A 247,490-nucleotide genomic window follows, 5' to 3' on the forward strand; every position below is an offset into this window, starting at 1 on the left:
ACAATTTCGTCTGAAAAGATTTCATCTGAAAATGGCTGGTTTGTCCAACCTCTCAACAGTTGCTATGAAAGAATGCATTTGTGGGGGAAGCAAGGACGGGTGAAATCTCATTTGTCATTTTATTCAGCTCTATTCCAAAACAGCACAAAGCCAGGAGAGTGAGATGGAAAACTAAAATTAAACGGACACTGAAGTGAAGCAATGGAAAAGCTATGAGTGTAAATGTGCGTCTGTTTGAGAGAGATAGGGTGAGAGAGAGAATAGGTGTGTGTGTGTGTGTGTGTGTTTGTGAGCCAGAGAGAGTAAAAGAAAGTGAGATTTCATAACATAGAATGACGCTCTTCATTAGCTGCTTTAGTTTAGCTCCATTACAGAGTAATTAATCAATTTCTGTGTGATGGATGGATGATGGGGGCAGAGGGTTCATTTGCTTCTTCAAACTTCACTCACACAAACTAACATAAAGAACCACAAATGTATACATAAAAGCCCCCACACACAGATGCACTGGGTGAACAGCTCTTTGATAGTATACATAATGATTACCCCCACGTTTGTGCTCCCCATGTGACGAACATGCACACAGGATGCAGTACTGCAACTCCACAGTCCTGTGTGTGGATGCAACACATGAGGTTTAGTTGCTAGACCACCAGTGGGTCTCCTCTACCTACAGCAACACAGCATATGTGCGCATATGTGTCTGTTTCGGAGCTACTTTTAAGTTAATGCGTGTGTGTATGTGTGTGTGTGTGTGTGTGTGTATGTGTGTGTGTGTGTGTGTGTGTGTGTGTGTGTGTGTGTGTGTGTGTATGTGTGTGTGTGTGTGTGAGTGTGATTAGTACACGTAACAGAGCTTTAATCAACTGAACTCTGATTGTAACCTGACAAAATTTTGTCTGAACTTGTCTGTAGCCCATCTGTAGTTCATTAAGAAATACTGGACACTACAAAAAATGTGTTTCAATAGTATGAGTAGTTACAAAATAAGAGCTTAATGGTCACATATCTTTGATGTTTTATTTGACAGTTTTCCATTAAACTGAACCTAAAATGATATGCTTGATACTTTTAAAACCATATAATAATGTGCAGTTCTGTGCAAAAATCAGAGAACGGCCTTCATTTATTTGATTTCCAGTCAAAACAGAAATGAATCCTACCACTGTGAGAATAACTCAACATAATGGGTCTGAAAGGATGTGTAGCTGTAAAAAAGCCCTTACTGAGAAAAGAAAATAAATAAAATAGAATAAAATTTATAAATGAAACAAAGAAGCTTCTGGTGTTCTCAGAATAATGGACTGACCACCCCAGAGTCCAGACCTCAACATCACTGCATGTGTTTGGAATTACTTGGATTGTGAGAAGCAGAAAGTGTGACTGAACTTTGGAGGTATGGAAAAATATCTCTGCAAAAAAAAAAATCATGGAAAAACTGAAAGCAAGTCTCACTGTAATAATTATTTCCTGATGCTGAAAAAATGAACAACTTGCACTTAATGGCCATTTAGACAGGAAATTAAATAAACAACGAGTGGTACTTTTCACACAGCACTGTACCTGTTCAAATAGTGAGTGGAATTTTAAAGTGGTACCCAGGGGTCTGCATGTTATTATGGATTAGTGAATTTGTTTGTGCTTTGGTGCAAATTTCTGAGCCTCATCTTCATGTATTTATTCTGTGTGTGTGTGTGTGTGTGTGTGTGTGTCTAGTGTGAATCTGGGTCATTTGTTAATACTCGGCCCGGCTGATTGTAAGAAGCTAGTGTCTGAGCTGTACTGTGAGTGTTTCATTGTGCCGTTGCTAGCCCTGGGCCTTCTGTCCTCATCACTGTCTGAAGCTACAAAGCTAAAGCAGAGTAACATTCCCTCCCCACACACACCCTGCTGCTGTCTTCCCAGGCCTCTGGAAAGTGTGCCAAAATCCTTCCAAAACATGTTATCATGCAAGCAGATTACCCTGATGATTCTGCAATTGAAAACGCTGCGACTGCTTGCACCATCTGTGGACTAATTGAATTTGTTCCATCAAGAGCAGTCGGCCATCCTGCGTACACAGACGGGTACACAGACACACACGCACACAGACACACAGATAACCAGCTGTGTGGTGGCAGTGACCCCCAAGGACAAAAGGCCTAACTGACTGTTTTTCAATAACTTGTGTGGATAAGCCAAGTGCTAGCCTACTGGTTAATGGATAGCTAAACACTAATACAGTGCAGCTCAGCTAGCATCTGTTGATCTACACCACAGACGGTCTAAGGTGTGGCTGTGGGATGGTGCAGTGCTTCAATTTCCTGTTGAGGAGAATGATATTTGTTACTTTCATGCCCTCATGCACTCAGTCATTATCGTAAACAGGCCTGCAGTTTTACTGCCTAATTAGAGAGGTTACATTGGCCTATAATGGCAGCTTCCACTTAGTGGCTGTGGCAATGAGACAAACACTTTTATTTCAGAGTTAGTCTTAAACATGTGTATATTTCAGCAACTCCATGTACAACTACATGCATTATTACCATTTTTATGTGTCTCTGTGGACCAGAGGTTTGAAGATTTGAGACCAGTCCCAGACAATCCACTTTAATCCATTCAAAGGAGTGGATTAATATGTCTGACACACACACTATGTCTGACATACACTACATTACAGAAATTACACCGAGATTATTTTTCAGCCATGGGAGGCCCGGCGAGATGTGGCCAGACTGGACTGTCCCCTGCGGGGTGTTTCAGATCTGTATATGATTTTGTTTTAGAGATAGTTAAATGGTTTAAAATAGATTTGGTCCTTGAACAGGATCAGACCGGTTAAAGAGTTTATGTGCGAGCTTTATGTCTTTGTGTGTCTGTGGTATAAACAACTACATGCTTAATCATGTTTAAACTTACACATACACACACAAATATAACAGAGGGGAACCCTCAGGACTTTCTTGGCCTTGAAAGAAGGCCTAAAGATGACAGATGATTGTAATCTTTTCTTCCTTTTTACTTATCAGAATCATATTTGTAGACAGACTCTGCAAGTTTTACAGTATTCCTATTCTTTCATTGTTAAAGCTAAGCATGATAACAAATGGGTTAACCCCTTACTAGGCCCAAAGTTTTATTACACAATTCTATAACCTAAGAATAGCTCCCTGTCCCTGTAGATAGAATAATAAGCCTTAGTATGTAATAAGTCTGGGCTTTTAAGTGGTTAATAAGCAATATACAACTTTTTGACAAACATCAAAATGATTAGTTTGGTTAGTTGGCTGGATTAGCTAATGCTAACTAACAACATTCAAGCGTGAAACTAATAGATTAGATCTCTAAATGAAATCCTAGATTACTCACTGTAATACTTGAGTAGTTTTTCAGTAAACTTATTTATTCTTACTAGAGTAACTTCCTTTATAAATACTTTTTCTGTACTCAACTGAATCCTCAGTACTCGTAGGGGTTTTCAGTGCTCTTTACACCCATGATAAACACAAACACAAGACAAACAGAAAACAGGGAAATGGTTATTGTCTCTGCAGTTTTGTTTGGGGATGTTTTGGTACTTTTTCCACAGTTACATTTCAGCCAAGACTGTGCCCTTTTAATCATCAACATGTATGACATTTAGTCCTAGACTGGCTCATCCAGAAACTCAGGGGCTTACCAGATTCATCCCGAGAGAAACAACAGCTTGATGTTTCTCTGAGGATGAGCTTCATCAAAACAGCCTGACATCTACAGCCTCGTACACTGGACGTCCACTATACAAAGACTTTACTGCGAGAGAGAGAGAGAGAGAGAGAGAGAGAGAAAAGAAGAGAATGAGGAAAGGAACGAGAGAGGGAAAGAGAGAGGGAGAAAGAAAGAGTGAGAGAGAGAGTGAGGAAGAAAGAGGATGAGAGAGAGAGAGCAAGAGAGAGTGAGAGCAAGAGAGGGAGAGAGAGAATGAGAAAGAGGCCGAGAGAAAGAAAGATAATGAAAAAGAGAGAGTGAGAAAGAAAGAGTGAGAGAGAAAGAGTGAGAGCGATAGGGAGAGAAAAGGATAGAATGAGAAAGAGAGAGATAGGGAGAGAGGGAGGGAATGAGAAAGAGATAGAGAGAGAGAGAAAGAGATAGAGAGAGAGAGAAAGAGAGAGAGAGAGAGAGAGAGAGAGAGAGAGAGAGTAAGTGGTAGGCCATTCTGCAAATGCACTGTTTCCATCAGTACAAAACATTTGATCAGGTTGTGTAAAGAGGGCAGCAATCAAGAAAAGGCAGGTCTGAATGGTGTGTGTGTGTGTGTGTGTGTGTGTGTGTGTGTGTGTGTGTGTGTGTGTGTGTGTGTGTGTGTGTGATGCACAGTGAACTGCATAATGCATTTGAACTCGTTGTCCTCACAATGTTCAATGTTCCAGTGGTTTTACTGCTAATTACAGGATCTGCTGCTTGGCCACACACACACACACACAATCACACACACAATCACACACACACACACACATAGAGTGCATGCTAAGACCACCGAGTCAGAGATAGATCACATTTAACCTCTCACATTGTGAAAGCTGTAACAATGTTTAATTTCTTTTATACAACTTGTGCTAAGTTTGAATGATGAGAGAGAGAGAGAGAGAGAGAGAGAGAGAGAGAGGTACAGAGAGATAAAGAGAAAGAGAGAGAAGGAGCATTACAGAAATGCTGTTTTTCCTGATTTGTAGCTCTATTTTTACTTCTCTCTTCATGTTTTTTGACTGAAGGAGAGAAAAGAATGTGAAAGTGTTTTTTAATGTGCTTGAGGTGCATTCTAGACACTTTTACCTCACAATGAGGATCTACACTCCTCCTCCAAACACCTCAGGCTTTTAAAGAATATAGCTGAGATATCTGTAACTTCTGTAACTTCAGACTCTCTCTCTCTATCTCTCTCTTTCTCTCTCTCTCTCTCTCTCTCTCTCCCCCCCCACTCTCTCTCCTCTTTCACAATAATGAGGGTTTTTTTCAGTCGGTAATGTATGATTGGTTAAAGGAGTGGCAGTGTCAGCCAATGAGAGGCCAGTTGTCAGGCAGCCTCGGTTGTCTTTGGAGACTCCTTTTACCACACACACACATCTGTGTCAATGAGGACTGTCAGAATATAATAGCACATCTCACCAACCTGCCCCCTCCTCACACACACAGGCCTAGATTACAGCTTGCTCTCAGATCACCCACACTGACCCCTCTCTTTCTCTCTCGCTCTCTCTCTCTCTCTCTGCATGTCAGGATTAAGGTACTGAAAAAGAGAAAGAAAACACATTGTTTGTGTTTGTTGTTTGGTCTCAGGCCATGAGGTCAGAGTTAATTGCTGTTTTTTGTAGAAGCACTTATGCATATTTCCCTTTAAACTCTCCTAATCAGAATCATGTGTGTGTTGGGCTGATCGGGAAATGTGTCATTGACACATGCATCACACAGCATGGTGCTCTCCTGCACTCAAGTGATTCAATAATGAAACACATTATTATTATTGGAAAATGCTAGCTGCCCTTTAAATTGTGTGACAGTTTCATGATAGCCGACACTACAGATATGAAAGCTATCAGTATTTAATTTGTCAACTCTTACTTTTGTGCATCTATTGTCACTTTAACTCTTCCGTCTTTCCCATCTTAAAAAGGGGTTATAGCTGTGTCCCCTCAACAGAAGTTTTCCAAAGAAGTCACTGATATTCTGTTCCCCTTCACATAGATACTAACATTCACACGTGCAACTACCCGAACACATCTTAGTGGCCTTACAGATTTCTTTCACATGTGCATCTAAAATGGCTAAAGGAGATTTCTGAGCAGATGAGATATGAGAAAATCCACTTGTATAGGTGAAAGTTGAAGGACAAACATTCTGAAAAGTATTACAAAGATAGTCAACAACTGTCACCATCAGATAAACAGCATTTAAAGCTTTCATCTTTGACAAAGAGGAGAAAATCAAGCTCCACTCTTGTTTCAAATCTTAAAAAATCCACAGGTGTTTCTGTCCATCCTTCCACTGTGAGAAGACATCTCAACACTATGAGTCTGAAAGAATGTGTAGCCATTACTGGGAAAAAGAAATAGACAAAAAAGAAGAACATTTGCACTATAACACTGTACCTGGACAACGAGATGTGGAGTTTCATGGACTGGAGTCTAAGTTTGCATTTAGGATTGTTTGGATTATGAGAAGCATAAAATGCAACCAACTTCTGAGACTGAACTTTCAACTTGAGAAAAAATATCCCTGCAGATTGTTTTGTAAAAAGTATGTAACTCTTCTTAAAAGAATGGAAACTGTAATAAAGCAAAAGACTGACACACTAAATACTGAAAAATGTATTATATTAAAGTGTTGAGGCTTCTGTTCCCCAACACGGACATTTTCAGTTAAATATGTTTTTTGCACAGTACTATATACATATATACCCACACTCCTAGATAGTTATGTGGTTGGCTAAACATTCATCTAAAAACCTACTATATAAGGAAACAGTTAACATTCCAGTGTACACACACATTCCCTGATGTCACTGTTTAACCAAATGAATGCTAAAAAGAATGCATTTCAAATTAAATATTGCTGGTGGTCTGTCCAAAAATCAACTAAAACCTTGATCTGTTTTCCTTTCTTTCTCCCTGCCCCCTTCCATTCCCTCTCTGCTTTAGAACCTGATGACCTGCTGTCTCCAGCGTCCAGCTTCCCCACACTAATCAATGTGATGCCTGGGTGTATTAAATGAGCATGTGCATGTGTGTATTTTTGAATAATACTGAGAGCCCTCCATTACATTGATTAGTATTTTCCTGCTTCACTTTCACCAGGAGGAAAAAATGGCATACATTTTACATACACAGACAGAGACAAATGGACGTTCACCTGTCATTTAGTAATGTTGTTAGCTGTTCATACATATACAGTTATTGATTATGATCTGTATGACAAGAGCCATGAAACTGAGCCAAATTTAAGACACCATATGCACTCTGATATAATTAATTACGTCCTTTCTGGGCTGCTGTAGGGAATAGTGACCCTGATTTACTCTGAACCACAGGTGATCTTAGATAAAGCTGACATTGTGTTTCAACGATCTTCATAGATTACAGCCCTTTTCAGTTGAAAGCATAGTGTGCAGATATATGCAGAACTTTCAGCAGCAGGGACATAGCCACAGGTAGGCCTGAGAGAGCCTGGTCCTACCCAGATTGATCACGGGCCTACCCAGTCAAATCAGGAGAGAACATTTATTAAGCTAAATTTTTTAATCCTTAAAATAATGTGCATATAAATAAATTTGTTGCTTATTTATATGTGAAGCATCTCCTCGTTTGTGGGTGAAGTCTTAATCAAGCTGGATTAGTTTCAGAGGTCCGGTAATGTAATTTGTAGGGGATTCGACCAGTTGATTCATACAAGATAAGGTATTAGTGTAATTTCTTCAAATTACCTCACATAGCCTGGCTCAAAACATCAAAGCCCAAACATTCACTTCAGTATTAAGATTAGAGTTTAACAGATCCACTGATGATTCTAGGATTTTTTAGGTTGGGCCGTAATGGAGCCACAGTTCCTATTCAGGGTCCCAATAAATGCCTTCAAATACTAAGAGTGCCATAATTACTCACAGCATATCTATATTATATCTGTATATGTTATTCACATTATAGACATGTATTACTCAGTGGGTTTTACATTTGGCAGCAGCAATTTAATCAGGAGGCTAATAATTTCACAACTACCAAATGCAGACATGCAAACTCGTAAGCAGTTAAAAATGGGACAAGTTCAGAAACCAACTTCTTGTGCAGGGTCCAGAGGCTTGGAACATTAACCTTAGAAAATTTTAGTTATTTTAAATGAAAATGAATCTTTGTAGTGCATTCATATAGGGAAAGTTCCGATCCAACACCCCAGTGTCTAATTTTTAGATACCTCTGAAGGCATCTATTAATTGGATCACGTGTGTTATACAAGGGCTGGAGCTAAGCTCTGCAGGCTGGCAGACCTCCAGGACCCAGACTAGGTACCACTGAAAGAAGAAAATTGTAGAAAGATTCTGTTCATTGGATTCAAAGATTATGGCAATTCAAATCGTGTCAAAAACTGCGCTACTTTCCAGGTATTTTGAAATATTTGTGTAAATTAACCTTGCTTGTCATACCAATGTCATTATGTATGAGATGTATTGGCAAACATCTCCTTTTAAGATCACTCTTCAACAGTTACTATAAACAGACCATTCTGAGACCATTCTGAAAATCTGTCATTTGTGATCTATCTGCTAAAAGACCTAGACTGGTGCCGTAAGGTGCGCCATGCTTGGACCCCTATGATTGTCACTTGCAACGTAATTTGCCAATGACTGCTTAGTTCTTGTAGGGAGAACAGTCCACAGAGATCAATGTGTTCTACATCAATTTCAGACAAAAACGAAGTGGTACCTGACTTGGTTGCAAACAATGATAATTTACTCATACTAGCATTTTGCACCCACCATTCTAAAGCTGAAGAAGAGAGAGAGATATCATGTTTGTGAAAATAAAAGTAACTGCTGAAGGAACTTCTGTTGCATAGAAGTGGTTTCATTTAGCAGTTCCATTAAAGCACTGATTTCCAATAACTTTAGATAAGTTAATATTATCCAGCAACACATCTGGAATTCAGTCTACACAATTTACATGAGTAGCATATTCAGGAGGACATTATTGTGATGCTGATTCAAACAGGACTACTATTACTGAAAGATCTCTAAGTTTGATATAAGATAGATGGTAATTTGCTCTGGAAATGTTACTTTTAGCAGACTCGTGACCACTATGCACATTGCACATTTGTACTGGATTACATTCACAAATCTCAGTTATTCCTCAAATTAGAGCACCTCTACAGTTAAAACTAATCCAGCTCAAATAGGGCTTTATACTCACTCATGTTTAGCACACATAAGATCCTCCATATGGGAGGAAGCCATTAGCACTATTATGTTCCTCTCTGAAAGGGAGGAACAGGCTTGAACAACTGTTTGCTGATATAGGAATCATTCACTTAATCAGGGTAACTGTACTTCTGCCTAACTGTAGCTGATCACAGGTAAAAAGCACATGGTGTACTATGGAAGAGTGGTGCTTCACATCAGTCACAAAGCCAGTATGAGATTAGGCCACTGTATTAGAATGATTAATAATGGTATAAATATAAATTATGCTACATCACTGCAAACTGCATACTTTAATCATCACTCACTTGCCTCAAACCGTGCTGAGTTGTTATGTGATTTTTATACTGTTGTCTATAAAAATGGATAAAAAGTACAAACAAAATTCAGGCCTCAAGATGGCTGCTACTGCTGTTTTAGCTTAGAAATATGCTTGTCTTTTTTGTTTGGGGAAGTCTTCAAATACTTGTTAGCTACATTAGCCTCCTAGCTAAGTGCAAAAATTAAATTTTTTGCCAAACTGTCACTGTAAACTGCTTGCATGACTAGGATTGACACCTCAGCACTGTAAAATTCCTAGACACTCCATCAATAGCTAAGTTCAGTGGTTGCGTTGCTATACTCATTATGCATTCTAAGATAGATAGATGTCAGTTCAACTACAGAACCTGATCTCATAGCAGTTCTGCCTAGTGCCAAAACAAGTCACCAACATTGCACCTTTCTGAAACAACTGTTCTTTTGTTCCAGGTAATCTGAACCAAGAAGTTAAAAAGAAGCAGTTTAAACATCATAAGAAATGCTAACACATCATTGCTGTCTAAAAACATTGCAAAATGGGGTTCCTGAGTGGCATAACTGTCCAAGCGTTGGCCCTATCATCAGGACACCACAAGCTCGATACCTGGTGACGCTACAGCCATCCGTGGCCAGGAATCCAAGAGAGTACCGTTGGTCTTGCTCACTCTGAGTGGGTAGAATGGCCCCCGTCTGCTTTCATCACCCAGTGCGATGCTAGCCAGTGCAGGCGTCAGGTAGCTGATGTAACGGAACTGGCCATTACTGTTGGGGTGGCGCTTCACAGTTCTCGGAGGAAGCCTGTGCTAGCTTTTGCCCTCCTTGTGCTGGTGCTATCATGTGATTGGGGGGATCCTAACTAGTGAATGGAACTGGAAACAACTAAATTGAGTAGAAAACTGGGAAAACAAAATATCTCCAAAATGGCACTGGTGAAGGCAAAACATTTTACTTTTAACGTAAGTCAATGTAACTATATTTGATTCCAAGCAATTTTGAAGCATTTCAATTGGTCCCTTATCATGAAAATTTCACACATTGTAAAGGACAGCTGTCCTCAAATGATGTAGAAAAATAAAAATTTTTAAAAATGGAGATACTTGGGAGTTTCTGGACAGTGACAATATGAAAGTGCTTAGCTTCTGGGACATTTGAATCCAGAAATTTCTCGGAACAAAAATCGAGAACAATCCAGGAAAATCCTGGACGAGAGGCAACACTACATGTGACACGCTGAACTGAGTGCTGCTTGTTCTCCCCGCCTTAAAAGCTGTGCGTAGGAAAGGCAGGAGGGCACAGATGGAGCCTTAAGACTGTGAGTGGGATGAGCCAGGTTAGAGAGTTCTTCAGCCTGCTCTCAATCTTTAATGGCTCAGAGAGAGGGTTTTTACTCTGTAGACTTCATGCTTCAGTCGATCTCCCACAGGCTGCAGCATGGGCACAGGCTGGCCTTAGACTGAGCCGGGATTAAATATTTACTCTGGCTTTTCTCTGAGACAGACAGACAGTTAGAAGTCTGAGTCATGTGCACAAGGGTCATTGCACTGCCGTACAGTGACAGGGCAAAGTATTTTTATGGACTTTCTTTCTTGTCAGTGTAATTGTTGAAGGAGGGGTGGAATGCTGTCTTTGCCACACACACACGCGTGTGAACACTCTCACACACACACAGACGCACTTAGACAGCCCTGATGCTTTGCCAATAAATCGATCACTGTCTGCGACCCCTGACCCCTGGAACTCTGACGTGCCCCTCAGCAGACAGAGAAGCAGCAGATGGGTCCGCAGCCCAGGGGAGGAGCAGAGTCTCTATCTACCTCTCACTCCCTCTCTACCACCTTGCATCTCTTTTTCGGCCTCTGTTCGGTCAAGGTTAGGGCTGTATTGGAAGTGCTTGTTTATTATTACAGTAGGGTAGTCACTCTAACTCTAACTCTAGCCCTTAATTCTTTCACAAAAAGTAAACATCCACGGCAGCCTTCTTATAATTGAAAAAACTTTTAAAAATATCATTGTAATTGTGAGCCATAGCAATTTCATTATAAAAGCTTTTTAAATCTAAGAATGCCATGAATGTTTACATTTTATGCATGATTATGAACGCCATTCCATAGAGTACCTTCATGATATATCCATAATCAGCATACTGTACTTGTTATAAAATAAAGCATACTTCAAATTGTGTATTTGATTATTGTTATTTCTAAAGCCTCTATGTTAACTTATTTCCAGAACAAAAGTTTTCATTAAAAAAATTCTATGTTATGGTGCTATTTTAATTTAGGTGGACAGAATTTACATTTTTGAAGAGTTATTGTTGATAATAAAGAGACTGAATTTAAAATAGCAGAGATGTTAATTAAGTTATAACACTTAGAATATTTTCCCGTGTTCAATCTAATAAACATTTAAGATATATGCAACTTATTAATATCAGTATCAAAATAATTTTGGCAGAAGTATGTGGATACCCCTCCTAATTATGGAGTTCAGGTGTTTTAGCCACACTATTTTTTTTTTTTAATTAAGCATATAGCCATGCAATCTCCAGACGAACACTGGCAGCAGAATGAGTATGATTCTAAACGTGGCACTGTCATAGGATGCCACCTTTGCCACAAATCAGTTTATGCAATTTCTGTACTGCTAGGTCTGCCCCGGTCAACTGTAAGTGCTATTGCTGTGAAATGAAAGCATCTAGGAGCAACAACAGCTCAGCCACGAAGCAGTAGAAAACACAGTCTCACAGAGCAGGACAGCTGAGTGCTGAAGCTCTAAAAGATTGACTGTCCTCTGTTACATCATTCACTGCAGACTTCCAAACTGCCTCTGGAAACATCAGCACAAGAACTGTGAGTCAAGAACTTCATGAATTCTTTCCTTGGCTGAGCAGCTGCACACAACTTTCCACCTGAAATCTCATTAAACTTTTAGCTGAGTTAATGTTATTGAGTTAATGTAACTAGTTACTACTCACCTCTGGTGCTCTTACTTGTTTTGTGTACTCTATAAACAAAGCTTTATTAGGCTCAGTGTCTCAGTGTTGGTTTAACCTCTAGGCTGTTCACTAAATGCATGCTTTTTTAGGGTGTTCTCTGTTTTGTCACTGAGGTTACTGGGTGAGTTGATGGATAGAGTGTTTACCTGTGTGCTTTACTCAGAGAAACACACACTTTGTTAGATGATGAGTTAGTGGGGTAAGTGGTACCACACATTCACAGTGACAGCTGATTAAATTAATCATAAAATTCTGCACCTGGTTGAGTTCAAGAAACTACATTCTGTCTCAATTTATATACTATGGGGTCATGGAGGGAGGCACAATGTAGGCAAAACACCATATTGTAATCATCTCACTACATAATGCTACTGTAACTTCTCTTTGTTGGATCAAGTAAATGTCTTGATTCATCCAAACACCCACAGAAAGTAATCTGTTAAGTCTACGATTGGTCAGGATGCTCAAAGCACACAATAAAAATGTATAATTTGTTCAAATTAATGTAAAGCAGAAATCACAGTGACATATTTCCAAGTGAAACATATTATTATGGTAGGTTTCTGAGCTGACTGAGCATTTTCTCTCAGTAATAGATAAGGGGTGGAGAGAGGGAGAGGTGAAATATGATATTATTGGATAATATTACTTTCCCCACCTGCTGATGCACGGTGACAGTGACATAATCAAAACTAAGAAGACATTTTAGAGACAGCCAAAAGTCACTACACTTCAATCAATATTGCAAGAAAACAATTTTGTCTTTGAAATGGTAAGGTATGAGGTCAATTTTGATTTGAGGTTAGGTTTAAAGGGCTAATTTGCATATTGTAGTCTGTGACAAGTCGGCAAAGGTCAACACGGCAATGACAATTAATCCGAAATAATTGTGTAGCTCCAATCCAAGCTAGAAAATATCCTGCTGGGATGAAAAAACTATTTTATTCACCTCCCTTTCACAATAATTACAGGGCAGATCTAGCAGGGCAGAAATTGCCTAGCAAATGTGGAATCTTATGACAGAGCCATGTTTAAAGTCACTGAGCTCTACTGCTAGTATTTGTCTGTGGAGATTGCATAGCCATGCTTGATTTTATACACCTGTTAGCAATGGATGTGGCTGAAATGCATGAACTCAAAAAATTAGGAGGGTGTCCCCATACATCTGACCATATAGTATAGATCCAGCTATTCAATCTGTAGCAGTTTAGCTCCACCTAATAACATTAAAGTTGACAATTCTTACCATCAGACAACAAAGTGTCAGCTGTCCAGTCATTTCCTGTGGAAGTGTGTGATTTGTAGGCACTATTTAGCGACAAGCAACAAGTCAAGTTGAAATTTTCACAAATGAACTATTATGCAGTGAAGCAACAGTCTAACCGATTGCGTCAAACAAAATCCACAGCCACTGCTCTCTGAACTTTTGTTCCTACCGGCATTTCGTTCCTGTTCCCAATAGTATCGTGTAAAATATGGAAGAGAAACTAGTGAACTTGTAAACTTATGACCCGTTCATATTTTAAACAAAACAGAAATACAAATATGGTACATATTTTTACATTTTCTTGTCGGATGCTCGACAGTGTCAGCTTACGAGCAACAAAAAGAGCAGTTTCAAACTCACCCATAAGAGAAAAACTTGAGGTGACAACACCAACATGTGCGTTTTTAATAAGGTACAATACAGGAAAGCCAATCAGCACTGAGCTCATTTATTTTATATCATATTTTATATCAAAAACACAGCAACAAAAACAGCCTGTTTAATTCTAAGAGATAAAAAACGTTGGAAAATGGTTGAGTAAAAATGAATTATGAACTTTTTGGTGTTGCCAAACTGACAACTGTGGTACATGATACCACACAAAAACCACCAGTACACCTACTAGTTTGTATATCTAATGTTAATAATGGTAAAATCGTGATCAGTAGGAAAAAATACGTTTTTTGGGGGGATACTTTTGCTTTACAGCACCCTGCACATACCTCTCCACCATGAATGGATTTTAAAAATTAGCATACAGTTGGCATACAGGGTACAAATTAAAATACACCACAAGTGTAGGATACTGGCCCTTTAACACCTTAATTCCCTTAACTCAGAGTCTAAATGATCATCTCTCGCACTCTACCCCACTGAGATGGACCTGCCCTGAACATGTAAATGTGAATCCTTCACTGAAATCTGAAAATGTCCTCGGATGTATTGCATAATACTTTTGAGTCTCAAGAGGCCTTCAAGCTTCTGTGAAATCTGCAGGATGTCGATGTTGTGTACGTACACACACACACACACACACACACACACACACACTCCATGTTACCCTGTTGCCACACTCCACTCAGACTCTGAACCGTTCATTGTCACTTTTCCATCTGGGACAGGGTGCCCTAGTTTCTCTCCTGCGCCGAGCTGTGAGCAACATTAACACCCTCATTCACTTTTCACTTGTTTGTGCCACCATTACCTCATCATAACACAGACACCCTGCAGAGATCCTGCACACGGGCTGCAGCTTTAAAAGCCTTCACCAGGTCTGCATCACTAGTCTGGATCATGTGACCTACACTCTTAAAAAAACACAGACTTTTTCAAAATTTCAATGGTTAAGATGTAAATAAAGTATTTCAGAGTGGTTTGATGTGAAATGTTCTGTTCTAGAGAAAGTTACAGAGTCAGAATTGTTCACAGTGGTGGTGACTCATTTTTAAAATCCATTTATGGTGGAGAGGTATGTGCAGGGTGCTGTAAAGCAAAAGTATCCCCCCAAAAAACTTATTTTTTCCTACTGATCACAATTTTGCCATTATTAACATTAGATATACAAACTTGTAGGTGTACTGGTGGTTTTGGATAATAAGTAAATTGAATAAAATGGCTTTATTTGTAGACATCAAAGCCTGTGTTTCCTATCATAACCAGTGTAAATTGTGAAGTTTCTCTACAGTGAAGTACATCACATAAAAATGACTTTACATCTCATTGATTGAATAAGGAACAATTTTTGAAAAATCAGTTGGAATTGCCCTTTATTTAGTATAGCACCTTTATTTTCTGTAGAACTTTTTAAAACATTCTTCACTCTCATATCTCATCTACAACACTGATTTTTTTAACCCCTTAAATGGCCACAGCCCACCAGCAGGCCCAAAGTTTTATTAGGCACTTCTATAACACAACAATAGCTCAGCCAGTTTGCACTGAAGTCCCTGTAGTTTCTGAATAATAAGCCGTGGTATGTAATAAGCCGGAGATTTTAAGGGGTTAAAGAACCATACATTGAAAGGTTATGTACAGAACTGAAGACAGTACTTTTATGGCATCATCCCTAGGAATTCTTTCATGCTTTTATTTTGTAGAGAGGTGAGTTTCTTTCTTTTTCATCTGTGAAACTGGTTAAAGCACATGATCCGTAATTCAAACTCAGGATTCATACTATTTCCAAGGAATACAATGTGTGGGGAAAAACAAACAACCTATTAATACACTTTTGGCCTAGCCATGACTAGGGTGAGGGCTGGGTTACCACGGCCCAGTTCTTATGTAATACTTTATGATGCATCAACCCTGGGCCTTGGGGCTGTTTGCACCAGCTACAGTGCTGTTAAAAGGTATTTGCCCGTCTTGACTTTTTCTGTTTTTGCACATTTATCACACCTAATTGTTTCAAATCCTGAAACAAAATTTAATGTAAGACAAAGACAACCTAAGTAAGCATAAAATACATTTTCTAAATGATCATTAAGAAATTTTCATTGGAGAGTTGCAAGTTGAAAAATGACTGCTAACCAAGAAGAACAAAAATTCCCCAAAGCCTTTTGGAATATTGCTCTGGGGACCGATGAGTTTTCTGTCTCCTTTTACATCTGGCATAAAGCTAACACAGTATTCCAGGAAAACACCACAATACAAGCAGTCAAACATGGTGGTAGTGTGATATAATAATAATAATAATAATAATAATAATAATAATAATCATTTGTAGAGCACTTTTCATACAGGTGGCAGCTCTAAGTGCTTTACAGATAGGTAGTAAAGCTTAACAGGAAGACATTATGAGTATTTAATTCAAATCATATTAGGCAGACAAATCAAATTGAAATCATAAAAACCAAAAGAGAGGTAGAATTTTAATTAAATGCAAAGTTTAAAGAGACATGTTTTCAAATGTTAAAGTGTGCACTGAGCTTAACTGTCTAATAAAAGAAAGATTGGAGTTCCACAGGGTTAGAAAGAGGCCTCTCCACGTTTTCTCTATTTCACGGGAAGGTATTTACAGAAGGCCAGTATCTGCACATCTATGATCATGTGCTGAAACATAAACAGACAGATATTCTGTGATGTAAGCCGGCGTTTTAAGGTCCCTTGGAGCCTTAAAAATTAACAGCAGAACTTTAAAGTCTTTCCTAAAAGGTACAGGTGGACAGTGAAGTTGTTTCAAAACAGGTGATATGAGCTCTCTTTTTTGTTTTGTTGGGATCCGTGTTGCTGCACTTTTGCCATAATTGATGGAACCATAAATTCTGCTGTCCACCAGGTCCTGAAGGAAAATGTCCAGTCATCACTCTCTGATCCGAAGCTCACACAGAATTGATATCAATCCAAAGCACGAGAACAAATCCACCTCTGAATGGCTCAAAAGAAACAAAATTAAGGTTTTGGAGTGTCTGAGTCAAAGTCCTGACTTAAACCCTACTGAGATGCTGTGGCAGGACCTGAATTAAAGCAATTCTGCAAAGAAGAGTGGGCCAGAATTCCTCCACAGTGGTGTGAAAGGCTGATCTCCAGTTCTCAGGTGGACTACTACTGAAGTGGACGATTGAATGTATTTTGTTTCCAGAGTCAAAGAGCAAAAAATAGTTGAAACTGCTTTGTGCAGCGTTGTTCCAGAGCTTGAGAATTGCCAACCTTCTGAAAACAGTTTGTATTTCATTCTTATTATTAAGCAAATTATTTTTTCATTGATGTTTATTACAAAGTGCCATTGATGGCCCACTACAGACCACTTGCTCCCCCTCAGTATCAGCCCAAGTTGTGACCCATAGCTGACTGGTTGAGAATTCCTGTGTTAGTGCAGGAAAACATAAAACTGCTCAATGTAGGTGGATTACAGGAGTGTGGAACTCAGAAACAGCACTGCAGCATTCAGAGCTCCCATGAATGAGGGGAAAGTTGAATGGTCATCTACTGCCACCTGGAGGTCAGCTGTGAGTGAGCTACAGCAGGGATTCCCAATGCAGCCGTTGGGGACCTCTGGGTACTGGAATACAGCAAAGATGTCGACCGGTGAATCCATAAAGACTGTATTTTGAACGTCTGGGCTCCAGTAACCCTGCAGGGTGGAAACATTCCAGCAGCATAAATGATAGGTAGATCTGTGGAGAACTGCTAGGCTTTAATTCGATGCTTCCCAGATGTGCACGGTAATCAGTGCTGTTCAGTTATTTATTTGATGCCATCCAGATTCATCTGTATCCATTTCATGATTAATCTTATATTCAGCATGGTGAATATGGATATGGTATGTAGATCAAGTGTTATGTTTTTGTTTAATTTTACTCCGTGTTTATCTTTTATCTTTATTATTATTATTATTATTTTTTTGCATGATTCTACATTTTATTATAGAAAGTTTACGGGCCTTTATTTTGAAAGAGACCTCTGGTAACGGTTTTCCACACTGTAGCCCGTGTTCACGCCTCGTGCGCTGTGCGCTGTGTTTACAGTGAGTTGCTGTGTCGGAAGTGTAAAGTTAGCTGTGAAGCACTTTGGCTGTAACTAATAAAATGTGAAAAAGTCGTGCCTGACGATGTCGTAGTGTAACTTAATCTTGTTACCCGTGTCATATTCTCGCTTATTTGGCTGGTTTAGCTGTGTTCTCTGTGTAAAGGACGCAGAGATGCCTGTCTGCCTGAGCGGGTTAACTGTGTGAGTCGGCGGGTCTGAGATAAAGACATGCGCTCCCTCAGTTTTGTTCAGCGGGTGTGTCTCGACTTCACGGGCTCTCTGTTCCCACATGCTATCTGCCTCGGAGATGCTGATAATGACTCGGTGAGTTGATGTGGGTAAAAGATATTGAAGATATTCAGATTACATTCCGTGCACACTTAAAAAAGAAGAAGGTTCTTCAAGGTTTCTTTAGATGGAGAATGTGCGGTGTATGCTTCTGTGCAGAACCTTTTTGAAAACGGTTCACCGAAATGGTGTTTTGCTGTTGTTACAATGTCAAGCTTGTAACAACAGAAGAACCTCGTTTGGTGCTACACAGACCCATTTTTAAAAAGGTTCACTATAGAACCAAATACAGTACATTCTTCATCAATCTGAAGAACCATTTCATATGCCAAGAACCCTTTAACCATGAAATGGTTCTATGTAGAACTCATGATTCTAAATAGAACCATTGACCTTTACTAAGGAACACTTGAAGAACTATCTTCAGTATGTGGGCTCCACAGGCCCTAGAACAAAACAGCCAAATTGTCTTTAGAAACTGATATAATGTTAATGAAGCAATGTTATGCAAATGTTATGAATTATACGTTGTATAATTCATGAAATAATAGGGCTGTAATGTGAGTTTCTATATGTCGTCACTTTGAGAAGAAATAGTGAACTCTTCATGTAAAGGGCAGTTCCACTGATCTTTCTGAATTTCAGTATAATTTAGTTGTTGAGATGTACACAAAGTTATTCAGAGTGGATTGATGTGAAATGGTTAATAGCAGAGGATCTTACAGACTTTACAGTGGTGTTGATGGGAAACAGGGGTCACAATGTCAACAATACGTTATATTTAAACGTAACGTATATTATCAATGTTTCATTTATTTATTTTTAAAAAAAGTTATAATTGGGAACTATTTACCTCACAAGGCCCTGCATGTACCTCTGAATGCTTTTGAAAAATCTGTTTTATGCCTAAACCCTATCTCAAAACTATTGTAAAACTAAGTCTCAGGCATCAAGCAGCATATTTATAACCATTTTATGTAATAACTTTCTGTGTGGGAGCTTTTGGAGGCATTAAACTCTTCAGATCTCTGGATCCTAGCAGCACGACTTTGAATTGACTTGGTATGTTTCTATAGAATGTAAACTTTTCACATTAAACCACTCTGAATGACTTACATCTTAGCTATTTTATTATGCGGAAGTTGGGAAGAATTGGTGTAATTCTGCTGTAACATTCCAACATAGACATGAATAATCCAAATCTCTTGTATCGTTTTTTTTCCCCTTGCTACTACAATGTTGTCAGCTCAGATTTTCCTTGCTGTTGTATTATCTCACTCTGATTTTCTCCATTAGTTGAATGAACTTGTTGTTGGCGACACGAGTGGGAAGTTATACATCTATAAGAACGATGAATCCAAGCCCTGGATCACAAGAACATGCGTGGGAATGGTGTGTATTGCTCAGGATGGAATAAGAATTACCATAAAGAAACAAATGTTGGCACATTTAAATTCTGTAGGCAAAATAATGAGCTTGCCCAATACAAAACACATATGCCTCTGTTGAGAAAAAGGTTTTAGTTTTGAAAATGATTTAAAATTATGATCTCATTTCATTTCTCCCTGCCCTATAAAATCAGTAATGGCTGTTATCTCAAGCCCATTTTAAATGCAAACTATTAATGACTGAGTTTTGTTTTTTAGCTAACTTGTGTTGGAGTAGGAGACCTCTGCAATAAAGGCAAAGTAAGTTAGTGGAGGTGGTCTTCTGTTCACCAAAGTATGACATTATAAAACGTTTGCCTCATATTTAAATTTTGAGGGCTGTTTTTCTTTCTAGAACCTTGTAGTGGCAGTAGGTGCAGAAGGATGGTTCCACCTGTTTGATATTGCTGCTTCTGCGGGCAAAGCTGAGTCGTCCAGCCAGATGGATATGGACGAGCAAAAGCCTTGCTTTACCCAGCACATCCCTGCCAACACCAAAGTCATGCTCATCAGTGATATTGGTGAGTGTCACTTCACTCTGACCTGTCAGGTATTTACAAGTTAAGTTACGTCTTGCTTAAGTCTAAGTTACAGTTGAATGTGTGGGTTTATTGATCTGTGGGCTTGTCTGTGTGTTAGATGGGGATGGACGCAATGAGCTTGTCGTTGGTTACACTGACCGGGTAGTCCGAGCGTTCCGATGGGAGGAGCCACAAGATGCCGCTGACCTGAGTGGAGGTCAGCTGGTCTTACTGAAGAAATGGCTCCTGGAGGGACAGGTACTGATGCTCCAACTCCATCAGCACTCTGCTCCATGCACACTGTTCAATAAAGTTGACTCATAAAATCTTTAAATGCAGAATTGCTGCCCTTTCATTATTATAATGATCATGGTTGTGTCCATAGAAAAGGAAAAGCTGGTTTGTCAATTTCAGATGTGTTGCTGGTCCAGAAATATACTTATATGAAAAATGCTAGTAAAATTCTTCTTATATGGAAGTAGAGAATAGTTACTGTTGGACCAGTGTTGGTATTTACTCAGTACTCTGCACATCACATTAATGAAAGCTTTTTTCCTACAGGTGGACAGTTTGTCTGTGAATCCAGGTCCAGAGGGTCTGCCTGAACTCATGGTATCTCAGCCTGGCTGTGGCTATGCCATCCTGCTCTGCTCCTGGACACAAGAGGGTGCTGCAGGTCCTGGAGAGGACGGCTCAAACGCTTCAACTGGGTGAGAGCAAAGTGGTGGAGTGGACTCAGAGAACCAGTATTGAGGAGAATTTTTAGCTCTGTAATGTCTTCCGGGTTTCTCGATCGCTAGAGGGCGATTTAAAACGACACCTCATGTACGTTCATGACGTCACTAAGCGCGAAACAGCCAATGAGTGGTTCCAGCCACTCAGCACTTGCTAGCCGTATTGCTAGCGTCCTGCTGCCCAAAACCCATTTGCTGTAGAAAAAAGGAAAAATACAGGTATGTTTTCTTTGCTTTTTCAGTGGAATACATCCTTCTACTTTTTAAAATTAAAAGAAACTTCTGGACAAGTGATTAAAAACTATTTTAACTTTTCATTTTTAGCTGTTTAGCGCCATTCGCCCCCATTCATTGCGGACTCACTCACAGGTGCCCTCTTGTGTTTTGGACTCATGTTTCTAATATAACGGGGGAAATGGTAAGAGGCCAGGCTCTTCATTAACCGGCTCTGGTGGACCTCGTGTCACAGCCTTTACGGGAAAGTCTTTCCGCTCAGTGACCATTTTGGCAACGCCCCCAGGAAGTTATTTCCAGTCATACAAAACCTGGCTCATATCTCTTTGGAGGGAGAGAGACCTATAAATCTGAATCTGATATCCACATTAATGTTTCAAAAACGAATTAGAAATCACTGGTAACATAAATAGTTTGTGTGTTTGGTTCTAATAACACAAAAACACGATTTACACCAGGTACAAAATACACAGTACAGGAATATATAAACACAAACAAAACACAGAATTTAAAGTAGAATTGGATTCGTCTCCTCCAGTATTCGGACAGCCAGTAAGATGGCGTTACAAAATCAGTTTCTGAGTCGCGGAGGTGAAGAAGAGGATTGGTAGGAAAAAGCAACTTTCAGGGTTTTTGTCATAGGCTGAAATATGGAGGAGAGAGGAATCGAGGAAATATTAGTTGCGGTTTTGCGATCCTCTTTTTATAGGCCACTTGGCCGCCATCTTATCATCTTAGTGCTGCTGGGCAGTTTTTTGCAGTTATACAAGACCGGGATCCTGTGTCTTTAAATGGAGAGAGACCTATAAATCTGAAACTAATAGCCACATTAACATTTCGAAAACATATTTGGAATCACTGGTAAAATCTGATAAACATTTATAAAAACTTTGTGTCTCCACAGTGAGAGAAGGGATTTCCCGCTTGTGGCTTTACCAACAAGCCAGTTGGCTCTTTTTTCATTAAAGGGGGGACTTTCCCTGTAAACAGATGCGATGTTGAGCATTATGAGGTTTTCCATTCATTTTTCAACCTGTGAACTGTTTCCTCCCATTTCATAATGTCATTGGTCAGAGGCAATAATCTCTTGCTCTCTTTTTTTCTTATTTAAAAGCAATTTTTTGTACCGTTGGTAGACAACAGAACATTATATTTATATCATAAAGTACCTTAGGTTATTTAAATTTCAGTAAATATATATATCTACATAAATACAATACAAAAAGCTAAATAATTACAGTAAAATAGATGTTTTATACTGTTATTTGTATTTCGTGTCTTGGCATTCCATTTATGATTGTCATTTCATAAATAAAATATTTAACAAGAAAAATAGAGGGGTTAGTTAAATAGCAGCTATCACTATTGTAACATTTAAAAGATTACCCTAGGGTAAACATTATACTGTGTAATGCTGTGGCTCTAAACTAGTGAAGCTGAGAATTCCTGTCATTCAGTGATCGGAGACCAGGCTTATTGATTAGGAAGAAGTAATGAGGTCATTTAGGGGTGCACAGGTTACTGGCACCCATTATATTAATTTAATCACTGTAAAATGAAAACATTTTTTCTAATAGGACACACATCTTTTTTTTTCCTTTAAAGCAATGAGAGTTCTTGACCAAGACTTCTGATGGTACATTCACCTGTAATTGTAAGTGACTGAATAAGAGCATCTGATGAATGTAAATGTAAAGTGATTACATAAAATAATGCAGTTTTTACAGCGATATGCTAAATGCAGTAATTATCATGCTTGATTTAGCTGTTTTAGGACAATGATTATAGGTGATTTACAGAGTTTAACATATGTTGTGTTTTCTGCATTGTGCAGATTATAGTGTTATATATGAGATTTAGAAAAAATACATTAGTTATTGGTATCTGTATCAGCCACAACTGCTGGATGCAGACTTTATCAGTCATTGTGTTTGGTATAGAAATTCTATATGTATGTATTCCTAAAATCATTAGTAAGTGAAAATAATGCATAATTGTTGACTGCTGTTGGGGGGTTTTATTCAGATGCGGACGCGGCTGTGCAGGTTGGAATAGGATTTTTTAATAGGATTCTTTTTTTGAAAAGCCAGCTGATGAGTCATTGTGTGCTTCTGTTTCTCCTGTCACAGTGAAGGGCCCTCCAGAGACCTTATTCTTCACCTCACCACTGGCCGTATCCATAATAAAAACGTGTCCACCCATTTGATTGGCAGCATCAGCAGAGGTACCGCATAGAATCCCTCTTTCACTCAGATGCATACATTTTCACTGATACATGTGTCCTATATGTTTCTCCATCTTTGCAAACTTTAGTGTTCAAACAAAGGCATTTAATGCCATAATTAATAAAATTCCCATTATCTATGAGGTATTGTCACATCTCCACCATGCACATCCGGATGTCATCATGCATTGTTATACTCCTAGTTACTCATGTTACTGTTAAAAGATTTTCTGAGACATCCTATACTCTTTGGTCCTGTAGGGTCGAAGGACGATGACTCTAAAGGAGGATTATTTGCTCTCTGTACTTTAGATGGTGAGTAGCATTGCATTAGCTGAGTGATCCATCCAACCCTCTGGCAGTCACGGGCTTACATGCAGCTTTTGTGTATTTAGCTATTTTTACACACAGCCACCCAAAATAAACACTATTCTAAATGTAGAAACACTGTCCAGAAAGACCAGTACCCATGCTAAAGGAATTGCTTGACCGATCATGCTAACATTGCTGAAATCAAATGGAATCTGGTAGCCACAGATTAGCATAACATCATTTGCATTATGTTAACACATAGTTTAGTTACTGTTTGCAACATTAGCCTTCATTTGACTAACCTCTTCATGTAGTTGTAGGTATGGGCAGGCTAATAAGCTATGCAAATATCCAGATTGATGATGGTATTTCTTTGTTTATTAGAGTCTGTGGATTTTTTGGGGGAGAAAGTATTAATCAAATTCTCATTTACATTACAGCATGTAGTGAAAACTGCAAATACATGTGCCGTTTTGTGTGTCTGAATGAAACAAAGCACATTGTTCTCCTGCCTATTCTCTCTCTCTCTGTCTCTCTCTCTCTCTCTTGCTCTATCACTCTCTCTCCCTTTCTCTCCCTCCTGTGTTTTCTCTGTGAGTGTACACTGGGCTCAGGGGTGTGATGAGACTGTTACTGCCCTCTTTGTGCTGAAAGCTGCTTCCGTCTCCTGAGAGTCATAAAATCAAAGGAATCAGAAATTTTCTTTATTTCCTTCAAAGGTTATTCAGTATATGTGCTTTTATATATAGATGAATAATATATATTTTGTTCTCACATGAGACCATATTTTGTTTGCTGTTGTTACAGGTACTCTGAAGCTAATGGACAGTTCTGAGCAGTTGCTGTGGTCAGTGCAGGTGGACCATCAGCTGTTTGCCCTGCAGAAACTGGATGTTACTGTAAGTAGGCCAGTGCAATACCTTTTTAAAGACCCAGTTTGTCATAGTATTTAATGCAGAGTGGCACTAACAGTTTCAGTGACTGTCCACATGCTTCGGTCTCTGGATACTTGAACATGCATAACTGCTCTTGCATGGTTTAGTAAACTGCTGAATGGTTGGTGTGTGTGTGTGTGTGTGTGTGTGTGTGTGTGTGTGTGTATTTTAGGGTGATGGGAGAGAAGAGGTAGTTGCCTGTGCCTGGGATGGCCAAACATATATCATCGACCATAATCGTATGGTGGTCCGTTTCCAGTTTGATGAGAATGTGAATGCCTTCTGTGCCGGTATGGCTTTCCATTTACTCTAATGGTGCTCTCACACCTTCCTTGTTTAGTGTGGACTAAATTTTTGTTTTTTTTCAGTCCTTTTTGACAGGTCTGAATGCTCTAGCCATACTCGGGTGGGCACTAAAAAAATTAAAAGAACCATGGTCCACCAAATACCACCAGCCCTAGTCTGCTTTCAGGAGAACCCTGGTTCAGTTCACTGCTGGTGGGAATGTAACCAGCCATAAAATAATAAGTAATGCATTTGATTTTGGATCACACAACATTTTGTCCAATAAAACTAAAGTTCTCAGTTTAGAGTATATGATTGTATGTGTGTATTTAATAAATAAATTAAACGATTTAACTGCAAATTAAAGTAACTGCCAAATACCCGAGATCAGGCAGTCAGATTTGATCATAAGTCAATATTAATGTAATGTAAGGCATGTAGGTCATTTGCAAGTGCAAAATGGCTTTATTAGGGGCAGTCTAACACAAGAGGTGGATCCATATTTGAAAACCAGAAAGACAAGGCAAGGGTGAAAATGGGAACAATACGAAGAAAAAACAAGACTCAGTACTCAGTAGATACATCAGAGACTTTGCAAACAGACAGGAAAAAACAGAGGAGTATATTTAGGAGTCTTAAATAGTCCAAAGAATGATCTGTATTTGTGTCTAGTGGAGGAACAGGTGGAGCTGGAAAAGGGGAAAAAAGCATATGACCTCACCAAATGCACTAACGTGTAGGCCCAAGAGGGGGTAGTTTGCAACAGTTAAACATACTATAAAATGATCATTTTGAAAAAGTAGGCCAAATACAAAACAAGAATATCAGTCCAGAATGTCACATTATGCCGTCTCTGAAATGAACTCATTTTGTCTGTAGTAATAATTGGAGTTATTATGCAATGGGAATGGTATTATTTTTGCTGTGCTGAGGTATTAAAAGGGTTTAGTTTGGACTTTAGAAAACAGACTAGGTATGAAAACAGCCTGAGCGGGTGGACTTGTCAAACGTTTAGTGGGAATTAAAGCAATAGTTGATCAGCCAAAACATTGGTGCCTGGAGCTTCTTTAGTTTTGCTTTGGATCCACAAGCTTTCTATGCAAATGGACAAAAGAACAGACAAAATTTAGATGGTTACTACTGTTGTTATTAGCTATGGGATGATGTTTGTCCATTTCTGTAGGTAATAGATGGCACTGGAGATGGCACCGATCTGCGATCTGATATCAACAGAAAATGCTGGATTGGATGTAGAAGGGAAAGAATAATGGATTCAACCCAATCATGTTAAAAATGACCACGTTGTGTGCTGTGATGTTGTTAGTTGTGTATTTCTTCCTGTGGGGTAGTAGAGCATTTGAGTAGTTTGAGTATGATATCTTTAGGTTAATGTGTGATAATTAAGGCAGTTTGCATGATACTCATTGATGTGATATAAACTTTTCATTAGCTTCATTAGCTTTATTAGCTTTGTAGCTCCAGTGCAAAACTAAAGAAGCAAATTTCAGACATCAGACCTGATTAAATACTTTGAGGTAAGCGGAGAATTGTGCAGATTTTACTTTTGTTGCCAGTGTCATTGTTGAAATCCTGTGGGTCACCACTAGATGTCAATGTAGGAGCTTAAAGCTGAAGAAGAATCTCAGTCTTTTTCATAAACTGTCTTCTGTCTTTACCTCCTATTTTTCTTATCCCCCTGCCTGCCTCTCTCTTCCTCTCTCACACACATTCACTCTCATTCTTTCACTAGCTCTCTCCCTCTCTCAGTCCTGCATTCTCTCCTCCATTCTGTCCAGTACATTATTACACAAGAATGAGTGCACCTTGGAGAGAGATTATGTAATTGTTGCATTAAGGGGATCAAACAAATGGCTGTGAGCAAGCAGGAGCAGTAAACCAATAACGTAAACCAGAATTCAGGTTTAGATATAAAAGCAACACATTTACATGGCAGATTTCCACAGGCAGGATGCTGTAATGCTTATTAGTATTCATGCTGAATCCATGTAAACTCAAAGCTGGTATTTTTTACACATCCCAGTGGAACATGCTGAACACATTGCCGTTCAGGCCTGCTGTCTCTGGCTGATTGATGTAGGACTCATAGGAGAAGAGTCTGTGTTTTAAAGCACACATCAGTGACAGCATAATTCCATACCCTGCCATCTAATAAACACTGTCATCCTCGCAGGACTGCTGAGCTTCACAAATGGATAATTAGGCCTTCGCTTAGCATTAACAGAATAAAATACTGTCAGCGTGGCATATCCGTGTGCATACACTCTTCCCTAGGTAGGCCTAAAACACTGGAGCTTATAAAAGATGTAGAGGCCAATCCTCATCTCACTTAAAATTAATGTGGCAGTGTGTTCGTGGCTGTTGGCTGCTGGGTGCTTGTATTCAGAATACATCTTAACATTCTTTGAGAAAAGTCAAGCTCAGGGCCTTGATGTACTGAGTGAATGTGCACAGGAAGTGCTGGTCTATGATGAACTTTCCATGTACTTTTGTTCATTCAGAAGTGAAGATTAAAAGCTGGTTCCAGATCAGCTCTCTCTTTTTAAGCAGTATATATGAGGTTTTTAACCATTATATCAATACAGTACATGCTACATGTACAGATAGATAAAGCAGTGTGAAGTAGTATGTACACATCGTTAGTTTTAAAATGTACCATTCACTCCCAAGTCCGTACAGTCCCTGATGAAAACTAAACTGCAAAAATGGCCCATTTTGAACTCACTGTTTTTGTGATGTCATGACATACAACTCGACCCAAACTCAAATGTTTAGCCCTCCCTATTCATTTTGAAGTTATGAGGAGTGTTTCAACCTAGACTGTAGGGCTGGACCAGAGTGTTTGACTCTTCGGATATTCGTTAATTGGATAGGTATTCGGTTTTTAATTTTGAAATTTGGATATTCATGTGTTTGTTTTTTTTTCTTTTTTTGAGCTAAATGTTGGCCATCAATAAAGGCAAATAAGGGCTAGCCTGGAGATTCGAATTTCAACACGGTCATTGGGTGCATATTTTATGCAAGAGATCACAGACTTTTAACTCCCTCACTCACTCATTTACATACTCCCTCACTCACGTTTAGCAGGCTGAAAATTTTCCACAAGGGGGTGGCATTAGCAGTCAGATAGTTTTTGATGCTTCATAAGAGCAATGCTTCACAACAGTGACACTGTGTGTTCTTGTTTTGTCTTCAGACTAAACAACATTTTCTTCTACATGGATGTTGGAGGATTCTTCTTTTTTCTGGGGGAGGGGTCGGGGGGGATCACAGCACATGCTGCTTTCCATTCCTTTTTTGTTCTTGTAAACACCAATTCATCACCTGGCAAGATGATTGTTACAATTCTTATTCTGAGCCTCAGTATTCTGTTCTTCTTTAGGTCAGTATGCATGCAAGGAGGGCAGGAATAGCCCTTGCCTTGTGTATGTGAGCTTCAGCCATAAGATCTATGTGTACTGGCGGGTTGAGCTGGAGCGCATGGAGCCCACCAGTCTGCAGAGAGTGCTGGAGGAAAGACCCGAATACACAGCTCTGCTCCACAAACTAGGAGTTGGTGAGTAAACGTGAATTTACAAGCTCTTGTGTCTGTAGATGTGAATATGTCTAGGGCTGCACAATATACCCCAAATCTTTGTCACAATACAGACTATTGCGATATCACAGGTCCCTAAAAAAAAAAATCCTCTCTCACTCATTTCAGTCACAGCTATAATCATACATGTGATTGCCAAACACGTATGTGCAACATGTAACATACATTTTGCACTTTTATTAATGTTATATTTGTTCATTTTATGTCTTATATTGCAGAAAATGACTTGCCAGTTATCCCTTCAACAAAAAATTACCAAACAATAAATAAATGTAAAGGTCACGTTAGCAATTCTTTTCTAATTCTGTATCAAAAATGTCTCATGATGCAAGTACAGCAATACCTATTGGATCATTAAATTTGTGTATCATTACACCCCTAGAGACTAGTGCTGGAAGGTGGAAGGCCTGGTGCTGGTAAAGTGTTGATTGATGATGAATGTGCCGGTCAAGTGTGCGGCCTATGTTGTTCAAACAGTTGTATTACAATTGCATGAAGTGGCGTCATTAATAGAATGTAGCTAAGGAATAACATAAGGAATAACACAAGTCAACATTTTTATTTGATGTTTAACCTTTTTTAAAACAGTTAATATGTAACTGAGGAGGGGAAAATACATCCATAATGTGGAATCACATACCGACTTTATTTGGGTTCACCTTAAAGAAATATCACATTTTAAAGAGAAATGACATTTTTGCATTGTGATTTATTGTTTCATATTGCATTGTTAGTTTTTATGACACTATATGACATCAAATGACATCAAGGTTTGTGTTTTTAAGAAATCACCAGTCAAATCGGAATCGCAATATGTAGCAGTAGAATCACAGTATATTTTCTCCACATTTGGGGTCAACTTGCATGGCCAATGATGAGTAAATGAGTTACGTCATAGTGAACCATAAACCACACTGTTAACTGAGTCTGACTGTGCTGTTTCAAAAGTAAGCAGGTCAGGCTCCGGAAGCTTCATGTTCTTGGGGCAAGAATGATACACTTTTAGTAAAAGGGGTTTGCTTCGAGATTGCAGAGCAAGTGACTAAAGAACCAGTTCAGCTCGTAAGTGAACAATACTGTACAGCTGTTCTAAACATTAACATTTTAATAGCACTCAGTCTAACAGTTTTGTTTATGGCTATAAATAGAGTGTGTTTATCACCTATATCTGTCAGACACATATGTTTTGTGTGCCACATACTGTTCAATACTCCCCCCTCTCAGTTTCTGCCAGATGGTCTCTACCTGTATGGGGCAGCCTGAGAATTAAAGAGCAGTGTTGATCTGGGGGGCAGAACTACCTTGTGTTCTACACTTCACTGTTTATTCAAACATGCAGAAAATAATTTGGGACAAAATGTAATTAGCTCTGTATAAATGGCCTGATTATGATTAGGGGTTGTTTTTTTTTTTTGCACTCAGTAACTGCTGACATGTAGAGATTTCTTAATGAAAATTCAGGGTCACCTCCTGTGGCTCCTGTTAATAATTCAGTCTCCACATGATTGTCAGAGCTTGATTACCTCAGCCTGCCACGGGACGCAGCTGGCCTGAACGCCTCTGGGTGGAAAGAGAGATGGAGGAAGGGACAGGGAACATCTTGTATTTGTTCCTGTTTTGTAACCGAATGTGGACGTGCGAGTAAAGAGAAGAAAGTAGCTAATAGGTTAATGATAAGTCAGTGTTTTTTCTTAATATTTTACCTGTTTTTTGCTTTTAGTTAACCTATGTTTAACCTATAGCTAATCATGTAACTGATGAGGGGAAAAAAGTCCAACATGTAGACTCACATGTTAACTTTATTGGAGGTTCATCAATCATTCAACACACACTAACACACCACCACTATATCAGTACCACTGCAGTACTGAGAATGATCCACCACCCAAATAATACCTGCTCTGTGGTGGTCCTTTGGGGGTCCTGGCCAACTAAAGACAGGGTGAGAAACAGATGGACTACAGTCTGTAGTTATAGAAAGTGCTCCTGTATGGTAAGAGGAGCTGACAAAATGAAAATGAACAGGGATCATAGAAACAAGGAGCATATATATATATATATATATATGTGTGTGTGTGTGTGTGTGTGTGTGTGTGTGTGTGTGTGTGTGTATGTATGTATGTGTATATATATGGTCAAGTCCATAACTATTTGGACAGTGACGCAATTTTTGTAATTTTGCACAATGAATTAGAAATGAAGCAGTAAACTTTCAGCTTTAATTCAGAGGGTTTAACAAAAAAACATTTTCACAGTCTCAAAGTAGTTGGATAAACTAACATAATTATAAATACAATGATTGTTTTAATACTTGGATGCAAACCCAAGTATTAACCCATGGAACCCATGGATATATCCAAATACTGAGTTTCCTCCCTTGAGATGCTTTGCCAGGCCTTTAATGCTGCTGCCTCCAGTTGCTGCTGGTTTGTGGGTCTTTCTGCCTTCAGTTTGTCTTCAGTAAGTGAAAAGCATGCTCAACTGGGTTGAGGTCAGGTGACTGACTCTACCATTTAAGAGCATTCCATTTCTTTGCCTTGAGAAGCTCTAGTGCTCCCTTTACGGTATGTTGTGTACCGCAGTATGTCACGGTATGTCCACCTATACTCGGAAGCACCATCCTATCACTTTTGCAGCATTTGACTGAATCTGAGCAGAAAATATAGCTCTATACACTTAAGAATTCATCCTGCTACTTCTATTATCAGTCACATCATCAGTAAACACCGGTGACCCAGTTCCAGTGGCAGCCATACATGCACATGCCATCACACTGCCTCCATCATATTTGACAGATGATCTGATATGCTTTGAATCATGAGCCATTCCTTTCCTTCTCTATACTCTTCTCTTCCCATTTAAGAATTTACCAAATTGTTGATTTGGTTGCTTGTAAAGTTTCTGCTGTCTCTCTGATAGAGTTTGTTTTGGTTTTCAGTTTTTCAGACTGATATTTGTATCAAATGTGTTACCATTGCACAGAGTTGAATTTCACGTTTTTACATTTTTCAATTGAAAACACAGGCTTTCTCAATACATCTGAAAAAAGTGATGCGTTGGGCGCTATGTAGCAGCTTAATTGATATGTGATGAATGAGCTTGAACCTGTCATGGTCAAACATCCTAAAGTATACTAATGAGAGGATAACTACGTGGTGACAGGAAATGTGTGTACAGCTACAGAACATGCCTGCGCCAGTGTAGCTTACTTGTTTGAGATGTTTAGACTGTGCAGTAAGCAGTTAGCTAACGTAGATAATTGAAGTTGGTAATAAAAAAATTATGACAGTGTTAAATTTCTATTTCAAATCTATGACACAAGCTGTAAAATATGGTGTAGAGCTGTTCTAGTGGCAGGTAGCCTCCTACTGCAGTAGCTTAGCATGCCACAACTTCACCCCAGCACAGGTACATTCTGGCTCATTGAAGCCTTTTAATTCATATCCTCATTAGCACTAGAGGTAAACGTTAGCTTAGTGAGAAAGCTAAACCTCCAGCGATTATGGTTCACTGATGCTGCACTGAGGCACATTTAGAAAATAGAGACCCAAATCTGAGCGAGTAAACTTTGAGTGACTGGTGCCGGAGTGACAGAAAGACAGAATCTTTCTGGTTATTAATGTTACAGTGACAGGGCATAGCCAAGGGGTGGCCAGGGGTGGCTATGCCTCCAAAGTGTAAAGCTTGACCCCTTTGGCCACCCCAGTTATTCAAAGAGATTGTCAGCCATCAATAAAGCAATCACCAGAAAAACTGTACTACCTACCCCGTGTGACTGGTTATGCTTATGGTGAAAAGCTGTCATCAGGACAGTTACCACCTACCACCTATTGCACTGCACTCAAAATTATCAGTATAGCTGTCTGTGATAAACTGCTCTGCTAAGCAGACCTGTGAGAACTAGAGCAGCAAATGTTGGTTTTCTACGTTAGGAAAGAGTTAACTACATCGATATAGCACAGTACATTTGATTTATTGGATCACATGGATCACCTGAAGATTTCAACCAATAAAATACTGTTGAGCAGTGAAAACAATACGAGAAATCATACCAACAATAATTTCAAATCGTTTTAATTTAAAATTAAAATCGTTTCCTGTTTGTCCAGAGTAAAATTGCATTTAAAAATGTAGTTTACCAGACAATAATGCTATTTCGTTAAACTATACATAATTATGGCTACATTAATCGCTTGTGCAGTACTCTCCACTGCGCAACCTCAGAGCAAAGGCTGCTGAAATGATTAACTTCTGTGACCTAAAATATTAACATTGATGCACTGAAAAAGTGTTGCATTTAATTTATTGGTTTCAAATGTGTAAATACTTTCTTCCTAAATGAATAAACTACATTGTCGGTTTTGTCTCTCAGTTTACTTTCAGGCAATGACTTTGCAATTTTAGCTTTTTTTTAATAACATAGCAATAAGATATGCACATGTTATTTACCACTCTGTTATTTTTTTCTTTTGCCACCCCAATAAATTCACTGATTCTAACCTGGCCACCCCACTGTGAAAGATCTAGCTTTGCCCCTGTACAGTGAGAGCTTATTTTTGTTTCTGCTCTGCTTCTGCCAAACTGCTCAGACTGTAACAGAGTGTGTGAGTTGAGTGGTGCAGTAGACATTTCCACTCCTTGATCAAAGCATTTCTGTAATCACCCCACACTAGCTCTGCTCCGGGTTTTCCATTTCCCGCTCCTCGCTCATGTCGGAGAAAACCCCGCTCCGTGTCTGCTTCACATGATCCATTCTTATGATATTTATTTATGTGTCTTGAATGTATGGACAACTGGACGACACAAGACTACGTCTGTGTAATATTTGCAGAAATTTGTTGGGATCAGTGATAATTTGCAGTATGTTGGTCTGCTGAACAGCTCCGCAGGGCAGATGCTGTGTGAAAGGCCATCGTTTGCGATCTGTAACAGTCACTGCCACATCGCTCATGTCACACAGGGGTAGTCAGTGTGGACCGTCTGGCTCACAGGATGGAGCAATACCGGAGCGATTTCAGAGTGAGAGAGAGAGAGCATTGATATTTTGACTTTCTGGAAAGTTAATCCATGTTCTGAGCAAAATCACATCACTCTGCTCCCTCTCTACACCGCTCACATGCTCTGGTCTGTAACATAGAGACCGTGTACAGGTTAGTGGGGGAAAGGGGTGGAGTTTAGAAACAGGGCAGCAAGGAGGTGTCTCACATTCTTGAGTGCTGAGATATAGGGACACTCTTGTTTTAGTAGGTTTTGGGCATAACAGTAATACATAAAAATATTTAACACATTCAACACAGATTCCATTTTTTAAGTTTTATGTTATAACTTTAGTTGTATTTTAAGATAACAGTGGACTAATGGGCATTTTGTTGTCAGGTTTTACTCGTACAGCTAGTTTGCTGTAGCTGACATTTCAATTGATTGAAACTTATGTGTACGCATCAAGTGCAGCCATGTGAGAAATAAGCAGTGTAACTGCATCACTTTTTTCTAAATGGGTGAAGGAGTAGGAGCTCAATCTGCTTTGTAGGTTCCCTGTAGTATTATGAGAGAGATGAGTGAGTGAGATTGTAGATGTTTTGTTAGTTGAGGTGTTTTTCTCTCATATCTGTTAATGTGTTCTCCTTCACACCTTGCCCACCCATTTCAAATGAGAGCCAAACAGGCGCTCTCTGTGCTTCGTTTGCAGTGAGCACATTTAGCAGCACACTAAGTGTTTACACTTTCAGTGGCAGACGGTGAGAGACCTTTCACTTCTGTGTCTATCAACCCTTCCAAAAATATAATTTTGCACTGATGTGAGCAAGAATAGCGGTTTTTAATTACACCACATTTTTGCCATGATTATTTGTAAGGAATGCTTCTCTAAAGTAGACAGGACATCACTTTTTCCTAAGCTGCACACAGTTTATCACTTAGTACCGAGGTGTACACTACATGGCCGAAAATAGGTGGACATTACATCCATATGTGAACATCTCCTTACAAAACGTTAATATGGAGTCAGGTCCCACTTCTCTGCTTTACTGCCAAGTTTTCTGAGAGATGTTTTCAACTAGATTTTGGAGCATGGCTCGCTTCAGTCACAAGAGCCTTAGTGAGTTGATGTGGTTGTCTTACAGTCAATTGTTTGGTTCATCCCTAAGGTGTTGGATAAGGTTGAAGTGAGGGTTCTGTTTAGGCCAGTTATGTTCTTCCCTACAAAACACACCAACCTATCTATGGACCTTGCTTTGTGCATGAAGTTGTCATTTTAAAACAGGAAAGGGCCTTCTACAAACTGTTGCCACAAATTTTGAAGCACAGTTTTCTAAAATGTCATGGTACACTGTAACACTAAGACTGTAATGAAGGGGCCCAAATGATGAAAATTAGCCCCAGACCATTATTCCTGCTCCATCAAACTTTACAGTTGGCACTGCTCTTTTAGGCAGGTAGCATTCTCCATGCACCACCCCTAGATCTGTCTTTCAGACTATCAGATGGTGAAGTGTGATTCTTCACTCGGAGAAATGTCCACTACTTCAGAGTCCAATTATACCAGCTCCAGCCAAAGCTTAGCATTGTGCATGGTGATCTTGGGCTTGTGTGTGAATATTGGAACCCTCAAACTCAAAGATTTAAGTTCCTGACAAACAGTTTGGAACTTGGTAGTAGTGTTGAAATTGCTCCCGTTCTGTGAGTTTGTGTAGCCCACCACTTTGCGGCTGAGTTGTTTGTTCTCCTAGATGTTGCCATCTCACAACAATAGCACTTTCAGTCATTCGGGGTGGCTCTAGCAGGGCAGAAATTCAACTAGATGACTTGTTGGAAAGGTGACATCCCATTACAGTGCCAGGTTAAAAGTCACTGAGCTCTTCAGGTTGACCCATTCTACTGCCAGTGTTTGTCTATGCAGACTGCATAAGTGTATGCATGATTTTATGCTTTTATGCAGTGGATGTGGCAAAAATAGCCAAATCCTCTAGTTAGAAGAGGTTTCCATACACCTTTGACAGTGTTTATATTTCATTAATCTAGTAACTTTTCTTTGGAATGGCAAGCACATTTCAATAGAATCTGTAGGATTTCTGAAATGTTAATAACAGTTAAAGGTTGTGAAACGTTTAGTGTATTGTTCATGTGAGTTTTATCTAGACTTACTGGTACATAATGTCTGTCTGAGTTGACACAATAGCTGATCGCAGTGTATGTTCTGACAGTAGAGAGAATAGAGGCTTACTACATGTAGATAGGAATTTATTTACAGTTATATTACATTTACACCATTTAGCAGACGCTCCTATGCAGAGCAACTTACATCAGTGCTTTGTCTGCTTGGAAACTTTATTCGCAAACCACGCTCCACACTTTCATAAGACTCATACTCGCACACACGTATACACAGCTTAAAGGAAAATTGTGCTCAGTGCCTCCTACCTTTTTTACCTATCTTGATTTTCTGTCACTGATATGGTGAGAGATCCACCTGATGACACACTTTGACATTTTGGCAGAAACCAGGACTGTCTCATCTTATAATTACCGTCAAGGCAGTGATGGAAAAATATGTGTAAGATCGTTTAAATCAATAGCTAAATGTCCTTAATCTGTCCATAAATGGTTGCTACAAATAAATGATTTGTCACAAGTGCAATCGAAATTGTGTCAAAGTCAGACGCTATCAAAACACAAATACAAGTTATTTATTTTTCAGCTTTAGAAAATATGCAGAAATGTATTTAACAGAAAATTTGACAGAAGCCTCACCAACTGAATACAGTATCAAAATTTTCAGTTTTTAGTGTATCTGCTCTTTGCCTTTGTTATAGATTTCATTCTTTTCAGGAGACTTGCTTTCAGTTTTTCAAAGAAATCTGCAGAGACTTTTTTCCAAACCTTCAAAGTTCAGTTTTAGAAGATGGTTGCATTTCCTGCTTCTCATGATCCAAATAATCCCAAACACATTCAGTGATGCTGAGGTCTGGACTTTGGGGTGGTCAGCACATTGTTCTGAGAACACCAGCAGAGTGGAGCTCTCTAAGATAGAAGCTTTAAGTGCTGTTTATCTGATGGTAACAGTTTAGGTGGTCTGCCAGGTCATGCATGATTGTCAGGAGTTCTGTTTTCCCATTCAAGCTTTTAATGTTTTTTAATGACTTTTAATGATAGCAGAACTATCTCCTGAAAAATGATATTTTTGCATAGTACTGTATATACATAACATGTATATCTTGTGTGTCTCTATATCTGACAGACCCCACTGACACTGCTGCTGTTCGGAAGCTCATTGGAAATCTGCTCTACAGAGATTCAGAAAGGAAGATGGCAGAATGACCGCAACCGTCTTTAAACCTCACCCACCTGCTCTGTGTAAATAATTCACAAATAAATTTATTCAAGTCTTACTTTACTCCTTCATTCATTCATGAAGTCTTGTGAAGTGCATGTATCATTAAGACAGATTTAGACCAAACATGCATATAACTAGCATGAGCACAGTATGGGAGCCTGTTTCTGCCACTGAATATATATATATATAGCAAGTCATAATAATGAGAAGGTTTTCCACAATTATGATTTTCTATCTCATAATGACTTCCTGTAATAATAAGATTATATGTCACAATGTTAGCCTACTATATCATAATGAGAAGTCATAATTATGACAATCTCACAATTATGGCTTGCTATCCCATAATAATGAGATTATTTCATAATTAAGACTTAGTATCTCATAAAAATGAAATCTCATAATATGGAGAAAGTTTCTCATAATTTTGACTTATGTATGACTTAGTATCTCATAACAATGACTTAGCATTTTGTAATTATAAGAACTTATTCTCGTTATGGAATAGTAGGTCATAATTATGAGAAGTCGATAAAATGTCTCATTATGAGATTTCTCATTATTATAAGTCATTATTATGATATATAAGGTCATAATTATGAGATACTTTCTCAATATTAATACATTATATGGCCTTTTTTCCATGTAGCAGAAACAGACTTTCATAGAACAATGTACGGACCTCGGTAGTTCCGAAGAGTTTTATGGGATTCAGTATGGAAACAGCGAGGAAACTCTCCAAGCAGCAGTGACTGGCAGTTAACTTATTGACTGTGTAATGCAGATGACATTTCTGAAAAAATGGACATCACAAACCTTTTTTATCCTACTTATGGTCCTGATTGTAACTTCATTTTTTCTTGGTTTTTCTTCCTGTTCCTTCTTAGATAATTTAAGCTTGGAAACAAATTTTTAAAATCAAATCTAGTGGGCTTTTTTGAGGCACTGCTTTATTGCTTTTTTGTCCATTCCAGCTTCTTCACAAACCTCACAATGACAACCTCATTATTATAAAAGTGCGTATCTTACATTGCGAAAAGAGTCACGTAGCCGATGTGTAAGTGATGGAGCGGTAGGTGAACTGCTCTCTGGGGGCTGGTGTGGAGTACCATAACTGGCAATGGTGCCTAAAGGGGAGGATTCAGTATCTCTGGTTGTGCTCTGGGGTGCCAGGGCTTCATGCATTATAAAGCAGGGAGTCCTCTGCTGTGGGGACTGGAGGAGGACACATTGATTGCTGCTGGAGTTACATGAGAGCATGTAAGTTACCTGGCATCAGGAATTAAAAGTGCCTGTCACTGACTGAGGGAAACTATTATAATCACTCAGTTCAGTCAGGTATCTATGTATAGAGAGAATACTAAAGTGTCCTATACTGCTGCGGTCCCTTGAGTCTGGATGTGTGTCCGCAGGTGTGCGTGTGCCCTTGATGTGTTCCATGTGTTGTGCAGTGACTTCTGCTCCTGAGACGAGGGATTTCTCACTCTTAAAGAGCCCATGTCATGGAAAACTGAGCGTTTTTTGCAAATATATAGAAACTAACCTGCAAATACAGATTTTGAATTTGTCAGCACATTTACATATCTGCCCATTCACACTGAGGACTGCAGACAGTCTGTAGCAGAGTTACTGGATTGGAAAAAATTTAAAATTTGCTCCTGTTCCTGGCTGCTGTAAAGCAAATCTATCATAGGCTTCTAAAGGATCTGAATGGCTGAAGCTTTTTTTCATGTCCCTAAGAATTTCAGACTGAACTTTAATGAAGGCACAATACAGGACAGCCAATCAGAGCAGAGGACGTTTACGTTTATCAGTCTTAAAAGGTACAGTTCCAAAAACAGCCTGTTGAATTGTATGAGACAAAAAGAGGTTGGAAATGGTTAAAGTCAGGGACTCATGTAAGATAGATTCTGATACCATTTGTGATTAAAATCAATATGAATCCTGAGTGTTTTGCTCAGTGGTTTTGGGGGTGGTAGGAAGGAAGCAGATGAAACATGATATTACTGGTTATTATTGTTTTTTTCTGTGGTGATGTAATCAAAACTCCGAATGACGTTTTAGCGGTGTACAAAAATCAGTACACTTTGATCAAAGATTACAGGGAAACCAATTTTGTCTTTCAAATGATATTATAAGAATAATTGTTTTAATATGACCAGGCACATGGCCTAACAGGGTAAAAAGGGGTTTGATGTGAAGGGGTTTGATGGCATTTGTTTAGGATTATTGTTGATGAGGGATCTACCAGATTGGTCTTCTGACTTTGGCATGAAAAACAGATTTGTAATAAATAAGTCAAAGAAGTAAAAGTCTCAGGAGCAGTATAGTTTTTAACTATTTGGCATTTGATCCAATGTACTGGATCATTAAACCAATTACAGTTCCCCCTGTGTTTTAGTCTCAGAGTACTGATTTTCAAATTTTTTCCTGGTTTTCAAAGCTTGATTTCTGAACTTCAAGGTTTGAGTATACATGTCTAAACTCAAACAAATTATACTGTTATTCAAATTTGTAATCTGTCAGCTTTATATTTTAAAAATGTTCATATCTTAGGTTTGGCTGTTTCATTAAAAGTGACTGTTTCAGGGACTGTTTCTGTAAGGCTCAATATTTAAGGCACCTATATTCTTATTTTATATGATCTATCATGCTGTTTCATAAACCAGTGCAGTTTTGTGTGAGGCAGGTATTCAGTTAAATTGTTGTTAAAAAAGCCTTGTTGAAATTATTTTTCTCATTCTTTATTTGATTAAGCACCTTTAATTTAACATAAGAAATCTAGAAGTAATGGAGAGTAATCAGATTACATTAATCTAATATAGTAATCCTTTGCATTAGGTTACAGTTACATTTTTAACAGGTAATCAGTAATCTGTAATGGAAAAAAATGGGAATCTGTTTTGTTTGTTTTGTTTTGTTTTTTGGCCAAACCAGTCCTTTAACTTTTAAGTGTCATGGTGAACTGCATGACCTTAGTTGACATTAAAGCTCCTTTGAAGGCAGTGAGTAAAACCATTAGGAAAAACCATTTGCTGTTCTCTGCTCCTGTGAGGGAATATACGTATCATACATCAAGTCATATGAAGCTGACAGCACAGAGGCTAATGCTGTTGTTTTTATTGTGACCTTTTCAATCGCTCCAAATCAAACTGGCATTTATGCTGAAATTGGCTGGGATAAAAAAATGACGCTAAAGGGCTGGAAGTTGTTTGTCCTTATATGTTCAGGCCAGGCTGAGGACGGGAACGCTCAGCATTCCTGCCACTCTTGTCAGACTCACTTCCTGTGTGACCGTGAATGGACAGACATGCCACATGCAGGCATAGGCCACTGGTTCTCAGGGCCTGGCTGTTGTTTGCTTTTACCATGTGATGAAACAGGAAACCCTGGGCTGACTTAGAAATGTGTCTAAAAAGTAGTAATTTCTGATGCATCAAATTCCAGTAAAGAGATGGACATTTAAACAAAGTGGAAAAGAACAAACACTTTCTAGACTCTTGCTGGGCTGACTTCCATGAGTGCAGATTTCTTCAGTTTTTTAATTTTTGGTTATACCAGCTTCAGGTACAAATTTAGACAAAGAACTAGAGTTAATATCTAATAAGACATAGGCCTTCAATATGAGCAGTAAATGTCAGAACCCAGTCAAAACATGAAAAAACCCACCTCTACAATAATGATAATAACTGCTAGTGTCTCTATGGGATTCTAGTAGTAGGTTAGTGCTAAGCTAACTGCGATTTGCATAAACTTTTTATGGACGTTCTAGACACTCCATGTTTCACTTGAAGCTTGTGACAGACATATTAGCATATATTTTACCTTTTAGCAGCTTCACAGTTAGTCTTTCAGAAGAGAGGCCAGTGTAGAGCTGCTGATGCTATTTTACTTTTTACAACCCACTGTTTAGACTGCCATTCATGTTCGCAGTCAGTGACGCATCTAGAACTCCCAGAGAGCTGAAAGAGACCTTTTTCTCACAAATTTGGTCCCATCTATTGGAAATTTAAACCTGATTAGTTGATTCCTCTGTCACTTCGTAATTATGCTGAGAGTTAATCTCTTCAGCTCTTGAGGTCCTGACCAATAGGAGAGCTTGCTTAGCTATAATCTACCTAGACAGCACAGAGAATACAATTGCTGATTGGCTGATTTTCCTGCTCACTGTTTAAAGAATTTAACCCTTTTGTATCCATCCAGATCTTAACAATGAATCAGGAGTAGTGCTGTAATACTTGCAGAGTTTAAATACAAGCGTGATTGTATTGAATAAAAATCGAATTAAAGTCACAGACATGCATATTTTAGTTCCCAGAAATCATTATGTATTTTCTGAAGACCTAGAAGGTCCCCCTGTGTATTAGTTGTCCATGATCTTTGTACCATTCTACTATTGGCTCAGTGAAATGCTGGCTTAGCGCTGGAGATACACAATTCTCTAAAGAGCCCTACTGCTGAGCGAATAGAGCCCTTGTCAACAGCCTGTGTACTCTGTCGAATTTGCATCACTTTATGAAATGAAGACACCTATCAACACTCCTGTGGCACTTCTGCTCCTTTCCCACCATGTCTGACCAGCTCAGAGTGCAGCCGTGCTGTGAGCTCACTGACTACTATGAGCTGAACTTGGTGCCCTTGTTTTCCCTCATAGCAGGCAGTCTGCCCAGTCAACATGTCTAATATAGAAGAGGGCAGCATCTGACCCTGGGAAATGACCGCCCGAGGGGATCGTTCCCGGCAGCGTCTAACAGCGGTTTAGCTCACTTTGTGTGTTTGATGGAAGGTTCATTTATGGAAGAAATGGGGGTGCACACTGAGAGACAGCAGGTCAGCATGTACACCTCTGGCCACAGGTTTGCTGACACACAAACAACTGCTTAATACTTTTACAACTCTAATCAAGGTGTCCTTGGTATAATATAGAAATGGAACCAATTCAACACAGGTTAACGTAACGTCATTATATTTAAAGAGAATTTAGCTTTTTCAAGAACAAGCAAAAAACAAAATTATCTATACATAGTGAGAGATTTCACTATATGATTATGTGATTTAAGATCACTTAAAACAAGTAAAAAATTGCAGAAAATGCTAGACTGGATATCGGAGAGAAAAAAATTGAAGTACTTCAATTAAATAGTTCATTTTACCACATAATACCACGTAATAGTTTCAATAGAAAAATCCATATTGGCTGATACTCAGGGTTTCAGTATCGGTAGCGGTATCAGAAAAGGAAAAATGGTATCATGGCTTTTGGTCTTTTCCTAAATAAGAATTTGAAAGTTTTTTTTTTTCCAGACTGTTGTTAAAAGTACAAATTAAAATCTTTTGCCTGAAAGTGGTTCAAACTGCTGCAGTGTTTGAGGGCTCATGACAGCAAAGGCATACAAGTGTGTCAGTAAGTAGTACTATGGTCAGTTCTTTCTTCAGTTGTGCAGTTTTTAAGAAGAGAAGGTACGACTGAAACAGATTTATATTTAATAGCTAAGCTGTTGAAAACTGATAAAGAAACATGCTTGTTTTAATGAAAGAGCCAGTGTCCTACATTGTTTATGTTTATTGTTTAAGTTATTCTTTAGACTTACACAGGCTGTTTTTGTTTCTCTGCTTTTAAATGAAATTTTGTATTGTGCTTCATTCAAAAAGCTCTTCAGTGTGAATGGGCGGGGCTAAACTGCAGTAGGCTGAAAAGTGTGGATGGATGTAAATGTGTTGGTTTTTGGGACATCATAAAAATGAATTCAAAACAAGCTTTTAATTTCCATAGCTTAATCCATATTGACTGGGGAGTGAGCGGTTTTACACTTTGACAGTGTTTACATTAACCTACATCGAACTCTGTCATTGAAGAAAGCAAGGAAAATTTGTTTTTCCATAATATGAGCCCTTTAAAACAGTTTTTAAATAAAAATCTATGTGCCCCCAAACATTTGGCAAGCATGCTGTCCTTTTCAGTAATGGTTTTAACAAGCCCTCGTCCACTTTGCCTTGACATTTCCTCTCACGGGAATCCTCAGTGCCATTTTAGAGGCCGTTCCATTACTTAATTAGCCTAAGTGAATTTTGGTAGATAAGCCATTGGAGGGGTGGGGGACCAAGTGAACAAATGCTGAATTGGAGCTGATCTCTTTGTGATCTAATGCATCTCTCTTTTCAATCCCCACCTCCCCACCCCCAAAGAAATAGCAGGCGAAGCTGTTTGTAAGCTGTAAACTACTTAAAATGCTTGCTATTTTAAAACTATAACATTTTATTAGGGTTTTAGGTTGCAAACTTCTCCATATCTTATAAATAACTGCTGACGCAACTCTACTTTAATCAGCTAGCTAGCTAGCTGGCTATTTAACATGCTAAATGCTACACAGCTAACAATAATAAAAGAAAGGCACTACACCACGGCTTTACAAGTTTACAGACCAGCAGTGATTCACAAATGTTATGTATGTTATGTATGAGAGACAGATTGATAAAGTGGGTTCGGTTGAAACTACAGTCCTTGTACTTGGAAATTCAGTACAGAAATAATTTGCACACTGAACATACTGTGCATTATATGAGTGAAACCTTGACAGTAGCCTTGGCAGTTTTGGTATTGAGGTTGTAGTCTTGACTACAGCTTTGATATGTGATGTACTTGTGCCTTCCCGAAACACTGCTGCAGAGTGTAGAGAGAGAGAGAGAGAGGGGTAGTGCTTCTGCTCCTACACTTCTCCAGCACACAGTGACAGACTGTGCGTAAGCCAGAGGGAGTAATCCACGCTCTTCATCAGGGCCGGGGACTATGGCAACTGACAGCATGAAGCCAAGCTCTTCGGAGGCTATTCAGCCTGTTTACTCACACAGCCACAATTGTGTGTGTGCGTATGTGTGTGAGTATGTGTGTGTGGAATCTCAGCTGCACATTGAGCCCATTTCCACTAGATCTAGGCTAATTCCTTTAGTGCATCAGCATCCATTACTGAATACAATTCATTTTTTATGGAATACACATAACATTAGTTTGGGTCGAGGGTGTGGTACTGCTCATCATCTCCAGCAAACCCCTAATTATCCCTAAAACAGCATGTGTGGAATTAATTGGACATGCAAATGAGTGATTTACTAATCTCTCCCCTGGCATCACAAGTTGCGTCATTAGCAGGAACAGAGAGAGAACCCCGGGGATGCTCGCATGACTATGACAAGGCAGACACCTTCCCTTTTAAAGGAATAGTTTGGTTAAAAATCAAATTTCAGTCATTTTCAGTAAACTTACCCCAAATGTAGTCAGCCAAAGAATGCTACATCCAAGACACGCTTTCTGACAGCATTGGCAGTACAATGGGGAAGAGCTCAGTAACTTTCCAAATGGCACTGTCATAAGATACCAGCCTAACGACAAGTGAGTTCATCAAATTTCTGCCTTGGTAAAGCTGCCCCAGTCAACTGTAAGTGCTGTTATTGTAAAGTTAAAATGTCTAGAAGCAACTGCAACTCAGCAGTGAAGCAGTAGGTCACACAAGCTCACAGATTGGGATTGCAGAGTCCTGAAGTGTGTCACATGTAAAAAATCACTAATGAGTTCCAAACTGCCTCTGGAAGCAACGTCACATATGGATATTCAGGTATCCATACTTGCCTGAAATCAAGTTGACTTCTTAAAGGAATCGTTCAACAAAAAATCTAAATACCACCATTCTTGACTTACCGGAAATGCAGTCAATTGACAGAGAAATGTTCGGAGAGAATGTTGAGAAAAGTTTTGGGGATGTATTTTTTTTTCTTTGGGTGACTATTGAGTTGACTGTAGAGTTTGTATCAATGCTAGAGTCGTAGCTCCAGTTCTGAAACTATTCCTTTAAGAAACCTCAAAACTATTCCTTTAAGGAATCTCAAAGAGACTTACTTATGTGGTTTCTGACACTTTATGACTTAGTATTATCTATAAACATGAGCAAGAGTATATTAGCTTTAGCACACATAAGCAAGTTTCACTCTCATCCTTACACTGTAAAAAGTGGAACAGAAGAGGAGATGAAGTGGGTTTAGGTTTGAATTTTGTTTTTGCTAATCTAACCTATTTTCACTTCGCATTGTTTTATTCGAAGTATTTATTTAAAATTAATTACGTTTATTTAAATAAATTAGTTGAATTGCTTGCTACCACATTACGTTTTTTAGTTTGTCTTTTTTTAGAGTGTCGCTTTTAGATTGGCCTTTTTTTTCTTTAGGGAGCTTCTGTTACTTGTTAGCTATTTTGTTAGCCATTTTCTTGAAGCTCCAGCACAATACTGAAGAAGCAACCTTCACACACCAGACATGGCGGATTGACTACACTGAGATAAAATAAAAACTGTGTTTTTTTTTTTTTTCACCAAACTCTTCCTTTAAATGGGTGGCTGTCACATCCGGACATGGCACACTCCAACCCAAAATATCCTTTCCTTTTCCAGATTCTTCTCCGTTGCAAGGCCAAAGGGGTTGCCATGGTTGTCTCTCCTGTAGTTTTAATCTACAGCTGCTGGCAGCAGGCCAGTCTGCTGCTGATGGCACTTCAGTGTGGCACTGAAGAGCTTTTTCTTCATTCGTGTGTCTATAGCTTCTCCATCTCTCCTTCCCATTTTTTTCCTTTCAAGGACCGTCCATCGAAAACCCCATCATTCCTGCTGTTCCTGCTGTCTTCTGTCATGTAGGACGGGGTGTTCTGGTCAGCTGAATGACTGGATCATGTACAGCTGTTCTGTCTTAATAGGTCACTTCCCTTTGTTAATATAGGATCTTGCATCTTTTGTGCAATTTCAGTGGGGAATATCTACTGAAAACACACTCTAGGCAGCTTTTTGAGTGTGTGCATGTGTATAACCCATCTGCTGAAACCTTAGGGGCACCTTCTTTTATACTTTTTACAGTTACGTTTCAATGCAATTGAAAAAATGCCTGCAAAGGGTTTGATAACATAAAGCAGCTATTTCTGAATTATTTGGGTACATTTTGTAAAACTAATTGTAAAATTAATGTTAAAAGCACATGTTAAAAATCTTTTGGCCCAAAAGTGGTTTAAACAGCTGAAAGGTTTGGGTGCTAACGAGTGCTGACGAGTGCTGACATCACAACACGAAGATAAAATATGTGGAACTTGGCTTTATTTCTAAGTTATTGTCACAGACAGATTTAGACATTTTGTTTTCCTTGAAGTAAACTTGCTGAGTCTTTGAAGGACTATCCCAACTGTCTTTCAGAATTTCTCTTTAAGAGGTTAAATGATTAATACATAGTTTGTCATGCTGGTCCTCCCATGAACTTTGTCAGTCTTACAGACACCATTTCCCAGAATGCATCCATTAATCACATGACACAGCCAACCAATTGGCATCTAGTTTCCAGATCATTGTCACCTGAGTTCTAATTCTTTTTACCTGTGTCTTTGTATTTGTACCTGTCTGTTTGTCACAGGGGTGGCACGATGTTGCAGTGGGTAGCACTGTTACCTCACAGCAAGAAGGGCTTTGGGTTCGGTTCCCTGGCCGGGTGACCAGGGTCCTTTCTGTGTGGAGTTTGCTTGTTCTCCCCGTGTCTGTGTGGGTTTCCTCCAACAGTCCAAAGATATGTAGTCATGCTAGCTGGACATGATAAATTGCCCCTAGGTGTGTGAGTGTGATTGTATATGTCAGTATATCTGCCCTACGATGGACTAGCGACCTGTCCAGGGTGTTTCCTGCCCTCTGCCCTCTGCCCAATGACCACTGGGATAGGCTCCAGATCCCCCTACGATCCAGAAGGATAAGCGGTTTAGAAGGTGTGTGTGTGTTTGTCACAGACTTTGTGAAGTATTGCCTCTGTGTTTTCCAGTGCATATAGAGTGTTATGCACTGGAAAACTCTTTGCAACCTCATAAGTACTAACAGAACAGTGACAGAAGCTCTTATTTTCCATCAACAATGACTGAACGTGTCATGCAATGTGATTAACATTGTAACCAGATGACCACTGAACGTGCACAGTTTCTAGCTAGCTAGCTAAATAATTATTTGTGCATGCAAATCTGACCATTTAATTAAAACAAATGATTCACTGAAGCCTACTTATAATCTCAATCGGTAGGTGAAGCAAATAATTTACATGGAAGTTCAGCTGAAACTAAAGGTTAGGAACAGTTTGATTTAATTTTCTTTTTCTGAAGCCCACTTTTGATATTTGTGAAGGTTTATGTACCAAAAACATACCTGAATTCATTTTTACATAACCATTTTCCAACCACTCTTTTTCTCACGATTAAAACCTTGAAAGTAGAATAGGCTTTTATATATGTAAATAAACTCTGTTCTGATTCGCTGTCCTGCATTGTGCCTCATTTGAAAAGCAGTCCAGGCTGAAACACCCCTTATAACTTCAGCGTGAGTGGGTGGAACTAAACTGCCTTAGGCTGAATAGGCTGATACAGGTGAATGTGTTGGTTTTTATGACATCAAAGAAACAATGAATTCAAAACATTTTACTTTGCATATGGACTGTGTGGACAGAGGAGTGAATAATGTTTTCAAACTTTAACAATATCTATATAAAGCATAAAATGCTTTTAAAAAAAGAGATGAAAATTCTGCTTTCCAGTTTCTGTATGATCCCATTTCGAAAGGCTTAAAGTCCTCAAACTTTTGACAAACAGTCTCTGCCTGCACTCTATCAGTGTCAGGCCAATCTCTCTCGTCAGGGTCCTGACTATCTATTTGAGATTACTTAACTCAAATATACGGCCTTCGCTTGCGCAGATCCTCCCTTACTGACTGACATATCTGACTCCTCCAGTGCTGGCTTTAATACCCCACTGGCTGATGATCCTCTGGGCCGCTCCTCTTAGGACGGAGGCGTAAGCGGCTGTTTTAATAAACCCTTTTATTTATCCTGAAGGCAGCGGGGTTTGAATCAAATGTCTTCGCTTGTGCCAGTGTATATTCATTACTCGTTAGGATGCAATATGAAACACCACAGTAGTTCCGACACAGCTTCAGCCTGCAAAACCGGATCCTACTGTTCATCACAGAGCTCATTATGGGCAGGAAGAAACCCCAGTGTCTGTATCGCTCTCTCTCTCCGTCCTTTGCTCTGGGATTTTCCACTCTGTCATTCAGCATGCTGTGTGTGTGACTGTATTTCTGATCAGTATTCCCCTCTCCCTCCGGGTTCCCTGTGTGTCTTCCCTGTAAGGTGGACGGAAATATCTGCTCTCCTAAGAGACAGAACTATCCTCCTGTGACGAGCCCCACTTCTATCCATGTGGAATGGACAGACAGTGTTCTTGTTGAGCTGGATGTGCTTGTTTATTCTTCTTTTAAGGTCTGTTACATCCAGAGCCAAAGCAATGTGTCAATCATAATCCAGCCCCAAACCCCACCTGAGCAGTGTTGTATCTCATGCTGCCTGTCACAGTCTCTTCTGCCTGCCTTCTTCGTCTCAGGGCTCGCTGTTAACGCATCAAATAACAGAGCAGTCCCACCGGCTAAAGGCTTTGTTATGTTACAAGTGAATGATGGTAAGTAACCATGAACTGACAAATCAACGCATTCATGAGTTGTGTTTTGCATTCTAAGATGCGTCTAAAGCTGCATTCCATTCCACAGGGTCCCTGAGCAGTCCTTTATATTCCCTGCACACTTGAGCACTGGAGCTGCAGTTCATGAATACCTTTAACTGGAAAGTCCTGCAGCATCATAATTAAACAGCTAAAAGAGACCAGCAATGACTGATGGGTAAAGTTTCCTACAGTTTTCTGCAAAGTGATAAACTGTTGTTCACTACTTTCTATGTGCTTTGAAGTTCCCTTCCCAGTGGAACATTTTCATTCCCTATAGTTTGGGATCCCCACTTTGTATGGAACTTATATGAGTAGTATCTCTTATCTCATGTCTCCTTTCTTAGACTGCTGACTTACACTAATTGTGTTGTTCACAGCCTCCAGTTTTTCAAAGTATGACTAAAATACATGTTTTTCACTCAAATATTAATTACGCATATTAATTATGTCTGTTTTAGTTTAGTCACCTTTTCAAGGCAGAGACAACATTTTATGCATATCGAGTGTGTGTTCAGATTAGACTGCTGTTCGTTCCTCTGACTGACTAATGGCCATAGAGTCAAGTTAAGTGTAGGTGTAGGTGGGTTGTGCATAGCAAGAGTTATATTGATTTGAGATGTCTATTTTCAAACGTTTTTCATTTTCATGTAAAACTGTGAGAGTATTTTCAGAGCAAAACACTCAGCAAATGGCCTGTGAAATGCCCTGGGGCTGGCTAGCTACAGAAACATCCTTCAACTGAGCAAATGAGTGAAGAAGCACTACCTTGAACAAAATATAAACTTTAGTTTTGGTCACAACTGATTTCAGACTGAACAGCTGTTCTTTGTTAATTCCATTTAGCCTCTTGTCAAATTAAATAATGAATATTAAACCAACATGGGTGTTAATTACATGACTAGCAATATACATATTTCTTAGTAAGTCACATAGTAGTTGTCAGTCAAGTCGGCAATTTAGCAACACTGTATAGAATTGGAAGGCTCAAGTCAAAGAGACAAAGTTTCTTCTAAAAAGAAAACACAAAAGAGGCAATGAGAGAGGAGAACACCAGATGAAATAGAAGAGGGAGAGGAGGTTTTAGGGGAGGTTGAACTGTACACACTTAAAAATGATGGTTCTTCAAGGATTCTGTAGTAAAGAAAATGGTTCTGTATAGAACCATGAACAAAAGAACACTTTGCATGATTAAAGGGTTTTTTGCATCATGAAAGGGTTCTTCAGATTGATGGAGAATGTGCCATAGATGGTTCCATATAGAACCCTTTCAGAAAAGGGTTCTATGTAGCACCAAAAAGGATTCTTATATTGTTAAAGCTTGTTACAATAGAACAACCATTTTTGGTGCAATGCATAGAACCCTTTTCAGAAAGGTTCTATATAGAACCTATAGATTTTCCATCAATCTGAAGAACCATTTCATGATGCAAAGAGCCCTTTAATCATGCAAAGGGTGAGGAACCGTCATTTTAAGTGTGTAGAGAAGTCATGGGGAACCCCATGTTATGCTAATCTCTACTTTATTCTGTATTGCACAGTGTAAATTGTAGCTGAAACAGAATCTGTTGTTACACACATGATTATTTAAATATGCTTCAAGACAAAGCTACTATCAGTGTACACCTCTATATTGTATTTAGTTGCATAAGTAAGAACTATAAAGCACATATGAAGACTGTACAGTGATGTCAATATGTAGCCTTTCACTTTGAGTCAAAGTACAAATCATATATCAGCAAATGCTGCTTTGCCCAATACATATTTATGTGTAGCAGAGACTAAAAAGATGCTAGATTAAAAAATGCTTAAGTATTGATTTAAAGAACCATCAAGTCAAAAGTTCTTTATAAAAGAACTGTTGGTTCTTTTACAGCAGTTCCAAGGAAACCTAATTTTCAGAGGTTAAGGTTTGTAAATCTTTATAATGGCAGAGATATTCTGATTCATGAATATCTCTACAGACGCACAGAAAGTTTGAACAATTTAACCTGTTCTATCTAATGAAAGAGTGGGAAAATGATCACTTATGAACACTTTGGTAAGTAGTACAGGTGTCCACACATAACAAGACATTTTTCAGTCTCTTAACAGACGTATTTTTCCAGAAAAGGAAGGTGTAAAGGTGTCAAAATGGCCCCGATTCATGTCTGTAAGCTATAAACAGGCAGTACTAGTTGTTCTTTGCTTTTCGTAGTACTACTGGAATAAGACCACCCAATGTAGCTGTGACAGGATGTGGCATGTGCAGTCAGTCAGAAGAAAGTGCCACAGGCCTCCTAATGCATTGTGGGATGTTGAACAGCAGTGGTGCAGCTAAAGCCATGTCCTTTTTTTCTGAGCAGGAGACGTTTTGTTCTTCAGTGTGAATTGCTGCTTACAAGGCCTGGATGCTGCTGCTTTTATGTTAAAACCCACGAAGGGAGGAAATCCATTAGTGACAAAAGAACTGTGGGAGAACAGCATATTGATAATAATGGTAGCTATGTCTCCTTACACTACTTAGCCACATTTGCTTACTTACTGGCTATAGAAATTGCTTTAGCCTCACCCTTCCTACAGGATCCTTTATATTACACTATTTGAGGGAGCCAAAGGAAGACTATTCCAGTGGTCTTAGAATAGGGATTAGTGTTTGTTAAACCACACTGAGTTTGTTGCCCCAGTAGGGACTGGGATGCAGGGTTTGGCTAAAGATGACCAGAACTGGCTGTTAACGTCTAGAAACAGTCCTCCTAGATTATAGTTTTATTTAAACCCTCTTTGAGATTAATTAGTTTTGCCTGAGGAAGTCATGTAATGTGTGTTCCAGAAGCTGCTGTATGTATGAAGTTTGACAGTAATAATAAGTAATAATTAACCTTCTGTAATATATTGAACGTGGAGTTTAGTAATAGCAGTCCTGTTAAAATAATGTAATAAAAATGTTCTTGCAATGCTGATGTGTATATCTGGGCTATGACATTTCAATCCAGCCTGTCCATGGGACTTTCAAACAGATACCTTATATAGCCAAATCCATTCCAAATTAGATTATGGTTAATCCAGCATGAATAGTGGTTCATTTGGGCTGTTTTGGCTCATTTTGGATAAATGTCATTAAGCTTTGTTCTTAAAGCTCCTGAAGATTTGGTGACCCTGGCAATGGGTAATGGACCGGTCCCAGAGGAGGCAGTATCTGTGGGACAGGGTCACTGGAGGCAGGCCTCTTGGCTCTCGTTGGCTGTGGGAACATCTGCTTACTCTCCACTGCCACATGAAAAGAGATTTTAAATAGCATTCTACCCATCCTGGGTGAGATCACATCACTGGCACACAACCATGAGAACCACCAGAGCTGGAGGTGAGAGAGCTCAGTGAAAAACCGTGCTGATTGTGATTTATAGTCTCTTTAACTGAAGTGTTCCATCCATTACATAATATGTAAAGATTTTATTTTGAACCATTTCTGTTGATTCCATGTAAAGCTGTGTGTATGTATGTATGTATAAAAAGCTGTACATATATATATATATATATATATTTATATATATATATATATATATATATATATGTTATATACAGTCTATAAAGTGGTATGCAAAGGTTTGATCACCATTGGTCAAATGACATGTTCTATGGATTTTCTAAGTGAAAATAAGTTCCACTACAGGGAAAACTTAAAATATGCCATTTTTCATATTGATTTTAGTGCTAAATTTCTATTTTTTTTGCTGAGATTAACATATTGGAAAAAAAAAACCATAAAATATAAACTTTTGCTGTGTCCACATTTTTCTTTTTTTTCAATATGTTAAATTGAGCAAATAAGCATTTATTGGGCATTAAAATGTGCATAAGTGTGTGTATGTATGTATATATGTATATATACACATAAGTATATCATTTCCAGTCTATAGACACATTCATAGCCAGAATACATATTTTTATTAGGCAGAGAAAATACACTTCAGAGAAAAGAAAAAAAAAACACCAAAAATAAACTCTTTCGTACATCAATTTTCCTTCCTCCAAAGCATACAAAGAACCGCAGTACGTCAGAGGCGGACACAAAAGCAGAGCAAATCTAAGCGTGAATGACCTCCGATGAGAGATCCAAAGCGGCGCTGCAAGTGACAGAGGCCAGATGATTTAGCAGATTGAGCATTGTGTGCTGTCCTCTCGGTTACTCACACCATTCAAAATGGATCAAGGGCAAGTGCTGTGTGGGCAGCATGCGAGACGCAGGCGCCCTTTCGTTTTGACGTGTTCTCTCCATTGCAGTGGTGTAGAGATGCAAAAAAAACAAATCAGCCAATGTGAAATCTTAGTGTTAGTCACAGTAGATCTGAACCACAAGAAGCTGCACCAGGCAGATTTCTGACTGAAACTAAGACAGAGCAGGTGCTTAGGAGTGAATGAAACCCAGTGAGGCCTTGTTTTAGAGATAAACCTCTGGTGCTATGTTCTCACTTTTAAAGGTGAAGTGAGCAAAGGCAGGATAGACTGGAATTTGGTACCATTGAATAGGAATTTGGCTTGAGAAGTGGTGGACCAGCTTTAGCCATATTTCTACCTGCATGTGTTGAACACAAACGGTTAGAAAACACATAAATGTCTAGAAGATGCTAGCAACACAAATCAAACACATACCCCCCTTAGACTCACATTAATTTGTCAATGATTTAAAAAAAACAGGGATATACATCTACAAAGTCTTGCATCTGGAATGTCCTGATATGTCTGACATACATATGGAGTCGAGAGCCAGCCCAAGGGCTCAATTAACATTTGAGAAGGGTAACAGAAGCCCGGCCTAGCATTAGGTGCTAATGACGTTCTTCTCCACATTTTCCTGTGGGTAAAAGCCTTGAGGACAGAGCTTTACTTTTAGCTTTACTCCCAATTTTGTTCAGTGTTTTGACATTTTCCCTCAAATTATGATTAACCCATACACCAAGGGGGGCCAATTAACAGTTTTTACTTTGGTGGTAGCTTGAAAGCATTAACTCCTTTGCGCGAGCTTCATAGGTCAGACATTAAAAAGGCAACACATTTCTAATTCTGAGGCTCTTTACAGAAATCTTAATCTCCAAACTATTTAACTATGTTGTAATTTTATACAGCAAATCACATTTGTGTGTAATTTTGATTTATTTAAGATTTAAGTACTCATGTACTGTGTTGGCTGTATCATTATGATTATATTTGGTCTGATTATAAGAAACAAAGCAATTTAAAACATATTAGCGAGAACGACACATATAAATCTGTCCTCCCTCATAGCACACATTTGTTCCACAAAATAAAGACTTATTCAGTAAAGGGGGAAAACAATGATTTGCAAAATGATGTAAATGACACAGAAAACAACACAAGAAGATGGGTGGAGGAGAAAGGGGGAGGAAAAAGAGGAGGCTGAGTGGAAAGGACTTAGAGTTGTTCTGGCCAAGTGACAACACTGAGTGATGCTGTAGTCCAAACACACTCAGAGGCAGATTCCCTCCCACAAATACTTCCTGTTTACCTCCACTTACCCCCCCAATTTGTTGGGGGTTTGGTCATGATAAAGAGGAAGGTCAAAGGTCACAGGTTCTTGTTGTCATCATGGTGATGGCACTGGCTGCAGGTAGGTGTCTCCAAGAAGGGAAGCTCCTCCCCGGTGTTGTGGAGGCGGAGCACTCTAACGTTCAGGTCAATGCAACACTGTGGGCAACAAAGAGCAGCATCTTACCACACATGGTTCTTATTATTGTGTTACTACACTTAAATAGGGTGGACACTATGCCTATGTATTTTCAGCTAGTGTTATATTAAGTTAACAGAGGGTAGAGCAGCCTAAAGACATCCTCCAGAAAAGATTGTGTTACTTCAGTGAAAGTAGAAGTGACTCAACTAGAAACGTTGAAATACGTTTGTAAGGTGCTTCTCTGACACAGCTTCCAAGCCCTGGTCCTGACGTGTAGTATATGTAATCCTGGTTGGCCTAGTGCAAGGGTTTATAACATTTGGCTTTGGAGCCACATGCAGCTTTTTAGTACCCTGTTGTGGCTCCACAGCAGAATTTGATTTTTAGGTAAAATAAAATAATCCTCCTTTGCAGTAAAATAAAGCTCTACTGATCGTTCTAACACAGTTTTGACAATAAATGGACTTAAACGCTGGAGTTAATCTATAACTGCTATTCACCCTTTAAGCTTAAAGGTTGGCATGCAGACTGCTGGTCACCATAGCAACACAGACAATGTCACCTAGCAAGTAGCTAATGAAACAGCAAAGTGAAAGATTTTAGCTGAACATTAATATTTTGGAGATGAATGGACTTCTTTGCATTTATAAGCGGCTGGTTTCCTGATATGTTTAATCTGCAACAAGAAACCGTCAAACACTAAAAAAGTTGTGAAGCTGAAGTTAGCGTCTCGCTCGAATTTTCCTGTTCCACCTTAAATGGTGCAGCAGTTACATGCACCCTATAAGGTGGAACGGGAAAATTCGAACAAGAAGCTGGCAAATGCGAAGCTGACTTCAGCCTCGTAAAACGCCAAACATTGAGAGACATTTTACAAGAAATTATTCTACTTTTGCAGAAGATCCTATCTTCCTGTTGGAGATACGAGAAAAGTGGCTATAGCTGAGCTAAAGCTTAATGCAGAGCAAAGTAAGTCTGTGTTTTTGTTTATATATTTAGCCTATATTAGTATATTAGCACATACTGAGACATATTTACAGACTGTAAAACATTACTTCGATAAATGAACATAAAATGTTGTGGCAGAATGATTTTTGTTGAAAGGATAAATTGGCTGTTCTTAATGTTTGGATCATTGACCCCTGGCCTAGAGGTAGGAGCAGTGGGTCTGCCTTGAAATGGTTGTGGGTTCAAATCTTGAGACTGAATAACGAAGCGGTTACACCACTCGGAAGCTCCTGTCCTGCATATTTTCATATTTTTTGTAGGCCAGAGGGGACCCCAGGACCAAGGTTGGGAAACGCTTGTGTAAAATACAATAATATAGATCAGAAGTGAGAAATCTGAGCAACAGCAAATCAGTCGCTGAGCTAAAATAGGTTCTTTTCCACATAAATATACTCAAATAAAAGCTAAATTATTATCATTCAAAAACTAAAAATCCAACCATCAATCCATTTTTCTGTACATGCATGGAATTGACTAAATGTAATATAAATTGTAACCATATTTAATTACAGTATGTTTACAGCAAAATTTGGATGCCGTTTCTGTGTGGGGGAAACTCCTCTCTCCTGCTCATTTACATGCTCAGTGAAACACTGCTTCTAGTTGTATGATAATATTCTTAGTGTATCTAAGATATATGCTACAAAACACTGCGTGAGTATAAATGTGAGTGACAAAGTGTCAGAAATGTACATACTTTCTAGCACTCATCGAGCTTCAGAGCCTCTTTTCTTCCATGCATGGAACTGTTTCCTCTGAGACGAGTGACGATTCTAATACTAATGCTCGTTCTCCAACTGCCCCATCCCCCCACTCCCCCTTTTTTAAGAACATGTCTATTTTTGGGCTACTTTGAACACTTTGTAACAGTGCTGAAAATGAAATGAAATTCCCAATTGAATCAGTCAGACACAGGCACATAATGGGACAAAAATTGTAGCTGGTGTCCCTCAGGCCCTGCTACCATCAGCACCGTCTTGAAAAGAAGGCAAGAAGTTTCTGCCTTAGTGATTTCAGAGCTACTTATATGGATTTTCAGTATATAGTGATGACCAAGCTTAAAGCAAAGTAAATCTAAATTACACACAAATGTATAGTTATCTATAAAAAGTGGACAAAAATATCAGCCATTCATGTTTCAAGGAGGCTGTTGCTACTATTTTTAGCTACATGACATACTTTTGTACTTATCTATAGATAACAGTATGTTATACAATGTCCTGAAGTCTATATGAGATCACTTAACAGCTCGACATGGTTTGAGGCAAGTATGTGATGACTTAGTCTGAGTCCATGGTCCTAGCCCGGAAAAGGATGGCATGCCCACTCCAGGTAAGGGGAAAGGACCTGCCCCAGGTGGAGGAGTTTAACGTCGGGGTCTTGTTCACGAGCGATGGGAAGAGGGATGGTGAGATCAGCCACAGGCTGGGACAGGTGACAGCAGTAGTGCAGTCACTGTTCCGGACTGTAGTGGTGAAGAGGGAGCGGAGCCATAAGGCAAAGCTCCCTGTTTACCGGTTGGTGTACATCCCGACCCTCACCTATGGTCATGAGCTGTGGGTAATGACCGAAAGAATGAGATCGCGAACAAAAGCTGCAGAAATGAGCTTTCTTCACAGGGTGGTGGGCTACACTCTATTTGATAGGGTGAGGAGCTCGGTCATCCGGGAGGAGCTCGGAGTAGAGCCGCTACTCCTCTGCATTGAGAGGAGCCAGTTGAGGTGGTTTGGGCATCTGATCAGTATGCCCCCTGGATGCTTCTGTGTGGGGGTTTACCACGCACTGCCTACTGGGACGAGACCCTGGGGACAGTCTAGGACCCGCTGGAGGGATAATATCTCTAAGTTGGCCTGGGAGCGGCTTGAGGTCCCCTGGAACGAGCTGGAGGAAGTTGCGGGGGACATGGTTGTCTGGGATTCTCTGCTCTCCCAACTGCTACCGTGACCGTATCTGGACTAAACGGTTAAAGATGATGATGGTGATGATGATGATGTGATGACTGAGTTATGACATTCGAACAGTACTAGTTGATGGGTCCATCACTTAGCTACATTAGTCCTGTAGCAAGAAGCAAACTTTAAACAGCTAACATGTTTTCAGCGGCTACATTTAGTTTAAGGAGAATATTGTATAAATTTGTTTTTTGGCCAAACTATTGCATTAACATTACTTCCCAAGCAGTGCTCAGATCTGTATAAGCGACAAATGTGCACTGTGCTTACTTATCAGAGGACAAAATCAGTCAATCTGTGGGCTTTCCAGAGGAAATGTCTGGATTAAAGTTTGCTTCCGTTAAGAACTCCACTGAATTACCCTACCTTATCTTAGTTTTTCCATTGGTCAAGACCCCAGACAGGCAAACCAGACTTTAGAGTGGTGCTTTGATGTCTATAATCAAATCACAGTTTGGGTAGATTGAGCCTGATGGGTAACCGAGTGTGGGGGCTAGTTTTCCATTATGCAATTGCAGAGCAATGTAGATACTATCGGGTTGTATCCTGCCTTTGAAAACCAAAGCCTTCAAAGGCTACCCACTTTTAGCCTGTGGTTCATAATGCTCATAGGAGATGTGGCTACCAAATTCCAGAAAAGAGCAGAGACGAAAAAAAAACCAAAAGGCTTACTTTGAGTTCCAGCAGGGTGTGTAGGCCCAGGCGTAGCTCAAACGTCTCATCATCTGTGAACGGAGAATGAAAGAGACTGAGAGACAGAGCATATATGACCCCTACAGGAGTATCCTCAGCCTCTGTATTATTAGTGGGATGCACAGCAGGGCTGGATCCTAAATGAGTTCATTAGCTGGGTGTGTAGTGCATCTGTATGCAAAGCGCATCGCAGTGGCTACACGTGCCCCCATGTTAGGGGCTAATAGCTCCCTCCACGGCCTGATACACTTTGTCTTGGCTGCTTCGTGGCTGGAGGAAAATGTCAGCAGCAGGCTCAGACCACTCACAGCCCTCACGGGCTCTCTGGAGCTTATGTAACAGGAGATTTCGTCCAAAGACCATCCATGAAGATATGCCTGAGAAGGAGTCATGTAAAACATGATGTAGCAAATTTCCTGGGGACCCCTTTCCATTTACTACAATATTTTCGCCTGTTCTAGAGTAGTGGTCTGCTCATTGTTTTTACAACAGGCCCAACCTTAATCTTGTCCTTGTCTGGTGGGCAAAGAGCCTTTTATGATGAGTTGCTTATAATCTATCAGTTTTATTTAAATCAGAGTTCCACAGATTTTTCTAAATTTCTGCATAATTCAAACAGTCTTTTAGAGTGGGATGATGTAAAATGGTTTACTGTAGAGAAACCTACCATCTCAGACTTCTTTACAGTGGTGATTATAGGAACCAGGGATCATGATGTCTACAACGCAAATATAGCCATTTTATTCACTATCCAAAATGACCTGCACACCTACAAATGTCTTCTGGGTTTATATATGTAATGTAGATAATAATAAAATAGAGGTTATTCCGAAACAAAAGGTTTCTTTGAGTACTATTTTGCCTTACAATACCCTGCATGTACCTCTCTGCCTAAAACTTTTTTAGGCCAAAATCTTACCTCAGAACTATGATAAAATAATGTTCCAGACATCAGGTATCATATTTGTAACAACTGTGTTTAAAAATTTTCTGTAAGGGAGTTTTTATAGACATTAAATGCTTCAGATGTCTGGTTCCTATCACCACCACTGTGAACAACATTCTACAGAATGAGGCCTTTCACATCAAACCACTCTGAATGACTTTGTTTACATCATAACCTAATCTACATAAACAGAAATTCTGAACAATTGGTGGAATTCCCCTTCAACATTGCATGTTTAGTGTTTGTACTGTTCTGTCAGTATGTCTTTTTTTGCCATTCAGTGATTGAATGCAGCATTTTTATGAGTCTTTTTTACAAATGTTTGCAACTAGCAGTTATCACTATAACTAACTAGGCTAACTAAGCTACTGTTTTCTTGCTAATTCTAAAGCTTCAGCCTCAAGAATCTCAGGAGCGCTGTACACAAATACTGTTCCATCATCCGCAAGCATTCTGAACACATCATAAGTACTAAAATCTGTGTATGTCGGTACTACTGTTCAGGATTGCTACACTGATTTCCTGTTCATCCATCAACCTTTACAGAAGACAGTCATGGAAGTTGTCTAAAGATTTTTTAAGTACTGGTGCAGATTTTAAAACAGACCCGGTCTTGGTGGGGTGCTGAAGTCTTACCTATGACCTGAGCAGAACACTGCACCCTCTCTTTACCAAACTGGAGCGGCACAGATGTCACTGTATTAACCATGGAATCACTGAGAGGCTTAGTCTCTGGACTGGCTTTCAGTCTGCAACACACACAAACACAAACACACATGCAATTAACAAACAACAGAGATGAAATACTGGTGTATTGCATCACAGCCTTAAGATCTGTATTTGTTTTACCCTTAACTTTAACTTTGTGTGCATACTTACAGCCCCACAATTATCCTCATAAGTACCCACAAAAGACTAAAGGCATTTTTCCACCAGTCTGTGTAGTATGTGACAGTATATGATCCCACATTTTGTGACCGTACCATGCTATAGCAGACCTTAGTACCCACGCTGAATTTACCAGGGTACCAAGTGTTTAGAACTGGAAGGGAGCAAGAAATAGCAGGAATGGACTGGCCATCAGGAGGACCGGGACAAATGTGTGTGGGCCACTGAGAGAGTGAGAACCTGACCTACCCACTCCCACAAACTGACATCAAACAGCTTGCAGATGTGCCAGAGGTGTCATGTTGCCCTCCTCTGCCAAACTTTATTGTTGGCACTATGCATTCTGGTAGGTAGGGTTCTCCTGGCATCCACCAAACCCAGATTCATCCATCAGACTGCCAGATACTGAAGCGTGATTTATCACTCAAAAGAACACGTTTACCATATAAAATGAATGAAGGCTGCTCAGGACAAAAAGCATGTGCCAGGCATATACTGGAGTGCACATATCTAGACACGTTAGCAGCCCAATGCATTCTCATTGTGTAGCTATGCACCAATTACACAAACTCTGCCACCTCCAGAGCAAAAATCATAACAACTTGGAAAGTTAAACTGTAAAAAGTAGCTAGAAAAAAACCCAAGAAGCATAAGAGGAGAGGAGGGAGCTTCATAAAAAACAGAAAGTTACTTAAACAAGTGAAAATAAGCATACACGATTTGTTTGGGATATCAGAACAAGGAACCACAGTGCCAAAGTGCAGAAGGGTGAGTTAGCCAGTTTATTCAGTCTGCTTGTACACTCAGGCTATGTTAATGTTAATGTACGATCACACACTGGCTAATTAACTAGCTAGCTGACTAGCAGTCACTGCAGTTCTAAGCCAAGCAACAGCATCTTTGACATGTTCATGCTCATGTATTTTAAAGATATAAACCGTGTTTACTGCTGTTCGAAAAGACGCATCCTCTTACTGCAACTAAGATAGCAAGTCTTGACCAAGGGGGTGGGGGTGTCAGGTTGGGGAAGAGGTCACTGTGGTTGTGGTTGTAGTAAACTGATCCAGGGCTGAATTAAGTTACCAGGCCAGCCCTGGTGCAGATCAATGATTGCTCAAATGCAAACATCACAGTATCATCACACATCGTCACTCGAGTCAGATAACCACTATTTTTTTTTACAAAAATCACTAGCTAGCCAGCCCCACTGTCTGTGACTCTCACATAAACCACTCACAATCATCTGACCACCACACAACCTCCAGAGAACCCTACATGCTTTCAAAGTTACCATTGCACAGTGTTACAGTATCACTTGAGTTAGTGTAAGCTGAGTTAGTGTCCTCCCAAGTATTGCAATACCCAACAAGAGGAAATGTGTGTGCAGTTCTGACTCACCCCAGTCTCCTGCAGCATGTGCTGGAGATGTGGTTGTACTGACAGCCTGTGTTGATGGAGACCTTCACCTCAGCATCACCGCACTGCAACACAAACACCTACAGATCACAAACAGCCATCTTGCACACTCACACAATGCTAATCACACTCACATAAGAGGTGGAGGCTTCACACATAAAACAAGAGTGACAATTAATAAAGTAATTAAGTACTTTGCTGTTGTACAGACCCTGGCCTGCTAACTGATTTCTGCCCTCTAACACCTGCAAGCACAATACACAAAATAAGCACACTTTGGCCTAATTGAACATACCAAAAAGATGCCTGTAAGTATTTGCAGGTGTTGTTTTAACAAAAGCAGATTCTGACTGACTGTACTCATTAACACTTTATTTCAAGACTAGCCACATGAGGACTTCATAACACATGCACAGGCATTAGATACCACACAAGCATTGGATGACACTTAAAAAACAATACAAAAATTGAATATTTAAGAACAGCTAATGACAGTATTAAGCAGATGACATACAATCTTTTACGAAAGTAAACAACTTTACACTGATGTCAGGGCCCTTAAACTAAAGGGACTGATGTTTGATCTGTTTATAACACTGTTATGAAGAATCTGTAAGACAGAGGAAAGAATATGTTTGGAAATTGTCATGTACATTTGAGGGCATAGAACAGGTGCTCTTAATTAGAGCTTTACATTAAATATTTCATTACTGGGGAATAATGCTTCATAATAGTGATATAAATGAAATGAAATGTCCACTTTAGTTTTTCACAATGCCTTTTACATCATAAAGCATCTTGTGTCATCTGGTAAATGCTGGCATAAGCTTTTCATAAATACTGAACTATTGCTTTTGGATATGTTACACAGTGCTTATGTCTTATGAAGTCCATACGCAGGTGGCCCTCATATAAAGTGTTACCCAATATTCAATAATAGCAATACACTAAGAGTATGTATGAGGCTATTTGAACCATTTGTAATTTCACAGAATCCTTTCAATCCCCTCTTTGAGAAGTCACTGCAACATGACAAACCATGACATAAAGTTTAGAAATAAGCCTTTAGACCAAAACATGTAGTGGTTTTTCAAAGAGGTGAATGAAAGGATTGTGTTAAATTACAAATGGTTCAAATAGCCTTATCTTATCTTATCTTCACTGTGACATATGTTTTAATACAGCACAGTGAGGAGCAGAAAACAGCACCCTGGTCCTATATAAGACAATGATTCAGCCATTACCTGATCCAGTGTGTAGGTCATTATTTGACAACCCCTAACTAATGGTGCACAGTTATAATGGGCTGTACAGGAAGACCCCTGACTACAGAAGGCACTCTCAATGACCATTAGTGTTTCATTGCTGTGACTTTATTTTTAGTCTCACCCTTTGGCCTCATGTTCTAGCAGACCCAACAGGATTTAACTGACCGTGTTTCCCATGTGATGAATCAATAGTTTTTAGCTTTGTTTGTTGTGGACATGTGACAGAATGGTTAGACATTGGTAGAATCAGCAAGATTGCCATCTTTTAACTGAATCTTAACTAATCAGACCACCAGTTATTTCCTGACCACTTGTGTCCGGTCAGCAGTACTGTCTGAATTCCTCTAGAGAACTACAAGAGAACTACGCAATAATTATTTATTGCTTCCTGTGGTAAAAGGAAGCAACAGTTTTGTGAGGGGATTTGAGATGCACTTCTGACATAAGGTCCCCTTGCCTGAGCTCTACCACACAATGTGGCAGCAAAGCTCTACTAGTTTAGAGACACTGCCTGTCCATGCTATTTCTGGGCTCCATGAAGCGTTAAGTGACTTTGAGTGACTAACAGACTATATGTTAGCCCCTTAGATGGGCAGGGCCCAAAGTTTTATTACACTCTTCTATAACCTAAGAACAGCTTAGCCAGTTTGCATTGAGGCCCCTGTAGTTACTGACTGATAAGCCTTAGTATGTAATAATCCTGGGATTTTAAAGGTTTAAATGATTACAACATTTGCAACATCGCAGAAATATGGAAATACATAACAATGCAGATAACCTTAATTGCTAGCATGCTTGAATGCCTGTGTGCTGATTTTCGTTGATTTGTCAAGAGAAATCTGAACCTGTGTGAGAAACACTTTAGTCAGAGAATTCCATTATAACCTACACAAAGCACTCGTGAATAAAGCCATTTCATTTCAACTTTTAATCGTGTCTGCAATGAGAGCTAAAATCACAAAGTGCATGGCATTATATAGCAATGTTTAGATGTAGAAATGTATTAACTAGCTTAAGTTCAATGATTAGGTTTAACCTAAAGATTTCTGCGAAATAAAAAACACATGTCTGTAATTTTGAGTCCATTTCTATTTAATATAGTCATCATGCTTGTTAAGTATTGGTTGGATCATGCTTGGTTGGATCATGCTTGTTAAGTATTGGTTGGAAATGTGTTGTGGTATTAATGTTGATAAATCCAAGCTAGTTCTCCCACTGGTCACAACTTCAGGAGCTGGACTCAAGGTCTAACATCAGATTAACCACTAATGTAATTAGGAACTGACAGTATAATCAATTACATTTTGATGTACAATAAGTGGGAACAATTTCATCAGGAAAAAATGTCACTCTATACCTACATACATCACTGACTGTGAGTTTTAGGTGTAGCTTGACCAGTGCATTTCAGTCAGTTGAAACGGAAAACAGGGGCAGTTCTACACCAGAGCTGTTTACTTAAGTCACTGTAAAACTGCTACAAAATGAAATATATGTTCATATGGCTGTAACAAGCTTCAAACAAGAATAGAATGTCTTGTACAAGCTTCTTAATATCTGTATTTAATCTGGAATGGACAAAAAATTTTCATATGAATTGCCATTAGCTAAAGGCTAACACACTACTAGAATCCCATAGGAGCGTTAGCAGAAATTGGTATCATCTTAGAGGTATTTTTCCTCATTTTTGATATTTATGGTCCAAACTGAAGGCCCAGCTCTAATAGTCAAACTTCACCACTAGTGGTGGGCACGTATTTCAAAAATAACAATCAGGCTTTGGGTCATTATAAACCCACATTGTCTTCTGAACAGTTTGCTATCTTGAGTGGTACATGGCAACTTTTACGCTTGGCTATAGTGACAACTACCATCTGCACACTGTCCCAGAATGTCTCAGAGACATTTAAATTTGCCATAAAATAATAACCAGATAACTTAAAGGGAGAACACACTTTCTTTGACTTTGCTAAAAACAGAAACAAAAATCGTTTCACCTCCCAACCAGATATTTTGGCCATAATTTTGAAACACAATGGCCGTGTGAAAAAATGTGGTTATATCTAGTGTGTTCTTAAAGGATTTCTGCACTGTAAAGAAAACTCTGTAACACAGGGGTTCCCAATCTCAGTCCTGGGACCCACACTATGCACATTTTTGTACTTTCCCTTATCTAACACACCTGATTCAGCACCAACTAGTTAGAAAGTTCTTCTTGTGCTGCTTCAGATGGCTCAGAGTAGGGATGACACAAAAAAAGTGCAGAATATGGGGTCCCCAGGACTGACTTTGGGAACCACAGCTGTAACAAATCGCATTTCTAGGGGAAAATATGCATCTAAGAATCTTCACAAATGGCACTCAACATTGTCCCTTGTTAAATTTCTGAAACACCCCACCCTAACTGTAAACATCATGTGTGCATATTACAAAAACATAGAATTTGCTCAAGTGGTTTTGGGAAATAACTGCTTGACTAATTTAGGCTGTCCTTAATCGCTTTTAGTTGCATAACTTGTACTAGGCTAATAAATGCAATCTATTCAAACAAATGAAATTAGGGCAGCTCAAATGATGGAAAGCTATCATTTTCCAGAAACCATTTGAGTTAACTGAATTACTGTGTTTTTTCTGAGTGGCTGAGTGGTCTCCACTTCCGCCGTGGCCAGAAAGTAGAGTTAAGTATCTTCACTGCGTGAGCCCACAGTTTCTATAAAGGGTGATAAGCGTCTGAAAGCAATGTCGCACCCCCACCATAAGCTTCCTGCAACTTAAAGCAAGCAGCCGTCACCTCTACAGACATTACAGTCATTGACAAGTTTCCTACCACATTAAAAGTAGTTTCCGCCACTTGTTATAACGTTGTTCCAAGCGCATGCTTGAGTGCTGTGACGTCTGCCCCCAATTATTCTTCCAGCCTCACTGGTTGGGTCTTTCATCTTGCAGCCCCCCTAAAGAACTTTCCAATTCTTTCACCTTTTTTTCTCTGTTTTTTTAGTTTTATCTGGCTTCTTTGGCCAGTTTAGTGCTAGTCCAGAGTGTAGGCTTGTTTCTTTCTTTTTTGGGTCAGACATCACATCCTCACCCATGAACGTAATTCAATGTGAGTTACAGCGTGAAGAAAATGTGCTCACACACAAGTGTATCTCCAGATACTTGTCTCACTCTGTCTCTATCAATCCCCTCTCTACTTGTGAAGTTTTAAAAATAGTCATGGCATAATTATAGAGTTTGTTTTTATTTGAAAACTGATAAAACAGCACAAATCATGAAAGGTAGAAACAGGCAATCTCACAGGGATGCTTCTTTTTGAACACTCCACTCCATTGCTACCTGAGCACAGACAAATTAGCACAGTATGTGTGGGTATCTGTATTGTACACTAGTTAACTGTGACTAATAAAGCTTCAATTTGAGCCGTAAATGTCAAAACCTTGTCAAAACTGAGATGGAAAAAACACACTTCTACGATGATGCTAATTTCTGCCAGCATCCCTTTGGGGTCCTAGTAGTTTGTTAGCGGTAAACTAACAGCAGTTTGCAGCAATATTTGTTGGTCGTTGTAGATTAAACACAGACTTTTAAAGCTACTTAAAGAAATACTATGTTTTCATTTGAAGCTTGTGACAGATGAATATTAGCAATTTCAGAGTGACTCTGAAGAGTGAGGCTGCTGCTGTTTTCCATTTCCATTAATAAGGCTGTCTTTCATATTCACAACTAGTGATGTGTCTAAGGCTTCCAGAAGGCCTAGAGTGACCTTTTTTCTCATCTTATTGATCCTGTCTATTGGAAATCAAAACATGATTGATTGATTTTTCTATTACTTTGTAATTATGTTGATGGTTAATCTAACATGTTAGGACTTCTTTTCAGTTCTTAAAGTCCTGACCAATAGGAGAGCTTGCTTAGCTATAATCTACCTAGATACCACAAAGAAAAACCATTCATGATTGGCCAATTTTCCACTCAGTGTTTGAAGAACTTAACTCTTTTGTTTCCATCCAGAACTTAAAAATGAAACAAGAGTAGTGCTGTAATATTTGCAGAGTTTAAATACAAGCAGGATTCTATTGAACAAAAATCAACTAAAAATGACAGACATGCATGCATTAGTTCCCAGAAATCATTAGACCTTCTCTGAATGCCAGGATGGCCATGAGGTTGCCCTCTAATATTTTAGGAGTTTAGGATCTGGAATTGAGCTCATTCATTAGTCTCTCATAATGGCAGCTTTGCACAAAGTACCCTTATGCATGATTTCACTGCCCTGATCAGAGTAGACAATCTTTCCAGAAGAAGAAACATTAATGTGTTGCTGTGAATTGCTTTGGTAAAAGCTGTCCCACATAGTCATCACCTCATCACTGCTCCATTTAAATGCTAATGAATGTTTCCCCTCTCTCAGTGTGCCTACTGTGAAGAGAATCCCCAACATATATGAGGTCTAGAGCGTTCAGCCAACCAACGTATGTGGTGATGCAGCAGGCAAATAATCCCACCACATCACACCTTGTAGTTTCATTGGCTCGGACACTGAGCGTGGCTCTGAATGCTCCTAAACTGGAGTTGAACTCTCAGTTGACTTGAGGAGGCTGTGAGGAAATGAGCAGCTCCGTGCTCACTCCCACCCCTTGGGCTTAATCGGCTTTAATTGAAGCTCTATTTTTACTCCGCTCAATCACAGCATCAATACTGAGCCACTGAGTCGAGGGGCATGAGGCTGGAAGACAGGCTTTTTGAATGGGACTGACATGCACATCAGCGATGGATGTTTTGCCACTTAAACCTGTCATATATGGCTAATAATATGTAGCTCATCAAAAGTTTGAGGACAGCTTATTTTCTTTCATTTAAGTAAAACAAAATATCTGCAAAGGTTTTGCTACCATACATAGCTATTTCATGCTTTGAATATATTCTCCAACACTCAGCTTCATGTTTATCAAATTATCTTCCCTATCATTAGTAGAATTTGCCCAAAATAATGACTATGGTTTTCTTTTCCAAACTATTGTTAAAAGCACACATTGAAAATAGTTTGGCCCAAAGCTGATTTAAACAGCTAAAAGATAAGCTGGACATAGTTGTATGTACAGAAAAAAAGAATGTTGGTATGTTGAAGGTCGTGACATAATTTTCAAAACTTAACCTCTCCTCTCTTCAAGTGTTCTAATATCCTGTCTTATTCATTAGACACAAATGGTTCAGTACCTGATTTGATCATTTTGTTGTACCATTATGGGGTTTGTAAATGCTGCATCAAACCACTCTGAATGACTTTGTTTACATCTTAGTGATTGAAATTCTGATGAAACTTTGGGGAAAAAAAGTAGAATTCCTCTTTTATCCTGCCAACACTAATGTACCGTGGGAAGATCCAGGCTTCATTTCCTCAATTTCTCATAAGTTATGTATTAGTTTCACAGTAGCTATTAAATCATTTATAGTAGCTACTGAGTAATGAGCCTTAAGATTACTAACTGAATAAAACCCTGCTGAAGAAAATCACAGAAACCAGTAAAAATTCTCTTGGTTCCTGGAGGTGTCCAGTAGCCACTAATGATATTGTAGCATTCGCCACTATTGAAACAGTTTTCGGACAGATCATAGTGCTTTATTATCCAGCTGTCATTGGCCACACCTAGACAGTTCATAAGCTCAGCTTTTCATTTCACTCATTTCACTCACCGTGCCTCAGCTCACGCAAACTTGTCTCTTGTACCCTCAGTTCACACACATTCACAAACACACAAACCCTGGCTGGTACTTAGTCCTGCCCTCCACAATAAGAGTCCACAGCAAAACAAACCCAGCACAATAAAGGCTAGAGAACACATAACCTGAAACTAACATGCAAAAGCATTTCATGAACATACAACTGTATTCTGTGCTTTTGTGATGGGTTGATATCACAATGTGAAGGGTTCTGATGATTCAATGGGTGTTTGAGACTAATTACAGATCCATCTGATTGTTTCCTAATGGGATCTGAGGGTGTTCTATAGGAAACTAGTGATCTCTAATTGTAACCATTGAGCCAGTTCCCATTAGAAAGCAAACCCTCAGGTTTGCATCCTAATGGCTCTAATGATCTGTTTTCAGCAGATCAACCCTTAATTTTAAGGGTTAATATATGCCATTATAATGGACGGACAAAGAGATCATGCCAATATCTGTTAGAAATGTTTTGAAAGGTTAGGTGTCCCCAAACTTTTGACAGGCAGCATACATAAAGGAGCTTATGATTATTATACAATTGATACAGCACTGCATGGTTTCCAATTGACTGGCATGGGATGAGACTCTTGGATGTCAGCCTGTTATGTCCAAATGGATTTGTCATTAGGACCTTGTTACTTGATAATGAACTACTCAGTGAGTGTAGGTGCAGGTCAATCACTCTGCACATTAAAGTCCAGTGCTCAAGTCCACCAGCTTTGTTGTTCACTTGCAAAAGATTCTCTCAGTACAGCTTTTGTGGGCATCATCAGATTTGGCCGTCTTAGGGATACAGACCTTTAAAACCCCATATGAACAGATTGCATATCTCCAAGACGGTGAATGGAGACTCATGAGTCATAGGGAACTATCATAGGGCCTTGAATGTGATTGTCTCATCACGGCATCTTATTATCAGCTCCATTATGAGCGTGTTTTATGTCTGAAAGGAGCGGAGAAAGCATCAGAGAGTGGGCTGAAATGAGTTTGCAAAAGAGAAATGAGTTTTGCAGCACTGGTGTGACTGAAAGAGCCACTCATCATTCACTTCATACCTTACACTGCACCAGCAGGGCTGACAGGTTGAGCGCTCTCTCTCGCTCCTCCGTTCTAGCCTTCTCTGTCTCAGTTTCTCCTCGTTTCTGCTTGAGCTCTGCCTTCCCCCCAGCATCACTGCTGTCTCCATCTTCCTCCTCCTCCCCCTCCTCCTCTTCCTCAGACCTCAGGCTCCTTTCGCTCTCCTCTGGTGATTCCCTCTCCTCAGTGGAGTCGTCCACTGTGCTCTCGCTCCTCTCCTCCGTCTCGCCTGCCTCTTTGCTGTCAGCAAGGGGCGAGCGGACGCGGGCCATGGCGTCCCGGGACTCCCCGCGCAGCCGTGGGATGTTGCCCTCCAGGAGGCGCCGCTGCACGATGCTGTGTGGTTGCTAAAAAGGGAAAAAAGACAGAAAGATGACGTGATGCTGTATTGTTACTACTAGAAGCATTGGTCTTACAATTGTATGCAAAGGTTTGAAAATCCCTCGTCAAATTACGCGAAGTGAATACACTTAATACGTGGCATTTTTCCGCAAAGTTTAGTGCAGTTTCTATTTCTTTGCTGAGTTTAACAAATTGGAAAAAATAATACATAAAATAGTAAATGTGCCATAACCTTTACACAGGCCACATTTTCTGTAATTTTTTTCCGCAATCTATTAAATTCAGCAAATAAACAGTAATAGTAACAGTAAGCCTTGTGTTTCTAAAGTGGTAAATTTACAGCAGATGAAAAAAACAATTAATTTTGAATGGAAGTTAATGAAACAGTACTTTTTGGACCCGTTCTGTTGGTCCATTCTTCATTAAATAGTAACACAATGTAAAGAGCAGCTGTTATTTTCAAATTATATCAGAATATGAAAAACAACAAAAATGGAGATACACGTTTTTGTCCCAGCAGCGGTGATGTCCAAAACTGTGATCTCTGTAGAGGATGTGTTAACACGCTTTAACAAATCAATACAACATAACTTGACTGGGATGCCCAAACTTTTGCACACAATTGGAGAGGACAGTTCTGAATAGTCCTAATAGCTGAATGAAACTTCCTTTCCTATTTCCTCTCCTTGATTTTGCCTGATTTGTGGCCATGGCCTGACCCAGTGATGTAAACTGTGGGGTGGGCTACTCGCACTGGAGTCCATAGTGCGGGTGGGGTGGAAGTGGTCAGTGGTCGGTGCAAACTCTCTAAAATCTTTATTAGGACCTTTCTATAGATAATGATACCATTGTACATACATGACTCACAGAAAGATCCAATTTCTTAACAACACATCTCACCAGTTATCTTCCATCAACACTGCACAAAGAGAACTGACGTCTATTTATCTGCCTCTGTATCTGCCTGTGTTTTCAAATGGATCCTCCAATTTGTGTCATGATATATTTATTATTCATAATTTTAAAACCTTATAAGATGAAAATGATTCTATTCAAATAATATAACACCATATGGATTTTATCAATATGTGTATGGAAAAAGGTTAACAGACTACCCTCCTTGTGAAAAGGACTTATAAAGTGCTAGATCCAAAAAAAGAAAGTTAAAGAGTAGAAAGATTTCAGATGGCACAAGAAACATAGGTTAAGCACAGGCAAATTTGGGCACACAGCCTTCTTTAGTGTGCTCATAACATTCTAGCCACCAACCCACTAAATAGTGCTACTGATTACAAAAGCACTTACTGTCATTGAGGCAAACCACAAGTACCAATGAGACCCATCATCAACCATCTCCATATAAGTCCAAGCAAACCAAAAAGGCAAAACAAACAAACAAACAAATAAATAAATAAACAAACAGAAACAAAAAAATGTATGTGGCACAGCAACAGTGAAGAGTATGTTTGTTTAGAGAGAAAAAAATACGGACTTGTGAAGAGGCCAGAAGGTCTTCAGGACCAAAGAGGTCAATCTCACTGATAGGGCTGGACAATGATAAGACACCTGAGACCCTTTGAGAACCTTAATTACTGCTAAAAAAAAAAAAGCACTGCTTTTATGTTGCTATCATGAAAGCCTCTCTCTTAACCTGCTGTCTTTCACTCTCCAGGGACATCATTAACTTTCAGCCTTTGTTCTGAGCTCCAGCATTGTGAAGCAAAGCAGTTACGGCCAGTGGCAGCGAAAGGCTCGTTCTTTGAGAAGAACGCTGACTAAGATGAGAGTCACTAAAATGTTCACTTGTAATTCTGGGAGGTCGCGAATGATGCCACCACAAACACCTTCGACAGTGACGATGTGCTCAACATGCATGCACCTTATGAAACTACGATGGCACACTAAAAAATTACAAGTCAGGTCAACATTAAATATTAAGTCAACTTTCTGCCTAGTTTTTGTTTTTAATTTTCTCAACTTAGTTTAGCTAAATATTCTTTATGTACATTTTCACTGCATCTAAATTAAGCCTGCAAAACACAGCTTAAGTTGAATGTGGTTGCCTCCTTATATGCGGAAATTGCTGTTGTTTTGTTGAATTTCTCTGTTAATGTAAAGACCATTTAAGTGCCACTGACCACTCGTCCACCATGATGGAGTATGATGCCCCCTTGGCTATAGGTGGATCAGCCTCAGACCACATCAGACCTTTATCATCTTCCTCCTCAGCTGTGACCACTATAATAAACAAAATGAGATTTCTACCACACCTTTGCATATAAGGTGTTAATATATAATATATATATATATATATATATATTACTGACTCAAATATAACACTGTACATGCATTTTACAATGTAAAAAAAGCTCCAGCCCATTTTTTCTTTCTGTTTTCTTTTTTTTTTTCAATATGCGAAACCTTTAAAATCTAAAGGCCCATATGTGGCTAACTACATAACTTTCACATTATTATATTAGTACTTACTGAATAATTCATCATACAATTCATGGTAGTTAAATATACATATTAATACGTGAACATAAACCAAAGGGTTTAATGAGTCAATGAGAATCTATATCTGAACAGTGCCTTTTAAAGCTTCCATTTCTTGAAGCTATGTTTGTATCTTTAATGATGGGTAAAAGCTGTATTATTAAAAGTTAATGAGAGAAAGAATTACAGGAGCTTGATGTCTATCATAAGTTGTAAAGGGTAGACTTTGTTCATATTACATCACTCAGTGTGGTCTGGCTTTTAGGACGCAGATAGATTAGTCCTGCACATACTGAACCTTTTTTTGATCTCTTGGATATAACCTGCATCTATTACTACTGGAGAGCTACAGGAGGCTCCGTATCTCTGCAGCAGAGTGGTAGAGTGGTGTGGCAGTAAGCTGCTGCCATTATCTTCTACCTACATCTCCTGCTCTCCTCCTCTAGCTTAGTCAGCATTAAAGGCCACTTCAGCTTCTAAAAATCACAAGAGATACTGCTGCTTTGCTGCTGTTTCTAACTCACATCTGTTCAGAGTAACATTAGAATAATATAATAATATATGTATATATACATGAAGACAGAGATAGAGATAGTAAAAAGCTAAATATATACAAAATCGTCATTTGTGTGGTGCTTTCTATTGGCAGGTGACTGTTCCAAACTCTAACCCCTAAATATCACCTTTTGAGAATAGTTCTTTTTTCCTATGTTTTTTAAATGACTTTTTTTACTTCTTTGAAAGTGAAGTTAAAAAATGTAGATTTATCATGAGTTTATTTTTAAATAAAAAAAAGCTATACTAGCAAAATGCTCTCCTACGCTTCCATGTCACTACTGAAAAGCATAGGCCATGTTCAAAACAGCCTAATACATGCTGCTGGTGTACTGCTGTGTCCAAAAGTAGTATGTAGTATGCAGTATGTGACCAACATAAATTTCTCCAGTACTCCAAAGATACCCAGATGACGGATAACTGGAATATTCCAGTACGCGGCCCAAAATGCAACGCATTACATCCATGATGTAAGCACTGACATAACCACCTGGATATTTTAATAGCTCCGGATTCAGACTTTCAATACATTATTAATTATAAAATAAAAGACATTTGTCCAAATGCTGCTGCACTCACAGCCACACGGAAGCCCCCCAGCTCTCTGCTGGTCTTGAAGTGGTTTTGCTTATTTTGTCTATTTAATAAAGTTAACTGACTTACTATGAAATGTACATAATATACTTAAAATGTAACTCAGTTGGTCTCAATCAAACAATCCGCTCAGTATCGGCTTTTCAGGCTCATGTGTGGAGTCACACTGTTTTTATTCAGTCAGACTAACTCATTTTACCAACTACTAATGTAATGAAAATAAAATGGCCTGCAAACAGACGAAAACAGGTGTGTTAGTCAACCACACAGGTTTACCACACAGACCAATCCAAAACTGACATTTTTAAAGTTTATTTGTGGCTTTGGAAATGGGTAATAACAACATCCTGTCCTCTGTCATGGTATGGGGTGTATTTTAAAAGTCATACAGGCCCATACACCCCGAAAAGTGGCTAGCAACGGAAGCAACGGAACTGAGAAAAATGGGGCGGGTCCTGAGGTGGTCTGACTGGCTCAGTGTCTGCTGTTGGCAGTCTAGTCGCACTCCTGCCCTGTAGACACACAGCTTGTGTTGTATACTGAATACTGTACTGCACATTACTGATGAAGACAAGTGTGCAGTACTGAGTATATACTAATGCAGTATACAGTATGCAGCAAGCTATTTTTGTTTTAGTCCACAGGCGGAGCCTTATTTTAGCCACACCCCTGTATTTTAGAGCAGGAAGTGAGACTGCATCCCTGTCCTTCATGACCAGTTAGATGAGCAGTTAGATCTCATTGCTTTTAAGTAAATGTGCCACGAAGTCCAAGTCAGTTAAATGCCTGAAATGTGTTTTCAGTTCTGACTTTAAATCAATCCACTAGAATGATCCATGCACAGTCAGGTCCATAAATGTTTGGACATGGACAATGTTGTTATGTTAGCTGTCTACCACAGCATAATGGACGTTAAATTAAATAATGAATATAAGGCCAAAGTGCAGACTTTCACTGAGGGGCCCAAAAATAAATGGACAAACTAGCTTAACTGTAAATTAAATTGGTTGCAAATCCTTTAGACCTAAATAAATTGCATGAATTGGACTTGGTTGCAGATCCTTTGCAGTCAGTGACAGCCGGAAACCCACAGACATCACCAGACACCAGATTTCTTCCCTGGTGATGCTTTGCCAGGCCTCAACTGCAGCTGTTTTTAGTTTCTGCTCTGTTCTTGGGGCATTTTTATTTTCTGCTTTCTAAGTGAAATTCATGCTTGATTGGATTAAGGACAAGTGATTAACTTGGCTTTGCAGAATATAAGCAGTCTTAAAGTTTTTCTTTATTTTTCTTTTTTTGAGAGAAGATTAGATAGAAGATAATCCACTTGTTTAGGGAAAGGGACAGTCAAAGCAAAATAGAGGAACAGAGTAGAGTTCAAAACATTATTAAAGATACAGAGAAAACAGGACTCCTTACAACCATGCAAGACCTGGTAGACCACCAATAACTGTCACCATCAGATAAGCAGTATTTAAAGCTTTCATCTGTGAGAGAGTGGAGAAAATCAAGCTCCATTCTTGCCTCAGATTTAAAAAAAATCAATACTATGAGTCTGAAAGAATGTGTAGCTGTTGAGAAGCCCTTTCCGAGAAAAGAAAACAGTTTAAAAAGGAGGACATTTGCACTAGAAAACAGAAACTACATCTGAAATGTGGAGTGAGGTTTTGTGGACTGATGATTGTAAATTTGTATTTGGGATTACTTGGATTGTGAAAGGTAGAGATTGTAAAAATATTAGTGAAAAAACATTTATATATATATATATATATATATATATATATATATATATATATATATATATATATATATATATATATATACACTGATCAGGCATAACATGTTTCTATGCTTATTGTCCATTTTATCAGCTCCACTTACTATATAGGTGCACTTTATAGTTCTACAATTACAGACTGTAGTCCATCTGTTTCTCTGGATACTTTGTTAGCCCCCTTTTACCTTGTTCTTCAGTGGTCAGGACCCCCATGGACTGGTCTGAGTGGATCAGACACAGCAGTGCTGCAGAAGTTTTTAAACACTGTGTCCACTCACTGTCCACACTAGTAGACACTCCTACCTTGTCAGTCCACCTTGTAGATGTAAAGTCAGAGACAATAGCTCATCTGCTGCTGCACAGTTTGTGTTGATCATCCTCTAGTCCTTCAGCAGTGGTCACAGGACGCTGTTGTCTGGATATTTTTGGTTGGTGGACTATTCTGGTGGACTAGTTGGACAGTGATGATATGTAGAATATGACTGGTTGTGATATACTCTATTGATGGAGAAATGCATCTTGCACATACATACAAACCAGTGTAATTTTTGGAAAGTTATATAAATGAAATCACAAGCATGAATCATATACATCTAATTCAAGTATTCAAATTAAAAAGGGAGTCCTGCTGAGTCCAGTAATGAAACCTATGTCCATATTCTATCAAACACAACAGCATGATTCTTATTTCCTGTTCTAATCTTCATGTAGATTCTTGCAAAAGCCATTTTACAAAATCAATCAGTGTTAGATTGCCTCAGTATTAGACTGACACTGAACCACAAGAGATCTGCTCCACATGTTTGAAGTCAGAGAGAAAACATGTACAGAAAAGCTCATTTGCCCTCTGCAGTGATAAAATGACCCTCAAAGGTATCCTGACATTCAACATGGCACTCTGCCAAAAAATAAAATCAGCAACCACTGTGCTAGACTGCAGAGACATTAATGACATCCACCTGTGTCCTGTGTTATATATAGAGCCATATCACGTTTTGTGCCATCCGCCATCTGTTGATAGTGAAGCAGATGCTGTAAAATCATGAATTGAGGCCATATGATCATGACTCACAGCTGGGGCTGAACAGCTGCACTCAAAGATGAGCTTCCAAGCTGCCATAGATGGGAGCTGAACAGCCTTTTCTTCAAAATGTGAAAAAAAAAGCTTAAAGTCGAAGTTTTTATTTGGTCAGTGCTCAATTTGAAATATTCAGTAGAACATTTCAGTTCTGTGTGCTTTTCAATTTTGCAGTTATGCTTCAGAATTTTGAAAGATGTAACTGAAAAACAAGTTTGGATTTTGAAGATTCAAATGTGTACATCAGCTCCAAATGAATAAGATACATTATATCAACACAGCTGTTGCCGAAAGTAAAAAAAATGAACGGCAGTAATTGTGATGAAGTAGTATATTTTTTCATGTAAAACCAATGTACACATTTGATATGAGGGCCCAATGTGGGGAAGTGTGCTCTCTGTATATATGCAAGATAAGTATGATATGTGACCTCTTGTGAATCAGCCAAAGCATTCTCAGAGCATGTGCTTCCCAGGCAGGCAGCACATATGAGCAGTGCACCTATGGCCTTTCAGAGTCAGAGAGAGCGAACACTGAGGCGGTGGTGGGGGCACATGTGGAGGCTGAAACACTGCATGCCACGCCGCTGTTTGTGCTTTGCAGGCTTTGAACAATCACGTCGTTCTGCAGTGCCGCACACTGATTTGAAATGCCTGGGCAGCGCTGTAAGCCCCTGCCAATTAGACATGTTTTGAATATGAACAGAGCTGGAGGGAATGAGGGATGGAGAGGAAGAAAAAAGAGGGTTTCCACAACCTCCTGTTGTTCATCATTGTCAAGGTAATACTTTAATCTTATGCGCTGCCATGGCTGAACAGCTGGCTGTCTTACTACACACAGGTACAAAAAGCAGCAGTATGATTTCTTCTTTGATTGATATCTGCACCTCTACATCACGATTCATATACACAGGTCACCTCGCTATGCATAACTTACTAACAAACTGTATTCATGTCACCACCACTAGCACAGGAAAACTGGGGCTACACATAGGGGATATTTAAAGGTCCCATCTTCTACATTTTTCTTATATTTTATATTTTTCCTTCAAAGTCCAGTTTTGATGTCTATGTAGCAAAAACAGTCACAGTTTATTTTTTACATAACCATATCCCTGCCTTTATCTTATTAAATAGGTTTTTTTAATGACTGTGCCTTTAAGACTGTTATATGTAAATGACCTCTGCTCTGATTGGCTGCTCTGTGTTATTCCAAATATCAGCCCAGGTAGAAATGTACAGGACAAATTGTTAACTTTTCAGACTGAAAATTCCCTAACTTAAACTCCTTCTTTTAAGAACCCATATTCTACATTTCTGTTGTATTTTATTATTTTTCCTATGGCTAAGTTTTATTTACGTTACCATTTTCACAAATCTCTTTATTCATCAGAAATAAGTAGGCTGTTTTTCTTTCTTTCTTCTTTCCTTTTATATATATATAATGATGATATGATGAGGAAATGATGGTATGTTTTGAAACTTTAATTTTTACACCAAAATCTTATTTAAAAAAGTGAAGAAATGTTGTTTTCCCATGATATTAAGATATTAAGATCCGCATCTTCCACTCCAATAGAATTTCTACAGTCTGCAGCAACAGCACTTTTCATCACTTCAGGGTAAATGCATGGCTAAATTGCTGTATACTGAATAGATAGTCATTTGTAAATTTAGCCATGGTTGTGACATCACTATGATGAATTATGATTCAATACAGTGTTTAACAATGCTTGCATCATGTGTAAAGCTCTTTTATTTTGAAAAAGCAAGGGAGATTTGTTTTTTGATGATATAGACCCCTTAGTCACCACTGACTATCCTTTTCAAATATGACCAAAAGTATGTGGACAGTTGACCATTACACTTAAATGAGCTTGTTGGACAATGGCGTTAACAAGGGAGTTAATAAGGGCCTTCCCCAAACTGCTTCCACAAAGTTAGAGGGACATAGTTGTCTAAATGTCTTTGTATGCGTAGTATTGATATTACTCTTCAATGCAGCCCACTCTACTGCATGTTATACACCTATTAGCAATGGGTTTGTCTGGAACACTTGAACTCAATAATTAGGATATAGTAAAGCATATAGTTTTACACATCCTGCATACGACATATGATCTTTGCTTATAAAGAATGTGTAGTTAATAATGAATGCATACAAGATGCACAGCATGTGGCATGGAGCAAAGGCCTGTGAAATCACACAGAGACTGTAAAGGCAAGTGACCCGTAGCTGTCCATGGGGGTTCAAAGCTGTCATACATAGAATGTAAATATTTAATGCCCTTTCACTGCTATTGTACATACTGTAGTTGCAAACTTTGTGTATTGGCTAATGATTTGCAGTGCAATTAATGTTACGCCTGTCATATCCTGCCGCAGATATGGGAAAGGTCGGCCTTTGTTTGCTTTTGTCTATTGGCTGGTTTTCTCAAATCCCATCACGTTAATCAAACTGTGATGAAAACTGCATTTCAGTTTTTAATAACCAGCAGAGTTCTTTGTGTGTCTGGGTGTGTACAAGAGTGCATAGAAACACACAGAGAGATAATTAAAACCCAACAAGTCTCCATGTGAATTAGTTTTGAAAAAAATATGTTAATAAAGAAGGCAGAGAAGAGTTTCATTGCTGGCAGCTGTGATTATCTTTTTTTCTGTTTCCCACTTCATCTGTACTCCCAAGGAGCTGCAGTCTGCCTGTGGCTGTCTAAAGTGAGCTAAAGAACAATCAGAGAACAATGATAAAGCAGATAACACTGCACAACAAATGTTACTTGACTTAAATGTATACACTGATTCTACATTAATGAAATATATTACATCAACACCGTGACTGTCGCTCATTTAACTTTTGGCAATAATTGTATTGATGTAATGTAATACATTCATGTGGAACTGATGTACACACTTGAATCAAGTTAATTCAAAGTAAAGCTGTTTAAGTGAAGCCAGGACAAAAAGGAAGTCCAAAGAGTTTACAGTCGTATGCCAAAGTTTGGGTGCCCTGGTCAAATGACAGGTTTTGTTGATTTTTATGTTTTAAGCAAAAAATAAGTTACACATTCTCTCCAGAGAACACACTTACTCACTCACTCATCATTTAAGCTGCTTATCCTAATGGGTGACGGGGACTTGGGGAGTGCTGAGCAGGAATGAATGAGCAGGAACATTTTACTGCACAATCACTGTTTATTTGTTTCAAACTCAACAAATTTGCAAAAAATGTCTTATTTAAGTTTGTTCTGTGTAGAGGATGACTTAACTTATTTTTACTTAGAAAATTAACAAAACTTGTAATTTGACCAACGGTGTTCAATGTGTACAATGTGTTACAATGTGGTAACTCAAAGAAAAAGAGAACTTCATTACCCAGGATTCACCTCACTGTTGGTTGTGCCTGGATAGGAAAAGGAGAGCAGATGGAGGCTCACAGCAGGGGCCTCTCTCTCTCTCTCTCTCTCTCTCTCACGCTCTCTCTGAAGATCCATGATCATTGCTTCAGGCCTGTCATTAAATCTTATTACTTTAATAAAAGATGAAGAAGGTTGTTGTGTATAAATGCTGTTTGTGGTGCTATTGTCAGATCAAAACCTCATAACTTTTTTCCACCATTTCATGATAAATGGATCTATTGAAATGGGCCTCAATTACTTGGAGTACAATTACTGTTACATTGCATTTTATCAAAATCTTTTTTCTTCCCCTGAAAAATTTCTTCTTCCCAACTTGAACTTAGGGTTCACATAGGGTTCCTTGAGCGATGCCATACAAAAAGCAATAAAACATTTACATTGTGTGCTGGTTCTTTAAAATTTAACACTCACACATCTCATTTACAAAAGTGGCTCTTCAAAGAAGCATCCATTAGAAGGGTTTTAGAGAACCGAAACTAATTCTTCTGCGGCATCAAACAAAAAAGGCTTTTTAGCAGTAATCTGTCATTTTTAGTATCAGACTGATATTGTAGCCTCAGATGTCTGGTGAAATCACCAGCATTAAATTGACTGAGAGTTTTCTCCTTCCGAGTTCAGCTTAATTCAGTTTAATAGCGAGGGTGTTTAAACTTTAAAGATGAGAAAATGCAGATAGCACATCTTCGGAAGCCTGAAAATGATTTTAAAACTTCGAATATGAGCAAATTGAATTAGAGATTAAGTCACTTTTGCTCTCTAATGGGACTGCAGTGATCCATTAGCAGCTTTTAAGAAGCGCTGATTTGTAAGTGGCCATTTGCGGCCGATGCAATGGAACACTTTAATAAATTCATAAATTGTCTTTGGATCTATTGAAGCGTTCTCGCTCTCCCCTTACAGGGGCAATTTTGGAATTCCTTTTTTAAAATGTGGACTGGCCACTCAGATAAGAGCCTCATGAATTATTCACTGCTGTGTCATTGCTCATTTGCATTGCGCTATGAATAGGAAATGTGTTGATGGCGGAGCCGAGGGGACAGTAATTGGCCCTTCCTGCTTTGAATAAAAGAATCTCTGTCCCGATCAATCAACATGAATACACAGTGTTCTGGCAAAGAGCATGTTTGGCTTACATGAGGGGAGGGAGTGTCAATCACACAGAGCTGTAGTAAAAATCCACATAAAACAATGTTCAGTATGGAGCAATATTCCCAGCCTGACCACACACAGTGGCAGTGCCAGGCTCAGGCTCTGGGACCAGGCTCAGTTTCCACCATAATACTCTATAGGCCAGTTTTCTAGACTTGAATTAAATCTAGTCTTGGATTGAATGGTAATTCACCATGAAAATCATTTTTAATCGTGATGATGGCAGCATCACATTGCGGGAGGAGACCCTGAAAGGCTTGTGAGGGTCGAGGGTAGAATATATGCAGCAAATTACAGGGAAATCCTGGAGGGAAACTTAATGTAGTCTGCAAGAAACTTCAGCCTTAGAAGGAGATTTGTCTTCCAGCATGACAATAAGCCCAAGCATGCAGCCTAAGCTACACAGGAATGGCGTAAAACAACACTGTTAAAGTCCAGAAGTGGCCAAGTCAGAGTTCAGATCTCAGTCTAGCAGAGAATTTGTGGCTGGACTTGAAAACAGGTTGTTCACTCATGGTCCCCACGCGAGCAGTTTTGTGAAGAGGCGTGGAGAAAAATGTACAAAGCTGATTCCTATCCACACAGACTCAAGGCTATGATTACTGCCAAAGATGCATTTACTAAATGTGAGAATATTAAAACATTTGCATAGTATTAAAATTGATTGCTACATCTAGCAAGTTTTAATAAAAAACTAAATAGAAATATGATAAAAAGTGGCTTAAAAGCCACTGATCAGACCCATCTGAGAACTGATCTGTGCATGGTCCTAATATTCTGATGAGCGCATATATTGACATCCCTCAGTCCAACACACCCAGCATGCTACACCACTGTGTCCACAACTCGATATGAACATTATACAGCTTTTATATTTTAAAGAAGGTTGAGCTCTTATTCACTTTCATTCCAGGGAATGCTGGCATGGTCAGTTGAACGAATGGACAGCTGGACAAATGGATGAACATACAGATGGATGAAGAAACAGATGAATAAACAATTACAATTAACAAATGAATGAAAGAATGAATGGATGGACAAACAGCAGACAGACAGACAGATGATCTAGCTCGATAGCTAAGATATGCTTTCTAGGTTATCCTCCACTTGGTTGTTAGCTTTCTCTCGGTTGTTAGCTTTCTTTTGTTAGTAAGTTTTCCTGACTCTGAGAGAAACAGACCACATCACGTCAAACCACATCAAACCACATCAGCCATGAGATTGGTGAGAGTACTGCTGACCTAATCAGTACCCAATATTAGGACTGCCCAGTTTACAATGAAAGAGGAGGTTGTTGGTGAAACACTGTTCATTTATTGGAAAGTTGCCTTCATTGTATTATTTTCCAAATGTGACCTGCTACTGTACCTAATGATTCACACTGCACATAATGAGACTCAATATCCTCATGTCATTATCGGTGATGTACAGTTTGTGTGTGTGTTTGGGTGTGTGTGGGAGGGTGTCCTCTTGCGTGCCCTGCACCGTTAATGTGGATCCTGATGTGAACTGTGTACCGCACCACACTGTTCCAGCTGACTAGCCCCAATCAGCCTAAGGGCTGTCCATCGCTCTCTCTCTCTCTCTCTCTCTCTCTCTCTCTCTCTCTCTCTCTCTCTCTCTCTCTCTCTCTCTCTCTCTCCCTCTTTCTCTCTCTCTCTGTGAGACTGCAGACTAAAAGCTAATTATCAGACTGCAACAGGCTCGTCTCCCTGGTTGAGGACCATGTGACCCAGTCTAATGCCTCCTCTGCCCTCCTGATCTCCCTGCCACAGTGCAGACTTCCTGTCACTCACAGCATGCTAAACCAACTGCTCTATCTCTCTGTCTCATCCATTTTTTTATGTCTTTATCTGTCTCTTATTCTCTGCTTATTCTCAAATGCCTAATGTCTTATTCTCTTTTTTTCTCTCTCTCCCTCTTTCTTCTGCAGATGATGTTCCAATACTGCCCTCCATTCATTTTGGAATAGCATAGGCTAACTTTTATGATTGAAGACAATAGAAACATCACTGCTTTTTCATAGTATGTGTTCAGACCACTGACTCAATTTGGCAACACCCTCCACAATTTTTATGATTTTTTTTTATTTTAAGTGGTCATATGCCTAAAAATCTTAGTTATTTATAGTTTATTAAATAAAAATCACCATCAGTGCAGTCAAGGGGCTCCAAGTGACTTTTGTATAAAACACCTACTTGAAGGTCCAATTTATTGTGAGTCAGTATCATAACCTACACCATGAAGAAAAAAGAATACTCTGTGACAAGATAATTGAAAAGCACAAGTCAAGAGATGGATACAAGAACGAATTTCAAGTCACTGAATATCCCTAAGAGTACAGTTAACTCAAACTGTAAGAATTGGAAAGAGTACAGCACAGCTGTAAACAGGCCATTCACAAAAAGAGTTGGTGTGCAAGAAAAAGACTAGTGAGGGAGGCCACCAATCCTCAGTGGCTGAGATTGGAGAGACTGCATACAACAATTGTTGCCCGAATGTTTCACCAGTCGCAGATTTATGGGACAGCAGCAAAAAGAAAGCCATTGTTAAATAAAACTCACATGACCTCTCTGCCACAGTTTGCTAGAAGGCATCTAAAGTCAGCTGGAAGAAGGTTCTTTGATCTGATCACCACAAACACACGTCATATCATCATAAACACATCACCCCCACTGTGAAGCATGGTGGTGGCAGCACCACACTGTGGGAAATGCTTGTGTGCAGGAGGCCCTTAAAGGCTTGTGAGGGTCGAGGGTAGAATATATGCAGCAAATTATAGGGAAATCCTGGAGGAAAACCTAATGTAGTCTGCAAGAAACTTTAGCCTTGGGAGGAGATTTGTCTCCCAGCTTGACAATAAGCCCAAGCCTGCAAGTTGTCAGGAATAGCTTAAAACCAATAATGTTAATGTCCAGGAGTGACTGAGTCAGAGTCAAGGTCTCAATCCAATAGAGAATTTGTGGCTGGACTTGAAAAAAGCTGTTCACTTGTGATCCCACGCAACCTGACGGAGCTTGAGCAGTTTTGCAAAGAGGCATAGAGAAAAATGCCAATGTCCAAATGTACCAAAAGCTGATACCTAACCACACAGACTCAAGGATGTGATTGCTCCCAAACTTGCAATGAGATACCTTGTGTTTTCATTTGTAATGTATTTAAAGCACTTTGCATAGATCCGTTTTCACTTTTACACCAGTCTGTCCTGTTAATCAAACCCAAATTAATTCCACTGTGATTCAATATTCTGTGATAATAAAACATGGAGATGAATTATTGTTATAGGTACTGTATCTCTATAGAAGAAGAGCCAGTAATTTGGAAAAATCTGAGAAGAAATTAAATTTCTTCTTCTGAAGAAAAATAAATTATTGGTGTATATTGTCAGCAATGTCCAGACTTGTGATGGAGAGGAACTTTGGTTGAAAGTAGACGAATGACCAGCTATAGATAAATCAATGCCATCTGGAAGCTGATAAAATCTACAGTAATGCATCAGGCGCCGGAGCAAGCTCATTTATCTACAATGACGGTTAAAGATGGCATTGCCACAATGACATTAAAAGTTTCCACAGGCTTGATACATTCACATCTCTGTATTATGTGCTTAGTTATTTGTCATTTTGACTTCACTGTCCCAATACTTATGGAGGGAATTGTCTCCATCTGTCCATCTCTCAGCCTGCTTCACTGTTTGTTTTCCACACTCAGGTAGTATTTTTAGCCCTTTCTCTCTCCTGGTGGTGTACGTAGCAGTGGGGGACTAAGGGATAGGGAGGGAGAGGGAGAAAAAGAGACAAAAAACAGGCTCCCAGCAGCTCATCAGCCAGCTCTAATTAGCCCTAGCGCTGGGGGCTAATGCACTTCACAGGTTCTGCCAACGGCAGGCCAAGATCAATGCAACCACACTGTGCTTAAACCCAGAACACATTTGCTCATTCCCTCAGGACTTTGCTGAGCCTTTATATGTGGCCTTTGTCCACTTGAATTTCACTTAGATGACCAAAATAAAAAGCAGTGTTAAAAGCACTATCCATACTTATATAGCCGAAGAAACTTCTTTGAACTAAGAATAAAAGTAAAAGAAGTGCATTTTCAGGCAATAAACTGACCTCATCTGGTGGACCATAGTCAGTTGGATGAGCTGTGAGTCTGACCCTACCAGTGGCACATGTCTGTGCTTTGCAATTCTGCAGGGGGTTTCTGTGAGCTGCCATACAGTGCTGAAATAACAGTAGAATCATTTCTGCTGTGCTTTCTATGTGAGGACCAAGTTTTGGCTGTCTTTACATGGTGAAACTTCCATGCAACTTTAGTTGCTTGAAACCTACATGAAAAAAAGTCCAGGAAACGAAAGGTTCATACTTCTTAATACCCTTGCTAGGACTCTCACATGCTCGGAAAGCCTGCCAGCATCTTTCTGAGATCTTTCTGAAAGATGCTCTCTATTACTAGTTTGGCACCTACACTGGGAGCCATGTTGAACTGTGCTAGAACACACTAAGTAGTTTGATGATCTCCTCTCCTCACCATCTTGTGCTTGAGTGGTAGGTTGAATTAGCTCTCTTCATGCCCAGGTCTCTGAGCACCAGGCTAGCATGCATGAGAGAGAGAGAGAGAGAGAGAGAGATGGAGAGATAGAAAGCAAGAGCAGAGTGCCTCAGGGCTGGAGAGGAGAGCAAAAAAAACAAATCTGCCCCTTACATAACTGGAACTGCTTCACGTGACGTGCTGCGTTAATGGAAGCAGTAAAGCAGAATGCATTGGAAGCCCTGAACGCATTTGAAGCCACTGTATCTGTGTACTCCTCCTGCATGGGAGCCTACATACACACAACACAGTGGCCCTCACACTTCAGCTCACACACAGAGTCATTTGTCAGAGATTTAGATGACAGAAACTGATGAGAACCCGTGCCTGTAACGTGCTGTGTGTCTGTTCCTCCTTGACTTGTATGTTAGGGTGCGTGTGCGTGCTGCTGTGCCTGCTGCGTGTGTGTGATGTTTGAGTCTGGGAGTAATTGGTTCTGACAGAGAGAGAGAGAAAGACAGTGAGAGATGGTGGGGGATAACAATGGCTGGCACTTTGTCTTCAAGGCTGTTCCTGTGTTGCTAAATAACCATCGCAGCTTCTTCTACCTCCACATTTCTTGGTCAGAGTCAAAGGATGTTGCTTTGTTGGAGTAAATTCGTTGTTTTTTTATTTATTCCTTAACAAAACTGCTCTTGTCGCTATTACTTTTAACAATTTGACTGCTTTAACTTTTGACCACTATTTTTTATATTAAGAAAGCTGCAGCTCTATCTGTTTTATCTACGTAGAAAGGTGTGAACAGACAACTGAAGTCGTCATTCTGTAGTTGGCTTCTTGCCCATATTAGAAACTCTGGGCCTAAGCTGGATTTTTCTATGGCAAAAATAGATACTGTCATGCCTTGATACGTTTCATCCTACATACATTTTTTTACACTGAATTTCACTAAATCATCTGAATTCTGAGGTCTTTAAGGAGCCAAAATATGAATATTGCTACTTGCGAGCTAAAATTGCTGTGCACTAGATTGGCATCATAAGACGTACACAAAAAAACAAACCAGTAAGTTTTGTCAAGTTTGATATTTAAGTTGCTTTGGCAGTAGTAGAGAACTTTAGGAGCAGCTGCTGTTATTATATTCCTATTATATTATATTGTCCCCCCACTGGCCATGCGAAGAGGCTCTCAGGAGGCTCTCGAAGGTCTCGAAGGCTCTCTGGCATGCTTATGATAGGAGAGATGTTTATTGTCAATAAGTTGTTGTTTGCACAAAGATGCACACACACATGTTATTTGTGACATTCTGAGCTGGACTGTGGGGTAGTTCTGAGAGTGAGTCTGTGTGACTTACATAAATGGACAACGTATGGTTAGAGGTGACCTGCCTGATATCTCGGCTGCACCATCTAGCGCAATGTTTCCTGTGTCTTCTTTGCTGTCACCCCAACATAATAATGCTTAGTAGTAGACTTAATTTCATGCGACATCATTTTAGTGTGCAGGAGCGGTAGCTTGCTATTAGCATGGATGTAGCAACATACATATTTTGACAACTTCATAATTCATGGGGTCCAGTGACATTCAGTGGAAAAATGTATGTAGGACAAAACTTATCAGATTTGGAACCTTTCTGTGTACCATAGAGTGCAATTGGTGTGATTTTCAAAAATCCTATGTTTACTGTCTTAGAGAAATCCAGCTTAAACCAGGGAATGATAATATAGGCACGGCACTGACTACAGAATGATGCATGACTTCAGAGGTCTATTGTTTATTGCTCGCTAGCAGCTCAATGCTCAGCATTTCACACACAGAGAGCAAATAATGCCCTTGTTAATCGTACCTGGTAATAATAGTTAAAGGGAAACAAAAGGTTTTATTTGATCAGATTAATTAACAGTATCAGATTCGATTTCCACCAACAGAACAGCCACTAGGGGGCCTGCAGAAAGAGGCAACACAGTTAACTCCACTGTCTACTCAGCTACTAGTGATACAAATAACAGGATTAGCATAAGGAGAGGTGAATAAACTACTGGCTCTCTGCAATAGTTAGCATCTACCTAAAGACATGAGGGAGGGGATGTGTGCATGGCATGAATGTGCATTTATTCAGACTGTGTTGTAATCACCGCAGACCAGCTTCAGCTCTTCCCTTCTGAGTACAGAGGGCCGATATAAATATACACTATAATCTCACACACACCCCAAGCCCTGACAGCTCACACTGCCAACACACACACACTGATTCTAGAGGCTTCTTGGAATGCGTTTCTGGATGTTGGCCAACTCATCAAAACAGTAGCAAAAGATGACAGCAGGGCAATTATTGGACCATTGTGACAATAATGCCTAGTAATGAGAGAGAGAGAGAGAGAGAGAGAGAGAGAGAGAGAGAGAGAGAGAGAGAAAGAGAGAGAGATGCATGTTGAAGAGAAGATGAAACCCAGAGTGTGGAGAGGCATCCCAACAAGGATGTGCATGTGTGTGACTGTAATGTACAGTAGTAAAGTGGTAGATCCAGGACCGCTATGAACTCCTCATTTTACCCAATTCACGATTAATAAATCCTAATACCGACAATGCTTAACTGTAAACTACTAATATACAGCTATTTAGATAATGCTGTCATTCAGTATTCTCAAAGCTTTCAGGCTTTCAGTTTTCATCTCATGCCTGCTGTCAATGTTAAACTGAAAGAAGGTAGTTTGAATTTGTGGCTGCTCAACAATGCTGTATTATGTATATTTATTGTAATGCCATGTCTTCTTAACTATGCTGCAACCACACTGCCCTAGGAAAAGACAATATAAATTTACTACTACCTTTTATACTACTAATCTAATGATCTCACCACACCCTGAGACTCTATCAATTCCCACTTCTCCTATTTACCTCTTTCCATCCATTTATTCTCGCCACACGCTTTGAAATAATGGACTCTGGAGGCACTCACCAAGTCTTTGGAGGTGCCAAGCCTCTTGAGGCCATCAAGGGGCAGCAGGTCAGCCGAGTCCTTGTGTGTGAACTGCGTGGCCTGCTTCAGCCGCCTCTGCTGGTGCAGGATGGCTTTGTCCCTCAGGCCCACCTCGCTCTTCTTGGATTCACTCATGGTCCACTCTTGATCACAGCAGTCTTCCACTTAACAGGACTATAGCTGAAGTCTTTAGCAGTAAGCAGAGCGGCAAGAAGCAACTACACTGTGACGTTGGGGCTCAACGAGGCTTGCACACACTCTCATTCAGACATGTATCTCACAGCACAAGGGTTCCAGTAAAGAATATGTGCTTTTCTTCTCAAAGAGAGAGCCAAAATGAACAATATAATCCTGGATTGGGGATTTTCTATAAGAAAAATAACAATATCTTGAAACTTCTGTGGTCCCAAAATACACAGTCTCAGTTTGTAGAAGGATGCTCGTCATGAAGTGGATCCGCTCTCCGTGGTGCTGGAGCATGTGGTCAGTCATGTGCCGTGGTCAGCGTGGAGGTCATATTGTATGCCGTTCAGGTAGGCTCATCTGAGGCTGAGCATCAACTCAGTGCTCTTCTCTCACGAACGCTCACTGTCCTTGTAGCGCTGCGGAGAGGCAAGCTGTGCGTTCTGCTCCCTCCCTCTGCCTCTCTCTCTCTCTCCCTCTCCCTCTCTCTCTCTCACACACACACAGTCTCACATACACACTCCCCCCACCTCTCATTCTGTTTCCCTCCACTCCCCCCACTCTCTCGATCTGTTTCCCTCCACTCCCCGCCCCCCCCCCTTTCTCACCCTCTCACGTCCTCACTCTCTCTCTTACTCTAACCTGCTACTTCCCCTTTATCTCTCACCCGCCCTCTCAAAGTGACTCCTCTCTATAGGTCTCAGTCATTTGCACTGAATACTAAGCGCTCATGAGAAATGCATGCCCTTCCACTGACATCCTCTATCTATCTACGACCTACACACACACACACACACACGCACACATGGGTTTGTTTTTATACAGTGTCAGGACACACACGTTCTCGGCCTACAGAATATGTAAGTACTGGCACTGCATATGTCTCATATGTATTATATATATGTAACTACCTACATGTAATGTCCCATGCATATTATATACCTTTAAGTATCTATGTGTAATATTGATATGTGTAGAATAAGCTGCAGGAAACATTGCGCTTTAAAGGCAAATGATCTACTAATAAACAGCTTGGCGGCAAGCAAGAAACACCACTCAGCGCTAGCTGACACAGCCGGTATAGCAGGCAGGTCACCTCTAGCCATACATTGTCTGTTTATGGTAGCCACACAGACTCACACTAACTACCCCACAGTCCAGCCCATGTCACAAATAACACATGTGCACATCTTATTTATTATATATGTCTCTCCTATAGTGAGCGCAGCGCACCTACTGAGAGCCTGCGCGCATGGCCACTCTGCATGGCCACACTGTAAAAAGTGACAGTCAGCTCAACTTAAAGTCATAAGATAACTGATTACCTTGCTTTTCTTGAGCTGACTCAACTTCACTACAGTTCACCCAATCAGACTTCTTAGTTTAGCCAAAGTTCTCCCAATTCTCCTTTCTAGTTCTGCATCTCAATTAGGTAAAAACATAGAATTTGTTTGTTTTTTTTTCACACAATCCCATCAAGCATTTTCTCTTCCTGGGCTTTCTGATATAGACAAATGTGGCTTTGCTGGGCTTCAAACTCACAACCTCCTGATGTTGTGATGGATTGTTAGGCAGTTGCACTGCACGTGATCATGCTACGCTTCAAAGTTAAAACAACGAATAGTTTCTACAGAGTATTAAAGATTTATGAACACTGAAATCTGAGTGACTTCAGGTGTTCCTGAGTGCTAAAATGGACTAAGGACAGGACAAGTTTGAATCCCAGCAATGCCATAGCCATCCATAAATCAGTACCCAAGAGGAGAAAATGTCTGATAGGATGGTGTGATAAAAAGAGTCCTAGCTAGGGAACTTGTGTTAAAAAACTAATGCTATATTGTTTACCTAACTGAGATGCAAAACTAAAACCTTTGGCTCAGCTAAGGAGTTTGAGTTGAGTGAACTTAAGGAAAACTGTGTAATCAGTTACTTTATTATTTTAAGTTGATCTCACTTTAATTTTTATCAGTGCACACCCCTCACATTCCCACAACAGTCCAAGCCAGTAGCAGAACACTACAATGTTTTATATCATTGCTGGTAGAACAAAACTTTCTTTCTCCAAAAAAGTAATTTTACAGAAGGAAAAAACTGTCTGACATTCAATGTAAGTTAATGTAACAAAAGTATATTCTATGTAATTTTAGATCATATCTGTTGGTCCAGTCATCATTAACTTTCAACTCAGCGTAAATGGCAGCTGGCATTTTCAAACTGTATATAAAATGTCTACATATATTATATGTAAAAATACGAAAGCATCTATATGTAATAAGAATTTTCTAACCCTAACTACAAAGAAATGTACAAAAACAAACACACACAACAGCAGCATCATTAATGTAACTTAGGTAAATCAGCTGGGTCTGTGAAAGGCCTTTAGGAAGCTGAGTGTGATGATGAGTAAAGAAAGACCACTAACCCATCTCTGTATATGGTCCAAAATGCGTTAAACACCACTTTCATGATATATATTGGCAAGAGCGGAATTTAGACATGTCCATGCTGTATTTTGATTAATACCTCCTTAATTAGAAAAAATAAAAATGCATTTTTTGACAAAGTGTATTATGCATCACTTGTTATTCTTTTCAAACCTTTTTATATGTAACATTGTTACAAGTGAATATACATCATACAATTATATTATGAATTGTAGAGAGTCACATGCATTAAGCCATGCCTTCATATTATGTTTATGTGATATTATGAATATATAGATAATATGAGCAAAAAACTGAAGCAGAGAGATGAGCATAAACTATTCCTTCCACCTGGGCACCCTGTAGAGCCAGCTGAATGTGGCTAACTCTGCCATGCTAAACACAGATCCATCTGTTCCCTTACAGTGCAGTCTGTTAGTATTTGGACAGTAATGTGTTTGTTTTGTCTTCAACACAATAGAGCTGAAATGCACCAATGGCTATGAAGTTGAAGTATGAACTGTCAGGTTTATTTAGAGCATTAGTGCCCAATTCTGGTCATGGAGATCTACCTCCCTGCAGCATTTAGCTCCAAATTTAATCTAACACACCTGATCCAGGTAATGAAGGCTTTCTGGGGCATCTGAATATTAGAACCAGATGTGTTGGATCTGACCTTTCTAGGACCAGGTAAACGATGTAGCAGGCATGGACATTTTTACATAGTCCTCATCGTTACAGAGGACCAAATGTATTTAAACAAAGCGTGTTTGGCATTTAGTTGCATATCCTCTGCCAGGCCTGCTTGACAGCCATATTTAGTTCCTGCTAGTTTCAGTGGCTTTTGGTCTACAGGCTTGTCTTCTGTAAACAAAATTCATACTCATTTCAGCTTCAGGTTGAGTAACTGACTTGACCAGTCAAGAACATTGTACCTTTTGGCCTTAAAAGACTCTGCAATTGCTTTGAGAATAGGTTTACCCTGCTGCAAGGCAAAATATCATCAACTAAGTTTTAAAGAAATGGTAGCATCTGAGCAATTACAATGCTTTCTTTTTTCTGCTGAAACAGCAACTTCTACAGCACCCAAGAATCCTATGTTCACACAGCTCTTACTAAGTGCTTGGAATTCAATTCACCAAATCCAAGAAAGAAAATTCATGGCATGAAATTAATTATGTTAAATACATAACATGTACAAAAGTTTGTACACACCTGTTCATCCAGTTTTTCCTCTGAAATCAAGGCTGTTGATAAGGAGTTCTCCCTTTGTTGCAGTAACAGCCTCTGGTCTTCTGAGAGGGCTTTACTCTAGATGTTGGAACATTGCTGTGAGGATTTGATTACCTTTAGCCACATGAGCATTAGTGAGGTCAGGCACTGATGAATGATGATTAGTTCCGGATCACAAACGCCACTCCAACTCATCTCAAAGGTACTGGATGGAGCTCCATCACTCCAGAGAATGCATTACTCCATACACTGCTCCACAGCCCAATTCTGGAGAGCATCCAGAGCATCCCATTCTATTAGCAGAAGATGTTACATGCAACTGAACCACTGTGTGAGCAATGAGTAGCTGAATTTACTAATTTTGTCTGTCTGGATACTTTTGGACATGCAGCATATCTTGACCTTTACTCATTTCATATTGAATGACTTTTATAATGAAGTTATAGCGCCACTAAGTGGCCAGATTACATTGTGAGAGGAAAAGCGAAGACTTTAGAAAAAAAAAAGACTTCTATATAATATTTTTTTATGATTTATGCTATAAATGAATTGTATCAGTTTCTTTCTTTCTCAACCCTGCAGAACAGTAACTGCAAAACAATCACAGCGGTGGAAGATGTGAAGTTCATTATCTGAGTAAAAGAAGCAGCAGTCAAGAAGAAACTAACAACTAACAATGTTATAACCCACAAACTGGCCATAATGGGTCCACAGAGAGTACAAATCTGCTAGAATTTGTTCCAGTGGGACAAAAAACAATATAGTATATGTATATATACTATATAAAAATATGCTATATGTGTATATACTACTATAAAAAATAATATATTATATGTACATGCACGGTTGCCTGTTGTATCATCCATATCACCAGTGAGATAATGTTTCCTGTTTTCAAGTCAAGTCAAGTCAGGTTTTATTGTTATTTCAGCTATATACGAGGACACAGTGAAACGAAACAACAATCCTCCAGGATCATGGTGCAACACAGGAAACAAGTGGGACAAGTACAATAAATAAATATGAAAGACTTACAATAAATACAAAACAGGACACAGGCAGTACACGGTACTGAGTATGTGGAGTTGTGCAAAGGAGGATGTAACATACTATGACATATTAGCAGCTTAGCAGATAGCCTAGCATATGTGAACATAGCAACAATGACAGCGACTTTTCAGTGTAAGCATTCCATCCTGTTGCCTAGATCAAACTGTTCAGTGAGGCAGCCACAAACAGACATGTGATGGGAATCGCTTAGGGAATATAATCCCCCAACACACAAGGTCAGTTTGTGTTGGACTCTGTTCATGAATAAAACATTCCCACAACTGAAAATCTTTTCTTCTATTTCTTGTAACCATATTTCTTAGACAAATGTGTGTGTGTGTGGGGGGGGGGTGATGTAGGCATAGTTAACTTAAAGCTCTCAAAAGACCTGGCTTCCAAAATCAGATAAGCTCATGCAAAGTGTGTAAAAAGCATACCTAAGTGGGATATATTTGTATACATTTTACCAAGTTCAGAAAATGAGCTTAGATTTTTTTGTCTTCCTCCAGATAGTTAGTACACCCTGCTTCAGACTCATTTTCATTCTCATACATGATGCAGATGCAACAACGCATATATATTGCTTCTATATTGTGTATTGTCTGTAAATTATTTGTACTCTGTCTGTATATTGCATTTAACACACCTGGAACCACACTCCTTGTGTGTGTAAACATACTTGGCCAATAAATCTGAATCTGATTACACAAATATTTGTGTGGTTTTGAACATTTTAAATGCCCCAAAGTGTATTTTAATGTATACTGTCCACATTCAAAATGGTAGCTTAGGACTTCAACTAGTCCACTCCATCACACTTCACACTTCACACTTATCCTGTAGAACAGAAAGTTCTGTTAGAACAATGTTCATGTCATAATAGAAAACCTGACTTTTAGAAATTTTTTCAAATTTTGTTGCCATGGTTACAACAACAAACAGACCCAGGGCATATTGTATGTGTTCAAATCAAGCTGTACTGCTGTAAAACATGTCTGAGTTTCCACTTTTCACTGAGAGATATTTACTGACGCTCGTCTACTACACTGTGTCAGATCATCCTCACACAGCGTCAGGTCAGTCTCCATATGTTAAGCATGCATGCTTAATGGAAATAACGTATTTTTAAGACACTGGATCTAAGGAAGGTATAGTAGGTACTGTAACTATTTAATAGAGTAATTTCTTAGGTCCATTGATATGTGCACCAATCCAATTTCCTTTTTGTTTAAAGAAAGAGTTTTGCAGATATGTTAGTATCCAAAATTTGCTTCTTTAGTTCTGCACTGAAGCCACAAGGCTAATGTCCATTTCTTGTTAGTAGGGCCATTTCTGAACACTTGCAGGCCCAAAGCGACATCCTGCTGGGGGTCCTTAATCCATCCAGATGTATTCTTCTGTATACGAGAATTGAAAAGAATCAATATTTCACTTATTTTAAACAGAAAAAAGTTTATACTACAGTAAACTCAATAAATAATCAATTATATAGAAACTATAGAAATAAAATATAAAACTAAAACAATGAAATGAAAGCTTAGCTTGTGGTTAATGTGTTAGCTTGTGGCTAAAGATTTAGATCCGGACAATATAAAGCACAGCTGTTATATTTATTTATACTTTTATAATACTGAATGCTCCAATAGACTGAAAATGGACAAATATATGTACCACATCGAGCTGAATCCTGAATGCTGTGACTCATTACACACCTAGTGATTAAGTGACGTGCATCATTTCTGCTTTCTTGGTTTATTTGAGGCAAAGCTATCGCTGATGTCTGGATAGTTTTGTATCAAAATCACGATTGACACAAATGATATAAAAACAAACATATCATAATCGTCTTGACTCCAGGGCCCTAAGTAATTGCTATTACCTGTAATTGCAAGAAACGGTCCGGTCTGCTTAGCTACGTTAGCCATAGGGTAAGGAGAAAATTGTGCGTATTTGTTTTATTTTCTTACCACATAGCTGTATACATGTGTAGCAATAGTTGGTGACTCTTTTTATTGCTTCGTTTTCACATTTCAGTGAAAGATCTTTGTTATGACACACACACTGCAGTGGTGCGAGTGACAAACACAGGAGACAGGCCACTGTCATCATGCAATCTGGAGTGTCTGGCGCTGAGCATCCCTGAGCTCAACCATCGAGTCATGGGCTACAGACATGTCCCCATGCTCCTTCATCCAATCCTATTATGGGTGGAGAGCCGCCACTGGGACTGCAGTAACCCTCTGAGAAACAGAGTCCACCTGCCCTCCAACTCACAGACTCAGTCCAGGCCACAAACAGCCCATCAGTCACGAACAGCTGCATCTGCTGCTAAACCTACAGAGCACCCCCTCCTGGCTCCATCTGAAAGTCACAGCTGTCTCACTGCAGACTGGCTGAGGTGTGACTGCTCCTTTACTACTGACTCGAGCCCCGAAGAGTGGACCACAGTAACCTACAGGGACCATGACTTCATCAGGTCCCTCTGCCCTGTCTACTATACAGCTGATGATGTGGACGTCAGAGGCCGCTGCAGTGTCTCAGATTACACATCTTATGGTCAGCCAGTCTTTTCTGTCCACATTGACTTTCTAGGTGAGGACAGGCTGGCAGTCAGTGAACCTAGCTCTGATAACAAGCAAGAGGGAGAGACCAGAGACTACTTAGTGGCACAGTCAAAGCAAGAAATGGCTAAATACACCCAATTAGGACAATTAGCTGAACCAAAAGCTAAGCTCCCATGTAACAATATTCCCAAATCTGTCTACCTATAAAGCAATGGTTGACTGAAAAATCAAATGTACATACTTTTACCCAAACATACACCTGTTTGTTGTCTGAAGTTTGCTTAGTTTTGCACTGGAGCCACAAAGCCAGAAAAATCTAAAAAATGTTTACGTCACATAGACTTCCATTACATGTTAGCTTCATTAGCCTCATAGCTCCAGTGCAAAAATAAAGAACCAGATTTCAGACATCAAACATGCCTTAGCCTACTGTCAGCTTTTGGGTTAAGAGGAAACTGTAAATTTGATTTTTTCTAAATAAATCATTCATCTAAGATAAAGCGCTCTCTGTTTGGATGGATTAGCAAGCTGACTGGTTTACCCTTTGTTAAGGTACAAGGTTCAGAACCCAAAACTAATTTGCACAGAACCCAAACTAATTTGTCTCAAACATAGAGATATATAGAGACATACCTTTGAGAAAGCTTTGATATAAACTGCTCTTTTTAAAGCAAAATGTGACTGAGATATTGCCGTATTAAGAAAGTCAAATAATGTATTATATTTTGGAAAAAAAAGCTACTTATATTCAGCTATAAGCTTGACAACTCCCAACCTAACATTTAGTGCATAATTTGGGTGTAGAATATTTTTGCCATATGTAGTGAACTATATAGGGATTAGGGAGCCATTTGCTATTGAGCTTAACCTGTGCAATGTTACAGTGTGCAGAAAACTCAGACTGTGATGATATTTGCCTCTGCGTAGTGTACATGTCCTGCACTGTTAAAAACGTATAAACAAAGGAACATACTTTATTTATTACTGAAAATAGACAAAATCCTTCCACTTTTAGGCTGCCATTTTGTTGTGGCATGAAATGGTTGCTCTAACTCTTGTCCACTGAGTGAGGAACGCCACCTTTAGTATATAATTTAACTCAAATATGTTATTAAATCTTTAAACTTTAGTTAGAGAGTGGCACTGTCCAAGAGAACTTTTTGATTATCTTATTTTCCATATGAAATTACTGCAACTATATGATATCACTGTGCAACCTACTAGTAAAGGGATTTTGCCTACTTCTCATGTAAAAACAAACAAAACATTTCCATTTGGTTTATATATATTTAATAGTGTTTAACATGTACACTTATAAGGCATACAAGACTTTACAGTCAAGGTTTCCTTTAAGATGAACCAAAAGGCAGCTTGATGACGCATTTTGTAGTGTGTGACCTGACATGCGCCCACAAAACACTCATCAAAATCACAATCGCCAAATCCAAATGTCACCAAAACTCCTATTTCAGTTTCCCGACTGATGAACCATAAGAACTCACCTGAACAAGTATTCTTACCCTCATCCAGTAATACAATAAAATGTTTTTAGAGTGAAGCAATTTCTGCAAATAACTTACACAATCGAATGCCTGTAATTACTGATAGAAAGACTATTCGTCAAGAACAGTATCTTAAATGGTGTTGATAGCGTCACTCTATTTAATTACGAACAAATTCAAACAGAAAAACAGTCAAATAAATAGACAATATATTCCCTTCCCCTGAATATTTTATTGAACTTAAAATCATTACTGTTTTCAAGGCATCTGTGGCAATATTCAGTACTGTCACACATTCAGACTGGAACCTGCTCAAAACAAAGCAAAATTAAAAAAGAAACCTGAAATGAATCAAACGTCAACATAAAGTACTGCATTCAGGAGGGCCATCACCTTAACTCTCAGAAATGGACATCTCTTCAGAACATTTGCACCGTTTTAATTGGTCCTTTTGCTAGAAGCCCTCCACATCATCATCCATTCAAAATAAGATCACAGGTGTTTTGGTCAAGTGCTTTTGTATTTGTACTAGGCCTGAAAATTCAAGGCCTTAAATGGTAAGGTACTCATGAAGCTTTAGCAGTAGTTAAGACTATTAATGCTTTCTGATCACACTCTTAGTGTTCCATCACAACCAGGGCCATGTAAAACCAAAGCCTTTTGCTGCCAATCATTGTCAGTAATGCATTTATATATTCTGTATAGGGAATACAGACAGTAAGTACATGCATTGGCATTAGTAGTTTTCGTGCAAGTTGGAAAAATCTGTTGCAACAGTGCACTTGCTCCCATATAAAGTGTTTTATGTATATTTCAGCATAAGCCCTGTGCTTAAATTCAAGTGTGCCTCAACAACAAGCTGTTATCTTGACCCTAAGTGAGGTACAGTGGATTGTTCGTTTGTTATTAGTGTAAACAACATTCATTGACCTCGATTTTGAGCAACCTTTAATCAGTCCTTCTCTTGTAGCGTGCATCTCTGCAGTAACCCTCTCACTGACCCTGAACGCGATTGCTTCTGACTCCATTCATCTCAGCCACTTCAGCCGCAACTTTACCACCGCCGCATGTACTGGCCTTGTACCGCATGTACTGGCCAGGGCATACATGGCATCCCTCAGGAGGCTACTTCAGATGGCTTGCGCATGGTGCTTTCTGGCTCACAGGACATTAGGCAGGTAGAGCGAGCACAGCAGCATGTTCTGGCCCAGCCCGGGGAAGCGACGGAAGGCCTCCCAGGCGTCAGAGAAGATGTTGTACTTGAGGAAGACGCGGTGCTCCAGGCTTGTGGGCAGGCTCATGTCACGACTCATGATGTAGATACCATCATTGTGGAGAGTGCAAGTGAGGTTCAGGCCCGACTTGGACGTGTTCTCCTTCAACTGCAGCCACTCTCCTGTCCGCACGTTGTATGACTGCACCGTCAGCATGTCCTCCGTCTGACTGGCCCGCCGCTGGCCCCCAGCCACACACTCCAGCTCGTGCGTATAGCCACCTACCAAGTAGATGGTCTCCTCCACCGACAGCATCTGCTGCTTGCGCACGTGGGCCGAGCAGGTACGGAACACTGACCACGTGTCCGAGGTGGGGCAGTAGCGCAGAACGTCAGTGTTCCTGTCTGCCAGAGAAAAAGGAGAGGAAGGGTCAGTTCTGTCTCTGTGCCCAGAGTTTGAGCTGCAACTTAAAGATTATTTCTATAAATCAATGAATCCATCAACAAATATGTGATTAATCAACTGATTGATCCTTTATACCGTCTGTCATTCCTCTCACTGGGTCCTGTAACAATACTGCCATCACTTAAAGGGTTTCCTGACTCGAAACTAGCATTGATTATGTTATTTGTTGCATTATGTCATTTTGGAACCAGCCTTGTGACTGGAAGCCAGTTTGATCCCCTGAGCTGACAGTATGGACTGAAGGGCGCTGCGGATAGGGCTGCCCACTGTTCTGGGCAAGTGTGCTCACTGCCCCCTAGTGTGTGTGAATTCTATAATGTGTATGTGGGTGTTTCACTGCACAAATAGGCTAAATGCAGAGGTGAATTTCCTCACTGTGGGACTAATAAGGGTCACTTAACTTAATTCTGTAGCGCAGCAACGCATCCCTCAGCCTTAACAGAATTCATGACTTTGTATCCTTCTTGTGTTTTTGTCCATCATTGTTTTCTCACTACAATACCCAGCATGCACTGCACACAAGCACTGGAGCTCCTCTTTCTCAATCTGGTTTCTTTCTGCATTAGCCAGCTTATGGAAAAAAAATAAAGGGTCACCCTCGAGTATCCTCCCACCTTCAAGATACTTGTGATCTACTGTGACTCTTACATTACAACACAACCTCCTGTGTGTACATATCCTCTCTCTAAAAAGGTTGCATACGCACCTCTGGCTGTGTAGCCACCCATGACGTAGATCATGCCCTGGCACTCGCAGGCAGAGAACTCAGCCAGAGGGTTTGGCATGGAGGAAACACACGTCCACCAATCCTGCTCAGGACTGTAGCACTCCACTGTACCTAAACAATGACCGCCCACTGCATACAGCTTCCCACTCACTGCCACCAGCTTAAAGTTGGCCCTGAGCACAAACACAGCACTCAAGTGGTCAGAAAGGGAAACACCTGTTTAAAGGATACCATACTTGATCTATGCGTATACAGATACCTCTTCTGGTTCAAAGGCGCTATATGATTCCATTCATTTTTGCAGGGATTGAAGCAATGTGCTGCAGAGATTTCTTGGCTTGTCATTCGGTACCCGCCGACGATGAAAAGGTAGTTATCCAGCACCGCAGAGCCATACCCTCTCACACTGACCATGTCTGGGGGCAGATTGTTGGCGAGCGGCTTCCAGCGCTGCTCTACTTCCCCGTACCTCAGCATGGACCATGGTTCGTCCTGGTCAGCGAGGTCCAAGCAGGTGCCCTTGAAGTCTCCAATGGCTACCAGAGTGGCGGTGCCCCTCATGCGCATTTCTTTGACCTGCTCCTTCAAAGAAGCAGGCAGGACCTGAAACTCTGGCCTGCGCAGCATGGGATGGTAGTGACAGCACATGAACTTGAGGCAGGCTGTTCGCAGGTCATGCGTTCCATAGACCTCCGAGAGCTTGAAGAGTTCAATGCAGTTGTCTAGACGGATTTCGGACAGGAGAAGTTTCAAGATGGGTGTCACTTGCAGGAAAGAGGCCGTTTCGATCAGGTCCTCCAGCGTTTCATTGGCAACCTGAACTTTGGATGTGTTGATGAACTCCAGGACCAGCTCCAGGCCTGGCACGCTCAGCCCCTGCAGCTGCACGGAGTCTTCCCCGGCCTCCCTCATCCCAGAGCTGTACAGGGCACGGAAGTAATCGCTCTTTTCAATCAGCTTGCTCTTACTCACGTTATACGTCCTGTCCTCCATAATGATCTCGATAATCTGCTCTGGTGCTGACATGGTCACGTTGTTTCTGGCATGCGAAAGGAAAGCAAAGAAGAGGGCACTTGGTGGCCCAGCTCAGATTTACATCAACTCCGCTGACAAGTCATGCATTAGCACAAAGTGATGAAAATGGAGTTTAGATACTGAACAGCCAGTTACGACAAGGATGGTCTCCACATTCAGATCACAATACTTTGACCTACTCTGACTTTACAACACAACCTCCTCCTGTACGAGTCCTCTGTCTGAAAAGGCCGTGTACGCATGTTCACGTTGTTTCTGTTTGTGAAAGGAAAGCAAAGCGCTCTTCTTGGTGGCCGAGCTGAGGTTTACATTTCCACTGAAGCTCTGCAGCAGAAGCTCCGCAGAGGCTCCTGAGGCTTGACCACTTCCAAAGCCTATATATGGAAATGTTCTGGCCCGGCGGCGGTTCAGGGCCGACTCTGCTCCCAAACTCCACTCATACTAAGCCGTAGGAGGGATAAATAAGCCCAGCAGGTATGAGAACGTGTCGCGTGGCTCCATGTGGGCTGGTGTTGCATTTGTTGCAGTTATCCTTAAAATCCACGTCCCCTTCCTCGGATTGAGTCGTCAGGAGCGCAGTCACTGTGCAGAAACACAAACAGCACCGCACAACACTGCAGCTACGGGAAGCGAAAAGGTTCAGGAAGGATGGGAATCTGCGCTTTGACGCCGTTTAGATTATTAATTCTGGACTTTTTTTACCCTTTTCGCTTTCCGTTGTTTCGATGCAGCGTGCATGCGTGTTCCCGCGACTATGGCAGATGAGAGGGATCGTGGATTTGAGGAGGAACCGAGTCGGACTGAGAGCGCAGCTCCCCGAGGTCAGGCTGAGGCCGGTTCGCATCCTCTCCTTTAATAAGCTCCAGAGGACGAGCTCTGTCCGCCCACACGGTCTGAGAGAGCCGTGCCGGTAGCCTCATATCCACAGAACATACCCTGTGTTTATAAAAACAACCCCGTCTCCGGCGGATCTTCAAACCTTGTTTATCGTGTGATTTTAATTATTTCCTGTTTTGGTCTGTCGCAGCTCACACGTCACACTCTCACACTGGGTAAGCTGCTTGCCGTCCCTTTTTGCGCATACAGTGTTTTTTCATCTTTGAAGCTGCTGTGCACAGTGGGAAAATAAAATAATACGTTTAATTTATGTACTTGTTCAGTAACGTATAAGAGATTTTCACAGTTAATTTTTTACATTTTTTTATTTCACATATATTTGACGGAGGACATGCATGGATCACACAATTACAAGCCCAATAATAAACGAGTAAATATAGCTTTTTGTTTTAATTTTTACAATAGACTTTTACGTACATACAAGATCTACACAAGATTCTGTAATGTGCCGTTTAAGATGATGAACTGTGAGTTTCCATTCGAGTCAGCGCAGTTTGCAAAGTAAGAGCGCAAGATTGACTCGGCCGATACCCCGTGTGGTTGCGCTCGTATATTTCTTTCGGGTAGAAACATGTTTTCTAGTAGTACATTCAGCGAATCGTTCACTTCTCTGGACAGTTTTACGCTTCTTTTAATCATTTATACTGGCTTTATTTCCATATAACATACTTTACCTTAGTAAAGTCCTTCTCAGTGAGCGGCCCCGCTGATACACTCTGACTCAGGACCGTCCTGCTCCTGTGTTGTTGTTGGGGTTTATTTTGTCAGCGGACACAGACGCTTTTCAAACCCAGCAAGAAGAAGAAGAAGAAAAGCTTCAGTCCGCAGCTTTACCGCACAGCCAGGCCGCGTGTGTGTGAGTGTGTGTGTGGATGATGGGGGAGAAGCCTCTGAGAGTGTAAGAGTCTGTTTAATGTGTTTAAAGTCAAAGGCAGTGTGTCTCACGCGCTGCTCGTCGCCCTTTGTTTCTTACTGTGTGCTGAAAGGTTAAAGGGGAACGCCACCAAATTTCAGTGTAATTCAGATATTGAGATGTAAACAGAGTTATTAAGAGTGGTTTGATGTTAAATGTTTCGTTGTAAAGCAATTTACGCTGCTCTCTTTACACTGATGGTGATAAGAACCAGGAGTCACGATGTCTACAGCACAAATATAGCCATTTTATTTACTGTCCAAAACCACCAGTGAACCTACACGTGTCTTCTGAGTTTTTATATCTAATGTTTATGATGGTAAAACAGTCATAAATCCGGAAAAAATTGTTCTCTTTGGGGACTATTTTGCCTTACATGCATGTCCACCTGCATATTCCGTTCCATCATGAGTGGATAAAAGAAAATGGAATCAAATACATTTAAAGTCAAAACTTTATCACAGATCTATTATAAAACAATTTGCCAGACATAAGGCAGCTTATATCTAACCATTTAATGTAATAATTTTCTGTGAATGAGATTTCAGCGGCATTAAAGTCTTTAGATGTCTTTGAATAATTCTGACCCAGTAAGTTTCACTAGAACGGAGCATTTCACCACCAAACTACTCTAAGGGCTTTACATCAATTATTTAATTATGTAGGATTTTTTGAAAGGTTGGTGGTGTTCCCCTTTAAAAATCTTTTTGTTCATTCAATTTAATATTTTACATTCCTCAAAGTGATTCAATTTAGTTTTCTTTTAGACTTGTATCTTTGAATGTGGCTTTTATTTTTGTGTTATTTTATGTATCACTTTAAAGTGTATGTTTGGTTAATACAGCACATTTTTAGATAAAGCTATTTTATTTATTAAGTGTTTAAAAAATAATTGTACACATTTAAAAAGAATTGTATCATAATCTCTCTGTTTCAGTTTAGTGAAACCCAGACTTGCAACTTGTCATACAGGATTGACCATAGTCTTTGCTTATATAGTACTTTTCAGTTTAGTTACAAAGTAAGCAAAACACTGTAAAGATAAAATTGCCTGAATAAAATAACACAAGAGTAAGGATGCACTGATATGGGAATTTTGGGCTGAGGACGATGGCCGATATTTTTTGTGTACCCATTGATATTTATACTGAGGCCAGTACATGAACATTGATAAAGTGTAGAATGAAATGGTTGGGACGAAATTGGGATTAGCATTACAGAAAAATGTATATTTTATTTTTATTAGGTAAACAATGCAGTAAGTAAATCAAATAGACATACCACCATGTATCCCTACAAATAACAAATCAAGCTGGCCTTCCTAATATTTTCTGGAACACTATTCCAGAGTCTGTCAACATTTTCTTCCTTATAAAGTCTTTCCTAATCTCAACTAGAAAATACTAGCTGCACACTGGGAGTGAATACGTTTTCTCGAGTTATTAGACTTTTTTTGGTTGTTGTTTAAAAGTTACATTTATAATTGCATGTGGTTTTTCCTATAATAGTCCTGGTTTGTCTTCCTTTAGGCTTGCTTGTGGGGACGTTGAAGGAAGAATCACTGCATTGTTTAACCGGGTGAACGCAGTCCAGAAAAAGAGCGGGCAGTTCGATGTAAGTCTCTTTCTGTTATTGTCTTTTCCATAATCTTTGGGAGCAGACACACACCATATAATTTCTGAACTTGCAGTTATTATTATGCGTTGGCGAATTCTTTGGTACGTCTCCTGAGGCTGAAGCTGAGTGGGAAGCATACAAATCTGGTGCTAAGAAAGGTATTTCCCTCATTGTCTTTAAAAACTAGTTAACATTGTTACAAAGAAGCTGTAGGTTTTTATACTGGTAGAGAATATTTTGCATTGTTGTTCATTACTCACACTTCAGCTCCCATCCACACATACGTTCTGGGGGCCATCAGCCAGGAAACCGTGAAGTATTTCCCCAGCTCTGATGGATGTGAACTGGCTGAAAACATCATCTGTTTAGGTAGGAAGCTTCTGAATTATCTTCTGCATTTTTATTTCTGATAATAACAACAACCTTATTGTGACTGTCCAAAGAAAAATCTTTATCTCCAAAATAGTAACTTTGCAGGAGAAGGCAAAAACATTATTAGCTTTTAATGTAGGTTGATCTAAAGAGCTTTTATTCGAAGTGACTTTTGGACCACTTCTAATGGTACAACCTTGATGAAATTTAAAGGACAGCTGTTGTGTTTTAATGGTGGGGGGAAAACAAAAACCCAGTGACCGTCGCAATGTATTGCCAATTTGCGGGCTCACATACAGGACTTTTTGGATTTCAGGCCGAAGGGGTATTTTCACAGGAGCTTCAGGCCTCCAGATTGCATATGTCAGTGGCAGAGAAGCTCAGCAGGAGCCAGCACCTGCACACTGCTTCACTGCAAAAGATCTCACAGCCCTGCTCACTCCTCTGGTGTCCAGCTCGAAGTTCAAAGGAGTTGACATCCTCCTGACCTCTCAGTGGCCTCGAGGAGTGTGGCAGTACGGGAACAACCCGGTAAGTACTTTCTAGTTTAAACCCTTTTTTTTTTTCTCAGGGTATTTTACGTGGTCAGTATTTTTAGCCCATTTAACTTGTTTGTTTTATTTTGTTTTGTTTTTTAAGGAAATTGACACAAAGTTCTGTGGAGTTTCTTCCATTGCAAATCTTGCAGAAAAGCTGAAGCCTCGCTACCACTTTGCTGCATTGGAAGGGGTTCACTATGAAAGACTGCCATACAGGTCTTCTGCATACAAGAGTTTTCTGCAAAATTAAATGATAGAAGTGACCATGCTAGATGTTATTGATCAGATAGTTTTCTGCTTCTGACAAGGCGTTTTGTGTCTTTTTCATTGTAAAGAAACCATGTGGTTCTTCAAGAGAATGCACAGCATGTCAGTAGATTTATCGCACTGGCAACAGTTAACAACCCTGCTAAGAAAAAGGTAGGCTGCTTACATTTGCCCATCCCCTCTGCACTTAGTAAATTTTCTAGTTTCAAGACTGAGTCAGGAAACTTAAAGACTGAAATGCTGTGTGTTCTGCTGGTGTTCTCTCTTAGTATTTGTATGCATTTAACATTGTCCCGATGAAAAGTATGGATGCTGTGGAGCTGGTCAAACAGCCTCAGGATGTCACAGAGAACCCTTACAGAAAACCACTGAAAGAGGGAAAGAAGGATAAACCTCCTCCCTCTGCAGTTGGTGAGGTGCGTGCATGCTTTGTTTTTAATTATTGATTTGATTGACCAGGTACATGGTGTAGCCTTTTTACCTGGTATTTCTCATGAAAAGCTACATTTTCTATACTTTTTAAGAATAAGATATTGCTGTAGTATGTAAACATTGTTAAAATTTATAAAATCACTTCCCAGTCCATACACTCTATATATTGTAACTAACAGCCTGTTTTGAGAAGAATCAAATCATTTACATATCTCCACTTGTTTAGCCCCGCCCATTCACACTGAAGTTATAAGGAGTGTTTCAGCCTGAACTGAGGCACGATACAGAACAGCCAATCAGAACAGAAGTTATTTACATAAACAATTTTTAACACTGCAAAAAAAAAGTATCTTAGCAAGTGAAATTTTAAGTTAAAAATTAAAAATTTTAAGTCAAAATGTCTAATATTTCTCATTTTGAGACTATTGTAAGCTTATTTTAAGGTCATTTTTAGACATTTTATTTAACTGATTTTAGTAAGTCAAAGTATTTCACCAAATTAGCAGATAATCTTGCTTGATTCAAGCATCTTTAAGAAAGATATCACAATATCTTGAGATAATTTGACTCAATAAAATCCCTTAAAAACAAGTAAAATGTGTCTAGAAATTAGTTGAGTAACTTTATAATGAGCTTAAAACAGTTTCAAAATGAGAAATATGAGATGTCAAACAAATTTAAGGTAATTTAATTGGCCAAGATGTATATATTTTTGCAGTGAATGCACAGTAACAAAAACAGCCTGTTTAATTCTAAGGACTAAAGTGTGATTGGAAATTGGACATTAGAAGTGGACTTCAAGGGAAAAAAATAAATTACAAGATGAATGTAGTCCTTTGTCCATGTAATTTTGTTCCACATGAGATGTTGCTTGGCTTTGACCTGTTCTTGTGGATTAAAGGTACTAATGTTGAACCTCTGTTGAGCAGGAGGAGCCTGTGTCTCAGTTCTTCTTTGATCTGGGTCAGAAGAAGCAGCAGCATCACCGGCACCAGCAGAATCAGGGTCGGAAGCGGCAGTCGGAGGGTGACGGATCCAGCCAGCCTAAACAACCTCGCAAACCCCGTGAGTCAAACCTGTCTGCTGTCAGTCATTGTGCCCCTATGTACTTAGTCCATTAACACAAGACAGAATTCAGTAATTAAAGTCCTGGAAAAACTCCTGCCCTGCACATACATTTTTTTTTCTGCTATCATAAACCAATTACCTGATCAGTTAGGGTGTCAGGTGTGTTTGAGCAGGCAATTTGCAAAGCAGGGAAATTCCTGGTCTAGGGTCGTATGTTGGTCCATCAAGTCATGGACTTGACTTTATTACTGTTATTGTGAGACAAGCTGACGTATAGAATCAGATGTTGTAGGTTTGATCTTAATAAAATTAAGGCCTATCATAATCAGAGTTGCACCATTTATTTATTTATTTATTTGATTGATTGATTATTTGATTGATTTTGTTTATTTATTTATTTTTGTCTAATTTCTAATTCTTTACAGCCAAATTAGCCAATGGCTGATTTTTTTTTTATTAACCTTTTTTTTTAAACTGAAGCAAAAACTGTCTGGGATTAATCAACATATGGAACTCACTATTGCATTTCCAGTACTTTCTCTTAACCTGATTATAACCTGTTTTTCTTTGGTTTAAAGTTACAGGCATAATTTCACTCTGCACATTATAACACTCTCCTCTTGCACTCAGCTCAGCCTACTGGACCCTGTTGGTTCTGTTTAGCCAGCCCTGAGGTGGAGAAGCACCTGGTCATCAGTATAGGGACACATGTGAGTTCCAGTTATACACAAATATACACTCCAAAAATATAATATTGCCATACTTCACAATGTTTTTATGATATATGATTTGTCACAACATTTATTATTTTTTTTATTTATTTATAACATCTGAAAAGTTGAAACAGAATGATTTGTATTCAATATTTCACATACTATGTTGCAATCAGTACTCAAACATGCAGTCGGAAAGTGTTTTTTAAATACTGACGACATCTATAATATGCTTAGAAAAGCATATTGTGACACTCTGTCGCAATAATGATAAATATTGTCACATTGCCTGGCCATACCTCCAGCTTTTGCGAAGGTGGGCACAGATTTCTACAACAGTGTCTTTAACATCAAGTACAACACACAGCTTAACTAAGGACCTGTGTGCTTCTGTTTGTCTGTATGTCTAGAATAAGCAGGATTGTCTTGCTTCCACAGTGTTACATGGCCATGGCTAAAGGCTGCCTCACCCCAGACCATGTGTTGCTGTTGCCCATTGGACACTACCAGTCTGTGGTGGATCTGCCATCTGATGTGGTGGAAGAGCTGGAGAATTACAAAAGTGCTATCAGGAAATTCCATAAGAGCCGCGGCCGACGCTGCGTTCTGTTCGAGAGGAACTACCGCAGCCAGCACCTTCAGTTACAGGTGACTGGACTCCTTTCCCCTTGCTTCGATACTATATTCACCACAATTCATTATAAAGATATTCTTATACTGTAGTTCACTAGAATTCACTATAATGCCTTTTTTTCTAAAGCATGAAGTGCAGTGGCTCTACTGTCCACTTAGCAATGAAAAATGATAAGGCAAGCTGTCTGTCTATGGCACAGCATCATAAAAAGGAGCCTGTTTGGCTCCATCACCTGTGGTTGCTGCCCAAACGGGCGGACCCGTTGAGACCCAAGGTCAGTCCAGCAGCGCCACATACATTAAGGTTTTTGAGCCTGGCAAACCACATGCACCAGGGTGGAGATCTGAAAGTCTCCAGTTCTTCCTCATTTTCAGACTCACATACATTAATCAGTCATCAGTTTAAGTCTGAGCAGACAGACACTGTCTGTCCTGAAGAACAACCAGTCTGAGGGACCTGTTCCCTATGATGACCATCACTCATCACAGCTGATGCCATGTTTGATCTGATCAGACTGTGTCCTGTATTTATCTGTAGTCTTAATATTTGTTAAATATAACTGCAGTTGCCACCTGTGAAAGCCCTGTTTAACCTTCTGGATGGTAGGTGGTCCCCGTGCCCATGGAGAGGTGCAGTACAGAGGACATTAAGGAGGCCTTCATGGTGCAGGGGCAGGAGCAGCAAATGGAGCTGATGGAGATACCAGAGCACACAGACCTCAAACAGGTACTAACAGTTTCTGGTAGTAGGTAGAAACTTCACAATTATTAAATTGCCTAACAACTGTGGAAAACACTTGTGGCTTAAATAAATGTTATCAGGCACATTCTAACTTCTTGACTGGTCATATAACACTTTTAGAGGGCAGCACTGAGTAAAGTTTGATTATTTGAGCTTGAACTCTGTAAGCAGTTGGGAGTTTTGTTGGCAAGGAAGCAAGTTGATCAGCCAATCTGTCCATTTTAGACTTTAATAGCTGCACACAGTGAACAAAAAAAGACAATGAAATTATTAATCACAATTATTTATATGGCAAGTAATCATAAGCTAAAATTGTAATGATTGTGACAGGGTTAAACATAGACAGTGCTGTGTAACCAATTGCCATAGCTTTCCTGAGCTGTTTATCCACAGAATAAGAATAAGAACCTCATTATCTGTATTAGAGTTGTAAACCACTTCTTAGTGTTGTACACAAGACGAGTCTGAATCAAGACCGAGACTTGGACACATCAAGTCCAAGTCAAGACCAAGACTTTGCAGCAGTCAAAACCAGTATATAAAAATAAAAAGGGGGACGGGACTGAATTTAGTTTGTAGTTCATTGTACATTCATTATCATTCATTATACAGGAAATAAAGATTTTATTTTATAATGCATTTTGTAAAATGACATTAAATGCTATATGGCCCAATAATATTATTAATCAGTATCATTATATTATTGTCTTTCTTCTCTAAAACACACTGAGAAGTCACCACCTACAGTCGTGTGACTATAAAACAAACAACATGCATCTTTATTAAATGAAACCATAGTACTAATAACATTCTGTTCTGCCCTCAAGGGAAGTTTGAATTATGGAACCAATGAACAAATAAAACTCAGTTATCATGAAAAAGATCAATAAGATCCTCAATTGGTAGCAAATCGATTTTATTTAAACATCTAGACAAAGGACTGTTTTATTCTGTTTGAAGGTTGATATTCAGTAATGATAAAAGTTCAGTGTCCAGTTACATCAGATGGACGCATTTGCACTTAACAAACGGTCTTGAGAGCAATTTCCCAGTCCATCTTACCCTGAGACTGAGACAAACCGACTCTAACACGGTCACTTTTATGACTGAAATGTGAGAAAATGTGTGTAGCATTAATAATTTGTGGGAATTCATTATTGATTTTCATGATTTTAAATCAAGTCTTTCTGTTCCTCTATTCAAGATTGCTCCGCCAGGAACTCCTTATTTCTATGTGGAGCTGGATACGGGAGAAAAGCTGTTTTATCGCATCAAGAAGAACTTCCCATTACAGTTTGGCAGGTATACAATAACGTTAAAATTGAAGTTTGTGAACACAGATTAATCTTGCAAACCTTTTTGAGTAAAGATTGCGTGCATGTGTGCTTGTATCTGTGCACCTTCAGGGAAGTGCTGGCAAGCGAGGCGGTGTTGAACATCCCAACGCGATCGGACTGGAGAGACTGCAAAAACAGCAGAGAGGAGGAAGAGGCTCTGACGAAACAAGTCCGCTCTGACTTCCAGCCCTTCGACTTCACTCTGGATGACTGAAGAACATGTCCAAAACCATTACTGTTTCTCAGGCGTGGACACACTTTCACTCGGCCCATTTGGTCTTGCTAAATGCATCTGTTTTTCATTCATAGTACAGATTTTCAGATTTTCTTTTTTTATGCTTTTAAACAGATATTGGAGCTCTTTGCTCTTACTATTTTGATTGAATCAGTGACTTGTTCTTGACTTTTTTTGGTTTTAAATTCATGTTTTGGAAGTAACTGAGTCTGGTAGTAGATATTGTATAGTCAAGGTTGTCTTTTTTACCAAATAGTTGCATATTAAAAATAATTTTTCAGCTGTGGTCTCTCAATTTGTGTTTTTGATGACCATCTGAGGTTGTGCAAAGCACAGTGGATACAACTACAGGCAGGTCGAGATCTTATGCTAACAAAGATGTAGAATGTAATTTAATGCGGCCAGTAATGCAAGTGCCCTGCTTTCTCGGTAATTCTGCATGAGATTTTGAGTAGCTGACGCTGTTATGTTTGTGACCAGCATGCAGTTTAGTTCATACTGACTGGCAGAAGTGGTGCTTAGCACAGTACATGACTAACACCAGATCACTTGCACTCTGGCAACATAGGTGGAGTAAAGGGACTGATCTGGAGGAGCCACTGGGCCCTAGCTGAAACTACTCAGCTCTTCTGGTGGCTTGCTCTCCACGTTGTAATAACCAGGTTCAGCAGGTTCTACTGCTTCACCTGACTGGTATGCAAAGAAGGCTCCATATTTGATTAGTAAGATTCCCCAGCTCAAACTCAGGGGCCTCAGAAGCCTGGCAGATGGTTGACAGATGGACTGGATTGATTTCAGAATAAATATAAAAATGAAACTGCTGTCTCTCTTTTGACAAGTAGGGGGTGCCGCAGACACCGTTATAACATACATTCTTAATCTGTGTCTTCTTTAGAGGGTAATTTTTCACATGGTCAGCTTTGTTCAGCTGATGAGATGCAAGTCATTCAAAGTGGTTTGAAGTGACACGGTGCGTTTTAGAGAAGCTTACCGACTTGGCCGCTTCGCAATGGTGTCAACAGATTCCAGGGGTTGTGATGTCTGTAATGCAAATATAGCATTTTTTTTTTTTCTTTTTGCAATACAAAAAGACTAGTGAATCTACACGTCTACTAAGCTTTAATATGTAAGGTTCTTAACGGTGAAATTGTGGTAAATCTGAAAAAACTGGGCACTAATTTGCTTTACAACAGCCTGCACATACCATTCCGCCACGTATGTATTTGAATACTGTTTTACGACAAACTCGTATCTCAAAATGATAAAAAAAGAAAAAATAGTGTCTCTCAATTTTAGAAATTGTAAAAATTCGGTGTAATTCCCCGTTAACGTCAATACTTCAACAAGCGAGTCAGTGGAGGACTTTTACTATGGCGTTCGGTTTTGTGCAGACGGAAGTGTCACAGGTCATACTGAAGTCACGTGAAGAGAGGTTGTGTTGATGCTCGCGGAATAGGGTTTAAACGTCACACATAAACGTTTTATTACTCGTCAAAAACATCTGAATTGTGATTAACATGGATGAGGACGGGTTACCGATTGTGGGCTCGGGGGTGGATCTGACGAAGGCGAGTTTATTTATTCATTTAGACCGGCTGCTGCTGCTGCGGTCGGTCCTGAGAGCTCGTTTACACTGTGAATGTGATGTACAGAAGAGGAGACGGGGATATGAGTTCTAGCTCAGTGCTGAAATGTTCATGTTCTCTATTAGGTTCCTGCCATCCAGCAAAGAAGAGTCGTCGCTTTCCTAAACCAGTTCATTGTCCACACGGTTCGGTTCCTCAACCGGTTTTCCACTGTTTGTGAGGAGGTGACGTTGACGTTACTGTTACTTTCTAATGGGCTTTACATTCTGCACAAAGCTTAACCACAATATATTGGTTTGTTTAATTAACATATGTATTTATTCATTGTTATTTTAGGAAAACATTTGTAATTAAGAATACTGTCACAGATATAACCTGTATCATATGTAGTATTCTTAAAGGGAAGCTCCACCGACTTTTACATTTTACATAATTAAACAGTTCAGTTGTAGACAGTCGTTCAGAGTGCTTTAGTGTGAAATGTTTTGTTCTAGAGAAACTTACAGAGCCAGAATTGTTCACAGTGGTGGCGATAGGAGTAGTTAAATGCTTCTGAAAGCTTCCTTTCAAGATGCTTGCTGTCTGACACATTGTTTTGTGATAATTTTATGATCAAGTTTTGGCTTAAAATGTATAGTAATACATTCATAACGGGCGAAAAACTTTTTTTTCCAGATTTATGACTACTTCCATCATCAAAATCACATATAAAAACTCAGAAGACGTGTAGGTTCACTGGTGGTTTTGAATATTAAATAAAATGGCTATATTTGTGTTGAAGAGGTTGCGACCCCTGGTTCCTGTAACCACTGCTGTAAAGAGATCAGAGTCTGTAAGTTTCTCTACAGTGAAGCACTTCACATCAAACCACTCTGAATGACTCTGTTTACATCTCAAGGATTGAATTGTTCTGAAATGAAAAAAAAAATGGTGGAATTCTCCTTTAACTCACTATGTGCCTGAAAAGACTGCTGAAAAACATTTGCCAGGGAGTTGAAGCAGGTGGGCTAACAAGAGGGAAAATTCATTTGTGCAGTACTGTGGCACATCTAGACCAGGAGTGAAGAACAAGTACACTGCTCTTTAAAATAGAAACTAAGATTATTGAAATATGAGAGACTAATAGAAAGCAAGGTCATCATAATAGCTGCTGTGAGTGTGTTGTATCTTTTATTGTAGAAACTTGCAACAGTATCATTACGGATCCAGCAGATTGAGACAACTCTCAGCATATTGGAAGCAAAGGTAAATCAGCATTTACATCGTTAAAATCTTTTTGTAGTCTTAGGGAGGTGACTTTACAAGCAGGATTTCTCAGTAGGAAGAGAGCTGAGAGACATTCCGATTGGACAATCCTCAACTCGGAAATCCTGCTTTGTGAAATGCTTTTATGGTATCCGACACAGTGACAAGAAACACATACAGTTCCTGTTGTGGATTAAAGTATAGGGGCAGTTAGCAATGTTTGCTAACATACATACACTCAGGCATGAATTACTTGTTTGTAAACTGTCTGCCTTTGATTACCACTTGATGTTTTATTTGTTTGTTTATCACTTTGAAGCTGTCCTCAATCCCAGGCCTGGAGGATGTGACGGTGGATGGAGTGAGTCAGAGGCCTTCCACTCAGACTAACGGGCCAGCAGTGGGATCCAATGGTACTGCCGCTCCAACTGGTCCTTCTCCTTCTTCTGAGGTAGACTTTCAAGCAAAGCCCCACCAAACCCCTATATTTAAGGAAATGGAAATATGAATCTTTTTGAATGACAGAGGGGTCAGTGTTTCAGAAGAAGAACCACCATATGCAGGTGGTTTGAAATGTGATTTAATCGATTCTTAGACGCATCGCGATGCGGACGTGAACGATTCTGAATCAATTTCTAAATATTTAATTTATAATGTAATGTTGACGGAGCGCAAAAGGTGGAGCTTGGAAGTAGGTAAGTGCAGCACCCGGACAGTCTGTGGCAGCACACAACAAAAACACACATGGATGAGCGAGAAATCCGACCGGCTCCCTCTGCATTAAAAGCCAGGTTAGGTCAGGAGTCACAACCCAAATGATAAGAAGAGCCATTTTGTCCTTTCAACAAAAATCAAACATTTAATGTCCAGTATGTCTCAATATGTGTTAATGTCCTAGTATAGGCTAAACAATATAAACGAGAGCGCAGATTTACTTTGCTCTGCTTTAAGCTTTAGCTCAGCTACAGCCGCTTTCCTCCCATCTCCGCCAGAAAACTTTTCCTCAAAACTAGAGCAGTTTCTTGTAAAATGTCTCTCAACATTCGGCTGTTTTACGAGGCTGAAGTCGCTTCTCATTCTCCAGCTTCTTGTTCAAATTTTCCAATTCCACCTTAAATTCTGACTGAGGCGCCGAAGGTAAATGCGGCACCATTTAAGGTGGAACGAGAAAATTCGGGAATTCTCAGTCGTTGTGGAACAGGGCTTTCACGCTATGCTGCACACGTCCCGTCTCAAAGACATTTTACTGACACTGCGATCCCCTCCACCCCTCTCTCTACAACGAGACCAAAACCAAAGTTATAAAGTCACTAAAAACGGGTAGGGCGGCTGTAACGTGCTGCGGGGTCATCCACTGCCACTGGATCTTATTTCACCGTAACTGCGCATTTTATCACAGATGAGTGGCAGCAGCGTCTCATGTGCTCCAAAGGCAGTGAATGAGAGCCTTCTAGTTCACTTGCCACATCACTTCCATTTGATTTATTAATAAAAGATATTAGAAGTAAATTCATTATGGATCATTACAAATACTTAGCTTTAAAACTACCAAGTCCTCACACAGTGAGAAAATAGAAATCCTGTATAAAAAAATAAAAGATGCATCGAGATGCATCGATAATCGTTTTATAATCGCATCGCAGCTCTCTGAATCGTAATCGAATTGAATCGTGAGGTGCCTAGAGATTCCCACCCCTAGTCTGGATCCTCTGGCTGCTCAAATCGGATTTCAAAGTGTCTTTTGCATCATTTGCAATGTGACAAACGACAACCATCTCAAATCCAGAGTGACTGAATATTATTGGCAAATAATTATGTATATGCAAGAGAATTTTGAAGAGTTTGGATGGCAAGATGATGCACCTCCATCTCTCCTGCATCTGTGTTTGAATTCCACGTCACAAAAAAATCTGATTTGATGACTTGCACATAGCAATTTAGACAGTCATCTCAGAAGATCTGATTTGAGAAACAAATCTGATTTGCCTGCAGTCTGAACATAGCCGCGTTGTCTTTTTTGGAGAGACATTTAAGATGTTAATGCGGCGTGGTTTCTTCAAAGACATTAGTTGTTAATAAAATTGTTAAATCTTACAAGCTGTAACAGTCTGGTCCAACTTTGTCAGCTTCTGTCAACTTTGTTAAAGTGTTGACTTAACTGTGGGTTATGCATAGCTTTTCTACAGTTTACTCAGTTTACTCAGTCAGCCACTAGGTAATCGTGAACTGAATTCAGAAATTAAGGGAACTTTGCTGATACCATAGAACAAAAGTAGTTTCTACTTTTGTAGAAAGGTGCTTCTCAAAGGTGCTTTGAAGTGTTTTTTTACATTCCAACAAGCCCTTCACTATAAATTGAGCACAAATTAATTCATTCACTTTTATTAAAGATTCCAATGATTAAATAGTTTATTGTTTGTATTCATATATTGACTGCCAGTTTTCCTCTTTGCAGGATCCTAGACAAGGGCAGGAGAACCCTCAGGAGCACAAAGGAGAGGCAGTGGCAGAAAATGTGATGACTGTAGCCAAAGACCCACGATATACCAGATATCTTAAAATGGTGCAAGTGGTACGGTACTGTTCTTTCTCTGCCATGAATTTAGGGCCTCAGGATAAATTGTATTTTATCATTATTGTGATATCAGCTAAATAAAAGCTACAAAAAGTAAAACTAAGCTAAAACAGAACACAGGCCTAAACTACGCCACAATATAACTACAACCTGTAAAAATATTTGAAATATAACTAATATAATATAATGTTTTCACTCTTAGTGTTGTGTATAAAATGCATGAAGCAGTAGTGGCTACTGTCACAATAAACCTGTATCACCAAGTTTTATAAGGAATTAAATATACAATTATTGGACCTATATGGACACAAAACACACACACACACACACACACACTCACACACTGAGAGTTAGAGGACTATCTGACTTTAAATTGTAAAGCGAGTGCCTTGACGTGTAGATCCATACATATTAATCATTAAGAAGGCTCTTTTTTCCCTGTGCTCAACAAGCAGCTCCTCTATTTCCTTAAAATATGTGTTTGCAGTTGTTGGCTATTAGTATTTGGTTATTTTTATTTTTCACAGAAGTGAATGTTGTTTTTGTATTTTGTATTTTTTCCATTTGCTAAAAGGTGAGGTTAATCATATTCATCTTTAATGACCCTGCAAAAAAAAGTCTGTTTTTGCAGCACATCCAGTCGGATACAGTCTGTTATCCTAAATATCCAATTATGTTTTCAGACATTATATTTTATATTCATGCTGTGCAGCCCTAGTCCAATACCAGCAATAGCTGATTACTACTGATTTATAAAAGAGATTCTTCAGCTACGATTCCAAAATCTGATTGGCTGAGCCCCATTAGAAGCTATTGTACATACCCGATATACGCACACATATGACCTCACACATTAACTGAATTCTGGATTAATTCTAAAGTGATTCTACATGAATTGTAAAATTCTGAAAAACATTTGTGCTCTTTATTGAATACGCATCAAGGTGATTTTTTACCATGGTTCAGAAATGTCAGGCCCAAGTGTTACAGTTGTGTAGTCCTAGTAATGAGGTCAATAACTGTCTAACAGATTAACCAGACTTCTGCTGTTATTTCCTCTTCATCTTGTAGGGTGTTCCAGTCATGGCAATAAAAAACAAGATGATCCTTGAGGGTTTGGACCCCAGTCTTTTAGAGTGAGTAGTTTCAGCACCAACTGTTGCTTGTTGCTCTTATGCACGTGAGCCTCTATACATATGCAGATATGTGACTTTTATTCTCAGTTGTTTTATTTCATACTCAGTTCACCAGATGCCCCAGTTCCAGACGGTGACAAGAAGGTAATGGAAGAACAAGATGATGACAGTTCAGGCAGCGAATCATCTTTCAGCGACTGATTAGTTCTGGGGCTGCAGCAAGTTATGAACTTTACACTGTGATTAACCCTGTTCAGCTCTACACAGTGCAGTACATGCTGTGCTGTAGATGGACAAGGAAATGTCAGTTGGACTAGTAAGTGCCACTAATAGCATATGAGTGGCTTATATGTGCCTTAGATGTGGCTGAGGCAGATCTGCAGAAGAAGGAGTTACAAAATGGTCAGCATTAGAGGAGTTAACACCCTTTGGAATGACAATTGGACTAACTGCCTATAATGGTTCACATGCTTTTCTCATTAATGTAGATATTTTACTTATAGTTGTATATTTCATCTTATGTGAAAGAAAATGTAGATTAATGATTTGGGGTTTAGCTGATTGATCCGGGTGACCAGCAGAAACGTATGGTAATATTCAGAAGTTTAAATCTGACGTATTCTTGTTAAATACAAAGTCAGTATGATCACTTTTTGTTGATGTTGATAGGCTGCTTTTGCTGGTTTTCAGATACAGTGCTGGGTAACATCAGAGACCAACCTTTTGTTTATTTCCTGTCAGAACAGCCATTAAGTAGAAGTTATTTTTTCAGTGTAAGAACAAAAGCACAAAACATATATTTAACAGAAAATGAAAAAAGAAAAGCTTAATATATACTTAAGTATATCAAATCTATCAGTATGAAGCTGAAACTTGGACTCTTTTTTTTGTGTGTTAACCCACTGCCACTTTAACTCTTTCATCCTTCGATCTTAAAACCAACCAGTTACAGCTCTGTCCTCCCAACAAAAAGTTCAGGAGTCACTGACACTATGTTCTATATGATTTAAAGATATAGAAAAATGGGACTTCTAACAACCATGCAAGAGCTGGACGACCACCAAAACTGTCACCATCAGATAAACAGTACTTAGAGCTTTCATCTTTGAGAAAATCAAGCTCCAGTCTTGCTTCAGAGGTGTATCTGTCCATCTTTCACAGAAGACAACACAACACTGAAAGGATGTGTAGCTGTCAAGAAGCTCTTACTAAGAAAAGAAAATATTAAAAATAGTAAATTGAAGAAGTTAAATATTAGGAAATTGGCCCTGGAACCATGTGGAGTAATGTTTTGTGGACTGTTGGAGTAAATTTGAATTGCGATTAATTCTATAGTGAGAAGCTGAAAATGCGACCAACTTCTAAGAATGAACTCTGCAGATTTGGAAAAAAAAACTGAAAGTAACTCTTCTGAAAATAATGAAAGCTGTAGCACTAGGGCTGGGCGGTATGGCACTATTTAACATTATTGTGATAATGTCACAATATGTCACATTTTGCTTTTCTGAGCATATTGCAGCGGTCATCCATACTTGAAAAACACTTTCCAACTGCATGTCCTTGTTAGGGCACAGTATGTGAAATGTTAAATACAAATAAATGTTGTGAAATATCATGTGTCGTGAAAACATCTTGAAATATCATGATATTAGATTTTTGCCGTATCGCCCAGCTCTTCAGTGGGCACAATAAATACTTAAAAGTTTGATATTTTATTTACTTGTTGAAGCTTCTGTGTAATATTCTGTTAAAAACATGTTCTTTGCCTTTTCCCAGATGCTGAAAAATGAAGAACTTGTATTTAATGTCCATTTTGACTGAAAATTAAGTAAATTGACTTCTGCACAGTACTGTGTGTTGGTCACTTTGCAATGTTTACAGCACTAGTAAATCTTCTGATTCTAGAATGATATTAATCTACAAACCCCATTTCCAAAAAAGTTGGGACATTTTGTAAAATGCAATAAAAACAAGAACCTGTGATTTGTTAATTCACTTGAACTTTTATTTAACTGACAGAAGTACAAAGAAAAGATTTCCAGTGTTTTCCCTGACCAACTTACTTGTAGTTTGTAAACTCACTCAAAAAAAGTTAGGACAGGAATGCCAGTCAAACACACACACTCTGTGTCTACAAAGCCACGCTGTTGTAGTACATGCAGAATGAGGCCTGACATTGTGTTGCTGAAATAACCATGGACTTCCTGGGCAAAGACATCATTTTGATGGCAGCATATATCTCTTTAAAATCCCAGTATACATCTCTGCGTCATTGGTATCTTCACACATAGGCAAGTCACCCATGCCATGCCACATGTTGCCTTCTGCATTTTTTGCTGATAAAGGTCTGGACGGTCCCTTTCGTCTTTGGCATGGAGAACTCAGCGTCCTTTTTTCTGAAAAACAAGCTGAAACGTGTACTCATCTGACTGCAGCACACATTTCCACTGTCTTTCGAACCATATGAGATGAGCTCGGACCCAGAAAACTCAGCGGTGTTTCTGCAGAGAATTAATGTATGGCTTTCTCCTTGTTGTCTCCTTGTTGCATTTCTTTATGCAGCAATGGACTGCATTAATTGACAATTTCGTCTGAGGGCTCAGAGGTCATGCACATTCAACAGTGGTTTATGGCCTTGCCCTACATGGACTGAGATTTCTCCACATTCCCTGAATCTTTTCACAACATTATGTACAGTATATGGTGAAAGACCTAAATTCTTTGCAACGTTGCGTTAAAAAGTGTTCTTTTTGAACTGTTTGACCATTGTCTCAAGACGTTTGGCACAAAGTAGTGAGCCACGTCCCATCTTTGCTTGCAAGGACTGAGCCTTTGGTGGATGTTCCTTTAATACCCAGCCATAATACCCTTAACTGTTAGCAATTCAGTTGCTTATATAGAATGTTTCAAAATGGTGTAACTTGAATATTCTATAAACTTTCTTTACTCTTATTTTGCCTCTGTCCCAACTTTTTGGAGTGTGTTGCAGGGATCAATTTCAAAATTTGCATTTACAAAATACAATCAAGTTGGTCAGCCAAAGCATTGAATGTCATTAATTTGTACTTTTGTTCGTTAAATAAAGGTTCAAGACAATTAACAAATAACATATTCTTGTTGTTACTGCATTTTACAAAGTGTCCCAACTTTTCCTTAAATGGGGTTTGTAAACTCCCAGGGTATCGGTAAATGACTAACCACAAGGCAACCACTAGACTGTAAGCAGTAATGACAACGTCATGTGCTTTCATTTCACAATACATGAGTCATGCATACTGGGTAATCATATGACTATTTTATTGCTGGATCACTGTTAATAGTTGGACAACTTTAAAATTACATGGACTAAAGTGCAATACTGTTAAAAATACCGTAGGTCCTTGTTTGGAATATGCTAAATTCTGCAATCATGCCTTTGTGATTACATACATATATAAAAGTAAAAAAATATATATACAACTGAGATTGATTACAAAACATGTTTGGCTTAGACACATTTAAAATGGTTACAGTCTATAAAAAAATACAAATTTGTTAAAAAAAAAACAAAACACTGACTTGAATAATCACACACAAACTGTCACAGTCGCAGTGTAATGGTGCCGTCATTTAAACTCCAGTAATTCAGTATTCACTTTCAGGGTGAACTGCTATAGGACAAAACAAAAAGAAGAAGAGTCAGTCACATGCTATCATCACAGTATGGTCACAGGTTCTATTTCATCTTCTAATGTCATTTTAAGGTTAAAGAAAAATAATAACTAGGCAACAAATCATTCACATTCTTTCTGTTACTGTTGTAGCAATTGCTCTCAGCTGTGTATCAAAGTGTACAGGCATAGTTGATGTGAACAAACTAACCTTGAACTCTTGTATATATGTGAAAAAGAAGAAGACAAAAGTGAAGGAGACTATCCACTCGCTCACAGCACTTGCCAGATGGGGTGTGTATTCCTAGAGACCAAAGAGACAAACATCAAAGATCTTTTTTTTTTCCATTTAATTTCTTAATTAATGTAATTATGGAAATAGAGGACAGGAATCCTACACTATATGTCTAAAAGTATGTGGACAACCCTCCTAATAATAGATTTCAGGAGTTTCAGCCACGCCCATTGCTAACAGGATTATAAAATCAAGCACACAGCCATGCAATCTCCATTGACAAACACTGACAGTAGAATGCATCGTACTGAAGAGCTCAGTGAAATTATATGTGGCACTGTCTTAGGATGCCGCCTTTGTCACAAGTCAGTTTAGGAAATTTCTGCATCTGCCCTAGTCAACTGTTAGTGCTACTATTGTGAAATGGAATCAACAGCCATGCAACAACAGCCATGAAGCAGTAGACCACGCAAACTCACAGAGCGGGCCGCTTAGTGCCAAAGCGTCTAGCACATAAAAAACACCTATTCTCTGTTGCATCGCTAACTACAGAGTCTCAAACTGCCTCTGGAAGCAACATCAGAACGAGAACTGTGTATCAGGAGCTTCATGAAATGGGTTTCCATGGCAGAGTAGCTGCATCCAACCCTAAGAACAATGCCAAGCATTGGCTGGAGTGGTGTGAAGCATACTGCCACTGGACTCTGGATTAGTGGAAACATGTTTTCTGCAGTGTTGAATCATGCTTCATTATCTGGCAGTCTGATGGACAAATATGGGTTTGGCGGACGTCAGAAGAGCACTACCTACCAGAATGCCTAGTGTCAATAGATAAGTTTAGTGGAGGAGGGACAATGGTCTGGGGCTGTTTTTCAGGGTCTGGGCCTGCACAGAACCTTCAACCCCATTCAAGACCTTTGGGATGAACTCTGATCCAGGTCTTCTTGTCTAACATGAGTGTCTGACCTCACAAATGCTCTTTTGACTGAATAGGCACAAATTCCCAAAGATACAATCCAAAATCTGTTGTAAGCCTTCACTGAAGAAGCTTTTATGCTGCAAAGGGGGAGGAGGCAGCTCCATATTAATGCCTATGGTTTTGGAATGGATGTCCAATAAGCTCATATAGATGTGATGGTCAGGTGTCCACATAATTTTGGCCATGCTAAATGTGTTAGTTCAGTGGTCTCCAACCCTAGTGCTGGAGAGCTGCCTTCCTGTGGAGTTTAGTTCCGACCTATATCCAATAAGCTGCTCTGCCCTTACTTAACTCTAATACATCTGATCCAGCCAATCAGAGACTTGGGAAGAGGCTGAATAGCTGGAGCAGGTGTGGCAAACTGTGGTTGGAACTAGGCTCTGCAGGAAGGTAGCTCTCCAGGACCAGGGTTGGAGAACATTGTGTTAGTTCTTACAAAGTTAAATCACACAGATGAGCTTTCATGTTTTCTGCATCAGTCTTTCATATTAATAAGAATAAACTGGCAAAAGACTAGAGCTACATTATCTCCATTCCTCAGTCCACTGTAAGGTAAGTAAGCATACTGCACCTTGTCTTCTGGGTTCCAGTGCAACCTGGTTTCTTTCACAAAAAAAGCACAAATGATAGCTTGAAGAAAGTTAAGGAAAAATGCACAAGGTAGATGCTAAAATAAAATGCAGACATTTAAAGAAGGTAAAACATAAACATAAACTCCTGCTAATACTACTGTTTTCATCATTAAAGTCAATTAAAGCAGTTGTTTATTTTTAAATCCTGATGGAGTCAAAATTTAAAGGATGCTTGGAAATGCTGCCAGGAAGGCCACAACGGCAAAGATGGTGCGAATATAACACACACGCTTTGAGGTACCATATGGATGAGCCTTATGTGAGATTATGGTCTGAAGAATGATGTAAACCACTCCGGAGAGGAAGAAAATGAAGGCACCGATGTCATGGACGATTCTTATCGCCGTTTCCTAAAACAGCACATTAGAATAAACATGCACATTTATTATGTATTTCTGAGTAGATACTTGATTTCATATGGGTAGTACTATCACTAGTGCAGGTAACAGAGTGCAGCCCAAGAGTTTCAAAAGCTTGGTAGGTTAACAATCATCAGAAATGGCTAATGCATAATTTAAAAGAATCTTTATAGTTTACAGATGTAATATTTGTAATTTTTTTTCTTAAAACTGAAAGAAGTAGCATTACTAAGTCAGGAGAAAAAAAAACATGCTAAGATACAGTGTGTTTGTGCTGCTGCAAGTACTGCAAAGCCTGAAATAATAATTTAAAAGTAAGAGGCGTCAGGTCGGGTTTTGTGGGAGTTTTTAGGTCTTTACGTATTAACCTCAAGCGTTTAGGTCTCAAATGTAAAATCAATATTACACTGATGAAGATAGACAATAGTAAATAATTCTCTCACGTCTTCAGAGGACATGTCCTTCACCAAGTTTTGACTGCATTCTTTTTCAGTACTCTTTCAATGCACTCACAATCATCAGATTCATCCACTCGGGGAAGGGGTCTGAAGCACTGGTGTTACAATTACACATTTCCACCAGAGAAGTCTCCAAACCCCCAAAACTTACATAATGCAGCTTTAAGATGATTGTTAACTTTACTTGCTTTTGGCAACCTGGGCAACTGAGATGTTAATGTTAGTGGACACACCTGGAATGTAGCTACAAAACACATGCCCACACAAGAAGTGATGGCAAAGAAGAGAGCAGCTTTGTTCAGAGCAGGACTCACACCACCTGTTATCTCATTCAGTCTCTGCAAATATTTATATCTGGCAAACATGGTGGCAAACCCTAGAAAAAATAAAGTACATAATATGTTAAATATGTTTATAAATTGGATAGTTTCATTTCTAAAATCTGATTGCCATCTCAGCCACTTTCAGAGCCATTGTAAAATACGATATATACTAGAGATGGCACAGATCCGATACCAGAAATCGGGCCAACATCAGCATAACATGCTGGATTGGATATAGGAGGGATAAAGAGAATGAATCTGAGTCAGTCCTTTAATCAATCTGTCCTGAAAAAGTATTCAAGTATTTGAGTAGTTTGATAATGATAGTGTACTTAATCTTAAAGGTAATGCTTCAATTGAAAATAGCTCAGTGTAAAGCTTAGTAGTTTTTAAAGAAAAACTAGATCTATTGGTCTCAGCCAATAATTACGGTTTCAGTAATGTTACCAAAAATGAAAAAGCTGGGTTGTGCCATCTCTACTATATGATCGTTCTACCGAAATGGTTTAAAGTCAGAGTTGAAAAGCAATAGGCCTCATTCACCAATATCTTCCTAAGATTTTTCTTAAATTTGTTCTTAAGAAAGGTCCTAAGAAAAAGTCTACATTAGATTCATGATGTGTTCCTAAACCACAGAATTGTTCACACCTTTGTGCTCTTGAGTGTGCATAGATTCTGTTCTTACCTAAGAACAAATCTCAAATAAGAAAACACTGGTGAATCTTAGAATCTTTGTGAAAACTGCATAAATGGGTTTTAAGAAGAAGTTTCATCCCAAGAATGGTTGGTGAATGAGGCCCAAAAAAAATGACTGAAAAACTTCCTTGTATCTACGCTCATTTTGTCAGCTCCACTTATCTGATTCACTCATACCACATAACACAGCACCACCACGTCAGCGTCACTGCGGTGCTAAGAATGATCCCCTACCCAAATAATACCTGCTCTGTGGTGGTCCTGTGGGCGTCACTGAAGAACAGGGTAAAAGGAAGCTAACTAAGTGTGCAGAGAAACAGATGGACTACAGTCTGTAATTGTAGAACTATATGCAAGTGGAGCTGATATAGTAGACAATGAGTGTGCTTATTACATATTATTACATATTATTTATTATTATTACTTAATGGTATATTTTTTTCTGATTACATGTGTCATGTTGTGCCTAATATGCATTAATCGAGGAACAATCACTGTTACATATGTCTTTAGTTGGCATATGGCTTGTACCGGTCATAGTTTGTTGCTTTAACTATACACCACATTTACGTACACTCACTATACACTTAATTAACTACCTACTTATTTCTACTTACTGGCCACCTTATGAGATGTTCAACTATTAGTCATTCCATTATCCCATTTATCAGTTTCTGACCACTGGACAGCTGTTGATCATTATTATATAATTATTGGATTGGTGAACCACTGTTTGCACAGCAGTATATCTTATCACTATAATCATAAATTTTGCTATCATGATAAACAATATGCTTTTGTGAGCTTATTGTGGATATCCTCAGTACTCACACGCTGACCTACTGCACGTTTCATTACAAAAAAGCATACTTAATCTTGTTTAATTGGATTTACTGTAGCGCAGCAAGGTGGATCTTCAAGGTATGTGTTTTCAGATAAAGTGACCAATCAGTTTACAGTACTAGAGTTGTGAAACACTGAAATTGGATTAGAATTTAGTCTGTGCGCTTTACAGAAAGTCACCTAGTGGTTTAAGTTTCGATTCTTTAGCCAGCATTTGAGGTTTGGTCTCTTAGGACTTTGTGTCCAGGCTTGTTTTGTGACAGTCTGGATTCCAGCTGGGTCATGAAGAGGAGAATTTGTTTCATTTTCTAAAGAAAGAGAAGTATGACTGTAGACCACTAAAGCAGAAATTCCATAGTTACTTAAGACAGTCCCTCATACACTTAACCATGAGAATACAGAAATCGCATAAGGAAAATAAATAAGATAAATGGTTGCATGCAATTTCCCAGCACCCTTGTGAGATCAGGTGACTGAAAGGGGTTTCCTTAAGTTGCCAGAAGTAGTTTCTCACTACTATGGCCATGCAAAGACTTTGTAACTTAAGTCTAATAAGTAAAGTAAATTAGGTAAAAATTAATTGTGTTCTGTAAAAAATAAAGTACAGGTCAGTTAATCCACTTCAATGGATCACAAAATGGAAAAGATAATTTCAGTATAGATTAAAACCCCAGTTTCTTTAACAGTGGTCAGACCACAGCTCTCAACATTTTTTGCATATGGTCGCTGTCCAAAAAATACATGTATCTCTGTTTTTTTTTCCAATGTTTATTGTTCCACATCAGCACAGCACAGCAGCTGTCCTTTATATCACATCAAGACTTCATGATGAATGAACCAACAGATATAATCAGAAATTACTTGGAAAAAAGCAAGTGAGTCATTCAGCTGTGCGTGTCTTGGTTGATGTGTACAGTACTAAGAGCGCTTTATCCTCCTCATTTCTCCAGGTGTTCCAGCTTTATAGAAGCAGGTGTGTCAAAACAGCCACTTTAATATGTTTCTAAAGACTCTAGTCTTTGTACTGGTTGATTATTTAACAGAATGTTTTCTTTTTTATCTTGTCATAAACAAAAACAAATAGAGCAGCTGGTGAGACAGACGCTCACTGTCTCCAAGGACAAATGAAACACTGTATCTTGTATTTATTTAAGAAGTGTTTTTGTAGGTACATCGTTCTAAAAGGTCCCTCTTGTGAAAGGTAAAAAGGAAACAGTAGATATTTATTTCTGCATACACTAATCTTGAGATAAATTTTAAAATCCAGTAATCTGGACACTAAGCTATGTTTTGCTTAGTATAACAGACTCATGCATTACAAAACGCATTCATTCAAGATGTTTGTTTGTCTTGTTAAAAGTAGAATCTCATGTTTATTTAGGAGTGACAGTGGATAATGTTCTATGAATTTGGGAGTAATATTGTTTTTTAGTGATTTTAATGGGTTTTACAGTCTGCTATACTGAACATTGGAATTAAGCACATTAAATCTGCAAGATTTTGAAAAATGAACATATTTATTTTCATCAGGTCAACAGAAAACGAACAAAAAACCAAAACATTTCCTGTATTTCAGATATGTTATTTCTGAAACCACGAAGTGTTATTCCTGTCTACAATGCTGGGGTCGCACATTAAATGAATGTAATGTATTTAATATCACATATAAATCTATGTAAAATGTAATATGGATTATGTAATGCTTTCTGACTTTTTTCAAGCAATGACCTTGACCGTTTCAACCATTTGTAGATTCTGAATATAGTAATGTAAATCAGTGTACATGATGTGTGTTAAAAAGCACTTTGTTTATTATCATGATATAAAATTATTATGAAAATTATTTAATATTTTGTGGGACATTCATGCAGAAGTCCAGGTAGTTCCAGGAGTTCAGAAACCTTTTCATGCAGCTGTATATCCAGTAAACACAGGAAACGTTCAGTGCTTGCTTTGCCTTGTTATATAACTAGGTGAAAATAATATGTATAATAATATAATATTCATTTTTCAAAAACTCTGACATTTCATGTCCAAATGTCCAGTATAATGCGCACTGAATATCATGTTTCCCAGTAAATGTTTTATAACTAAACATTGTTTGTTTTTAAAGTGTTTCGTCTCGGGACTGAGGAGGGTAAAGGACTATGTACGGAATGAAAGCATAACTCACTCCCACCTGCAAAGGCTGTGATTGTCGACATCAGGCCAAAAATGCAGCTCTCTGGAGGGCTCGCCCCAGTGTCACTGAAAAACAACACAACCGCTCGGAAACACTTTCAAACACTTACAACAGTGTAATTATTAAATACTACTGCAGTCTAACAGCACAGCTTTTAATGCACATCATGGAACTAAACTACTAAAAATGTAGTCCTGTTTGTCTCTGTTGAAAAAAGACGAGGAAAACCATTTAGAACCTGAAGATTTTAATTCCTAATATGAACTGGCTTAACCCCTCAAAATCCCAGGCTTATTACATAATAAGTCTTATTATTCAGTAACTATATGGACTTCAGTGCAAACTAGCTGAGCTATTCTTAGTTTATAGAAGTGTGTAATAAAACTTTGGGGCTTTGCCATTTAAGGGCTTAATTGTTATCATTAGAGGCCACCATAGTTTCCTGTAGGACACCTTTAGATGCGTCTGGAATCAGTTGGATCCTTTACACTGTAATATCAACCCATTAAGAAATGTCAACACATTACAAAAACCACTAGGAACCAACAGAAACGCTTGGTAGTTTCTATGGTTTTTTCAGCAGGGTTGAGTGCTCTGAAAACTTCTTCCCGTGTCTAACTTGATGACTGTCCTCCTCGCACTAAAGGACGGGTTTTCAAGCTTCTATCGGACTATTTCAGACAGATTTGCACATTCACTTAGCAAATAAAAGAAATTTGAGATATTTTAGGAGATTTCTAAGTCCTGGTGATTGGACCCCTCCCTGCACAGCGCAGCGCTGGCTTCATACAAGGTATCGACTCTTCATGCTAAAACGAAACTAAACAAGCTTTCACAAAAAAACTGTTCCCCTTCCTCCACATTACAAACAGTCAGTGCACAGCACTGAATTACACAGCAGTTAAAATCAGAACGGTCCACTTTTACGGCAAACTAAGCACTTGCACCGCACTTCATCGCTCTTTAGTGCTCATTCAAGTTTGACATGTATGAAAACCCAAACTTCCTGGCTTCCTGGGTGAAATAACAAAGGAGTCGAGTGATGAAGAGTCGAGTCACTCACCTTATGTACGGGAAGACCACGTCCACATCTCGACGGAACAGTGCAATTAGATAGTTGACTATAAAAGTGCTTGATGACCAAACTACCAGAAAAGTTGGTAAGCAGCACAGTCCTTCTTGAAACCAGAACATCGTGCTTCAGAGGTATCTGCATCCCCCTTGCAAAGTGAAGTAAAGATGAAGAACGGCACAAAAACAGACGCTTATGAGCTCCGAGCTGCCATCACCCTGCACGACCCCTCTGTCTGTCTAACTGTTCAGCCCTCAGACTAACCTGATCTTTAATACTCTTCTGTGTCACGTGTTCACGATGGGCTTGAAATCCAAGCGCCTCTTCCTCATTGTGTTTCCCTGCAGCGCTTTACCGTTAGCGCTTACCCAAGTGGCCGAGCCTCTCTGTCTTTACCTCACTCCCATTTTTCCTCTTTTCCGTTTCGTGTGAGAAAACGTCAGAGGATTTTTCCCGGTTTTGCCTTCCCAAAAACACTTCTTTTTCACTCTGTCTCACACTTCAACACAGTTAGAGTTCTGTTTTACAAGTAACTAGTAGTTAGAAATGTACTTTACTAGTAGAAGTTAGAATTTTGTTTTATTAATAGTACTTAGAATTCTATTTTTAGTAGAAGTTAGAATTCTGTTTCATTAATAGTAGTAAGAATTCTATTTTTAGTAGTTGTTAGAATTCTGTTTTATTAATAGTAGTTAGAATTCTATTTTTAGTAGAAGTTAAAATTCTGTTTCATTAATATTAGTAAGAATTCTATTTTAAGACGTTAGAATTCTATTTTATTAATAGTAGTTGGAATTCTATTTTTAGTAGAAGTTAGAATTCTGTTTTATTAATAGTAGTAAGAATTCTATTTTTAGTAGAAGTTAGAATTCTGTTTCATTAATAGTAGTAAGAATTCTATTTTTAGTAGTTGTTAGAATTCTGTTTTATTAATAGTAGTTAGAATTCTATTTTAAGATGTTAGAATTCTATTTTATTAATAGTAGTTGGAATTTTATTTTTAGTAGAAGCTAGAATTCTGTTTTATTAATAGTGGTAAGAATTCTATTTTAAGAAGTAAGAATTCTATTTTACTAATAGTAGTTAGAATTATATTTTTAGTACAAGTTAGAATTCTGTTTTATTAATAATAGTTAGAATTCTATTTTTAGTATTAGTTAGAATTCTATTTTATTAATAGTAGTTGGAATTCTATTTTTAGTAGAAGTTAGAATTCTGTTTTATTAATAGTAGTAAGAATTCTATTTTTAGTAGAAGTTAGAATTCTGTTTCATTAAAAGTAGTTAGAATTCTATTTTAGTAGAAGTTAGAATTCTGTTTCTGTAATAGTAGTAAGAATTCTATTTTTAGTAGAAGTTAAAATTCTGTTTCATTAATATTAGTAAGAATTCTATTTTAAGACGTTAGAATTCTATTTTATTAATAGTAGTTAGAATTCTATTTTTAGTAGAAGTTAGAATTCTGTTTTATTAATAGTAGTTAGAATTCTATTTTAAGTAGAAGTTAGAATTCTATTTTATTAATAGTAGTTAGAATTCTATTTTTGGTAGAAGTTAGAATTCTGTTTCATTAATAGTAGTAAGAATTCTATTTTTAGTAGAAGTTAGAATTCTATTTTATTAATAGTAGTTAGAATAATATTTTTAATAGTAGTTAGTATTCTATTTTTAATAGTAGTAAGAATTCTATTTTAAGTAGTAGTTAGAATTCTATTTTAGTAGTAGTTAGAATTCTGTTTTTTAATAGTAGTAAGAATTTTACTTTAAGTAGAGGTTAGAATTCTATTTCATTCATATTAGCTAGTATTTTATTAATAGTAGTAAGAATTCTATTTTAAGTAGAAGAATTCTATTTTTAGTATTAGTTAGAATTCTATTTTAATAATAGTAGCTTGAATTCCATGTTGAGTAGTAGTTAAAATTCTATTTTAGTAGTAGTCAAATTTTTATTTTATGAATAGATGTTAAAATTCTATTTTAGTAGTAGTCGAAATTCTATTTTATTAATAGTAGCCAGCATTCCATTTTTAGTAGGAGTTAGAATTCTATTTACTTAAAGGTAGTTAGAATTCTATTTTATTGATAGTAGTAGAGGTGGTAGTAGATTTTTATTTTTTATTATAGTTATATTTTTAGTAGTACTCAGAATGTATATTATCAATAGCAGTTAGAATTCTATTTCAGGCAGAGTTTCTCAATAGTAGTTTGAATTGTATTATATTAGTAGTCTACTAGTTAGAGTTCTATTTTAGTTGTTAATAGAAACTTCTGTTTTAGTTAATATTAGTTAGAATACTCTACGTTAGTAATAGTTATTAGTACTTACAATTCTATTTATGTTACTCTTCAAGTAATAGTTAGAAGTCGTAGTGTTTATAATTGTAGTAGTTAGTAGTTTGATCTTTTTTCTTAGTAGTAGTTAGTATTTCAATTTCTAATTTCAGAAATTAGTCCTTGTAAAGCCCCTCATAAGGATGACAGTGCCTTTGTTGGGATTGCCAGATTGTTGCTGCTGGAATATTGTGGACTAGCATACAGGAGTCAGTGTTTGTATTTTGTCTCTGTACTCCAGATACACTGGATTTGAAAGAAAACATGATTATGAGGCTAAAGTACAGACTGACACCTTTCAGGTATACACCACCCTCTCATTTTAGGGCACCAAAAGTAATTGGGTAGATGGCTGCTCAGTTGTTTCTGGGGCCATATGTACGTCATTATTTCATACAAAACAGAGTTATGAAAAGGTCCAGCAGCTGGAGTCTGTTACTGTTGTCTTTCAACATGAGGACTGAAAAAGGGATCAGGATCAGTAAAACAGGCCATCATGCTGCGGAAAAATCGAAATAAATCATTTTGAGACATTGTCAAAAATCACTTTGCGTGTTAAAACCAACTGTTTGGTACATGTAAGAAGCATGAACACAGTGGAGAGCCTTAGAAATGAAACACAGAAATCACAAAATCACAGAAAACCACAGTATTCAATGACCAAAGAAAGCTTTTGATCAAGAAGAACAACTGATAAACAGATTAAGAGTATTATACAGGACGTAGATGTGGCAGAGACCACCAAGAAGTAAACAGTACACTAGCATGACCTCAGAGGGTTCACCACAAGATGTAAACCCCTCAAAAGCTTCAAGACCAGGAAGGCTACACTTTGCTAAAAAACTACATAATGAAATATAGAGGAAGTAGCGTCGTGGTTGTAGCATGTTTGTCTGCCTCTGTAGCTGGTTCAGTGATACTGTGGCTGATAAGAGCGGCAGAGTGAGCTGTGAAGTGTGCTAGTGTACTGATATCAAATGCTCACATCCAACCACAAACCTGATTGAATACTGCATCAATTTGCACATCACAATCACTCAAAACACGTCGTTACAGCTATGCGTTTTTTTCAGGCACAAAATGGAATGTTCACCTTTCATGAACACCAGTGAGTATGCACTTCACTTCTAGACGACAAAATAAGCTGGCAGTGATTGTAACTGCAATTCAGGCCTGGCAGATCATCAGCACAGAAGATATCTGTCTCAAATTAAGCAGATACTGGATGCAATCACAGGCAAACAAGTTGCTCAAGAGCAGACAGGCTTGTGAACTAAATTATATAGTCAAGGGTCAAAAGGAGTAACATGTAAGTAAGGAATAACACGGTTTAGAACTTAGCTGGATAGTGAGACTTTGTTAATATTTGGAGGAAGCTGAGTGGTTTAGAAAAGGGGAGTAAAGGAGAAGGAATGGGGGGAGCTAGAGGAGTCAAAGATCCAACACTGAGCGCTGGATAACTGACAGTCTCCAGTTTGATGTGATGTTTACAGGTTGCAGAATTCACAGCTGACAGTCTGCATTTATCTCACAGCCACTGTTTAATTTCAAATCTGAACTGCTTAAGCCTAGAGGCAACACTACAATAACAAAGTGGTGAGTGACTAATGTAATTCTTTACAGTAAAATGCATTTGATGGTTTTAATTTTTGCATTTTAGCTCTGATTTAAAAAGGATATATATATATATATATATATATATATATATATATATATATATATATATATATATATATATATATATATATGAGATCTAGTGACTGTGAAGACCATAGCATATAATTTACATCATTTTCATTCTGATGCAATCATTCACTGACCCCTCGAGCTCTGTGGATGGGAGAATTGTCATCTTGGAAGAAACCCACTCCCAGCAGGATACAAATATTCCATCACAGGATAGAAGTAATCAGTCCGAATAACTTTGTACAGATTTTCAGGTGTTGGCTGTAAGGGTCCAGCATTCAGGCCTGTACTTTACAGAACTGTGCCCGTTCTTTTGGTGTATGGCACACGCTCACCCACTTGTAGAGAATATGGCGAAAAATGACTCAGCTGATCATATACCTTTTTTCTATATCTCTGTAGATCAGCGTCTGTGGTTTTCACAGAACTGAACTCTCAGATGTGTATTCGTTTGTGTAATGAGGTGCAGCTCTACTATAAGATCCCTCTCTGTGTAGTTGTGAATGGACTGTTCTTGCTGACTCAGTCTGATCACGACCTGCGTTGAAATCCTCACCTGAGAAGCAGCTGCTCTTCTGTTTTTCTACCACATAATAAGCATCACAGTCACCTAATGTGCACTATTGGCCACAGTTTACAGTTTTTGCTGTTGTCTTTCTCACAGATCTAAACACAGGTGACTGAAGCTCCTGCCATCTGTGCCCCAATAAAGAATCCTCTTTCAATATCATTTCCCATCTTGATCTAAATTCGAGGTCATCTTGTTTGTCAGCAGGTCAGCATTTTTACATGTCTGTATACATGTATCTGTCTGAAAGCTTCTGCACGCTCCACTCATTTATGAGGGTTTTTCCTTTATTTTGTCTTCCGGCTGTGTTTTTATATGTTGTCGCTCTCCAAAGAAAAACTTGTATCTCATGCACCTAACTTTACAAGAGAAGGCAAAAACACTCTTAACATTTAATGTAAGTTAATGTAAAGAGACAGGACAGTCACTTTTTAAATGATTTTAAAAAATAAAAATTCACAATTGATGCATTTCTTTACAGTGATAATAGTATAATCACTTTTTAAAGATCAATTAAATTTTAGGATTTATTTATTTCCAAACATATGTATATATGTATGTATATATATATATATATATATATATATATATATATATATATATTATTGTTCTCTCATTTTAACTGGTTTAAATTTCAAAAGATTTTTTTCATTCATCTGTCAATAACAGATCTGAAAATGGAAGAAAGACATCAAAGTGGAAGAGACATTTGCAAGACTGTGATTAGCAGTCAGGTTTTTTCAGTGTTAGATTATGTATATATATATATATATATATATATATATATATATATATATATATATATATATATATATATATATACACACACATCCCAAAACCAGTACAGGTTAAAACACTCCTTCTTACTTTTCTGATTTTTCATGACATCACAAAAACAGTGCAAGTCCAAATGGGCTGTTTTTGCAGCTTAGTTTCCATATATGGACTGGGGAGTAAACGGCACATTTTGAAACTTTAGCAGTATTAATATACTACATCAAACTCGGTTATTTCAGGAAAATTGGAAAAATTAGCACTTTTAAAAAAAGTTAGTTTTAGATCTGTATATAGTATAGTACAGTATAGGTGTACAGTGTGTCCAAACCCGCACTAAATAAACTGTCAGAAATTGTACACCCTCATTAAAGTAATTCATTAGTAATATGTATAGTGTAGTGTAGTATAGTATAGCCTAGCATAGCATAGGGCGCAGCCATTCTCTGTCATAACAAAACCGAAAATAACTTTCAAAGATGCAGTGTCAGACATCCACCGCTAGGGGCAGTCAGTGCGGCTTTCCTCCGGCGAGGCATGTGACCTGCGCAGTGTGGTTTCGTCAGCAGCAGTGAGGAAGCTCGCTCGGAGTGTTTGGGTCGGTTCAGTGTCAGCATGAGTGCAGCTCTGCTCTCCGGGTCTGTCCTCTCCGTGTGAGGATGACCCTGCCGCCCAGGACCGAGCCTGGACTCACACTCAGCGGGACAGCAGGGAGAGATGCGGATCTCCGAGCCGAGAAGCCATGGTGATGATCAGCTCAGTACTGAAAGTGCTGCAGAGGCAGACCTACACCTGTCTGTCTCACCGCTACGGACTGTATCTGTGCTTCGGAGGGATAGTGCTCATGATCGTGTCCGCCTTTCAGTTCGGAGAGGTCAGTTTACAGCGGCCGATCACAGTGCTGTTTCAGGACCCTGTGGAGGACCCTGTGGAGGACCTTATACATGAAGGGCTAGAATGTGATAGCGGGATGATTATGCAACATTTGAGCAGTTTTATCATGAACATAGCTGTAGGTGTGTAGTGTGTTAAACACAGCTCTGGCTGTAGGGGAATGTGCTCTCTGTGCTCTGGTGTATATTTTCTATAAGCCGTTTCTGAGCTTTACATAGTTTCATGTGCTAATGTTCGTTGCTTTGTACATTGCTGGCCTCCTCAGGTCTGAGAATGGAACTGCGTGCTCATGTTGATCTTATTAATACTGTCTACTCTCTTAAAGCACCCTATGGCCTATGGCCTTTGAATGGTCGTGGTCATACTCTCTTAAAGCTCCACTGGTCTTTAAGCTGTGGTGTATACTTTTGTCATAGGTGTACTCTCTCTTAAAGACTCCACTGGTCTTTAAGCTGTGGTGTTTACTCCTTTCCATAGGTGTAGGCTCTTTTAAAGCCTCCACTGGTCTTTAAGCAGTGGTGTTTACTCCTTTCCATAGGTGTAGGCTCTTTTAAAGCCTCCACTGGTCTTTAAGCAGTGGTGTTTACTCCTTTCCATAGGTGTAGGCTCTTTTAAAGCCTCCACTGGTCTTTAAGCAGTGGTGTTTACTCCTTTGCATAGGTGTGTACTCTCTTAAAGTCTCCACTGGGTCTTTAAGCAGTGGTGCTTACTCTCCTAGAGCCTCCAATGGGGTTTGAATTGTCTCAAAAGGCTCTTTGCTCCCTTTGAAGTGCACTATAGGTGATGAAATAATGGCTAGTACACCAAAGGAGCCGTTTAGTCTACTGTAAGGAGCCGTTTGGGATTCAGCTGATCATTGTGTTTTCTCCTGGCAGGTGGTGGTGGAGTGGAGTCGGGATCAGTATCATGTTCTTTTTGACTCCTACAGAGACAATGTGGCTGGGAAGTCCTTCCAGACACGGTGAGTGTCTGATCTAAAGGGTCTGTTTTCTCCTAGCATTCAGCAAACAAGAGGGCTGTATAATGCCTCTGGAAATCTCAAGGAAAGCTTTAGAGTTTGAACTCTGTGAATGTTTAACAGCTTGAGAAAAATTGTCTTTCAGTTGAGTAATCTTCACCCTACTGCGTTAACACTCTGACCATCATAGTAGGAAGTTCTTGAATAATTGAAATCCTCATCAACTGATTGTGTGTAGCCTTTTCCTCCAATAATGCACTTAATACAGTACAGCTCAAATGAAGAACATTCATTTGTGCTGCAGTGTCCTAATGCTTTTTGCCGTACAGGCTATGCTTACCCATGCCCATTGACGTGGTGTACACCTGGGTGAATGGTACGGATACTGATTTACTGAAGGATCTCCGTGCAGTGAGGCAACAGCTAGAGGAGGACCAGAGGAAACTCAGGTACACCTCCCAAATATATATTATGGACAGAAAGTTATACTAATATGGAATGCAAATTGAATCCCCTACCATGCAAGTAGAGGCAGGCAATATGGCAAAATATAACATCACAATACTTAAAGACTTCTAAACAATTGCGTTAAACAATACAGATCACAATATTTTGACACACAGACAAAATGCACCAGTAATCCTGCATTTTGAAACTACAGCCAAATTTTTTAAACTCTGCACTAAATCCAATTAAACAGGACTAATTATCATCTCTGATGAAACAAGTAGTAGGTCATGGTTTTTAAAGTACTGACAATATCCGCAATACGTTCAGAAAAGCACATTGTTGATCACGGCACCAAAATTTATGATGATAACAATAAACTTTCATCATACTGCCCATCTCTACATGCAAGCACTTAGGTTTTCTAGATTTTCCAGTCTTCCTTGGCATTTGTCATGTAGTAATGATATTTTGTCAAATACTGGAGTCATATATTTTTCCCTAATTGCCAAGCATTAAAAAGGACAATTTCTGCATAATTGTATTGATACTATTATCATTAGATATTGAACATCTGGACTGGGTTTCCCAAAAGCATCATAGTGCTAAGATCATGTTAACTAGTAGAGAGTATGTTCAGTGTTGCGGTCGCTCTTCCGTTTAAGAATCATCGTCTTGCTAAGATGCTTTTGGGCAACCCAGTGCAGAGTGGTTTCATGTGAAGTGTTAACAGTGGTGATAGCAATCTGACATCTGTGGTGTTTAAAGCCACTCACAGTTTCTTCACCAAAAGTTATTACATGAAATGGTTATGAGTGCACTGCCTGAGACATTTTAACGATAGTTTTACAAAAGTTTTGTTTGAAGTTTTGCTCTAAAACATGCCCAACAAGAACTTATTTTTTCCGATTTACCGCTATTTTACCATTATCACATATAGGTTCACTGGTCATTTTAGATAGTAAATAAAATGTGTTATATTTCTAAGGACATACAAGTCTGTAAGTTTCTATGCAGTTAAGCATTTCATATCAGGACACTAACACACATAAACATGTTAATGATGTGTGTTAGTGTGTTAGTGTGCTGATATGTTTTGTCTCAAGTGTTGACTATGTATATAACACACTTGGAACAAAACCTCTCCCAAAGGGTAACTTTACAGAAGGAGGAAAAAAACTTAACTTCATCGTGAAACATGTTAACACAACATAAAGAGCTGCTGGTATTTTTAAACTGTGTTAAAAAATTTAAAAATGTCAAAAATGGAGTTTTGTCACAACAGTGGTGATATTTTAGATTATAAAATGTGTGAGATATGCACTATAAAAATGTGTTGTTAATCCTCACCCACCAGAAATAAAACATACCATCTAGCCCAGTTCATGTTGACTCAATATGACATTAGATAAACCATTTATAAGACATAATTATCTAAAGCAGTATTTGTTTTAATGTACCTTCAGTTTTCTAGAATGTCTTTGCAGTATGATATAGTCAATGCACAGCACTGCATTGTAAAGGCATTTACTTCTTGTAGTACTTTGGCCGAAGAGTGCGCCATCGACTGTGTATTAAACAATGTATTGTGTTTCGCTTAGGGAGAAGCTGGGGAAGAATGCAACTGACACAACTGAGGCACCCAAAGAAAGGTGGGGGAGCAAAGAGGAATTTTAGATACAACAGTGATTTCATCAGCCATCTTTCTGCAGAGTATGGCGTCTGAGTCAATGGGGCTGTGGTCTGAGTGTGAACACTTCCTGTCTAAACATAAGCTCCTTTTTAACCACACAGTTCTTGAGTGTGGGGTTTGAAATGCAGCAGCAGAAATGAAATGTGCAGTGGGTCAGACTTTTTGACTGCTGGTCATCATTCATATTTGGATGGTGTATGCTTGTATAATGTGCTGTTGATTACTGCTGTAGTGGAATAAAAATCAACCATCTACAGACGTGAGAATGGGTCAAGCTAGTGTTGCATGTTATCTGATGGCCCAATTTCAGCCATTCACTGTCTTACTGATTAATCATGATTGTCTTAAGATCTAAGTACCTTTGTCTGTGGCGAACCGTTGATTTCTTTTTGTCTTCAGAATTTAGAGATGAAAGTTTGATCATTTGCTTATTCTTTGAAGCTTTTACATGTATAAATGGTCAGTTTTCCCATAGTCAGTCCTTGTAAGTGAATTAATGAGGTTGCGATCGTGTTTCGCCATTGTTCATTTCTTTAAGGCTTTTATTCCCAATGCAGGCCTTTAGCAGATTAGGACTGCTGATCTGGGATTAGTTTCCTTTTCATCCTGTTCTCACTTTTGTCGTTATCAGCTGAGAGAAAGCCTTTTTTATTTCTGACTCATTATATGCTGTGTGTGTTCTCCTAGGCCTGAATGTCTGCTGTCCCACTGCATCATGGCTCCTGCTCTGGTGCTGGACCCAGCGCTGCCTGCTAACATCACTTTGAAGGAGCTGCCCTCTCTCTCAGCAGCACTGTCCTCTACGAAGCAGCTCCTGCAGGTGGCCAAACCCCTACACCCCTCAACCAGTGTCTCTGTTCTCCTCTTCCACTCCCAGAGTGAAGGTACGGTCGCTCATACACACATACTTATGACCTGGTCCAGCATTTTGATTCACTCTGACCAAAAGGAACAAATTTTGACTTTTATACTTTGCTAAAAATGTCCAGTATTATTGTTGTACCCCAGATATTAGACAGGAAGTGCTCAATTAAATACAAATGATCATTAAGTGATCTTTTACTTACAGGTTATCATTTGCTTTTGAAAAAAAAGGGCTTTAAAGTTTGCAGTGCTGTGTACGTATAGGGAATTTAGAGAAGAACATTTTGTAAGGTCGGTCGTAATCTTGCACGCCACATTTTACTGGTGATTTACATGCAGGTATTTCAGGAAGAGACCGTTTGACTGGCATGCCAAATGAAACCGTCACAGCCTGCTGTTTTGGTATGGAGTATAGGGGGAGGCGGTTGTGAAAAATCCCATGGATATATCTTGCTGTAGAATTTTTCAAGACCATGTTCAGTGCCAACAGCTGTTCACTACTGATGACTAGAATTTAGCTAGAAAAACACTCCATGTTTTGCCGTGTGGGGAAGCATCTGAGACTAAGACTACATCAGTTGTGCTACAGACCCATCTCCAGAGTGAATGAATCTGATGATTACGAGCGCATTGAACGAAAACTGAAGGACGTGTCTTCAGAGGATATAAATATATAACTATCTGCTATCTTCATCAGTATAATGTAGGATTGAGCAGTAATAAGGTGTACCGCAGTATTTAAAGATGATGCCAGTGTTTCAAAATTGTGACGTGTCAAATTTATATTCCTGAATGGCCAAATAAACACTTTCCATCCATTTATATTTTAGAGATCACTGATTGGTGTGGGAGTTCACCTGTAGGTGGTGCTGCTAGAACAAGGGGAAAACCAGAGGCAGGAAAAACCAAGCAAGCATTAATGGCTCAGTGACTAAATAACTACCTAATTTATTAGCCAACAACTGACTAATTAATTAATTATCTAATTAACTAACAGCGACATTATACACGAGGAGACTGGTTACAGGTGAAAATATCAGTGAGAAAAAGCTCGTAACTCTCAACATGACGTCTGTTTGCGGAGAATGTCCCACCCTTCAATAAAAAGAGCCAGTGAGCTAGCTGGTTATGCCGCCAATGGAGAAGGGTCTATGATATTGTGGTGCTAGCAGGGAAAGCCACCCCTCGTTGTGGAGATCTAGAACTGCCAGAACGACCCAAAAAATCATGTTGTTTTGTGCCTTATTGAGCCAAATGCTACAAACTATGAAGTTTTTGTCACATTTTGCAGTTTCAGTGGTAATTTGGCTTTTAGTTTCTGGTATTTTGGTCTCTCCTCATTTAAAGAGATAAGGGCCTGGTCCTGTATGGCTGGAAATAACTGAATGGTGATGTAGCAAAGATGGCCTCTGAGTGAAGACACTTTCCTCAAATGACTTTAGCAACAGCTAAGAGCTACACAAACTAGTCACTTGCACTCTCAGATATCCTCCAAACCTGCGTCATTTTAGCATCAGTTAGCTGGAACCAACCCTGTACTGTGGCGTGTGGCTTGTTTGGCTTGCTAACTAAGCTATCATTAGCTTAGCCAAAAACGCTACAGTCCCAAACACCACAGAACAGGTTTGATTTTGGCTTATTGTCACTCCAACACCTGTCACTCGACTCTCTCTCAGACATATACACTAGTAATAGCAGACCACCAAACAAAGCTGTACTGTGGTGTGTGGCACTCTTTGGGTCTGTAGCCTGCTTGCTAAGCTAACGTTAACTGATCAGGCTACAGATCCAAACACCATGTAACTTCAGTCCCTTAGATTTGAATATCATCTAACATTAACATCTATCATCAGAACTGTGTCATGCTTGCTAAGCTAATGCTAACTAGTTCCTCTTTCCTAGTTAGCAAATGTTTAGCATTTATTGGTTATTAGCTCAATTATTGGCCGTTTTTTGAATGATGGCTTGAAATATGTTGTGTTCACTTATTTGTAATGTAAGGGAACATGTAAGCGAGCCTAGAAGGGTTTGATGTGAAATGCTCCATTTTAGAGTAACTTATCAAGTCAGAATTGTTTACAGTGGTGGTGAAAGGAACCAGACATCTGAAGAGTTTAATGCTTCTAAAAGCTCCCTCACAGAGAGTTATGACATGAAATGGTTATGAATACTCATCCTGATGTATGAGACATAATCCTGTGTTTTAATCAGTTTATTTTAATAACTTTTATGGTGGAGGGATTCATACCGGGTGTTCTAAGGCAAAATAGTCCCCAGAGAAAACTTATTTCAAATTTTCAGATTATTTCAAATTTCTGACTCTTACCATCATCGACATTACATGTAACATAGAAGGCACATTTAGGTTCACTGCTGGTTTTGGATAGCAAATAAAATGAGTATATTTGTGTTGTAGACATGGCAACCCCTGGTTCCTATCACCACCACTGTACAGAAATCTCAGCAATTAGCCATTTCTCATCAAACCACTCTGAATGACTCTGTTTTTCATCTCAAGGACTGAATTGTGAATTTTGAAAAATTGGTGCTTGGTGGTTGGTTCCATTTTAAGATTCCAGTGATAAAAGTCAGAGTTGAGTCCAGAAAACCCAGAGTGGTGCATCACTAGATAACAGACATGTACATACACGCAGACGCTCACTGGCACATGCACACCCTCACGCACTCACATACAAGAACACACATGCTAATCTAATTGCAGTGACATCTTCATCCCTTGAGTGACTCTAAACACTGTTGAGTTGACTTGGTGATGTTGTGAGAGATGATATCTTATGCCAATTGTACTGTATCTTTTACAGTTGTTTGGTTAAGGTTAGCTTCAAATAAAAGAGAAGCAAAGTGGAGAGAGAGACTTGCAGCTAATCACCGCTTTCTCTGTGCTTGAAAGCTTTGTCTATATTTGAGAACCATACAGTAAAATCACACACATATATATATATATATATATATATTTAATTAATAGCTATTTTGTTTTTTATTCTATTTTGTACAATCTTTTACATTAAAAAGCCAAACTATGCTTTCTGTACATTTGTATGACCACTTTATTTTGCATACAGGGCATTAAACAATGCCATACCATGCTTATATGTTTTTTTTACAAAAAAAGTCACATAAACTATTTTGCTTTGCAAGGGCTTATTTGTTGTTTGAATTTCACAGTAATTTTGTCACAGTGTGAAAGCTGAGACTTTTGATTGGATCAGAAACCAAAAACCAAACCACCAACCACTTTTGACAGTTTTTGCCAGACAGGCCATTACGACACTCAACACACTCAAAACGGTCATCACATGCAATATAAAAAGTAGAATAGGATCAAAGGTGATTTGAAGTATTTTCGAGTCTGAATTGATGTAAATTATTGCTTTTGTTCATGTGAAGTATTATTTTACTTTTCACTATTTCACTCAAACCATTTATTTAACTCGAGTAAAACCACAAAGTACACTGTACTGACAAAACATTTTACAGTGGGTGTTCAAACATACATGTCATTGTTGTTGGAACAAAACCTTGTATCTCCTTTTTTTATTTCTTGACATCATTTCAAACTACCAGCTGCCCTATGCTTTGTGTGAAAATGTCGTTATAATTGGACCAACTGAAATGGTCCTAAATGACTATGAATAAAATTTTGTTACATTAACTTACATTAAAGATACAAATGTTTGTTTCCTTCTGCTGTACTGTTACCATTTCTGGAATGCTGAGTGTTAGATTGTATCTCACAGGCAGAGGAACTGAAATAAGATAAACACTGAAGAAAGAGTCACACGGCTTTGTTTGATCAGTGTTATCATTGAGCCTGCGCAGCGGGCATGTTGAATTACAAATGGATTTAGATAGACATGATGCAAGTCTTGAGATGAATGTAGAGAAGAGTGACCTTGCCGTTTTGTATCTTTTTGTTTCATCAGCGGATAAAGCTCATTCAGACGCACCAAAGGACATTCCGAAACACTCTGTCTCCAGAGCCTATCTGGTAAGTTCTTCTATTCTGAGAAGTGAAAACTGCACATTTTGAGGCTTGTAGTCTTTACAGTTCCATCTGTTTCCTTTCATTTGCCAAGAGTGTGTTTCTTTCCAAAACAAGAAATTTTTTTTTAACCCACAGAAAATGCTTGAAATGTCTTAGAGTGCCTCACCCAAATGTATTAAGTGCTTGAACATTCTGACTTCTGTGGCTTATAAGGGGTGCAAATTGGGCAAAAATATGTCTTTGCTATCGACATGCTGAAACTCAGAGGGCTGTATTTGTCTGTCATATTTCTCTGTCGACAGACGACGGATAAGGATGCTCCTAGTCTGGTGCGGATTCAGACGCTGGCCTACCTGAGTGGCTTTCCTGCCTCTTTTAAAGAGACTGAGCAACTGAGGATCAAGCTGCCATCGGTGGTGACCGGCAAAATTAAACAGGTAAGAATTAAAGCTAGAATAAGAGACAGATAGTAGAAAAGACCACAAGGTGTCACACAAGAGCCATTATAAAACTGCTGTGCTCGTCTTGTTCTTTTTAAGGAGCAACTATCCTGTTACAGTTTGAGTTATACAGCTTTTTATAATCTCATAGCCTATTTATTAGCACATCAAGCCTATTTTTATTTTAAATGATATTAATAATTAATACTGCACCAAAAACAAACTTTATTTGAAGGCTGCCTACATAGGGACTTATAACACTTGCATAAATGTTGCATAACATAATTATAAAGCAATGCCTGAGTATTTATGAACAGCTTATGCCAGTAATCACAAGATAACATAAGATTTTATTTAATAACATTGAACTGACTTAAGGAGCCTCAAACTGATGGACATTTTTTGTATTCATAACACTGTTTCAAAGCAGTGTTTACTGTCTTAGGAAGCAATGAAACTTGTAAGACAGTGGCCTAGTTAAGAACGCTGTTTTTAGATATGTATTTCTCATTGAATTGTACTTGTTGTTTTATTTTGGACAGTTTCCATTAGGAGACCTGCGTGGCTGCAGAAATGAACAGCTACAGGCCTTTAATAGTAATTTTTAATTAAAATAATGTAAGAACTGACAGTACATTTACTTTTGACATTTAAGTACATTTACGAGAAAGTGTTTTTGGACTTTTGTACCCAAGTATAAATAACAGACAGGTAACTTATACTCAGCTTTTGTGCTCAAGTAATATTTTGCCCAAACTCTATAGGTTTGCAGTGAAGACCACTGAGATATGTAGAATGGGGAAAGTGACAAATATTTCAGGCTGATTTTCTTTGAGATGAGGTTAGTTTCAGGACTTGGTCTGTTGGAGTTTGGCTGCTGGACTGTAACTCTAGCTGAGGGGGTGTGGTATAATATTATAACAACTGTTTACGATGGAGCAAAGCCAGTCTTCCCATAAAAAAGGGCTTAGCTGACCCTTCGTCTCTGGCTTTCCTTCCTTCTCTTTAAACCCTTCTGTCAACCATCAAGTCATATTTCTTTATCTTTACTAAACTCTATGTTTCCGAATATCTCTGTCTCTCTGTAATTCATGTTCATGCTCTTATTCAGTCCCTCTCCTGCTGTTTCTGTGCTCTCTATACATTTTATTTGCTCTCTTGCTTTGAATGCTCAGTTTCTGTTTTTTATCAGTTCTTTGTCAGGACGTCTCTATCTCTGTTCACTGTTACTCTGTGTTCTACATTGCACTGGTGAAGCAGATTGATTCTATGATGCTGTTTTCTCATGTCCCACAAGGTGGTGTGCTTCTCTGGGGGCTGTGTGTGTATGCAGTGTATGTATGTATTGTGTGTGTATGTGTGTTTGTGTTGGGGTGTATGAGGACAGGGTTGTGTGTTGTGTTTGGGTGTGGTGGACCTCAGCAGAGTCATCTCTCAGTGTCTGACTCTAGTTTCAGGATTTTTCTTTTCCCTGAAAATGCAATGAAGAGGTTGAGTGAGAGAGCGCACAAGAGAGGGGAGTGGAGGGAAGTGTTGAGAGGTGGGGTATATTTATAGTGTGTGTTAGACTGACCGCAATGTTGATGAAAGCTGTCCCTTCATCCCCTATCATCTGAGACAGAGAGAGACAGAGTAACAGCAGAGAGATAGAGAAATAGTGTCAAGAGAGAGAGCGAGAGAGAAGAAGAAGAGTGACAGAAGAAATGGAGAGAAAGAGGAAAAAGCAATAGGAGAGAAAAAGAGAGAAAAGAACAACAAGAGAGAAAGAGAAAAGTGACAGAGTGAGAAAGACAGAAAAAGAGTGACAGGAGAGAAAGACAGAGAGAAGGAAGAGAGTGTTTATTTATGTGGCATATTATATATATGTCACATTTGCATGTAAACAAATTCAACTATTTGAACATTTTTTCATTCCATAAATGCCATCACTGTTACCTCCAGCTAAGAGCTTGCTAGGCAGATATTGAATAGTCTGTAACAATCAATAAATAAATGATCAAACCTGTAAGACTGAACATCCTCTGAGCTGACAGTCACTCATTGTTCTCAGTTCATTTTTCACTCTATCATGTCATATGAGAACCCAGCAAATTAGACCTGCAAACTGTTTAACCCCTTAAATTCAGAGCAAACTCCTAAACAACTCCTCTCATAATTACATAGCGTACATTCATAGCAGTTCATGGTAGTTTCATTGTAATTACTGGATCATTTACAGTAGTTACCAAATAGCTGAACAATAAACAAAGAGTTTAGAAGGTTACATTACTTTTATAATGTATGTTGTAATATTATAATGTCACATGTACACATTTTGTCCCATTTTCCTTTGCCTTGTCAACTTGGCTCATCCAGTCGCGTTTCTGACCCCCATACCGGCCTTTATTGTTTGTAAAACATGTGACTTGAGTGTGGATGACCATACAAATGTTCCTGGAAACAGAGCTACTGAGTAAAAGCTATTGATAGTCCAGCAGCCTCCTGTGCTCTGTTCTGTCCATGTGGGGATTACAGGAGGCATGTATGGAAGAATGTCAGCTACGGGGATGCGCTTGCCTGTGTGTACGTGTGTGTAAACAGCATTATAAGGGGTGATAAAAAGTGTTTAAGAGGGAGAACCTGATCCTGCGAACACACTCATCATTGGAGGACCTTGACTTGGCGCTGGCAGTTACTGGAGTACGCTAATCTGTCTGAACTATTCCAGGAGAGGAGAGAGGGATGAAAGGAGGAGTAACTGTAGATCTGTGTTGCCGTGTATGGAGGCTGGAGGTGGACAGATGATGTGTGTATTGGCTCTGGACTGTAAGATGTGTGGGTATGTTCGGTTGATGATGTCATTTGTGAGGAGACCTGGACGGACCTGCGTGAAACACGCCGCGAGATGCATGAGCTTTGCCAAAGCCGTTAATCAGGCTCCTTAGCATGTGCGAAAGCAGCACCATGGCCACTGATTGGACGAAGAATTTGCCAGTTATCGGATCCACTCTGATTAGATCTAGTCGCTGATCATGCTGCTGAACTTCAAAATGTCATCATAGTCGTTCCTTATCAACTCGTTTTAGTGAATGTCACCCACATGAGGTGTGTGCTGTGTGTTAGTTGATCATTTCAACTATATTCATCAAAGGTCAGTGCATGGCAGAGCAAACATAATGGTCACAAATATATGTCACATATTTATAGGCTATATCTTATAACAACCTTTGTTTATTCTTGGCATCCCGTTTTTTTGGTTATTTTTAGCTACTGAGTCGTCCTTTTTTTCCCAAAGCCCCTGTGGTTGAAGAAGTGGGCAGGGGGAGCTCAGCAGCTGGGCAGACAGGCTTAGTTTGGGCACTGACGTGTCCACTCCAACTGGTCATGCCGCTGTAGCCCCTGCTGCTTTGCATATTTTATGGCACTGTTTACGAGCTATTGTGTTCCATCTCTCTGTCTCTCTCTCTGTCTCTCTCTCTGTCTCTGTCTCTGTCTCTGTCTCTGTCTCTCTCTCTCTCTCTCTCTCTCTCTTTCTCTCTTTCTCTCTGTCTCTGTCTTTGTCTCTCGCTGTCTCTCTCCCTGGCTCTCTCCCCCCATCAATAGTATTAGAGGATACATGCATGTCATAATGTAGTATTACTGATCATACTTTCTTTAAACCTTAGTGTAATTGCTTTTATACCATTTTCCCTGAAAATTTATTCTGATACATAACTTTAAAAGGGATAACTTTGCCCAATAGTTGTGTAGGACTGTTTGCATAAACATTAAGCCAAGACTTTGAAGGATTTTCATTGGAGACTGCCCAAGATTAAGTATCATCCGTGTCTGGAAAACTGGCAGTAGCTGAAAGAGTTGATGTGGTACATAATGGGTTTTGTGTTACACAGTATGTTTATGTGAATTTGTTACAGTAACTGCATTGCATGGTGCATTTTTTCAGAGTAATACAAATCCTCCTATATTTAAAGGGGAACTCTGCCAATTTTTTCAGTCCTTGAGATGTAAACGGACTTGTTCACTGTGTTTTAGTGTGAAATGGTTCATTGTCAGATTTCTTTACAGTGGTGGTGATAGGAACCAGGGGTTGCCATGTCTACAACACAAATATAGTTATTTTATTTACTATCCAAAACCACCAGTGAACCAAGACGTGTCATCTGAGTTTACATATGTAATGTTGATGATGGTAAAACAATGGAAAATCTGAAAAAAATAAGTTTTCTTTAGAGACTGTTTTGCCTCACAATGACCTGCATGTATCCCTTAGCCATGACAGGATTAAAATTAATGGATTCAAATACATTTCAATCCAAAACTTTAGTACAAAATTATCATGAAACAATGTGTCGGACATCAAACAGTGTATTCATAACCATTTCATGTAATAACTTTTTGTGAGGGAACTTGGATGTCTGGTTCCTATCGCCACCATTGTGAACAATTCTGACTCTGCAAGTTTCTCTAGAACAGAGCATTTCACACCAAACCACTCTAAATGACTTTCTTCATGTCTCAACCACTTAATCATGTAGAATTTTGGAAAAAAAGGTGGAGTTCCCCTTTAATGTGGTGCATTATGTATGAACAAGGTTTCTGTATTATACAAAGAGCCATCCCACTTTTATCAAAGTTTGTTAAGTTGCATTAAAGATTCGGTTGCAGTAGCTGCTCTTAGCACTCTGTCTGTTGTCGTTCAGCTGCAGCTTTACTCTGAGGCCAGCATTGCTCTCCTCCACCTGAACACAGCGCAGGACTTCACTGACCTCCTCCAGCAGGCCAAGAAGAACCTGACTCTGGATGGCAAAGAGCTCACAGTCAGCCCGGCGTATCTGTTCTGGGACATCAGTGCCGTCTCACAGGTAACATGCATTTTACACTGAGTACCAAGATACCGAGATACCACCACACTAACGACAGATGAGTGGACAGGAGTTCATTTATTAAATTCATTAAGGATGATGAAACCCTTTAATCTAACTGTGCTGACTATGATGTGTGAATGCTATTTCTGCTGTACGTCTGCAGTCAAAGCAGGATGAGGATGTGTCAGCCAGCCGCTTTGAGGACAACGAGGAGCTACGCTATTCATTACGGTCTGTGGAGAGACACGCTCCCTGGGTGCGCCATATCTTCATCGTCACCAACGGGCAAATCCCCTCCTGGCTTAACTTGGACAACCCCCGCGTTACTGTGGTTACCCATCAGGTGAGTCCCCTTAACAAGTTAACCTCATGGTTTATCATTCAGTTATTGATATGAGAAAAAGGTTATTATCCAGTAACTACTATGAATTACTCACCATGAAGCAATATGTAAATGTAGTTATGAGAGTGAATAAGGGAAATCTGGACAAGTACTTAGAGTGTAAGGGATTAAATGAATTTGCATTTGGTTTGTTGCAATGGTTTATCTTTCTTATGTTTTGCATAACACTTTTAACATGCATCAGTTCTACATGTTCATTTGGTTGGAAATTAAACCATTGCTGAGCTGGTGTGTTGATACCTTTCTTCTCGACATGCTCCATTTTACTGTCTACTGGAGAGCAGGTCTCATGTAACAGAGCGGCCAAAAGCTTCTATTTTGGTCTCATCTGACATTAAACCACAGTTCCAATGAAAGCTCCAATAACGTTTGGCAAACTGTAGGAGCTTGAGTTTGTTAGTCTTTGACAGCAGAGCCCCCCAAAACAGCTTGTGGTTATATAGGTGGTGTTTGTAGTTTGGGAGATCTTCTGACCTAACTAATATCTGCAATTCCCCATCTGTGATATTTGGGGCATTTGGTCTGTGTTTCATCTCATGTATATTCCCTAGTGAATGGCTGGCCATTTAAGTGTTCCTAATCGCTCAAGTGAACTTAAAAACATAAAATATGAAAGAGAATATACTTCAGTCAGATTTCACTCTTAAGGATTTCTAGGGGTGCCAATAATTGTGGCACAGATTTAAGAAATATATTTTTTCATGACAAAATTTAGTTTTTCTTTCAATCATTATACCTTAAATAAAGATTAGATGATTGAAGTTTTGAATGAAAGATCAGAAAGAATAAGTAATTAATAATATTTTTACAGCTCATTTTGCGCATGATTATCAGGAGTGACAAAATTTGTGAAGGTCACTGTATCTAGGACTATTTCCATTTTTGCAAGAGAGGGCACAAACCCAGGAAGACTCTTCACACCATAGGCTAAACACCAAAGCCATTTGGCCGCAATGTTGGCCAAAAAAATGATAACTTTGGTGCTGTTCCTGCTCAAGGGATCTACTTCTCCTGAGTTCAGATTCTGAATAATATCAAAAGCATGTCTGTCTTGATATGATGTTTTCAGTTTCTTAAAAATCCCATCTGCTGTTTTCATCTGTAAAAAGTGCAATGACTAAACATGATACTAAACGTTAAACTAAAATGAAGATTTAAAAAGCTGTCTCTGATAACGTTTCCATGTATGGCAGTAATCTTACACTTACACTGTTGTGTGTAATGGCTACATAACATTATGCAATAAAAAAAATCACAGGTTAAGTGAAAGAGAGCAAAAGAATGCTGATTTGCATGATACTAGCTGAAAAATATCATCAAATATCAGTCCAAGGCTGCTCATTCATAGCCCACGGTTCACAATTATGTCCTCTTGTTCCAATCTTGCATGTCTAATTGTGTTTCCTCCCAGGATATCTTTCAGAACCAGTCCCACCTGCCCACATTCAGCTCTCCAGCCATTGAGACGCACATCCATCGCATCCCAGGCCTCTCGCAGAAGTTCATCTACCTCAACGATGATGTCATGTTTGGCAAAGACGTGTGGCCTGATGATTTCTACAGCCACTCAAAGGGCCAGAAGGTCAGAGGACATATGCTTTGCTTTGTGCTACCAAATTCACTCCATTGTAGCCTCTTTTTAGTGGACATTCTGTATCTGATGTCTCGTGCCTGTTGTCTCAAGAAGACTTTTCAGGATTTTTCCCACTCTGTGAGCATAGTGACCTGAATAGTGAGGCCAAATTCTCCTCCCATAGGTGTACCTCACCTGGCCTGTTCCTAACTGTGCTGAGGGCTGCCCGGGTTCTTGGATCAAAGATGGCTACTGCGACAAGGCCTGTAACAACTCTGCCTGTGACTGGGATGGCGGAGACTGCCTGGGTTAGCAAGATTACTGTCTGTTATTTTAGAACACCGTCTGTATATCCCTAAAACTTACAACATGCTGTTGGAGATGTGCAGATTTGCTTAGAAACCCAGTTTAGCTAGAACTTCTGCCTCTACTGTGATTGATTCCGCAGGTACGGCAGGAGGCAGTCGTTTCGGCGGCGGTGGCGCTGGAGGTTCGGTGATCGGAGGTGGACAGCCCTGGCAGTTCCCTGGTGGATTGGGAGGCCTAGGGGGCGTGTCCTTCTGCAATCAGGGCTGTGCTAACTCCTGGTTGGCTGACAAGTTCTGTGACCAGGCATGCAATGTGCTGGCCTGCGGGTTTGATGTGGGAGACTGTGGACAAGGTGAGAGAGACGGGCGAGGAAAGATGTCAATAAAAATGGACAAAAGTGCAGACAAGTTTCAGTTTCAGGATGTCTACTACTGCTGGTTTATCTATGCAACATAATTTTGTCCATCTTCTATATATTTGAGATTAATTAATAACTCGACACGGTTTAAACTAAGTATTATTTACCATTACTTGCGTATTTACATTACTTACGTTAGCCTAGTAGCTCTGAAGAATCAACTTTCGGAGCCCCAAACACTTTTTAGCTCACAAACTACCAATGTTGCGTATTCATAAGAAAAAAAAGTGTATATACTTTGAATCTGTGCCAGCCCAGCATACACAATCACCTAAAGCTAAATTAAAAAAATGCTATTTTTTTATGGCTAATGCCAGGTACAATTCTGTACTCTTTATCAGAATCGACATTCACAGGAGTTTTTCATGCATAATCTGTCTGTATTTGACCTGAAATCACATCAGCATGTCTCTGACTACTGTGACTACTGGAGATAATAACACGGTGATATCCAGTGGTAGTATCATAAATGATGTTTTTCTTTTCTTTGTGAGGAAAAAAAAAATTAAATATATATATATATATATATTTTTTTTTATATATATATATTTTAGAAATAGTATGTATGCAAATGGATGTCAGCATATGAAAAAAGCCCCTGTATTTGCATTTCATATTTCTGTAGGGTTACAAACACAGTAAAATAAATAAAATGCAGACATTTTAGCACAGTAACACAGCATCACCTAAACATCTGTTTGATACCAATTCTTTTTAAGCAATTACCTGCCTATAAAAATATGATTGTGTCAGTATCCTGTCTAACTAAAAACCTGTTCATCAAAATATACAAGCAAAGGATGGGTGCATATGGAAATAATGTATTTAACAGAACTGAACACTTGATAAGTATCAGTTCATTTCTGTTTGTTTGGTTTGCTTTGTATGTGTGAGTGCTGATTGTATGCCTTCATTGAGTCAGAAGCTAATTCCTTCTGATTGTGTGTGCATTTAACAGATAACTTCGGCCAGCTGTACCGAGTCGTCCTACAGAGGAATAAGACGCAGTACACGCTGCCTCAGGGTGAGCTGAGGCCCTATTTCATCTTCTCCGCATTTGCTAACCGTGTATCAGAGGCCCAGGTCGCCGATAACCCCGTGGTGCGTCACACGTCTGTTGCCAACAAGTGGAAGACCATCCACCTGCTGCTGCTGCCGGGCTACAACGCCACTCAGATCCACTACAACCTCACCTTTCAGGGTGCTGGCGACCACGAGTTCTCAATGAGCTTCACTGTAGCTGTGGACACCCGCGAACTCCCCAAACGCAACACATCTGACTCCATGCAGGAGAAAGGGAACGAGGAGTACAAGCCCACTGTGGCCACCCCAGAACCAGAGGCTCAGTTTGCAGACATCCCAGTTGAGAAACAAGCCCCCAAAGTGAGAAAAAAGCCCCCTGGAGAGGTGGAGGTGATTGTGGAGGTCCCTGCATTAAACACATCTCTTTTGCCTGAAGACGTGAGGCGCGAGCTGCAGAGGCTGGATGAGAAGCTACGTCTAGGAGACATCACCATTAAAGGCTACAACCTGACTAAAGCCACATTGCTGAAGCCATTCCAGGAAATGGCAGAATCAGAGGCTCAAAAAGACAACAGAGTAGATAAAGGGAAAGCAGAAGAAGGGGACGCAGTAGTAGAAAGAAATGCAGATGCATCCAAATCAGATGACAAACAGAGCCAAATGGAAAAGAAGAATGAACAGAAAGTTTCTCTCATCCCAGTGAAGATTGACAATGAGCCTCCACAAGAGCTCGCTTTGGCTGACCAGTCACAACTCAAGAGCACAGAAAAGCCTCTCGCGTCCAGACTGCTTGGGACTCTGGTGGGGAGCATGTCTAAGGGGAGAGGCTGGGAGGCCCAGGCCCATGAACAAAAGCCTCAGGCCGAAGATGAGAAGGCGGAGTTAGAGCCACATGTGGGCCGCAAGCTTCAGCACTACATAGGCCCTGAATGGAGCTTCCTGCCGTGGGAAAAGAGCAAATATTTCCAGGACCTTCTAGAGGTGAGTGAATGTTGAACAGCATATTATTTGTTAATTGTTATTGCAATATTGGCCTTTGCAAAACTGATACTGATTTAAGTGTCCTCACAAATATCAGATTTTGCTGTTTAATTCTGTAGGTGTTTTGATTAATCATAGTGATCAGAGGATTTAACCAATGTACTCATCGATCTCGACATGGTCATTTTTTTTTTAAATAAATGCATAGTAAGGTGTATTTCCTGCAGCGCCTGATAGAGTTCAGTAAGATTACCATCACTGACCAAGGTATAAAGGGAAAATCCACTGATTTAGCAAAATTTTGGCATAGTTCAGTATAAAAAAATCTAAGTGGTTTCTATGGTGCATCATAGAAAAACTTGCATGCATATGTTTTTTTTTTTTCCAGTGGTAGTGATAGGAGCCAGAGTTCACAATGTCTACAGCACAAATATGACCATTTTATTTCCACTACAAAAAGACCAAAAAGCCTACACATGACTTCTGAGTTATTTATATATTGCTGAAAATGATAAAATAGTGAAAAATAGTATTTTAACAAATACATATTATGTCAAAATTGTATCTAAAAACTATTGGTAAACAATGTCTCAGATCAGAAACATATTTGCCTCTGTTTCACATAATAACTGCCTTAAGGAGCTTTTAGAGGCATGAAACTCTTTAGACATCTGGTTCCTATCACCACTATGGACTAATTCTGACTTGATAGGTTTCTCTAGAATGGTGCATTTCATACCAAACCACTCTGAGTGACTTTGTTTACATCTTAATGATTTAATTATGCAGAAAAATATGTGGAATTTCCTTTCAACGCAGCAGGTCGCACAGTTGCTTGGAGCCATTAAATAAAGTGGCATGTTCCCTTACAGCTAGTCTTGGATCAGTTTTTTTTTTTTCTGCACAGGGAAAATGTGGGGAAAAAACTTACTAAAATGTGCCTGATATACTATATGCAGCATCCATTTTAATCCCTTGAAAGTGACTCTACGTGACCACTAACTAAGGAAAGCCTATACTATGCTTACATCATCCTTATTGCTTTTGAAAAATAAGAATGCTGTATTTGGACTAATACAGAACCATCTGTGTGTAGTTACATCCTAACTTAAACAACTACAGCAAAACAAATAAAATAACATCTTCCACTCAAACTTACTGGCTGTGCTTCACAGGAGATGGAGCGGTTGGAGAGAGAATTGGAGTATAAAGCAGATGGCGCCGCCACTGGCCGGAGGCTGAAAGACACCTTTGCGGATTCACTCCGCTATGTCAACAAGCTGCTGAACGGCCAGTTCGGCTTCACTTCCCGCAAAGTGCCCGCTCACATGCCACACATGATCGACAGGCTCGTCATGCAGGAGCTACAGGACACGTAAGAATCACAGCACACACTTGAATAAAGCTTTAGAGAGGCGTCTACAGAAAAAAATGGCTTTTAGTTCTCTCTCTTTGGATGGGTAGTATGATAGGTAAGGTTGACTGTCTGAAGTAACCATGAACATAAGGAACAAACTAAATTCCTTTAAAGAAATTACATCTAATTCAGTACGTTTCCTGAGACATTTGTGCTCTTTATGACCATAGTACTTTTTAAACAGACTCTACGTTGCCTTTTCTTTCTCTCCATCTATTCTTAGATTTCCTGAGGAATTTGATAAGACTTCTTCCCACCGTGTGCGCCATTCAGAGGACATGCAGTTCGCCTTCTCTTATTTCTACTTCCTGATGAGCGCTCTGCAGCAGCTCAACGTCTCGCAGGTCTTTGACGAGATCGATACGGACCACTCAGGTGTTCTTTCCGACAGAGAGATCCGCACACTCGCAACACGCATCCACGAGCTCCCCCTCAGTCTGCAGGTACTTACTAGCTCCCCTTGCTGGAGTGGGGGAATGACGTGTTAGTTAGTGTTGGTGGCGTCATTGTTATGTATCTGATGTATCAAGTCTCATGGAGAACACAAGGTATATTTGTATTGTTACAGTTAGTTGCACATGCATGATTTGATTTTCTCTTTCTTAAGCCGTATTAAGGCTGGATTATTTTTATCTGGGGAGGTGCTGTAATTTGAGTGACAGAGTTACCAGCAAGATCCCTGATTTTAATCTAGTACAAATCTGCAGCATCCATAGTTTTTACACGTCTGCTAAATAATAATTCCAGAGTGAAATACATTCTGTAATTCGCCAAACTCGGAGCTTCCTAAGTAATAGCAAAATCATTACAGGAAAATCTGTTTCATTTGGCAGCCATATTGGCAATGACACTGGGCAGTTACTTCCATCTGTATAGGATCAGCCTCCTATCTTTTTGAATGGTTAGAGATAATAATTAGATACTCAAAAGTGAAGGTGAAATTACTGTTTCAAAAGCACATTTGAACTGGTAAAATCTGACAAAAACCTCATAAATAGTTTGTAGCGTTTGGCTCGGTAACACACACAAAAAAAAAACATTTTTAGGTAGTTCTGGCTACTGTGCACAGATCTCCACAACGAGGGCTTTCCCCACTCGTGGCATAACCAGTAAGCAAACTGGCTCTTTTATTGAAGGGCAGGGACTTCCTGTAAACGGACGCCATGTTACGAGCTTCCTATTCAACCTATTTCAACCAGTAACCTGTCTCCTCCTTCATAACGTCACTGATGATAGTATTCCTGTTCGAATCGACATCACAGAAATATTATAACAAAAGCGGGTGTTTTCTTTTTTTTGCAACCTGAAGACAAGGCTAACAGCTAAAATTGAGTTCAGTTTTACGCAGTTCCTTAATCCTCAAGTTCATGATAAGATTAATGAAATCCACAACAACTCAGTATATATTCTTTCAATACGCTGTGTTATGGACCATCAGTTCAAATTACCGTTGATAATTAAGTGGCGTCACCCCACACTGAAGTGAGATGTAGAGTTTCCCTCCTTGTCCAGTGTTGCGTTTTGGGTGTTTTTGGCACCATATTTGCTCTCTAGCCACACGACATGTTATTGCTCAGAGATGTGGTGTATGTTGCCTTATGCTGACATAAACATCTGCATGTTGATGTTTTGATCCAGGCTTTGGGGTCATTTGGGGAAATTGCACAGATCTTTTATCCCGTATGAATCACCTGTTGAATCATGCACAGATTACATTACCAGGCCCTCTCTGGTAAAACTAATCCTGCTCAAAAAGGGCTTCAGTGGGAGTCTGTTTATGTATTTAGTTAAGCAACAAAAATGTTTGAAGAAATGAATGTTATGAATGTTAATGAGTTGTTGAATGCCTGTGTTTGTATGTGTGTCTGGCTGTGAGCAGGACCTGACAGGTCTGGAGCAGATGCTGATAAACTGCTCTAAGACTCTCCCCAGCAACCAGACTCAGCTCCACATGGTGAACCCCACCCAGGAGACTTACTATGACCCCAGTATGGTGAGAGAGCCAATTAGAACCCTCCCCTGCACTGTCACAGCTGTGGCTGACACCCGTTGAACCGCAGTTGCCTCTCAACTGAGAATGTCCGTTCAAACTGTTTAGTATCAGCTTTCTCATGTCTGTAGATGTGAAAGGTTCGAGTTCATCCTAGATAAACAGGTTTTGTCAGAGGACCATAGAGATATTTGTTATGTAGAATCTCTGCTTTGTGTTAGTTCATGGACAATGGACAAGTGCTGCACAATGTATTGATAATGAATTGTTATCACATTGTTAGTTTTTGCATTACTGACATTGCAAAAGTCTGCTCTATACAAATGAACCAACCATTTTGTCTTGTGTGCTTTTAAACATTCACAGCTGCTCTTTGGGTGTTTGGATGTATCAAATCTTTCATGTCAACCAACAAACACGTCATTTTAGTAAAGACTGTTGCAGACCAGCCTTTAAGCACATCCCATCACAGTGTGTAGAAATGGAATTGCAGTGTGGTGTTCTGTACATATTGGACCTCTTATTTCTTGTCTGCAGCCTCCAGTTACCAAAGGTCTGGTCATTCACTGTAAACCGATCGCAGAGAAAATCCAGAAAGCCTTCAAAGACCAGAACAAATACAAGTAGGTCTAATACAACACGTCCCATGGGTGAAATACGGGTTAACACTTTGTTTGAAGCCGTCCTATGTAGAGGCTTCATATTACATGCAAATGCATTGAATAATGTAATTATAAATCAGTACTTGAATATTTATCAACTGTTTTATGAATTAAACACTCTTATGAAGCATCATTCCCAAATCATAAACTTGGATCATAGGCTTAGTTACGAAAACCATACATCAAATTTGTGTATATCTACTTGAGTTAAAGTACAAAAATAAAATTTCTACTGAAGAAACACGTTTCCCCGTCCAGCTAAGTCATTTAACATATTAGCTGTCATAACTCACAGTAAGTAATTTTAGATTTTTGTACTCAAATAGAAATGTAGACATAGCATGTTTGGTCAAGTAATATTTTACTTTTTACTCAAATACAAGACTTTTAAAATGAAATATTCGTATTTATATTCACTGAAAAAAGAGCATCAAAATCTACCATAAAACAAAAAAATAGAAATAAAAAGCAAAGAATTATACTGTTTTTTCAACATTGCTGTATAATTCAGTGGTTGAGATGCAAACAAAGTCTCTCAGAGTGGTTTGATGTGTAATGCGACATTTTAGAGAAACTTACCAACTTTGATTTCTTTATGGTGGTGGTAATAGGAACGAGGGGTCACAATGTCTTCAACACAGATATAGCCATTTTATTTACTGTCCAAAATGACCAGTGACCTTACTGAACCTTCTGAGTTTTTACATGCAGTATTGAAAATGATAAAATAATGGTAAATCTGAAAAAGTAAAGTTTTCTGGGGCCACTTTGAGTTTTCTTTGGGTACTGCATGTACCTCTTTGCTATTTGAACGGATTAAAAAAAAATAAGGGCAAAACCCTTTCTCAAAACTTACAAAACCATGTCTCAGGAACCAGGCAGTGTATTCATGACTGTTTAATGCAATAACTTTCTGTGAGGGAGCTTTTAGAGGCATTAAAGTCTTTGGACATCTCGTTCCTATCACCACCACTGTGAACAATTCTCACTGAATAAACAAAGTGACTTTGCTTATGTTTTAACCATTTATTGATTAAAAAAATCAATGGAATTCCCCTTTAATGGCCCTAATGTTACTTCAGAAAACTTTTTATAAAGTCTAGCTCTCTATAAATATATAAGTATTGCTTATGAATCTGTTATTCAATGCTTATATATCAAACATTGATTGCTTCTGAGTAATGCTTCATTCTTCTGTTGTTTAGGTTTGAGATCATGGGAGAGGAGGAAATCGCCTTTAAAATGGTACGAACCAATGTCTCGCATGTGGTGGGGCAGCTGGATGACATAAGGAAGAACCCAAGGTATGTCCCGTGCTTCTGAGGTCATTTAGCCTCAGCATTGTGCATGCATCCCAAGTGTATCCCAAGTGGCATATGAAATTTTGAAAACCTGTCATCGTTTAATAAGACTGAATGCAGTGTTTATCATTGCTCTTTTCCCCATAGGAAGTTCATATGTTTGAATGACAACATTGACCACAGCCATAAGGATGCCAGCACAGTGAAAGCCGTCCTGAGGGACTTCTACGAGTCCATGTTTCCGTTGCCCTCGCAGTTTGAGCTGCCTCGAGAGTACCGCAACCGCTTCCTCCACATGGGAGAGCTGCAGGAGTGGTGAGAGCATTAGCAATAGCATTCCAGACAGGGTCCAGAGGAAGAGCACTGCATGGAAAGAGTGATGATAATGAGAATGCAGCTTGTTTATTCCAACCTCAGCCAATAAGGAACAGTCCCTGGCTTCCAGTCAGAGAATGAATGACTTCCAGTGAATAAAAATAGAATTATAATAGCAATGGAAATCTTCTGATTTTATAATGATTTGGATTTGATTACAATTTTGTTATTTCTTGGCATCAGAATGAGACAGAAAGTACAGGCACCAACCCTACTATACAAAATATAGACCGAATGTAAATATATTTCATTACAACTAACTATGAAATTATTTGATTACATTTGAATATAATAGCAAAATGCCAATAAATCCAGATTTCAAGTGGCTGAAGACAACAAGTTACAAAACACAGGACACAGAAAATTCAGATCATATTTTGCCTTCAGAAGTGAATTATTGTTTTAAACAGTAGAGGGCGTGTGGATGATAGTGTATGGTAAGCAGTCAACAGTCGTGTGCAAAAGTTAGGGCACGCTGGTAAAATTACTTGTTTTGCTTGAAACTCAACAAAACATGTAAATTGACTGGTGGGGGCAAACCTTTGCATACAGGTACTTACTGCTCACTTCAAATATAGGTTTCATGTGAATGGAGGCAACAAATGCCTTATAAAAGTATCTATTCTCAGTCTTTCAGAATGACTGTGGATTGTTATTCCTGTCATCATAGCAGGAAGGATAGCCAATAGCTGTCAACACCAAGGGGAATTCTGGGAATTAGGGGGTGGTCGAGGCTGTGTTTGCGTGTGGATCTGTGTGCTTTTATTTTTATACTTGTGATGGCCGAATGCCCTCACCAGCATAAGAAAAATACAGTTTATGAGGGCTGCGTTCCTCATGTATTTTCAAAATAGAAGTTGCATCAGCAATACGGTCCAATTCCGTATTAGTGTCCATGGTTTAACTTTTTGTGTTGTTGATTATGGTTAAGGCTAGGATTAATCACACTGATTATGTTAGGATCAGATGTAGGGTCAGGGCAATGGTTAGAGTTAGACTTTGGGACAGGTTTAGGCTTAGAATGAGATTCAGGTACTCTGAATCAGTGCTTATGCAATGTTTGGTCTTCACAGGTATAGTAATACAATTGCGCATGTGTTCATGTATATTTGTATATCTGGGTGTGTGTCTCTGTGGAGACCAGCTGCTTGAGACCTGGAGCTTTTGAAATATGTCCCAGGTTTTAGACAAGCTGGGCAGACCCTGAAATAGGCGAGCATCCTGCAGTGAAGCCGGCCAGATCACATGGTGCTGCGGTGGCTTCGCTGTAACAGAGCCGACCTGGCTTCTCAGTTATGAATGGTGATGTGCAGTGCTCATAGTTTCCAGCTTGTACACCTCCACACATACACACAAACAAGCTCGCATGCACACACACCTATAAGGTGGTGACAGGAGGCTGACGAGCAGGTGGTGGCGTTCCGGCGTGCCGATGATGTCAGCTGGTCATCCTCTCACCTCCAGCAGGCTGCTGCATGACATCATGCTCAGACTAAAGGAAACGCCGCTGCCAGTAACCGTACTAAAGTCACTGTGCTTTCCCTTTATGGCGAAATGTCATAGATCAGACATGTTTGGTGTTTGCTTCTTTAAATTTGTACTGAAGCACAAGGCTTACACTGTCTGGCCAAAAGCATGTGGATACATGACCATCACACCTGTGTGACCTTGTTGGGCATCCCATTCCAAAACCATGGAGTTGGCCCATATTGCTGGTATTGCTTCTAGAGGCAGTTTGGAACTGTAGTGAGTGATGCAATAGAGGACAGACGGTTTTTAGACCCTGTGTGTTTTGGCACTCAGCGACCGCACTCTAAATTTGTGTGGTGTACCACTTCGTGGCTGAGCTGTTGTTGCTCTCAGACTCTTTTATTTCACAGAAGTGGTACTTGTAGTTGACCGGGGCAGACCTAGCAGGGCAGAAATTTCACTGACTGACTTGTGGCAAAGGTGGCATGTTTAACGTCACTGAGCTCTTCAGTACTACCCATTCTATGGCCAATATATGTCTATTTGATTTGCATGATTGTGTGCTTAATTTCATACACTTGGTAGCAACGGGTGTGGCTGAAACACCTGAACGCAATAATTAGGAGGGGTGTTTAATGTATATAGCTAACAACTCATGCTTATGTGGTTTCTGACATTGTATGACATGCTGGTATCTGTAAAACTGGACAAAAGTACATCACATTGCTAAGAACAGTAATAGCAGCCATCTTGAGGCCTGAATTTTGTTGGTAATGATTTGTTGGTTTGTCTGTTTTATAGACAACAGTATGTTATACAGTCTCAGAAACCACAAAAGCGAGTCTATACCTTGACATGGTTTGAGGCAGATTTTAGGTGTACAGTTTGTACAATGCTAATTTCATAAGCTTGCATCACTTGTTAACTACATTAGCCTCGTAGCTCCAGTATATAACTAAAGAAGCAAACTTCAGACCCCAATCATACCTTGACTGAGTATATTTGGGGTAAAATGTGGATGTGTTTAGAAACTATTCATGTAATGTTGCTCTACATTAAAAGAATAATGTAAAACTATGCTTATCTGTCTTCCAGGCGAATATACAGGGACAAGCTGAAGTTCTGGACGCATTGTGTACTGGTGACATTAGTTGTTTTCACTGTCATCTCCTTCTTTGCTGAACAGGTCTGTATCTTTTCTGTAAACATCTTAATGAACCCATATTGTGAGTCCATAATCTGTTATGATGTCCACCAACAGTGTTTAATCATCCACTTCTTATTTCACCACCTCCCTAAAAATGCTCTTGTTATAGTTATATCTGGTACTATGGTTATATAACACTCGGGGCAGTTTTATTAATGATGAAGTAAGTGGAAACGTCTGACTGACATATGCCAGGCACATTCCTGTAGCATGTATGGAATGGCTGCATTGTGATTTGATCTTTGGCAGCAGGGTCAGTTTCCTCTCTTGTTGATCCTGGGAAAGGTTAATTAGCCCACTGACCTTTTAGTGGACGGTACATCTTACTGTGTCTGCTATGACAGGACAGAATCAGTACACTCACTCTTAATACAGACCAGGAGATGATGCATTATCACAAAGTCCTTCAAGGAAGATCTCTCCCCCTCCCTCTCTCTCTCACATACATACAGACATAGCTCAGAGTATAGCGACAGGTGTGTTCCTTAATGAGCCGACACATTATCAGCTTTAGTTATAGGGTTACTTAGTTACAGCTTAAAGGCAAAGATTTACAGCACTATAAACACATGTAGCATCCTGTGGTAGACATTATTGAAAACAAGCACAAGTGAACTGATTTTTGTCAGCTTTTGGTTTTACTTTTCAGTTCTATCATGTGTTCTAACTGAACAGTTCTCATCAACTCATAATGTTGGAAAAACGTTACGTCACCATTTTTACTACCAGTTATTTGCGTTTAGCCCCTGAAGGGATGTGGTGTATTTATTTTTTTATGTAAAAATGTGGTGTGTACCAGATACTATCAGGTGAGCACCGTAAACTGTTAGGTGCGCACCAAATACACATAGTGTCTGGCGCTCACCACATAGTATGTTGTATATCAGGTGTTGTTCACATAGTATCTGGGGTGAACCTAATAATATCTGGTGCTCGTCTTAGGTGCTCACCACATAGTATCGGGTTCTCACCTGATATTATCTGGTGTAGTATCTGGTGCGCACCTACCACTATTTGGTGCTCATTTGATAGTATCAGGTGCTCACATGACAGTATTGGGTATAGGTACTCACCACATTTAAATATGGCCTTTTTCTGGTGTGCATCAGATTTTTACCTAAAGAAAAAAACACTGTCCTTTCAGGGACTCAGTACAGTACTGTGCAAAGGTCTTGTTTAAAACTATTGATCCTGGCAGTAAGTGCTCATAAAAGCACTATATATCATTAGACTTCTCTGCACTGGATTCGTCAGTCATATGAAAAAGTTTAAACATGGTCAGATTACATGTTTTGTTGATTGTCTAAGTGAAAAAAAGTTTACACATCCTCTACAGAGAACACACTTAAATATGGCCTTTTTCTGCAGATTGTAGTGCACAGTTTCTATTTATTTACTGAGTTAAACACATTGGTCAATATAAAACACAAAATGTGCCATAACTTTTGTACAGCTTACATTTTATGTTTTATTTTTTTTTCCAATATGCTAAATTCAGCAAATAAACAGTAATTGTGCATTAAAATGTGCAGGATGTGTAACTTATTTTCACTTAGAAAATCAACAAAGTGTAATTTGACCAAGAGCGCACACACTTTTGCATAGCAAGAGCACTGGCTGGTGATACATGACAGCTTGTAAACTTGGGTAAATGTGGAAGTTGCCCCATAATCACAGTTTAATAGCAGGAATAAATATTAAACGGCATGCTTGTGTGATGTCATTTCCTGTGTTCCTCTCCCTGTAGCTGATCGTGCTGAAGCGGCGGCTCTTCCCCAGACGTAGAGTCAGCAAGGAGAGCAGCTCGGAACGAGTATGAAGACAGGAGAGTGTGCATGCTCCTTGTCCTCTGCCTCCACGTTTTGCTCTCTTTGCGGGTTTGGATTGTGGAGAGTGAGCTCTAAGGGTTTGTGGACTGAGAGCTGACCCTCTGTTCCCTGGCGTGGCACTGTCACCGCCACGCTTTAACCCAGAACAGCATGAACAGCATGACAGCACAGACAAAACACTCTCTGGGGGACCGAATCACAGAGACTATTAGAAGAAATTTCCTGCTGGAGTTTAAAGTGGGACCCCGAAAGACTGAAATGAGTTCAGGGGGACCATGCATGCTTTCTCCACAAGAGGGCGACAGTGAGACACTGCTCTGCATGGAGTGACCAGCTAGTTTCACTGAAGCGCAGAAGAACTGAAACACTCCAGATGAGTCTGCCTGCTGTCCTGATCTCAGTGGATTTATGTGAGCGAAGCAGTGCGGTACTGAATGTCACACTGCCTTCTCTGTTTGGCTCACAACCCTTTGACTGATACGATTTTAAATTAAGGGGTGATAATTATGACGATAATTTTTTTTTTTTTTGATGTCGCTCTCCGTTCAAGCTCTATTTCTCTCTGTACTGCATATCAGTGCCTTCTCTCTCGAGTCAGTGAAGGCAGTGGAGTCTGATGCACTGCTGGAACTCTATTCTCTGCTTATAACTGTCTTTATCTGCCTTTCTCCCTTTTGTAGAACATCCATGATACAGAAACAGCACAATATACAAGTGAGGATTATCACCGATTGTCTGACCGCTAATCAATCAGCATTTCTTTCTTTCTTGCTTTCTTTCTTTCTTTCTAGGCAGAATGTCTTATGTCTTTCCATCTTTCCAGTCTTTCTTTTTGTCTGCATTTGTTTGTGTCTTTCTGTCTTTCGAGCTCTTCTGTCTTTCATGTCTGTCTTTCCTTCCTTCTGTCTGTCTATCTGTCTTTCTCTTTATCTTTCTTTCCTTCTCTTTCTGTCTTCTTTGTCTTTTCTATTCATCTTTCTTTTCTTCTCTTTCTTTCAGTCTTTCTATCTGCATTTCTTTCTGTCTTTCAGCCTATTCTGTCTTCCATGTCTGTCCTTCCTTCTGTCTGTCTTTGTCTCTTTCTGTCTTTTTTCATCTTTTTTTTTCTTCTCTTTCTTTTGTCTTTCTTCCTGTCTGTCTTTACTCTGTCAGTCTGTCACTTTTTTCCCATGTTTCTTTCCTTGTCTCACTTTCCATCTGTCTTTTTATTCTCTTTCTGTTTTTCATCTTTCTTTGCTTCTTTTTCTTTGTTTGTCTTTCTTCTCCGTCTGTCTTTCTTTCCATCTCTCGTTCTTTTCTTCTCTTTCAGTCTTTTCATTTTGTCTGCATTTCTTTCTGTCCGTCTTTCAGCCTCTTCTGTCTTTCACGTCTGTCTTTGTGTCTTTCTCTGTCTTTTTTCATCTTTCTTTCCTTTTTTTTTCTTTCTGGTTGTCTTTCTTACCACCTGTCTTCTGTCTGTCTGTTTTTTTCTTTCCATCTTTCTTTCCTTCTCTTTTTTTATGTCTTTCTTTCCATGTCTTTTTATTCTGTCTTTCTTTCTTGCTTGGTTTCTTTCTTTCGTTCTTACTCTTTAATGCACGTTGATGAGGTCCATGATTGTAGCTTGAAGCCATATGTGTGTTAGTTCAGAAATGTTCACCGCATGCTCTACACTTGATTCTGCACCTTGACGTACGTTTCCAGAGAGTCGTGGACATTTACACAGACATTTTTATAGTGTTTTTTTCTTGAAGAAAATGAACGGTATGGAAGTCTGTTGGTATGTGGAATGTAGTCTTTTCAAAACTGAGTTTGACCACATTCCTTTGCTTCTCAGAAAACAATCACACGCTCGTACTTTGTCTAGATGAACTCTGGTGAAAGCAGCTGACGTGAACCTGCATATCAGGTTTGATGAACTGTTGCTACTCTTGTTATCTGTGTCAGCTCCACCTTGATAAACCGATGTGTAGATGAACGAGTGCCAACTGTGACCTGCTGTCACTCTCTATGTTCGAATAAGAGACCTTGTGCAGATTCTGCAGTCACACGCATGTAGAACTTTTGGGAAATTATTTGGAGCAAACTTGAATGCTACTTAAACTTTTTTGGTTAGAACTGAGGAAAGCATCAGTATTTCTTCGTTTGAATGAACTGTGTCGCTAACTAAATGGGCACAAACTGAACATTTTCAGTCCGGTGTTTTACTAAATGAGGTTTTTGTAGAGAAAATTAACAGCTGATCAGTGATGAAATGTCTACATCTGAAACTCTGAAACATTGTACTTAAGCAGCACAGCCAGATTTGAGCTGTCTGCCATCTCAGTAGCTTTGTAAAGTGATCTCTTTGTCTTGTTTTTTTCCCTCAGGTTCTAAAAAGTCAACAAATCCAATAAGCAGGTATTCAGATATGTATGGCCGAAGGTACTGAAGCAGTTCTCTGTCCAGTGTAACTGAAAGTAATTAAGGTGCCATTTTTTAATTAAAGGAAAAATCTCAGTGCAAAATTTCAGTGCAATCTATAATGTGTAGAATAAACATTTTCCGGTCAAAGCTGACTTGTTTGAATGTAAGCAGTTTCAATGACTTATCACTGTATAGCAGGATTTAGAATGTAACAGGAAGTCCTTTTAGAAAATCACTTTCCAGAACTTTTCCAGCACAAATACTAGAACAACTTTCATAACTGGTATACACGACAACTGTTGTAAATTTAAGTCAACAGTACATTCCCTATTGACTTCTTACTGACTGACACACTGACATACACAGAGACCATTCCTCAAGAACTCATCATTTGATCACAAGTTCTGATAAATTATTAGAAGTAAACAATACATGCAGCTGGTAGCCGCCATATTGCAGACTACAGTAGGTATGAATGGGCACTCAAATTGTACACTTTTTTTAAGAACTGCACTAATACTTCACAGACATTTTATTCATTTTCATATTTTCCATGTGTTTTCCATGACTGGAAGACTAGTCCATAAATTTCCATGATTTTCTGGATGTGTGGGGACCCCAAATAAGTATCTTGGACCATTAAGTTTTGTCACAAAAGATTATACAGTTTATGCATAAGTTTGAACACCCCCAGTCAAATGACATTTTTGTGAATTTTAAAAATAAGTTACACATCCTCTACAGAGAGCACACTTAAGTATGGTATTTTTCCACACATTTTAATGCATAATTTCTATTTATTTGCCGAGTTTAACACATTGGAAAAAATAAAACACAACATATAAACTGTGCCATACGTTTTGCACAGGCCTCATTGTACGTTTCAATATGTTAAATTCAGTAAATAATCAGTAATTGTGTACTAAAATGTGCAGAAGTTTGTTTATTTCTACAGGGCGTCTTAACTTTTATAAAAATTTTCACATATCTGTATGAGCTGTGAAATTCATACATGGAATTTACACAAAAACTTTAATTTAGGAGTAACGTTACAAAAAGTTCATATCAGAAGGTTTTAAGTTTTTAAGCTCAGGTTTTACAGAGGGACAAAACCTGAGCTGTTTCATTGGCTATTTCAAGTTTTGAATACAATAAACTTAACAAATCAACTAACTGAAGTCTAAATGCTTTTATACAAAAAAGGAAATCTAGCTATTTGTAATGCCATCTAATTATCCAAGCCCTTGTGTTGCTTGGTCACTTCACTAAGCTTAAGCATCACTACTGCAGACTAGTGTCAATACTAATTGAGTGTTTTCACATGCACATTAGAAAAGAGCTGCATTTCACTTTGGAACCAAATTATCTTATGCAGTGTACTTTTCTAATGTCCTCAGCGTCCATCCTTCAGTATCTGGTCACACCTGTGTGAACTGCAGAGTAGAATCTGATTAACTACCACCGTGTTTAAGGTGCAGAATGGCCAACCACATCTAACTGCGTTTGAACTCTAACTAGAACTATGGATTTTAAAATATTTTCTCTCGACTGAAGAGATCTGTAATCCATACCTAAAAGACCCCAGTAACACCAAGAATATCACAAAAGAGAGGCGTGCAGGTATCGTCTCCGAAGGTGTACAGTGGTAAACTCCACAACATTACAAGAAGAATTCTTTCACAAATAATAACGCAACGCAACCAAAAGCTCTATTACACATAAAATCACATAAAATTTATTTGTAGATTAGCCCTTTGGGAGGAGATATCGAAAGCAGGCAGTGTTGTGAGAGTTAGTGCATCATCAAACAGGCACAGGAGCACCCTGAACGTTCATCATCCATCCCCCCAAGTTAGAGCAGGCACAGGAGCTCTGCTCCTCCGAACTCACAGTTCACTGTAGAAGGAATTGGAGAACAAAACAGTAAATGCAAACGTTTAGGTTGATGTGGCAGGGTGGTCCTCAAAACGAGGGTCCTTGCTGTTTTTAGCACAAACACACAATCCTGGTGCCAGTTTCCACAGTCCCTGACAATTACAACCAAAAATGACTCTTGTTCAAGACCTGACTCAATTTCACACCAAATCCAGTCAAACTGATCAAATAAATAAATACAAATGCTGGAATCACTGGACAATCACGTGAGAATTATTTTAGAAAGCTACTGTTGCTTTTGGGGGGAATATGGATTAAACTCTGAAAGTCTAGAAGTACAAAATGGGCAGCACCACTGCTACGGAATGTTAGAAAATATTCTTTCTTTGTTTGGGTACAAAATGCATAGAAATGCTGCATTAAAGAAAAGATCACATGATGGAAACACTATAAAATGTAGCAAATGTAGTGGCAGGTAGTTTGTATTACACCAGGCACGATCTCTACCCAAAACACAACAGTAGCTTTTTTTTTCTTACAACTACTGTGATCTTTGTGTTATAAAATTGGAGCATTCAAAAACTTTTAAAAGAACTTGGGACTCTTTAGCTCAATTACAGCCTGTCCTATAAAGCACCACTGTTAGACAAAGTTCTAAATCCGGCAGCTGAAACAACTGGCATCACTAACAACAAGTTAACAGTGATTGCATGTCTTGTTAGCTCGTATTTTTGAAATATTAAGAATTATTCTGCACATTCTTCATAAAACACACTTTCAATTGTTTAAATTCTGATGCATTGCTCCGTCTCAAAGTAATAAGTATGAGAACACCCTAGTAAGATCACATTGTATGGTATCCAGTTATGTAACTACGTGTTTAGTACTGATCCAGTGTGACAAACTTTGAGTCTGGTTTAACGACAGGTCGTCCACTCGAAATCTGGCAGAGTGTAAGTGTGATTCAGTTCAGGTCTTTTAGTCAACGGTCTTCACACTGTCAAGGCTGCTGTGGTTTTGGCTCTCCTGCTCTGGTTCCAGAAGCGGGGCGGCGTCTTCAGGTGGCCCCGCCTCCTCCTCCCGCCGGGCAAAACGTCAGTCTTTATGGGCGTGGCCTTGTGGGGTAATGCTGAAGACCCGGATGCGCAGGTGGGAGGCGATCTGCAGGCACACCCCTGTGCAGTACCGCGTCAGGTCCACCAGCGACAGGACCTGCGTACACACAAAAGCAGTGAGTTAGGCCCGATTCACGTAAGGACTAGGCTCCATCTGTCCACTCACGTTTAAAAAAACACTTCTGTGGACAGTAAGTAGTGACACTGTTAACACCTTATAATAACACGCCACTATAGGAAGCAACTTAATTGTTATAGAATTGTTTGTAAATGACAGTTCATAAGTATATATTTGTTACTTGTGTGTTGACAAGTGCTAATATGTGAATTATTATTTAAATTATTAACCATTTACTTAGTGAACCTAAATAATTAAAGCACTATACATGCTTTTTTTTCATAAATGTATTATATTGAAGAGTAGTAAGTAATACAACATACATCTGTTTATATATCTATATAAATACATTCCAAATACATCACAACTTTATAGTTAGGGTCCACCTGATGGCTATTGATGGTTAAAAATATATATATTAACCACTTAGTGATGATTAACCAATCATTAAGGACAAGTGTTTGCATCACAAAGTAGCCAGATAATAAAGAACTACTTTGTCATGTAAAACAGGACCTAGACGATTCATTCCTAACTATTACGAATTGCTTTTGCGTAATTAAGTTAATGCTTAGTATGTCAAGTTATACCATTGATGAGTTATGATTTAATGAGTTATAATTAACTATTTGATTTCTACAATTCAAAATAATAACTGATTATTTGTGTGCCACTACATAAATGGTTAATTATTCAAATGATACTATGATGTTAAGTTGTTGTTTATTTAGGCCCGTTGTTATGAAGTGTTACCATAATATTTCAAATATTATGTATTCTATATAAGCATTTTACTGTATTATCAAGACCTACATGCATAAAGGCAGAACCTGCAAGAGTACAATGTACAGTATTATGGGAATTTGCTGGTGGTTATGGATGACATGTCCAAAAATCTGGCAATAGGCCTTTTGAAACGAGGCTTTATAGGAGTGGTTTAGAGTTTCATATTTAACTTAGCTTCCTACAGTCCACCACTGACTTTTCTGGCTGAAAGTTCAATGTGACAGTGATAAGAGTGGCTGACAGAAGAGCTAATAACTACTTTTAGATCCAAGCAGTACAGACATTGGTAATAAGTCAAATACTGCAACAGACAACATGTAGGCAGTGGGTGAATAGAGCTCCTGACATTAAAACTGCAAGATTTTGCAACTGACTTGGTTAAGCTAATAATAATTATTAATTAATGAGGTCCATACAAGAGTCTCTACACATCAGGAAATACCCTGACATGAAGATAACTGACTCAAACTTCATATATTCTGACAATACATGGCAGTAATGTGTTTTTAAAAATCTCTTACAGCCCTTCAGGCTAAATATATGCTGATTTTATTTGAACAAAAATGAGGTTCTACACATTATATTATTAGTATTAAATCCATTAAATATTATTAAATTATTATTATAAAAATACAGCTTTTAAATAAATTCTACAAAACAGGTCTAGAATAAGTAGCAAGTTAAATGCACAAAAAACAAGAGCTGTCCTGAAAGAAATTAGACAGCTTTATTACGCATATTCAACCCTTATGTAAACTATACTCACAATGGCTTCTACCATAAAATGATATTTGAATTTTTTTCAATATTATTTGTTTCTCTAATGATTTTTGGGCTCCACCTCCCACCTAAGTCATGAGTTTGTGTTCCATGCCCTTATTACTGGACGTTATTTCTGAGTAGGGCTGAAAGATTAATCATTTTTATATCGAAATCACAATTTAATACAGTGCTTTTTTCAAATCAAAGGAGCTGCAGTTTTTTAAATTATAGCCTACAAGACAAAAAAGGTCTAAGTTTTAAGTGGGTCTAATAACACAGAGCTTGTAAACTGCCTGCAGATGAGTTAGATCAATCATATCCAACCAAACCTCTATGTGTTGTGACATCACAACCACAACTTACTAGCAATCTTGCACACTACATTCAGGGTTCAAGTCTGAAAGGTGGATATTCTAGTATTCTTGGCCAAAAAACAGGTGTGAACCTTAATTTATAGAAAATAGTCACAAATTAAGTCGCAATATACACTCAATATACATTGCAATTAGGATATTTTCCCCAAATCATTCAGCCCTACTTCTAGGTTTCATAAAAATGCAGCCATTTGCTACCCATTCTTGATTAAGTGTATACATAAATGATAATAATTTAATGGCCTTTGTTGGTTTGCCCACATTGAGGAGGCTCACCTGAATTTGGTGATGTTTTCATCTTGACTAAAGCCAATACTTTAGTTACTTAAACAATGCTTTATCCACCCTGGTAGTTTATTACCAACAGAGTCCTTCAGAGCTACAGTACTGCAGCAGCTAAGGACTTAAGTGCGACAAGCACTGTTCTTGAGGAAAACATCAAGGAAATTTACGTCTTTAAAAAACACATCACTGCCCATAATCATAAGTTGCTAAAGATTAGAGCTTTAAAGTATAGGCCTACTTTTTACTTTTAATTTTACGACTTCAATAGGACACAAATCACCATCCTCACAATGGCAGTAAACAGTAAAACAAACTTTAATACTGAACATTAAATTTCAGTTAACATGAGAAGTCGCGTTGTTAAAATATTGGATGACTCCTATAAACTCCGTGCAGCTCCTCGCCTTAACTTACCAAACGAAGTTATTAAATTCTGTTTGTTCAGACAAATTCGCCACAAAAAAAATGTATCTTGCTATGTCCCTCCCAATTTTACAGTGGTGAGCAGCTCAATCAACCTAAGTTACTTACTCATAACTATGGATTACAGCGACTCACCAAAGCAATCCAGAGGACCACATATTCATCAATAAAGCTGTTGAAGTACTGGTTGAGGAAGAGGAGACCAGGGCCAATGAAGGCTGTGTCGTGGAGGTGAAGTTCACTCCTGGTCATGTGAGCCACCTGGGGAGAACACACAAAGCTGTCAGGAAGTGAAGTGTTAATGGAGCTAAATAAAGCTTAAAGCAGTCCCACAGGCAGCTCACTGAAACAGAACACTCATCTATTGCTTTGACTTCTTTTGCTCTCTCAAGATTTGTTCCTCAGGCATCCCAGAGGGGTTTTGCCACTGTTGTCTTCAGCCTGCCCATCAAGGACCTAGACTCTGATTTTAGTAAAGCTGGTTTTTGTAAAGCTGATTTTTGATAATGTATACTATAAAAATAAAACTGAACTGCAATGAACTGAACAGAATCAGGGGTACCAGTCCATCCTAAAAAAATCCCATTCTCTCTGAAGGGGCATTGCAAATGTGCAGACACACATTCAATTCTTGGGTTGAGCTCATCCCACAACCCCAGACTGCATTATTCATATATTATTTCAAGTGAACTTTTGTCTCAAACACCATAACATGAAACCTGAACTACCAGCAAGTACTGAAAGCTACTGAGCAAATTGCCAAAGCCTGGACTTGTCAAAGACAAAGGCTAAGAGCACTAGCACTCACCACTAACTTGTTGGAGATCTTGGCGATGACCATGCCAAAGGTGAGGATGTAGAGGCATGGATGGCGCTCAAACAGATGGCTGGAGGACTTCTTAAAGATCATGAAGGCCAAGGTGAGGACGAGGCCAATGTGCAGACCAGGAGACAACACACTGGTGTCCTACAGGAGATCAGAGTACACATATAACATCTACATACTGTTCAAAGTCTCTAGTCTGGAGAAGATGAACTCTAATAATGTCATTACAGAGGAAGAACTCTCAGAAAGAAACAAATGTCTAGATATAAACTTAATTTAAAATAGGTTAGATCACAATGAATGTATGGTGTAACTGTAAAATCTAATTCAACAACAAAACTACATTACATGCTCCTTTAATAAGAGAGCTCAGGATCACTTACTGCCACTGTGGAGCCGTTTTTGCCCACTCCACCGCTCAGGATGACAGAGAAGTAGTTGTACATTGAAAGCAGGAATCCTCCAATGATGCCCAAAACTGGAAAGGTCTGCAGCTTAATGTCGAGCACTGGCAACTGCACCAAAATAAAGAGAAATGAAATTGGAATGACAATTCAAATGACAACTCCTTCTATGCTGTGGATGATGAGAAAAGAAGCCGAGTGGTTCCATCATCTGCTGGTCAGGCCAGATCATGTCCACAGATGACTTGTTGCTATGGTACTAGCTCTTAGACATATTTACCTTTGCCTTGCCCAGTTTGTCAAGTTTCCAGAGAAGGCACAGAGTAAAAGTGAAAGAAAGGCTCTGTTTAACTGATGCAATGAGGGGCTTGAATGATGTGATTTTGCAGGCAAGGCCTAAACACTCTGGTGAAGCATTCACTATTTTCACATTATTTCCCTTTTTCATAAGATCAAGACTGTTTCTGTAAATGTACTAAAGGAACTATGGACTGTCATGCAGTAATAATGTGTGTGTGTGTGTGTGTGTGTGTGTGTGTGTGTGTGTGTGTGTGTGTGTGTGGTGGGCCTTACCGTAGTCTCCCAAAGACTCACTCCTCCAAAGGCTGACATCAAATACATGATTATGATGGAAATCTGGACTTCCGTTACATCAACACTGAATAAAGAACAAAATGAAATAATAAACTAAAGAGTGGCAAACTGTGACTATTCTAGCTAAGCCTTCATAACTTAATGAAAAAGCAAGGGAAAAAAAACTACGAGAATGCTACGTTCTGCTAGCGTCCTTATGGGGTTCCTAATAGTATGTTAGCACAAAGCTAACATGCCAGTAAAACCTAAACATCACTAAATGACCTTTTTCAATCAATTTTATCCTCAATTTAGTTTCTGTCAACTCTCCCTTAATCACACAAATCATGTGTCATGTGAAGCCAGCCACCACATCTTTTCAGACTCCCGCTAATGCGACAGTGCTGGACAATTTAATGTGCAAGGAGAACATTTCTAATGGCCAACTCGGTTACATTAGCTAGCATATTTCTAATTATGAATATGAATAAGCATTTTATATGAAGCTTGTAACAGGCATTAACATCTATATTTATATATATTTTGCATTGTAGTTTTACAATGACTCTTTCAGTAAAAAGCTCTAAGACGGAGATGCTGGTGTTTCCTATTTTAACATCTGAGTGAAACCTGCCTAGACTACAACTTATAGTCATGAGTATTCACAGTCACTGATGTATCTAGAATTACAGATGATTTAAAAAAAAAATGGTTCCACTCATTGCAAATCAAAATGTGGTTAGTTTATTCCACTGTCAGTTCCTAATTTTGTTGGTGGTTAATTTAATGTGTAAACCCTGCTTTTGAGCTCCTGAAGGCCTAACCAATGGGAAACCTAGCTGTGCTATCTAAGTCAATGAAAATGAACTACACATTGTTTCGTTCCCACAAATCATTAGAAATCCTTCTCTAAATGCCTAGATGGCCCCATAGGGTCCCCAATTAAACTATAGAGTCCAATGAAAAAATTACAAATCAGTATTTATTGTATATCTGCAACACTCTTGAGTGCTAAGTAGGCACTGCCTTTTTTTGTTTTAGAGTGCAAGTCATTAGTTTTCTCCTTGTTGTTCAGAATCATCTTTTTAACACATGCAACCGATTCTGAGCTTTTTATAATCAGTGCCATGTCTAAGGTGTGGCTTGAACACTGTGTATTGGATTTTCAAGACATCTTATGTACTCACATTCCAAAGCGGAGTGTTCCGGACACGTACGTCTGCCAGTGTGCACAGAAGAACATGAACATCCCAACAAAGCCGCAGAAAAACATCCAGTTAGGGTACGCTCCGATTCCAGCACATATACACGTTCCCACAGCAACAAACACTGCAGAGAGGATAAAGAGGAAATACACAGCAACTGTGATTCAGACATTATACTTAGCTTTCTCAACGGAACAAAACGGACAGATTTACTAAAACATTTGGTACATTCAGGTGAATGAAAGGTTGTCAGAGGCTGCTGTTTACCCCTGTTGAAATGACATGTTTTGTTGATTTTCTATGTGAAAATAAGTTACACATCCTCGATAACAAACTTCTGCACATTTTAATACACACTTACTGTTTGCTGATCTTAGCAAAACAAAGGAAAAAAAAACATTAACACATAAAATGTGGCCTCTGCAAAGGTTTTCTGCTGTATATTTTATGGTAAAGTATGGCAAGCAGATAAAAAGAAATTGTGCACTAAAATTTGCAGAAAAAACCCAAATTTATGTAGAGGATGTGGTAACTTATTTTCACTTTTGTTTTCAAGGAACAACTAGTTCCTAGCCCACCTGACCAGAGGTGTTCAAACTTTCATACAACTGTATATTACTGAAACGGCATCAACTAAGTACAAAATATTAGAACAAAACATCAGAGCATGAGAGACACACCAAGAAACAGGGAGAGAGAGAGAGAGTGAGAGAGACAGAGAGAGAGAGAGAGAGAGAGAGAGAGAGAGAGATAGAGAGAGAGAGAGAGAGAGAGAGACAGAGAGAGAGAGAAATTAAAAGCCTTTAAAGGAGCTGTACCTGTAGAGACAGCATCACAGCCATGATCAAAGAGCTCCCCCAGAGCAGTGCTGCTATTGGTCCTCCGGGCCTGCTTCCCATCGATAGCATCGAGTGATTGGTAGATGAAGAGACCTAAGGCGCTGAGAATAAAGGCCCATGCTGGAGCCTAGAGGGAGACAGAGAGAGACAGAGAGAGAGAGAGTCTTAGTACAGAGACTAAAAGGTGGACTGGTGAAAGCACGGTAAGAAAATGAGTAGCTGTAGAACAAATCATTATAGTGATTTTAGCATGTTAAAGAGATGTTCTATGACACGATGCAAAGTAGAAGCTTTGAGATGTTTGTATAAAACAGCAACAAAATGCAATATAATAAAATACACCTGTGTTAAATAAATAATTACTGTATTATTAATGAGAATCACAACAGTTCAATAGTAGGTTATGGCTGCCGAGCAACATAGCGATCAAAGATTACTCCATAAACCAGCGGCTCTCAAACTTTTACACCTCAAGGACCACCTACTTATCACTAGATGGCATGAAGGCCCACAAGGAAGCAAAAAAATACTTTTTTGCTTTCTTTTATTTCTCAATTTTCCAAAGAAATCTTAAACCCTCTCAGAATCATCTTAAATGAAATTTTGAAATGAGAAAAGAAATGTGTTTTGTGTTTATAAACTAAGCCCTAACTTCTCTATCACTGCCCGGAGTCTAGGAGGTGAGACGCAGTCAAGACCTAATCTTACCTCAGACATGCAAGTGCAAAAAACTTTTTGTCTGTTTCAATGCATTGTTGATATTAGGAATCTTGGAATGTTGGAATCTCAGCACAGATATGAAATGTGTAACACTGATAAGAAAATACAATTTTTTAGCACAGATTTGCAACATGTAGCCCAGAACATAAAATCTCAGCAGATTACTCTAATGTGAGTGTGCTTTTAGGCAGAATGTTTCTGCAACACTTTTTATACCAGTCACTTGTTGGTAGACAAGTGAAACAAGGGGGGAGGCAGAAAATAGATAAAGCTGCTTTGTGTGCTGTTGTTGAAGGTCTTGTGTTCATACTGTTTACTTTTTGAAAACATTTTAAATTTCTTTCTTCCAGTTAAGTAAATTATTTTTCATCAATTTTCAGGACATAAAGTGTCATCACTGGCCCAATAAGGACCAATGGATCCATCTCAATACTGGCCTGAGGACCACTAAAGGGTGCTCCTGTGGTTGAGAAACACTGCCATAAACAATATGTAAACAATGATTTTTAATAACATAGCCCATTAATACAGACTTCAAGTCAAGTGTGTGAGTCTATCACACATTTAAAACGGCTTCAAACGAGGCTCGGCCAATTAGATTTAACAGCCAGAACTAACTATCAGTCCTATAAACACCTTTTTATAAAGGCACACACACACATAAATCAACTACATATGGCTTCATAACCACTTAGCCACTGATGAGCTGAATCAGGTGAGTTAGGAAACACAGTGCAGTGTAGGGGTGTTACAGAAACAGCCCGGAGAAATAAAGAACAGTTTCAGCACATGGAAAGTAGGACAGCCTATTGGAGCAAAACCTGGCACAACATAAACAATAACAGTTTTATGAAAAACAGCTGACTTGTTTACTAGTCAACGCTGATTCCGTCTAGCAAAATCAAACACGAGCACAGTCAGGACTCCTGTGTTGGATTTAGTGTTAAGTAATGATGTGATTTTTAATGGTTTGTGTGAGTGTGAGAGAAAGGAAGAGACAGCGGTTAGAGCACACGTTATACTCCGTGTGTTTGAGAATCGACAATATCGACACTTTGCTGTTCCCAATTTATGAGCGACTCATTTGGTAATTTGGCAAGAAAAGACTAAACGTCCATTTGAGGAGGATTTTCTATTCATGAATAGATTTGTGCCTATGCCTGTTTGCATGTCACATAAATTCCTCTGTTTACTTCCTGGAGGTTGGACAGGTTATCAGAGTTCACACAGCAGGACCGAACAAACTTAGCTCCAGGAACAATTTTTTTATCTCCTTTCCTTTCTGCTAAGTTTAACTCTTTATATGTAAAGGCACTTCTTCTGTGATATGACTGCTGTTAAGACTTTTATAATTGTTTATTAAACATTGATTTAATTTAAGAACGCTTACAGATGTATTTTATAACAGCATAAACATACTTGACATGCTTGTTTGTGCAGTTTGGCCTCTCAAAGTTCCCTGTAAATCCTCAACAGTAGCAACTTCCTTATACGTCCACATCTCACAGTGAAGTTTTGGCTTAGATAAGATTAATGCTCAGTATTCAAAGCAATGTCTAATCAATATAGGTTTCAAATTAATATGAGCATATTCAGACACAAAACACTGAGCCTAGACTGTGGGATTGTCACTATATGGCTGTTTTATCTGAAGTTGTCTTATGATAATATGATTATACTGTTGTATGTGAAAAATTATGTTTTGTTGATTTTCTAAGTAAAACGTTCTGTTGATTTTCTAAGGAACACATCCTCTACAGAGAACACACTTCTGCACATTTTAATGCACAGTTACTATTTATTTGATGAATTTAACATACTGGGGGGGGGGATAAAGCATAAAAAATGGAATGTACAAAAGTACAATATTTTATGTTTTATTTTTTTAACTAAATAATAAGGCTGAACCATGAAAGATTTTTGTTAAAATCATGAAATGATAGGATTACTGAGGGAAAAGTAGCTAAAATATGCTGTGCTGCCACGAGTCTCCTTGTAAAGCCTGAAATAATAATTTAAAAGTCAGAGGTGTTGGGACTTATAAACATCACACACACAGCCTCAAAAAGAAGATCCGGCTCGATGTTCAGGTCTCAAGTGCAAAATCCATTTTATACTGATGAAGATATGATGACAATAATAGATGATTCACGTACATCCTCAGACACGACCCTCACCAAGTTTTGACTGAGTTCTCTTTAAACACTCTTTCAATGCGCCTGAAACCATCAGATTCACAAGTACAGCCAACAGTACAAAATGTTCCTCCATGTGTTGCATGCAATTACACATTTCCACCAGGCAGGTCAAAAGCTCCAAACTTCTACAAAATTTACAGGAGAAGGAAAAAACACGCTTCACTTTTAATGCAAGTCAGTTTAACCAGAATTTTTTTTTAAGTAAAATTTCTTCTGGTCGGTTCATCATGAAATTTACAGACAATGTAAACGGAAACAGGTATTTTCAAATTATGTCAAAAACTGAAAAATGACAAAAATGGAGATACAAGGTTTTGTTCAGACAGCAGTGATATTTAAGTTTTGTGCTAATTTAGTTTCACTTCAAAAATCAACAAAGCATGTAATTTGTAATCTGGGTCTGTAATCTTTAAAGATCATCTGAGGGCTCTGTGATCAGTCATTCACAACTTTAATCTGAAAGAACAGTACAAGGTGTAACAATAGGCCAACAATCAAATGTACTATTTTCCTAAAGAGGCCGCATGTTTTACTCGCTATTCGAACACTGAGGCAAGCCAGTACAGTACAGTTTCACAAACAGCAATAAAACCTTTTTGGCCTACACAGCTAATCTGACCAGTGTGTTGTGTAATCAACATTTTCACTTCATTTCAGGGAAAGCCGCTGTTGCACTCTTATCTACTCTAGCTGCGTTGGCAGGAGCCCACATATTATATCACTGTAACTTAGTCAAGGATAACACTACGGATGAACAATCTTGCAGGTTAATAGTTAATACCTATAATCAAAATTTCCATACCACAATGTTAGATTTACTCTGGGCTTTACTCTGCATATAAACCTCACATTTTGATAAAAAGCTTATTTCATTAAGACTAAATTCCTTCACATGTTTTAAGCAGGCATGACATGGGTGAAACTGAAATGTGTGCATTTTCTACTTAAAAGAATAAAATAATATCTTGCTCATTCATGATATCAAATATCTTATATCCATTCTATAAAATACTTAAAGGGTCCACATCATGGAAAACTGAATTTTCCTCACGTTCTTGAATGGTTTGATGTAGTATATGGACATTGTTAAAGATTAAAAACATACTGTTCACTCCTCAGTCCACACAATCCACATACACCGATCAGGCATAACATTATGACCACCTCCTTGTTTCTATGCTCATTGTCCATTTTATCGGCTCCACTTACAATACAGGTACATTTTGTAGTTCTACAGTTACAGACTGTAGTCCATCTGTTTCTCTGCATACTTTGTTAGCCCCCTTTTACTCTGTTCCTCAGTGGTCAGGCCCCCCATGGACCCTCACAGAGCAGGTACTGTTTGGGTGGTGGATCATTCTCAACACTGCAGTAACACTCATGTGGTGGTGTTGTGTTAGTGTGTGTTGTGCTGGTATGAGTGGATCAGACACAGCAGTGCTGCTGGAGTTTTTAAACACCTCAGTGTCACTGCTGGACTGAGAACAGTCCACCAACCAAAAATGTCCAGCCAACAGCGTTCTGTGGGCAGCGTCCTGTGACCACTGATGAAGGACTAGAGGATGACCAACACAAACTGTGCAGCAGCAGATGAGCTGTCCTCTCTGACTTTACATCTACAAGGTGGACTGACAAGGTAGGAGTGTCTAATAGAGTGGACAGTGAGCGGACACAGTGTTAAAAAACACCAGCAGCACTGCTGTGTCTGATCCACTCAGACCAGCACAACACACACAGACACATCACCACCATGTTAGTCACTGCAGTGCTGAGAAAGATCCACTACCCAAAAAGTACCTGCTCTGTGAGGGTCCATGGGGGTCCCGACCACTGAAGAACAGGGTAAAAGGGGGCTAACAAAGCATGCAGAGAAACAGATGGACTACAGTCTGTAATTGTAGAACTACAAAGTGCACAGATGTTATGCCTGATCGGTGTATATAGAAACTAAGCTGTAAAAACAGCCTGTTTTATATGTACTGTTGTGTGATGTCATAAAAACAAACTCATTTACATATATCCTCCTATTCAGCCTATAGCAGTTTAGCTCCGCCCATTCATGCTGAAGTTATAAAGAGTGCTTCAGCCAGGGCTGCTTTTTGAATGAGACACAATACAGGACAGCCAATCAGAACAGAGATCATCTCTATATATTAGTCTTAAAGGCACAGTAACAAAAACAGCCTGTTTAATTCTAAAGTGTTAAAGAGAGATTGGAAAACAGTCATGCAAAAATTAATTCTGGCTGTTTTTGACACATAACACTACACAAATGTAATAAGTGGACCTCAGGGGAAAACACAAAATACAAGAAAATGTAGGATACGGGTTCTTTAATGCAAATTACAACAAATTACATTTCATGTGTGTATGCTAAATATTTGTTTCAAATTTTCAATTGCCCACTTGTGATAATATTAGTAAAATATATTTACTGTATTTATGATATACTTATTATATTGTCTATAAATATATTAGCAGGATATATTAACTTTATTTAATATTTAACTAAGCAGCGTATTTCATCTATACCTAACCAACAAGTGTATTGGGAGACCGCCTCTCCTAATAGCAGCACTATTGTTAGTCAGAAAAGAGCTGACCTCATTCCTTTGTTCTGCCACAGAATTCCACAGACCTTTCGCCAAGAGGGACAAAGGTGAGGCTTTATCTTACACCGCTGCACTGCAGGAACAGGTGGGTTAACCTGTCATAGGGACTTACTGATCTTTGTGGCAATAAACTAGGAGCAGCGGAACCCGGACTTTGCCTCTAGGTTGCAGTCCGCGGATCCTGATATGAGCAAGGGGTTATGTCCACACACCCCCAACTAAGCAAGGTTAGACTGAACCCAGGTCACTGCGTACAGAGAACACCAATGGTCAAGAGTGACTGATAAAAAAGCCAGGCAGATAAAACGTATTTATCAAAACTGACCTGTGACCTGACAATACAGTATGTTGGGTATTAACATCAGGATTAACACTAATAATTTCACGTAATGCTGCAAAGGTTTCAAAAAACAATGATGTTTATATTGGAAAAAGATGAGTGTGCTTTTCCTAATCACAAGTACAGAGTATACAGAACTTCCTTTGAAGTGATGACACTGCATAATGATTTTCCAGATCACTAGTTACGGCTGTTTGATGACTAATAACACCCCCAGTTAAATGACGTTTTGCTGGTTTTCTAAGTGAAAATAAGTTAACACGTCGTCTACAGAGAACACACCTAAATATAAATATTTTTCTGCATACAATTTCTATTTATTAGCAGAATTTAACATACTGGAAAAATACAAAAAACTCACAATACAAAATGTTCCATAACTTTTGCAACAGCCATTGTTTTAGTTCTTTTTCTCCAATGAACAGTAAATGTTTACTGAAGTGTGCAGGGGTCTGTAGATGGTGTGTTAAGTTATTTTCACTTAATCAACAAAACACATAATTTGTCTAGGGAGCCCAGACTTTTGCATATGTCTGTATAAACTATAATGTTTGCGTATATATATATGTATTCACATAAACACACATTCTTTGTTTGTTATGCATGTACAGCACAAGTGTTTTCAATCTGTTTTAGCACGAACACTAGCGAGTACATTTTGTACAAAACCACAAGTAATAACTGTATTATTACTTTCATATGATGACTGTATGATATTCCTAACCATAAGCGATAACTGCGCATGACCGTCCTAATCAAAGGTGCTGAGCTTATTTCTGTGATCAGTTAAATGTGACAGACCGGCCTCCACAGCCTGGGCAGTGCTCCCACAGTGAGGGCCAGCGCTGACTGACCCAGCCTCAGAGCTTCTGCTCTGCTGAGATAACAGACAGCCTCTGTGTCTGCCTTAGTTATTCGCCTCAGCGGAGCTCAAACAGGCCGAGTCAGAGAGGCGGTGTGAGCGAGCCGCTCTGCTTACCTCCTCCGTCCCTGTAGGACAGTAATACACCAGGATGACGGTCGTGACGACGTTGATGAGAAGTCCGGTGATGGTGAGCGTGTTGGGGGCGACCCATGTGGGCACCTGCTGGACCAGCCAGTTCCAGTAGATCTGGCAGGGCGGCTCCAGCAGAGAGCTGCCGGCCGCGCTGTACTTGTGCTCCTCCAGCCGCCGGAGCTGCGCGGCAGACAGAGGCTCCGGCCACGGCCACCGCGGCATAGCGCCGGGCCAGCGCACTCACACACCCACTCACTCACTCACACACAGCCCACACACTGACCCGCTCCGAGTCTCCGCCGAGAAACACGGCCCCAAAGCGGCTATGTGTCCGCAGACATGCTGAGGAGCGCAGAGCAGGACTCGCTCTCTCTGTCTCGCTCCTTCGCGGAGCTGACAAGGGACGCCAGAAGAGCAGGAAGCTGCGGCCCGGAAGCGGACGGATTCAGGGCTGTGCTCCAATCGGAGGGCTGGAGTTCTCTGTACTAGTACACTAGCTAGTACATTTAATAAGCGGCCTGGCTAGTGCATGTATTAAGAACAGTTTGAGAAAAACACCGGATATTACATTTTAGTAAGAACACTGATAGTGCTAGCTACAGTAAATTTAGCAACAGCATTACTACGTTTTAGTAAGAACAGTATGAACACCAGTGCATTAGCAATTACATCAGTACATTTTAGTGAAGACACTAACTACATATGAGTAACTGGAACAAGAACAACAAAAACAGACACTAGTACATTTTAGTAACAACAGTATGTTTTAGTGAGAACAGTTAGAACATTTTAGTACAAACATTAGTACATTTTAATAAGAACAATATCATTATCTAGTACATTCTAGCATTAGTTAGCACATTTTAGTATTAACTAGCAAGCTAATATATTTTAGCAATAGCATACCATTTTAGTGAGAACAGTAATAACACTAGTTAGTACACTGTAGAAATAACCTTAGAACATTTTAATAAGAACTGTAAGAGTAGTGAGTAACGCTAGCTAGCACATTTTGGTAATAACAGTAGCACATTTTAAGAACAGTATGAACACAACATTTTGGTAAAAACACCAGATATACAGGAATACTGAACAGTTTCGGAAGAATGTTAACTAGTACATTTAGTAAGATTATTCAGGACCCAACTTGAATCAATATGCTGAATCTAAAATAATCAAAGTATTATTATTTTATAAGTTGTTACAGTCACTAATGGTTTTAAACCTCACATATTGGTCTTTCCTGTTGTTATTTTTATCATTATTATAACAATGCTGTTGTTCGTTTTATTGGTGTTAATGGTGTCTAGGTAACTGTCTGAGAAGAATAAAGCCTATTATTCATTCTTAACACAGTGCAAAAACAGTAGAGATTTCTAAATAAAAAAAAAACACAAAGCATAGTTTTCATACTGTGACATTTATTCAGCTCAACCATGCTAAATGGAACAATGTATCTTCTTTAACACATTAGACAAATATTTTCATCTTCTGCACTGGTTCAGTTAGAAATACAGGCTAAGCACTTCTAACTGATACAACATGCTGACCGTCAGAGAGATGATTTATGCTGTTTCTACTTTGCATAGTGAATTACTTCATCACATATACTGCATCACATATACTGGAGGGAGGATGAGACACCTGGGAAGAACAAAATAAAAGAGAAGGAAAAAAAAATATCCTAAATCCTATTCAGTGGGAGCGGCTAGGCCTACTTCCTGAACCCAGAACAAAATGACAGCATGACTGCATCACCACATTAATCACTGAACGCCTTAAATATCTTTCATAATACAACGGCTTATGTATTTTGAAGCTACTGTCCAATTCAACTGTAGACATGCATCTGAGCTTCAACGGGGCTTTGGGAAAAGCAGCCTTTCATGAAAGCAGGGTTGACGGGTACAGCTGGTCATGAACAGACTTTTCTATGGGAACTATAGGTCCATGTCCGAACACCACATGCCATGCCAAAGACTGGACACACACGTCATTGATGGGGTCTCAGGGATTACTGGGGAAGCTCTGGGTGAATCAGCCGTCAGTCAGATCCCTTCTTCTCAGACTCTGAGGGCTTTGCGTCGCTCATGTACTTGTCAATAAGATGTAAGGGAACTCCACGCTTCATCAGCTCAAAGAACGTAAAGCCTCCTGAGGGACAGAGACAAATGGGGTCAAGGGTTGGACTGGGAGAAGGAAAGAGGACAGAGAAAATGGACAGACTGCAGTATACAGCAGGCCGGATGCTCAGTGTCCTCCACATATCAAGGGAGTAGCTTTAGAAAGAAAAGCTAAGGAAGGACAGAGAGCCATAACGACAGAAAAAGGGAGCAGGAGCAAGATGAGGACAAAAAGACGTCAGTACTGGGCAGGCGCTGCACACTGAAGCTGTGAGTACAGTCATATCTGCTGAATCATATCTCACGTCTGCGCACTTATCAGCAAAGTTAACAATTCATTTTGCACTTTTTTAGTCTAGAAGACAGTGGAATGTTTTACCATTCAGCTTTTTATCTGTGCTTGTTGTGAAGTGCTTAGCTGACTCTACTCTCCCGAGGTAACATTCAGAAAATGAACCGTGGCTAAAATACTGGTTGCCTTGTAGCTGCAAACATCTGGAAAAACAACAAGTCACAAAAGATGTTTGACCACGGACGCCAGTCTTAGCAGTTGAGTCTAGTCAGGACGAGCTTACTCACCCTCTTGGTGGGATATGTTATTGAGGCAACAGGCACAGTTACTATGGAAACAGGGATCACACAAGCAGCAGATTGTCCTCTGAGACAGTAGCGGAGGCACACCCTGGTGTCCAGGTGATTAGAGACAGAGGGTGTTTCCTCAGATGCACACATCAGCCTACAGCTGTCAGAGCTTTGCTATATCAGCATGCAGAGAAAAACACTGAAAGCATTCTACAGTACAGCTCACATGTAAACAAAAGCTCTCACCATCTTTCTAATGTCACTAATGAGGCACTAGACATAATTAATGTACTTGAGCAGAAGAGCAAAAGCGGGATTATTAAGAGGTGCAGAATGAATGACATAAATAAGCTTCATATGCTCGAAACCATATGAAAGCTTACCTTAGATGAGAATAACACATTCACTATTCCTGTGTGATGACTGGGGGGAGAGAAGAGAAGAGGGGTTAAACCCAGTGTTTACATGAGGGAGTTATGTATGTGTCAGGCCACATCGCTGACTTAGTCATTATAGATTTAACATGGAGGATTAAAGCACAGACTGTGGGGAACGTCTCCATCTGCTGGTGATGTGAAAACGTATGGCAGAGTAATAGAAGTCATGTGATGCAGATTTGAAAGAAACAATAAGTAAAACTGGTAGCACTTTATAATAACAGGCCCCAACAGCAACCTAATCACTGCCTAACAGTATATTAATGACTGTTAATAACTATAAAGTAACTATGTATTGTCACTGCTGGAACACAACCTTGTTGTTTTTTTTTTAATACTGGTAAAAATGATACAAAATAGCCATTATATATGACATTATATAACTCAAAACTGAAATTCACTTGCATATCAATTCATAATGATGACTGAATTGTCTGCATCCTGTTTGAAATGATTAAGTAGTTATTTACTGTTTTGCAATGCATAATCTTTTCCTGCTTTCCAATGCTTAAGGAATTATTAGTGGTTGATAAATGTAGTCGTAAACATTAATAATCAAGAATTAGTTTTATATTATAAAACTACAACTTTATAATGCATTTGTAAATGTTGTATCTTATTCCTTATTGCACTAAAACATAAAGCATTTCTGAAAAAGCATTTACAGTTCCTTAATTTTTTGTAGGTCAGTAATAATTATATAATTATTATATAAATATCAGTAACAAACAATTAGATAATGATTAAGTTGCTATTTATATAGACATGTCATTATGAAATGTTACAGAAAAATTCTTAACATTAGACTACTTGTCCCAGATGCACCATTTTTCCTTTATCTTTCAAACTGTGGAAACTGTGGTCGAGGTGAGATGATGAATCCTGAGTGTCATGCTCTCTTTTGTCGATGAAGGGGTCTTGGTCAAGGTTTCTGATCTCAGCTTGAGGGTGGGAAATACATGGATTCTTTTACAACAGGACAACTAAACCAGGAAGGTACATTCAACAAAGAAAAAGCCAGTAATTGTATCTGGAAGTGAAAAGCAATAATTATGTACAAAAGGTAGGGGTGTCAGCTCTGCACAGATCAACATTTTCCCTCTTCTATCTCTCTTAATTCAATTCACAAAAATGAGCTGATAATTTCAATCAGACGTGTTTGATGAGATTGAATGCTAAACGTGGCTACATCACATCTGACACTTTGTCTACCAAAGATATGGTCATTGATGTAATATGAACATGTAGAAACATATGCAGACCCAAAGAAAGGGTGAACAGATACTTAATGAGGACCATGATGATGCTGGTAGAGGTGCTTTACCCTCTTTCCCGTGAGACATAACTACTGAGCTTCAATGTGTTTACATCTAATCTGTAACAATACTTTCCAAAAACTTGCTCGCAAATTCTGTCATGATAGCAATGAAGGCCTTAATGGTAGACATATATGTGTGTGGTATATACTGGTGGTATCTGATTTTTGAAAATTTTATAATTCAATGGCATAATTCAATCATTGAGATTGAATTGAATTAAAAAAAAAGGTTGATGTGAAATATTTCATGAAACATTTCATAATTTCTGTACAGTGGTGATAGGAATCAGGATTCACAATGCCTACTAAACAATTATAGCCATTTTATTTACTATTCAAATTCACCAGTCAACTGACATGTGTTTTTTGAGTTTTTATTTGTAATGTTGATAATTGCAGAATAGTGGTAATTATAGAAAAATACGACAAGCTATTAAAAGTTTTCTTTGGGGACTACTTTGCCATACAACACCTTGTATTGTACATTTTAGGCCAAAGCCTTATCTCAAAACAGTCAGCGTATTTGTATCCATTTTTATGTAATAGCTTTTTGTGAGTTAGCTTTTAGAGGCATTAAACTCTTCAGACATCTGGCTCCGGACACCACCACTGTGAACAATTCTGACATGGTACATTACTCTAGAATGGAGCATTTCACTTCTAACCACTCTGAATGACTTAACTAAGCTGAAAACCTGTTTAATTCTCCTTAAATTAATTCCTGATATTAAGTGCCTGTTGTTAAGCTTGTTTTGGAAAGTGGTCCTCCAGAATATCCTGAAACATAATTGTTATTTGTAATTAAACAGGTGCTTATAATCACATGTATAATCTGTTTAATCTGTTATCTGATACAACAGAGCATAGGGTATTTAGACTGCCACACACACACTGACCTTTGACCTCCAGTTTGCAGTCCACCTGTGCCTCCCCAAGGTCGTTGATGGCCTTGCAGGTATACACACCTCCATCAAATGGGCTGGGCTTCCGGATTTCCAGCGTACACACACCCTGATTGCTGAACATGCGGTAGCGTGGGTCATCTAAGATCATAATCTTGTTTTTCATCCAGATCACTTTAGGCTGGTATGGCAATATTAAATGGAAAACAGACAAGACAAAACACTGACTGTTAAATAAAAAAATAGGTACTACGCAATATAAAAGGTGTATTTTACTTTAGTTTAATGAAAAAACATAGCAAAATATAAGTATTTTTCATCAAAATTGACATTACATTACATTATATTTTGCATTGTCATCACAATATCCAACAGCTTTATCGCACATAAAACCCTACAACAGATGATGCTCGGTGGTTTCATTCAACACAAGTAATTCTACAACTGAGTGGCAAACAAGATTTTGGTGTAGGCAGGTAATAAACCTAATAGGGACATTACCCGTGGGTTGGCACGGACGCTGCAGTTAAGAGAGGCATTGTAGCCAGCGATGGCGAAGGTGTTGACGAGAGGCTGGGTGAACTTGGGTGGTTCTGTGAAGTCGTAGTCAATGTACTGCGGGTTCTTCAGGTTCATGCCTGAACGAGAACGAGAGGAGGCAGAGAGGGAAGAGGAGGAAGTGGAGGAAGAGGAGGAAGAGGAGGAAGAGGAGGAAGAGGGAGAAGAGGAGGAATAGGGGGGAAAGGGAGAGCGGGACTGTGCATGATACGGGCCGAGTGCTGTATCATGGGGGAATTTCCCTTATGTGATGAGGAAAAGACAACACCAGTTTCATTTATCATCAAGCTCTATGGGACAACGTGTTACATTATAGTCCGATATTTGTGCTATACCATTAATGGACCATTCTACTGAATTAGTTCAAATCACAACACCCACAGTAAAAAAAAAGATTTGACAGAAACAATTAAGTATTCTTAGTTATTTACAAGGTTTCTGTTATGATCTATTTAAACTATTAACTAAAATAGTAATAAGCTAAATGTACAACTACATTTTCAAATAAGTTGGGATGCTGTGCAAAATGGAAATATAAACAGAATGCAAAGATATGTAAATCATTTAAACCCTATATTTGATTGAATATAGTACAAACACAACATATCAAATGTTGAAACTGATATATGTTATTATTTATATACATATATAATATATGACCGTTTTGAATCTGATGCCAGTAACACGTTTCAAAAAAAGCTGGGACGGGGCAACAAAATACTGGTAAAGTTGTGTCATGCTAAAAAACACATGGTGGATAATTGTCAACAAGTCAGTAATATGATTGGGTGTAAAAAGAGCATCTCAGAGAGGCTGAGTCTTTCAGAAGTTAAGATGAAGAGGGGTTCGCTACTCTGTGAAAGACAGAGCAAAGAGGTTTTAGTCTAAAATCCAAGTCCTAAATGTATTTTGAACTCTGAACCAATTCAGAAGAATGATCCCTTTATTAACTCTTAACCCTCATTAAAGACCTTCTTCAATATTGCACAACTCAGGACTTGAGTTACAGATGTGGAGTACTTGTTTTTACCAACAAGCACCACTGGACACCGGTTAGTTGCCTGGAACAAAGCAGAGCACTGAAGGACGGAGAACTGTTAATTCAAGGGGGACAACAAACAACTTCTATTACACTTCCTTTCTGAACTTTACAGATTCATTAAAGCTCTACTCAAATTCGCTTCAGCCAAGGTTAAAATCCAGTGCTCTATAGGATATTTTGTTAGGTGCAGGATTTATACTACTAACCCTTTGCAAAGCCGTTTAAACTGAGTTTAAACCAACAGTTAACTTACAGAGATTTAGACCACTGCACCAAAGAGCTACCCAACCTTGGAGTCAGGACTTACCCTCCTTCACAATGACTGCGCTGTCTTTAGTAGTGGTGGCACTCTCGCTCAGGCCCACCATGTTCTCAGAGAAGATCCTGAAGAAGTACTCGTTGCCTACCACCAGATCACTGATAGTGATGCATGTACGGTGGTAGTGCTCCACGCAGGTGTACCACTCCTGTTCCCCACAAGCACACACACAGAATACAGCATATCTTGTTAAAAACTGCAATGGATGTAAAACAAACCAGGAATACACCAGGAAATAAGAAAGTTTTTTGTACCATCGTCTTTTTGTCTGCCTTCTGGATGGTGTATCCTGTTATGGGGGCATTGCCATTATCTTTGGGTGGCGTCCAGTCCAGAGCTACATTCTCGCCCCAGACCTCCTCAATTCTGACACACTGGGGAGGACCAGGAAGGTCTGATTGAGAGAGTGTCAAAGAAAGACAATTTGTCAGCTTTAGACTACTGAACAACTGCAGAAATGACCTCTGGCAGAGTGGCACCCTGCTACAAATCCAACAATGACAGCTAGTTATTAAAGGAGAATTCCACCAATTCTTCAACATCTCTGCATTACTCAGTCGATGAGATGTAAACCAAGTTATTTAGAAGGGTTTGACATGAAATGGTTCATTGTAGAGAACTATACCAGAGATCACAATGTCTACAATGCAAAAAAGCCATTTTATTTACTATCCAAAATGACCAGTGACTTCTGACTTTTTATATGTACTGTTGATAATGGTAGATTTACAGCACTGGTAAATCTAAAAATAGTCTAACTGGGGACCATCTTGCCCAGTGACACCCTGCATATACTGCTTCACCATGAACAGATTTTAAAAAGTACATTTCAGGCCAAATGTTTACTGCAAAACTATCATAAAACTGTGTGTCAGGCATCAGGCAGTGTATTCTTAACCAATTTATGTAATAGCTTTATGTGCAGGAGCTTCAAGAGGCATTAAACAGTTCAGATGTCTGGTTCCTATCATCACTACTGTGAACAATTCTGTCCTGGTAAGTATCTTTTGAACAGAGCATTTTACATCAAACCACTATGAATGATTTTGTTCATGTCTTAAGGTTTTAATTATGCAGACCTTTTGAAAAATCAATGGAATTATTCTGTAATTTTACCTGAATTTGGTGATGGTCCCTTAAATTTGTTTCAATCTGCCACCAGAGAAGTTACAGTGCATAAAGGTTTATGAAGGCCATAGTGAAAAGTATCAGCGTTTTCTGTGTGCTGCTGTGTTTTCTATCACTGTGTAAAAGGTGCAGGGCCTCCTTTACTGCTGCACTGAGAGCACACAGCTTCATTCAGAGTGCAGTTCAGATTGGTTCCAAAGTGCTAATTATGGATTTGTTCAATCAGAGTAAAGATAATATGCAAATGATGTGTGACCTTTAGTCCTATTCATTTGTTTGTTTGCTCAATCATGTGTTTGAGTTTGTGTCACAAACCTACAAATGTTCATTTTTGTTAGATCACGTTCTTTCAATAAATGTACAACAGCGCTGAAAAATCACATGCAGAAGTGATAGAAACAGACACGTTTTTGCATCAGTCTTCATGGGTTAATCAGACTGAACGTAAGTATTAAAAATATTCAGGATGTCATGAGGTTTAACAACTACTGTCCAAGGCTTAAAAGGCAGACTAACTAGCTCACCGACTATCTGGATGTCCAGAACAGCTGTGTCCACATGGTTCTCCACTTGCACAGTCATCTCATATTTCCCAGAGTGCTTGCGCTCAGCCTTACGGATGAAGATGATGCTGTCGCAGTCTGAGTTGCGGATGCTGACCTGTGTGGGGTCAATAGGCTGGCCGTCCTTCAGCCAGTTAACTTTTGGCCTGGGTTTGCCCTGTGGACAGACCATGCATCCTTTAGCATTGTTCACCGGTTTGGGGAAAACACTTGAAATTCTAAAATGTCAATAACAATTTGAAACCTGAATTAAACTAAAGTGATTTGAGCTTAAATAAAAAAATATGTAGGCTGCATTTTTGTGGACTTCCTCAAGTTTTAACAACTGCTGCATTACCAAGAACGGCACAACAAGGTTGACAACTTCTCCGACTTTGCGCATGTATGTCTGCTTCAAATGCCGAGGTATGCGAATCTTCGGAGGCTCTGAAAAAAACGAGCTTCATATCAGCTGCAACACTTAGCACTTACATGTCTATTAAAAAAAGTTCTGATAACACTTTTGGATGAACTATGAACTTTAATTGGCTTCTATAAGCAGCCATCAAATAGTTCTATTGGAAATAAATTCAAAGCAGTCTTATTGTGAAATATATTCTTCAAATGACCTTATTTAGACGTATTTATTTCATTTAGCAGTAGATCCAGTGATTAAAGCAGCTTACCAATAACCTCTTTGACCAGAATAGAGTGCTGTGTGGTGCGAGGTGGGCTGGCTCCAGCAGCATTAATAGCTTTTACTCGAACTAGGATCTTGGCTTCCCGAGGCAGATCTGTGATGGTGTACTTGGTTTTCTCTGTCAGTTCCTTATTGGCAAGTATCCACTCATCCGCTGTGACAAAAACAGTGTAGTTTTTACATTACCAGATTTTAAAGTCACTATCACAGTCATAATAATGATACTTTTTTCTTAAAATGAAATGATAGTATTTAAAGGGGTCCTATTATGCTCATTTTCCATGTATATAATTGTATTTTTGGCATCTACTAGAATAGATTTACATGCTTCAGTTTTCTAAAAACACAATATTTTTCTCATACTGTACATCTCTTTTCACCCTCTCTCTGAAACCCTCTGTTAGAGCGCTGTATTTTTAAGCCCCGCCTCTCTATGAGCCTAGTGTGCTTTGATTGGTCAGCTCGCCCACACTCTTCTGACTGGTCAGCAGAGCGGCATCCTGCTACAAGTTCTGCGGGAGAGAGATTTTCCCTTTTTGGGCTTTATAACTTTGCAGACTGTTTACATACACAAAAAACTATATAACACACTAAAGGAAAAGGGAAAAAAAGGAAAAGCATGATAGGTCCCCATTATTGATGTAGAATTCTTGAATTGATACAATTTTGACATAAAAATCTCATATTTACTAGCAAACAGTTTAAACATGAATGTACAGATATGCTGCAGTTGGGGAAGGTTAAAAACTTAAAAAGTTTTTTTTTAAGTTTAACTTAAAAACTAAGTAACCTGGTTGCCTTTAAGTTAATTGAACTTCAAATAATAAGTTGACAGAATGTAAAGAGCAGATTATTGTTATTTGAGGTTCACTTAACTAAAAATTTAAAGGCAAACAAGTTATTTACATTTTTAGGTAAAACATTTTTTTTCAAGTGTATGTGATAGAAATGGCTAAGATCCATAGAGCTGCCTCACATCCTTCCAGGCAGTACTCCACTTGGTACCCATCTAATCCAGCAGCACCAATAGTGTCTGGGGGACGCCACTTCATCGTCACACTTGAGTCTGTGACATCATCCACTATAAGCATTGTAGGTTCACTGGTGACAGCTTGAAGAGAAGAGAGAGAGTCAATGTTAATATTGCAGCATGAACAAAATAGTTTAGTTTCAATATAACTTGTTACATTATCTGTTTATATGCCAAACATAACAAAACCTCTATTACAATTTATATATCGTCCATATAAGTTTTATATTCATTTCTATATTTCACGATATTCCAAGACATCATATGGAAAAAATATATAGGTGAAGATAAAGAAATAAAAAAAATTGTCTAATGAATGTGACCACACAGACATTCTTGTTCTCATACCAGGGGGGTGGCTAAAGGGAGACGGCTTTCTTCTATTTATGAGCCCTTTTCCCACCTTACGTAAGACTAAGAGCTCTCCTTTGACAAACACACATTTTCCGTGACTGCTATCGCCACGGTAACGTTTACATGGCTGCATGCCAACATCAGTCACGTACCATCACTGTTTTATGTAATAAGGCACGGAATTAATCTTTTTCTCAACATCAATCCATCCATTACTCGGCTCAACTGTTGTGAGAACTTATCTGAGCAGCCACTCACTCTAAACATCTACGCCTATGCTGTAAAAAGGTAACTCCATGAATAATTAGCCAATACCCACTGTCAGGGGTGCAAATTTGGTCAGATAAGTGGGGGGGGGTCATGTCAGGAGGCTACAGCATGCATATAGTAATTCAAGTATAAAACTGTGTAAAAAATAGCTATAGTTACACTTATCATATTAATATCTCACATTATATGTTAACATTAAAACACAAAAAATAAATTAACTGCAAGAATGATATCATACATATTCAGTATTAAGATTTGTTGCTTATTACAATGGCATTTTTCTTTCCATTGTGTCATTGAAATTCTTCATTTGGTCTGCATGTTGCTATAAATATTTTAGCAAAATACCCAAAACATAAATAAATATGATGAATGATCATAGTACAGTAGTGTTAAAAAAAATTCCAGCACTGTTTAGTGCTTCTTTCTTTTGGTTGTTACTTATTATAACTAAACAAGACAGCAATCTATTTTGGATTCAATTAGTTTCACAACTCAGCTATGTACTTTTGCTGATCTTTGGACCCCCAAAACAACCCCGCACACCTTGGATTTGTACCAGTGCCTGCCATGATGTGCTGTTAGCTGCTGTGGTAACTGCCAAGTTAAATGTGAGGTATGCAATTGTATGTTATGTTTACATTTTGAATGAAATTAGCTAGTTGGTCGTTGTCAACCTCACTATAGCAATGTCTCTGGGACATAATGCTTCCTAGCTAGCCCCCAAACTGTAACCAGGCCCCTCCAGAAAAGAAATTCCGGCTACACCACTGGCTAATACCCATATCACACACGTGTGGGGGGAGGGGTCCTCCATTTATCTCTCTGGCATCTTCTTTCTAGCTCTCTTTATGCTATGTTTCTCTATTCTTCCGCTTCTCCTCATGCCCAAAGTGTGACTGGGACCAAGACAGGACCTGATCTCCTAAACCTATAATCCTCAGATGATTTGGCAGCCATCATAAAGACATATTTAATATCCTCTAAATCTCAGGCTTGCGCTGTAGAGGTCAGAGTCAGAATACTTTGAATGCTGGAGTCTGCACAGCAACAGCTGCAAAAGGGGAGACCCAAGGGCAAGCTCAGATATGGCGAATGTGTAATGGTGTATCTATAGTGTCGCCGTCTCCCTTGATGTGATCTGCCAGGATTGAGCACCATTATCTTACATAATGAGACAAAGCACAAAGTTGTGACATAACTAATCAACTAATCAAAGGAACTCGCTGACAATGTTGAGCAAACTGAGGCATGGAGCATGTATAAGTAGCAGGTCACAGCAGGGGCAGGGGGATAAAAGAGGTACTCACCAAGGGGAACAAAAGGTTTGGAGGGTTCGCTGGGTTTAGACACACCGATGGCATTCACAGCAAAGACTCGCACCTCATACGGCACTCCCTCGATCATCTTTTTAGGCTCAAATATGGTCTCTTTGCAGAGGTCAAAGTTCAGTCTCATCCACCTGGAGCTCTGCTTCTTCTTCCTTTCAATGAAGTATCCTGAGAAACAGAGTAGCACAAGAATGGATACAAATATGGAAGAGATGGGAAGTTAAAGTTTAGTTGGCAACTTTAAATTTAGAGTAAAAGAAGTTTCCCTTATAAACCACAGTTACACCATATCTTAAATATTACCTAGGATAGGAGAACCACCATCATAATAAGGAGGATCCCATGTCATTGAACACCAGTCCCCACCAACTGTAGGAACCAAGGGAGCCCCAGGGGCATCAGGGATATCTACAGATCAAAGAACAGCAATTTATCAAAACACCAACAGCAATTTTCTGTTGAAAGTGACTAATAAACATATGACTTACTACATAATGGACAATGTCTTAATACACAATGGCATAAATAAGGCCTTTTACGTCAAAGGACAACATTGGGCTTCTAGAACACCAGAATAATGATTCCCAACCTCAGCTGTTCTTCAGTACTACCATCTCTTAACAGGAAGAAGTTTAACTAGCTGAGCCCCTGTCCCTCACACTGTGTCACTAATCACTAATTTGTGTGAACACATATAAAGTGGCTTTATATTAATTTTTGAGTTGCAATTTTGTATTATTAGGTCTGTACACATTTCAGTGAAGAATTAGACAGTCTTCTGACTATTTTTCTTACCCACAACCTTGACCTTAACACTGGCTGTGTCCTCTCCTGCTTCATTCTGCAGGACAATCTTGTAGTTTCCAGTGTCCTCTCTCTCTGTGACGTCAATAGTGAGGCAGGTGTGGTCAGAAAACGTCTCTGCACGAACCCGACTTCCCGTGTCAAGAATGACCTAAACCAACAAACACACACACATGTATAGAACCAATCAATGCAATGGTTGATTTTGGCTGGAGTTTGAAGAAAAAAAAGGGAACAACTATTTTATGTACTTTATTGATCCTACAAAGGAAATGTGTCATTTTGCAGCCTAACTAGGCCCAGTTTGGGAGCAGCACAGTGCTGCCGGCAGAGCAGTGCTGCCTGGGGCAATGGAGACTTGGGTGCCTTGCCCAGGGGCACAACCAGGAATACCCAGTCAGTCTAGGGATTTGAATCCATGACCTTCCGGATGCAGGTTTTCTCGCTACCAGCTACCCCCAACTATTTCTAGGACACCAGTACAAGTCCTTCTGTACTCTCGTTCCACTCACCCTCTCTCCCTTCATCCACACCACTCTGGGAGCAGGCTCTCCACTGATGGGGATCTCTAAACGCAGTTTATTTCCCGCCACTACGGTGACAGTGTTGTCTGGAGCGTTCAAGGCCTCCAAATGCACTTTAGGAGGATCTGAAAAAAACATATAAAAGTGGTGGAATTTAAGCTGGTGCAGGACAGTTAGTTTAGAGCAGGGTACCTTAATCTTATCTGCATAGGGCAAGTGTGCCTGTAGGTTTTTAATTTCAGTCAAGCAGAAGCAAATCTGATTTCACTTAATCATTAGTTTCACTTAATGTATTAGTTATAAGAGGATCCTGCTTGGTTAGAAAGAAAACCTGCAGCCACACTGGCCCCTTGCGGATAAGACTGGTGATCCTCAGTTTAGACCAGTTCTTCTTTATTCATTTGACTGCTCAGTAATCTTCTCATGAAACAGTCCATGCAATAAGATATTAAGTGCATTGAGAGGGGCAAATGAAATCTATTCGGACAAGTTAGACATATTTGGTACCTATGATGTGGACTTTGGCGCAGAGGCTCTGCGAGTACCCTTCAGGCACAAAAGTGTAATCTCCAGCATCATGAAGAGAGCAGCTCTCAACTTCTATCCTGTGGTTCCTGTCAAAGACAAAGAAGAAAAAGCCATGGTTTAAGTGGTAATTTGGTAATTATGTAAACATGGCAAATGTTCAGCAGATGTGGACCAGTTTGAGAACCACTGGGTTAGATTTTGAGAGTGAAATGTTAGGTGTGACCAAAGCTGAGTATGTGTAACAAATCCTGGTGATTCTGTTTAGGCAACGTGTGCGGAAACATAAAATGCAAGTTAGATCAATGAAACAGGGCAGGGAGCATGAAGAAGACAGGTTGGGTGACTGAAAGCTGAATGACCGTACTTGGCTCGGTGCAGAATGGTGATGCGATCACTGGACTGGATGAGTTGGCCGTTCCTGTACCAGCGCCCTGGAACGTTTCCAGGCAAGATCTCACAGTGCAACTTCAGCGGCTGGCCCAAAAGTATCGTTACATCCTGGAGATCCTGCAGAATCTTCAGAGGCTTCACTTAACCAGCCAACAACATGAGACAGAGAGCAGACAAAAACAGAGATGGAGAAGAAGTGAGCAAAGAAATGGATGGATCATTAAGCTTCACAAGTAAATACTTCTATAACTTAAGGTCAGCAAAACTCAGTCTGAATTAGTAGTAAGATGATGGTACACACAGTCCACTTGGACACGGGCTTCAGAGGTGCCCCCAGTGGCCATGAGGGAATATGTGCCTGTGTCCTCTTTCATGGCATCATCTATGATCAGCCAGTGCTTGGTGCCTTCACTCTTCACACGATATCTTGAACGCACTCCAGTGGGAACCTCCACCCCATTCTTCAACCTACCAGGGTCAGATGTAAAAATGATAACAGTTCTTAACATATAAATAATACATGCAACTATAGTAATGTAAAGTACTGTGCCAAAGTCAGAAACCATCTTTCATTTTTTAACCAGTCCTTTACAATGTTTTTCAGCAACAGAAAAAAAAAAGAAAATGTATATTTAACTACAGCATTGTACAGGAGCCTTAATGACTAAACATAACATTTTTCAGTATTTAGTGTGTCCATCCTTTGCCTTAAGTACAGCTTTTTGTCTTCTTCTTTGCTTTCAGTTCTTCAAAAAACCTTTGGGGTATTTTTTCACACCTTCAAAGTTCAGTCATAGAAGTTGTATTTTCTGTTTCTCACAATCCAAGTAATCCCAAACACATTCAGTGATGTTGAGGTCTGGACTCTGGGGTGGTCAGTCCATTGTTCTAATCAAACACACCAGCAACTTCTTTGTTTGATTTGCAGAGTTTCTTCTGTTTTGTCTATTATCTTTTCTCAGTAAGGGCTTCTTGACAGCTGCCCATCCTTTCAGACTCATAGTGCTGAGTTGTCTTATCACAGTGGAAGGATGGACAGAAATACTTGTGGGGTTTTTTAAGATTTAATGCAGAGTTGAGTTTTATTTATACTCCCGCCTCTCAAAAAAGAAAGCGTAAAGAAATTGTGACAGTCTACCTTCAAGTCAACCTTTGATTTTTTTACTTATTTTCCTTTGGCCTTACCAATCCTTATGTAGCTATATTTACTCCCAAAAAAATAAACAACTTAAATGTAATGGGCATTTTGACAGGAAAATAAGTAAATGAATGGTGGTCTCTAACTTTGCACAACTTTCCACCTTCCTCTCTTTCAAACACAAACACATGCGCACCATTTAACTTGTGCCCCTTCCTCTGACACCTCACACTCCAACTCGATCCGTTCATTGACTGTAGTATTCACAGGATCCAGCTCTTTGACAATCTTCACTGGCAACACTGCAGGAGAACCAGACAGAGACAAAGATTTCACCTTGCACAACTGGGGTGACTAAAAGTTGTTTGAAACACTATTTATCAGTCAATTATCCTTAAGTAGATGTAAAAGGGATAAATTAATTCATAGTTAATTCTGAATACAAGTATGGATAGACATACCTTTCACAAACAGTTCAGTAGAAGACTTCTCATCTCCTGCAACCACTGAATAGGCAGCATCATCATTCATCTGACAGTTGTTGATGACCAACATCCGCTGTGTACCCTTGTGCTCAAAGATATACCTGCCCAAATAATTCATTATTTCAGATACTGACAATGCATCTGGTAGGCTGTTCAAAGTTTCTCATGTTTACGGGAAAATCCTACATTGTTTAAACAGTATGTTTCTGTTGGATCTAAAACTTAATTCAGTGATTCAATGGAAGTTACAATATTTTCAAGTTGTAGCACAGAACAGTATAATGCAGGCAAATAATTTAGCTTCTGTTGCATTTTAAGAAAAAGTAGGCTGAAATAGCAATGAAATAAACATACTTGACTATGCACCTAATGATAACTATTTTAATGACAGCTTACATTACAATAGTGATGTATTGATTAGAAGCCCTTTAAAAGCCCTTACCATAAATAACTAATCTATTACAACAACCAGGACATATCCATGAAGATCTATAAGGTCTACAGATTCCAGCATGCTTTATTAGTCTGACAAGGCCACTGCACACCAGGACCAACACTATCTAAGTACACAGGGGGCAAATGACACAAATAGTTTGAGACTTACTGACATGCAGACTTACTTCCTATTACTTAAGGCCAAAAGAGGAGCCAGAATGGAACCGGAGCGCAGGATGGAAGAGGTGGAAGTTATGGTGCACAGATGAAAGCACCACAACACAACAGGCAGAATTGGACAGGACAGAAAGACAGAAAGACATCATGCCTGGAACAATTGAGGCTACAGCAGCCATTGTTATAAAGATAGATAGATAGATAGATAGATAGATAGATAGATAGATAGATAGATAGATAGATAGATAGATCCTGTGACAACAGACAGCATCAGAAAAAAAGGGCAAGGAAGTTGCACTAGCCATCCAGATGGCTTTAGCGTAGTTTGGCTTTGAACAACTACTCAGAAACAATGTTGTTAGTTTGATTTAATGAGAAAATCCATTTTTTAGCAGCCCAAAACAATTGTGTCCATGCATGGTCAAATGCGCTTCATGGCAAATTACAGTCAAAAAATATCCAGATCTTTTTGTTATTGTTACCTACAGTTCACAAATTTGCTTAACTCAGATACAGGCTAAATACAGCGCAACATAGTGAACCAGCTTCAGTGTAATAAATGTGTTCAGAAATTCAACAAAAACAAGATGTAGTTGTTGTTGCAAAGCCAGACTCCATTAAAGTCCTGTAAAGAAGGTAGTGCCTTTTCCCGCTCAATGAAGGACCTGTCGTTAATAACAAAGGATCATTTTTTTCATGATACACATTTCCAATTCAAAAGTAGCTCAGGACCCACACATAAGCCTTGAAATGCATAACGCATGGGACATTTTGCCATTGAATCTTTAAGCAACACTGTTTGTTGGCTGTGTGTAATGGTTCACTGCAAGGTGGTCTTGAAAAAGCCATTTAAAGGAAGTACAATGAAAGTGATTCCAAATGCGTATTTTCAGAACTCTTTAGGTGTCCAATATGAGACCGACTAACTCACATGAACCATTACATCTGGGTCCTACAGTAGCACAAGATACAGGTGAAGCCTCAGCAGAACCATACCACAAATCAAACACATTTTGTAGGAGAATCCCAAAAATGCCTTTCATTTGTGAAAATAATGGGAATAAACAGCATGGTAGAAAAGGAGAACAGTAGAGGGAGTGACCTACTTAGGAGTGGGACGGATCTCTTGGCCATTTTTGTACCATTTCAGATCAAGAGTTGGGTCTGCCATGTCCACTACAAATCTTATCTTCCCACCTTTGTCCACCTGATATGCAGGCTCCAACTTCTTAGCGAAAGCTACAGAAAACAGTGTAAGGAGACACGTTATAAGGAAGTTGCAAAGTAGCAATTCAACTGAATCATTTTTTTAGCATCTGAGAGAAGTGCACCTTCACTCTTCTTCTCCTCCTTCTTTGTCTTCTTCAACCTCCTCAGTAAACCTCGGAGGTCAGTGATGCCGTACATAAAGGCAATCTTCTCGTACTCATCTGGCCGGGCGTTTTTCAGGATCTCCCACACATCCACCTCTGGCACCTCCTCCTGCTTGGGTTCTCTGACACCATCAGAGCAGAAGAATGTCAGTTCAGCAGTCGCCACCAGGCTCTCGCAACATGTGTTGAGGAACCAAGATGCTAGCTAACAAGAAAACTAACTTGGATGACTGTGTTTAAACGGATGGATGATTAATACTTTAGGCTTGAAGATCAAGCTGTACTTGCTGTGGGTCTGCTGCTGGTTTCACTACCTATTCTTTTCTTGTTCCTCTGCACATGTTACACAAAGAGATGGGCAAAAGAAAACCTTTCCTTCTGTGGGTGTCTCTGGTGAACTATATGAGAGTTACGTAAGATAAATGACAGATCTATGGGAGCGACACATACTGAGTCAGCTTTGAGGTACTGGTCAGCGTAACCCTATCATGAAAGGGATATGAGGTGTTTGCAACAAGACAAGGGTCAGGGATTTATTACCAGACATGAGTCTTTTATGGTATCTCTGTTCCATTTTAGAGAGTCAGTTCTAAATTATGACAAAGGGGATTTGTCAGTGGAAAAGACATGATTATCTGAATGTTCATGGTAAGATTAATAACAGCTATGAAGACTACACTGTCAATAGTTGCATAAAAGGGAGATGAAGTTCCTGTAAACATTATCATGAGGATATGTAGCCATGATGGTGAGGTAACATGATCTTCAGTTTATGAACAGCTGTATTATCTGTTATTTTACACATTAAAAAGCCCATCACTTTGCAGATGTCCTACTGAAACAAACTCCTTAGCAAAGGATTCCCTGAGGTTAGAGGTTGAGGGTTTATTAAGTGTGAATACAGGTGTTAGAGCATGTTTTTCAGAAAGTGAGAAGTTGAGTTAGTAATCAGCATGTCAGTCAGGCCTTTCTTTCACAGACATTGTGCTTGAATGTCTGGAAGATTTGAGGCGAACGGCACGAAATGATTATTTTCATTTCTTCTAATGTGTTTCAGTTTCTGCATATAGTCAGGCAAGTATTAAAAACACTAAAAAGATTATGTTTGCAGTTGAATTTGTGTTTTCATTTTAATTGATAGTAATACATTAAAACGTAGCGATAACACCATTTCGCAGCTTCATTTGGAGGTGGTCCACCAACTACTCATAAATTACTGGAAAACTGTGCCCTTTGCTTCAGTTTGTCTAAAAGCATCACACTTTGCAGCGTCATTTTTGATCATGCTGCAACAGAGGCTTTTGGACAAGAACAGCACTGCTGGGAAGTCTGCTTATCTATTTAGGCCTCAGAAAGCTTCCTCTCTTTCTAATGTCTTTACAGTGATTAGTGACTTTTCAGCTTTTATGTGGCCTTATTTCTAATGTGTATGGTCATGTTTCTTGCAACTGTGATAACATAAGCATCAATCAGTATTGCTTCTTATGAGTTTCTGCCTTAAACACTGTTGGTGTTCCTAGAGATGCAGCAAATTGCCAAATTTGTGCTCAAAACATGAAATCAACAGTTGTAAGATGTAAATAATGTGAGGAAGGTCAATGTATCTGAACACTCCTGTGACTTTATTATGCCATAGCATAATTACTAAATAGGCTTATTTAGAATTGAAACATTTAAAATGCTGGTTAACGCCCATTTAAGAGTAAATATGTTATTTATACTGCATGTTTGGCTAATAAAAAGTGTGAGCTACAGTTTGTTGTACACTTGGGCACTAGTGTGGGGCATTAAAGGCTTAAATCTGAAAAGCAAAGTGCAGTTTCCATGATTTCTGAGTGTTTCTGGAGCTTTCATGAATGCTGCCTTTAAATGAAGTGTTACCAGACTACAGTAGGCCAACACTCTTGCTTGTCCAGTTTCGATAGCTACAATCCATGCTTGGTAAGCTATAGGATTATGGTACTTACCGAGAGTAAGGTCTAATTTAATTCCCTACTTTCTGTACTAACCTGGCGTTTCTGAATATGTGGGGAAGAAGAAGAGACAAGCCAAAATAAATGTGGAATTTAATTTCTGTGAATGGAGTTTCTTATGTGCTATTCACCGAACAGAAGAACATAAAAACACAACCCCAAAAAATACATTTTCATTTGTGGGGGAAAAAGAAAAAATTTCAAAAATGTGATAAAAATTGCTGCTTCCTTTGGGCCAAACAGTGTTTAATGTTCATTGGTTACTTACATCTTAATAATGATGAACATTATCACATCTAAATAATGTGAACATATAAGTACTGAACATATTTAACATGTCATTACAGTACTTACAGAAATGTAAATGAAACAAAATATTATTGAACTAATTGAACTTATTTGGAAAGATGAAAAAACATGTATCAACTTTGTCTCTTCTCTAGTTAATAAAGTTGAAAACAAAAGAAGAAGAGGACACCCTGGTAAGGGCTTAAAAAATAGGATAAGAAAGACAAAAAAGAAAAACTTGATCCCCTGAAGGGGCAGACTGTGGTTCTCACCTATGCTTGAGAAGCCCACTAAAGTCAAGCTCCCCTGCATCGTCCTGGCCTTCACTGCTGTTGTTAACAAGGAGAGATTAATAGACAGTCATTTCAAAAGACAGTCACAAACACTGGAATAAAAAAACAACGCAACTACGGCCTCTGCCTGCAATCTATGCATTAGCACCAAGCAAACGCATGATTGAGGGCTCACACAAAAGCCTTTCGCTTTGTTGCCGAGAGCACAGTCAACAGCATTGAGCGAAGTGGTTTGTGGACAGCCTATGATGAGCGGTCCCAAGAGACCCATGACAGCGTTCTCACAATATTGCCTTGCAGGCATTTTGTGAGAATGCTATGAGCCAGGATAGTGTGCGTTGCTTTCTGAAACATCACTGGGAAGGAGGTTTCCAAACGCAAGCGTTGGTTTGGATGTTTTGTTGTTCGGTCGGTTGGTTCATTTGTTGATTCATATCTTTGCAATTCGTTAATAGTGAATACTGTAATCCTGAACTTCATCAAACCATGTTCCAACATTGGTTTGTGGAGGATTACAGGGACAGTTCAATTGTAACTTAACAACCACAGCTTCTTGAAGGTTGTTGCCATGACAACAGTGTCAAAAATGGACTTAGAATACGTTTGGATGTTGTTATTATCACATCCCAGCAAATCAGACTAAACTGATGTGATCTGCTTTGTTTTCTTCTTCTTATACAAACAATTTATTATGAGAATGAAACCAAACGAGGTCAGGTTAAGAGTCTCTTGTTACCTTCTTTTGAAGGCTGACCGGATATCAATACTCTGAGACACCTCCGGAACGTCTGTGAACAGAGGAGAGCGAAAGCTCATTTCAAAACATGCCCTTCCTTAATCGTCTCGGAAGATATTACTAAACAATGTGAAGCAGAAGACAAACCTTTGACCTCCAGATCAAAAGAGCAGCTGTCAAACTTATCCTTATAGGTGACCTCACATCTGTAGTTTCCAGCATAGTTCTCTTTAGCCTTAATGATGTGCATCTCAAATGTGTGAATCTGCAGTGGCAGTAAGTCGAAATGTGTAGAATTGCTCAGTAAAAGTGAGAAGCATTTTGACTGCTGACAGAGTGTCCATCTCGCACATATCATTACCTTGGTGAAGCGGTCAAAACTCTCCTTCAGCTGTAGATGCTTCCCTGTCTTGCTGGCCAGATCCATCCATTTCCCTTTGAACCATTTGATAGTTGGTTTACGAAGCAAGTCTTTGGCCTCTACCTTTGCGATGAAGGTTATGTCTCCACCTTTGAAACATTGGTTTGGTTATAGCCTTTGGAAAAAAGCCCTGAACGGGTATTTCTTTATGGAAGGGGACCTCTTTACATACATTTACACCAGGTACTGAATTCTGGAAAGCACTGGAGAGGTTACCTTAGTTAGATTCAAAAGTTTACCAACCTACAGAGATGGAGCCACTCTGGGGCTTCTCAATCAGTAAGGTAGAGAGGGGAGGGTTTTCTACTTGTTTGTCAATATCCTCGGGAGGCTGGCCGTCCCCCAAAGACCACACTACAGAGAGAGTAGAACGTTATCACCAATAGAAACATTTAGCGAGAGACAGATGCAGACCCGTACAGAGGTGACACACGTAACAAAGACATACTTCATCCCACTAAATAAGGAGATACTCTCAGACATACACACAAAAAGCTGCCAGCTGAGAACACAGCATTCAGCAACATGGAAAGCATAAAGACACTAGCAACAATCAATCATGAATCATTAACCTGTAAAGGGGGAAAAAAGAGGGACATTATTAAATATCCAAAGACACACTGTGAAAGCTGTAAAGGAATAAATGATGAAATGTCTTTGAATTCCACTTTTTGATCTGTAAAGGCTTCAGGTAGTCTGCTTATGAGTATACCCTTATTCACACAACCAAAATTCCGGCTTATTATACTTCATACGCTGCAATTACCTCTCAAAAAACCTGATCATTTTCCCATGGCTTATGAAAAAGCAGACAATTTCCAAAAGCTCCATAGCTTCCTACAAGCAAAGGCGGAGTTCAGCACTATGGTGTTTCAGGAAACCTGTCTTTTCCATACAGTACACTAGTTTTGGCCAAATGAACCTGGGCATGGAGTGCATTAGTCAGGTTCCATTCAACCAGCCATTCAGGAAAATGAACTGAAGTCATTTTTATAAAATCTCTGCACTCAGATCTAGCTCTTTCACCTTGTTTCACTGGGTACAGCAATATAGATTCTCAGTGTTGTGTGGTTTTTAAGGAAGAATTGCAGCTGCTTTTATGGCTAAAAGATTACCTGAGTCTTTTCTCCCCATGGCTGACTCAGGGACGCTATCATCTAAACAGAGACAGAGAGAAATTTTTACAGCATATTATGGTTACTGTGAAATCCAGCGCAGCAGACACATGTTAAGGCATGCTTACATAGACGAAGGACATGCAGTCAGGGAAAGATGCAGTCTTTGTCAGTTCTTTTGCTCTTGGTTTTGGAGACATATTCGGGTTTTTAGTTTACCGACGTTCTTAGCCTATTTACACAAAAGATGCAAATGTTTCTTTAGGCAGAACTGCATTCGCATACACAGAAATTTAAAGGTTGGAAGAAGCTGCATAGACATTTATCGGGCAAGACAAGTCTAAAAAGACTATATGTAGTTGGTGTGTTTCCAAATATAGTGTTTAAAGAGGAATTTCACCAATTTTTCAAAATTTATGCATAATTTCCATATTAAGGTATAAAGTCATTCAGATGGGTTTGATTTGAAATGTCTCATCCTAGAAAAACTTACAGTCAGAATCACATGAGGACTGTTTAATGCTTCTAAAAACTACTTCACAGAAAGCTAATACACAAAATGCATCCATATGTGCTGCCTGATGTCTTTGTTTTACAATAGTTTTGAGATAAAGTTTGGGCCTAACATATTTTTTACAAAATATTATTGGCGGAGAGGCATGTGCACGGCATTCTAAGGCATAATAGCACCCAAAGAAAACTTTTTTTTAGATTTACCACTATTTTACCATTATCAACATTACATACTGCTGCTGTTGGAACAAATGTTTGTATCTACATACTGGTAACTTTACAGCAGGAAAAAAACATTCCTAACTTTCAATGGAAGTTAAAGTGATAAGATTTTTTCCAAATAATTTTGGACCTATTCTATTAGTCCATGAAATTTAATACAATATAAAGGGTAACTGTTTTCAAATTACACAAAAAAAACCTACAAAAATTGAGATAAGGTTTTTGTGCAAAAGTAACAATATAAAAACTCAGATGACATGTGTAGGTTCAGTGGTTATTTTTGATAGTAAGTAAAATGGCTATTTGTGAGTTCAGACCATACCTTCAACATGGTGGTAGTATGAGGGAAGACTGATTCAAGGAGGGGGGAGAACTCTGAGAACTTTGGTTGGAGTTCTGGGCAGCTTCTGCCTGTAGCTAGAAGGCCAGACCCCCCCTCATAGCTGTAGTAGGACTGATGAAGGACTGAGGAACAGGGAGGAGATGGGGTGGCGGTGGGGATTGCAAACCCTTTGCCACGGGAACGGAAGGTGAGGATGTGAATTTATAGGGCGTTAGATTGGAAGAAGGAGGGGTTTTCTGGCATGTTCCTTCCCCCAAACTTCAGTCATAACATAACTACATTATTTTTATTGTAGACATTGTGACCTCTTGTTCCTGAGTCAGTAGGTTTCTCTACAATGAACATTTTCACATAAAACCACTCCGAATGACTGTTCATGTTTTAATGATCAAATTAGGCAGAAATAAAAAAAAATCACTGGAATTCCCCTTTGAGCTACACGTGTATTATAAATGATCTCATCTACTCTTCAGTCAAACCTAATTAAGAACCACACATAACCCTAAACACATCTGAAGGGTTCCACTTCCAGGCATTGCTTTAATTAAGTGTCTTATTGTTTCCATTTTCAGACGTTAAGTGATAAGAGAATTCTTACTAGGTAGATCAACAGAAAGTTTCTTGTGTGTGCTGCCATCCTCTGGAAAGAAAACACAGGGTTATTAATCGACATCTGCTGCTGTTTTCACAGATAATTAATTCCAATCAATTCAGAATTCAATTACGTGAACGGTACTCGACTTTTCCACCTGACTACTATCAAAGTGCGACAAAGACCTAGAACAAGTGTTGTAAGCATTGAAGTGCTCTGCGATGATAAAATACACATACACATATCACTTATAAATATGTGTACACTTACACATACATATATGTATATTCATCCACTATGAATATTTTGATATGTGTATATGTGTAGAAGCTATGATCATGTGTGATGATCATCTGGACCTTTATATGCACATATATAAAGGTTATGCTTGTAGGAATTTTTGACAAAGTGTCCGAGGTGACAAACTCACACTGAATGTATGCCTGAATACATACATTAAGTAGGATCAATAGGCTAAAACTCTTCAATGAAAAAGTCTGAACTGCCAAAAAATGTTCCCTTTTCTCGACACCTTATAATGTTTCCCTCTTTCACCTCTTTTTAGTCAATCCAGGCCTGTTACTGATGCTCTCTGTGACACCAGATACAACAGAGCTGCACTACCATTTCCATGATGAAAGCCTCAGTGAAGGGAAAAGTGACATGAAGTAGATGAATTGCCATGGTTACCAACCTGATGGGGGAGGAGGTGATGGAGTGCTGGCAGTGATATCATCATCTTTATCTGCAATAAAGGTGGAATTGACACACACCCACCTGTCACTGAGTTCCACATTAACAAAACACCAACACAGCATGCAAAAGCAGACAAAATGAGAGACATGACGTCTATAGACGTGACCACATTTGGCAGGGTGGAGCTGCACTATAGCACTGAGGCAGCAATTTTAAAAATGAAAATAGCACTTGCCAACACTTTTGCATTAGGGATGTGCATTTCGACTCATTTTGATATTCAAGTGTCCCTAAGAGTTAATGAATATCTGTTACTCTGCAGGGAAGAAAAAAGCAACAACAAAATAGGAATCTACAAATCTCAGCCAAAATTATCACAGGACTGTAAGCTTACTTTCTAGATGATAGCACTGGTGTTAAGTAGCTCAAATTTGAAAACATGTTTTATTATTCAAATATGGGCAAAGGGAAATCGATACGTCTTTGTGCTGGATGAGTAGTAGAGGCTGCCTCTTCAGATGAGCTAATGAGCTAAATCTATACCAAACCAGTACAATGTTTGATGCAGATGAGGTCTCGTCATCTTCTAAACAAGATAAGTGCTCCTCAGTGGATGATGTGGTAACGTTCATTTGTCAGAGAAATATAATTTCATTGTTTCTAGGCCTAGCTAACATTAGCTAGTGTAGTTAGCCTAGTTAGTGAAAAACTTGTGCCAGAGCTGGCCATGCTACTGCTGCCAGTCACATCTAACAATGTGTCCCTGACAATGCTTACATTAATCTCATAAAATCCCAGGCTTATTACATACTAAAGCTTATTATTCAGTAACTATAGGAACTTTAATGCAAACTGGTTGAGCTATTCTTAGGTTATAGAATTGTGCAATAAAACTTTGGGCCCACCTGTGGGCCCTGGCCATTAAGGAGTTTAGGTGCTCGGGTTTCATAGCAGCAACATGTAATATTATATATGTATACTTACAAATATTATATATATGTATACTCACAAATACAATCAGAACAGTCCTGTTCAAGCATAAAATTCCTGAATTATTAGCCTGATTGTCCTGTTTTGTAACACAGCAAATACCAGAGTAGTGATTTCAGTATTAAAATACTGACACCTCCAACAGTTAACTGAATACTCGTACCTGTGCACATCCCTATTTCGCATGACATGATTTCATCTAGCTAACAGAAATATGCGTTGTGAAATGAGATGATGGGTTTATGAAGCAGCAGCACTATAACTGCTATAACACATGCTTGTGGGCCAGCCAAGCCAGATGGCAATCCATGTGTTGTGAATGGAGGAAGGTTTGCTTTATGTCCATGGCCTAACTGCCTAAAAGAACAATGGCTTTAAGCAATGTAATAAACAGAGCAGAGCTTTCTACCACACAAACGTGAATGGTGGCACACATACAGCGCTTGAATGGTGCCATACACACAAATACACAGTGGACACATATATAGGCTGACCTATGTCAGCCTCTATAGCACATAGGTCTACTTCAGTCAACACAGACATAAGCACATAAATGCTAATGTGCTGGTATACACTCGCGCAAACATACTTATACACAAGCGCATACGGAGTGACTACAGACAGACAGGTATAGTTCACGCAGTGTCAGACCTTTGAGGGTTGGGGGAGGAGGGGGAACCACCATGACTATCGGGACCGTATCAGCAGCCTTCATTGCATCATTCATTGGTGGTGCTGATTGGGACAAGGCTAACGGATGTTAGTACTCTCTCTCTTTCTCTCTCGATCTCTCTCGCTCACCCTCACTCATACACACATATAAAATATTGCAGTATATCACATCTTGCTTCTTTATCTTGTACACAGCATGACCAACATTTTCCACTGTCAGGTGATTCAAATAATCTCATTTAGGGGTGGTTTTCTGGACATTAGATGTACAACAAGAAAAGGGCTGAGCCCAATTACTGTGTTTTAGATTACTGAACAGACTATATGGTCATATGCACATGCAGGTCAAATGACATGTGCTGTTGATTTTGTTAATCAAAATAACACATCTTCTACAGAGCACACACTTCTGCACATTTTAATATATAGTTACTGCTTATTTGCTGAATTTAAAAATATGGGGTAAAAAAAAAACATAAAATGTGGCCTGCTCAAAAGCTATGGCACATTTTATTGTATTGTTTGTTCCCCTAAAATGTTAAACTGTAAGCAAATAAATAAAAACAGTGCACCAACATTTACAAAAAAATGTCATATTTAAGTTTGTCCTCTGTAGACGATGTATACTTAAATTCACTCAGAAAATCAATTAAACATTTGACCACACTTTGGCATACAGCTGTTTGTGGAAATAACACATAAAAATAAGTAGATAAATAAAACAAATAATACATAAAAAAGGAAAATTGGGGTTGTATACAAAATGGTCCCAACACATGTGCATTCAGTATGTAAGCATGTAATAAGCCTGAGCTTTTAAAGCATCACATAACCAGTGTCTGGAAAACCACTCCTTTAAGGCTCAAAGTCTTTGTTTAGAATGTATACTCCATGTATGTTCCATGTTCAATGTGGAAATTGTCTGAATCACAATCCAAACAAAAATAGCCATATAATAGTTTTGAATGGGCCAAAATATGGAGATAAAAGGTGTATAAAGCAGATGGATCCAGGACTTAAACAGCACAGTCTTAGCTGCCAGCAAAGCATTAGACAACACTTAGTATTTCCTTTGTTAGTTCCAGCATACATTGTCATACTCTACCTGCCTGTTAGGCAAAGATACCTGACTTTTCCATCATGGCGAACAGTGCTTCAGCTCAGCGCATCAGCAATATAATGACCTTATACAAATCTGCCAGTACAAAACACAGCAGATCTCCAGCAGTCCTGTCACTTTTTTACATATTACTGGAGACAGAATGAACAGTATGAAGAGAGAGAGAGATTTAAAAGGAAGCACTGCCTATATGATGCAGAAAGTTGTGGTCCTGGAGACTGAGCAGTATTACAGCCAACAGTACATCAAGAACATTTAAAACTTTTCAAAACTTTAAAACAGGGGCTTGGATTCATTTGTTATCAAGGACAGTGATAACAAAAGGTTAAGAAAGTGTTTGCCCTCCTCTAACTTTTTTTATTGCTATCAAGTGAGCTTAGGGTATGACAAAAGGATTTTCTAGTAAATAATAATGACTCTGATCCACACATTTTGCATGTGCACTTTGAGAACTTTCAAGTGAGCATACATTATAAATGATCTATTCAGGAAAAAGTCATGTCATTACCCGCATGGGAGATATTTTTAACTGCTTTGAGTTTCATCTCTGCTTTACACTCCTAGGAATGTAATGTTTTAGTGCAAAACAGCATTTGATATTTCATGTTGATTAGACCAAACCTGTAGAATATACAATAATGTTTCACTGCTCGTGTTTTAGAATATAAGATACTTTGTGACAGTGGTGTATACGCATCATGCTTTAAAAGTGTTAAGATCAGAGACTAATCAGTACTCACCAGAGGAGTGAATGGGGGTCTCCTCCTTAACCTCACACACTTGTACCACCTTAACATCTTGTTTGGGCTCTGGCTCCACCTGTCCATGCTCTACAGGCTCTGTCACTATAGGCTGCGGCTCTGTAGCCTCTGCCACTATTGGTTGTGGCTCAGTGACTTCAGTTACTATAGGCTGTGGCTCTAGGACCTCAGGAACTATTGGCTCTTGTTCTGGTACAGTCACTATGGGCTCTGGATCTTTGACCTCCACTGCAGCTTCTGCACAGGCATAGCAAACACAGCCGACTACAACAGCAAGCCTACTGCCTGAGTGCACACATCTACATAAAGCCGCACACAACTGCAAACAGCATGCAGGGCATAGATGCAAAGTGGCTAGATTTACACTTTTTGAACAGTTATGAATTTAGCATTTTAACAATGTCAGCTTCACATTTTAAAAAAGTTCATTAAGAGCAAAAATGTCAGTTTCTGTTATTTAACTTTGGCTAATAGAAAGTACTGGAAATGTGCTTGTGTGTTTTCTGTGTTCACAGTGTAAGCTTCGGGTTAAAAATAAAGCCAATAATAATTGGCCAGAAAAATCAGCCACTGGCATATTCACCTCTAAAGGAATTAGAATTGGAATCGACCTACAAATGTATAATTTGTGCATACCCTCCTATACACTATACACTTGTACAAGATAAAGGTAAATATTAGATAGAAGTACAAAGGATACAGAGGTAAAAAAGAGATTAACTTATTTTATCTTGTACATTTTGCAGTACCTTTTTTTTTTGGACTCCCACACTAACAGTACGCATCCACATGCACTTAATTTCCACATTCTGACAATCTGGATCCATGTGTGCTGCTGGTGGGCCTTTCTATGTCATCTCTATTATGGAAATGAAGAACTGCATTAATGTACTGTTACACAGATGCTTAAAATGAGACTAAAACTCAGAATTCAATACAGCTTTTTATGCTTTTATCATTTTTGAAATCTCTTAATCTTCCACCAAAGCTAGAAAGCTAGCTTGCTCAATCTTACTACTCTGCTGGCTATGTTGGCAAGTAACCTTAGAGCTCCTTATAACTGAAATTTTGCCCCTCGCTTAAACCATTTAACTTTGTCCAATTTAAAGTCTTGGAATCTTCACTGTCAGTCATGTATAAAATTAAAAATTTCCATTATTTTGTTAAACTTTCCCCTCTTTATTTTCCGGGAGAGTTTACTGTTTGATGTGTGGGATGACGACCTGTCTGCAGTCCCCTGACTGGCTCACTTGCATAAAGTAGAAACTCTTTCGCCACGAGACAAAGCAGATTTCACCTCTACTGAGATGGTAAGCCTGCAGCATGGTGAAGTTGCAAGCAGGCACGTACTTTAACTTTTATCATTGTAAATATAGCCATGGTTCATCTATGACTCATTCCAGTCAGAAGTAAGCAAAATAACACAAACTCAGAAAGCTTCCAGTTGTGTGCATTAAGTTTTACATTTATAATGATTACCACAAACATTTTTACCAATTATTGAATACTATTTTTTAAATGCACCCACACAGGCCATTGTCTGAGTTTGGAAATATTGTGCTTACTGGTTCATACTATACCTTCACATGGGGCAATTCCTCATTCTCCACTCATTGTGTATATATTGCCGCTGTGTCCGAGACAGGCAGAGCAAGCAGAAGTAAGGAGAGCTTGCCATCTCCATGAAGCAAAGCAAGCATGTGATGCGCTCAAGTGATCATTAGGGCCAGCAGAGTGTAAAGCCTTTGTGCGTGTGTGTGCATGTGTTTGGAGGTGCGCGTATGAGCTTATATGCCTGTACCTCTGCGGTCAGTCTTGTTGAACAGTGATCAAAAGTTCGTGAAAAAACAAGGTGGAAACCCAGTAAACCTTGCACGCGTGAAGAAGAAGTGGTGCGGGTGAACATTAAAGTGAGCTAGAAAGAGGTGGAAAGAAAGAAAGAAAGAAAGAAAGAAAGGGAAGAGGGAGACCTACCTGGTGGAGACACCTCAAGAGAAATCTCAGCTGGGGGCAGGGCCTCCCCAGTGCCTGGTGCAACATTCTCTGAGTGTGTGACAAACACAGCGGGAATGCAAGCGCCACTTTCACAGCATGAAGCATCAGCATACAGGCAAACACCTCACACACAGACTCACTCGATAACATCCACACAGAGGACACGTTACTATAGACATACTGACACTTATAAATACATGTACATAAGTACAGGACTTAGTGTATTACACACACATATATAGACACAACAGCATTCAGAATAAAACACATACACACACCTACACAATATCAGTAAACGAGAGGAATTAGGAGTAATGTCAAAAGTGAAGGTGATATCCACGTTACCAAAACCTTTTTCTCCTTCTGGAAGTAGAGCAGGAGAAAAAGATGTGATGTCTGACAAATGGAGCTGATATGACTTTAGCAAAAGATCATGGAAAAGGATCACGTGGGGAAAGGTCACTGAGGTCAATGGATATTTGTCTGAAAAACGGCTTTTGTACTGTAACTGTGTAAACATGCAGGTTTCTTTAAAACAAACCTTCATAGTGTTATCTAGGGGTGGACGATATAGCACAATGTTTTTATGATACACAAATGTATCACAGTATCCTCACACATACACAATGAACTAGTGGCACCACGTTTAGAAACAGCTATCAAAACTCTGGTTACAATGGTTTCACTGTCCAGTCCAGTAAAACAGAACTACATATGTTCACTTTGTAATGAAACATGCAGATGGCCAGAGTTCTTTAAGTACTGAAATATACACAGTATGCTCAGAAAAGCATATTGTTTATCATGATTTATCACAATACCTATAGAATATTCTCATATTGCCCACCTCTAGTGTCTCTGCCTAGTGTGAGCTAGCCAATCTCATTAATGTGAGTTTGAACATCAGTCAGTCTCATCAAGTGGCATCTCAATCTGAGTCTGAATGGCAAACTCCCAAACTGATGAACTGAAGGTTGAGATGAGCTGAGAGTATAAAGTCCAGGGCATGCTCAGAGCATGTGCTGCTCCCCACTACAAAATCACTAACTAGCTGCTGCTCAGCAGCAGAAGATAAACACCATCTGAAATGGTGCTAGGGTGGGCCTTCAAATGCCAACAGCTTGGTCACATGGGCTCAGAGTGCCAACTGAATCAACAACCCAAAATCAGGTGGTGGGTTGCTGGAATGCAGAGCTTCTGGCCTTCATCACTGACCTCAGAACAGCAGTGACACTCCATCACAGAGAAAACTTGCCACATTTATTCTCATGGCTGGCCTGAGCACCACTGTAGTGACCATGTTTGCACATTTACACTACAACCTACTTGGTAACGGCCGTAAGTTTACACGGACACTTTGAGAAGTTCTTATATGTACACATTCATACATTGTCTACGAATTGTGTAGTAGTAGAACTGGAGTCCAGGCATCCACTATGAAAAGGGAATGATGTGTAGCTGTTTTTAAAGCTGAACTAGCTGCTCAATATGAATCCAGGGTCGTATTTATTGATATTAGCAGAAAAGTGTAGGAAATAATATCTATTCTTGCAGTGGATGCAGCCAACATTAGGCCATCACATTTTTGCTGCTGAAAAAGTTCAAAATGACACTTCAGGTTTCAGGGAAAGAATAAATAAGCCAAAAATGTTGACTGGAAACATTATGCTGTTTCATTTTTCTTAGTGCTAAAAAGATCTGTCAACAAAGCAAACAATGTCAATTACTGATTCAAATATTTTTTTTTATCATTTTATCGTCAACACATCATTTACTTTAAAAAGGCGCTTTGTAGTTTTCATATAATACACAAAGTCATTCAACAGAACAAAAAAAAAAGCAACAGCAAGTGTAGGAGGATTTGTGGCACCATAAAGAAAGAAATCCACATTACTTTGACTCTCAGTGGTAATGAGAATTAGACATACTACATAGATACTGGACCTTTAACAATCGTTGCCGATTTATTCTAAAATTCTAAAAAACAGTGCAAAAAAAGTAAATGAAATAATCCAATTATAGTTTTGAGCTTATTGTATAATGAACTTTGGCTTTGGTTTCAGCCAAGAATTTTCATTTTGTTCAGTAATCTTTGGTTTGCACTGAAATTGATATACAGTGCAATATACATTTTCTCAGGGGAGCACTCCTTCATTCCCAGCTTACTTTTTATCCCTATCCTTCATTCACATGCTTACACCAACCTCCTACATACCTCCTACATAAATAAAGGCATTTATAGAAACTATTTTATTACTCACCTTCAGGTTGACCATCCTCTGTAGAAACAAAAAGAGAGAAATCATTAGGATTAGATTGTTGATTGACTTCTACAGTGCAGTTCATCTTTCATATGTAGCATATTTAGAAAGAATGATAAATTGTATTGATGCATAAAATGCATAAAAGCTAGTATTGCTATGAATCTGATGCATTAACAAGGTGCAACAGCTACACTGAGTTTAAGTGCTGCAATAACTAATTAACAAAATCAAGAATATCAATTATGAAGAAAAAATTATACTTTCTTTTCTCTACATCCTGATATTTTACAGTGTCAAAAGAATGACCTCAGTTTTCACCCTAAATTTCTGGAACCACTGGCCTACTTTTAGTTGAAGGTACAGGTTGTTCAAAGCTGATTTAAGTAAGATATTATGTGACATTGAGCTCCAGGCATTTTTGTATTTTTAACCTACTTTTCGTACCACAGCAAAATTCAGCAATTGATAGTGAATTGAGTACACAATCATGAACATAAAAATGGCATTTAAGGCTATATAAGCTCTTGGGACCTTGGGATATTGTACTATTGTACTATTGTGTAATAACTTCAGCGGTCAGTTTAAGTATCAAAGTTAAACAGGATAATCTCACATTATTATACACCATAGTTTTCAGGCTTAAAATTTCTTCAAAGTAATGAAACAGAATGAAACGGCTCTATTAGTCAAAAGCAAAGTCTTCACATCTTTATTCATGCCCAACAGCAAATTTTGAATGTGAGAACATCTGTGAGTGCAATTAGTAAAAGCCACTTAAGACAGAATCTGTTTGAATAAGTGATTCTTGTCCAGTCCAGTCATTTAAAGTAACTCAGCCATTTCAAAATTCAAAAGTGAAAGAAGATTAACTGTCCATTTAGCACTTCACTGGTTTCTGCTCAGTGGTTCCATCAGGACAGTATCATATTTGAAACATCACATCATCTTTTAAAGCATTAATTCATTGCTCTCCACTGCCGAATTGGTCTATGTTGGTGCATATGTCTAGACACCCAATAAATCTTGATTGCCTACAGAGGGTCTTGTTGACACATCATTATACTGAAACATGCAGAGAGTGCTGAGATGAAAGGACTCCACACAACCTCAAACCGATTAGAGGACTTAGGCATTGGCCCTACTGGATCAATGAGCCCATACAGCTTTTGTATGGTCAAGCCAGCAGGGTTTAAATTAAACTGGCTGTGTTATTTTAAGTTAGCAGAGCATGGACACGTGAGAGAGCACCTGACTCTTCCTACCGTGGACAAAGATGCCTGATCTTCACACCTATAAATCCATGGTTTTATAACTGTGGTTGGGTCTTCACACACTATAGTAAACCCTCCAGAAGAGCTTCACACAAGAAAACCAGGTAACTAACAACAGACTCACATAATCTAGTCTTGGAAAGATAACTTTATCAAGCAACATAACATTTTTATGTATTCGCTGGTCAGCAAATGTATTGTGTTCACTTTTGGAGACAACGCATGGCATAGTGAGGCTACCACAATTAACATGCAATGGTTTTTAAACGCTCATGCAACTTCATTTCAGCACTGTTTCACAAGAAGCATTTGTTTCTGCACAGAACTGCCATTTAAATGAGTATTATGCTCTCTTTTAAGCTGGTTTTGAACGCTTGTTCTCTTTAAGCCTGTCACAATCATTTTAGCTGAAGGTTAATTGCCATTTAAATTATTTTTTGTTCATTGAATGTAACTATTAAAGTAAAAGCCTAAAGTGGCCTAAATGGCTGATTACCTATCATGCTTCCAAGCTGTCAGCTATCTCGCTATCAAGTGTAACCAGCAAGCATTACTCCCTGTTGCTGTCTAAATGTGTCATAACACCAGTTAGAAGTTGGAACTTTTGATGTTTTTGTACACTGTACATAATAAAGGTGTTTACTGCAAAGTTTTTGACCCCTTGAAATTCCAGCCGTATTACATACTAAGACTTACATACTATTGGGGTTGTATATGGAATAGCTCCAACACATTAAGCATTCAATATGTATTACTTAACCCTTTAAAATCCCAGGCTTATTACATACTTATTATTCAGTAACTGCAGGGACTTCAGTGCAAACTGCCTGAGGTATTCTTAGGTTGTAAAAGTAAATCTTTGGGCCTGCTGGTGAACCCTGGCCACTTAAGGGTTTAAACAATTTTGAATACACTGATATTTTACTCAAATAATTTTCATAAAAGAAATTTTACTATATTGCATGTATATTCTAGCAATATTACTGTGAAATATTAACTTTTGAACCTAAACAGAATTGATGCACCTTATTTTGCAATTAATAGTTCAATCTCAATAGTTAAACCCTAAAATAAATTTGTAGGCTTTAATTTGTTAATTTAAAAATCCGTTTCCCAATCAGTTTTTTAAGTAAACTCAACATGCTGCTTTCATTCTGATTTCATTTATTTAGATTCCTTTGCCTCAACCCAGGGGATAAAAACATAGCCAATTCTCATTCTTGTTTTTGTGGTGGTAAACTAGAAATGGATTACACAGGAATGAACCAGAAATGAAACATATTGTAAAAGCTAACAACTTGAAAATAACTCTAATCAGCTCAAATAATTACGAGCAGGTGACAAGGCAATAACTGTGACAGGCCTAGTGCTCTTTTGGTTCTTCTCTATTCAAAGTCATGTAGTAAATAATGCAAATAACACTGGTGGTCATTTTAAAACATTCCATATTACTCCACTAATCACTTCACCACTGTAGGCAGCTGAGATGATGCAACCCTGGGGGCATAGGTTCTTGTTTACGTGTGAAACACATATTACGGACGTGTGAAACACATATTACATGGTGTCGCCCAACATCATGTGCGTCCCTGTTCCCTTCGCCCACTCTCTGGCCCAGTCTCCTGTGAATTCTGGGAGAACGCCAGGCAAGGGAAGAGCCAAGCATGGCAGCTCCTTTGTCAATTGCCTGGAGGAATACAGAGCCTGACTGTTCCATTTTTGTCCCCTTGCCTCAAAGACCATGTGAAAGCTGCTGCTGAGAGAGAGCCAGGAGAGACACCTGTGCTTCTCTTCTCCTTTAGTCATCAGATATTTTTGACTTCTCTCAGCTTTCAAGTCTCTCATCTGCCACTGACCATCTATCTATCACTCCCTATCATGACATGCTTCATCTCTACAGATCCTTCTCTGGTTTAAGTTTTGGAAGGCTGATACTTCTTTTGAAATTGTTTTTGGTACCAAAAATCAAATCAAACTATATTCTAATTAGTGTTGTGAGATGTTCAGCTAAGTTTAACTTGTAATAAGTTACAACTAAATTCCTGTGGGTGTGATGGACCTAGAAACACACTAAAATTCAAAGGGCAGGGGTATTTTAGGACCACTGCTCTACCACACTGTGCAGAAATTTAGCCTATTCAAGGAGCTGGATTGAATGAGATGGTTGCCACAGACCAGCACTGCAGCTATGCTTAGTACCCCTAACCCTACCTTCTCTTCAAGGCCCTATATAATGCCAGCAAAGCGTTACTCATCCCCCTGGAATCTACATATGAGATTTGGTTGTGATATGGATCCTACTGCCATCAAAGAGCCATTTATGTTGTTGTCAGTGCAGAGAACTCTGCGGTGGAGTGATGCCCAGGCTTCCTCTATCCCTTCACAGCAATAATGCGAGTGGAGAAAAGTATTGTTTTACATCCCCGTGGAGCAGGGCAGCCCGCAGGTATGTTCAGCTGTCACTGCCGTTGCTGTGAGGACAGACAGGCTCTTATTGACTCCGCACTGAGCCAAACTGCTGTCCATGCCTCGCCAGCTTAATATAGACCTTTTAATGCAGACCCCACTTAATAAAGAGCATTTTCAGCCACATGCTATTGTCATTCCACGTCGGCCTAATGCACCATAACTAACCTTTGATAGTGGGAGGCCGATTAGCTCTTATTTAAACAATTGTTTGCTGTTTTTCTGAGAGATGGTGTTATGGAAGAAGTCAAGAAAACTTTGAAAAACCAGTGAAGAGACTAGGAAAACCCAAGATCTGCAAGACAAAGAGGATAAGAAGAAGCCAGGCAGGGGAGTGAGGCAGATGTGTTGAAGTGTTGTTTGTGTTTGGAGTGATTTATGAAGAGCAGGAGAATGGCATGAGAGGAGGATGCTGTCTGTGACAGGAGAAGGAGTGAGAGTGATAGTTGACTGTAAATAGAGCAAGGTGTAGACGTGGGCTTTCCCTAATCTGTGGCCCCAGCAGGGAGAGTGGGGCCTCAGAGGTCAGACGATGCTCACAAGGAGAGGTGCTGCCATAGGTGAGTGTCCATACACGTGACTTTCACTAAAGACTATGCGTACGTGCTTGTTTCACTATTTTGATTTACTTCTTTGGCTTGTAGTTAGTTGTATATCACTGATACTGGCATGGAATATATCTCCCTTCCTTGGAACACCGCTGGAGTCAAAGTTCAAACAAACAAGAGTGCAAAATTCTTAGAGTAACTGGAGGAGAGCAAAAGAGCTGGGAACAGATTGGATGTTTGAGTGAGAGAGAGACAAAGAGAGAGAGAGATAGATAGATAGATAGATAGATAGAGAGAGAGAGAGGGAGGGAGAGGGATTAAAAGTCTGCTCATTCTGAACTATTCCCGGGTCCAAGCATCCAGTTCCCGAGGGCCTGATGCTCAACTCATCCCATCATCTTGCCTTTTAAAGCCTGGCCTCTAAATCTAAACCAGCCTAAACCTCCTATCCTTCACCTGTCCCTTGCTTTTATGAGAATGCAACATTTTCTCAAACAGCCATGGCCATTAAGTCTCACTATCTACCAAAGCTGTTTAGAGTAGACAGCTTTGAGAAAAGGCATCCAGGCCTTGAGCCATTCATGATTAAGAAAGCTGGAAAAACTTCACAGTAATTCTAGTGTGCCTCCTTGTTATTGAAATGCAATAAATTATCCTTCCAATCGTAGTGTTACTTGTCCTCTGAACACCTAATGGCACTTTAGCCTTATCCATAAGCTTTCCCAGTGTAATATTTTTTTCATGCATTGAAAAAGCATCAGTTCTTGTGATACATTGTGCATGCCAGCTGTGCTGTCCATCACAGACTCCTACCCAGAGTCTGTGACTTGTCCGCCAAACGTTTCGAAATGGACCTTGGAATTGCCGCTGGTTTTGGCCATGTTTGTGAGTATCATTAAAATAACTGACTGCCATGCAGTCCTGCAAATCCCCCTCATACCACCATGTAATCCCCATTGTTTAGAGATGGAGTCCACTCTCGCTTTGCCACCTCCACTGGAAAATATTATGAATAGAAGGACAGTGCATAAACACATGCTGTAGGGAGACAACCTGATTATAAATGACCAGTTTTAAACCAGTAATAACTCTCACCCATGAGAGACTGCATATAAATAATATGGATAAGGGCACTGATAATAGCATAGCATAGAATAGAGAAAGTTACTATGCTCATACAACATTGGCTCTCGCAGTTCTGCCCTGTAAATTATTGGTGTTTTCCTTCTCTGACACACCTGGGCCTGTATTCACAATGCATCTCAGATTAGGAGTGATGATCAGAGCGGAGTCTGATCTTAAATCAGCACTCCTACTCTAAGAAGCTTTGTGAACACAGACCCCAATCCATCAGCTCATTAACAAGCCCTTTCTGACATGAAGTGAAAACTCTAAAATGTGCAGAGCAGGCATAATCAAGATTAAGGATTCCAGGGAACCACTGTCATACAGGAATATCACAACAAGAAGTATCAGTGAGAAGGGCAGCTCTCCTCATATTCCTCCACATAACACTATGATGGTGTGTCCTGTTACTCCATCTATCAGCCATCAGCAGCTGATCTCGTTTGACCTCCACATCATCACCCTTGACATATCCATCGCATCCCAAGCACACTCTCAGCCCATCAGTCCCCTGCCAGGGCGAAGCATTGCATCATCTATAATAGATTGCCCAAGTTGCCCAGCAAACCTGGATACCATCCCTCCTCTCACAGGCCCAGGACTCAGCACCATTCCTTCCTCTGGTGGCATGCATGGCTCTCCTGCCTCCATGCTTCTAATCACCTTGACTGCACCCTATCCATCAAGCCAACACCCACAACAATAGCAGCTTTTTATAAAGCTCTCTGTGGGTCTCTTCTCTCATCTCTCCCCCCTGATGGGCCAGCTCGGAGTAATACAATACCCATGCCAAAGTCACTTTCTGAATTCCAAAGAGTTGATCTCAAAGCTTTGAATGGCATTAAGATCACTTTGTTCATATGATTTCCACAGGACTGCAGCAAACAACTTCACAGAGAAGAGAAAAGTGTTACAGACTTAGCATCATTAATTTATAGTGCTAGCATCAATGATTGCTTTTTTATTGATAGAGAAGTAGTTTATCACATCAGCAAATCATATGAAATGTCAAAGACAGAAAACAGGCAGTTATATTACACCTTCATATGACCAGCACCTTCAGTTTCTTCTTAAAGACCGTTTATTTCTAAAAAAACACAGTTATCATTTTTAATTATGTTTCATAGTTGTAGCACAGAAAACTATTGTATATACAGTGCGCCACTCATACCTTTCTTTGTGGGCTCAGGCATCTTGAGCTGTGCTCCACTAGAAGTGTCACCAGATGAGGGGTACAGGCACAAGTTGGGGCCCTCTGCCCTGAATTAGCGTGCAGGATTAGAGATGGTGCTCTGGTCCTTCAGCCTGTGGATTGGAGGGAGGAATAGAGGAGAAGAACTCAAGGGAGAGTGGAGCTAATGACGATGAGGAGAGATGAGACAGCCTGTCTACGACAGTCCCTTGATGAGGGGACAGTGACGGATAAAGTGACAGACCTGGGGAAGATGAACTTAGAGGGTTTATATACCACTGGTCTGGGCCACTCCTCCATGGAGCCCAAAAGCATCCCTGTCCCCTCACTCTCCCCCCGCACAGTACAGGGGATTAGAGGTGGCTCTCTATCCTGTCTCCTCCATGCTGCTGTTGAGGGACAGCCAGGCAAGGACAGGGGCATGGCAGAGGAGGGGCTTCAATCCAGTGTACCATACTGAACAAAGATGAAGTATCCACAGGCCTGAACACCTTCAAAAAAGGGAAATTTTTTTAACAATGGAAAAGCCTCGATAGTTCTTTTTATCAAGATGGCTCAGACATATAAAGCACTGCAGACGTGAAGGCAAGGAGGAAAGTTTTCTCTCTGATAACTGAGTACACCATCATGTGCTTCACCTAATCCCAGCATGGATTCTCCATAGAAGACTTTTATTAGTCTAGGCACATATTGAAACACTCTTAGCAGAAAGCATTCTGTAACTTGTAACAGTAGCAAAACCCTTTTGATCCTATCCTATGTAGTACCAAAAACAGTGTTCTGTGACTTAGAATAGTAAGAATAGCAGAACCCTCATTGGTGCTATGTAGAACCATTTTTAAAAAGAACCATGTACGACAGGTTTTCCATCATAGAGCAGGACAAGTTGACCCTTAAAGAACCAGTTTTAAGGGTGTATGCCTGGAAAACTGCCTATGAATGACACAATCATCATCATTTACGTAAATAGATGGGAGGGGTCATATATACGAACAGACATAGGAAGAGAAACCAACAAATAACACTCTCCGGATATTATTGGGTGTGGCCATTCTGTAGGGTTCCCAGAGTTGAAGCTCTGTCATTTCACTAGAAGGGATCTGGGTGTTTTTAGCGCACAGTGAGCGAAAAAGGAAAGCTTTTCTCTACCTTTCTGCCAAGAGGCAGAGATCAAGTTAATCCTGCCTGGATGTAAACCAAGAGTAGTTAACCAAACAATTCTGGCAGTAAATTCTGATGAGATGCCTGAGCGATGTTTTTACAGTCTATACATAGAAAGTCATGATAAACCTTGACATTTGAGATATCTGACATGGAAAGCGTTTTTGATGGTTGATGTTGCTGAGACCCTAATTAAGCTGTTAACACACGCTTCTACAATAAACTGGCCTCTGTTTCTCATAGACATAGAGAGTGAAGATTCACTCAGCAAGGCTTAAAGCGGTGAGGGGTAGAGGATTTTGTCCACAAATATCTTTTTAATAGCTACTGTAAGACTTTTTGGTGACAGCCAAAAAACCCACAATGTGCAAACACATTACTCACTGCTACATTCGTAAAGCTCAGCATTTATTAGAGGAACTATCGTTCCGTGGAAGAAAAAGATCAAACTTCAAGGCAAATTTAGACAAAACAAAAGACAGACCTTATAACGTGAGCTGATTAAACTCAATTCAAATAATACTTAAAGAAGATCTGTTGCCATTTTCATTTTCTGAGAAAACTTAAGGTGGTTGTATGTCTGCATGATCATCTTTTGGAAAAGTCTTAGGCATCTCAGATTGTGTGATGGCCTACTGATATAATGTCTTCTCTTCTGTGAGGATAATTGATGTATCATATTCACATTTTCATGCACTTCCACTCTGCAATTAAAGTCTTCTCTTTAAGTCATATGGGAACCAAATAGGAACATAAGCCAAATGTAAACTGTCATTCTACCCAGAACAACAACTCTGTATTAGGCAATAAAGTATGCTATATAAAGCATGGCAGATTGGAATGAGGACAGTAAAGCCAATAAATGGCACACTAGTTATCTCAATTGGCTCAATTACTGCATTATGAGATATTGCCTCATTGACAAGGGGATGTTTTACTGAGTTGACACATGAATTGCTGACAGACTAGCACTGAGTGGTCTCCTGCTGCAGTGTTGGGTGGCTGGACGAGTTTAAAGTATGTGGCCTTTATTGGTGACAGGCACTCCTGTTAGCTGGCCCATTTATAACCCTGAGTAGGCTCCAGTGGTAAATGCTGGGCTTATGTGCAGTATCATGTGGGCCTGCTACAAAGAGCAAACAAAACCATTTGGGATGGCCTGGGGTGGGCATGGGTTCACATCTCACTGAGGGTTTAGCAATGAGGTCACCCGCATAGGGCTGAGAAAGAATGGAACAGTGCCGTCTGCTTGCGTGTATGAGCATGTCCTCATACACGTAGGCACACATTTTTCACCACACACATGAGTGAAAAAGAAGTGATAAGGTGATCTCTGATCTAATTTAGCATTACACTAATTTTAAACCATCATGCAGACCCATAAAGATGTATCTTCTTGTGGAACAGGGGCAATTCTGGACCTCTATGACCTAATGTGGAAGGTATGGACAATGGGTGTATAAATAGAGAGCCTTGCCTCTATAAAGATGGGAATGGAAAAGCCACTCCCAGCTCTTAATTTTAGATATCAAAAAGGTGTGTAGGGGAACCCTTTAGCTAAGAGACAGAAAGAAAATAGGTGAGGATCCAAGTGGGCAACAATATCCATCAGTGTAGAGTTCACAAATTAGCACAAAATCTAAAGTAGGCAAGTCTGGGTACAAAATTGTACAGTAAACCTGCATGTCCACCATGCTTGCTGAGCTAATCCTGGAGCAGCTGTGGAGCTGTATATAGAGCACTTATAGGTCAGTATGCAATGTGTCTAATAGGATACATTTCATTCTGTGATAATGGTATATTTACTTGGGCTGAATGTTAGAGAAGAAAACCTATTAAGCAAATTTACAGTATCATAGTCACTTGAGAAATGACAACAATGAATGTTTATGAGTGACTGGCTATTGGAAAAACACAAAAGGTTTACATCTCAGAGGTATAATTGCACTAATTCTGTAAATCTGAAGGCGCTGTGAGTACAATGGTCAATGTACAATGTTGTACTCAATGAGTGCAATGTCAGCATAGTAGAGACAAACAACTATGAGGGCACACACACATACACATGTACACTTTCCCTGTCTCCCTCTCTCACACAAAACACTTTGGGAAAAGCCCCTATGGTTTCAACAGCCCCAAATCCTAGAGCAACATTGCCACCTAGAGGGCATGTGCATTACTGCCTCCCAACCAAGCACAAACACTCAAATTGTCATTCTGTTTGGTAGGTCCACCGAAAAAACAAACAAATGAAGATGCATTTTAATATTAAGTCATGCTTGAATTACCAATTTGTTTTATATATGTTTTGTAATTACTTTGTGTAACACCACCTCTGCAACAAACCCTTTCAGTTGATCCATTAGTGTTACTTTTCTTGACTCATTAGGCCTAAATCCAAGTCGTGTACACAATTTCCGGAGCGTAATAAATTTTGTGACCCCTTAACACTTCTCAGGGTGTGGTGCTTACCCTCAACCGCCATGGGCTCATCTAAATAACTGACTAAGCATCCAAATGAAAGATAATTGACTCTTACAAAGCAAGAGGAGACTATAAAAGATGTTTAAACACATGCTGTGTGTGATTTTCACTTTAATATCATTAAAAATTAAAATCAAGGAGAACCATTAAAAACACTGCTCACATACTGGTCAAATATGCAAAGCAAAACCCCCACATCGCTGCCAAGGAAGATTTGACTAGCACGAAAATATTAATACATTGGCCCGCTGTGCAGTGTTGTTGCATAAAGACCATTTACATCTGCAGGAAATATTTTCTTTGATCTTATCACAAAAGTCAACATCTGATGTATGCAAAACAATAGTTAAATAAACCAGAGGCTTTTTGAAAACAAGTGCTATAGTAATGAATAAAATTTAAATGTAATTATTTATGTTTGGAGAAAAAAGGAGAAGTATTTCAAGTAAACAATACCTTGCCCACTGTTAAGCGTAGGAGTGGATCTGTTATGCTTTGAGGTTGCATGGCAGCCAGTGGCACAGGAAATGTTTGTGGAGACAGAAGGAAGAAGGGATCCTAGTAAGCTAGTGTACCAAAGTCAGTAAAGAAACTGAAGAAGAAAAGATAATGATCCAAAACATACAAAAAAATCCACCATGAGCTACTACTAAGATTGAGGTTTTGAAATGGCCCTCACAATCCCCTGACCTGAATATTATTAAAAATCTGTGGATAGATCTTGAACATGCAAGAAAACCTATGTATGTTTCTGAACTAGAAGCAGTCTGCAAGGAAATGTAGGGAAAAAATTCTAAATCAATAATGTAAAGACTGTTAGTTAGCTTCAAGAAACATGTAGAAGCTGAGATTTTAGCCAAAGGGGTTCTTACAAAGTATTGATCAAAGGAGGTCCAAACATTTGCACATGTCACATTTTGTTTTATTTTTTCCCATTATGTTAAATTCAGCACATAAATAATAATTGTCCATGAATACATGCATGAATATGTCATATTTAAGTTTGCTCCATGCAGAGGTGGTGTTAACTTGGGTAGACTTTTGCATAAAACTATATTTATGACAGCCTCATTATTTTTCTTTGTTGTTTCTGTGATTAATGTCATGAGGATCAACAAAGCCACCACCGTAAATATTCATTACTGCATGGTTTTGGTAGAAACTTTCTCATTAAATAAAGCAATCATTGATTAGAATGTTTGGGATGTAGTTAAGAATAATGGGCCTCATTCACCAACTGTTCTTCGGAAGAAATTTCTTCTTAAAACCCACTTATGCAGTTCTCACGAAGATTCTGATATTCACTAGTGTTCTGTTATTTGGGATTTGTTCTTAGGTAAGAACAGAATCCACACACACTCAAGAACACAAAGGTGAGAACAATTCTGCACTTTAAAAACACATCATAAATCTGCCATAGACTTTTTCTTAGGACCTTTCTCAGTAACAAAACTTGAAGATATTGGAGAATAAGGCCCAATGTTACTCAATTACCCAACCTGATAAAAATAATTAGACACCCTAAGCATAAGAAAACAAAGAGATAATCAGACACACAAAGTAAAGATGAGTTTATTGTGTTGAAATGGTTCATTCAAAGACAGGATGTGATGGAATTTTAAGTAAAGGACTGAACATGTAAGATTTTGTTGCTTGAAATATACAGAGCTGTGCTGTTTATAGAAGCAATATGTGTCCTTGCAGAACAGGATGTTTAAGGGAATTTCCTGTGTTTTTACATTCTTGACAGCACTAATGTTTAAAACATAGCTTTTGGATTGTTTCATTCAATCCTACGAATTGTTATCATTTAAAACATCAGGAACTGATATAAGTCATATACAGAACAGACTGAGACAGTAAAGCTGCTTCCACTGCTTACCAAGCAGGGTCTTGTTAGAGTCACTACGGCAGGTGCAGAATCATACTACTATGCAGTACTTTAGGGAAGATATCTTCTGTCAGTGTAGGGCATTTTTCATTCCCTGCTGATTCCTTAATGTAGTGAGGGTGGCTCCACTGAACTGGTAAGTCAGTTTTTTCCTCACTTTGATGATTTCCCCTGAGCGGATGTAGTTTCTCAGAGCGCGAGACATCTTCTGGTAGGTCATGGGCCTCCTGTTGCCTTTGCGCTGACCCCAGAGTTCTGCCACACGCTCCTTGTGTGTGGAGGAGAACCGGAAAACCCCTGCTGATGAAGGAACCCACGACACACAGTGTGCCATTCCAGGGTCCTCTAGCATCTCAAACAAGAAGTGAAAGAGGCGCAGCCTTTTCCCTGCAATCATACAAACAGACTTGTATACAAGCGTTGTGTGTGTGGGTGGGAAGGTTGTGACTTTTTTGGCAGAGGTTAAGCATTTCTCCTAAAAGAAACAATGGAAAGAGCCTCTGTGGAGAAATTATTGAGATAAAGATCCCCTGCACACTACATTACAGTCAGTCATAAGTATTTTGTGGCAATGACACACAAATGAGAGATAAGGGAGAATAGTAGATGGTGTGGTGGCAGTTATGGGCAGGACTGGCCACTCCTAAGCTATTGTTCCCAAAGGCAGTGCCTAGCTGCTCTGATATTATCTACCAAACCACAAAAGCAGAACTTACCTCTGCTTACAGGTGTAGAGCTGGGCAATGATTCAGCCCTCTGCTCAGGTTTTACATGTGGAGTTAAAGGCCTCTCTGGACAAGCAAGGGGGTTTAAAGCTGGCTCAGTACAAAGACTCTGGATTACTGACTCCCTCATTCCAGACTGCACACCTGGATCAAATCCAGTCATCTTCAGCTGGTGTCCTGCGTCCTTTATAATGAAAAACCAGTGCAATTTGAATAGTTTTAGGCAGCAGCTGGAAAGCTTTTAAGGCAATAGCATAAACATGTTGACCTTTGAGTTGAGCTGTGATGGACTTACTTTACCTGTTGAGTCTTTGGCGCAGAAAGCAGTTGTAGAGAACCCAAGTGGTTCGATGCATCACTATAACCCGCACCAACAATTTGTGCACTCTCATGGGAATCAGCTGTTGATAAAGTACAGAAATCAAATATAAGCTTGAAATATCGGTCATCTCTAATCATCTCTCTGATGCCATCAACTATCTGCCGATACTGACATGATTTCACTGTGCATCCCTATTAGTTATAGAAAAGTTACTGCACAGGAAAAAGTGATGTATTGAATTTACTGGATTCAAATACGACAATTTCCACTTGAAAAAAAAAAACAATTAATGCCAAAATTAGAAAACTGAAAGGCTAAACTGAGGTGATGTAATATGTTGTCGCTACCAGGAAAAATCATTGTATCTCCATTTTGGTTGTTTCTATTTTTTTAACTTCATTTAAAAGTGTAAGCTTTACACTGTGACACAAATGGACCAACAGAAATGGTCCGAAATCACATAGAATAAAATCTTGTTACCTCAACTTACACTGAAGTTTAATAATGTGTTTCCTTCTCTAATAAAGTTACTTGTTTGGAGATTTTCTGGAAACGTATCACGTTACATTTCTCAGTCTATGGCTACAAGCAATGCCATTACTCACTGTTTTCCCATAAGTCCCCTCGTCTAGTCTCCTGTCTCCAGTGCTCTTCAAGAAACTCCAAGATGACTTCCAAATCAGTCTGACAGGCCTGTGAGATATTCTGTCCAACAATATACAGATTTATCTTTTAGACATAAACTGAAATTCTGAGTTCATTATGTTAAGTCATGTCCAGGAACATAACACAAGCGTTTACCATACTGTTCTGCTGCTCTGTAACAGGAACAGTCCCTTGACTTCAGATGACGCAGTCACACTTTTCTGCTAATCTAAGAAAATTACCATTTATCAAGACCTTAGACACACATGCTAAATAAAACATAGATCGGGTAACTTGGTTCTAACCCTGCAGCAGTGCTAATGATCCATGGTGTTTCTGGCCGACTCTTATTAAGCTCCCTGCAGGCCACTGGACAGGCCTCCCTATCGTGATCTACAACCTATATGACAAGAGCGGTCTCTCTGAGATCGTGTATGTGCTGCACACATGCAAAGCCACAACCACCATAACAGCAGCAGCTCCTGATCTCCCTCTTACACACCTCTCTGGCTTTGTAAACATTATGTACCCCCTTGACCACATCCTCCTCCTAACTGAGCGAGATAAGGAGCCCAGCCACCGCACAATAACACCCCAGGTCTCTGATTCTTCAGCAGAAAACACCTCACAGAGTCACCAAGGTTAAAGGTGAAAACTGCCATTGTTCAGTCACACATTACCATGGTGTGGTAATAAGAGTGCACATTTATATGCATGAGTATACCTGCAGCCAAGCAATTAAAGATGAATGTGTTTAAATATGATTTTCACTCATTTTCCCTAGGTAAACCTTTATCTTCCTCTTAGATAAATGAAAAATGGGTGAGGAAGGTATGACAGAAAATATGCAATATTTTTACCATTTAAGAAATTAAGCACCCAAAGCAAACCTGTCAAGTCCTGAGCAATAGACTGTTTAACCCCTTAACATTCCAGGCGTATTACATACTAAGGCTTATTATTCCTTAACTACAGGAACTTCAATGCAAAGTAATGGAGCCATTCTTAGGTTGTAGAAGTGTATAAAAAAGTGTAATAAAACTGGACCTGATGGTGGGCCCATAGCTTGGTAAGGGGTTAAAATCAGAACAGTCAAGTAAAACATGTTAATGAAATATGATAACATTCAGTTTAATATTAATCCTATAGGAGGCTACTGTTTATTTCAGTTTTTCCAACAACTTGTACAAGTTATATATATATATATATATATATATTATATATAAACTTTTTTCCAAGTCTTTTTGGGTCGTTTCTTTTAGTCTATTCTTCATGAAATTTACACACAGGCATTTTCAAATTATGTCAAAAACTGGAAAAATTGAGATATGAGGTTTTCTTCTAACAGCAGCGATATATATATATATATGGGGAAATCATGTGATATGTGCCATTGTGAAATAAGACCAGGCAATAGCAAAGAGAAAACAAATTTATTGGATCATTCTAGATGAAAACAACACAAAAAAGAAATTTGCATGTTCTGAGTATTTACATCACTGTACTTAGAGCATTAGAGGATTACATAATACACTTTTTTAGTCAGGTTTATCTCATAGCATCAGTGGAACATAAGAAGATAACTACATAAAGCGTCATTTTTTAGTTTGGTCTATTTTATAGCGCCCAACAGTTCATATGTTACATTGTTAGGGCTACTTTTTTCAGTCTGGTTCATCTCATAGCATCAGTGGCTCCAGAGTTCATTCATAGCATTAACTGTCCCATAATAGTTTATATACAAGTGCATATAGCAAAATGGAAGGGTCCGGAATGGCTCATTCAGATGGAGCATGTGTTTTCAGACCGTTTCAGACCGTGATGTCAGTACAGAGGTGAGGTCATACTCCCCTTGGTAAGGGTACTGCCCGTACCAGCTGTGCCAGTCAGGTCCAGCTGAGCAGTAATAACCCTGGTCAGACGGGACTTGTTCTTGCGCTGAGGGCCCGGAGCTGGAAGCTGCCATGGTGCCCAGTCTCTGTAGGATCAGTGGGTTGAACTGGTAGGTGAGTTTGCGCCGCACCTTGATGATCTCCCCAGTGCGGCTGTAGTTGCGTAGGGCCCGTGCCATTTTCTGGTAAGTCATGGCCTTGCGGTTGCCCTTGCGCTGGCCCCAGCATTCAGCCAGCTTTTCTTTGTTCTTGGAGATGAAGTGGAAAGTGCCACTCCCGCGGTCTGTCCACTGGATGGAGTCACCCATGCTGGCATCATGGAGTGCTTCATGTAAGTATTCGTACAGACGGAGCTTCTTTCGGGCTGCCCAAGAAAAAAGAAGATGCAGCTGAGCTAACTTAGGCAAAAAAATGATTCTCTTTAATTTTACTTCTGAACTAGGATTGTAGCCACAGACAGTGCTGTGTAAAAGTCTCAGCCCCTCTAAGAAAATTTTATATATATATATAAATATCAGTCAAAGTGTTAGCATTTCCAAAGCTCTCCTTAAGGAAGTCCAGTATTTACAGTTACCATTCAGTACCTGTTATGGCTACTAAATAGTTACATTTTACTGTATTTATGTTAATTAATAATTAATAATACAGTAAATAATATAGCAAAATAGTGTTTTACAAGCAAAATCACTGCCTAGGTAAACAGTTTCGAATCATTTTCTTGGTTGAATGATGGGACTGAATTGTGACAGACAGGACAAACGGCTGACAAACAAAGATAAAAGAGAACTATTGCTCACTTTTTCCGATGCGTTCTGGTAGGATTGGGTAAAGTGTTGGGGACTCAGCTGTTGCCCATGGAGATGCCTCTGGCACAACATGAGACCAAGACTCAAAAAGACAATGAAGGGGAGCTCAATTATAAAACAGTTTTTAAAAAGTACCACAGCAAATATTATATTTAATAGGCCAATTTCTATGTTGCAAATATCAAGCACTGTGTACTTACTGATGCTTCACCCCAGTCACATGTGGTTCCTGGACCCCCACCGTGGGGGTTGTAACAAGAATGGTAACAAGAAGCAGGGTATGACACAGAAGAGTCCTGACTCCTCAGAGTCTCATAGTATTTAGTGTCTATATGAAAGGAAAGAGCTCATAATAACAACGACAACAACAACAATAATAATAATAATAATAATAAAATAATTTTACTATTTATTTAATTGTATTAAATATTGTAATTTGTGCTGATTTTTTGTTTTTATTTTCTATATTTTGGAATTTGTTCTTATATATTGATTATAAATCTTACTTTTTAGATCTACATTTTTTAAAAAATCAAAACCACTTGTAGCTTCAAAAGAAAAAGAAAAAGAAACATTTTTAGCTTCTTACCTGTGTCATAGTAGAATATTTCAGAGTGTCGTTGCATCACATCAATGGCATCCTGAAAGTCCTGACTAATGTCTGTATCTAGAGATCCCTGTAAAAAGTCAAAGCTTTTGCATTTTTACAAAGTATGATGAGACAATTGTCTTGAACACATTAGTTGTTCATACAGAAACAGTTTTTTAATCTCATCACTATCAAAGTACAGCACACGACCCAATTACAACAGCACGTAATGTTTTAACAGACTCACTTTTTACTTTAATGATTTACTTCACTGGCTTTAGCTCTTAATTTCTAAAACTCACCATGATGCCTGTTGAGTATGTGTCAAGGGATGGGTGTTAGAACAAGGTGTGGTTCAGCAGGTAGCAGGTAACGCTATATTCAAAGAGGTATTTAAGAGATTTCAGACGAGCAACTGATTTTTATAGTCTGCCCCAACAAATGGTGTGTAATAGGCTTGGGTCCATTTAAATGTAGGCCCATTTAAATGTGACAACGTCAAACCTCTCTTCGTGCAGCCCATTCTCTGTGGTACTTCTCTTTTTGGAAATGTAGACCAGGCAGGACTACTACAATTGCTCACACATTATCTCTAAATCTCCATCGATAAAAAAAAGCAAAGCTTCCAAGCCATTAGTTTGTTCAGGAATCGTATTTGCATTTCTGGTTAGATGCTTTAGGGCACTTGTGTTTATCACACCTGTAAAATGCTGTGCGAGCTGTCGAGCAACAACTGCTGTGATTACCTATTTCAACGCAGCAGCCCGGGAATCTCTTTAAATGATGGAAGGATATAGTACATTTTTTTAGTTGTTGAAAATTTTAATTCAACAGAGGAACATATAGCGTCACTGAGCTTCTCTAACAGACTCAAACTCCTGGACACAAGGTCAAGGTCGCCCTTTGTTGCTGCTTAAATAATATCATTGGAATGCCAAGGACCACCACACCCTGATTTTGAGTGATAATGCATATTGTTTGGTTGATGTATATAGTGTGTTCTGAATATGTTTCAATACACGTAATAATCAGCACTGTTGAAGAAATCTGCCTTCATACAGACTTATGTGCATATCACTTGTCACCATTTTACATATGGTGGATAATAAAACAATTTGTCTTTGTTTACAGTCATATACCAAAGTTTGAACATGAACAAATTATATATTTTGTTGATTTTCTCAGTGAAAATACATTAACATGTCCTCTACAGAGGACAAACTTAAATATTGTATTTCTCAATTTATTTGCTGAGTTTAACATTTTGTAAATATAAAATGAGCCATACATTTTGCACCAGCCACATTTTATGTTTTAAAACATAAAACATGTATTAAATGCAGCAAATGAACAGTAATTGTGGATTCAAATGTGCAGAAGTGTGTTCTCTGTAGAGGCCGTGTTAACTTATTTTAACATATAATGATCAACAAAACATGTAATTTGACCAGGGGTGCCTATATTTTATACGCAGCTATATGCATAAGGATTGCAGAACTACGGGAAGTCTAAAGCAGAAAGTTTAGCTGTAAGCAAGCAGAAAATGTATCTTCCCTGGAAAGTGATACGTAGTAACTTAATCATTTTTAAGATAAAGGCCTTTTTTTGTTAGTGCTTTCAGCAAACAGGCCTGCATTGGTTACATCAAATGAACAATTCCAATATTGATCCTTTAATCAGTAAAAAGAATTCAGCTGTCCTTTAAGTTAATGTGTGACTGACATTTCAGTGGCTGACGTTTTCCCTATGTAATCTAACACTTTAAGAAGATAGTGGTCAATTTATTTCAAGCTATCAATACACAAGTTTTAAATATCAACCGACTGACAGGGGAAGTTCCCCTTTCAGGTTTGCAGAGTGTAAAAGAGTAGATGAGCCGCGATAAAAGGGGCAGAGTGAGATTAGAGAAGCACGCTGAGATTACTGGCATTCAGCACCGTGACTGACAGGAACCCAGTGGACAACAGTCGGTCAGAAGAAAACAGTTATAAACTCAGAGTCAGGGACTTGTATATATAAAACGTGCTGCTATTGTAAGTTTAACCCCTTAATTGGCCAGGGCCCAAAGTTTTATTGCACCCTTCTATAACCTAAGAATAGCTCAACAACTTTGCATAGAAGTCCCTGTAGTTACTGAATAATAAGACTTAGTAAGTAATAAGTCTGGGATTTTAAGGGTCTAACTAAAGTGTGTGTGATGAATTTATGTGTGGCATATATGTGTGTGTGTGAGTGTGTAGTGTGTGTTGTTTGTGTGTAATACTGGAGGATAAAAGATTAAAGCATTTTGTGGTATTGCTTCCTGTCTGCACTCTCTGATAAAACACAGGGTTCGTGGGACATTGTAAAACTTTCTCTTTCCTCTCTGTGTGCTCCCTCACGGTCAGATGAAGCTATAAATCACTCAGCTTAGCTTAAAGCCCACAACATTATTCAATCTGCTGTCCAGATTGCTTTAGTACCATTATGAAAAATAACATTACAAGAATATTGGAAAGAGGGAGGGAAATTGTAAAGAGGGGTCATGTCTTATGAAGGATGAATTCAAAAAGCAACTCAAAAATGAATTTCCATGAACTCTTTTATTCTAGAATCACAAAAATACAAATACCTGAACCAAAAACTCCTTGCATACTGATCAGTTAGATCCTATCTAAAGTTGTAATCTTCAAAGTGTACAAATAGCCTAAGTTACTCAGTACTTTTTTTACTTCTAACTAAAATTTTATTGATATCTCTCAGTCAGGATGTAAATCTGGCGATAGCATAGCCACTGTTTCAGTTATTAGTGACATTGCTGGTTCTACTGAGAAAAAAAACTGCATTTTTGTTGATTTTGTAAGTTATTTTTTGCAGTTACTTGTATCCCTAAGTTGTAGTTAGGGTTGATGCTGGTAAAGTGGCACACTTAAGCTTGATCCTCTTTATACTTCATGAAACAAATAACCTGCTTGGCTTTTCAAAGCATAAAGCAAGCAAGACAGCTTTGGTTTCAATATTTTTCTCACAGACACCCAGATATCATTCACAAATATTTACATTTTGTCCTGTCTGTGTTTTGTGTGTCTTGGTTTGTTCTTCTGAATAGTGTAAGGGAGACTTCAAGCTCTTTATTAGGTATTAGGAATTATGTCAGATTATATGACATGAGGATCAAAGGTCATATTGTATATTGTAGTATTATGTATAATGTACCATGTAATATAACAAAGTGAATTATATTACATTGTACATTATACATAATACTACATTATACAGGCCAACTGTCACTCATAATTTGGGTGGCGTGTCCCACACCAGTTACTCTAAACCTGTTTATATATGTTGTTTTGTTTGTATTTTTATCTTGATTTTTAGGTGTTTTAGCAATTTAATTTTTTTGCTCATTTGTATTCCTCTTTCTCCCTCATTTTGGATTGCATGTTGTAATGAACTTTTTTGAAATGTTTTGAATAATTACCTGCCGCTGACATTCATTTATTTATTTATTTATATTCATTTTGTAGTTGCCTTACAGTCATATGCAAAGGTTTGAACACATCCAGTCAAATTAAGTGACTTTAAATATGGCAGTTTAATTCACATTTTTGTACACAATTCTATTCTTTTTTAGAGACATTTGGAAAAAATAACCATAAAGTGTTGCATAACTTTTGCACACGCCATTTTTGTTTTATTTTCTTCCTATTATGTTAAAAATCATCAGCTTATTTTATTATAAAAACAGAAGTTTAAAAGGCCTCCCTGAGGTGTTTTGCTGAAAGACTTCCGAGTGAATCTCGCCAACATACAGGTGTTAATAATACGCCTGGCGATGGATACTTTCATTTCAGTGGATACTTTGTTATGAGTTGTTATGAGTTGTACATTGTATATTTCCTCTGGGTTTTTCCAGAACGCTGATCTTGCATGCAAGTGTTTGCACTGAGCTCAATTTCACAATTGCTCATGTTTATCTGTGAGTGTGTATCGGTGTATAATTTGGCATGAGTGCATACATGCGCGTGTGTGGCGGTTTCATCTTGCCAAAGTATTTACATTTTCCAGGCCAAACTGTAGTGAGCATTTTATCTTCTCAAACAAAGAACCGCTTTCCTTCCCCTTCTTTGCAAGCCCTATTCAAAAGGACTATTAATACCAAAGCCAATGTGGGAAGGCCTATGTAACCACAACCATGTTCAACTTCTTTATTTACTGCCGCTTAGTGAAAACACAATAAGTTCCCAAAGTGCCTAGCGTGCCTCATGCCTGTATCAGTGAAAGGGGCTTTGGCATTAAAAAAGATACTGTATACTGCATATGGATTACTGTTTGTGGGTGAGATTATGGTGGAACTGTTGCTGTTGACACAGGGCACTGTGTTCAGCATATCTCTTTTGGGTATCTTTATTATAGCAAACATTGTTTTCCCCTTTTGAGCACTGTTTTACTTTCACCCATTTTTCAGTTGTGCTATAAGCCAGTTTAGATGTCCTTAACTAATTCCTCATCAGTGCATAACATCCAGCTACACATTCAGTTTTGATTAAGTTTTGAACTTATATCAGTTTGAAGTTCGGTTTGGGATGAGAACTAAAATATCACCATTATCTACTTATGTATTGAAAGCTGTTTCAACACGCTTTTTAATACTGAGTTTTACACCAGTTGTAGGGTAACATGCCCTTAGTTTAAGTTTTCATCTGCAACTTTGGGCAAGCGCACTCTCTAGTTAGGCAAGCAAACTCTCTAGTTTCTTGAACCAAAGTGGCCAAAATTGAAGTAAGATATAAAACTTTCTTAGATGTGTGTGGGTTTCTTTGGCTTCACTTCAGGCCTAAGAAGTTAGTATACATTGCCATTTACTTCAAAACTTCATTAAAGTTCTAAGAACAAATGCTAGTCTTGAAAAAGTTTTTTTTTTATCTTTTTTACTAATTTTATCCAACTTTTAGGCTGAAATAGTACAGTAAGCCAACACCAGATTCAGAGAAAATTAAGATTTGTTAGCTCACTAGCTAGCCAACTCAGCAGCTTCAGAACTCCAGTCACAGCATTGACCACAGCATCTCCTACACACTAAAAAGATGGCTCTTCAATGGTTCTTTAGTAAAGAAAATGGTTCCACATAGAACCATGAACACTCAAAAAAGCATTTGCATAATTAAAGGGTTGTGTTCTTCAGATTGATGGATAATGTGTTGTATATGGTTCTATATAGCACCAAAATGGTTCTGCTATTGTTATGATGTTAAGCTTGTAACAACAGAAGAACCCTTTTTTGTGCAATATAGAACCATATACAACACATTCTCCATAATTTTGAAGGACCACTGAAGCATAAAATGGTGCTTTTTAGAACTCATGATTCTAAATAGAACCACTGCCTTTACTAAAGAACCCTTGAAGAACATCTTTTTTGAGAGTGTAGGATATTTTGATATTCTTAATAGTATATCAGAGGGTAAGTAATAACATTTAGTGGAGTCTGTGTAATACACTCAAACTAAGGCTGAGTTAACATTAAAAACATTTTTAAAATGTTATAGAAGGTATTTATGCTATTCATGTGTGGTAGGGCCGCTCAATGGGGAGGACAACTAGTTAGAACACCTGCATCTCATTTGCTAGTTTGTGAATGATAACAATCATGTAGATCTGCTTCTGACTTGTACAGTATGATCATGAAATATGATTATAATATCAGAAAGGGTTATTATGTGTGTGTATGTGCTTAGTGTATGAATGTAGTGCATAAACACAGCAAAGAAACCTGAAAACATTTGTATGCAGTGCATATTTTATGAAATCAAAGCAACAAAAGAAGAGCATTTGATACAACCATAAAGCTATGGAAGGCATTCATGCATCATAAATTATTAAGGTGTGCACACACACCAAAACAGCACATAAAGTGCTCATTACAATATTGCACGTCATTCTGTATGTCATCAAAGCTATGACATGAGGTAACAGTTGGTGAAGCTGAAGAAAATGATTAGGGTAATCCTGTGACAGTCAAGTATATCTATTGCCAATATGGGTGAAAGGCTTTGGCTGTTTTCTAAAGGAAGCCACAAATACACAATCAAATCATCTGATGGCAGCCAACATTAATCTGTTGGTTTCACCACTTATATGATAAAGGACGCTGATATTTGCCAACAACATGACACATCATACTATATTCAATTACAAAAGGCAACCTTTCTTTTGCTTCCTACCAAATGCAAATTACAGTCCCTGTCCAAAAACCCCATGGTCGTTGCTGTTAAGCCTGAGGGGCTGGAAAGATTGTGTGATGGTGTAATATTACTGAAGTTACCTAGCAAGATTCCCAAACAGCAGAGAAGGTAGAGGTAATTATTGCACATTTAGGGGATTCCCCCAGTCTAAGAACCCAAAAGCTGTTTGAGAATTACGGGTAACAACGGGTGGCAGCGGCTCAGTAGGCTATGGCTCCACCTACGGAACATAGTGGAGACTGGTTCAACCTCAGTATAAGTGCAGTAGGTTAGCATAGTTTTGGAGGAGTGTAGGTTTAAGCACCCATCCTCCGACTTGCTCTTACGCCCTTGGGTAAAATCACATGAAGGAATACTCCAGCATTTTCAAGCTCATCTCTACCTGCTGCATCTGTATCGTACAGTTGATTACAATACAGACAATATCTTCTGTCCAAGAAAAGAAACTCTGTTGACTCAAAAGTGTATCTGCCCATTTGCTTCTACTATACATGTGTTTTGAGGAGACATGTTTTATGTTCTTAAGTACAGCATACCACATCAAAATGATGTGGTATGCTGCAGATGCAGCAGACAGAGATTAGGCTGAAAAAAAGCAAAGTACTCCTTGGTGTTCAAACATGGCAACCATGTCTCCTATAGCCCCCCACACCAGCATGGCAACCCTGAAAAGAGCATGAACTGCTCAGAGACCCTGCTGTGCATAAATGAATGGAAGATATAGGAATTGACATATCTATTACGCAGATCACACAACAAAAGAACGAACAAAATAAACATTTAAAGGTATAGTTTGATTGACAAGAAACAAAAAAACTGAGTTATGATTGATAAATTAAGATTTTAGTCCTGATAACTAAAAAGCCTGGCCAAGAACTGATGACACACTGGCCTCAAGCATAATCTCAAATAATGATTGGCCAAAATCGTGAAAATCTTGTTGGTATTATCTTGCCAAACACCTTTATGTTTTCTGCATTTTTCTTTAAGGGGTAATATATTCCCAGACAATGCATTTTGAAACAACTATGTGAGGCCATGCATAAAAATCTTTCAGGTTTATATACTAGCTGGCTTACTTTTTATTTATTACATATATAATAATTAAAATCTTTTTAATCAAACTATTCCTTTAACTTCATCAAGCTGAATCAGATTATGCTTTTAACACTTACACTGAAAGGCTCTAAATAACTAACTCAAGCTTTATCAACGCCACCAATTAACGGTCATGGCTATAACTGCTGAACTGCAATTGCCTACAATGATAAATGTGCATCCCTGTGTACAAAAGCTATCAGGAACATCCCAGATTTTATCCTGCACTAAAGCCCTTCATGTAAGTGTTTGTTGCAGCATTGCATTACTCTGCATAACTTTTTGAAAAATGTCACTGATACTGATCCAAATCAAAAATAGGGAGCCACAGCAAAAAATTAAGCATAAGCCTGAGTCTGGATCAGGAGCACTCTGTGTATGTGGTCACCATGTTTCCCCTGCGCTGAGTGACTGTCCTGCAGTGCTGCTGTCTTGCAGAGCCCTGAAACCCGCTGCCAGTGCTGCGCGAGTGTCCGTCAAACGAGAACATATCTGCAAACATGTCATCAAACATGCCACCGCCAAAAGAACTCTGGAAGTGTCTGCTGTGTCTTCTGTGCGTCTCCTCATGGGACTGAAAGTGGCTTTCAAAGTGCCTCTTGTGCTGGGAGTGTGGCGATTGTCCAAAAACATCGAAGTCTCTGAAAATGTCCTCAAAATTAAAACTGAATGGTTGATGGAAATGGCCGCCACCTGCTTTTGTGCCCTCTCGGCCAAAAGGGCTATTCCTCATCTGATCATACTCCTGCCTCCTTTTGCTGTCGGACAGCGTTTCGTATGCTGAGGAACAAAATGAGGTAAGAAATTAATACAAGTTAATACAAGTGTTACAAAATCAGACCATATCTCCACTGGGAAAACAAAACTAGACACAAAATCATCAGCTTAGCTTCTCTAAAATGTTTTGAGGCAGTAGATGTTAGAGGTGGACGATATGGCAAAAACATAATATTGCGATACTGCAATGTTCATGATAAACTATATGTAAAGATATTTAATTTTTCAGACATCTAATCAGTTAGAACAGAGAAAAAAGAACCAGAAGCACTACATTTTAAAAATACTATCAAAATTTATGAACACAATGTTTTTATTCTTTATTTTACATACTGTGTTGCACTAAATCCAGTTAAACAGGAGTAATTTTGCTCTCTTTATAATGAAGCAGGCAGTGTTCAGAAAAGCATATTGTACTGCCCAGCCCTACACTCTTAAAAAAAGATGGTTCTTCAGTAAAGGAAATGGTTCTATTTAGAACCATGAGTTCAATATAGAACCATTTCATGCTTAAATGGTTCTTTGCATGGTGAAATGGTTCTTCAGACTAATGGAGAATGAGCTGTGTACAATAATACATTCTCCATCAATCTGAAGAGCCATCTCACCATGCAAAGAACCATTTAAGCATGAAATGGTCCTAAATAGAACCAAATAGAACCATTTTAAGAGTGTAGCAGATACATAACAAATGCAAAAAACGTGGCTCTGGCGGTGAGTCATCGCAGATGTTGCTATTCACATAACAATGTCAGCTGGGCAGTAAACGCACCTTCAGCAATCTCCCTGAACTTTGCCTCAGCATCTGGGCTCTTGTTCTTGTCCGGATGATACTTCATGGCTAACTTGTGGAAGGCTTTCTTGATCTGGCGTTCAGAGGCGTCTCTGGGCACACCCAAGACTTCATAGTAGTCTTTCTCAGCCAGGATGAGCTCTGTGATCATCAGAACGCACACAGCTAGGGTGAACACAGACTGAGCCGTGGCCATGGCTGCTGTCAGTCCTTTAGACAGAAAGGAAACAGCGGCTGTTAACATCATTTCACAAGCGCTTGTGCAGCTGTTGCTGGGGCAACCGCTCTGACAGTTTGCTTTGACACTTTTCACAAAGTTGTGGTTTCACGGACAGACACCACTTCTACACAGAGAGAAAACAGTTTGTTGAAACTCTTCTTTAGGTTTCAATAAACTGTTTTCACAGGTACTGAAACCGTTAAGCGGTAGCCAGCAGGCTAAGTAAAAGAAGAAGAGCTTAACAACAGGAGCAAATAACGTTACGTCAGGAATCCGTAGGCCTGAAGTTGGAGATTCTTGACGTCTATCTCACAACACATTTAGCGTTTATTTACTTTAGAACTTTACAACATCTCCTTTAGCCAGTGAAGACATTTACACCGTAGTTATGTTCACACCGTTATATTAAACAAGTATTAAATAAAGGCCTTACCGAAGCGCTGGTGTGGTTGTCGGCCTCTGGCTGCATCGGACGGTTGACAGAACAGCTGATCAGTTTTTGGACGCCCAACATTGTATGTGTGACGCTGCAAAAGTTCTGTACCACGACGCGTAAAGCTATTGGTTGAATCTCAGAATGGGTGACTAGCAGCATTTTGATTGGTTCAGGCAGTGAGCGCGTGTTTTCCTTTTGCTACGCCGAGAAAATACTGGCTGTGTCTTAAACCGATCCACATTGCCCTACGTAGTGGATTGCTGGTTAACTAACGTTTATCGGTTTGTACAACGTTAACGTTAGTTTACGATGGATATGGGGCTGCACTAATAAGAACACACGCTTTCGCTTTATTTCGTGGTGGACTGTGAGTTGTTATTAGGAAGCGAGCGTTCTTTCAGGTTTTATAACAGGGCGCCTCTAAAACGGCGCAATCCCTAGTTAGTCCACTACATAGGGAATAAGGGGTCGATTTGAGACACAGCGCTGGTTCTTTCAGGACTACCGGTGTTGTCAAACTCAAAATAACACGTTTCACTCAGACTGCCCCGGTAATGTGCTGTCAAATTATGCAACAAGTGAGGGGAAATAGGTTTAAAACACAGCATAAGAATAAACGGTTATCTGTACTTCATCATGTAACGATTAGCATTAATTTAAAAAAGGTGGCTAAATATGTCAACGCATTCGTAACTGTTAACGTGAAAATAACTGAAATGCTGCTTTCTGCTGTTTTCTGGCGAGCTAAAAAAAAAAATCAGTTAATCCGCACTGAGAGTACGAGTGTCCTCTTATTATTAACCAGAACAGCCAGCCATATTCGTATAAAAATATGTTGACATGCTGTTTTGTGCTACTATTACTACTAAATCACTATTAAACGAGTCGGTTCCATAATGACTGCACTGCACACAATTGCAATTGGATGTAAAGGTTATCTAACACCGAATGCATTTTTCTGGCATAGTTAAAGTTCTCTCAGCCATTGTATACACGCAAAAAGGTTCTTGAAGGGTTCTTTAGGAAAGGTAATGGCTCTATTTAGAACCATGAGTTCTACATAGAACCGTTTACATGCTTAAATTGTCCTTTGCGTGGTGAAATGGTTCTTCAGATTAAAAGTGAATGTGTTGTATATAATTAAAAATGGTTCTATAGCACCAAAAAGGGTTCTTCTGTTGTTACGATGTCAAGCTTCTAACAATAGCAGAACCCTTTTGGTGCTGTATAGAACCATTTTCAAAAGGGTCCTATATAGAACCAAGTACAACACATTCTCCATAATTCCGAAGAACCATTCACCATGCGAAGAACCATTTAAGCATGCACATTGTCTTTACTAAAGAACCCTTGAAGAATCATCTGTTTCAGGGGTGCAGAACTCATAGTTCTAAATAGAACCATTGCTTTTATTAAAGAACCCTTGAGGAAGTATCTTTTTAAGTAAATATGTAAATAAATAATAAATGCTGCATTTTTGCCAAGAAAAACACCAAACCGAGAGAGAAATCATTGGACACAAATGTCCAGCTCATCAAGTCCTTACCTCGTCCCAGGACTGAACTGGAAGGTTCAATAGTCAGTGCACTGAAAAATGTGCCACTGGCTTAGTCAGTGACAGTGGTGATCAGGGCATATCATGCTGATCACACTGATATGGAGAACTCACTCTCAGAGACAAAGTCTATGGATGGTGACTCCAGAAGAATGTATTAATGAGCAACAACAGCATTTGGATCCTAACCCTGTAAGGACAGAACAGAAAGAGGAGCCAAAAGGCTTACACTCAGCAGGCAGCCAAACAAGACAGTCTTTGGCTTAGAGAAAGAATGTCTTGCAGACAGAACTTATGAGCTGGAGTTGGAGCTTTGTGGTGATCTACTGCACAGTTCATCCACTTGCCGTAATTACGGCACTAAAAAGGGCTTTCAAGGCACAATCATTGAGAAGGGATCAAGCTACTTGCACACTGACCTTCTTTGTCATATTACTACATCATTACAAATAGGTTCTGTCAAGTTGTTTGGATATCAGTTATTCATTTTCTGTCTACTATTAATTTGTATTATTTTTCATTAATAAACTTTTTTGAGTTACTTAGGATGGATTAAAATAATGAACAGTTTTGGCTGGTGTGCTATTGTAATTGTGTTATGTCTGTCTTGCCAGCATTTAAAAAGTATAACCACATGGTGGCACTATGACAAAATCATGCTGTAAGGCCGTGCCTGTGTATGCTTACCTTTAAAAGTTTATTTACATTTCTGCTTAATCCAGTCTTTTAGAATGTAGACAAAGTCATTCAGAGTGGACTGATGTAAATAAAGTGTTCTAGAGAAACGTACCAGCGATTTCTTTGCAGTGGTGGTGACAGGGATTTCTTTGCAGTGGTGTCTTCAAAACAAATATATACATTTTATTTGCTATCCAAAACAACAAATGATCCTACACTACTATTTTGCCCTATAACAACCTGCATGTTGCTCTCTGCCAAAGGATTTTAAAATATGCTTTAGGCCACATGTGTCAGGCTCCAATCCTTGTGGGCCACAACCGCAATTCTCCTTTAGGAACACTGAACACCTGGTACACGTATGATGCAAGCTGGGCTTTGAAAAATGTTGACTTGTTGGGGGGCCCTGAGGACTGGTTTGAGAACCACTACTTTAGTGTCTGCATAGCTTTTTAGCTTCTTTTTCTGCCAACTACAGACAACAATCATCTAACAGAAGGGTTCTGTTGTGCATGAAAGACACCATTGGAGACTGACTGCATTTGCACAGTGTTGGTTGACTTTTGGGTACAACCTACAACTCAACTCTTGTTGAATGTGAGTGGCCTATAGCTTTAAAATGCATATCGGATGCTAGTCCTGGCAGGCCAAAACCTTGTAGACTTCAGTGTTTCTTCTCATATAACAGTCTTGATTCAACGCATCAGCTAATTAACAAGGCCTCTGTGAGTTGAATTCAGATGGAAAATGTTAATCTCTGTAAAACTGTGAACCCAATTTGAAATCCTTTCCTTAATGTTTTATGTGCTCTGTGTATATTGGCCAATGTTAGCTCTAACTCAGCTGTGTTAGCTGTAACTCGTGGAATCAAAGAGGAAGTTAGTTGATATAGGAGCGTATTTATTTTCATGGTTTCATTTCAGTGAATTGTTTTATACCTAATCATAAGGCCTTCCAATCAGTCAGTGAGCTTCTATGTTATCTATGAACATTCTTCAAGAGTTCATTTTAAGCAAAGCAAACCCAGGCACTGAACCCTGAAGTTCTGTTTTAAGGTTGTCTCTGGATTTTCCTCATTTCAGAATAATGAGTTAGTGTTTTTCTTCTTTGATGCTGTTAAATTGCATCAAAATAAATACAACCCCCTTTCCAAAAAAGTTGGGACGCTGCGCAAAATGTAAAAAAAAAACAATGCAATGATGTGCAAATCATTTAAACTCAATCAAATTGTTCAATTAAACAGAGTACAAAGACAACATATCAAATGTTGAAACTGAAATTTTATTGTTTTTTGAAAAATATATGCCCATTTTGAAAAAAGTTAGGACCGGGGCATGTTTACCATTGTGTTGCATCACCTCTTCTTGTTTTGGAAATGTTTTTCCATTCTTACATAATATAGAATTTCAGCTGCTCAACAGTTCAAGGTCCTCTTTGTCATATTTTTCATTTCATAATGCGCCAAATGTTTTCATTTAGTGACAGGTCTGGACTGCAGGCAGGCCAGTTTAGCACCCGGACTCTTTTATTACAGAGCAATGCTGTTGTAATTTGTGCAAAATGTGGTTTGGCAGTGTCTTGCTGAAATAAACAAGGCCTCCCCTAAAAACAAAATATCATCTGGATGGCAGCATATGTTGCTCCAAAATCTGTATATATCATACAGCATTAATGATGCCTTCACAGATGTGAAAGTTACTCACTTTTCCACTTCACCTCAGTCCATCCTAAATGAGCTCAGGCCCAGAGAAGGTGGTGGTGTTTCTGCATCCTATTTATATATGGTTTCTTCTTTGCATGGTAGAGTTTTAACTTGCGCTTGTGGATGCAGTGATGCACTGTGTTCACAGACAATTGTTTTCAGAAGTGTTCCTGAACCCATGCAGTGATTTCCCCTACAGAATCATGTATGTTTTTAATACAGTGCCACATAAGGGCCCAAAGATTATGGCCAGTCAATATTGGTTTTCAGCCTTCACCCTAGCATACAGAGATTTCTCTGGATTCCTGGAGTCTTTCAGTGATATTATGTACCATAGAGGATGAAATCCGCAAGTTCTTTGCTATTTTATGCTGAGAAATGTTATTCTTGAATTGTTGCTCTATTTGAATGCAGTCTTTCACAGAGTGGTGAACCCCTCATTATATTTGCTTCTGAAAGACTTAAGTGATTTGCACATCATTGTATTATTGCTTACATTTTGCACAGCATCCCAACTTTTTTTGGAAAAGGGCTATATGATGTTTTTTACTAAGGTGAACATTTATCTTTGTCCTGCAAGTTGTAATGTCATTTTTGCCAGCTAAGTTCAGTCTACACCACGCCACGTAGATACTGACTGCAGCAGAAGAAATACTTGTGTTCTTGCATTTTTAGCATACCATGATGACTTGGGCCTCAGATTTGACAACTTTGGCACAATGTTGTCATTACTTTTTCAGGTCAGGAATGCACATACTTTGATTGGAGTAAAACTTTTAAGAAAACTTATGACCCAGATCTAAAGTTTGACATGTAAAACTGAGAAGGAATACTGAGGACAAATGAATGAACCAACAGAAAGGACAACTAATTTATTTATGTTGGACTGAAAATTGCCTTTCCTATTTTATGTTAAATAGCCTCAGGAGTACACATGCAGCAGTGTTCTAACTAAGATGTCCACAAGTTATTAGGTATAGACTAATAAAAAATCTGTGTTTTCTCCTGTTACACTATATGGGTTTAAACAGAGACTTTTTAGTAGTAGTGTAATTGTAAGTCATCTGTCCTGAAGAGGGCTGTGGATGTAAAAGCCCTTCACAAGCTAAGAAGAGCACGTACCATTCTTTAACATTCCAAGACTAGATTGGATTCTACATTAAATGCCAGGCAATTCAAAACAATACTAAAAAACAGCACGATAACAAAACTTAGCCCACTTTACATGTTTCTGTATAAAATTAAATATTTACCATGACAGGTTTTATTCATGGTGGTCTGTAATAACACACTTAATGGCTGTGGCTCACACATACAGCCTTCAACATTTTACCAGTTCCTCTACTCTGAACTGAGCTCCCAAACTGAGGCAAACTTTCCTCTGAGGGCTTGAAATTCACCTGATATTCTGCCTTGGGTATTCACTCTAATGCAAGAAAAGTAGGCCAAGCCCAAAATGGCAAAACATAAAGCTTTTAATAGTTTTAATAACAAATCATTAATCAGTAAATTAGCAAGAAATAGACAAGTAGTTAAAATAACTTGGTGTGGGATAGCTTTTCCCTTTGATTTCTTTAAATCTTGAAGTCTTGTAAGTAAACCTAATTTGTATTTAATGTAAGATCATCTAATGTGAGTTTGTCTTTAATGTGAGATCAAATATTATATATAGGCTTTAAATCTGGACTCTGAGAAGGCCAAATCCGTCAATAAAAACCATTAGTATTTTGGGCTTGTCCCATTTTTTACACAGGAGTGTAGATGAGATATGAATAAACATGGTTTTTGTGTGTGCTATATTTGAACCTGACAGATGAGCTATGTGCTGTAAATGAACTGGTAACGCAATAGGTATGCCTATGTTAGCCCAATTATCATTTCTATATCAGTGATTTGTTTAGGCACAAATAATGCAATACATTGGTGGCTCAGGTGGATAATAGCATCACGTCCATATCCACTATAAGGCAGTACTTTACTTACTGTAATACATCTACTACGAATATTATTCTATGAT

The 247,490-nt window shown here is 39.0% G+C and overlaps 12 protein-coding genes across 23 annotated transcripts; 4 read left to right on the forward strand and 8 right to left on the reverse strand.

Moving 5' to 3' along the window:
- Nucleotides 1-17,919: 17,919 nt before the first annotated feature.
- Nucleotides 17,920-36,909, forward strand: itfg2 (integrin alpha FG-GAP repeat containing 2). The gene is made up of 12 exons (XM_036576677.1): nucleotides 17,920-18,273; nucleotides 19,534-19,629; nucleotides 19,884-19,925; nucleotides 20,020-20,185; nucleotides 20,304-20,443; nucleotides 20,747-20,895; nucleotides 23,283-23,377; nucleotides 23,639-23,692; nucleotides 24,497-24,588; nucleotides 24,797-24,914; nucleotides 28,310-28,483; nucleotides 36,759-36,909. The coding sequence occupies exons 1-12, from the start codon at nucleotides 18,178-18,180 to the stop codon at nucleotides 36,836-36,838; spliced, it is 1,302 nt and encodes a 433-aa protein (XP_036432570.1). The 5' UTR covers nucleotides 17,920-18,177; the 3' UTR covers nucleotides 36,839-36,909.
- Nucleotides 36,910-52,309: 15,400 nt separating this feature from the next.
- Nucleotides 52,310-88,651, reverse strand: nrip2 (nuclear receptor interacting protein 2). The gene is made up of 6 exons (XM_036576678.1): nucleotides 87,938-88,651; nucleotides 69,021-69,389; nucleotides 60,959-61,041; nucleotides 59,309-59,421; nucleotides 57,706-57,758; nucleotides 52,310-54,090 (listed from the first exon to the last, which is right to left on the reverse strand). Exons 1-6 carry the CDS (start codon nucleotides 88,091-88,093, stop codon nucleotides 53,971-53,973), a joined length of 894 nt encoding a protein of 297 aa, XP_036432571.1. The 5' UTR covers nucleotides 88,094-88,651; the 3' UTR covers nucleotides 52,310-53,970.
- Nucleotides 88,652-97,125: 8,474 nt separating this feature from the next.
- Nucleotides 97,126-101,426, reverse strand: klhl42 (kelch-like family, member 42). The gene is made up of 3 exons (XM_036576682.1): nucleotides 99,579-101,426; nucleotides 99,299-99,492; nucleotides 97,126-98,531 (listed from the first exon to the last, which is right to left on the reverse strand). The coding sequence occupies exons 1-3, from the start codon at nucleotides 100,343-100,345 to the stop codon at nucleotides 98,074-98,076; spliced, it is 1,419 nt and encodes a 472-aa protein (XP_036432575.1). The 5' UTR covers nucleotides 100,346-101,426; the 3' UTR covers nucleotides 97,126-98,073.
- Nucleotides 101,376-110,401, forward strand: cwf19l1 (CWF19 like cell cycle control factor 1). 2 transcript variants are annotated; one of them, XM_036576680.1, is made up of 14 exons: nucleotides 101,376-101,406; nucleotides 103,694-103,778; nucleotides 103,855-103,939; nucleotides 104,049-104,150; nucleotides 104,470-104,684; nucleotides 104,793-104,908; nucleotides 105,028-105,112; nucleotides 105,229-105,375; nucleotides 106,321-106,456; nucleotides 107,090-107,169; nucleotides 107,611-107,820; nucleotides 108,413-108,532; nucleotides 109,752-109,849; nucleotides 109,954-110,401. In XM_036576680.1, exons 8-14 carry the CDS (start codon nucleotides 105,256-105,258, stop codon nucleotides 110,096-110,098), a joined length of 909 nt encoding a protein of 302 aa, XP_036432573.1. In that variant the 5' UTR covers nucleotides 101,376-101,406; nucleotides 103,694-103,778; nucleotides 103,855-103,939; nucleotides 104,049-104,150; nucleotides 104,470-104,684; nucleotides 104,793-104,908; nucleotides 105,028-105,112; nucleotides 105,229-105,255; the 3' UTR covers nucleotides 110,099-110,401. The 2 variants fall into 2 exon arrangements, with proteins under 2 accessions (XP_036432573.1, XP_036432572.1); XM_036576679.1 differs by lacking the exon at nucleotides 101,376-101,406 and adding an exon at nucleotides 101,786-102,149.
- Nucleotides 110,402-111,517: 1,116 nt separating this feature from the next.
- On the forward strand, nucleotides 111,518-118,078 carry washc3 (WASH complex subunit 3). Its single transcript, XM_036576684.1, has 7 exons — nucleotides 111,518-111,687; nucleotides 111,831-111,929; nucleotides 112,885-112,950; nucleotides 113,270-113,401; nucleotides 115,406-115,522; nucleotides 116,597-116,661; nucleotides 116,769-118,078. The coding sequence occupies exons 1-7, from the start codon at nucleotides 111,637-111,639 to the stop codon at nucleotides 116,860-116,862; spliced, it is 624 nt and encodes a 207-aa protein (XP_036432577.1). The 5' UTR covers nucleotides 111,518-111,636; the 3' UTR covers nucleotides 116,863-118,078.
- Nucleotides 118,079-119,757: 1,679 nt separating this feature from the next.
- dram1 (DNA-damage regulated autophagy modulator 1) lies at nucleotides 119,758-128,496 on the reverse strand. The gene is made up of 7 exons (XM_036576683.1): nucleotides 128,082-128,496; nucleotides 127,016-127,083; nucleotides 123,208-123,350; nucleotides 122,330-122,507; nucleotides 122,097-122,155; nucleotides 120,523-120,615; nucleotides 119,758-120,311 (listed from the first exon to the last, which is right to left on the reverse strand). Exons 1-7 carry the CDS (start codon nucleotides 128,210-128,212, stop codon nucleotides 120,267-120,269), a joined length of 717 nt encoding a protein of 238 aa, XP_036432576.1. The 5' UTR covers nucleotides 128,213-128,496; the 3' UTR covers nucleotides 119,758-120,266.
- A 5,501-nt stretch (nucleotides 128,497-133,997) lies between these two features.
- On the forward strand, nucleotides 133,998-163,416 carry gnptab (N-acetylglucosamine-1-phosphate transferase subunits alpha and beta). The gene is made up of 21 exons (XM_036576685.1): nucleotides 133,998-134,322; nucleotides 135,218-135,303; nucleotides 135,630-135,749; nucleotides 137,349-137,399; nucleotides 138,128-138,324; nucleotides 142,249-142,313; nucleotides 142,613-142,747; nucleotides 147,430-147,591; nucleotides 147,758-147,937; nucleotides 149,409-149,579; nucleotides 149,755-149,878; nucleotides 150,019-150,231; nucleotides 151,256-152,301; nucleotides 153,477-153,676; nucleotides 153,942-154,161; nucleotides 155,598-155,711; nucleotides 156,246-156,331; nucleotides 157,576-157,674; nucleotides 157,819-157,986; nucleotides 160,612-160,702; nucleotides 162,471-163,416. The coding sequence occupies exons 1-21, from the start codon at nucleotides 134,191-134,193 to the stop codon at nucleotides 162,540-162,542; spliced, it is 3,732 nt and encodes a 1,243-aa protein (XP_036432578.1). The 5' UTR covers nucleotides 133,998-134,190; the 3' UTR covers nucleotides 162,543-163,416.
- A 3,228-nt stretch (nucleotides 163,417-166,644) lies between these two features.
- On the reverse strand, nucleotides 166,645-181,611 carry chpt1 (choline phosphotransferase 1). Its single transcript, XM_036576698.1, has 8 exons — nucleotides 181,372-181,611; nucleotides 174,502-174,649; nucleotides 173,666-173,807; nucleotides 172,479-172,563; nucleotides 171,885-172,016; nucleotides 171,484-171,642; nucleotides 170,811-170,936; nucleotides 166,645-168,024 (listed from the first exon to the last, which is right to left on the reverse strand). Exons 1-8 carry the CDS (start codon nucleotides 181,609-181,611, stop codon nucleotides 167,908-167,910), a joined length of 1,149 nt encoding a protein of 382 aa, XP_036432591.1. The 3' UTR covers nucleotides 166,645-167,907.
- A 1,179-nt stretch (nucleotides 181,612-182,790) lies between these two features.
- mybpc1 (myosin binding protein C1) lies at nucleotides 182,791-221,741 on the reverse strand. 11 transcript variants are annotated; one of them, XM_036576686.1, is made up of 35 exons: nucleotides 221,455-221,740; nucleotides 214,871-214,888; nucleotides 212,589-212,657; nucleotides 210,594-210,851; nucleotides 208,713-208,796; nucleotides 207,070-207,120; nucleotides 206,382-206,423; nucleotides 204,706-204,747; nucleotides 203,834-203,944; nucleotides 203,531-203,679; nucleotides 203,317-203,434; nucleotides 203,170-203,221; nucleotides 202,413-202,469; nucleotides 201,889-201,897; nucleotides 199,838-200,001; nucleotides 199,613-199,745; nucleotides 198,515-198,523; nucleotides 197,871-197,995; nucleotides 197,606-197,711; nucleotides 196,573-196,739; nucleotides 196,246-196,411; nucleotides 195,861-195,967; nucleotides 195,342-195,478; nucleotides 194,821-194,980; nucleotides 194,329-194,433; nucleotides 194,005-194,193; nucleotides 192,017-192,151; nucleotides 191,027-191,194; nucleotides 190,699-190,787; nucleotides 190,323-190,518; nucleotides 188,925-189,064; nucleotides 188,659-188,818; nucleotides 187,253-187,389; nucleotides 186,746-186,932; nucleotides 182,791-183,543 (listed from the first exon to the last, which is right to left on the reverse strand). In XM_036576686.1, the coding sequence occupies exons 1-35, from the start codon at nucleotides 221,474-221,476 to the stop codon at nucleotides 183,434-183,436; spliced, it is 3,972 nt and encodes a 1,323-aa protein (XP_036432579.1). In that variant the 5' UTR covers nucleotides 221,477-221,740; the 3' UTR covers nucleotides 182,791-183,433. The 11 variants fall into 11 exon arrangements, with proteins under 11 accessions (XP_036432579.1, XP_036432580.1, XP_036432581.1 ...); XM_036576696.1 differs by lacking the exon at nucleotides 210,594-210,851 and adding an exon at nucleotides 184,478-184,517 and having other exon boundaries at nucleotides 183,357-183,543; nucleotides 221,455-221,735; XM_036576687.1 differs by lacking the exon at nucleotides 208,713-208,796 and having other exon boundaries at nucleotides 221,455-221,739.
- A 5,340-nt stretch (nucleotides 221,742-227,081) lies between these two features.
- On the reverse strand, nucleotides 227,082-228,991 carry spi2 (Spi-2 proto-oncogene). Its single transcript, XM_036575497.1, has 5 exons — nucleotides 228,860-228,991; nucleotides 228,664-228,763; nucleotides 228,037-228,137; nucleotides 227,728-227,920; nucleotides 227,082-227,398 (listed from the first exon to the last, which is right to left on the reverse strand). Exons 1-5 carry the CDS (start codon nucleotides 228,860-228,862, stop codon nucleotides 227,082-227,084), a joined length of 714 nt encoding a protein of 237 aa, XP_036431390.1. The 5' UTR covers nucleotides 228,863-228,991.
- Nucleotides 228,992-230,460: 1,469 nt separating this feature from the next.
- Nucleotides 230,461-232,664, reverse strand: spic (Spi-C transcription factor (Spi-1/PU.1 related)). The gene is made up of 5 exons (XM_036575498.1): nucleotides 232,293-232,664; nucleotides 231,991-232,078; nucleotides 231,602-231,729; nucleotides 231,393-231,483; nucleotides 230,461-230,959 (listed from the first exon to the last, which is right to left on the reverse strand). Exons 1-5 carry the CDS (start codon nucleotides 232,293-232,295, stop codon nucleotides 230,505-230,507), a joined length of 765 nt encoding a protein of 254 aa, XP_036431391.1. The 5' UTR covers nucleotides 232,296-232,664; the 3' UTR covers nucleotides 230,461-230,504.
- Nucleotides 232,665-237,874: 5,210 nt separating this feature from the next.
- dnajb9b (DnaJ heat shock protein family (Hsp40) member B9b) lies at nucleotides 237,875-241,622 on the reverse strand. Its single transcript, XM_036576699.1, has 3 exons — nucleotides 241,536-241,622; nucleotides 240,862-241,092; nucleotides 237,875-240,092 (listed from the first exon to the last, which is right to left on the reverse strand). Exons 2-3 carry the CDS (start codon nucleotides 241,076-241,078, stop codon nucleotides 239,674-239,676), a joined length of 636 nt encoding a protein of 211 aa, XP_036432592.1. The 5' UTR covers nucleotides 241,079-241,092; nucleotides 241,536-241,622; the 3' UTR covers nucleotides 237,875-239,673.
- Between the last annotated feature and the right edge of the window lie 5,868 nt (nucleotides 241,623-247,490).

Source organism: Colossoma macropomum, unplaced genomic scaffold (genome assembly GCF_904425465.1).
Source record: "Colossoma macropomum unplaced genomic scaffold, Colossoma_macropomum, whole genome shotgun sequence".
Lineage (NCBI taxonomy): Eukaryota > Metazoa > Chordata > Actinopteri > Characiformes > Serrasalmidae > Colossoma > Colossoma macropomum.

Bases quoted from the DNA above. Each gene is read 5' to 3' on its own strand.
- mybpc1 (XM_036576686.1), bottom strand. From the start codon at position 221,476: ATGCCTGAGCCCACAAAGAAAG. The intron at 202,470-203,169 runs GTAACAAGAGAC...TGTTAACAACAG, and splicing joins CGGTCAGCCTTCAAAAGAAG to CAGTGAAGGCCAGGACGATG. The intron at 183,544-186,745 runs GTCAGTGTGTGT...TCTGTCCCTCAG, and splicing joins CTGCAAACTGGAGGTCAAAG to GAGGCTTTACGTTCTTTGAG.
- nrip2 (XM_036576678.1), bottom strand. From the start codon at position 88,093: ATGAGTGAATCCAAGAAGAGCGAGGTGGGCCTGAGGGACAAAGCCATC. The intron at 69,390-87,937 runs GTGAGTGCCTCC...TTCCCTTTTTAG, and splicing joins TTGGCACCTCCAAAGACTTG to CAACCACACAGCATCGTGCA. The intron at 57,759-59,308 runs GTAAGACTTCAG...CTCCGTTCACAG, and splicing joins GTGTTCTGCTCAGGTCATAG to ATGATGAGACGTTTGAGCTA.
- dnajb9b (XM_036576699.1), bottom strand. From the start codon at position 241,078: ATGGCCACGGCTCAGTCTGTGTTCACCCTAGCTGTGTGCGTTCTGATG. The intron at 240,093-240,861 runs GTGCGTTTACTG...TTTGTTCCTCAG, and splicing joins GTTCAGGGAGATTGCTGAAG to CATACGAAACGCTGTCCGAC.
- klhl42 (XM_036576682.1), bottom strand. From the start codon at position 100,345: ATGTCAGCACCAGAGCAGATTATCGAGATCATTATGGAGGACAGGACG. The intron at 99,493-99,578 runs GTATCTGTATAC...GTTTGTGCTCAG, and splicing joins GCGCCTTTGAACCAGAAGAG to GGCCAACTTTAAGCTGGTGG. The intron at 98,532-99,298 runs GTGCGTATGCAA...TTTCTCTGGCAG, and splicing joins GGGTGGCTACACAGCCAGAG to ACAGGAACACTGACGTTCTG.
- washc3 (XM_036576684.1), top strand. From the start codon at position 111,637: ATGGATGAGGACGGGTTACCGATTGTGGGCTCGGGGGTGGATCTGACG. The intron at 115,523-116,596 runs GTACGGTACTGT...TTCATCTTGTAG, and splicing joins ATCTTAAAATGGTGCAAGTG to GGTGTTCCAGTCATGGCAAT. The intron at 116,662-116,768 runs GTGAGTAGTTTC...TTTCATACTCAG, and splicing joins TTGGACCCCAGTCTTTTAGA to TTCACCAGATGCCCCAGTTC.
- spic (XM_036575498.1), bottom strand. The intron at 231,484-231,601 runs GTAAGTACACAG...TGTCTTTTTGAG, and splicing joins GTGACTGGGGTGAAGCATCA to TCTTGGTCTCATGTTGTGCC. The intron at 230,960-231,392 runs GTGAGCAATAGT...TTTCTTGGGCAG, and splicing joins ACCAGAACGCATCGGAAAAA to CCCGAAAGAAGCTCCGTCTG.
- itfg2 (XM_036576677.1), top strand. From the start codon at position 18,178: ATGCGCTCCCTCAGTTTTGTTCAGCGGGTGTGTCTCGACTTCACGGGC. The intron at 18,274-19,533 runs GTGAGTTGATGT...TTTCTCCATTAG, and splicing joins GAGATGCTGATAATGACTCG to TTGAATGAACTTGTTGTTGG. The intron at 23,693-24,496 runs GTGAGTAGCATT...CTGTTGTTACAG, and splicing joins TGCTCTCTGTACTTTAGATG to GTACTCTGAAGCTAATGGAC.
- cwf19l1 (XM_036576679.1), top strand. From the start codon at position 102,124: ATGATGGGGGAGAAGCCTCTGAGAGT. The intron at 104,685-104,792 runs GTAAGTACTTTC...TTGTTTTTTAAG, and splicing joins GGCAGTACGGGAACAACCCG to GAAATTGACACAAAGTTCTG. The intron at 107,170-107,610 runs GTGAGTTCCAGT...TTGCTTCCACAG, and splicing joins TCATCAGTATAGGGACACAT to TGTTACATGGCCATGGCTAA.
- spi2 (XM_036575497.1), bottom strand. The intron at 228,138-228,663 runs GTGAGTAATGGC...CTTTATCAACAG, and splicing joins AGGGGACTTATGGGAAAACA to CTGATTCCCATGAGAGTGCA. The intron at 227,921-228,036 runs GTAAAGTAAGTC...TTCATTATAAAG, and splicing joins CTGCGCCAAAGACTCAACAG to GACGCAGGACACCAGCTGAA.
- dram1 (XM_036576683.1), bottom strand. From the start codon at position 128,212: ATGTTCTGGTTTCAAGAAGGACTGTGCTGCTTACCAACTTTTCTGGTA. The intron at 120,616-122,096 runs GTGCAGTATGCT...TTTGGTCTCTAG, and splicing joins ACTGGAACCCAGAAGACAAG to GAATACACACCCCATCTGGC. The intron at 120,312-120,522 runs GTTAGTTTGTTC...TTTGTCCTATAG, and splicing joins CATATATACAAGAGTTCAAG to CAGTTCACCCTGAAAGTGAA.
- gnptab (XM_036576685.1), top strand. From the start codon at position 134,191: ATGGTGATGATCAGCTCAGTACTGAAAGTGCTGCAGAGGCAGACCTAC. The intron at 138,325-142,248 runs GTACGGTCGCTC...TTGTTTCATCAG, and splicing joins CTTCCACTCCCAGAGTGAAG to CGGATAAAGCTCATTCAGAC. The intron at 142,748-147,429 runs GTAAGAATTAAA...GTTGTCGTTCAG, and splicing joins TGACCGGCAAAATTAAACAG to CTGCAGCTTTACTCTGAGGC.
- chpt1 (XM_036576698.1), bottom strand. From the start codon at position 181,611: ATGCCGCGGTGGCCGTGGCCGGAGCCTCTGTCTGCCGCGCAGCTCCGG. The intron at 172,017-172,478 runs GTAAGGCCCACC...ATTTTGGTGCAG, and splicing joins TGAGTCTTTGGGAGACTACG to TTGCCAGTGCTCGACATTAA. The intron at 170,937-171,483 runs GTGAGTGCTAGT...TGTTCTCCCCAG, and splicing joins AGATCTCCAACAAGTTAGTG to GTGGCTCACATGACCAGGAG.